Here is a 288,358-nt window from a genome sequence, read left to right on the forward strand (position 1 = left end):
CCACAGCAGTGAGAGGACTGCGTATCGCAAAAAAAAAAAAGTACAAACCCAGTCTCAATTAGGATCAATATTACTATTTCAATATTTATTTCAATGCATAGATTCAATATTTATCTTTCTGGATTGTGACCAAAATATCTTTGTACTTGGAGTTTTGCTTCTTCTTTTAGAAAATGTATCCACGGAATGACTTCTGCAATGCCTCATCTGATACCAGTCTACACCCAGGACCTGTGTCTTTGGATGCTTTAGAGAATATACACGTACTTCTTTTTCTCTGGCCATATAATAGTCCCTCTTCTTTCTAAACGTTCTGAATTTTTAAAAATCACTATATCCAATTAGAGTTTTAACAAAATGTATGCCTGTTTCTTTAAAAATTGTAGTGATTCTGGTAGTTTGATAAAAGGAATGAATAGTTAATTTAACATTCTAGGCAAATATGATTTGAGATGGGGGAGGGGTACATATATTCATTCCTCCTACCAACATGTACTAATAACTTGTTATTTTTATACGATGTTATATTGCTATGTGTATCGGTTAAGAATTTTTATATTGTAAGTGACTGAAATTCATTGAAGTCGACTAATTTTGACTTAAATTTTAAAAGGTAATTTATTAGATTAAGTGACTGAAGAGTTTAGGGTTCTTCTGACTTAGGCTTGTCTTGAATCAGGGCTCATATGACGGTGTCAATATACATCTTTCAGCTTTGCATCTTTTATGTGATACAGAATGACTGATTCTTCACCAAGCTGGTTTACTTTTCCTCCTACCACACACCTAAATTGTATTACACAATCTCCTTTGCACTTAATGTGGCCTTGAACCGGATTCTTGACAATAGCATGTGTGCGTCGCTCATTAAAATCCTTCAGGCACTATCACCCAACCTCCTTCTCCCCCCACCAGCAAGCGGGCTGTCAACTTCACAATACAGATGCTGAATATGGGCCCTTCACCAATCTAGGCTCATGGAGAAAAGCATCACCACCACCATGCCCACCAACTGGAATTTAAGGGAGTAAAAGATAAACTTCTATTCCACTAAGCTCTAGAGATTGCGTTTGTTACAGCAGGAAGCACTGTCTTAATTAATCCACTTATTGTTGCCTGTATTCTTGGGACGCCCTCTTTTCAAGGTCACAAAATGTCAGTATTTCCTTGACAGGGGTCTCTTCTACTAACAGCAAACAATTCCTGAGCTTCACTCTGATTGGACCATTACAGGTGATATGCTCACTCCTGAGTAAGTTTACCAGGTTTCACCTGTAAGCCCCACCCCTGGAGCAGCTGGCTTCTCTTAGGCACCTAGGTGTTGATGGTGAGGGACCCAGCCAGGAGGGGACAGATAACTCAAACAAAAACGGTGGTTGTGTTACCTAGAATGACAGGAAATGGTATCTGGGAAGCAAAATTCAGCATGTGTTTGCTACACTAGAGACAAACTTGAGGAACTCCAAGTTTAGTTATCTTAACCGCGTCATTTTTGTTTTTAGTAACAAATCTAGGGTGTGTCTCAACTAGTCTCTAAAGAAATCTTATGGTCCAAAGGAATTCTAAAATAAAAAAAGATTTTCAAAAACATATTTGTTAACTCCGTGGCTTGACTGCTGTACATATTCACAAATTCTTCTATATTTGGCTGAAACTATAATGGGATAAGTGTTTTTGATTACAAGCATGTGTTTGTTTTTATATAATTACTGTCATCTTTTCAGGAACTTTGTTTTACTTCTGTATATCTGGCATTTCTAGGCATATATGTAATATCTAATAGACGTCCAGTATCTTCAGATGTGTAGCTGAGTTGATTCCTCATTTATTTACAATCATCCTATACACATATCTGCTTACAAAGTTCTAAGCATGTTACTGTTACAATAGTGACAATACGATTGACTATTAGTAGTATTAATACCAGCGTATTTAATAATTTGCAAACTTGTCTAAGAATATTAATACCAGCTGCATAACAGCTACTCTATAAATACTTCTTCAAGGTGTGACATAAGTTATTGAAGTATTTCATTTCTTAAACACTGATTTTTCTCTTTTAAATCTTTGGGCTTCTATAAAGCAAATTATTGGAATTTCTTTCAAATATTGTTAGCTTACATTTAATGAGTTTTTCATGATACAACATCCCTTTTTGTAATATGACAAAAAAAGAAAAAAAGCAAATTAGAAAGAAAAAATACACACAGGCACACACTCGACAAAGGAGAGCCATTGGGAAACATGTTTGCTTTGCTCTTGATCAATGGTTTTCTACTGAGACCAAATTTTCCCCATCCCCCAACAGCCAGATGGCAATATCTCAAGACATTTTTGGTTGTGAAAACTAGGGAGATGCTACCATGCTACTGGTATCTAGGGACAGGAGCCAGGGATGCTACTAAGTATTTTTAAATGCACAGGACAGTGCTGACCCACAACAAATCATCCAGCCCGAAATGTCAAGAGTACCAATGTCAGTATACCCTGCTGTTGACCTTGGTTATAATTTTTTAAATAAAATAAAGAAAGCTTCTATATGAAGTGATAAACCTAAGCTGACCCTCACACAGATTTGGGTCCTGAATTCACACTGTAAATCAAAAACATTCAAGATAAAAAAAAAAAAATGTTCTCTAAGCTAGCTCTGTGATGTTAATTATGTAAGTGGTAGAATTTTTGAAAGTGGACGAATCTATACTGGCTGGGACTTCTTAGCAACGATCGTGAAGGCAGGAAAACACTGAACACACTTGAAAATATCTAAAACTTAATTGAGTTTAAAGTATTTACAAATTTTTGAATTATGTATTTAAAACACTGGGAGAAAGCTCTATTAACCTAGAATGCGTATCATGACATTTTTCAAAATTGAGGGTGAAAAAAATTCAGGCAAAAAAAAATTGAGAGGCTTTAATTTAATAGTATTGAACCCTACCAAAGCAACCTTTATAGAAATGTCTGAGATATAAAAATAACTGGTGATTAAAGAAAACTGGTGAGCAGGATAGAAACTCAAAGCAAGAGGATAAAAATAAATTCAAATAGAGAGATGACCACAATTAATAAAATGAAATTCTTCAAGGTGTAAAGATGGACATATTTCATTTAGAAATCCAGTTTTATGTATTTCAAGGAACAAGCTTAAAATGTGACACATAAAGAGATAAAAATATACTAACCAAAAGAAAGTTTCATGGATATGTTAACCTCAAATAACTATAGCAAGAAAAATTACTAGATACAAAAGGTATCAATATATAATGATAAAATGTTCAATGAACTAAAAAGTTATATGTGTTTATTATTATGTCTTGAACATACATAAACCACAAAATGAGACCTTCAGGGAGAAAGTTACAAATTTACCATTAGTTCAGTGGATTCTAACAAATGTCTCTAAATAACTAATCAGACAAAAAAAGTCAGTAAGTCTATAGATAATTTTCTAGACAATAAGCCTCCCCCCTTGTCACTCACAGCACTGCCCTCAACAACTGAAGAACACATTTTTCCCAAGTGCACAAATAAAGTTTACCAAAAAAAATGTCCTTACACTTGGCAATAAAGGAATTCAAAAAATTACAACCGGTGTCATTTAGATATGTTTCTGACTGCGATTTTATTAAGTTATAAATCAACAACAGAACCAGGAAAGCTGCTAAAGTGATTTTAAAAATAAAATAGAGGCTTGATGTTTATGTTACAAAAGAAGAGATCCTGAAAATTAATGAGCTAATAACCTATTTTATGATATGACTACTGTGTAACAGATATACTCTACATGTCTGGATGTAGCGTTTTATTTGTTATTACACAGTACGCAGTATTTTCCATGTTAATTTCCACTTACAATTTCAACTTATGAGTTATTTGAAAATTTATTTTTAAATGCATATGGCATCGATGATGCCATTCTCTTGGAAATTTGTTGAGAATTCAGACAGGTAAGAAATGACTTATTATAATTGTTCGCCTTTGGATGGGGGGGCATACAAAATAATTATAGAATGTGGCCTTGGTCATAAAAGTAGAGGATACAACCAATAATAGAATACAGCAATACAGATCAATATTCCCAAACCTAACATAATTGTGTCTAAGAATTAAATGAGGCATCACCGTAAGACAGATTAAGTCTTGCTTTCAAAAGGCTTCAACAAAATAATCTTTTGGCCCAATGCATGCTGAGGGAAGCAATGTCTAGAGGTGCCTTAAGAAGAACATGGAGCAGCCTCCCACGCCCGGGTGTTCACCATCTATTTCCTACATACGTCACCAAAATAAAGCCAATTCTAAGGCAGAAACAATGACCTTTCTCTACGTGCACAATTTCAAAAAGAGCGCATTCCACTGCACACACCCCGAACTTGGAGGCCAGCAGGATGGTCCTTCGGTAAAAATAGTAAATAGCTTTGAAAAACATGCAAGGGAAAAGAAAAGCATCACGTGTCCTCATGAACTGTTCTTTTCACAATGCTCAACAGACCGCATCCAGGAAGCCTCCCTACAGAAATGCTGGAAACACCCCTTCATCCCGATACCCTTGCATCTGTTTCAGGTTAAACAAGAGTTTGCTAAATGACGAGATGGAACGATAGAGAAACGCTGAAAACAAGCTAGCTAAAACACTCATTTGGTATTGAACTCCATCATTATACGGTACCACTTGGTTAAAGAACCCCTACCCAGTGTGGGACCTTTTTATAGTTTCAACGTTCACTTCCTTTGTGTTGTTGACCATTCTCAGAAAGGTAGGCCCTAAGCAATGCGAAGCCTAGGTTACCAACAGAAAGGCACTAGGGTCCCAGGTCTGGAGGTGAAAGCACGGAGAGAGCCTCTGGGAGACTTTCCACGGCAGTGACAGGTAACAGATTATTCAGTCTCACGCTTCAATAAAATACACTGGTGTGCTTAGAAGAGCATGGAGGTGAAAAGAGGGAGAGTTTATTCCAAAAAACTACAAACTACACTGGATACTCAGCCATCAGAAAATTATATTTAAGTAGTTCCTGAATGTGAACAGTGAGGAAGGAAAGAGCGTTAAGGGAAAAGAAAGCGGGGGGTAGCACTATTTTCCAGGGAAAACTGTTAAAAGTAAATTGGGAGGATCTTTTCCATCAATCCCCTGTGCCCCTTTTGAGGGGAGAAGGAGGTTTATCAAAAAAGCAAAACAGAACTAATCAACACCTTCCTTAAAAAGAAAAAATCAGAGAATGAGAATCTATAAATTCCCCGTGAAAAAGTTTTCTCATTTTTAGCATAGGAAAGAAACCTTAGGAAAAAATTTAACTTGGTTTTCTCAGAAAACAAAACGCTCTACCTACAGAAATTATGTTGTTTTCTTCCCCTAACCACAACACCTAAATGCAACTGAATATTCTGACTAGAGTAAGTAGACTTGGTAATACCATTCTTATTTACTGATGTTACTTTCAGCCCTTTGAGTTAGTCAGCAGACCCTGAAGGGAAGTCATACACTGTCCAGTGGTTTTCTTTGGGAGTTTTTCTCAGCTTTGTTCTCAGTTGAGAACTACTACACTATGACAAGTACACGGCAGTCCAGTTGGAGATAAAGTGGATCTATTTTCCTAAGATTCAGTTCTGTTATTTAGAGCTGAACCTGTTCTGTTTGGTGTTTTAAATCTGTTTATAAAGGACAGAACACCTACTGCAGACTTGTGAATTGCAACTCTGACGTCTGAAGTATATGGCACCTGACTTTCTGGATAGTAACAGTGGGGGAGACGTGATGCACACAGCTCTACTCACCTCTCCTTACTGCTGGCCAGCTGCTAGCTGTTGATGATTTCTCCTTGGGCTGAATTCCAACCACCCATCCATCGGTAAACCCATATGCTGGGCTCACCCACCTTCACGTACCTGTTTCTGTAAACTATGGACTTGCAGGCTCAAACATATATATACTCACAGCTTTTCACAAAGGAGAAGTGAAAGAAACTTTTCTTCTATCTTTGCTTTCGGATACAATTCTTTGCACTTTAACTGAAACCTAGAGGAAGTTACACAAATGTCTTTGCATTCTGAACTCTCTGAAGCCTTCCTGAGTATTATGTATAGTTCCTTGATTCTAAAGCAGAGGTTGGCACACGTTCTGTCAAAGGCCACATAGTAAATATTTGAGGATTTTCAGCCTGGATCGTCTGTCCACAGTACTCATCTCTGCCGTTGCTGCACAAATGCAGCCACAGGCCACACGTCAGTAAATGAAGCGGCTCTGTTTCAATAAAACTTTACCTATGGACACTAAAACGTGAAAATGACATGAAATTCACAGGTGACAAAATATTTTTCAACCATTCAAAATGTAAAAAAAAACAAAAAAACAAAACTTTGCAAGCCATACAGAAACAAGCAGTGGCCGCATTTGGCCTATAGGCCATGGTTTGCAAACCTGTGCTCTCGAGCACAGTACCTACAACTCCAGCTCACTCACCTCTTCCGTCAGAAATTTTGTACTCTACATTTTCCATTTAACAACAAGACAAAAACACGAAGCATCACTACAATCTGTTTCTACTAGAGAACGTAGGCAACCTTTTCAGTCCTAAATATTTAAGTGCCTATCTCTTTTGGAAGCGTACCATCATCCTAGATATTTCAAAGCTCTTTGCCTAAGCTCCTTTATAAACAACAACATTTATTTCTTTGCTTGAATCTTCTAAGCATTTTTCCTAAGGTACTGAGTCAATTCTGCGTTCTGATCAATGAAAGAAACACGTCATCTGCACGTGGCTCTCCAACAACTTAAAAGCATCGCTGGATTCTTTTTCTTTCTTTAACTTCCAGTCGGTGCAAAACCAGAAGTGAATCAGGCCCGTCATGACTCCAAACAATCGCACAGCTACTGTACATCCAGTAACAAATTCAAGATCTAGAAGATGTTAGAAATTAAGCTTTCTGCTACCCCGGCATCATGGCAATATTCTTCTAGGCAAGCATGAGGATTACACAATAGCCTTGTCTCGAGGTAGCCATTTTTCTCTCCAAACTGCTGACAGGATTATCATCTGTACCTTCGCCATGACTAAATAAACTGCATCTTTAAAACTTAGTGCTTGGGCTTCCCTGGTGGCACAGTGGTTGGGCATCCGCCTGCCAGTGCAGGGAACACGGGTTCGAGCCCTGGTACGGGAAGATCCCACATGCCGCGAAGCGGCTGGGCCCGTGTGCCACAACTACTGAGCCTGCGCTCTAGAGCCCGAGAGCCACAACTACTGAGCCCACGTGCCACAACTACTGAAGCCCGTGCGTCGCAACTACTGAAGTCGGCGCGCCTAGAGCCCGTGCTCCGCAACAAGAGAAGCCACTGCAATGAGAAGCCCGCACACAGCAACGAAGAGCCGACGTGGCCAAAAATAAATAAATAAATAAATAAATTAGCGCTTGCCTCAAACTACTCTGCAACAAGGAAATCCATGAGTTAAATTGTTGAAGGTCACTTATAAAAGCAGAATGAAAAGATCACTCTTCCAAATTTTTATCATAAACGTTTCCCCTCAACATTTCCTATATCTTTTATTAATATAATCTATAACCTTGAAATGAAGTAACCATTCTATTCTTTCAATGATAGAAAACTAGTATAGACAACTTAAAACCTCTCCAAGGTAGAACCACCATTCAATGTCAGAGGGTTCAGTTTTCCCAGCATGCAATGTGTGAATGATACTGGAATCTGAATGATACCAGCAAGGTTACTTACAGACCAACTGCAGAGGCAGTAAATAGAACGAGTTAAAAAATAAAGAAGGGAAATAGAAAAGTAAATACATTTCCTTTGTCACTCTCCATTCACTCAAATCCCTGAATAAGTCATACTTTCTCTCATCCTGTCTTCACCCATAATGCTTACTCAAGCTAAGAATGTCTTATCCCGCCATGCAAATGCTGAACCTCTACTGCAAGCTCAGAGTCCAAATGGACTTGACTGATCTCTCCAGGCAATAAAGCACTCCCTCCTGAGTTTCCATACCGCCATGTACACGTTGAACACCAAAGCCCTTATCGTATGGTTGCAACGAAGGTTGCACATGTTGGACTCAAAGTTTATTTTAGACAAGATTCTTTCACTATACTGGCATCCAAGTCACCTAGAACAGTGTCTATCAATAAATCCTTAGTGAATGGATAAATGAAATCAAGCAAGCAAAGCAGCGAGATGAATCTGATTCAGTCCCATCCGTAACTACACTAGGTACCACTCTATAAACTTTCTAGCTCCGTGTACTCACCTGGCCAAATCAACTGGCACAGTCCATCAGCGGAAAATCAATGTAGTTTCAGTAGTTAAGATAAATATTAAGAAGAGTATTTAAAATATTAGCAGTATTCATGAAACAATAAGTTACTGTTTGCTACTCTGCTAAGCTCCGCATATATTTTACTTTCTTATACATCTTTTGCTACGGGAATGAGGGCTCTGCCCTGAACGTACAATGTGCAACACTATATACAGCAGGGGCTTAGTTCTCCTTTTTCCCCATCTTCCCAAATTACTGTCCAGCCAACAGGTTCCTGCCCAACATTCACACTCTGCCTGAAAGGAAGTTCTTATTCTGTGCCCTTTTTTCACCCCTTTCAGCCCAAATCTAGTTTGTCAGGAAATGAGAGTGCAGCAGTTTGTATAATTGTTAGAACAGAATCCATCTCGAATTTCTCATCATCCACAAATACATTAGGAAGAGAAAAGATAAAAAGCTAAGCAGAGAGAGGAAGAAGTGCAGTTATCAGTGATGATTCATTTCAGTGTAATACTGCGTATTGGCTTATCTCCTGCTCTTCTGTAAATTACATTTGTGAAAGGCGGAGAATCTTGTTACATTGTAGTTAAGTTATATAAGCACGTCTTACACAAGTTAATGAGAATGACATAAAAGGAACAATAAATCTCTTTCTCAATGAAAATGATTATAACTCTGTCAAAAGATTTAGCATTTAAATGATTAAATAATGTTTTCATTTAAAAATAATGTTCACATTTTAGTTATTTTTAACAAGGTCATTGAATAACCTTATACTCTATCGTACTTAATATTAAACTGCAAAATAACACCATAGCATGTACTGTTAGGAAATTTTATTTCATTTCAATGTAAGGGACACATTCTTAATGGCACTCTCAAATTTTTCCAAAATGATCCATTCCCTATGCATTACAAAAATGTAAGTCCAAAAACGGATGACTTTGGTGAATTTAAAAATTGATAGTTTTTATCTTCAAATATTATTGAAATTATTTGAAACGTGCACAGTATTATTTGTAGCTTAAATTTACTATCACTTCCCTACAGATTTCAGAGTTAAGAATTTTTTTTTTTTTTTTTTTTTTTTGGCCACACCGCGCAGCTTGGGGGGTCTTAGTTCCCTGACCAGGGATGGAACCCATGCCCTCGTCAATGAAAGCACTGAGTCCTAACCACTGGACCGCCAGGGAATTATCAAGAATTTTTCTTTTAAATATATATCTCACATTTACTTAAAAGAAATATCTTTTAAATATCTTTTATTTAAAATAAATATTTCTTTTAAATATATATCTTTAAGATTTGATTTAAAGTCATCAACTGAATCATTTACATGAAAACTGTAAAATAATTACAAATAAAATTGGAAATTTGTATACAGGCCATTATTTCCAATACATGTATCAGCTGTGTAATTTCAACTCCATCTACTGTTACAGTAAATCACTGTGTCCAGTTAACCTTTATTTTAAAAGTACAGCCCAGGAAATTACTACTCTACGGCCAGCTGTTGCTATTTTATAATAAGATGCATTTCATGTACATTAACACCCCTGATGAGACCAGATAGCAATTACTCCTTTTAACATTTCTTAAAGTATTAGTTTATTTCAGTTTAATTTTTGTTGTGTTGTACACTGGGCAGTTTAAAAGGTAACATGTTCAAGCTCAGGGTGAGAATTTGCCGCTCATTTATAGCAAGATCATTAGTGAAATTCTGCTGTCATTTTAACTAACTCATTTTGGATGCATCTAAATTCATCATTATTGATGGTTGTTTTCATAAAAGTTCTCTAATAATGCTGTACCTTGCAAAATAAGAAGTAACGTTAATCATGCTTAATAATCAAGCTGAAATATCTTCTTCTATATTTTAAAAGCAAAGCTGTCCATGGAATTAAGTATTAGACACACATGAAATTTGAGGCAGTTCTTAGCTATTTATCGTTATGATAAAATTCTTAATTCTTTTTGTACACTACCGATAAGTTTTAAACAATTCATTTCAAGGCCTGATGATTTTAAGTGTATTAATAAACTAATTAATGACTAACAGTTAATATTTATTGAGTAGCTAGTAATTGGGCTAAGTTCTCTGCTTAGGTTTAACAAACCTCATTATTTTTATTGAAGAAAGATAACAAAATGGTTAGTCCTGTGTTTTTCAACAAAATCTCAAGGATTGCTTTAGATTTGAGAAATCTTGTTTTATCTAAACTATTCCAGAAAGATTAATGCTTGCAAACTAGTCTTTCAAATGTCTACAGAGGAATATCTAATGTTTGAAATGCATTCATCCATCCACTCATCCAGTATATACTAATGAAACTTCAACAGTATGCTATGTGCCTTTCTAGGTACTGGAGAAAGTGTGGTAAATAAATACAGGCAGTATTCCTGTCCTCATGCAACTTGCATTAGAGGGAAGGTGAATACCAAACAAATTCACAAGTAAATAAATAACATATGTGGGTGATAATGCTTTCAATATTTCACAATCAGGATGTGAGAAATAGAAAGCCCTAGAATAATGGCTGGTTGTTATTTTTTGAACATCTCACACACTTCACACATAAAAATTTAGCATCTCCTCACAATTTATAGAGAAGGACCTGAGAATTAGTAAGATGTACGTAAATTAAAAGGATGAGGACAATTCCAAAAGGTGATTATTCCCTTTGAGAAAAGGTTGAAGTTTTCGGGAAAAAAAAAAGTTTTTGAAAGTTTCGGAGCAGAGGGCGTTACACCATTTTAAAAACATTTTCCCGTTGGCCTGGGCCTTTAAACATGTGAACCAGTATCTGATTGCTCAGACCGCCTCCCATTTTGTCTACTAAATTATATTTTCAAATTAGTGAATGAAAAATAGCCTCTCTGTAAAAGGATATCACGCGTTCTGGAATCTTGGTAAAGAATGTCTCATTAATTCCTACAATACTCTTTCTAAGTTAGGTGCTACTGTTTCCATGATACAAAGAAGAAAATTTAAATTGCAAGCAGCTAAGTCACTTTTTCAACATCACAGAGCTGTAACCACGTGACAGACCTGAAGTTCAAACCCCACCTCTGGTCGATTTCACATATTCCATGACACGAACCTTGAGCTATTCTATTCCTCCTGACGGTCGGGGTCATGAATTAGGGAACATTTATTAAGTTAATAAAACATAAGGACTTTCTGCCAGGGCTCAAACTATACTATTGAAACTTCAGCTTGAAATTCAAACATGTAAGATAAAGCTAGGAACACAAACTATGATTATGAAACTAAAGCAAGAAAAAAAATACCGAAAAATATTAAAGAATGAAATCCTTCAAGATGGCGAAAGGTAAGAAGACACTGGTGAAAGACCGCTAACGTTGGCAGAAGACAGGCTCAAGAACCAAAAGTCCAGACCATGAAATGATCAGACATTTAAAAAGAAGTGAACAAGCATGGAAGATGTGAACAAAGACAAGGGAATATGACCATGAACAATTTGATCCACATTCATTCTTTTATCCGTCACTTGTGTATTACCTAGCAATGGTAAAGAAAATGATACATAGATAATTAAAATCACATTCCGTCTGGACTCATACTGTATGAGGCATATGCTACCGAAGTGTCAGCCTAGTGACAGGTCACGATGACAACCGCAGCAGGGGTTTGATGGAGTGTCACGTTCTGTACAAGAGTCGATGGGGCCTTCAGCCCAGGTGCATCGTGTGCCATCAAGCTTTATATCCTCCACTGTACATGTTGTCAAAAATTGACCAGAAAATGGACTTCACCTAAAGAGATCAGAATCCTAGTGCTATAGCTGTTCTTACCTCCCTTAAGGTATGTGAATACCTAGTTTGAGCAATATATAAAAAGAGAGGGTTGGAATAGAAAATCTTCGGAACCTTACTTCATGATGAAAACATTTGTGTATATTTTTATATGTGTCTGTACATGAATGTGTGTATGAAACATCAATTGTTTTCCTGAAAACTGAAAAAAGTTAAGATGTTAAACGCACATTAATTTTTCCTCCAAAGTAGTGAAATCAGTTCGTATAAGGACTTATACTTAGTGAATGAGCCTGGTTATAATTCGACTGTAACTTGTAACAGGATTTCATTTAAATCAGGACGAAAGCTTATGAGAAAAGTTGAAGAAATTAAATGAATATAGAGCAGAAACACCTGACCAAGCTTATTAAGAAGCTGGGCTGCGAGAGGAAATAGGAACGAATTGAAGAACTCTTAATGTGCAGTTTGTGAGAACATTTGTTCTTGCGGAGGTTCAGGAAGCAGAAAAGCAGCCAGCACTTCTTTAGTTCTGAAACACGGAAAGGATCCGAATACACATCGGGCTATTTCTATCTCATTTAATGACCACTGTGGCAAATGCCACAGAAACCATTCACAAGGATCAAGTGGACACATTTCACATTTTGATTAAGGCAAATACAGGTAATTCACAAAACTCACTTTTCTTTTAAAATGCTGTTTCTATCTTTCTAGCACAAAATCATCACATCACATGAACGTTCTCCGAAGTGTCTGACACTTTCAAGCTTTAAGGGAAACGCTGAATAGTTAATGACACTAGCCATTAGATGGAACGTGTACTTTCAACATATATAATGTTAACTAAACCTTAGTTTGGAAACATCGGAGGAATTTGTCCCCCAAAAGTTTTTACTGTAGATCACAAAACACCCTGGAAAGTAGCTTGACTATCAAGAAAAGTAAATGTTTATAAATGAAGTTATAGCATTTTGAAATGTTAGAAGACTGTTCAAAAGTTATCTATAAACCAAATAAACAGAGTAGGATACTTCCTATTTATATTCTGCGGTTAAAGACAAGTGGGGTATTTATTACTATAAGCATCCTTCTTTGATACAAAGCATAGAGATGAAGTATCAGAAAAATATCCTTGTAAGAGGAGGACTTTTTACCGCAGTATTAAAGAGACAATGATTTCCAACCTTAATGAAAGTTATCATCTAAAAAAACAAGGATACACGTAAAGGAAAGAAATTCATATCCTCAATAAACAGCTTGAACGTAAGTATATATATATAGTTAATTAAATCATATGTCGAACATAGATAATTAGGAAATCTGACATTGGCAAAGTAAAAAATCAATTTCAAGCAAAATAAGAATGTTGGGTTTTCAAGAGAGACTACTCAGAGTTTTAGACTACGTATTCTCTTTCAAATCCAATCAATCGTAAGAAACATATGTTCACGACAACTTCTGACAACCTCAGGAAAAAAGTGGCAACATCAAGACTTGACAACTCACTCTTTTAAGTCTGACCTTAAAAAAATGCTCTAAGGTAATTTGGTTATTTATTCCCAAAGGAGTTTAAAATGTGAGAGCAAATATAACTATATAAAGATTTAACTAGAGTATACTTTATCCCTCTATCCCAAATGAAAATATGCACCCTTGATGGCTATGAATTTTCCAGATAGAAATGAGACCAGTACTGCCTGTCTCCTTTACTCATGGTTCCCGCTTCCCTAAGAAGACCTCACAGACCAAGGGTTAAAAGAGGAGGTAACTAAATTGCCCTCCCTTGGGAGAACTCTCTTCACTAAATTAATCTAGATACACACAGTGGTTAGGTTGTGGACCTCAAAAATGTCCACATTCTACTTCATGAAATGTGGTGGTATGTTTCCTTACACAGAAAAAGGGACATTGCAGATGTGATTAAACTAAGGGTTTTGGGATGGGGAGATTACATTGCTCCTATGCAGGTAATCCAGAATAATTACAAGGGTCCTTATAACAGGGACAAGGAAGCCAAGAGTCAGACCAGGTGTGAGCCTGGAAGCAGAGATAGGAGACCTGTAGGGCCAGGAGCCCAGAGACACAGGCAGCTTCTAGAAGCTGGAAACGGCCCAGAAATAGATTCTCCCCTGGAGCTTCCAGGAGGCAAGCAGTGCCCCTGCATCCATCTTGGTCCTGTGGTCACTACAACTATAAGAGAGTGAACTTGCGGTGTTTTAAGCCACTGATTGCAGCACTTTGTCACAGCAGCCATCAGAAACTGAGGCACCGCCTAGGTGGCAAACTGACCCCGAACTGAATCATTTGGATTCTAGTTCTTCATAAGCATTTTCACATTTAGTCTACGCGACGGTATTCCTGCGTGGTGATCCGTGCCATAAAGACAGCTGAGGGCTAATAAGCAAACTGTAAATGAAAGAGTTATATTTCTTGCATGATTAAAAGAACAAGTGCCTATTAATTATGTCTCTGCTTAAAGACCACTGAAGGTTAAAAGACACTTCAGCCTATCACCTGAAAACAGCTGTCAAACGGTACCTTCTTTAAAGGCGCCTTTGAATTTAGGGAAGCCTGGTTATATAATGGCTTTCGATTACACTAATTTTTTAAAGCCAGCAAAGAAACATATTCATGGGATTTTTTGAATCCACAAACGCTCGGTGAGAGCCGTAGTTTCAAGTACAGTATACACACTGCCAGTTTTTAAGCGCTATGAGGTTCAGCCACTGCCTTAGGTATGTTGAAGAACAGGTAGCACTGACAGACACATCTCACGCCAGCAAAGATAATTCAGCACAGCCTACATTGTTAAAGATTTAAGCAAACAAAATAAGCATCTGTTGCATGTTGATATGCCAGGGTCTGGATTGGACACCAAGATTAGTGAAAGATGGTCTTTTTTTTTTTTTTTCTTGGTGTTCACACGGCCACAGAGGAGCCTCCGGGCAAGGTAACAGAATATCTATTAGCAGCACCAATGGTTAGGTTTTTCCCAAGGACTGCCCATGCAGAAGGTGGAACGCAGGAATCATTATTAATAAAAAGCCTGGCGTAAGATGAACCACTACCCTTGGGAACTTTTCTCTGACTCCTAACCGGAAGGGACCTGGGCTGCTTTGGAAATTCTGCCACAGTTGGCTTGTGTGACGTCTAGCATACACAGGCACCACAGGCTGCAGTAAGATGTACTGTCTCTTATCTGCTCTCATCCAGATTGTAGGTTCTTCGAGAACAGGGATTTTGTCTTCTGAATGTTATATAATCTGCAGGTAAAGAAGCTGCAAATGCTTTTGGGGTTGTATTTTGACAATGTAAGTTTCTTCAATGCCTATTTTCATCTTTATCTTTATGAACTGTAACAAATGCGTCTAGTTCTTGTCAAAAAAAAGAATGATTGTGAAATATTCCAGTATTAAAGCCATGACAAGGAAGGGTTTTCTTGAACTTTGCTACTTTTTTCTGTAAAGCGTAGATTCAATCTTAGATTCAAGGAGTAAGTCTTCCTAATGCTTCCACAAATTAAGCTTGTGCAAATTATGTGTGACTGCAGAAACAATGGTTGTCAAATAGTTCAATTATACAGATTTTTTCTCTTTGAGTCATCTATAAACTGAAAGAAGTTATATTAACATTATTACTTTATAAATCTAAATTGCATTTTAGGAATAATGGCCTTAGATGTTTATCAACAACGTTAATGAAAATATTAGCTCTAGTAGTGTCAAAAAATCTGATATGTAAAATTAGTTCTGGAAAGATTTGTTCTTTTTTGTTATTGTTCTTTTTAACCAAAAGCTCTCGACTCTTTAGGCATAAAATTTTAGTAAACTCTGCTACGTGACAGTTAAAGAACAGCAATATAACAACTACATAATCAGCTAATAAATGTATATATGCTAATATGCATTGGGAACCTTAAAAAGTCCTTCCAATCGAATTGTTTTCCTGTGTGTCGCTGGGATGCCACATTCCTATTCTCAGGGCTGTTTAGACAGATTTGCTCTGCTTTCACACACAAGCGGAAAATGTCAGGTTTCCAATTCAAAAGAGTACAAATAAAGGTCAGCGTGTGTGTGTGTGCGTACACGCATCCAGCGTCAACTGGAGGATTATTTTTCTCTAGATGAACTCTAGAAAACACAGCCTCGGGATGACTGACTTCTGATGCTAATTGCTGATCTCCTGGTACCATACCCTTCTGGGTCCAGACAGTTATGACAGAAAAGGTGCTACTTCCATCATCGGTTCTGACGTGAGGGATGAGACGCCGGTAGATGGTGTGGAAAAATACGGACCAGACATTTCATCCATAATTGATTACAAACCTAATGTATTATTCCAAAAACCACAATTCTAGTCATAGCTCATTCTTGTTAAACTCTGCTTTCCTGTTGCTGTTTTGCTCTTTAGGGAGCATTTCTGTGACTTTCTAAAAATAAACTATTAAACTAAGACAAAGATCTCCTACAGAGGCTAGAGCTGCTCAATGCTTGTGAGCCTACATGCTTCCTTGAAATGACCATCTCCATCAACCACACACAAATAATCCATTCTGCACAGGAGGATCTGGAACATTAACTGAAAGATCCAGTTTTACTTGGAACCACATGTGATCTTTTCCTCCACAAGTAACAAATATATTAACCTTTGAAGAGCTGTAGGTGAATGAATTACTGCATTTGAAGTATGAAAAATACAGTTAAATAGTATTTTAAGGGTATGTATCTGCTAAAATGCTTTATCACATTTTTTTTTTTTTTGGCTGTGTTGGGTCTTCGTTTCCGTGCGAGGGCTTTCTCCAGTTGCGGCGAGCGGGGGCCACTCATCATCCCGGTGCGCGGGCCTCTCACTACCGCGGCCTCTCTTGTTGGGGAGCACAGGCTCCAGACGCACAGGCTCAGCAGTTGTGGCTCACGGGCCTAGTTGCTCCGCGGCATGTGGGATCTTCCCAGACCGGGGCACGAATCTGTGTCCCCTGCATCGGCAGGCGGACTCTCAACCACCGCGCCACCAGGGAAGCCCTATATCACATTTTTTTATTCTAGCTTTTACATTTGACTATATAATATTTAACAGTCTTAATTCTTTGTAATCCAACTTAAACATACATTAAGTTAACTTATATTACTCAGAATATTTAATTTTCTGAATACCTCTAAGAAGCCTAAAACTTCTAAGCTCCTATGCATTCTCCCTTTCCATTAACCAAAGGGCCAGGTGATCAAACCTTTACCAATGACCAACTATGTGTCAGGAACAGAAAACTTTACTCAAAAATTTCCTATTGAAAGAATCAGTGGTTGGTTTAGTAAAGGAATTAATCACTACCTAAACTCACCTAGTTGCCTAATTACATACTTGTGCGTTTTTTTCCAGAGGATGTGGTGGTTTATTCATTCGAATGTTTGCTACACGTGCACTATGTTCTAAGTAGTCTGCTCGGGGCTGAGAATGCAAGCGTGTGCCAAACACACTCACTGATGGGAAGGCCTGTAGGGAATTCAGACCAGCAGTCTCGCAATCCCATCATTACAGAGTGTAGGGTGAGCAAACTAAGGCGTTTTAGGAAATGAGGCTTCTTGAAGGAAGGGAAGACTACATCAATACCTGAATGACAAGCAAGTAGTAAGAGCAAAGTGAAGCAAAGACATGAGTGGAAGTGAAAATGACTCCCAGCAGAGGGAAGGGTGTATGCAAATGTCTGGAGGCGAGAGATAATGTGACACATTTGTTGACTTGAAATAAAAGTATATTAGACTGGAATACACAGTGGATACGAGACACTCTAGAAAAAAACATTACTTGGATGCCAGCAAGAGCTAATCTTTATGGACATGTTAGGCAAATTAATAAATGTAGACTTTTCCTGTGGGCAACCAGAAGCAATTTAGCCTTTTTTTTAGAAGATGATTACAACAATTAGATTTGCACCCTACCAGTGCAGCAAAGGGAATGGATGTCATTCCAGCCGAGAAAGAACTGACCTGTAGTCACTGCAATTTCTGCTGTGTAATTTAGCTCAATCCAATACCCTTTCAACCAAATACCTGGTTGGCAACACTGAAGTAAAGGCATTGCAATAGTTACTTGTAATTAAGACTTAGGGAAATTTATAGCTTCCCTGTTACTATTAATTTCCATCAAAAATGAAGCATACACAAATAAATAATAATAAGTAAATGAAACCTGCTAGCCGTCTTTCATTCTTAACTATATGCTACATTTTTTGTCAGTGACTACTTAGTCATCTCACTCTTTTGACTTATTAACCCTTGAACCATATTAATAGAGAATATTTGAAAGTATTGATAGGTAGCATTTCAAATTAAAACCTTTATTTTTTGTAATGGATAAAATAAGGAAATAGGGATAATAAAATATAAGCTTCAAACTATTTTTATAAGTTTGAAAACATGCATATGTATAAGTATGTTTACATGTGTTTATAGACCAATCTATCTAACTTTCTCGGCCAAGTCTGCATTTTTCATTGCTCCAACCTTAAATATACAGTCATGTTGTTGAGATTATAAAGAACAGAAATTTAAAACATTGGAATTTTACATATTATATCTTTATGTTGTACTTATTTTGTAATTACTAACTCTGTGGAACCTGATACAAATTGTTTTGCCATCTCTTAGGTTCTTGAAAACATTAAGCCCATCTTTAAGTGTATTCTCTGCTTTTTTGGGGCAGTCATCAAAAACTCTATATACACAAATATTACGTTATGAATTTATGTATATAACAAAAAAGAGCTGAAAGAAAATTGGAACACGCATACCTGAATATATTATAGCAGCGACAGTCCCTACCAAAGTAGGATTTAAAAGGCCATAGACCAGTTCCTCGGGTGTCCTAACATTATTGATGCTGTTCATATTTATAATCCAGACACTTCTGCAACAGGATGTATGCCTTTGGTGTTGCTACTTTGCTGTTGCCATTAATATTTTTTAAACGTTCTTGAATGATGATATGGGATCTTAAAAAAATACAAATAGAAGACGTATCAACAGTTCCAAGTATCATAACTATAGGGCCGGCTGCAATAGCAAAAACCACTCCTGGATAACCTTGTCTAATAAATCTTGTAAGTTGCAGCGGGCGTCCTCATTCATGTCTGTATGCCTCTTCTCTGGTATTTTCCTGTTATTTATCTCTCGATCGTACTGTATGTTATTTATGCTTCATTATTTCCAAAAGGGTTTGATATACTTTATAGAAATACACTTAGTTCAACAAGATAAAATGTAAAAAGGATGAGGAATTGCCAGAGAGGAGGAGGTTGTTTCTGGTTGCAATGGAAACAGTAAACTACGTGTTATGAGCTTGGACACCTCAGTAGGTCAAAGACCAAAGCCTTCTTTTCCAATCATAGATTCAAAAGATCAGATTGTCTTCCCCTGTGAATTCTCTATTTCAAAGGTAAAATCATAAAATCTAGGCCACAAATTGACTTCAGGTCATGAAATTTCCTGAATCTTACTTTACTAATACAGTTTTAGTGGTTATTTACATTTCAAACATTTATTTTCAAGAGGTGACACTGATATTCTTCACTTCTAAAATCAACAACTTAAATTGTTCTCAGTTTTCCAAGCCAGATGGCTTTGCAACTCTCTTTTTCAAATAAGGTATAATGAAGATACATAGTTTAAAAAAATCTGTCTTTCAGAGTGAAATTATAAATGTAAACAGGAGGGAAAGTGCACCTTTTTATCCTCCTCAATAAATACATGTCAGTAGGAAATATTTCTGATACCTAAGAAAAAGGTCAAAGATTTTCATGGTGTTCATCAAGGATTACTGTTAGATATGATTCTGAATTGCTTATAAAAACAAAATATTTTCCCTCCAATTCTTTCTGAAAATGTGTGAGCAGTGATCATCACTGAGGAAAAAAATAACTTTTTACTGTCACTTGTCTATTTCATATACCTTCAATGCCCTACATTTATCAATAGTGTATTTAACCCATTATCCATTAAGAAGGACATTATCTTTCATACTGCCTTCTTACTAGATCCATAGACAATGTGTCAGGCACTGTGGGTGATATAAAGATGTCTGTAATGATTAGATAAAAGGTAACAGTGTAAGTGAACACTCAAAGAGATTCTTCTTAAAGATTATATGGGATGAACCGTGTACACAGTTATTAAGTACTGCTAGAAGAGGTAGGGGCATTCGAATTTGAATAAGGTCATGAAGAATGAATAGGTCTTAGGTAGGTTGAGAAAAGGAGGGAAGGAGGAATTCTTTGGAAAAAAACTAAAGGAAACAACAATGTACATTTGGCAAACACTGGGGAGATAATCTTCAAGTATGACATAGAGAAAAAGTTGGAAAAGTCTTAAAGCATTATATAAAAGAAAAACATCTGAAAGAGTTTGAACTTTGGAGGCAAACTGCAAAGGTAGAAAATATTCAGGGAAAGATGTCCACAGGTTTTGTAAAAAAGTTATTTTAACAACAAACACTCACAGATAAATTATTAGTGTGCACCCTAATTCTTCCAATTATTACCTGGTCTCTATTAGGCAAAATGCTTTGTTGAAAATTTTATACAACATATTAGAACTGCCAAGTTCACACTAAAACACTATTGCTCCTAAAACCATTTAATTGCTGCAATGTGTGTAAGCAAATGATAGAATTTAGTGAGATGGGAGGATGAATTAATTCAATGAGTCACCTTTATATTTCGGATTAGTAATTGTTAATTGAAAAGTAGGAACACAGAGCAAGCCACTGCAACAGCTGGCCTTATGTTAATGTGAACGATGTTTGACATTTATTGAATGTCTATTGTACACCAGGCTAAATGCATTAATTACATATCTCATTCAAATCTCACAGCAGCTCTTTGAAATAGTCTGATACCTTCTTTTAGAGATAAGTAAAAGTAGACCTCTGAGAAGTTAAGTGAATTGCCTAAGGTCACTCAACTAGTAAAGGGAGAATTCAGGACTTAACTCGAGACAAGTCCCTGAACAACAAGGCTGTCAGTTATTCTGCTAAAACTACAGAATTGTTTCAGAAAGGATTTTTGTCCTTGATTAAAACCATCCTCCCAGGGCTCCCCTGGTGGCGCAATGGTTAAGAATCCGCCTGCCAATGCAGGGGACACGGGTTTGAGCCCTGGTCCGGGAAGATCCCACATGCTGCAGAGCAACTAAGCCCTTGCGCCACAACTACTGAGCCTGAGCTCTAGAGCCCGCGAGCCGCAACTACTGAAGCCCGTGTGCCTAGAGCCTGTGCTCTGCAACAAGAGAAGCCACCACAATGAGAAGCCTGCACCCCGCAACAAAGAGTAGCCCCCGCTCACTGCAACTAGAGAAAGCCCGCGTGCAGCAGTGAAGACCCAATGCAGCCAAAAACTAAATAAGTGAATAAATAAATAAATTAAAAGGAAAAAAAAAACATCCTCCCAAAACATCTGTTTGAGAATGTGGTTGGTAAAGCATTATTTAATTCTACAGTTGTTCAGCAACCATTGGCAAAGAAATTAAGATGTTGCAAAATATTCAAATGCTCATAACAGAAGAACATGTGTGTAAAGAGACTATGCAAGTCATTTTATTTTAAAGATGCATTTCATGCCTTTACTGTATATAGCATTTGCATTTTTATTGGATAAAAGTTGTCCACAACATCTTCACAAGTTCACAGCAAAAACCCTTCATGAAAATCCATTGCCCGTGGCATGGCAACGCTACACTCTACCCTTAGTTTTCTGCCAGAATGATCCAAATGTTCAAATGCCAAACAACCCTCTGCAGTGCTTCAATACCGAGGCCACAGGCTCTTTCCTCTCGAGTAATATTTTCTCAGTTGACTTGGTTTTCGGTATTGTCATCGTAGGCACTTTCAATATTACAAAGTCATTACCTCTTATTGCTATTAAATTGCTAAGTATGATTCTCTCCCCCCCTCAAGGGTGAAAGGTACACTATTCAGTCACTATTTCCCCCTTTATCTGTCTCTTGTACATGGTACTGGAACCGAGCAGGACCCTGTGGGGCTCCTGGGCATGGCAGCATTCCTGTGTTCCCCATTCCTCGTTTGAGGGAAACAGACTCCAGCCTCCAAGACACTCCCTGAGTCCCAAACGGCAGATTCAAACAGCTGCTCATCAGGGAAGGGAGGGGATGCAGAGACAAGGGAGGAGCAGTCAGGAAACAACAGTGCAGCCTTGGGGCAGGGCCTGGTTCCACCTCAAGGGATACACATAGTATCTTTTGAGCTCTTTATAGAACTGAAATCCCCAATAAATGGAAGATGTCAGCATTCTTCATTCCAGAGAAGACCACCTGAGGCCAGATTAAAAGGAACCAGAGAAGCTCTTCAAGAGATCACCTGAGACCAGATTAAAGCAGCCCAGGCCCTGCACACACTCTGATCTTATCAGCAACCCCACCTTTGATCTGTTGCTACAAAACTCCTTACCAGATCCTCCCAGGAGGGACACGTGGGCTTTCAGGGGCACGAGCCCACCGTGGCTCCGTATGCCTGGCAAAGCTATTCTTTTCTACTTCACCCAAAACTCTGTCTCCGAGATTCAATTCAGTACCAGCGCAGAGAGGCCGAGCTTTCGGCATCAGTACTTTGAAAACAGCATTAAAGAGAATTCATGGAAATTCCCCTCGGAACAGCAAGAGCCACTATTTCAAAACCAAGAATCTGATGAAACAGTCCTAGTGACTTGGGATTTCCCACATAGAAATCCATGCTCACAGTACAGTTGATCCTTGCACAACTCAGGTTTAAAGTGCATGGGTCCACTTACACATGGAGTTTTTCAATATTACATATTATAGTATTACAAAATTTGGGATGGCTGAATCCTTGGATGTGGAACCACGTATCTGGAGGGTCAAATACAAGTTGATTTTCAACTGTGGACAGTCAGTGTCGCCAGCCCCCTGCATTGTTTAAGGGGCAATTGTATACGCATAAAAATTGTGTCCACACTACTATAAACACAAAGGAGATAAGCACAGGTTAAGGTCATTTACTACAGCATATAACCTAAGGGTAAAAACTGAGGAATAAGTTACAAGTACCCTACTTGTCTACATTTTCAGAAAAGATACAAAGACAGCCCTTTAATCCAAATCAACTTCAACTTTGGATATTGCCTAACTTTTCCATCAGAAACAGTTCTTTCCTGCTCAATAAATTTCCTAAAACTGTGCACAGAGATGAGCATCAGATGAAGAGAAATCAGAGCCGTGGCTCAAGACCGCATCTGTCCAGAGCAGTCCGATGAGGTCAGAATTACAAAAGTTTCTCTTATTTATGACCATCAGACCATGTTACCTCCAGGCACTACCTAATGAAACTCCTTGCCCCTGGTAACACATTTCAAGCTGCCAAAATGTGCAACTGAAGGAGAAATACCATATGTTTAATGCACAGATTAAGCGGTGGTTATCACCACTCTAAACAAAACCTGTTTCCCTCTCCTCTACCCTCAGGAGAAACACCTCCGTGTCAATGGATCACTGAGAGGCTCAATTTTCAGTAAAACCTTGTCAGTTGTGTTACACATATGGTTGAACTCTATGCTTAACATAACGATGTTATGTCCTAATAGTTGAAAAATCTCATTCCTGATTTTTGTCTACCGGGTCTCTATTGTTTGTGTAATTTTGTTTTCCAGATCACACCTGCTTCGAAAGTTTTTAAATAATGCTCAAAAGTATGCAGTCAAAACCAAGAATCAAATCTGAGCATCACAGTAACTCTTTTACTCAGTTACCATCGTGTGAATTGCTTTTCCATGAGTTTTGCATGAGCGCTTGCTTGTTCACTAAACTGATCAACCCAAGTAATGACATCAAAGGAGTAGTTTTCAAAAACAGCTTTTAGCTACATTGACTCTTTCCTGAGTGAATCTGCATAAACAAACCTAAGTTATTATATGAAAATGTTTTCGGTGATAACATTTTAAGCGGCTAGAAACAGTGTGGTGAGATCTAAAATTAAATTAATTCAATCAAATCAAGTGAGGTCTGAGATGACATTACAAATTCCAAAGCAGTATCAATGCAAATCTAGGGAGACAGCAGTGGGGTGAGCCAGTTCCTGTAACATAGTATGAGAATATAAATTACTTTGAAAAATTGGGAAAGAAGTCAGAAATAAATTTGATGCTGTTCAATCTATATAAATGCTGAGAGGAAAAAAAAAATCAGTATGCAAATCCTAAGGGTAAATAAATAGAATGACAGCAAAAGCTCATCCCTAAAAAGGTCTGAAGGTAATTCACGGGCTTATGCAGGATTTTCAATCCTTTCAATTCACCTTGCTTTACTCTTGGTTACTATGAGATAAAACTGTGATGTGATAGTTTACTTATTCACATCAGACCTAACTCAGAAAAGATTATATTGTCTAACAGGATCAGTTTTTTCCACATCTATTGAGTATACATGACAATTAAGTTTACTTATAAATCTCAAAATTATCTAACTAGAGTCAGTTTAAACATTGGTTAAAAAACTGAACAGCAACAATTTACGTCAGGTAACTCTATCGTCTGTTTTTGCAAAGTGAGAATGCCAATCAGGGGGTCAAAGAAATGGCCACATTCTGAATCCATAATAATTCTGACTCTGTGTACCTGTGAGTAGGTTGAATCATGGGACATTAGCAGGATTAAACTTGCTTTGCTTCATGAAACTGGTAACTTCAGGAAGTTCAACACAATCTGTTAGATCCCTCGAATTGTGGTCAGAATCTCTCCAAAAGTAGACAAGAAGTAAAGAAAGGTTTCTTGCAGCTACTACATGGAATCTATGCCATCTCACCCCTCAGAAGTGAATGCTGCTGCAGACTCCACTGACCTTTCAACAGTGAAAGATGTCTTCTGCATTCCTATTGTGGGTTGAAGCGTGTGCACCCCACGCCAACACGTGCTGAAGTCCTAACCGCTGGTACCTGCGAATGTGACGTTATTTGAAAATAGGGTCCTTGCAGATGACCCTGGGAGCTGTCTTATCCTTCCTACCATGTGAGGACATGGCCAAAAGAGGGTGGGTCCTCACTGCCTTGGTCTTAGACTTCCCAGCCTCCAGAACTGTGAGAAATAAACGTTTGTTATTTAATCCAACCCAGTCTACAGTATTTGTTGGAGTGGTCCAAACAGACTAAGCACAGTGCACCAGGGAGATGAAACCTTCTGTGTTTGTTCTGTTGCATTTTACCTGCAGTTCCCGCTTCCCTAAAAAATGCAATGAGCAGTTGGTGGCTGAGATAAAGGACAGTCACCATGTCATGTCAGAATTTGCCCTTCCCCATCTCTATGAGCTTTTCCTTCTGTTTAACAACACTTATTTCATAACAAACTCATGGATTAGATTGGGAGTGAGGTGGTGATGGTGTAAGAAACTGTCTTCCAGAAATAGGGGGCAGTATGTTTGAATTGTACAGCACATATAGTGTAAACTCAGCTGGGAATAATCCATTTCTAGCAGAGTCTATCAGATTTCTGCTTTATGAATTTTCTTGTGTTCTTAAATATCTGTGAAATACCTTAAATATTAGTACAGAAGTAGGAAAAAGGCAGGTATTTATTACATAGATGTTGGGTATATGAAATGTATAGAAAGAAGAGAATATCTTAAGAGTAATCAAGAAAAAGTTAAATTCTTAAATAAATATATATGGAATTTAAAATGTATTTTGCATGGTCAACTACCAGAGTAAACCAAAAAAAGTGGGTAAAAAAAGGATACGTCAAGCATATCTATACAAACACGAGCAAAGCTAGTAAAATTCCCATAAATTTCAGAAAGCTACATGTATACTTAAATTCAGAGACTCAAAGAATGAATATGATCTTACGAACTTCCATCATAATACTGAAAGGGTTAAATAATTCTTCATATTTGAGGGAAGCAGAATATGCCACGCCCAAATGTGCTACTTTGGCCTGTGGATTCTTTTGAGCTGAAGGCACTCAAGACACAGCAGACTCAAACTTTTACCTGTCCCTTAACTGGTTAAAATGATGTAGGTAGAGGGCTTGTACCAGAAAGAGAGCTACTACCTGGAACAACGTTTTTCATCTGAAAGACTTAACTGCATGGTAGGGCAAATATCTAATTTCAATCACCTGCTCCTATCTTCCTAAGAACCACCCTCCGCCCCTTCGAAGCCCCAGGCCCCCATCCCATTCCTTAGCACAGGACAGCATATGAACTTCAGTGGCCTGACATGACTTTGGGTCTCATATTTTATGGGATTCCCTACGTATAAAATTAAATTTGTTTTTCTCCTGTTAATCTGTCTTGTGTCAACTCAATTATTAGACCAGCCAAAGAAGCAAGAAGGGAAAATTGTCCTGTGCTGTAGTATTAAAGAATTAGTAAAACATTTTGAAGTTTGTGAGAGAGAAGGTATATTGAGGGTCAAAAAGATAATTCAGAATAGATGAGTTTTTGAATAAAAAAGGAAATATGAGGATGATTTTTACCACCAAGTGGTTAGATTTGGAAATGATGGGCTTGAATGTAGATAGTGCGTATGATGTTCTGAGAAACTTTAAACAGACATAGATGAATCAGTAAGCCCACTGGATGGTAACCTGGGAGTTTGAGGGAACTAACAGTGAGCTTCGTAAACGCCAACTGCTGTTGGTTGAGACCCAACTTGAATGTAAGTTTATTCAGGCTGCACTCAGAGTAAGAAATTGTCAATGTAATACCCTTCTAGGGAAGTTTTTCACACCTAATACCCCTCCCTGTTTGAGGCACAGGTCCACTCTGCTTGTTTATGTATCTCCTGGAATTCACTGACTTTTGATATCCACGAGCAGGTGGGAAACTCTCCTCATTGTTAAAACGGGTGCTGAGCCGGCGAAGAAGTGGACTGTTGATGCTTATTCATCAACAAGGCAGGGTGGTGGGGATTATAAAGTGCACCTTCATTAATGAAAAACGACTTACTGGAGAAAAATGTTCAAGTAAAAGTAAACCAGAATCATCATAATTGGGCTGTAAGCAACCTATTGGCATCATTTTGAGAAGATAGAGGGCTATATAGATGAATAGGATTGAAAGGTTATAATTTACTTGAATATCTCTCAAGTCATTAATTTTCCTGTCACTGACTGTTTAACAAATGTGATGTCCAAGGGCATTTGCAAGAGAGGGGCCGTTTCATCCTAAGTGAAAACACTTTAAGCTAATAAACAAACAGTCAGTCTCTATGGTTATTTCTTTGCCTAAGAAATATAAGGAAGAAACCATGTTGATATAAAAACGATTAGGCTAATTAAGTATGAACATAGGTAAACATTTTTATTCTTTATCATAAATATGCCCTTATTCAATGGAAATTAGGTCTGAATAGCAGTTAAAAAGCTCATGACTCTCATCTCCTGCTTTACTGAGGTTCATCCTCTCCAGAACAGTCCTGCAGACGGGGCCACAGCTACCAGGAGTTAATCAGGCCTTCTGGCCACGACAGCATCGAGCAAAAGGTGGAACCAGTTTACCAAGCTCTCTAATGAACACTTCATATCCTAATTTTTACATATATTTTGAGTATCTTGGCAGGACTGTAAACAAATCTAACTGTTGCTGAAATGTTATCCCAATTCCAGAATGCTAAGAAAACTCATGTTTGTCACTTGTGTAATATTTATGTATCTGCGAACAGCCTTATTCAGAGATAATAAAAGGTAGGATCACTGAGAGTTTTCTTGGGCCCAGCATGCCACGGCACTGGGAAAAACCGTTCACTTATCCAGCCACCATATGAAAACTTTTCCATGTCCTCCAAAAACAGAGGAGCTAGGAGGATACCAACCATCTCTTCGTTAAGGTGCAAAAACCTGTCTTGCAGTTTTCTAAATGCAGAAGACATGCATAAAATATGTCCTTTGACTACAGACCATAGTTAGCTGGGTGCTGAGGCTGTCAGTCTTAATAAATAAATAACACTTATATTAGTATTTTATGGCTATTGCCAAAAACTGAATGAAAAGAAACATCTTTTATATGGATTTTCCATGGTCTGTTTACAGATGTTGTATGAATGCCTAAAACACAGTCTTTTTTAACAATGACAGTATGCTTACTAACAGGTAAAACTAACCTATTGAGCTGCAGTGTCTTCTAGCATTATGCAATATTTTTCAAAACTCTGAAGTAGTTTTCTTATTATCAGCCTTATAAGATGTATTTAGATAAGAAACAAATACCGTATTTGAGTGTGTAGAGAAAAAAGTATCATCCTGAGCAATTTCAGTTTTAAAAGAAGGTCTCAGAAATACTCATGAAAATGTTCACAATTTGATGATAAGAATGTTCATTATCAAAATACAGCCAATACCGAAAAATTGAAAATAAATTTAACAACAGAAAACTAGTTAAATCAATTATACATTCATATTAAAAGGCAGTATTGTGCAGCCATTAAAAATGATACTGGACGAAGTTTTCAACATTACAAATTTAAAACTCCTACGAGAAAACAGGGGAAAACCTTCATGTAATTGGACTTGACAGTGATTTCTTTGATACGACACCAAAGTACAGGCAACAGAAGCAAACATATACAGAAGGGCCTGCCTCAAAGTCAAAACATTTCTGCGTCAAAAGACACAATTAGGGCTTCCCCGGTGGCGCAGTGGCTGAGAGTCCGCCTGCCGATGCAGGGGACACGGGTTCATGCCCCGGTCCGGGAAGATCCCACATGCCGCGGAGCGGCTGGGCCCGTGAGCCATGGCCGCTGAGCCTGGGCGTCCGGAGCCTGTGCTCCGCAACGGGAGAGGCCACGACAGTGAGAGGCCCGCGTACCGCAAAAAAAAAAAAAAAAAAAAAAAAAAAAAAAAAAGACACAATTAACAAAGGCGACCTATGGAGTGAGAGAAAATATTTGCAAATCATGTATCTGATAAGGGGCTAATATTTCGAATATATAAAGAACCCTGCAACTCAACAACAAAAAAATCAAATAACCCAGATAAAAAATGGGCAAAGGACTTAAACATTTCTCCAAACATAATATACAAATGTCCAACAAACATGTGGAAAGATTCTCAACATCAGTAATTAAGAAAGAAATGCAAATAAAAATAACAATGAGATACCACCTCAATCCATCCATTTGCTGTGCATGTAGTAAAACTATTACTGGAAGTGTTGAGAGTTTATTTCAGAAATGAAAAATGCTTCAGTTATGTCAGATTGCGATTTCATAAAATTATTGATTTGCCTTATAAGAAAAAAGATGAGATTGGAGAATAATTACTGATGTAAAAACGTAAATATAGGTTAAACAAAAAGAGTAGATTAAAAACTAAAAATACAAAATCCAAATTTAGGAAAAAGAACTACCAAAGAAAACTGAAATGAATACATCCGTACAGAAGTTAAACACTACAAGTATATCCACAAAAATGTAAACAATGGTTTAGGCTAGGGTGCTGGGGTACGGTAGCACTTTTCATTTTTTTCCCCCTTAAACCATGCCAACGTTCCCATTTCTAACATTAAAAACACAGTGCTGTGTAATTAAGCAAGAAAAATTTAACTTTCAATGAGTATGATTCCTAACTCTCCCTTTTATCTTTGTATGTAAAATGACAGAAGACCATAAAACACAGTTTCCAAAATTTAATTCTCTCTGGTTCTCAGAAAAATCCACTGAGTTATCACATTGCTACGTAGAAAATTGAGATCTCTGGCACAGATGCATAGTACCTATCTGATCTGGCTTAAGTGAAAAGGGAAGAGCAAATAAGCCAGTCCTAGAAATCAAGTTCATACAAGGAAAACCGAGTTGCATTTAGCAAAACCTATCTCCTAGAACGAGGGTATGACTTGGAAAACAGAAATGACAGTGACATGGGCATAGCTGATGAGATCTCTATGGCTTTAACTACAAAAATTCCTGAGTGAAGGATATGAAGTGAAACCCCCAGCCGTCATAACAAGAAATGCTTAACGAAAGAAAACAAACAACGTTTAAAAATTCTTTCTGACAACAGATTTATGACAAAGAAAATGAAAAGTAATTTACTCTGAAATGTTTTATAGGATAATGTATGCTGTCAGTTGCCGCATTTGTTTTTCATCTTGTCATTGAAAATGTCTGTGCTTTGTTTTCTAACAAAGCTGTGTTGAAAATGTTGTTCAGAAATGCTTAGAAAATCTGTATTTTTTCCTCCTATTTTGGCCTTAGATAAGTAGAGAACTGAAATGAAACAGCGAAGGCATGGATGGTTCAGGATTTTGTCTCTTTATTGATCAATTTAGACTGTTCCATGCTCAATTTAACCATAATAAACCAACCCATCAAACTATACCTATCCAGCTGTTCTGCTGCGACAGGTGATTTAAGTAAAATCAAGTAGCATCTCAGCAACCATTACCTTCCAATGTTTTTTAAAAACCTAGCAGTTGTAGTTCCTAGCACAGTCACCCCTACAAGATGAAAGTTCAAACACATTTAAATGGTTTATTCTCCCTGCCAACACTTGCTTGGGATTTTGCCGTGTTTCTCCAATATGTTCATTTGGACAATAGATATTGTTGGTCTAAAGTTTATCAGCTATTTCATGATTATGTTACGTTTAATTTCTTTTGAAGCAAACTTGCCTACAACCTATACTATGTGCAAGACCCTGGAAGGTGGCAGACATTCAAGTAACAGGGATGGAACACAGCTCCTGCCCCCAAGAGGGCACACAGACTGATGGGACGTAACCACTTCATACGGCACGTGTCCTGGGGTCACGGTCGAACAGACGTGTACAGTAAGTGCTCTGAGGAGAAGAAGCCGAGTGAAAATTCATCTCTCACATCTTTCAGGGAACCTTAAGTAATGCCACAGACTGTAGGATAAATATGGAGCAAAGGAGGAAGATTCGAGAGTGAAAGCTAAGCAGGGACCAGACTTGAATAATTGTCTGAAGTTATTCTCCTTGACGACATCCAAGAAGGTTTCAAAATCTATGTCTTTGTCTGTTAGCTTCCCCTTTCCCTGTGGTTTCAATTTATGAAATGATTCATACTATATTTTCTTAAAATATGTGGAAAAAGTCTTCCTACAGGATAACAGGATATCAAAAACACCTGAAGCACTAACGTGCTAATAATGTTTCTTTCCAATGAGAGGATTTTTTTAATGATAAAATTATCTTATCAGCATATCTAAAGGAGTTCAAATGTAATAACGGGTCTAAGATTAATATGTTACACTTGTATGAATATATAAAAACTCATAAGTAAGTGATATATACTCATGGTATTTAATTCTTATTTTTCAGTTATCAAAAGAAAACTATAATCAATATATTTCTAACTATAACACTGCCAGACTTTTAGTGTATTATTCATCTATATAAACTTTAACTGTTATTGATTAAAATACAACCTAAAACCTAAAAAATTCCAATCCAAATGTTAACTGTAATTATTAACTTCAAGTGAAATATTTTCACATGTGGCAAATAATGCACTATAGTTTCCTCATTCTGAATATGACTTTTATTCTCTTTCAGCAGGTACAAAACAAGGCAATAAAGATGATTATTAAAAATAACTGATGGGGCTTCCCTGGTGGCACAGTGGTTGGGAGTCCGCCTACCGACGCAGGGGACACGGGTTTGTGTCCCGGTCTGGGAAGATCCCACATGCCACGGAGCGGCTGGGCCTGTGAGCCATGGCCGCTGAGCCTGCACGTCCGGAGCCTGCGCTCCGCAACGGGAGAGGCCGCGACAGTGAGAGGCCCGCGTGCCGCAAAACAAAAGAACAACAACAGAAAAAAAACAAAAAACTGATGAAGATACCTCAAAGGATAGGTACTATACACTTAGGCCATATTTGGGGGTTCTGAAAAGCTAGATGTCTAAATATTTATCAAACTTTAACTTCAAATGATTTTGAAGAGGTGTTAGTTCAGAATTCATCTAAATCCTACTATCAGCTTTGGGCTTTGTTTGAACAAAATGAATATGAAATAATTTGTTTAACATATAAAAGTGGTATAAAAGATAGACATTCTTCTCCAGTCATAAGCATAGGGCCATAGTTTTAGCTCTAGAGAATAGGATGGAAGTGGAGGAAGTTACCTCTGTTGGAAGAAGTGAAATATAACACCGAAAATTTCATGCGAAAATTCCAAAGGGAAAACATTAACTGATGATGTCATACATAATCGTCAAGGTCCCTAGTACCTGGAGCACTAGGAATGCACCCACTCTTGTTTCAGGTGCTACCAGATTACTTATGTCTTAATTTTTCTCACTCTCTCACCTTCTTTCTCAGGTTGTCTCTACAGCAGGGAATTCCCTAAAATAGAGGGAAAAGTTTCCAAAAATTAAAACCTAGTCACCTGTCGCTTTTGACTCTATTTATTGTGGTCACTGAGATACACACAACTGAATTACAAAACAGTCTTTCCAAAATGTGTTGCTTATGCTTTGACTCCGCATTCAGCACCTCCAAAACCACTGAACAAAATAAACCACTGGACAAAATATGTGTACGGCCCATCTGTTTCTACATATCCATTCCTGCTTACTTATCATCCCTGGAAGGAGCCATGTGTAATTTTTATTTCCTGACGTCTTTGGTCATGCCGTTATCCGACTGCAATACCCTTTGAACTTCTCCCTCTCCTTCTGTGCTGTCCTCAACCAATACTGCTGTCAGTACAACGTTTTTAGCAATGGAAATTCTATTCACACATCGAGACCAAGCACAAAAGATTGATTTCTCTCGAGTCTTCCTCAACCCTTCCTACTTAATACCAAATTAATTGCTCCTTATCAATGCTTCCACTCTATTTTCTCATTTTATGAGATTTGTTTTATCTATATTTTAGTTCGGCCTCTTCGTTCTTGCCTTTCCTACCCAATGGTCAGGGCCTTGAACGTAGTAGAACATTGTCATAGCTAAAAGCACAGACTCAATGGGTACATACACTTCACTGAACACCTTTTATCTTACAAACTAAGGCATCTGGTGAATCGTTTAACCTTTTTCGCCACCTTTATATTCTTACGTGATTAATAGCCTCACAAAATAGTATTATGAGAATTAGATTAAGTGACATATTACATTTAAGTATGATGCCCCAAAGAAATGTCCGAAAAAAATTTGCTAAAGTAAATGCTAGAAAAACTTTCAATTAGCTGCAAGTAGTGGCCATATAACGAGCACTACTCATTTTATGACTTTCATGAAACCCAGCACAGTGTCGTGCACAGAATTCCACGTTTGAGCCCCTGTTAAACTGATATCTGTAACTGGTTTCTCTAAATCTGAAAGCCAAGAGCAAATTTCTTTCAGTGACTACGGTATTCAGGAATTCTGAGGTTCAAAATACTTTTCTTGGGTTGATACGCTTCTGTAAATTACCTGCATGATTTTACGTTTCAGTTGCATAAGCCGTGGTCTCTGCATAATATTGTTTTTTATGGATAAGTGAGTGAAACCCAGAGCATAAAATCCCAGGTAGATAATAAAAGCAAGGGCTACACAGGAAAAATACGTAAGAGTTTAAGACTACATATCTCTCATTCTCCTGTGGTGCTAACAGCACCTCTAATTTCAAGCTACCAGCAACAGGCAGTCTTTACAAACCACCTGGATGTGAGAGAGACAGTGAACCTGCACCCTGTGAAGGAGAGAATTTCGCCACACATTCTCCGGGCTGCACAGAACCAGCTGCTTAGACCAGTGGATAATTTCACTCTAGCTGATCTGGCATGAATGCAAGGAAAACAAACCTCTTTAGTGGACTTGACTCTCAGGTTCATATCAATCTTGCAATAGTGAACTCTGACGATTTTACATTACTGTGTTGTAGTGAAGAACATGATTCATATATATTAAGCACTGAAATCACCCTTTAGAAGAAAATCCTTTAAGATCTGAAGAGACCTGTGTAGGTTTTAATCTTGTAAGTTCTATTAACAAAGCAGTCAGAATTTTCCTTTTGTATATATTTTTATATTTATTCTCCTAGCCAACTCCAACTCTTTTCTCTACCTTCTTCTAAATTTAATGGTAATAGTAATAATACTGAAGTACATTTTGGAGGACTACTATTTTCTCAGTGAAGGTTTAAGTACTGAGACTGAGGAGAAGCAGCTTGAATCACAGACAAGAGGAAAATTTGAGCATCACAGAAAGACCCTAGAAATATCTTCTGAAATGTTTTCTGTAACAATTCCCTTCAAGCCAGGAGGGCTGGTGCTCTGTTACTAAGTGAACTGAGACGTGGCGACACTGCTGTCAAATTCGTTCTTTACCAAATTGTTTCTTTTTTAATTAATTTATTTTTGGCTGCATTAGGTCTTCATTGCTGCGCAGGCTTGCTCTAGTTGCGGTGTGCAGGCTTCTCATTGTGGTGGCTTCTCTTGTTGCAGAGCATGGGCTCTAGGCGTGCATGCTTCATTAGTTGTGGCATGTGGGCTCAGTAGTTGTGGCATGAGGGCTCAGTAGTTGTGGCATGCAGACTCAGTAGTTGTGACATGCAGACCCAGTACTGTGGCACATGGGCTTAGTTGCTCCACGGCATGTGGGATCTTCCTGGGCCAGGGATTGAACCACGTCCCCTGTATTGGCAGGTGGATTCTTAACCACTGTGCCACCAGGGAAGTCCCTATCAAAGTTCTGAATGAAAGAAATAATGAATGTGGGACTTCATTAAAATTGAGATTTTATGCTCTCTGAAAGACAATGTCTATAGAATGAGAAGACAAGTCACAGCCTGAGAAAGTATTTTTCAAAGACACATATGATCAAGAATTTTTATCCAAAATGCACAAAGAACTCTTAATACTCGGTAATTGCTAACAACCCAATTAAAAAGTGGTCCAAAGACCTTAACAGACACCTCACCAAAGAAGATATGCAGATGGCAAATAAGCATATGCAAACACGATCCACATCCTATGTTAACAGGGAAATGCGAATTAAAGCAACCGTGAGATACCACTACACACCTATCACAATGGCCTAAACCCAGAACACTGACAACAATAAATGCTGACAAGGATGGGGGCGTCAGGAATTCTCATTCATTGCTGGTGGGAATGCAAAATGGTCCAGCCACTTTGGAAGACAGTTTGGTGGTTTCACACAAAAGTAAACATGTTCTTACCATACAGTCCAGCAGCCAGGCCCCTTGGTATTTATCCATTTCCCCAAAGGAAATGCAAACTTATGCTGACACAAAAATTTGCACATGAATGTTTATGACAGCTTTATTCATAACTGACAAAACTTGAAAGCAACCAAGGTGTCCTTCAACAGGTAGCTGGATGAACAAACTTTAGTACACCCATACAGGGGAATATTATTCAGAGTTAAAAATAAATGAACTATCAAGCCATAAAAAGACACGGAGGAAATTTAAATACATAATCGCTAAGAGAAAGAAGCCCATCTGAAAAGGGTACATACTGTATAATTCAAACTATATAACATTCTGGGGAAGGCAAAACTGCGGATGCAGCATAAAGATCAGTGGCTGTCGGGGTGGAGGGGCGTGAAGGGGCAAATAGGCAGAGCACAGATGATTTTCAGCCCAGTGAAAATCCTGTTATGATACCTTAATGATGGACATACGTCACCACACATTTGTCCAAACCTACAGACTGCATGACACCAAGAATGAATCCGAGCAAACTGTGGACATTGGGCGATAATGATGTGTCAGTGTCGGTTCGTCAAGTGTCACAAATACAGCACTCTGGTAAGTGACATTTATAATGGGGGAGGTGATGTACGTATGGGGGAAAGGGACATAGGAATCTCCATACCGTCTTCTCAGTTTTGCTGTGAATCTGAAACTGCTCTAAAAAAATAAAGTCCTTTAAAAGATGTGTGACGTTATGTAGCATACAATCTGAAACAGTACAAATGAGTTTATCTCCTTAGATATTTAAATATCCAGAATGAGAAGCAGTTGTAAATTTCTTCTAAATTCTATGTGAGCATAATGTAGAATGTAGTAGGATTTTTAAGAGATAATATTGATACAATAACATAGCTACTATTCAGCTGAAGAAAGTAGTAGTTTTTCAGACTGTACAAGGTTCAACATGTTTTAGAATTATCTTCTTTTTTTTTTTTTTTTTTTTTTTTTTGCGGTACGCGGGCCTCTCACTGTTGTGGCCTCTCCCGTTGCGGAGCACAGGCTCCGGACGCGCAGGCTCAGCCGCCATGGCTCACGGGCCCAGCCGCTCCGCGGCATGTGGGATCTTCCCGGACCGGGGCACGAAGCCGTGTCCCCTGCATCGGCAGGCGGACTCTCAACCACTGCGCCACCAGGGAAGCCCCCTAGAATTATCTTAAAAGTAATAAATTGACATCAGTTATTATCTTGCCATGATCAGTAGGTTTATGAGTTTTACTTTCATGCATTTCTCCATTTTCAAAACTTTGAGAGGGGCAAACTTTGGCTTTATACTAAGAAGAGATATGAAACCAAATGAAGCCAAGTGATTGTGATACAGATTAGTAGAGAAGCAGCTTCAGTTGAGATCTGTGTTTTTCTACTTTCTGCCCTAACTTTCTAATTCATCTTCTAACACCTTTCTATAAATTATAACTATATTAATAATTATTGCTGGCATTTTACATTTAAAGGTTCATTTCATTTAGAATAAGAAAAACTAGACAAGGCACTTCAGTGAAAACATCTTGTAGAGTTTGAGATGTTTATATTGTCCAAAAAAAGTCTATGCAGCCTACAGTACTTACTCACCTGCCCTTGGATTACAGACAAAATCTTAGAAGCACGGAAAGAATGAAGTAAGAGTTCATATCTAGTTATCAACAGCTAATTCCAAAGTCCCTTGTAATCCCACCTTACACTTGAAAATTACTGGCAAACTGTATTACTGTACCAAATTTGACTTTATATTAGAAGGAAAGGCAAAGAACACACTAGTCACACCTGCTTTACTCCCATCTCACCAAATGCCCAAATCATGGGTCTCCAATTAAGAAGCTAAGAGATTTCTGCCAGAAACAGATGGGAATCAGGGCAGCCAGTTCTGGGGTTTCTCTATACCATCCCTACAGCTTTCTTCTTCCTTGAGTCTATCAATTCCACAATTCATCCAGCTTTCTTTTGCTTTTATTTTTCTAGCAACTTTTTTTTTTTTTTTTGTGGTACGCGGGGCTCTCACTGCTGTGGCCTCTCCCGTTGCGGAGCACAGGCTCCGGACGCGCAGGCTCAGCGGCCATGGCTCACGGGCCCAGCCACTCCGCGGCATGTGGGATCTTCCCGGACTGGGGCACGAACCCGTGTCCCCTGCATCGGCAGGCGGACTCTCAACCACTGCGCCACCAGGGAAGCCCTCTAGCAACATTTTTTGCATTATTTATTTTGGAATTTTGGTTGTGAAAAACATTTTTGATATGAACAAAGATATCCAAGGAGAAGAAACCAAGCTCTCAGCACGGGGATCCAGCACCCCCCTGCCATGTGTTCAGTGACCATTTACTTAAAGGTACAAGTATATGCGCTCACTTAGTATCAAAAAATGGAAGACGAGACACCCAAACACAGAAGATCCTTTCACAGCGCTATGGTCATTTGACAAATTTTCCATACTAAAATACAATATATTCTAATTTAGGGAGAGTGAAATTGAGACTGAAAACTGGTTCCTCATTTCAGATGCACAACACCTCTCAAAAAAAAATGCATCTGCCTGGTTACAGGGCTACGTGTGTCTTAGGAAACTGATTTCCCCTCATGTTGCTACAGCTACACTTGTGTACCTTTAAAAGGCTGGCAAAAATGAATTCCATTATATTGGAGAACAAAACACCAGAGACATTTGACTTGACAGAAATTTTAAATCTACCTCCTTACAGAAAATCCGTAACTTTTAGTCACTTTGCAGGTGAATGGCCTGTTATTGTAGCTGTTCCATTCATTACATGCATAAATTTCCAAGACTCCTGCATTTGCACAGCACAAAAGAAATGTTTGCATGCTGGGGCATAATGATAATCCAGCACAATGAAAAGTTTCAAAGCTTGTGTAAAATGCTTAGTTTAATAAGCTTAGTTCTTCCATCTGGGAATATACCAAATGCTTTGGTAAGCTCCTGTAAATTAGAAAATCCCCCCTTGCCCCTTGTAAAATGCCTGTGGACTATGGGTTTAAACTCTGGCTTGGCGTAGTCAAGAAAACTTGATAGAATGGAAGAGAAAAAAGGGATTCCTTTTTTTCTAAAATAAAGATTATAAAAGTCCGCACTACTTCACACTAGAATAAAAAAATCAAGATTCACTTATCAACATTCACATTGTTTATGCAACCGTCCTACTAACAGTATTTCAAGGTACCAGCCTATGAGCCCTAATGTTCTCGACCATTTTCAGTATCTTATTTTCAATGAATTCCTTTATACTTTTTTCTTGTTGTACACAGGCAGCATCATGCCACGTTTACAAGCAGAACCCTTTATGTCTGAGACCTGGGCTCAAAGGCTACGAATATTCTTTAATAGCTGGCCTATCTTCCTTATCTTTTAAATGGTGCTAATCATAAAATCTACTTCATAGATTGCAAAGAGTTCTCATTTAACTTCATTTAGCCCAGTAAGTTCAGTGCTCACTGTTATTATTGGTGTTTTTGCAGGATGAAAACTAATAATGCTAACTTGGGACATGCCAAATCCATGGTAAGCAGAAGAGCTAAACCACATCTATCCTTATGACCTCAGCTATTAATAATCTAAATCTCGAGTACAGTGCTTTGTTTTCATATTTCAAGTTAGCATTAACTCTCAAGCAAAGGCATTTAAAAACAAAACAAAAAAAGAAACCAATAATACGTTGTTATTCCCTAGATGTAACACTGACCCTGAGGATAACACTGCAGTTAAAAAAAATTCTCAGAAATTCATCCACCCTGCAGGTACTTATAGAACACTGTGTCAGAGGGAATGTAGTAAACAGAGATAATCTGTGTCCTGGCAATACTCAAGTATTAACTATATTTAGATCTAAATTTATATCTATATCACATTCACATTTTTATCTACATATGGAAATATAACTAGTAATCTATACTTGAAAAACTATAGTGCAGCAATAAATTTTCCATTTTTGCAAATTTATGTTACTGATAGCATCCTCTTTTCAAAGGCATTAGGGTGAAAACCCCTCAGCTGTCACACCCCTGAACTACCTCCCAATCCTGTTTTTCAGATATTCCACTTTTGTCTGTATCAGACTGCTAACACCACATGCCAGCCCCTTATTTTCCACTTATTTTTAGCTTTGAGTTTTGTCTTCCTTCATGATCACTGACCATCCTTTTCATGCTGCCCCTACTTCAGGGTGTAAAGATGGACCTCTGCAAATAAACTTTGCGTTTAAATGCTTTGTTCTTTTCTTCTGTCTTCGACAGCTAAGTTGACTCTCCACCTGGAAAGCCCATATTAAATTAAGCAGACACAGCTTATGATACAAGTTAAACAATTCTTTCCTCCAGGACCTAGAGTGATCCCCAATCCCGTTCTTTCTTTTGATAACGATCCCATCCAACATTATTTGTACATGTTTAGTACTAACTTGTACAATTTTTGTACCACAAATTTCAGCCTTCTATATCTCAACGTCTATCAAGACACAAAGTATCTTCTGCAAGTTTAACAGTTAAGTCCACACACACCTTCTAGCAGAGCCTTTCATGAACTCAAGAGTCTCTTCAAGAATATTTCAGTCTTTTAAACACTGGGCATGACACACCCATGAACACACAGGGAGGGAAACAGGCCATCTCATTTTATCTGTTAGCATAATCTTCTTGATAGTAACACTCAAACCATCACCTATAATTCCTGTCAGAAGGGCATTCTAGCACAGTTTGAGATGAGTTAGCAGAATAACATGATTACCAGAGCTTTAAAAATCATTTTTTTACTTTCCACTGTTGGAGAGTATAAGGTAGACAGAGAAACAGGCAGATTTCAGGTCTCTCTTGATGAAATGTGGTGACAATAGTGCCCACAGTTCCTCACGTTACTCATAAAGAACTCTCACGAACAACAGAATAAGATTTTTTTTTTGCTGGCAGCATAGGATGTTAATGATGTGAGTTGTGATAATCCTTTCTATCCTTCTTAGCACGGGAGAGACTAGGGGAAAACTGGGTTGAAATCCTCATGTTGCCACTCCCTAACTTCGTGACCTTGAGTGCATTCTTAGAAAAATGCCTGGCACTTAATATACATTTGATATTACTTATTAATTTTAATCATACGGGTACATTTTAGAGAACTCAAACTACAGCTGTGGAGATGCATATATGGCAAGAATAAGTTAGAGTGGATGGTTCACTTTGCACAAACAACAGCGTAAGCTTTCAGGAGGTTCTACAGACCCTAAATGGCCCCTCTGCTCCCTTTCTTCCATTCCTAAATTTTCCTCATATTATTAATCTAAGACTAAGTTGAGGACAACAGTGTACCATAAAACATAATTAATCAGTGAGGAAATCAGCTATAGAAAACTAGCCAAAATATTTCAGAAATGAAGTCCTCAAATTCACAAATCGGCAGAAAATGACAACGATAAAAATCTCTAAGATACTGACCTATGTAAAGCCAAAAATAGGTTCTGAACATTTCGGGCTGAGACTTGATTTAATTATTTTGTTCATTTATTCATCTATTTCTTAGACATTCCTAAAAACTGAGGAAGACGCTTCATCAGCAATTATATTTTTAGAAGAATTCAACCATACATAAACTCTTTCACTTGTTTTAAGTTCATTATAAGCAGTGAACAGTATTCAACTTAATTATGAAGAAACGTGCACTAATAAGTGGTCGAGAAAACTCTAAATTATATACACACGTATATATTTTTCTGTAATATAATGCTAGTGTCTGAATCAAAAGTTATCCAGAAATTGCACAGTCATGAAATTTAATGGTTTCAGTTTCACTATGTTTGGAGAAAATTTAATGTAACTGCAGCGCAATTCTATTACACCTTCTCAAATGTAATCATTTTCAATTCTGGGTACAGCTAGGTGCCGGTCAAATGTGATGCCACACATTTGTTTGATTTCATGACATAGACATAAATATATTATTTACATTTGATCACTCAGCAAAAAACTGTTGTTATATAGTGTTTTTATAACAATCACTTTTTCGTTTTGTTGACTGGGCTTTTTTTATTTCTTCCTGATTTGAGAGATACAACTTGCTGTTTATTCTAGAGAATTAAAATATGCAGATGAGTTAAGCTATGTATGTATAATTTGATTTTCTTCAACGGTGCCGTAATACAAATGTGGAAACATTACTTTCTAAATCTCTGGGGATGCATAATGCAAAATTATAAATAACTTTACATTGAATATGTTCGAATTTTTACTGCTGATTCTTCCTGTATTTCATGATAAGGTATAAAATGTATTTTTCCTCCAGGTACTGGATACTTTAAATAACAAATGCTATTTTTACAGTACATTATAACATCATTTAGAATAGGCATCGATTATGCATACTAAATTGAGTTATACATCATTCATACCCATAATGCTCATTTGTATACATTTCTGTCCTAGCAACTGTGAGAAGATGGGGCAAATCACTGAACATTTGATATGACAACAGAAAAATCCAGACAAAAAACATTTGGCTCTGGACTGAATCCAATGCATCTGATTAAATCTAAATTGCTAGAATGCAACATCATTTAGTAATGTAAACATAAAGCAGCTGCTGCTAGGATCCAAGTTTACCTACAGGTGTCACAGAACTTCAGCAGTGTTGCTAGAATTTGAATCTTAGGACGATTCTACGGGAGCCAAGTATATTCAAGCGTTCTGTGCAGTCTGCCTCAAGATGTCTTTTCCAGTAATGATCATTTATAAGGCTTGTAATGAAGCACAAAGACAGGAGAACACATGGTTACGTGGGCGTTAGAAGCCTCAATTTAAATTCTGGGTCCTGGAACCAATTTCTTGGAAAGGGCTTCCCTTTCCTGTTACCCCATCCTGTTTCCAAACACCTAATTATACTTCAAAAGTGGAAGGAACAAGTTAAACAAGGGCAAGAACCAGTGTTTCACTATCATTGCCAAAGTGCAATTATGAAACCATACCCAAACATCTCACTTAAACATCTTGATTTATTGGACAGGATAAGAGCAGGGGCTGGTAACTGACTTCTTAGTTAAATCTCTCATGTACCTATGGGACTCATGCTTATACAGAGTGCTTTCCTTGTCTGAGACCTTTCATTAAGAATAGGGACTTCCCTGGTGGCGGTGGTTAAGAATCCGCCTGCCAAGGCAGGGGACACGGGTCTGAGCTCTGGTCCAGGAAGATCCCACATGCCGCAGAGCAACGAAGCCCGTGCGCCACAACTACTAAGTCTGCGCTCTAGAGCCCATGAGCCACAACTACTGAGCCCGCGAACCACAACTACTGAAGTCCACACGCCTAGAGCCGTGTCCACAACAAGAGAAGCCACCACACGATAAGCACGCGCACCGCAATGAAGAGTGGCCCCCACTCACCGCAACTAGAGAAAGCCTGTGCGCAGCAATGAAGACCCAACACAGCCAAAAAAAATTAGAAGAACAGACTGTAAGAAACGGTACAAAGCCTGTCCTGTCTGGGTGGGGGATTTCCGAGCAAAATGGCAGACCACCACCAAGAATATCCATCCAGAGTCAAGTCTGAAAGCAGAAATTCAAGTATGTGTGGGTCCCAGACGTTCAAAGGTGTTCTAACATCCCTCTTTGGCCCTCTTTTGTAGAATGACTCCTGGACTAAATTCCCTATATATGCTCATTTTATCAGTAAAAGCCATTTGAGGCATAGAGCAATAGGAATGAATTAACTATTGCTATGTACAAGAAACATGCACCAGTCTCCTAAACACAATATCAAGTAAACAGAAGCAAGACAATTACTAATCGTATGATTCAATTTATATCAGCTTCTAAAACTGACAAAACTAATCTAAGGCGTTAGAATTTGGGACAGTGCTTACACATGGGTGTGGGAAGTATAAGACAAGTAAAAGTACATGGGAGTGGCCCCGAAGGATGCTGGTGATGCTTTCCTTTTGATCGAGGTGCCAATCCCACAGGTAAATTCCATTTGTGAAGATTCTTTCAACTTTAATAAAAGTTGTACTTTAATAGATGTTTACTTATAAATGATGTGGGGCAATCACAGAAGGAAGATATTCCTTTATGGTGTACAGTGATCGTATACACTGTGAAATCAATAGTGCCAACCTATTTACAATAACCCGATTAATGCACAGAGTCAACTTTTTAAGCACAGATCAGGTTACCTTGAAATAAAATCCTTGTCTCATAACAGACTTCCATTTCATTTGAAATAAAAAATGGAAAATAATGACATCTGAATTCCTACTGAAGTAATAAAATCAGTTTCCTCATTTAAAGGATTTACCGAAATGACACAAACACCTGTACACTCTTTGCCCAATACTGTGTTGCATGCTTGGTAAATAGCCAATTTTACAATCAGAAAAAAACCATCAACAAAACAGACCTTTCAAGTATCCCTATTTGACAAAAAGGGGAAAATGAGACTCAGAAGATTTAAGCAGCTGAGGTTGAATTACCACTAGAAAAAGAGGTTGGTCTGACATCACATTTTGTGTTTTCACTCATCTCACTAGTGGTTCTCAAAATTCACTGTGCAGCAGATGCTTGTTAACAACAGACTCCTACATTCCACCTCCAGGACTTCTGATTCCGTAAGTCTGGGGTGGGCTGAACAAGTTACATTTCTAACAAGTTGCCAGGTGATACTGATGCTGCCCGCTGTAGGGACCACACCTTGGGACCAGAGTACCAAGCTGCATGTGGTCTCTCACCTGCATGTCCTCTCCACGAGAGCTGCGTCAGGCCTCCTATTAGGCACCGCTCTAACCCCTAGGGCCTAGCACAGTGTAAGGTTGATAGGAGATATTTAATAAATACCTTTGAATAAATAGGTGATTGAAGGAAAGTCTTTGACATACATGCAACAACAACACACCTCCTTTCTGAATCTATTAAGCCTCAAAACTGTGATAGAATAACAGAAGGTAAAGTCTTCATTTTGCAGGTGAGGGAACCGAATTCCAGAGCGATTGTGACTGCCTGAGCGTCCCCAGGCCAAGGCAAGAGCAGTTGTCTCCAGTATTTCCCTTATTTAAATAGAGCACATTAAGCTCTCTAGGGAAACTACGGGGAACACACACTACAAACCATTGATCTTAGCGTTCTATCTTTTGTACTAAACGGAGATGTGGAAAATATAAGAATTTGGACGGGTGTGCCCAACGTATGTTCTATGGCTGGGATGTGGCAGCCCTGGTGGAGATGAGACTTCTAAACCACAGTCCCTTCCGTCAACGTTTTACCTTCTAGTTAGGGAGGCAGAATTCACACACGCATCACACAGGAGATACTAGACAGCATGAATTGAGAGTAGCCTGGTACTTACTATACACACACTGCACTGACAGAGAAAGAGCTTATTGGAGATGATAAAGCTCCACAGAAGAGGATTTTGAAAAAGGCCTTAAAAAAAAAAAAAAAACTGGACTGGCAAAGGTAGAGAGAGGCAGGGAGTGAAACGGCTCAATTCAGATGCGCTACATAATATATGAAACAGACAGGCAAACACCCGTGTAGAAATGGGGCTCAAAGACACACCTGGGGGCAACTGAATTGATGGAGTTAAGTAGAATCCAGGCATTGACAGTGTTCTGGAAAAACTGAGAAGTCATCCAGTATTGTGAACAGGTCACGGTTACTTGGGAAGGGTGACGACACAGTGGCAGGGAAATCTGAGCGCTTGCCCTCACCTTACGGTGGCCACTTTCACGTCACCCCAGTATCCACTACAGGCAAAAATATTAAACTTTTAACAAGTCTGTGGATCTGAGACCCTTTCCCAGTGTTTAACTTATCTCTGGCATCGATACGATTGCCAGCAGGGAGTGGCTGTCTTGCACAATCTGAGCTGTCTCCGTTTACTTGCCTGTATATGAAGAGCTCGGACAGCTTAGTGTGTAGCCACTTCCTTGGTCCCTCCATTTACAGAAACCAGGCTCCTTGGACCCTCGGCTGCCATGAACCCTGCCACTCACCCATATGCATTTGCCCCGTCGTCCACCAAGGACAATTATCTCCTGGGAATTACCTTGGTTTATGACCAAGCTTTTTTTTTTAGTCTGTTCTTTGATTGTAAGTCAAAACTGCTGTTCCTAGAGTTACCTGAAGCTCAGCGTAGATGATTCCCTGGGACTGTTCCCAGAGAGATTCCCTAAATTCATGTCTCCTCTGTTCTGCCTCCACCCACCTATATTCAGCCTTTTGTGTCTGTGATCCGAGCAGCCCACCTGCTCCTCCTGTTTTTAACCATTTTCCGGCATACCAATTCGTTCAGCAGGCTCCCTCATCTCAACAAGGCCATCCTGACTCAGTTATTTGTTCTCTGCCTTCTCTTACTGAAGTCTCTCTTTTACCTTGAAAGGCTGCCCCTCACGCAGCTTCCAACAGCAACTCACCCCTATGCAGGGTTCTACTGTCTCCACTCCGCAACTCAGCGTATGCCTCAAACATTTTATTTCACGGGATAAATTTTAGGCATCACTCAGGAACAACCTCTATTATTAACCTCCTCCAAACTAAGGATTTTCTTGCCAATTTCTTAGAGCCTGTATGAAGACGTAACGAGGATGTGACTCTCACGAGAAGACACACCTGAAGAGACTGGTATTTGTGAACGCGTCTGCTGCTAATCTTTGTGACATTACTGAATGCCTCCTGCCAGATTTTGTTACTCCAATAATACAGTTGCATGATTTTACAGACTTTTTAAAACTATATAAATATATTTTAGTTATCCTGAAATATTATACCACACGTATTTAGTTGTCAACCTTCCTGAATGTGTATCTTAAAAATCTAAGCAGTTGAAAATCAAGTATTTAGCTTGGAAGTTACATGAAAGTTTAACACAGAAAAAAATGGACCAAGAACAAAGAACCACCGCCTCCCACCTGAGTCCCTGTATTATGTTAAGTCACCAGGTGAAATAAACTCACAGCTTTTATTACCCTACTTAAAAAAAAAAAAAATCAGTCCTAGATTATTAAGTGAACTCAAATTGTAAAAAAAACCCAGTATGAAAACTGACCAAGCATTAAGTGATGGTTGGAAAGTATTACCTATATTATCTCTGCATTTTTGAAATGTATTCATTATTGGTATTAGTGCCTGAGTATGGGCTGTTAAAATAAGAAGTAATTTATTACAATAATAAATGTTTCATGTTGCTAACCAATAATTATTCCGAAAGATCTTTTAATTCATCAGTCGTTTTATAAACCACAAGGCAAATTAAATACTTTAGTAAAGAACACTTTTTGTTTTAAAGGCTCTTTTTTATAAAGAAGTTCAATGATTGTAAACAACTAAATAGTGACTTAAATTTTAAAATAGTGGCTCATAAAATTGGAAATATGTAGTGATTTTATTGTTTCTGAAAATACTTGAAGTCTGTGTGGTGTCTACTCACTTCTAAATTTCTGACTGTATGCTAGAATGAGAACTTTTCGCGTTGAAAATCCATTGAAGGATTATTTTTGATATAGGATAACAATATATTTCCTATTTTTCCACTCTGATGTATACACAATTACAGCTACTCAGCACCCATACCTTTAGGGAAGTTTATTTCAGCCAAATAAATGTTGAAAATACCTGTTAACATCGTATAGTATCTACCTAGCTATGGGTAATTACATGGGAAAATGTTTTAACTGGTTAAAAGAAAAACTATTACATATTCTATGTTGCCACACTCATTAAGTGAAAAGCATGAAAAAAGTCATTTAAAGTTACGCTCAGCGGGTGAACTACAAGTCGCTTTCCCTGGACATGATCACTTCTTCCTCTTCCAGGTGTGCATGTGTGTGTGTGCACACGTGTGTGCATGCATGCACGTGTGCGCGTGCGATATATACAGACCATAAGAATAAGAAGATGACAAATGATTTTAGAGGCTTCCACGCATTTTTGTTATGTCGATTTACCAACACACGGTTTCAAGCTTATGTGTTCCCCAAGGCAATGAGCCTGTGCAGATGTTATGGGAATCAACTTCCCACAGTGCTTGAAACACAAATCATTAACTTGTTACCAGTCTACATTGGAAGTCAGAACACAAAACAGTTTCAATGTTAACTTAGAAGCAGTCAAGCTTTCTCCACATTCATCTGAACTGTTGAGAAGTCAGTACAAAATCCACAAACTTCCTATGCCTTGGAGGGTTCCTTTGTTCACGTAAGAATACACTACTATGTCTGAACACGTTCTCTACCAATTTCTGCAACTCAACAGTTTGATACATTCACAGTGAGGAAAAAATATATAATTCAACATAAAAAACAAGGAATACGGAATCTTACTGGGTGAAGCCATGCCCACAAGATTTCAGTGTTCAACTAATTACTGAAATGTACTCGGAACCATGTGCTAAACAGTTGTCGCACTTCACTGTGGTTTAAGTGACTCAGCCCATTTCAGATAAATTCACTCATTTAACTATTATTTGCTAAGTGCCTACTGTTCCCTAGAAAGTGTTCAGGGAATGTAAGTTTTCATTGGTGGAAATAGAAGATCCTATTATATCCAAGTTGGGGGAGGGAAACAATAATTTAGATGTTAGAGAGTTAAATGGTAGTAAACACAGCTAAGTAGGCAGAGTTCCAGTTTTAAGTAGGATAGTGAAGCAGGTCTCACGAAGAATGGAGAACAGATCTTAATGAGAAGTAAGCTAAAGGGCTCTTTAGAGAAGAACATTCCAGATAGAGGGAAAAAAAATATGGGCAAAATTCTTGAGATTTACAATGTCATGCCATTTTTTTCCCTCCATGTAGCTTGTTCAATTACTGAACATCAAAATTCTCATGCCCAGCATGGCACAGTGTAGTCGTATGGATTAAATGATGAATGCTTGCAAAGAACTTTGCCCAGAACTTGGAGAACAGTAGGAATTCTACATTTTACCCATTGTGTTCATAAGTTGATATCCTATTAGTAGCTTATTCTTTCAATCTTCCTCCAAGATACCGTCACTATAAAGAGCGACGTATCAAGCAACTGTGTTGTATGCTCAGGAAATGGCAGCATGAGACATGTACTGAATTGCAGCATTTCCGTTCTATAAAGAAAATAAATGCACACATAATCATGCACGTATAATGCAGAGCCTATATGCTAAGGAGTCAGTTACTGTAATACTACCAATTTTTGCAGTTACCTGTGCAACCATGCCTGGAGATAACTTCAATTTTTAATACTGGTTTACATGGTCGAGTTCGGCTTCTAACAGGATGACAAAAATTCACCAACATTTCTTTACTTGACCTTCATGTCATACCACATCTACAGATTTTGCGTAGTCTATTATAGCTTGGCATGCTGCTGGAGGATTTCTCCTGTTTACAGAAATTTATTTTCTATGTATGATTAAAAAAAATCACTGAAGACACTGATTCCTTATTCTTGGAGTAATAAGGGGGGCTCACAAAATCAATATCCATATTATCAATTGGCGCTTGCTGGTCAGATTGACCCCATGTCTTTGCAGACACTGCTTCATTTATGAAGAAATAAATAGAAGCATTCAAGTCAGTAGCACAAATACCAACCTGCCTTGCAAGGGCATTAACTTACTACTGATGTGGGAGGAGACCATCACTCTACTAAAAGAACTGTTGATACATCGGCCAATCTCTTCTCTACTTAAAACCTAGCACCTTAAACCCCACGTTTGAAGTATAGCTTCATGTCAAGTGTCTCATGACCAATACACGCTTCCTTCACATTGAAGATGAAACAGTATTTCACCTTCAAAGATAGAAGAGACACTGGTGAAGTCCTGAAGAGATTAAAGAATAGTAGAATAAGAAGGCAGTATTAGATAGACACCTATTCTCACATAATGTATTAACGTGAGTACAAATTAAGAAGAGCATTTCGAAATCACGGAGGACAGAGAAATATTTGCAAAACGCCCTAAACTCGCTCACTGTGAAGAGCAATTGCACGAGGCATTTCTTTGTAAATGTTGTGGGACCTGCGGCTTTGCTATGCTCATGACTTTATAGAGAAAACGTAGGCAATGCCCTGGTCAGCATTCACCCAACTGAAACTATGCTTCTGGGAATATTGCAGGTGGGCTAAGTATCTGACAACTCAAGATTAGTTTTCTACTTCTGTAAGTACTTCTGCAACATGCTCAAGGTGGAGAACGTTTTCCCCACCCTGATGATTCCTCCCACGTGCAGGCATAGCGATTAACGGAACAATTCTGACTTTCCTCTGCCCCACTCCTCCATTGCAGCGGAGGCAGATGAATGATGACACTGGTAAATTTGGTAAATCACTTCCTCTGAGCTCTAGCTTTCTCCTTATGAGCAACCTTTCTAAGGGGAGAAAGGATCCAGCATGCCTGCTGGAGCAGGCAACTCCTTACCTGTTAACAGTTACGCTTTCGCCTCAACCTGCCACACGATCAATTGTTTGGAAGCAGTATGGGGAAGATGGTCGCTTTTTATGAGGGCTTTCCAGAGATCGTGACCATCCCGGCCTTGTGTGTGTGGAGGGATGGCTGTTGTAATGAACCAGGAGAGTGTCATTTTGGGTAGTGTTTCCAGTGGAATGACAAGGACTGCCTTAGTGCTGCATGTCCAGACATGACCCACTGAATTAGTAATAATAATGTTCTAACGTTGAGGGCTTACAGTGTGTGAAAAATTATTTTAAAGACTCTATTTGTAGTAATCCATTTAGTCCCCTCAACACCATCTTACAGATGATGAAAGTGAAACAGACAAGTTGAATAGCTTGCCAAGGTCAATCAGAGAGATGGAAAAGGATTCGTACCTAGGGTGTCTTGTTCTAGGGCAGCACCCTCAAGCCCTGTGCTATACAACTAGAAGCAAGAAGAGAACCACCATGTCTTGGTCTACAAGCTGAGCACAGGGCCAAGGCATAGCCATGTCCTGTCTCAGGGAAAATGCACCCAGAATATCTGAAACCTCTCTAAAATGACCAGTTGACTGCCACTGAGGTGAACTGATTCAACAGGAGACTGAAAAATGATAGAGAATCTGATAAGGAATTTAAAATCCCTCCCCACTCCTTCATGCCATACTTATTTATAGTGCATACAGGGCAAGTCTGGGGATGCCTAAAATGATGGATTTTCTCATAAGAATAAATATCCTCATTTTAAAGCAGCTATACACCAACATTTAATAGAAATCTGAATTCCTGGCCTGTTAACAACTATTTCCATTTATGATGATGCTGTGAATGGCGTTGTGTAATTCCATACTTGCGGCTGATTCTACTACTACGGTGAGGATTTTAACCGAAGATTTCTTCTTTGATAGAAGGTTAACTTTGCTCAAACCCTTCTTTTTTAACACCCTTTCTTTGCTTCTGGGAAAGGACAGTCTGCAAAAACACTATACTCCAAACTAATATATTAACTCTTCCCTGATTATCATGGAGTCATTTTCATTTGTATCTTTGTTCCCATCATTTCCATTCGAAAATAGCCTCTTTCTCTTTTTAATTCAAATATAATGTATCCTCAGGACTCAGCTCAAATCTCACATCATTAATACCTTCACTGATGAGGTTTTCCCCCTGAAATGTTTATCCATATTTGTAGGTCCCATTCATTTAATACATAATTACGTGCATCCCTTTTATTACTTTCAACACTTCCATTGCTCACTTTCTTATTTGTATACGGCTTCTCTCATAACCCTACAGCGAATTCCTTTAAATGACCAAGTATTAAATGATTTGGGGATCCTAGGGAACCATGCATTCAACTTGACCTTTCAGTCAGTGAGAATACACATCATAGTACTTGAAATATGACAATCACATCCAAAATAAGCTAGCAGGCTTCAAACGAGGACCACAGATTGTGGAAGCTAAAAGGTATTTGTGATAGCTCTCCTAAACATTAGTAATGAATATGGAGTCCCAAGGAAGCTATGATTACTCTATATCCAAATTCTTTAGTATTTCCAGTGAGAGATGGAAAATAGTACAATTAAATATGGGGAATAAACTGAAAGCTAAATAATGAAATGTGATAGGGTAGGTAACTGCAACATTAATTGTAATCCACGAAATGTATGAGTAATGGAACTATACTTTGACAGTATGAAGAACAAAATGTGACAGGTTACATAGCTCTCTTTATCTAATAAAAGCACCACCAAATTTTGCAAATGAAGGAAAAGGTTATAAAATAACCAAGAACCTATTATGGTCAAGACAATATCATTTTATTATCATTTAAATTCCCCAAGAGCCCTATGAGATAATGTTGCCTCTTTTACAGATGAAAAAAACTGAGTCTCATTGAGGCTAAAAAGGTAGTACAAGTTCTTTTTAATAGTTAGAATCAGAGCCTGTCCTGGAACTCAAGTCCACTTACTTCCAAAACCACTTAAAATTTTAATGGGGGGATGGACAAGATGTCCCCAAGCAAGAATAAGATGGTGTTTTATCAAAACATCTTTGGACCTACTCAGGGCTTCAACTCCGAGCCATAGTTTTGGGGGGGAAAAAAAAAAGACAAAATGTGTCATTTCCTAGAAGAGTCTGAAGTGGAGTTGTCAGTTATCTGCTTTTAGCATTAGAGGATTTTTTTTTTTTTTTTTTTTTTTTTGTGGTACGCGGGCCCCTCACCGTTGTGGCCTCTCCCGTTGTGGAGCACAGGCTCCGGACGCACAGGCTCAGCGGCCATGGCTCACGGGCCCAGCCGCTCCGTGGCATGTGGGATCCTCCCGGACCGAGGCACGAACCCGTGTCCCCTGCATCGGCAGGCGGACTCCCAACCACTGCGCCACCAGGGAAGCCCAGCATCAGAGGATTTTTAAGATGACTCTTGTGGAACATAAAATCTTGAGCAGACTGCTTCCCAGTGGGTTTGCCAGGATAAGTCATCTGTAAACCTACCCCGAGACAACTAAATTAGTTAACCTACTGAATCGAGTTGCTTACTGTTATCCATCTGGGTGATGTACAGTGCCAAAAATAACAATTTCAGTTTTGGCATAATTTATATTTAGCCCTTTTTTCCTGAAAGAAACTGGCCAAGAATTTTATTTGAATCTTAAACTCAGTACTGAAATATAATAGTTAAGATACTTAATAACAGCCTAAGGAGAATGTTTGATTGCCTGTTCACTATGGTAGAGGGATAACCGGTAACCTAGAAATTTTATAAATTATTACTGTGTATTCCCATTGAATGGTACCATTCTCACTGAAATTTTTTCTGTAAAGTTTACTCTAGATTGCTCTGATTCTCAAGGGTGTACTTTTGATAACAGCCTTTTCATGGTGCTTGGAAATTTAGCACCACCAGGGGGAGTTCTGAGAAAATTAAAGAGATGAGGTTCCAGTCCATAAAGTAAGGGTCCTCTGAGTTTTTGGCCAATCCCCAGGTAAGCTGGTCTATCTTTTATGCTCTAATAATATTTTATATAGTTTATTTTTCCCCAGTGGCAATCATGACACTCTTATTGTGTACAATGTCCCCATTACCCCTTTAGATTTTAAGTACCTTGAGGGTGGGAAGTCTATGTCATTCTCTGTGTACCAAGACATCATTCAATGGAGGCAGAAACACACAAACACACACAAACTTGTTGAATAAACAAATGTCACAAGATATCAAGTTAATTGAAATAAAATTCACAGTGATCAAAACAGACAGGTGATTGTCTATCATGACCAACAGAAGAAAAATGGTACCAGAAGGACTAGCTGTGCCTCAGAACATCACATCAGAGAGGACTTGGCCTAGAGTTTATATGTAAAATATGATTCCGCTTTGCAGAGCTATCCAGCCATTCGCTGGGCATAGGATGATCCAATGTCTAGTCTGAGATGGAAAGGGCAGAAACTGGAGAGGAGGGTGAAGAGGGCTGATATACGTAATTATATCTAAGATATTCCCAGTATTTCCTCACTATAATTTTTCCTCAGCTGTCCCTCTCCAAATGGGAACAAAATAGAGCAGTAAAAGTATACTATTAGTCATGTAACGGGTCTAAGTATAGGTAAAGGAGTTTCAAATATTTAGCTTTACAGCTGAGGTGATGATCACAAATTACAAAAAAAAAAATCACGGGAAACTCTCCACATCATGAAATTCCCAAGCGCTGTTTCTTTGCTCTGCTCCAGATTTCAGTAGCCATTCACATATCAAATTAGAAAACATGAAGTGGGAAACCCTAAGTACTCTAGCGTTTCCTACCTGCTTACCCCTCACGGTCATTGTCAAGAGTCAAGTGGCTGACTGCCTGGAAGTCATGGATCAGGATCAATATAATACCATACACTTCAGGGAGAGTTTGCAATTACTGCCTTGGAGAGCACTCTCGCCTAATTTCAGTATTAAGTCAGTGCTCTAAATGCCTGGATTTTGATCGGTGTTACACTGGCGAAAATGAGAAAAGATATTTTAATCTGATTCTTGAGACAGGTTAATGTGTATATATGGGGTTGGTGACTGTTAAAGACTATTAAAGACGTAAAAACTGAGGAAGGCAGCCAGCACTAAAACCACTTCTCATGAGACAATGTTTATAGCATGTAAATGAAGTGACGTAAAGCATCTTAGCTGGACCAAGTGCTGTTCTGTCGTTTTCATTTCAATCTATCCCACGATGTGCAAAGGTACTATAATTACACGCTTTAGAAGTCTATTTATTGGATAATGCAGGAGAAATCATTTAACTCTGGTTGCAGAAAACAAACTGTCTAAATGATGCTGGGATTTGTTACAATAACAAAGCTTTCTTTCTCCTCAATAAGTGACCACCCCCCTTCAAGTTCTAAGCCTGAAGGACCTGTTAATCTTAAGATGCTAACTTGATGTGGCTGTCTAGATCACTAGGGCTTCCTACACAGTCACCAAGAGTTTAAAATAAGAGGAATTATGCTAACAATAAAAATGCTTCAAGCCTCTATGTACTCTTATCAGAAAATTGCTGAGAGACGTTTTAGAAAGTTTTATTTTCAGCAAGAATGTCAAGTGCATTCTAATGAATGTCATGCTCAATACTTTTTTGCTTCTTCGCAGATGATTTTCCTAACACTTTAAGTGAAAGTAGATGTGAGTTGAGTCAATGTCCTCACCGACAAAGGCCAGAATGTTGCATTTTCAGTTTTCTGAAAATAGGACAGGTATTTCAACTGGACGAAAACATCTTGATTTGTAAATAAAGTTTTAAAATACATGCCATTGGGACCTATGCTGCACAAAAAGAAAAGACAAATAAAAACTGCGTAACTATTTGTTTATAAATACCATTTCAGGAATTTCATAGGAGTCAACAGAAAGCGGCTGTGGGACTTTCTACAATTTAAAGTATGTTTTCCTATATATTTGATAAAATTTAGTAATTTTTAATTAAGATGCACCCTGTAGAACAGGCAGAACATGGACTTTCGCCTCAGACCCAAGTGGGACGTATGTACATACAGTCCCCATCACTTACCAGCCCTGGGATCTTTGGCAAATTTCATCTCTGAGCTCCTGTTTATACACTTAAGTAAAAACAGTAATCCTTATGTAAATAAATATTGTGAGACGTGAACTGCTAATGCATTCAAATCACCTAATAGCGCCCACAGCTCAGGAAGCTCTCCATAAGGGAGATGCATAACATTACTATTAGAAAGAGGAGTATACTCAGAAAAGGATAAGAAGAAAAGAAGGGTGTTCTTTTGGACAGCAAACATTTTTAGTTCCTGCTAGATTGAAGCAAGAGGTACAATACAGATGATTTCCTTCATGTGTTGAGGCCTAGCAACGTTAGCAGTCCCTACACTCTGGTTAATACGCATCATCTAAGTGAACAACAAAAAGGTGGCTGAGGGGTAGTCTACTTTTGAATCTCCCCTTTCCCCCAGAAAATCCAGACAAGGACACATGGAAGAACTCCTTTGTCAAGCTGGTGGGCTGAATAACGTCACACGAGCAAACAGGAACAGACTTTGGGGTAGGTTTAGTAGATGTATATGTGGGCGTATCTCAGAGCAAGAAGTGCTTTTAGGCGAAGGTGATAGATTGGTGACCCCTGTCGGTAAAGGTTTGGTCACAGAAATAGTTTGGGCTGAACCCAAGGGAGTTACTATATGATTCAGGAGATCATTTTTCCTGAATGAGCTGGAGATTGACAGATAGGAGATTGGGAGAACGAATAGGAAGAAGACCTTAGTTATTGAACATTCTCCATTCAGGAAATACTCAGGAAGCGGACTACAGCGTGGAGGTGTGGTGACAGCAGTATGTATAGTGTGAGGAGGGGAGGGCTGACCTGGCTGAATGGCCCATTTGTGAGTTTTCTCCTGTTGGTCTTATTATATTGCAGAACTTGAGGTTCAGGGGTCAAGTCCCTTCAGATAAAAAGGTCCAACACTGTGAAACACAATGGAAAACAGCCAGTGTTTGATCAAAGCAAAATCACCATGGATTTAGAGAACTGGAAATGTGTCTGACTCATGTCAAAAGGTAAAGCAATGCCCTGCAGATACCAAGGGGCAACTGCACAATCGACTACAGCTCCCTCCCTAGAGTTCGTCTCAAGGCCACAGCAGACATCACTCCCTTCTTGACCATACTTCCTAGCGCCCCTCACACTCAGCTTCTATTTATGGTGGTTCAGGTGAGTCAACTGATGCTTTGTTCCAGACACCTGCTCACGAGAGTTCTAACACCCGGTAACCATGCTATTCTCAGGCCATGGTTACTACATTTGTCCAGTTACTCTCAAAATTAGGCAAGACAAATGAAGAGATGTTGGGATAAATCACCTTTATGTGAAGGGAGGAAGGTGAAACATTTCTCCATGACCATGTCTTATGGAAGCATCCCTGTCTCCTCCTGACAGATCAGTGACCACTGCCCCTGCCAGGAAGATGACTCCTTGTTGCCCGCTGTCTCTTGGTGTAAGATTCAATGAGCCTCCGCAGCAGCATTACTTCAACTCTAAGGGCTCTTGCTGTGTCTCCTGTTTCTCTATAAAAAATAGAACACCCGCAGAGCCCGATGCTGGATAGCTAGGAAGAACAGTTACCCCCAAGTGAGTCACTGGAAGTCATACAGATCCACACCTACTTCTACCACTGATCCCTAGGCCTATGCATTTTACACGCAGGATGTCATCTCAGCTGTGTACCTCAGCTGTGCCATCTGTGGGCTATTCCATCACTTTACCAGGTTGGCAGCCCATGGATGGCTCAGTGTGCAACCAGAATGGCGGATTCGGTTGTGCTGTGCTCACAGGAGCATCGCCTTGAAAGACGAAATAGTTATCAGTATATAAAGCTAAGCATATAATTTAAATATGATTTTACAGTAGTAGTGGTTTATGAACAGGTAGAAACAGTCATGCTAATAAAATGTTCCAGATGAAAGCTGTCTTTGTTTAAAGGATAATTTTAGCTCTTGCTATCCTGAGGTAATAATCCTATTTGGCTCAAATATTAATTATTGGATAAGCCAACTTTCACTGTACTTACAGTCTTCCCACTGGTTTCCCCGATCTAATTTATTAGTTTTGTTAAGTGAGTACATACTGCAAGCAGATGAGGAAATTAAAAAAAAATGGTACGGGGTTAAAATAAATGAAAGAGTGAATATTGTGTGTAATTCAGAGCTAACCCATTTTCATAGTGTTTAAAAGTTGAAATGTTAATTTTCTCTGCTGTTAAATATTTACCACTAACTGAATATGGAATTACTGAATAGAAAACAGATGAGTAAAGCAAATCAACTACGTACAGAGCTGCTCATTAGTCACTTGGAATATAGTTTAGTATAGCTTTATATCGTAAGACCTTTTATATGGTATTTCAACGCATGCCAGGCCCCTTTCACTCGTATTACCAGAGTACGTGTAGAATGGTCCTATGTTAACTACCTTGTCGGCACACATTCTATGTACTCTAACAAGCTATTAAGTCTGATTTTTAACAATGCTAATTTCTTCACAATTTACAGGACTTTTCACAGCTTAAAAATGTATTTAAAAGGAGCTCTACAGGAAAAAAATACTCTTCAACAGACAATACAGGATTGAGCTCTTGCTTTTTATGTTGCCGACTTTTTTTTTCCCCAAACATATGGCTATATGATAAGTCAGATTACTTATTTGATACTTTAGGTATAGTATATCATTATAATGAATCAGTTTGCTGAATTTCAATGTATTTGTGACAATTACTAAAAGAATTAAATGTCTAGTGAAACCAAGCTGTATTACTATTCTTGTAATCATTCAAACACTCTAGATTCTTTCAAAGTTATCAATGCTCATTTTTATTGGGGTTATTTTAATCAAACACCATTTAACTCACATGGATTGATTCATGCTATACTTTACCGACAAAGCTAAGCATTTTGATTCTTTAATGAGGCACATCCAAAACATTAGCACCAAGCCACGTAACTGCCACAGACTCAGTTAGCCTTTCCTTAATACCAAGTATGTCACTACTCTTGCCCTGAAAGTCTCTGACAATTCAGATACGAAAATGCTGAATGGCCACGTTATAAAAGCACGTATACATTTTTTTTAATTTTGCATAAAGTTATATTAATTATCACAACCAAAATACAATAATTATAAACACTTGGTTTTAACTTTACATGAAAATATAAAGATGACCAGGTTTTTACAATAAATAGTTCAAAGATACCAGGCAGTCACATAAAGAAACTCTTTAAATACCGCAAGTTGAGAAAGACAAGGTGGCATAGCCCTCACTGAAATGGCCATACATTAGACAGAGGCCATTCCTGACATTGGAAATGACATCAAATGGAATATTCAGCTCAAATGCACTGATCCAAAATTCATTCCCCAATAGTCTTTTTTTTTTAACATCTTTATTGGAGTATAATTGCTTTACAACGTATACATTTTGATTATTTCATCTCAATGAAAAAAGTGAGCCACAAAGATGACCCAGAAATCACAAAACTTGAGTTGTTTTTACTTTCAAATCTATCTGACATTCAAAACCTAACTTGAGAACAGTAATACTCCCTGGGTTACCTTATAACTCTGATGCTTTGCAAACTATAAAATTACTGCACTCAAGCATTACTTTCCCATAATAAATAACAAAAGAAGCCTGATATTACTGAAAAGAGAAAGTTACTTTAAAAAGCAGACAAGAGCATAATTAAATGATAATGTGTTACGCTCTAAAAAGAATCACACTTTTTAAATACAGAAATACAAAATTTTTAAAAAGGGGCTAGCAACATAGAGCTAGTGTGCAAATACATTAATTTTTACTTTTATCATTTTATATATATACACCAGCAGAAAAACATGGGCTATTTTACCACAGTGAATGCAGACATCATGTTGCGGACAACTGAGAAGTTGTCCGGGATGAAACCACACTCTTACGAGAAGATTTTTAAGCAGAAGCCTGAAGAAACCAAACATTTATGGACAAGTAAACCATGCCGGTGTTACTTCTGAGAGTGTTCCAAGAGAACAGTTTTGCTCAATACTTGAAAGAAAAGCACCTGGGACCTTTATATTGGAACTGTAATATTATGACGTCACTATGTAAGTCAGGTGGAAAATCATTCCTTTTTCTCCCTTTCAAGCTCAAGACAGTATTTCGTCACCTAGAATCGTAAGTATTAACTCAGTTAAAGGAATCACTGGCCAAGATGTTCTATGTTTAGGCTCTGCCTGTCTAACTCCTAGGCACCCAGCTTCTAATAATGGGTATGTGGTGTTTCCAAGGTTTATGGGAGGGAAAGGAATAGCATCTTTAGCAAACAGTACGCTTGGTCTCACAGTCTTCTAGTTACTTTTCAAGCCTACTTCTCTGCAGTGCTCAATACTCAATCTCAAAAAACAGATGGTAAAAGACAGCATTTCGAACTTTCAGGCATGGAATGCTGAAATTCTTCTGATGTTCTAAGAAAAGCCAGGGGGCTGGGTAGAACTGAGCTTCCAGTCAGACGTACTGACCAGTAACTAGACACCTAAAGAATTATCATGTGAAACCTGACCCTAAACTGCCTTCTTCGGTGTAGACAATTCAGTACCTGTTAGATTCTCCCCCTTCATTCTTACTTACTCTTTAATAATAGCCAGAATTTGAAGAGTGCATCACCTTCTATCACCTTACAGAATCACTTGATGTTGAAACACACTACATGTATTTTTTTTCCAGTGAGCTCTTTGCCCCAGATCAGAAGGCTCTGCAACTCCAACCCTTGACTGACTGTCCAGCTTCCTTTCCTGCCAATTGCCCACTCACTAATGAAGCAGACACACCGACGGTTCCTCCAGTGACACCAGCTCTTCTCGCCATTCAGGGCCTTTGCCCCTTTCTTTACTGTCTGCCAGGGAAGCTGTCCCCCCAGATCTTCAGGCTGTTTCTCAAGTTCCAGGTCTCAGTAAATGTCAAATCCCTGGAGAGACCTTCTCTGAGCACCCATCTGAAGCCTGTTTGACTCTTCTCTTTCAGGGTGCCCAGTTAGCACTTTCGCTGTAGAATTTTTTATTTGATTTGTTTATGTCCCATGTCCCTAATTAGAATATCATCTCCATGGGGTTAAAAAAAAAACCAAAACCCGCATTTGTCTTGTTTATATTTGATTTCTAGAATCAATGTGTTCTGCAGGTGTGAAGTGCATGTAGCTGCCTGGTAGTCAGCAGAACAGACACACTCTTTGGCCTCAGGAAGCTCACTGTCTATGAGGCTGGGGGTGGCAGGGATGGGGATGTAGGGCTTCCAGTAAATAGAACCTGACAGAGAGAGGTGCCCAGTAAACAGATCTTTATTAACAGGATACGTAAGTTTTCTGACTTCATTATCATCATTCATTTCAGCTATTACCAGGACATTACTTTGGTGATAAATATTCTCTGGGAAGAAAAATGAATTTTCTTAAATAGCTCCAGATTACACACCATGCTTTATAATGCTGAGGTGAATTTATAAACAAAGAGCAGGATTTTGTAAGTGGGTATACAAATCGGTGATTTTTAAAACTTCAATGTGCATCAGAAAACACCTGAAAGGATTCTTAAAACAGGATTCCGGGTCCCGTCCTCACAGCTTGATTCATAAGGTTAAGAGGCGGTTCTAATCCTTTCTCAGGTGACGTTGATACTGATCAAGCACACTGAAAACCACCGCGTTCAATCACAAATCCTACATCGGAAACATTACGGTATGATTTTCCATTACGTTCAATCACAAATCCTACATCGGAAACATTACGGTATGATTTTCCATTACGTTCAATAACAAATCCTACATCGGAAACATTACGGTACGATTTTCCATTACGTTCAATAACAAATCCTACATCGGAAACGTTACGGTATGATTTTCCATTACGTTCAATAACAAATCCTACATCGGAAACATTACGGTATGATTTTCCATTACGTTAAATAACAAATCCTATATCGGAAACATTACGGTATGATTTTCCATTACCGTATATATTTTACTCCTGGCCCCCATTCCGCCCACACTCTTTTGCAATATCAGAGTAACTGAGGTATTGACAAGTATCTGAATTGTCCCACATCAGAGACAGATTCTTCGGTAACATCTCAACTGCATAACTAAAAGTGTAGAGGATTTGAGAGAAACTTTCTAACGATGGAGAGACAAGATTGTGTGACTTTTCTACCTTTCTGGGTCAATGCTACCGTATGACAAATGTAGCACTTTGTATTTCGTATGATTTTAATCTCATCTTGTTCATATTTTTGTTGACTACGTAACTCCTGTGAAATTGCTAATATTACATTTGAGCTCTTACACTTAATTTAATTACGTGAAGATTTTTTCATTAAGAATTTTTACATTTCACTTTTATTCAAAGTATTTAGGCTACATGCTATTCGAAAATGTACATGGCAATTTTCACACCTTTAACTGGCTTAAAAATACGATATACTTATAAAGAATACTTTCAAGTATTCTTTTCCAAGCAGGTATTTGAAAAGTACCGTATAAGTGGCATAAACTACCATAGACGACAAGGCAGAGTAATAGTCTGTATTGCATTAGGATGAAAAGGAAATAAATTGCATATAATCTGTGCTCTAAAAGACAATTTCGTCAAGTAGATATTGAAGACTTCCTTTTAGACTGAAGACAGACAAGAATAAAGAAACATTGTTACAAGGATGCAGGGGAAAGAGTAGTTTAGATAACCAGATACATGGAAGCACTGTAGGAGTGCAGAATATGTGGCTGGGAATAGAGATCTGGGTGTACTTGCAGAAAGACTTAACTGCCACATATAGAGGTGAAAATGAATATAACAGGAGAGTGGACATGGAAGGATTTCGAGTAAGTGACAGACACATTCAAATCAGTTTTTTAGCAAGATGAAATAATAGGTGGGATGGCGTTAAAAAAAAAAAGCTCTAAGGGCAGAAGCAAAGAAAATGGCATTTCAACGTCCAGACAAGGATGATCACAGTAGGATTTGAGAGAAAGAAACGGATTACTGTTTCACCATCAGCTGTGAAGTTAACCTTTGATATCATGAAACCTGATTGTAGTGACGAAAGCTGTGGGAGCAGGTTACGTAAAAGGGGAAAGTTAAAGCCAGGAAGTACCTGAACTCTCTTAAGAATATTTAACTAGAGAAGGAGGTTCAAAAGATTTAAGGACTATTTCCAATTCTAAAGGTCAAAAGAAATGATCTATGCCAAGTTCCCAGCAGTGGGCCCTACGAAGTAAGTGATCAACACGTACAAATTCATTTTCCCATTCCAGCGTTTCCATTTTCTAACAAGGTGGGGTGAGAGTCAAGAGGAAGAAATAGAAGACGCCAGTGAACCAAGGATGAAACTTTATTTGGCGGACAGTGGAGACGAAGAAAAGAAGAATTTTAGTGTTCTGGAGGACTCGGGACACAGGAAAGAAAGAGGTTTTGCCAGAGACACAGGGGCTCCCAAAGCTAAGGTTCTGGAGGGAGAGCAGCTATGCAGAGTCACGCCAGGGGAAAACACAGGAGTCATCTAGTGTACGACTGGATTCTAGTGGAGATGGCGGGAACTGCTGTGGAAGATGAGACTTAGATCAGAGCATTAGATGAAGCCATCATATGGATTTTTAAGTAGCAGAACATTGGCTATAAAGCTCTAAGCAAGTAACAGAAGTTCTTAAGAAGAGTGTTTTGAAGTCAGCAAACGATAGGATTCAGTATACAGAGATGTTTTAGAAAGTTCAGTTTCCAAAGTAGAAACACCGTCCAACCATTTTGACTGAATAATGAAATGTTGTTTTCATCGGCAGGTAAAATGCCAAAGAGCACGATTATGCCTCCGATCTCCCTCAAGTTTTGGAAAAGCAGAAAAAGGGTTCCACTGAGACAACTACAGAAAAGGTTATCCACTGATGGTTTTGGAGCAGAACAAACTAACTCTGAGGAAGCTTTCTCACGACAGAAAGGAGACCCCACAGTACCCAGGGACTGTTACCCCGTCTCATCATAAGAGTTACTGTCCTCAGCAGTTCAGTAAATTGCAAAAGCTTCAGCTGATGAGCCCACATTTGTCCAGATTCCCAAGTTTACGGCTGGATTCTGCTTCAGAAACATCCTCATACTGTGAATGTTCTGTAACTTGCAGGCAGATCTCTCAGGACTCACACTGCCTGCCTAGGTCTCTAAAGCTGCCCACGGTCTTACTCCAGGGATGTATTCCATCAAGCACAGAAGAGGCCAGTGTGCTTCAGGAACAAAAAACAAAATACACAGCCTGAGATCAAAGCACAGGCAACGGATGGGGAAGCTAATCTGGGCTGCGGCGGTAGATATTTTTAATCGGCAAACTCATTAGCCAATCCCACAGGCATCTCTCTTGTCTGCCTATTACTCCAGGGCAAGAAAGGAAGTATTTTTCCAGCCTACCTCACAATTTAGCGTAACTGTGGAGCCAGTTCTGTTCAATGAGACATCAGGGTATGTGTGATGGGCACTACTAGATTCTTCCTCTAACCTACCCCTTAGTCACTGCCCTTGCCCTCTACTGATTTTTCCCTATGAATATTATAGTGATACCTCGAGAAGCTGGAGCTGTATCGTGATCGTAAAGCAACAAACAGGAAAATGAGAAGCTAGTAGTTAATGATGGATACTAATAAGAGCCTTGATCCATACGACAGCCCAAGAAGCTGAAACACTATTAACCGTGTTCCTACAAAATTCTGTGGAAAAATAGTGTTTCTAATGTTTGACACTTTATTTTTTCCCATTACTCACAAACAGTTCAGACTTGTCCAAGTGCCCCAGGGTAGATTTTAAACCAAGCACAGTAGCAGTAGATAACATGCCTGAGGATGTTAGGAGTAGACAAAAAGGCTAAGTACCATGATGTTGACAAAAAGAATTCTGTTGCATCTTAAATACAATACAGTGTATTAAATATACGAAAGCAACCATCATGGAGGAATATCAGCTATGTGGTTTGTGTTTGTGGCCAGGAAAAAGAAAAGAACTTAAAATCTAAGATGTTAAAATATGGGTTTAATTTTTCTTTTTTTTTTTTTTCTTTTCCAGAAACATCTTAAGTGCTCTGGTAGAGTTACTTTCCATAGTGAAAAACTGGAGTTATTCAGGTATAAAGCAAAAAGGGGGACTGTCATGATGGCAGCATGGTGGACCAGAGTCATCAATCTAATATCCTTAAGGGGATGCGAAGAGACACAAAATGCTTTCTTCAGTAAGACTGAACCTTTAAAATGCTAAGTCTTAGAGTTCAAAGTAAATGATAATCAAGTTATACACATTAAGTTCCCCACCATGCAACCATGAGGCACATTTCCTGTAGAGCAACTGAAAGAAATGATGAGTGACCTGAGGGGAAAGAAAATGGATCATGAGTTTACATTTCACAGTCAGAAAAAGTGTTCGATGAAGCTGCAACATCTCAACTCAAGGAAACTGTTTCAGTGAGGAAACAGTCTTCAATTAATGTGTTTTAAGTTGCTTTAGTGTTAGTATTTACTTCGATGTCTGTTTTCTACAAAGTGCATATTCTTTGGCAGTTTCAAAGTACACAGTATCTTAATGACTTCTTTTCAATTGGAGTATCAAGTAATTCTTCTGTTCTAGTGATTACCTTTGGTCTCTCTAGGCCATCTTATAAATCCAAGTCGTACTGCACAAGATGTGTTTCAGACCTTACTGACCACACTTATTACTGCAAAAAAAAATGCAGAAGGCCCTTATACTGCAAAAGATATCAATTGCAAGATACCAGCTGAACAGATCCAACATGTTTTTAAAAAAACATACACACATAAGATATGTTACTTATGCACTCAAAAGATAGGTCGTTTAGATTTTTGGAGGTCAGTTTAAAATTTATTGACTGTGTTTCAAGATAACTTTGGGAACAAGTATACATTTTTCAGAGTAAGAGTTAAGATTGACATTTGGAGGGGTTTGGCTTTCAACAGAAATGCATATGGCAGTCTCTGTCCTCCAGTCATCCTGTCACACCAGGGTACTGAAGCATGGATTGTAAATGAAAGGGCACCCACTGTTCAGAGATCTCCCTCGTATCAAGTTGCAATAGTTTAAGAAATGACAGCCTTAGGCTTAGAGATAAACTTACTAGGTTTTTCTCTTCAGTTCTGACTTTTTAGCGCCATTCCCTTTTTATTAACTCCCTCAAATTTTAATACATGTTATCACAGGAAAATGAAGCCATTACTTCCTTCCACCTGATTTCTATTCACATTCTTCCCAAATCAGCACAAGTGCATTTACTCACATTCTCAAGTCTTATTTCTTTTTTGCCTTAATGGAAAGGGCATTGCTGTCACAGGGAAAGAGTGAGAAATTGGAAAATGGAAAAAAAAAATAATGCATAGGTATACAGCTGTTAGCAGAACATCAGCGTTAGTTGATGCAACATACAAGAAGGGCACATAGTAAAATGGAAATTCAAAATCTTTATTGTAAAAGGAGTTCAAATTCAATTTTAAATGTAAAGTTAGTACCTCTACCTTTGTTTTAAAGAAACTTCACTTGGGCTTAAAATGAGGTTAACCAAAAATTTCTACATTACACTGAATACTGTATTTTTTAAAGATGTTATAATAAATAAAAATAAAACTACTTTCAGCTGTGATTCAATCTTTGCTTTCATTTTAACCTGAGCAAGTAGTATATGTATTTTCCTAGTTCAGTTTCAGAGATCATTGCTTACAGCTTGTAAATATACATGTCAGTGAACTGAAGATTTTTGAGCTCTAACAATATGAGACCAGAGTGAGACGGGGGGAGAAGAAAACGGCTCAAGGTGAAGGGTTAGGAGTGGGGAAAGGGGTGCGAGGGGCGCGTGCTAAGGCATTAACAGCGCTGACAGGTGGCGTCACCATTGAGGTCACAGAAATATAACCCATCAAGAAAAAAATCAGTTTCAGATTTATTATCTTGCTGGCTTTATGCTGGTTCTTTATTTTATTTTTTTGCCGGCGTGTGTCTTTTCTTTTTTAAACGTTTTTATTGGAGTATAATTGCTTTACAATGGTGTGTTAGTTTCTGCTTTATAACAAAGTGAATCAGCTATACGTATACATATATCCCCATATCCCCTCCCTCTTGAGTCTCCCTCCCTCCCCCCCATCCCACCCCTCTAGGTGGTCACAAAGCACCGAGCTGATCTCCCTGTGCTATGTGGCTGCTTCCCACTAGCTATCTATTTTATATTTGGTAGTGTATATATGTCCATGCCACTCTCTCACTCCGTCCCATATGCTGGTTCTTTAATTGAAGTCCTAATTTCCCGAGTTAAAGTGATGTTTGAATATACTGTGCCAAATTTGGGTTTGCATTATGACTCCAAGTCAAAATACTGCTTGTGTTCCTAGTAATAAATATCCTACAATAATTTGGTAAGAACAAGCCATGTGAGAGACAGAAACTGGTCCAAACAGGGCTGTAAAGATGGCGAAGCACCTCCTTACCACCTGCAAAGGCAACTCCTAGGCCTTCTCATGCACATCATCCCTCCTTTTGTTAATTTCTACAACATTCCTTAATATTTTCATTACATGTAGTTCTTTCTTACATTGAACCCAAGTTCTTAAGAGTTTGCATTGATTTCCTCATGGTCTCTCAAAAGGATATTATATTAAGCACATTTGCCCTTAATATAGAGAATGATCAAGAAAAGAAACATGAAATGGGCATAGGACATAATACAATTAAATACAGAAAAAGCTATATTTTAAAAGGTTATTATTTTACTGCTAAAATTTCTTTTAAAGTATCCCCTTTTAATATGCAGATGACTTAAAAAATTCAAGGACTACTTCATCCAAAGCGGCAGTGTACTGGGCAAGCCTGAGGCATCTAAAATAAGACAGATTGGGTTTAAGTCCTGCTCATAGACTTCTGTGACCATGAGCAAAGTATTTAACCTTTTTACGTCTCCATTCTCTCATCTGTAAACTGGGGTAGCAATGTTACCTGCCTCATAAGTTGTTCACAAGTATTCATTTGAAGAACTTAGTAGGACCTGGCACATAACTGTAACCAGATTATAGTTTGTTGTAATTATTAAAAGCATAGAGAACACTATATGGCTCAAATATTCTTCTTGGCTTATATAGATTTAGATATTCTGAACCGTACTCATGATTAATATACTCATTCATGCTAAAATATATTATCAAGAATTAAGGCTCTTTTATTAAGAAGCATTACAGAGAAATGTTGCAAAGTAAAAGTCTACCTAGTTTAAATTCACCTTTCATCATTTTATAGCTGAGCTATAAGGTTAGAACCCTTATAGGAGAGGTTGACAATTCAGGTCAAGTTGTGAAATCAATTTTATCTTTACTGCTTTCTCGCTTTTCTCTTTTCAGATTCGCCATGCCAAGCCTTTTCAAGCCCTATTACAGAGGCACCTAAAGGACAAACAGCCCTGAACTGTAAATTAGATCATCTGACTTCTAGAACCAGCTCTGAGTTCACCTTGTAAACTTGGGTCACTTGTTCAACCTTTCTCAAATTCCTCATTTACAAAATTAAGTGCTGGGATTGGTGATGAAGTCCTTTCCAGCTTTAATAGGTGACAGTTCTGTTCCATTAATAGACACACCATCTTCCAGAAGAGCTCAGATTTTACGTCAAATTTCCATTTTGATTAAGGAATGAAAATGTAACACGTTGGGGATTCTCAATTTGATTTTAGCATGAACTCTGAGACAGAATCCATAACTTTTCTGTCACTTTTAATTATTAAAACCAGTCTAGTTTAAAGATTCCTTGGTCTACAATCATGGTTACTCCCCTCCCCATTTCTTCTCAAAGCCCAGATCAGAGAGCAATGGGGCTGGCAGAGGCAATGGAGGTGTAGGGGGCAGGGCAGGAGTTTTTAAAGGAATTTAAAGATCCTGCCCTAGCTTGCTTTGTTTCCATCTGCTTCTGGTTGCCTTTCTGGAAAACCTAACATCTTAAAAGAGCTAGGCCTTCCTGCAATAAAAACTAATATACTTTCAATAAGTTAAATCACAAAGAAGGGATAACTCAGTATCTATGCATTAAAAAAAAAAAAAAACCTCTACCTACTCTCACCGAGAATAAAAGGCATTAAGGAAATCAACTTCTTTTTGTTTGTTTCTGTACCAAGTTTACTCAGCACTGCAAAGTTCTGGCCAACTGGATAAGAAGAAAGGTTTCATTTTTATCAGGCACCTTTATGATTCCTATCATTCAAATATTTTTGAATTTCATATACCTCCTTTGAAGATTATTCACAATCTTTCAAAGGACACTAATCTAATCAAGAGTACCAGCTGTAATGATATGGTGCTCTATGTAAGAATTTCAGTGATTTCAAAGAGATGTTGCAAAATTAGAGTATTAAAATGTATTGTATCTGCAGTTCTGTTTTCCAAAACATTTTTTCTTCTTTAAGTTCTTAAAGGGTATGTTTTTCAAAGTGGCAGTTTAGAAATGTTTTAAAGGTTTCATTTTAATCTGGCCTGGAACAGCAAGATTTCCACATGAAACATGGAAGATTTAGAATTCAGGAACAAATGACAGTATTGTTCTTGAGCAGTCCTACGGCACTTTAACTTGTTTTTCTTAGTCTTAAGAATATAAGGCAGATCCTGGTTGTTGAAACGCATTATAGTCCACTTTTTTTCCCCTGACCTTTGTCTAAAGACAAATTAACCAGTGTCACTTACGATGAGTCACTGATTCTCTTTAGCTACGCCGTTTCTTATAGTTCAACGGCGGTGAAATGTGAAGAGCGTATTTGGTGGTTTCTGTGGCCCAGGCCATCAGTACCCAAGGTGGCATGAGGTGTGAGGGCCTGCGGAAGGGAGTAATCAACAGGCTGACACACAACATTTGATGGTACTGTCCCTCCTTTCTTATCTTCCCAAAGGCAGATTATCAAACATCTTAGCCTCTTTTTCCCCTCAACCATATGGTCTCAATTCTAAAGTCTCTTTGAGTTGTACGTGTAGCAAAACTGTAACAACTGTATTACTCAGCTCTTCTATTTTAACCGGAGACTAAGAGCCTTTTTCTTAATGGCAGAAAAATTCCACCCCAAATTCAATGGTTTAGCGTGACATGCAGCATGTGCTGCATACATTTTGAGTTCACTGGGCAGGGCAGGGGTTTTTTTTATGGTTGTTTATGCCCAGTGCCTGATATATTTTAGTCTTTAATAAAAGTAGAAGAAACAATGAAATGTTAAGGTAAGCCTTTCAAGATTTTTCAAAAAATCACATTTTTATTTATATTTGCTCTCAACTCCTTAAACAATGATCAGGAAAATAAGAACGGAGAAGGCTTCCTGTTGTTCACATTTATAAAGCCAATTTCAGACATTTTTCTAGGAAGAGTGCCCTCTGTTTACAGCTGAGTCGACGATCTTGTCTCATATAGGCATTTAGTGGGCAAAACATTCTGCACCGTAACAAGTCCCTAATGCACACCTAAAGAAGAGTGATGTCTCAGCAATAACAATAGCACACCATTATGCTCTTTTTTAAACACATTTGCCGTGTATGATATTGACAGATAAGAGCTTTTATGGCTTAGAGAATGCTTCTTGGGTTCATATTCTTGAAAGTACCTCTTCCCTGGGATTTCACCACTTCTGACAGGATATATTAGATGTTTTGGTAATAAGGACAGACTTTTGTTTACCAGTTTGGCATCACAAACCTTTCAAAAACAGTACGCAATTTGCTTCTCAGTGTCATGTCAGTGTACACTGTATAGTTCAACAAGTCTCAAGTTGAGAAGTAGTCTATCAACATGACTAAAACTGCGTGAACTGTTTCGCGTAACATCTGATATGCATATAAGCTCTACAGGCTCACCTGACTGCAGTGGAGGCCTGTCACTCACTTCCTTTACAAACATGTCCCCTGATTATTTCGGAGGAAAAGCTTTCTAGGTGGCACAGCAGGTGATGGGAAAAGTGCAGTCACCTCTCACATCTGTCAAGGAAATCGCTTCTCTTAATGAGTCAGACCAGGAGTGTGAGCGAGTTAGATGTGATCCTCAGCCACGTGTGTAAAACCACAATCCAGAACAACCGGCACCCCTTTCTCAAAACCAAATAAAACATCTAGACCATATTGATGACTATTTCACTACAGGATTTTACAAATGTACATAGCGCCTACCTATGATTTACAGTAGCTACCACATGCCCTTAGGCAATACCCTGTGGGAAGTAAAAAATATTAGAGGGCTTCCCTGGTGGCGCAGTGGTTGAGAGTCCGCCTGCCGATGCAGGGGACGCGGGTTCGTGCCCTGGTCCAGGAAGATCCCACATGCCACAGAGCGGCTGGGCCCGTGAGCCATGGCCCCTGAGCCTGCGCGTCCGGATCCTGTGCTCCACAGCGGGAGAGGCCACAACAGTGAGAGGCCCGCCTACCGCAAAAAATCAGTAAATAAATACATACATATATATATATATATATATATTAGAAAGGTTTTATAAAATAAAGACATCTAAGATGGTATGCAAATAATGGATAAGAGCCAAACCAAAAAAACAATTAAGTTGAAAACAAATTTGTATTCAGTCTGGCTCTTAATGTAGATTTAAAATAGCTGACATTTCAATAGGTGAGAAGTGTTTTAATATAATTAATAAAGATTTCAAATGTCTGTGATATACTTTATTTAACATTATTTTATTTATTTATTTATTTTTTGGCTGTGTTGGGTCTTCATTTCTGTGTGCGGGCTTTCTCTACTTGTAGCAAGCGGGGGCCACTCTTCATCGCGGTGCGGGGCCTCTCACTGCCGCGGCCTCTCCCGTTGCGGAGCACAGGCTCCGGACGCGCAGGCGCAGCGGCCATGGCTCACGGGCCCAGCCGCTCCGCGGCATGTGGGATCTGCCCGGACCGGGGCACGAACCCGCGTCCCCTGCATCGGCAGGCGGACTCTCAACCACTGCACCAAACAATGTTCACTTTCCAGATGTTACAATATGACTCTGTAACAGAATAGTAATATTCATCAACATTGAAATGCTGAGTTTGAATATATTGCTACCAGACTTTTCAAAGTTTGTTTGTGTAACTATAAAGGAAGAGTCTAATTGTTATCCTGTTTCGTGAGATGAAAATTTCCATGATATTTGGTCCATCTGAACACACAGGTAATGACTTTGTATCACTTTAACATGATCTCATACACCTTTCATACGTTCACTATCAGACGCATCTTTAATACCTACTTTTTGGAAGCTGTGCTTGTCTGGATTGTTTCCTGCCGTGATTTCTGTTTGCAAAGATACTTTAACAGCAGCACAACGAAAAATAATTCATTCAGCATTCATTCATCACCTATTTCTTGAGTATGTTCTTGGTAACCAATGGTTAGATCAACAGTTACTACAGAGATGCAGCTGCACCAGCCTTCAAAAAGCTCACAGCTTTATGCACAGATATAAGAGAGAACCAAGATGTGTACAACAGCGTTCGAGAAATATGCTACCGGCATATGGTAGGTCTAGGTGGTTCACTTAAAGGTTTTGGATGGATTAACAGGACAGAGAGGGTAGGTATCTGAGCTGATCGCTGAACAATACCAAGTTGGGTGGGCAAATGGTGGGGTATTCCTTGTACAAAGCATGGGACATGGGGGCAGACGGACATGTATGTTGAGCAACAAATTCAGTATGCCTGAACATTAGTGCCTATAGAAAACAGGTGGGGCGTGAAAACAGGGACCAGGGATTCACTATGACTTGGACAGCATGCTAAGGAATTTAAATTCTATCCAGAAAGCAAAGGCCAATTGCAAAAAGAGGTTAAGTTGAGCAATAACAATTTATTTTGTGTTACAGAACTATGTATCTGTCTCGAGTGGGAAGGATGGATTAGAGATCATCGCAATTAAAGACTGAGGGTTTTGTTAGGAGGATGGTGTAATACAAGAGAATTCATAACCACTAAAGTACATCAGTAGGTGCTTAGGAGGTAGATTCTCAGCATGTGGTGACTGACATTTTGTTTCTCTGTTTTACTTATTTTTATCTTGGTAGGGAAGGAGAGAGAAAAAGTTTAAATATAAAGTTAATACATTCTTACTATAAAATAACCCAGGGAATTTAAAACTATAAAAAGGAAATTAAAATTGACCATAATCTTAACGTTATCATTTTTATCTGTACTTTCATATTTTTCCTATTAATGCAACTTAGATTATGTTTTATATTGTATACATACTTCATTTTCATCCATTAAAATATTTAACTCAAAAAAACTGGTGTAAGTTTATCGTAGTGCCATATTATTAACTCTAATTTTGAACCTTGAAATTCTTGATTTTTTAAAATGTATCTGCTTCTCCTAACTTAGTGTATACTTAGTACACTACACTGCAGTTTTTCATGTCTGTCCAAATATTTCTACCTGATATTCAATGTGAAATCTAGCAGCAATTCAACTGCTTATAGGGATGGAGTAGTTTATATTATTACTAGATAAACAAAGCTGAGCTAACTGGAAGTTCAAGTATTTTAAAAATGTATTCTAGTGTTCCAAACCCAATTTGAAGTTCTCAAGTTTCCTAATAACTTACTTATTAATGTTAATGAAATATGGGATTAAGATATATATTCGTGAAGAATATGCTTTAGATAATGGAAAATATTAATGGATTTATGGCAATGAATTGATTTGTAAAGAGCTCATTCAAATTGGATTTAAACTGGCAAAATTGGACAATATGTCATAAATGGAAAATCAATTATGTAAGTAAGGTAGAAGGGGAAACCAATACTTTAGAAAGATGAAGTTCAAGTTAACATGTAGCCAGGAAAGATGATGAAACAATGGACACCACAAATATGATTTCCTGATTTTATCCAAGATAAAGTATCTTCTAGAATAGAAGATGATCATGAAAATAGATTTCCTTAATGGGCTGACAAGAATATCGCTTTGAGGCCACGAGTAGAGAAGTGAAATTAAATAGTTTTTGTTTAAGTTTGAGATCAGACCTTTTGTTTCCTTCAATCAATAGAAACTATTCTGTTTTCTTGCTCTAATTCCACATTCATGAAATAATCTTTCTGGACTAAAACCGATATTCTTAACCGGGTATATGTTTGTTCTATCAATTAATCAGTGAATATTTTTGGACCTAGAATTGACATATCAGAGCAAGAAAGAGAGCATGCTAGTTTGTTTTTAAAAATGTGCAATAAAACATATAAATTCATGTGAAATACAACCATAGCCCTTTGAAAACTATGCCATAATAAAGAACATTTCAAATTGTGTATCTGTATACACACCTAGATACAGATACACACTTCAGGTATGTGTACAAACACATATCGCTCAACAAAAGGAAACAAGAAAATCTTCTACAGTCTAAAATTATATTGGCTTTCTGTTCATGAGTGAGAATGATGCGAATTAGTGCAGTATGAGCTGACTTCTTATCGTCTGATCAATGCCAGACAAACTAGGAGATCATGAACAATTTAGTAGAAAGCAAATGTTTTTTACTCATTAATCTATCAATTTTAATTGAGCACCTTCTTTGTTTCAGCATATTCTAGGCTAGTATCATTGAGAAATCAGAAGTTTCTGTACATTTCTAACTTATTCTAGCAGGCAAGGAAGGCAATAGTAAACATATCCATTAAAAACGTATCAGATGGTTATAAATGGTATGCAAAGAACATAAAGGATGCTAAGTATATGCCAGATGTGAGAGAAAGAGGCTCTCTGCTGAAGTGTCCAGGACGGACTCTGGTTAGGCAACATTTGAACAGAAACAAAGGAAAGTAGGGGGTGATCTCTAAGGATATGTGAAGGAAGGGTAGGTGCTTCTAGCAAAAAGATCTGCAAAAGCAAATAACCTTGATGCAGGAGAAAACTTGGCAGCTTCTACGAAGTGCAAGAGATGCAGTATCTAAGTGAGAGGTGTCTGCAAGGGTGGGGAGGACAGGAGATGAGGTCAAGTGCATTGCAGGGGGTCGGGGTAGATTGCGGAGGGGCTTACAGGTAGGAGGAGAACACTTCCTCTTTGTCTGGGATTGTGTCTGTCTATGCATGTTGTCTGGGAGCAATTATTAAAAGTGGCCCCTTCCACTATGGAGAAGGTTTTTGTTTGGGGATGGTAAACTAGATGGGCACCCTAATAGCAGCTCATTCTAATGATTTTAGCTTTTACTGTTAGCGAAATGGGAAACCATTTGAAGATTTTTTTTTTTTTTTTTTAAACCAGAGATGTGTCAATTTTTAACTGAAATGTTAGCAGAATCACTGGCCGGTGACCTAAGCATACACTGTAGGAGCACAAGGGGAAACAGATTAGTTCAGGGAGAGCATTGAAATAACCCTGGTACAATTTGTGTGGTGGGCTGACCACAAGATTTTTTTGTTGGATGTGCAGATGCAGTAGGATTCTGGATATAAATTCAAGTGAATACGAACACGATCTGTGGCTGGAATGGATGTGGGATACTAAAGCAGATGAGTCGAGGGTGACTCCTAGGGTTTTGGCCTGAGGACGAAGTTGCCATTTATTACGATGGAAGAGGACTGGCACGGATCAGGTTTTGTGGAAACTCAGGAATTTGGTTGAGGGGGGCAGTGCAGGTTGGAGATATAAACTTGGAAGATATTATTTAAAGGCAAGAAGTTGGATGAGCTCACACAGGAGTTACCTAGGTGGTAATGAACAAGAGTTGCAAGAAAAGTACTTCATGCTCCGAAGTTAGGAGGATGAGAAGAGACTAGTTAACAAAACTGAAAATAGCCTGTGAGGCAAGAGGAGAAAGGAGGGCAATGGGATACCAGGGGCCAAAAAACCTGTTTCAAGAAAGAAAAAGTGAGCAAAACAGCATATGAGACGGGGGGGAAAATTACCCATGCAACTTAACGTTGAGGTCATTAGTGACCTTAATACTAGTTTTTTTTTTTTTTTTGCGGTACACGGGCCTCTCACTGTTGTGGCCTCTCCCGTTGCGGAGCACAGGCTCTGGACGCGCAGGCTCAGCGGCCATGGCTCACGGGCCCAGCCGCTTCGCGGCATGTGGGATCTTCCCGAACCGGGGCACGAACCCGTGTCCCCTGCATCAGCAGGCAGACTCTCAACCACTGCACCACCAGGGAAGCCCAATACTAGTAATTTTGATGGCATTATTTCAAGAGCTATTTTAAAGGAGTGACACAGAGTACAGACAACTTTTTAAAGTAGTTCTCATGTCATCTGGCAGCAGAGAAATGAAGCAATATTCAGAAAGGGATATGGGACCAACGGAAAGTTTATTTAAAATAGAGTTTCAGTTTTGCAAGCTGGTGGGAATGAGCCAGTAGAGAGAAGAATTAGCATAATGCTATAGAAAGGAGGTAACTAGAGAGAAGTATCATTGGATGGAAGTACAGATGAGATCTAATGCATGAAGGAAGGCAGGGCTCATCTATAGAACAAGAGGTAGAAAGAAACTGAAGGAAGTTAGGGTATGTTGTGCTGGAAAGACATAAAAGTTCTTCTCTCATTTACATGGGAACCAATGTCATCAGTGGATAGTGAAGATGGGGAAAGATATGTTAGAGACTGATATACAACGAAGAAGTTTTAAAATATTCAGGAGAGTGAGTGAAAGACACTAAGAAAACAGAAGGCTGCCAGAGATCTGGAGTCATTAGAGCCTAGATGTCAAAATTTTAAAGGAAAGAAAAAAAAAAAAGATTTCTCTTCAGCTGCATGGGAATTGTCAGAAATTATAATCGTAGGATTTTACATGGCTATTCCAAGAAGAGAGAGAAGGGCAAGAAAGCTGGTGTAAATAAAAACTCCAGAGGGCATAGTTGCAAGGGTTTTGCCCTCTTGGGAGGGAATGAAAGGTTAGATTAGGAAACAGGCAGAGCCCCATGACTCAGTGTCAGGGAGATGAGACCCAGATGGGCGTAGGGCTTTTCTGGTGACTGATTTAGGCAGTGCCAAGCACGTGACAGCATTTGTTGTGGGATAATAAAAGCTCCTGGTGGTGGGAGACCGATGCTAGGGAAGAGGTAAGAGCGGGGATCCTGCTGAAGCAGGAATAGCCCTGAGACTCTGTCATTACTACTCTATTTCAGAGGGGGAGGTGGGGAGAAGGCGGTAGTTAAATGATGGATCCTTGGTCTTAAGGAGGGAAGCACACTGGAAACACAGCGACAGAGTACACATAGTCACGTGATTTGCTGCATTTAAAGATTCACATTGGCCAAAAGTTCGTTCGGGTTTTTCAATGTTACAGAAAAACCCAAACGAACTTTTTGGCCAACCCAATACAATGGGATAGTGTCTAGTCTAGAGGCTTTCAAACTGTTCTACAGAAGCTTTGAGAAAGGCAAAAGTTTCTCAGAGTCACCTTGTGGGGAGAACTTGAAGAAAGCCATTCAGAACTCTGAGTTCCCTACGTTCGCTCCAACCAGAGTAGTCTGACTACTCGTGAAACAAACACGTGGAGATTATGTTTTCAAAATTCTGTCAAAACAAACCAAAAAACCTTGAAAATCATTGATCTGCTCCAAACCACAATTACAGTCTTGCTTGTGATTCTATTGCTAAAACATGTCTAAGGCTAGATTTAAACACAAAAATGTCTTCTTCCAAAGCTCATGTTATTTACATTTTACTTGGCTTCTTTACAGCTTCAACTCCTACACTTAGGTTCCACAGTTTCGCATTGGTTACACTTACTTTACATGACAAACATTAGGCCAAAAGTTAGAAATTACAAGTGTTTTCATTGTTTAAGGTAGACTACTTATGTTTTTAAAGAAATTTTTTTTTAATTAATTTATTTATTTTTGGCTGTGTTGGGTCTTTGTTGCTGTGCACAGGCTTTCTCTAGTTATGGCGAGCAGAGGCTACTCTTTGTTGCGGTGCGCGGGCTTCTCATTGCGGTGGCTTCTCTTGTTGCGGAGCAAGGGCTCTAGGCGCACGGGCTTCAGTAGTTGTGGCACGTGGGCTCAGTTGTGGCTCGCGGGCTCCAGGGCGCAGGCTCAGTAGTTGTGGCACACGGGCTTAGTTGCTCCGCGGCACGTGGGATCTTCCCAGGCCAGGGCTCGAACCCGTGCCCCCTGCATTGGCAGGCGGATTCTTAACCACTGTGCCACCAGGGAAGCCCCAAATAAATTATTATTTAGGAGACAGAAAATTCTTTTTCCTTAGGAAGTTTTCAGACTTTGTAAATTTTATGTAAGTAACAGGAAATCACACTAAGAATTCATACGAAATTTAATACTGGACTCTAAGGAGTCATGAGTCCTGGAGGAATCCCTCCCACTTCTTATGTGACAATCAGATGAAAAAAAAAAAATCAGTAATAAAAGCTTCCCTTGGATCTAGACAATAAACACCATTCTTGAGAACAGGACCTTATAGTACTCAAGTCATAATGCCACAGAAGGTAACTAGATCAAAGAAACACCAGGACTGTTCTGAAAATACACTTAGTGAGTAATACCAATTCTCTCTAAGGTAAGCACCTTCAGGATATCACAAATAAAGTCTGTGAAAGGAGATGGTAACTTAACGAGTCACCAACGGAGTATTTTTGGATTGAAGTACAAACATCACAGCAACTAGACATAGTATATATTTATATAAACACCTTGTCAAATTTAAGTGTATTTTTTCCCAGTAGACAAATTGCAAACTATACTTCATTCCTGGTCAATTCTAATAAAGAAAGTAGAGTGGCATGGACTCACATATACTACCAAATGTAAAACAGATAGCTAGTGGGAAGCAGCCGCATAGCACGGGGAGATCAGCTCGGTGCTTTGTGACCACCTAGAGAGGTGGGATAGGGAGGGTGGGAGGGAGACGCAAGAGGGAAGAGATATGGGGATATATGTATATGTATAGCTGATTCACTTTGTTATAAAGCAGAAATTAATGCACCATTGTAAAGCAATTATACTCCAATAAAGATGTGAAAAAAAATAAAATACATCCATTAAAGGAAGTTCTGCAACCTCAACAAGAAAAAAAAAAGAAAGTAACTCAACAGATTCTAGAGTATTTGGGGGAAAACATCTCTCTTAGCAATGGGTCTTACAAAATAATGCTAGCATCCTAAGACAGAATTCAGTAGAAAATGAAATAAAAGTGTAACGAAAGATCAGTAGGGAATTAGTGCTAAAATCGGTAGGAAATCCACAGTGCTCCAGACAATAGTTCAACCAGCTGACTACTGATAAACGGGCTGGGGGGAGGGAAGCCAAACACAGCGACTCAAAGCAGCGGGAAAATGCGGAGCATCGGCAGGAAACAATGGAGGCTGCCAGGGGGTCCACTGCAAAGTTAACTGAAGCAACAAGCTGAGAACTAAGTCAGACAGCAGACTTGGGGAGACAGGTGGCAAAGTGCAGCAAGAAGGAACTGAAATAACAAGGATGAAAAGAAAGCAGACCGTGCCATGGAGGAAAAAAAGTCTCAACTTGAGCTGAGTCTTCAGTAATCCCTGGCCACCCAGGAGGGCTACAGATACAACTTTAACAGCTAGCCAACAATCACAGAAAACAGACCATCACATGTTCAATGCAGTGGAAAACACACATTTGAATTACATGGGAAGATATGGGTCATCTTTTCCACTACGTATTTATTTTAATGGAATTAAGTTTATTTAAATTGAATGTCTCATTAAAAACAAAACATCAACCAAAAAAATCCAACGGATTACTCTGAACTACTACAATTCAGAAAAACAATCAGTAATAATATAGCAGCCCATACAGTTAATAATAAATTATGGATACTGAAGTTCTGGACATGACACAGGGAACTATATTCAATATCCTGTAATAAAGCACAATGGAAAAGAATATGAAAAAGACTGTATGTACAGGTATAACTGAATCACTTTGCTGTACAGCAGAAACTAACCCAACACTGTAAATCAACGATACTTCACTTAAAAAAAAAAAAAACGAGCTCTTCTTCTCTCAGGTTCTTAGAAGCAGCCAACTGTATATACAAGTTGCTCTTCGCTCTACAGCCCCTCGGTGAAACATACAAGTATGTTAAACACAGGTGATATTACGTTATGCTAGATCAGACTCCAGGAAAAAAATCCTTTAAGAACCAATCCATTTTGGGGGATTTCCACTACACAAAAGTTTAACATTAGGCAGAGGTGGGCAGAAAGGAGTATCTGAGCAAACTCAGCTCAGAAGATGCAGTCGTTCAGAAATGGAGGTTATTTGAAAGATAAGTAATCACAAAATACACTGAAAGATATGGGACCACATTTCCCTCTCAGTGTTGAATCTGTAAACTGATTTATTTAGTGTTTTTAAGCGTTATTTTCTGAGCAGTAAACAGGAAACTCATGTTCGCACTGCTACAAAAGGTAATTAGAAAGGTATGCATAATTTCACTTCCTTGATAAGAAATGAGAGTATACAAAAAATCCTGTTCCTTCATTAAAAAACCCACCTTTGCTTTAACTGATTTATCAAAAATTTAACAAGTTATCAAGTCACAGTGTATGTACTTTGTGATCAAAGAATTAAGGAAGAACAAAGTTCATTAGGCAAAGTTAATTAGACAAGAATGAATGGCATTTTGAGCTAGAGAAGAGAACTAACAATTTTTAAGAATGTGGTAGAATCAGCAATTAGATGTGAAAACTTAATTCATTCCTAAAAGAATATTCCTTTGATTAATATGAATTATTTAGTGTGGGTAAAATACTAAGAATTAAAGTACAAAGTAACTCAATGTCAGTTTACTAGAAGATTCTAATACAGAATTCCGGATTTTACTGATTTTGAAGTGTCATAACACTGTTAACTGGTTTCATTTTTAGAAGACCCATAAAAATAATTTGAAAAAGATTAACAGTGTATGAAAGAACATCTTTTTCTTATAGACTATACTAAATCCCAGAATACAAGCATTTTGGAAGTTTGGTTCATATAATGAGAGATTGTGTTATTTATATAGAGTCTGATTCTTAATTTACTTGATTTGAATAGAGTTTTTAAAAAGACACAAGTCATACAAAAGTGTGTACTGACGATTAAAAGAATCATCTATTTTGAATCATCCTATAAGGCGTTTATTAGAACTTGACTCTTGTGTTAGCTGACATTTCCTGCTGTAGTCATTAGGCTTTTTAGAAGATGACTTGCTCAACATTTATTATTTGTCAAGAATTCTGATTATATATATATGATTGCATTCCTTCCTTATCGTAGGTATTATCTCCAATTTATAAATGAGGAAGAATTTGGGGATTAGAGACCAAATAAATATACATGATAGTCATATTGGCAAGATAAAGTTAGATTTTTATCAGTGTACAAGCGGGAACTATGGCTCTCATAATGAGATATAAGAAGTTATTTTCAGACTGGACTAAAACTATTATCAGAAAGCGTCTTTTAAATACACTCTGGAAAGATCCTAGAGGGAAATCAGCATTTATTAGGTGCACAGGGTGTGGTATTTGTGGAAAGCTTAAGTATATGTTCAATCTCCAGATTCTGTTCTCATCATCTTCAATTCTTGAAGCACTGATAGATTAGCCTGTTAAGTTAGAAAACCAGCGAAGGGGAGAAAATGTCTCTGACAACCGTTAGCCCTGAAAAACAATGGAAGAGACAGAGAGTTGGACCCTGTGTCAGAAGACCTGGGTTGGAATTCTAGCCTTTCCTCTTTAAGTCTGAGCAAACTATATCGCCTTCTTGAACTTCCTCCTCTGAAAAACAAGGATAACACCACTAAACTATCCACTTGACACAATTTCAAAAGGTTCAAACGACAATCTGCTGACCAAAAGGATTTGCAAAACTACAAGTTGCTACCTTTACACAAAGCTTAAAATGTAATTGCTATCAAGGTCCCTATTATCCTATATACTCACTTGAAAGTTCAACCTGCTTTTTAGTTTTCATTTGAAACACCGGCGTTATAAAGCATTGTACTGTATGCCAGGAACACTGGAAGGAAAATACTGTGTGGTGAATAAAAATACCTCTTATTTTGATTTCTATTTCTAACTTTTAAGAAACTGAGCAGTGAACAACATTCTAGAAAATACAAAAGCTTTTAAGCCTCCTGTGGTCTAAATGCTGTTGGAAGGAAGGGATCTTAGAATGTATACAAAGGGAGAAAACACTGTTCTAGTGCATTCTGCTTGCCTTCCATAGTCTACTGGCCACACACAAAAAATCAACAAGAAAATTTAGAATGCACATTTCAAAACTCCTCAAATGTTTATGCCATAAACGAAAAGTTAAAATAGAGAATTCAAGTGATAAAACAGACATTTCTACCAGGGCTTGGTAAAAATATATACAACCACCTTTTAAAACTCAAGTATATTACATCATGTTTCTTAGGAAATGTTACAGACACCTATGGATCAAGGTTATTTTCTAACTGCTATGATAGTTGTATTAGCAATAAATCTTTGCAAATATATCTCTTGTACCCCCCAAAAATGAAACTGAATATAGTTATTCAGGGAATCTTATTAAAAATAATTATCTTTTAAATACAAATATATTAATGTATAATATAAAAATTACAATATTTATAAATGTATTGATAATACATTAAAACGAACTCTTTCACAAAGATATGTTGGAATTATTACACAAAAACATAAATTTGTGACCCCCAAGTCTTCAGATGTGTCATCTTGAAAACAAGTATGTATTCAAAAGGGGTGATCAGACTATCATTAGATGAAATATAATTTAACCATCAAAATAGCCATTTTATGGCAAATGAAAGTAGGATTTATAGTTAAAAAACAATTATTTCTGTCTTTTCAGTATTTTAACAATGGTATGTATTTTTTGACCCATATAAAAGTGTTGGGCTTCCTTTGTTTGGCAACAAAATGTCATTAACTATTAATGAAGAAGCAACAGAGCTGAAGAACCGACACTGAACTCCACTGCACTTAAGGCATTTTTCTGGAACTGGACATGTACGTATCATATACAGATTCTGCACTTGAGGAAAGAGGAAAATATACACAAGGGAGGCAAGTCATTAAATCAGCATTATAGAAGGCAGGAATATAAGGGAAGCAAGAGAAATGTTTCCTGAGAGCCACTAGATAGATAGTGGCTAGCTAGTGGGAAAGCAGGGATTTTAGCAAGAAGCTGTAGGTTAAGGAGAATTTATTTCAATAGTCAGAAAGAGGTGGCTTCTAGGAAAGGGTTAGAAATCCAGGTATAAAAATAGACGAACATCGGTACTTCCCTGGTGGTGCACTGGTTAGGAATCCACCTGCCAATGCAGGGGACATGGGTTCAATCCCTGGTCTGGGAGGATCCCACATCCCACGGAGCACCGTGCGCCACAACTACTAGGCCTGCGTTCTAGAGCCCACGAGCCACAACTACTGAGCCTGCGTGCTACAACTACTGAGGCCTGTGTACCTAGAGCCCATGCTCGGTAATGGGAGAGGCCACCACAATGAGAGGCCCGGGCACCACAGTGGAGAGTGGCCCCCCTCACCCCCACTGGAGAAAGTCCGCATGCAGCAACGAAGACCCAACACATACAAAAATGAATAAGTAAATTTATAGAAAAAAGAAAGAAAAAAATTATTTAAAAAAATAGATGAACAGGGGCAGGGTGAGAGAAACTGAGGCAGGAGATAGATGGGCCCCAGGCTGAACAACTGGAGGCTGTCCCCTATGGACAGATATCCACGATGAAGATAACAGCAGGTGGGAGGAGAAGCTGAGCCCTGCCCAGATGAGATACTACACCTTCCTCATTCTCGAGCTCAAGGAGACCCTCCTGACTATGCGTGCGCAGAACGGCTCCTCGGAGGTCAAAAGGGAGGGGGCGTCACCCCATAGTAAGTGACGTCAACCTACCCATAGGCCTCTGCGCCAGAATCCATCTCGGCTAAGAGATGCGCGCGCGCACACATGGGAGGACCCTGAGATAAACCAAATACAGAAACAGGCAAAGCAAGATGATTGGTCAAAGGGAACTTGGAAGAAATGCCCCATAGAAGTGCTTCAAACTAGCACGAGCACACCAACTCTTTCTCTGAGCCCGCCTGTGTGTCTAACCTCATGTACTCTTTTTCCCCCTAATAAACACTCCACTTGTTTCACTAATTTCCGTCTCTTTGTGGAAATTTATTTCTACAAAGCCGACGGGCCAGGGCCTTGTCACTGGCCACTGTCCTTACTGGTCTAAGTGGCTAGGATTCAGTGCTCTCACTGCCACGGCCTGACTTCAGTCTCCGGCCGGGGAACTGAAATCCTGCTTCAAGCCACGGCAGGCTGAGGCCACCTGAGACGAAAACTGCAGATGGTTTACGAAAATAGGGATTCTCTGCTGTAAGCAGGGAAATGATGGTAAACAGTGCTGGGCAGGCGGGTAGAGGTTGGAGTGCCCGGGGCCTGAGGCTGTGATGGACGGCACACCTGTAAACATGGACCACAGAACCAGGAGGCCAGGATCAGGGAAAGGAGCGACACACTCACCGAGGAGTCAGGGCAGCCTACGCAAAGGGCTCAGTGCAACGTGAAAATGGAGGGTGTTTTGTTCAAAGAGCAGGATAAAAGTGCCTTTAAATGCGCTAAAATGCAAATTGTTCCTTCAGTCTCCCGTTTTGACATGTCATGATTTTTTTTTATTATTATTGGTTGAGCCTGTGCTCCATTATCTCTTCAGACTTCACTTACAAAACACAAACTCAAGACGAAATGAAGAACTTTTAAGACGTGATCTCCGAGTATTAAACCCAAGAGCAGGGCTTGCTGTGCACAAGACCCTACACAGCTGATGTCACCAACAGCCCTCACATTACATGCCAACAGCCTAGAGTCAGGCACCATTAGTGGGAATGGAAAGGTGCAGGAAGTAAAAAAAATATAAGATACATACAGATTCATGTACCCATTTGATACACACTATGATGGCCATTTGATAAAAAATTTGAATATGAGGGTAGACAGAAAACTAAGGTTCTAGTTTGGTTTACCAGGTGAATAATGATCTTATTAAACAAGAAAGAACTCCAGAGGGAAAATGTGATGTTTGTGAAGGAAGGAGATACTAGACTTAAGCCATGTTTAACATGGCTACTAGATTTTTGTGTGGTGATAGCAAGGCTCGTAGCAATATGATCCGGCTCCCGGTCAGAAGAGTATAGATTTGAAGATCGTTCACGTAGACTTAACAGGAGAAACAGTAGTGAGTGGAGGGGGAGAAGCGTAATATTCTCTTATAGGAACTCATGCCAGCCCAGGATAGCTCAAGCACACTTGTGTCAATTCTGAAGAAAAACAAAAAACAAAAGAACTTTGCTCAGTACAACTTCAGAACTGGTGCAACATCACTCAGCTAAGTTTTAAACTCAAGCTTTAATTTCTTCAATATATTAATGAACGAACACAGACACATCAGGCAAAGAAAGAACCGACACAGGGCTGGCTCCTCCAATGGCGGGGGAAAGATACAGGGAAGCAGATTCCGTAAGTGTTCAAGAGGGTAGCAGAAGAAACAAGAAAGCATTTACAGACAGTGGAACCAAGAGATGAAGGAAGGCAAACAAGATTTTATATTTTGCCGATTGTGACATATAAACTCAGTTCAGCAACCAGTTAACCAACAGATTCATTTAGAAGCGTGATAATTTTCATAGGCTTTATTTTACTATTTTTGAGAAGAAAAAATAGTAACTCAAGTTATCATTTACTCCATGCTCTTTAACACATCTGAAGTCAGGTTTTCTTATCTATATAAAATATTATTGACTTGGGGGAGGTATCATAGGCTACTGTCATGGCCACAGCGATTTTTCCACAATTTAACATTTTAAGTGTACCTATCTACCCCACCCCCTACATTTAAAATTTTAACATATTCATAAACCGATTATTCAAGAATTATCAGTGTATTTAATAATTGTGTTGGATATATAGAGAATATGTCTCAAACATTTTATAACAGGTATTTGTGTATTTTGTTATGCTAAATGTTTGAGTATAAACGTTAATAGATGTTCTCAACTTTATAGTATTTTGTGTATACATGCAAATAGGTCTAAGTATGTACATATTTATTTATATATATAAATTCTACACGGATGTATTTATACAAGTTATTTATTTTAAAAACCAGAGCACGTCTGCTCTATCATTATGCAGAAGTCAGAGGTGCATTATTGAGAAAGGCACTCTAATAATATCATGGCTGGTCTATTGTGAACGTTCTCCCTTTTAAACAGCAGGAATTCTTCTATACTGTACGTGCCATGTAATTACTTCCGTTGAATGCAATACTTTAATGAAGACCAGTTTAATTAAATTAAATTTCTCCCTTGTGGTAACTCAATCAAAATGCATCATACCCTCATTACAATGTTATCTGTAGGAGTCCAACATCGTAAGTGCTATAAGGAGGGTTTACTTTAATAGCGGCAGCAATAAACTATCAAGTTATACAAAGTAATATCATAACTGAAAATTTCATGTTAAGCTCACAGCATATGCATTTTAGTTCCTAATTAGTTTAGTCTTTTTATGTTGCTTTATTAGAAGTAATGCCATTCAAATAATTATCTTTTGTTTGACTAATATTTATGACAAGCCTCTACTTAAACTGGCATAATTAAATTTACATAAATAATTAAACAATTTCTTTCCAAGCCAGTAGTTACCATCATAAGCCTGGTTTAAGCACAATTCACTTTTATTTCATAGAGATGTATTTCAACCTGAAAGAATTTCATCTATGCTCTAAGGGGTCAAGTTGGGTTCAGGAAAATATTCAACACACAGTGAACTAGGTGAAACAGAAGGGATTTAGTCTCATTCCTTATAAATAATGGTATTTTGAATAAGCATACTGCTTATGTTTTGATGAGATCTAAAAATATCCACACTACAATAAACTATATGATTCTTTCTTTTAGGTATATTTAACTAGAACATGCATCTTCAAAGAATACATTCCTTAGGCTAATAATGAAAAATATAACAATAGTAATTCTCATTATTTTCAACCAAAAGCAAGTTGTAAAATTATAATCATGCTCCAGGTTTTCATTTCGGACTGATTTAAAGCCTGAGAGACAGCACAGTGCACCAGTGAGATGTCTAGAATAAAATTATATTTTCATATACTGGCCTCACTACTTAGAAGGCTCTGATGCATCCTGGTTTTCAACCTCTCTCCCCTACTCTGGGATTTACTGGGTCACTGAGCTCAACAGATCATACACAGCACCTAAGCATCTCTTGAATCCATCCACTCCCTTCTATCTTCATTGCCATTTTCCTAAATCAGGTAGATTTGACTATTCCAATAGCTTCTTGGTCTTTATGCCTTCTGACTCAGCCCCTTCCAAACCATCCTGCATATTGCTTCCAGAATAACTTCCACATGTCGTAGAGGCCACACATTTTCATTCCAACCTTAGTCTAAGTGAGAGGGACCCCTACCTTAGCCTCTGCCCTGTAGAGGGCCTTGTTCTTTCCTTCCTCATCCACACCCCTTTCCACGGTGCAAGGATGTACAGGGCAAATGGAACGCGGCTGTCCAGAGCCTACCACATCTATGCTCGAAGACCGTAATCCCTTAATACCACTGAGGCAGCAACCAAGGCCTGCTTGAACCTCTTCTTCGGGTCCTTCCTCTGACCTGAGCAGGGGCCCAGGGGCATCTGTTTGGAGAGCTGGATTGTAGAGCTTGGCCACGTGGGCTGGGCTGAGGCTGTCGGGAATGGAGCGGGAAGGGGACAAAGCAAAAGCGCTGGAATCTCCCTGTACTGCCATGGAATAGCGTGTAACTCTGAGTAACAAATATCAGAGTCAAACACAGCCACAGGGCTTCCCTGGTGGCGCAGTGGTTGGGAGTCCGCCTGCCGATGCAGGGGACGCGGGTTCGTGTCCCCGTCTAGGAGGATCCCACATGCCGCGGAGTGGCTGGGCCCGTGAGCCATTGCCGCTGAGCCCGCGCGTCCGGAGCCTGTGCTCCACAGCGGGAGAGGCCACAACAGTGAGAGGCCCGCGTACCACACACACACACAAAAAAAAAACAAAAACACAGCCACAGACATCGCTGTACTTGCACTGGAGAGTGTGTGAATGTGCTGATGTTTGTATGTCCATGTGTATAATGTCCATGTGTGTAATTCAAGGAAAGGGCCCAAGAGTCAAATTCATTTTTGTGTACTTCCTATAGATATATTCTACGCACAAAGATATGGCAAAATGCTCCATGAACAGGATCTGTACGAAACAAGAACCCCAAATCTGAGGTGACCACAGACAGAAAGTACACCGGCGTCTGCGGAAATCTAAGGATGGGCATAAGCTCATCCACCAATCCCAAAGCTCGTCAATTACTGTCCATAATCACAGCACTGAGGTGACCCAAGATGACATTTGGTTACATGCTGGTGAAGTTACTAGTATCTAAATATATGGGAACAGAAGGTCCAGAGCTAAATGGAACAAATCACTTCAGCTCTGTTAGTCTCAGCTACCTTGTTTGTAGGATGGTAATTATTGATACAATGAGATTAATATATTAAAGTACTTCCTACTTGTCTGGTATATAACTGATGCTCAATGTTTCAGAATTTGATTCTAAATGCTTGATAATATATTTAGATGTTAGACTATAAGTAAACAGATTTTTCCTAGGCAAACTATTAAACAGAAAATTCCCGCTGGAAGTTTGGTAGGAGACCATGGAGCAAAAGTTCTTAACCTGGACTCTCCAGACCTTTGACTAGAAGTGAAGAAATTTTAACAGGTCAAATTTGTGAAATTTAAATTCTTACCGAAATTTTTTAATGTACATATACATACACATCTCCCTGGGAAGAAGGAGTGATTCAAGTCCCCCTCAGCCCTTTGTGTGCAGAGCAACGGCCAAGCAAAGCATTGTCCTGCTTCTATATATTCCTATCTCCACCCTTCCTCAATTATTCAGAGTAAGACTCATCTCCATCCCTCCTCATGACTCCCTGGCCCTATAAAACTCCAGGCTCCCTTCCTTTTGAGATGTTCCTCATTAACGTTCTCCCAATAGCAACAGACTGAATCAAATCATCTCCTCAATTATCTGGTGCACATCATCCTTCACAACTCCCACTACTTACCTGCAACTCAGTCTTTACGAGCCGCCGTTTGTTCTGTGCCAGGGAAAAGACTCTAATAACACTCCAGTGAGTGTGTGGCTACGTGTCTGCACTGAAAAAAAATGTCCTTTAAAATTCAAGGCAGAATATAACGACATTTGTGCTTTCTTGACCACAAAACTGTAGGTGTCATCAGCATCTTCTTGTTCTCAAAACAGTTTTTTGAAAATCCTCATTTAGTCTGCTGCACTGTTTAGGGTAGCCTCACGTGCTTAATTTAAATGAATTAAAATGAAGGAAATTATCAATTCAATTCCTCATTTGTACTAGGCACACTTCAAGTACTCAAGAGCTGTACGTGGCTAGTGACCACCACATTGGACTGTGCAGACACAGAACATTTCGCTGACTGCAGCAACTTCCAATGAACAGTGTGCTGGTCCGGACCCCTGGCAGGAAAAGCTATTATGGCATGTATTCATAAAAAGGTGGAAAGAGAAATAAACTGGCAGACCAGTTACCAGGCTCTATCTTCAAATGTATCACTTTCAGAAACAGTTTTCTATGTCCCTGTCCTTCAGATTGGGGGGTGTAGACGATGTGATCCTTTCCAACTCCAAGATTCTTTCCTTCAACACAAGAGAGTTTTCTGGTACTATTAGTAGTTGTACTAAACATTATACAGGAATTCAGAAGTTTCCATGTCATTTCTACTGCTTGAAAATAACTAAAATTTAGTCAGTTATATAAACACACAAGTAGATATAGTATGAAAAACTTCCCTGATACTGTAATAAACATGTTAATTTGACTAGAGCTATATGGTGAGGGATTTCTGGAAGAGACCTTACGTCAACTGGGAGGCAAGGGATGGGTGGGATTTTGACAGTGGAAGTGGAGAGAAGACAGTCCATGCTACATGAGCGCACAAACAAAGAAACAGCAATGGGAAAGCACATGACGGGCTCAGAAAACCGTCAATTTCCGGGCTAAAATGTGTGTGGAGCAGCAATGGGTGTGCTGTATCAGAAATGTGTGGGCAGGTAGATTGGAGCAGATCCTAAGGCGGCACTGATTTCCTTGATAAGGTATTTGGAATTATCCCTTAGGCAACGAAAATACTGATCAGTACCTTTTGAAAACAGTTAACAGTTTGGATGATTACTAAGACAAAGAAGATATTAAGAGACCCACTAGATGGCTTTGTAACCAGGGCCTAAAATAAAGTTCAAGCAATAAATACAGACGGTGAGGTAGTTCTTAAGGCTATTTCTAGAGTAGAAACGACACAACTGGCAAACAATGGAGACTCTAACGCAGAATGTTCTAGAAAGAGACTAAAAATTTTATCAGAAAGTGAAACTGGAACAAAATATATTTTGACTCTCCGGTAAAAACATTCTTTGCTAAAAATATGACTATATATGTTATGTATGAAATTAAATATTCTAGAAGAGACCAAAAATAGATAATGATTAATTTTAAATTCTCTGTACTTTTCCTAATGACTCAAATTTGCTGCAGTAACATGTATTAACTTCCTACTCTGTATGTTCCTCTCCTTGTCTCCAGAGACACAAAAGATGAGAGATAAAAAGTTCCCAACCTCAGAAAATTTAAGTTCCACTGCTGGAGATAGACATATGAACAGATTGTTTTAATATGTTCTATTAAATGCTAAGGCAAAAATCACTCCTGGGGTACTCTGTGGGCATTGAAGAAAAACAGGTAACCCATACTGAAACTTTAGGATTTGTTTCCTGGAGGGGGCAAGGTCTCACCTGTTAAAATTCTCTTGCATGGATGCCGCTTGAGAAAACAGATTTGTGTAAAAGGGACCAGTTCACGTCTTCCAGTAACCAACAGAGAACACCACATGCATTCACCGGACGGTGAGAAATCATGCTAAGAAAGGCACAGGCCGGGGTTCAGAACAGGAACTTTGTTCAGAAGCTTAGACTACTCTGTAGGATATGGAATATGGGCAAATTTTAACCGTCAATCAGGATAGGATTAATCTTAAATACAACACTAGCTGCAGTACGGATGATGGCAAGAGGTTGACGCTTAAGTGGCTGCAGCAGTAGCATAAGTGAGAGACGATGTCAACTACGTTTGGCTCCTTACCGTATAGTAATGTTATTTCAGCTTCCGTGAGACGCTCCGGTCTTCAGTGCACTGTGATACCCCAGCCTTTGTAAGTCAGAGCTCTAAAAACACTACTCAACTCCATTTGTACTAAAGTATAACTGAATGTGTGACAGTTCTCAAGAATGGGGGAAGAACACTTTTCACAAATTTCTTATCATCTTAAAGGTTTGAGTTGGGATGTCACCCATTTCTACCGAAGATTAGTTTATCATGTGTCCTTTAGTCAAGGTCTTCTACTTTCCTCCACCATTTCCATGGTAACTTGTTTCCCCTATCTGTCTGTAGATTGCTTATTACCTATCTGTCCTGCACAATGGGAAAGTCTGTTGTTTCTTTCTGAGCCAGTTATGGTGTCCTAGGCCCCTCCACTGGACCCACCCTGAAGTCATAACTCAGCACAAACCTATCCCCACACGCATTAACTAGATATGGATGTTTTTAACCTTGAGTTTCATGGGTGGCAGGGAAGAGAACTCACTCATCCACACGGCAGAAAGGCTATCAAATTCCCCACAGGACACCTTTTTAGTCCCTGTATTTCCTCTCCCTGGCTGTGGCATTAGTGCTTCATTCTCTCTTCCTTTACACAGACTCTAACAATCATTTCTATTACCTTGGACTAGGTGGTGGCTGCCTTTATTTAGTACACACCACTCAGAAAAAATAAAGTAGTTAAGTAAATACTGTCCCAGACCATCTGCTATTCTTCAAGCATGTGCTCTGAGTAAGCACTCACGTGAAACAGGTCCTTGGGGAGGCGAGGAAAGTTCTGCTTCTAAGAAAATAAGAATCTCTACGTATTGTAACAGGCACAGAGTCTGTCCTTATTGAAATTATTAGACCACTTAGTATTTGCCAAATGGACATTGTGCCTGACGGCAATGTTTTCCTAAAGAACCATATTCCTGTTTTGAACAACCAAACTTAAAACCTTGTTTGGATGGGAATATGGTACTATTTCCTCAACAGGGATATATGTCTAAAAATACCAAACTAGAGTTAGCAGGAGGTGGAGATGGGTTTCTTACTGTCCCTGTACTTCCAAGTTGCTTGCAAGCTCTTCATTTATACAAAGTCAAACGTCTGACTTCTTTTTTTTCCTTATGTAATTCACCTCTGGGAGATGCAAGTTAACCGTCACTGTCTTTCTAACCTTCTTCTTTACTTTTTGTCCTTTTTAGCCCTTACATAATTTACTTCACTCACCTCAGAATACCTTTCCGACTATCTTAACTACTGGCAACCTTCATACACAGAGAATGGGCTCTCTGCCTCTGATTACCAAGCTAATTTTAACGGGTTTCAAACTCTAGATGTCTGAATGTTTTCCTTAGTAGCTCACTTAAACAGATACTAAGAGCAATTCAAAAATTATCTTAACACTTATTCTCTCATTGATCCTTTAAAAAATCAATTTCTATTTTTCATCTACCTAGATAATCTTGAATTTTCAAAGTAAATTTTGAAAATATAACAGAAAATAAAATGTAACAACAATACCACCACTAATAATGATACGAGTGAGACACAGCTGCAAACTTCAGCACTCAGATGTGTTTCAGAGTCCCTGAAAAAATCCATTTTAGGCTTTCCTAGTGGACAGAGGTGTCTGCTTCAACTAACATCACAACTGAAACTTTTTCAATTGGGAATTTTTCTGTGTTTTGCAATGTATTTTTAAAGAAAAGTGCTTATTTTAAAATTTATGTATTCAGGTATGCATGTAATAAAGAGATACCAATGATGTAAGATACTTCAACTGTGTTCTTTAAAGTACACAAAATTGATTAAAATGTGGTCCCAACTCCCAAGGGGCTTCCATGTTAGCAGAAGTAAAGCCACAAAAATCTGTAGTCATCGCTAGCTAGCCTGGGATGCTGAAAAGCAGGGGAGGAGCTCAGAGATAACCAGAAATAAAGCTTAAAGCTAGTACTGGGTAGGCTCCATTTTCTATGTGGATTAAAGTTCTTGAAGTCTTGTAGCAAGTATGTATTAAATAGAACCCTGGGTCTTTGTTCTGGTCTTAACACTTAATCATTACCAGTAAGAGTTACCTGATGCTAGGGAAATACATTGTTCCTGATCAGGATCAGCATATCCCAGTCGCCCAACCTCCATCTAAGTAAAACTACAGCCAGCATCAGGGCCAGATGCGATTAATCACATAGGGAATCAATACTATAGGACTGCCTACTTTGCATATATTAACGATGTACAATTATCTACATATCTACGTTAACAGAAAGCATGTGGTCATCATAAAGTAAGGTTCACTGACTGTAAAACCCTGAGCTTCCATAACTCAGTGTACCTTGCTCCTGCCACAGGGCTGCATATACCCCTTCCTTCTCTAGACATTTGCAGGTTGAATCTTAAAGCTCTGCACTTACATCAGGACAGCTCTCATACCTGGCCCAATCCAGGGACAGGCAGGAAGCTCTGGGGGGAGAGCTGTGGGAAGAGAAGAAGAGGAGAGCAAGAGAGGGGCCCATATCTCTACAAAGTAAGTAATGAGTCATTACAGTGCCCCTCTACTGGTTATGAACTGTGGCCTTCCACCCTTAGCCCCAAGAAATACATGCACGTTTATATGGTATTACTGGGAAGGTCTGCTTTAGGTACGCTGGACGATTACATATTGGATACTTTTTGTTTTGTATTTTATATTCGATAACCTTTGTAGCTGAATAATTCTACAATCAATCCATGTAATTTGACAAGTTTGCCTCTGGTCAATTTCCCCATACTTTTCCCAAAGCCAGTGGAGTGATGGCGACAGGTCTCAGAGTCCTGGAACTTGCTGACCTCCCTCAGAGAGGGGCCCCTAATGAAGCAGCTGCTGTTTTGTTTGGCCTTGCCTAGAACTCCCACTGGAAAAAAGGCTGTGGAGAGTGAAACACACGAGGTTTCCAGGCTGCCGCATGGGCTCCAACCAGAGCGCTTCTTCACCACCATTTGTTTTCTCTTGCTTGTCTCCATCCCCAGGGGATTCTGATTATTAATGTTCATCAACCACTGCGAAAAGGTGTAACTCCAAGGGAGATGGGCCAGACCCTACTCCCTGCTGTGCTTTCATCATAATTAATATGCAAACCTGATTTACCCTGGTTATCTACTGTCTGTAAACCTATCTTTGGCAATACAAAGAGGTAGGCACACAAAAGCACAGGACCAGACCAAACACCGCAAGCCTTTAGAAACAGCACTTATCAGGGCAACTAAGGAACTCTCAGCCTGATATTCCACTCCACAGAGGGACCCACTGGGTGGGTCATGGGGGCTTTGCAGTTTCCTAACTAGGGGATACCAGTCCCTCCTCTGAGATGACCAGGGACTGAGGTCCTACAACAGTATCACAGGACAGAGCCTTGGCCTCTGCCGCAAACTCTTCCTAACTGGGATGTCAGCCTGCAGGATCAGTCTTAGTTTCTCAAAGAGAAATAGAATATGAATACTTCCCAGTCCTTAGGGAAAGGATTCTTGCAGAAGATGGTATGTGACCTAGACCCGCGTGAATGCACAGGAATTCAAAGGGCAGGCAGTGAAGGAAGAAAATTCCAGGGGAAAGCTCTTCAAGTGGTCAAGAAGTTAGAAGAGCTTTAAGAGAACAGGGGAGTCAGCATACGTACTAGACATCGTCAGGCCAAGGTTTTCGGCTTCATTTACGTAGTTCTGTAAGAATTATCAGCAGATGGGATTAAGGAATTAAAGAAGGTACAAGAAAATAGGAGACAGATTATAAAATAGAGATCTGAAGGTGAAAAATGGTAATAGGAATGGAAAGTTAGTGACATGACTTATCTGACTGAAGCTCTAGATAATCAATAGAGGCAACACACATTAAAATGTCAAACCGGCTCTTTTTCAATTAATCTCTAAAAACGAAACCTCTACGTATACAGTGTTATTAGAAGTAAGCTCACTTCTAAAAAGCAAATAAATTTCTGACAAGAAACTTAATACACTCAGTGATTTGAGGACTTCTGTATTCTAAAGCTGAGATAAACAGCTACAGCTTTTCTAAAAAGTAACATTATTATTTTTTTATTTTTTGTTGCAGTACGCAGGCCTCTCATTGTTGCGGCCTCTCCCGTTGTGGAGCACAGGCTCCGGACGCGCAGGCTCAGCGGCCATGGCTCATGGGCCCAGCCGCTCCGCGGCATGTGGGATCTTCCCGGACTGGGACACGAACCCGTGTCCCCTGAATCGGCAGGCGAACTCTCAACCACTGCACCACCAGGGAAGCCCCCCATTTTTAATTTTATAGCTTTCTCTTGGAATAATTTTTTATTTGAAACTATCATAATTATAAAAATCACCTAAACCCCCTCCTACAGCGGAAAACCTCTGCAATATAAATATTGAATCTTTACTGATTAAGACCATATGGTAATTGCAGTTTATTATTAAAAAACATAAAGCCAACAGTAGCTGTTTTTTTTTTTAAACATTTTTATTGGAGTATAATTACTTTACAATGGTGTGTCAGTTTTCGCTGTATAACAAAGTGAATCAGCTATACATATACATACATCCCCACATCTCCTCCCTCTTGCGTCTCCCTCCCACCCTCCCTATCCCACCCCTGTAGGTGGTCACAAAGCACCGAGCTGATCTCCCTGTGCTATGCAGCTGCTTCCCACTAGCTATCTATTTTACGTCTGGTAGTGTATATATGTCCATGCCACTCTCTTTGTCCCAGCTTACGCTCCCCCCTCCCCGTGTCCTCAAGTACATTCTCTACGTCTGCCTCTTTATTCCTGTCCTGCCCCTAGGTTCTTCAGAACCTTCTGGGTTTCTTTTGTTTAGATTCCATATATATGTGTTAGCATACGATATTTGTTTTTCTCTTTTTGACTTACTTCACTCTGTATGAGAGACTCTAGGTCCATCCACCTCACTACAAATAACTCAATTTTGTTTCTTTTTATGGCTGAGTAATATTCCATTGTATATATGTGCCACATCTTCTGTTTTTTTGAATGAAACAAAAAGGCTGCGTTAATAATGTACAAAGACTGGGCTTCCCTGGTGGTGCAGTGGTTGAGAGTCCACCTGCCGATTCAGGGGACACGGGTTCATGCCCTGGTCTGCGAAGATCCCACATGCCGCAGAGCGGCTGAGCCCATGAGCCATGGCCACTGAGCCTGCGCGTCCGGAGCCTGTGCTCCACAATGGGAGAGGCCACAACAGTGAGAGGCCCACGTACCGCAAAATAATAATAATAATAATAATAATAATAATAATGTACAAAGACTGTTTATAGACTTATTAACAAGTCAGCAACAAAACATACCTCTAAAGGAATATTAAAACAGTCTGCTGTATTATTTATTGTAATTTTAACTTATTATGCACTTCGTCTGGGAAGCTGCTAAATTTCTGTATGGTTTTCTTGTATCAATTATGTAAACTATAAAACCGCTAGGCCAGCATCTCCAAACCATTTTTCCATCATTTAGACTGTATTTAACATGCTCACATCCACCTAGTATCGAGGTCAGCAAACCCAGCCCATGAAACCAGAAATGCCAGCCTGCAGTCCAGGTAAGTGACGGTCCCTTGTAACACAGACATTCTGATTCACATCCTGTCTATGGCTGCTTTCACATGGAGACGGCAGAGTTTAGTACTTGCCACAGAGACCATACACCCCAAAGCCTAAACTACTACTACCAGCCCCTCTAGAGAAAGGATTTGCTGACTATTGACAGGACTGTTTTATTTTTTTTCTTTATGCATTTATATTTTTGTGAGCCTCTCTTAAAGTAGGAATCCCTGCCACCTGTGGCTCCCTTCTCTCCCATTTTGCAAATCTGTCCTGTCAGTATCACTCAGCTCGCACCCCCATGTTCTTCATTAAAAAACATGTGCTTTCTGATAAACCCACCAGGGTTCTCTGAAGGGTCAGGACATACTACTTTATGGAAGAAAGATAATTAGTCTCTTTACAAGTCATTTTGTTTAAACCTTTTAGGGACATAAGTCTACTTTGTTCTAATTTTCAGTAAAGGGTTACATTTATTTTCTTTAATAAAGTTCACAAGTAGAATGGAGAAGCACAATGTCATAATAAATGTGTTGGAGGATCTTTTCTGTCCTTAGATTTCTTAGGAAATGTTGTTTGTGTTGAAACCTCTTATCAAGGGCCTCACAGTACTTCTGAGTACGAGATTCCTTAGAGAATCTACACCCACTTATTTTATGCTAAATCCCACTCCACCAACTCAGAGTTAGAAGAGGGCTCCTATGCATTCATAAATACTACTCACATCCAGAAGGGTAGCCAACCTTAAAGATCAAGAGTATACAGACTTTAGGAAAAAAAAAAAAAAAAGAGTATACAGACTTTAAAAGAGCGTTCTCGCTATCCTTACTGGAGACAGTGATGAACGAAAATTATTGCCATAACTAGATTTCCTAATCCAGAGTATTCTGAGGAAATACGTGTTTTATTTTCCAGTTAAAACAGAATATTAATTATTAATAATTTAATAAAATGATATTGAGATATGATCTTATCCCTTCTGTATAGATAAAGAACTCCTCTCTTTCTGTAGAGTTTACTATAATTCAAAGCTCATTAAGGGCAGGCAGAGAAAATTAGGTTCACTGTTATACTGTCACTGCCTAACAAGACATTTGGCAAATAATTAGTCAATATTTATTAACCAAATAAATCAGTGAGTGAACAGGCACATGCATGGATGGATGAATGGATGTTTGGATGAAACAAGTTTTCTTGCTTTATCATGTATTTGAAATGGTTTCCCTTGACATATACAGAACCATTAGTGATCTCAGCATAGATCCCACTGATTAGATAACTAGATTTTTTCCTTATTCAAATGCTGGGATGAAGGAAAAATCTAAAGTTGAACCAGTGCCTGGGTTTTACCGTAATTCTATTATAAAGTAAGATTTTCTACATTCCTAAATAGTTTATTTTGTATAGCTTCAACATTTTTAACTATATTGCTTAACATGTAGGACGAATTTCACAATTGGAAACAGATTTACTAATCTGAGAAGAAGTAGTGTTATCCTGGACAGATTTTATTCCATTTAAAAAATCATTACATGTTAGCTTCGGTTTGTAGGTAATACGTCATGGTGGTTAAGGCCACGGAACCAGGAATCAGAACTGGGTTTGATTTTCTATTTTCTTAATTGTTCAGTGTATAATTAAGAAACACACTTCAGCAACACACTTAGATCTCTATTTTTACACTACTTAAAAAGTGGAGCATATCCTATGCTTGCTGGAGAGGGTGTGGAGAAAAGGGAACCCTCCTACACTGTTGGTGGGAATGTAAACTGGTACAGCAACTGTGCAGAACCGTACGGAGGTTCCTTAAAAAACTAAAAGTAGAGCTACCGTATGATGCAGCAATCCCACTCCTGGGCATATACCCTGAGAAAACCACAGTTCAAAAAGCTACACGCACCCCCATGTTCATTGCAGCACTATTTACAATAGCCAGGACATGGAAGCAACCTAAATTTCCATCAACAGATGAATGGATAAAGATGCAGTACATATATACAATGGAGTATTAGCCATAAAAAGAAACAAAACAGTGCCATTTGCAGAGACACGCATAGACCCAGAGACTGTCATATAGAGTGAAGTAAGTCAGAAAGAGAAAAACAAATATCGTATATATGTCGCTTATATGTGGAACCTAGAAAAATGGTGCAGATGAACTTACTTGCAAGGCAGAAAGAGACACAGATGTAGAGAACAAACTTAGGGATATCAAGGGGGGAAGCAGGGGTGGGATGAATTGGAAGATTGGAATTCACACACATACACTACTATGTATAAAATAGGTAACTAATGAGAACCCACTGTATAACACAGGGAACTCTACTCAGTGCTCTGTGGTGACCTAAATGAGAAGGGAATCTAAAAGAGAGGGGAGATTATATATATATATATATATATATATATATATATATATATGTGAGTCACTTTGCTGTATAGCAGAAACTAACACAATGCTGTAAAGCAACTATACTTCAATAAAAATTTTTAAAAAGCGGAGCATTTCCTTTATAAGGCTTAAATGAGATGAAGAGATAAAAATTAAGGATGGAAGATGGAAAGAAAGGTTGCAGAGGGAGGGAGAAACAGCATTAAGGAACAAGAGGAAAGTCGAGGAAGCAGGACATTAAAGTGAGGAAAAGCAGCAGCTGTTCCGATACTTCACCGCATCACTAAGAAATGCAGTGAGCTGTCTCGGAGGCCTCGTGTTTGTTGTAATCAAGTCAACATTGAACATTAAAATTAAATACTGGGATTTTATACACTTACCACCTAGGATTGGTAGACAGTACTCTCTGTTTCAGTATCAAAGGGAAAGATAATGTGTATTGTATACCTTAGAGCAAAAAGGTATGCTTACTAAAATTATAATTCTAAGCAAATCAGTAGTGGTAATTTTAAAATGAAAAAATAAAAAATTATACAAAGTAAAATCAATTTTAAGTCTATAAAAACTGGTTCTTAGCCAGATGCCCCTGAACATCAGGAAGGGCATAAAGAAAAATACTTGGGCAAATTAGAAAGATGCTCAAGAAGATGTACTTCTGAGATATAAATATCCTAGAGGTGAAAAGTGATCGATATTAATTGTAAGGGAGCAATGGAGAAAAAGCACAAGAAACCCAGAAAATGAAAATCCAGAGGAACGGCATGACCTAACAGGAGTTCCCTTAAACTGGAACAAATTCAACCACAGAAAACATTCAAGGAAGTCAGTATTAAAGATGAAAGGTAAAGTGCTTAGAATATGAAGGCAAATAATTAGGTACCTGATGGAGATAATGCTCCTTTAATGGGTCCTTTGGAAAATTTAAAGCGACTGTGAAAGCAGATAAGGATATTTCACTAATTGAATTACTATTTCATGTTAACTTTGACGATAGTGAGAAAAGTGGTTGCCACGTAAGTTGTATGATGGAATTACAAATGCTTAAAAAATGAACATCACATCGCCTTAGCGTTCAGGAGGGATAATTAATCCACTTGCAAGGAATAAAAGGTATTAAACAAGGTAGTTATTTTCTTTCCATGTACAGAAAAAATAAAGAAGATAATCTCTCTTATGTTTTCGTCCTTTTGGAGTGCAGTAGAGTAAAAACACTTAGACAAAATAATACAAATTGAAAATGCAGCTTTGTCCTTCCGGCCACATCACTGATGAACTGGTACAGGACAAAAGCACTCCTCCCCAAACCAGCTCTAAAACTGGACACACTACACAAAATAAACCATTAGAAATTCTGGCAAACAGGCAGCACAGGACTTCCTGAGGGAAGACAAACAACCACACGAGCCCTCCCCCTGCTCAGGCTTTCTGCCCGCGGGTACTTTCCAGGCTGCATTTCAAACAAGTGATCCCAAGAACGCAGGTCTCCCTGAGCAGAGGCTGGAGGCGTCAGAACTGGGGGCCGCTGAGACTGATGGGACTTGCCGGTCAGAGCCCTCCAGGGGTGTGAGCCATGTCAGGAAGGCCCTCCGGAACTCTGCGTAGGGGCCCCCTCGGGACAGTCTCTAGACAAATGCTAAGCTGCACATGAGCCGATCAACACTCCTAGAAGCTGGCGAAACAAAACACAAACCCAGAAAACCCCAGCTACTCGAAGCTGGGAGTTCAACTCAAGTGACATACGGAATCCGTAAGGAAAAAGAAGTCTTTAGCTGGTGAACCTTTCACAGCTTGCGAGGGGCAGAGAAGAAAGTAAGGCTGAAGGTCCTTAAGTCTTTCCCGAGGTCTCTCCATCATCCAGACTGGGGAGGAAAATAGAATCTGATGGTGGTGAGAACCACGTCCGCCGCCACCACCACTATTTCCTTTTCTAGCCTGAGATAGAATTGGCATAGAACGCTGCATAAGTATCAATGTAATGACTATATATGTGTGCGCTGCAAACTGCCACAGTAACATGAGTCAACGTATCCACCACCTCATATAGTTATAATCGTGTGTGTGGTGAGAACCATTATCTATTCTCTCAGCAACTTTCACATATACAATGCGTGGTATTAACCAAGGTCACCACGCTGCACATTATGTCCCCAGCACTTAATCACCTTCCACCTGGAAGTCTGTACCCTTTGACTTTCACCCATTTCTAGTCACCACTGTTTTCCTTTCATTTTCTCTTCCCTCCCTCTTAAAATCTTCCCTCTTCTTTGCAGACAGTCTGAAGACCATTCTTACTTTTTCCTTCTCGCCTGTTCGTCCAGAAGTGAGGCCAGTCAACAAGAGATAAAGAAGCGGGCTGAACACACAGATGCCAGCTCCGCTTTCCTGGTCCCGTGACACCCGATTACTGAAGAGATTTTCAGGCAGAAATATTACAATATTGACTAAAACTACACCCAATCCTAGTTTGTTAAGCTGCAAAGACTTCAGAGAACATGTATCTTAATAGTCTTCAAAGTATGATTTATTCTCCAAAACTCCAGGCTCACAAAGTCTGTGCTATCTGGCTCCATTTTCCATTTTAAATTAATATTATTTTTTGACTTTATATCATTCTGAAAAGTCACTCTCTCATGTCTTTATGTCTCAGGAATTTTATCGTTAACCATTATTTTAAACTTTCTGCTTTTACCCACATTTAATTTCTTCACTCTATCCTTTTCTTCTCATAAATTTTCATTTTATTGCAATTAGCAATTACATGTTTTAGCCAATCCTTAATATAATTAATTATAGCAAGTCATTAAAAAGTTTTAATGCTAAATGACAACAAAGTATAATAAACTAGGTACTGCTGATTAAAGTTATAAACTAATGTGTAAGCAAGTAACCAAAGAAAAACTAAATACTGTGTGTGATTTGATACACGTAAGTTACATTTAAGGAAAATACATATCCCCCTTTTAAAATTTTATCATAAGATATCAATGATATCTAACCATTTGTATTAATCTCTTTCCATGGACTTCATTATGTTGAAAAGACCTCAGTATTTGTACTTTATATTTCACTTTAATACAGAACTTTTTTTTTTTTTTTGCATTATGCAGGACTCTCACTGCTGTGGCCTCTCCCGTTGCGGAGCACAGGCTCCCGACGCGCAGGCTCAGCGGCCATGGCTCACGGGACCAGCCGCTCCGCGGCATGCGGGATCTTCCCGGACCGGGGCACGAACCCGTGTCCCCTGCATCGGCAGGCGGACTCTCAACCACTGCGCCACCAGGGAAGCCCAATACTGAACATTTTTGCTGATTCACTTTGACTTTTGTTTTTTTTTAAGCTGGTATTGTTTACCTTTTGTGAGACAGCCTTTGAACAGGTTTTGTTGTTTCCTGTCCTGAACAACATAGCACTGAGGACTCCACTGCAAGGCTGGCTTGTGACAATGTTTGTCAGCCAGGTGGCCTTCTGCCATGCTCCCATTATGCCACAGAGAGTTTGGAAGTTTAAGGGCAGATAAAAAAGGCTGTATGATCTTTCTTTATTTTTAAATCTTGTACCTGAGGATATAATTCAGTTTCAAGAATAACCTATTTCTTAGGTTTTTCTTTGTCACAAAAGAAAATACCATGAAATAAAATAATTTGGGTAAGTGTATAGAGATATATTCACTGATTCACACATTATAAAATAAGCCTACTTTTAAAAGCAATTTTTAAAAACTTCTGAGTGCACTTTTATAAAACCTACAGATAATTTCATCTTTGTCAGCTTCAGACACTGAAAAGTTTGAGTAGAGCTGACCTAAATTCCTGTCCTGAGATGTCCCCTCTAGACCAGGTCCTATAATAAGAGCCATGCTTTGCTGTCTATTCCTCAATGCTTCCTCTACTAGTACAACTTTGTAGACTAAGTCTATTAATGGCCCCAATTTTCCATGCTTCCCTGTATCCATGCCCTTTAGCTATATCCTCCCACAGTGAGGTTTGGCCAGGCCAGCAACACTTGGAAGTCTAAAAAAAAAATAAAATAATTATTTTAAGCCTTGAAGCAATAGCTACTTAATACAACAGCCCCTGTCAGATCTAACTTTATAGCTTTAGAGGAAGAGAGGGCTCAGAAAATCTCTGATATGAGTCAACTCGGGTTTCTCAAACTTTTGCCCCCCAATCCCTAAATTTTGCTTCATTATTACACCAGAGTGAATTCTATATATGAGGATGCTAACCTTCTAGCGATCCAAAATTCCTTATTACTGTAAGAATTCAACTGTTTTCACCTAGTAGCCCTTGTTTAGTGTGATGAACAACTCCTGGCAGAGGTGAGAAAAATACACCACCAAAGGTCCTCTGTCTTTTCAAAGAAACCCATATGGTCTTCTGTGCAACCAGTGACTTTATCTGGTTTGGGGTAAAGGATGGTTACTACCAGGCTTTAAACCTTAGAAAGACAGAGAAGTTGCAGGTGAAAGTGTGAGAAATTTCCTTTTTTTCAATTTCTGGAGGCAATGACTATGGGCTTCACAGTAAGGCTTAGAGGAAGACAGGCATTATATTCTGAAAGACCACAACCCTCCTAAAGTGACTCAAAAAGGCAGTGGATAGATGAAAAGCACAGAAAGGCACAGAGAACGCTTCTGTTAGGGGGAAGCACTGACTGACACCACCCACCCTGGCCAGGCACTACAGTAACCATTTGCATGAGTTATTTTATGACAGGAGGTCCTGGTAAGGAACATGGAAGTAACAAGCCACCACCAACCAGAAAAGCTTGGGAAAGGTGAAAAGGAGACGCCAGTCCATATGTCCTACCAACCTCCCAGAATCCTCCTCGCTGGAATCCATCTTTGCTGCGCGGTGCATGCACCACTGGGAAGGACCTTGAGTCAGAATGATTGGCCAGAGACAACCCAGAAACTAACCCATCGCCGTAAAACCCAAGACTGCAAGCCACGTGGCAGAGCAGTTCTCCCGGGTTCCCTTACCCAGCTGCTCTCCATCCAGCTGCCCCTTCCCAATAAAGCCTCCTGCTTTGTCACCACGTGTGGCTCCTTGGGCAATTCATTTCCTATTGTTAGACAAGAGCCCACTCTCGGGCTCTGGAAGGGGAACCTCTTCCTGCAACACTTCTAAGCAAAGGAGAATGATATGTCAGAGAGTGACAGCAGTCGTCATGAGCCTTGGGACAGGAAGATTCCAATTCCTCCTGTAGTGATTCTAAGAGCTCTGGAATGATATTCAGGTGGGACTTAAGATATTGGGAGGATCACAGTTATAATTTCCCTATTGTACAGCTCATCTTTTCTTATAATTGAGCCTTTCTCTAAAATGTTTTGTTGGTACTTGCTAATGTGCTGAAGTGCTATAATAAAGGACGAAGCTGAGATCTGGGGTGGATTTCTATAGTACTCCTACACTTATGTTTTCTTGAATGCCAATTCCCACACTCTAGAGTCATCCCTAACACATCCCAGAGTCATGTCCAAATCATGAGCTATATTAACTCAACTATGTACACTCAGACCAGTGAGTCTAAGTAGCTTATTGATACAAATAGCAATGGATATGCCCAGATGAAACTTTAGGAAAAGGGAATAGAAACTTGAGAAGTTTCCACTAAAGAAATAACTTACTAAACTGGATAGATTCATGAGGAGGTATTTAAAAAGCACATACACAGCGTGGTATTTGGTATTTTTTTATGCTTCACAGTAGTTGATTTCATGGCAGAATACACTATAGAATTTATTTGCGTTTAAGGCATGATTTTTCACACAAACCCAGGTGAGCTGCTAAAACTGAGCAGTAGTTCCACTGGTCTAATTATTGTTCTAGCAAATATAATGAAAGAAACAAACACGCAGACACAGAAAGCTAACGGTTTCCAGAAGGGAGCTGTGTGGGAGGGTATGGCAAGATGAATGAAGGAGATTAAGAGGTCCACATTACCAATTATGAAATAGACAAACCTCAGGGATGTAAAGAACAGCACAAGAAACACAGTCAATAATATTATAATAACTTTGTATGGTATGTAATTATAAAAGTATCCAATCACTATGTTGTATACCTGAAACTAATATTTTAAGTCAACTACACTTCGGTGTAAGTAAATACAAAAATAAATATTGTTCTCTCAAATAGTCTACATACCTCTACAATTCTTGTCTTATGTTTTAGAAACACAAAGCATCATGGATAACCATAATTGAAACCTTCAGAAAATTTAAGAGATAAAAATATTTGCATAGAAGACCTTCAAGATGGCAGAGTAAGTCATGGAGAGCACCTTCCTCCCCGCAAATACAACAAAAATACATCTACATGTGGAGCACCTCCTACAGAACACCTACTGAAAACTGGCAGAAGATCTCAGACCTCCCAAAAAAAGCCAGAGGGCGACGTACATGCAGAGGCGGGACCAAATCCAAAGCTGAACCCCATGAGCTGTACGAACAGAGAAGAGAAAGGGAAATCTCTCCCAGCAGCCTCAGGAGCAGTGGATTAAATCTCCACAAGCAACTTGAGGTACCTGCATCTGTGGAATATGTGAATAAACAACAAATCACCCCAAAATTGGGGTGGTGGAATCAGGAGCAAATGTAGACTTGGGGTTTGCTTTCTGTGTCTAATTTGTTTCTGGTTTTATGTTTATCTTAGTTTAGTATTTAGAGCTTATTACCACTGGTAGATTTGTTTGTTGACTTGGTTGCTCTGTTTTTATACATATGTATTCTTTTTCCTTTTTCTCTGTGAGTGTGTATGTGTATGCTACTCTGCGTGACTTTGCCTGTATAGGTTTCTTTCACCATTTGTCCCAGGGATCGGTCTGTCCGTTTCTCTTTTTAGTATAGTTTTTAGCACTTGTTATCATTGGTGGATTTTTTAATTGGTTTGGGTGCTCATTTTTTTAAATTACTTTTTTATCTTTTTATTTTAATAATATATTTTATTTTTTATTTTAATAACTATTTTATTTATTTTTCCTTCTTTCTTCTTCTCCCTTTTCTTCTGAGCCGTGTGGCTGACAGTATCTTGGTGCTCTGGGTGTCAGGCCTGAGGCTCTGAGGTGGGAGAGACAAGTTCAGGCCACTGGTCCACCAGAGACCTCCTGGCCCAATGTAATATCAATCAGCAAGAGCTCTCCCAGAGATCTCCGTCTCAATGTTAAGACCCACCTCCACTCAACGACCAGCAACCTCCAATGCTGGAAACCCTATGACAAACAACTAGCAAGACAGGAACACAACCCCACCCATTAGCAGAGAGTCTGTCTAAAATCATAATAAGGTCACAGACACTCCAAAACACACCACCAGACGTGGTCCTGCCCACCAGAAAGCCAAGATCCAACCTCACCCACCAGAACACAGGCACCAGCCCCCTCCACCAGGAAGCCTACACAACCCACTGAGCCAACTTTAGCCACTGGGGACAGACACCAAAAACAATGGGAACTACAAACCTGCAGCCTGTGAAATGGAGACCCCAAACACAATAAGTTAAGCAAAATGAAAAGACAGAAATACACAGCAGATGAAGGAGCAAGGTAAAAACCCACCAGACCTAACAAGTGAAGAGGAAATAGGCAGTCTACCTGAAAAAGAATTCAGAGTAATCATAGTAAAGATGATCCAATATCTTGGAAATAGAACAGAGACAATACAAGAAACGTTTAACAAGTACCTAGAAGAACTAAACAAACAAACAATGACGAACAACACAATAAATGAAATTAAAAATTCTCTGGAAGGAATCAATAGCAGAATAACTGACGCACAAGAACGGATAAGTGACCTAGAAGATAAAACAGTGGAAATAACTACCACAGAGCAGAATAAGCAAAAAAGAATGAAAAGAATTGAGGACAGTCTCAGAGACCTCTGGGACAACATTAAATGCACCAACATTCGAATTACAGGGATCCCAGAAGAAGAATAGAAAAAGAAAGGGACTGAGAAAATATTTGAAGAGATTATAGTTGAAAAATTCCCTAATATGGGAAAGGAAATAGTCAGTGAAGTCCAGGAAGTGCAGAGAGGCCCATACAGGATAAATCCAAGGAGAAACACGCCAAGACACATAGTAATCAGACTATCAAAAATTAAATACAAAGAAAAAAAACATTAAAAGCAGCAAAGGAAGAGCAACAATTAACATACGAGGGAATCCCCATAAGGTTAACAGCTGATCTTTCAGCAGAAACTCTGCAAGCCTGAAGGGACTGGCAGGACGTATTTAAAGTGATGAAAGGGAAAAACCTACAACCAAGATTACTCTACCCAGCAAGGATCTCATTCAGATTTGATGGAAAAATTAAAACCTTTACAGACAAGCAAAAGCTAAGAGAATTCAGCACCACCAATCCAGCTTTACAACAAATGCTACAGGAACTTCTCTAGGCAGGAAACACAAGAGAAGGAAAAGACCTACAATAACAAACCCAAAACAATTAAGAAAATGGTAACAGGAACATACATATCGATAATTACCTTAAATGTAAATGGATTAAATGCTCCAACCAAAAGACACAGACTGGCTGAATGGGTACAAAAACTAGACCTGTATATATGCTGTCTACAAGAGACCCACTTCAGACCTAGGGACACACACAGACTGAAAGTGAGGGGACAGAACAAGATATTCCATGCAAATGGAAATCAAAAGAAAGCTGGAGTAGCAATTCTCATATCAGACAAAACAGACTTTAAAATAAAGACTATTACAGGAGACAAAGAAGGACATTACATAATGATCAAGGGATCAATCCAAGAAGAAGACATAACAACTGTAAATATTTATGCACTCAACATAGGAGCACCTCAATACATAAGGGAAATGCTAACAGCCATAAAAGGGGAAATCAACAGTAACACAATAATAGTAGGTCTTTAAAACCACACTTTCACCAATGGACAGATCATCCAAAACGAAAATAAAGAAACACAAGCTTTAAATGACACATTAAACTAGACTTAATTGATATTTATAGAACATTCCACCCAAAAACAACAGAATACACTTTCGTCTCAAGTGCTCATGGAACATTCTCCAGGACAGATCATAACTTGGCTCACAAATCAAGCCTTGGTAAATTTAAGAAAACTGAAATCATATCAAGTATCTCTTCTGACCATAATGCTATGAGACTAGATATGAATTACAGGAAAAATTCTGTAAAAAGTACAAACACATGGCAGCTAAACAATACAGTACCAAATAACGAAGACATCACTGAAGAAATCAAAGTGGAAATCAAAAAACACCTAGAAACAAATGACCTTGAAAACATGATGACCCAAAACCTATGGGAGGCAGCAAAAGCAGTTCTAAGAGGGAAGTTTATAGCAATACAATCCTACCTCAATAAACAAGAAAAATCTCAAATAAACAACCTAACGTTACATCTAAAGCAATTAAAGAAGAACAAAACCCCCCCAAAGTTAGCAGAAGAAATCATAAAGGTTAGATCAGAAATAAATGAAAAGGAAAACAAGGAAATGATAGCAAAGATCAATACAACTAAAAGCTGGTTCTTTGAGAAGGTAAACAAAACTAATAAACTGTTAGCCAGACTCATCAAGAAAAAAGGGAGAAGACTAAAATCAATAGAATTAGAAATGAAAAAGAAGTAACAACTGACACTTTAGAAATACAAACCATCATGACCAATTACTACAAAAGACTATATACCACTAAAATGGACAACCTGGAAGAAATGGACAAATTCTTAGAAAAGCACAACCTTCCCAGACTGAACCAGGAAGAAATAGAAAATATAAACAGACCAATCACAAGTACTGAAATTGAGACTGTAATTAATAATCTTCCAACAAACAAATGCCCAAGACCAGATGGCTTCTCAGAGGCAAAATCTATAAAACATTTAGAGAAGAGCTAACACCTATCCTTCTCAAACTCTTCCAAAATACAGCAGAGGGAGGAACAGTCCTAAACTCATTCTATGAGGCCACCATCACCCTGATACCAAAACCAGACAAAGATGTCACAAAGAAAGAAAACTACAGGCCAATATCACTGATGAACATAGATGCAAAAATCCTAAACAAAATACTAGCAAACAGAATCCAACAGCACATTAAAAGGATCAGACACCATGATCAGGTGGGGTTTATCCCAGAAATGCAAGGATTCTTTAATATATGCAAATTCAATGTGATGCACCATGTTAACATATTGAAGGAGAAAAACAATATGATCTCAATAGATGCAGAAAAAGCTTTTGACAAAATTCAACACCCATTTATGATAAAAAAAAAAAAACCTACAGAAAGAAGGCATAGAGGGAACTTACCTCAACATAATAAAGGTCATATATGACAAACCCACAGCCAACATCATTCTCAATGGTGAAAAACTGAAACCATTTCTACTAAGATCAGGAAGAAGACAAGGTTGCTCACTCTCACCACTGTTATTCAACATAGTTTTGGAAGTTTTAGCCACAGCAATCAGAGAAGAAAAATAAAAGGAATCCAAGTAAAAGTAAAAGAAGTAGAATTGTCACTGTTTGCAGAGGACATGATACTATACATAGAGAATCCTAAAGATGCTACCAGAAAACTACTAGAGGTAATCAATGAATTTGGTAAAGTAGGAAGTACAAAATTAATGCACAGAAATCTATTGCATTCCTATACACTAATGATGAAAAATCTGAAAGTGAAATTAAGGAAACACTCCCATTTACCACTGATACTACAAAGCTACAGTAATCAAGATAGTATGGTACTGGCATAAAAAACAGAAATATAGAACAATGGAACAGGATAGAAAGACCAGAGATAAACCCACACACCTATGGTCACCTTATCTTTGATAAAGGAGGCAAGAATATACAATGTAGAAAAGACAGCCTCTTCAATAAGTGGTGCTGAGAAAACTGGACAGGTACATGTCAAAGAATGAAATTAGAACACTTCCTAAAACCATAAACAATAAACCTCAAATGGATTAAAGACTTCAATGTAAGGCCAGACACCATCAAACTCTTAGAGGAAAACATAGGCGGATCACATAAATCACAGCAAGATCCTTTTTGAACCAACTCCTAGATAAATGGAAATAAAAAAAAATAAACAAATGGGACCTAATGAAACTTCAAAGCTTTTGCACAGCAAAGGAAACCATAAACAAGACAAAAAGACAACCCTCAGAATGGGAGAAAATATTTGCAAACAAAGCAAGTGACAAGGCATTAATCTCCAAAATATACAAGCAGCTCATGCAGCTCTATATCAAAAAAACAAACACCGCAATCCAAAAATGGGCAGAAGATCTAAATAGACATTTCTCCAAAGACATACAGATGGCCAACACACACATGAAAGGATGCTCAACATCACCAATCATTAGAGAAATGCAAATCAAAACTGCAATGAGGTATCACCTCACACCAGTCAGAATGACCATCATCAAAAAATCTACAAACAATAAATGGTAGAGAGGGTGTGGAGAAAAGGGAACACGCTTGCACTGTTGGTGTGAATGTAAATTGATACAGCCACTATGGAGAATGGTATGGAGGTTCCTTAAAAAACTAATAATGGAACTACCATACGACCCAGCAATCCCACTACTGGGTATATATCCTGAGAAAACCATAATTCAAAAAGAGTCATGTACCACAATGTTCACTACAGCAGTATTTACAATAGCCAAGACATGGAAGCAACCTAAGTGTCCATCGATCGATGAATGAATAAAGAAGATGTGGCACATATATACAATGGAATATTACTCAGCCATAAAAAGAAACGAAATTGAGTTATTTGTAGTGAGGTGGATGGACCTAGAATCTGTCATACAGAGTGAAGTAAGTCAGAAAGAAAAATACCACATGCTAACTCATACATATGGAATTAAAAAAAAAATGTTTCTGAAGCACCTAGGGTCAGGACAGGAATAAAGATGCAGATGTGAATGGACTTCAGGACATGGAGAGGGGGAAGGGTAAGCTGGGATGAAGTGACAGTGGCATGGAAGTATATACACTAGTAAATGTAAAATAGATAGCTAGTGGGAAGCAGCTGCATAGCACAGGGAGATCAGCTCGGTGCTCTGTGACCCCCCAGAGGGGTGGGATAGGGAGGGTGGGAGGGAGATGCAAGAAGGAGGGGATACGGGGACATATGTATAACTGATTCACTTTGTTATACAGCAGAAACTAACACACCATTGTAAAGCAATTACACTCCAATAGAGATGTTAAAAAATATTTACATAAAGTATTTTAAGAAAATTATGAGAAGCCTTAATATATAGGACTAACATATCTACTTTGCTAAACTATAAAAGGTGACTTTTGGAAGACATAAGAGATGAATGATATTTAGAAAGATGTAAATCTGAAAACTGCAACTGGATAGAATGCCACATCTTTAATAATGTAGGCCTCTTTTCAAAATTTTTGTTTAGTCACATGAAATTGCAATTAAGTGGAATTAACTAACATTTCTTGGAAGTGACTTATTTTTCCCATACCATGCATTGTTAAAAATATCCAATATCTTACATCCAAGAGCTGCTAATAAACATCCAATTGCTTCTCAATTTAAGAATAGGGCAATTACATTATTCCATAACCTCAAATAATTCTGAAATAACAGGATTGCCCACTTAACTCATATTGTTTTTATTCACTCAGCCTCACCTGTTCGGCAAAAACCTACAGTTGCACTTTTATTGCAGCAGCACAATAGGGTTCTAATATTCTACTAATATTAAGTCATAAAATGTTACACAGGGAAAAACTCACATTTCACCAATCATGTGGTACACGTTCTTTCGTGTTATGCAGTTCAGATAAAATCATTATCATCGCCATTAGGTCACTTGCTTTGTAGAGGAAAAGACGAAACTAAGCATGTAGTTTAGTTTCCCATGATGCAGCACTAGTTACATTCCTTGGAAGAGTTATAGAGTAGATTCTACTTACAGCAAGTGCCTTTCTGAGATGATTTCCACAGCTATAACCTTATCAAAAGGGTTAACAGCTAACCAAGAAAGTATATTTCAAAGATAGGTATGTATATATTCATATAGGGATAAGCATCAATTTATCAAGTGATTAATTTATAACACTGGTCAACACTGAGTGTTTACTGTATGAAAGTAGGTGCTTTGTATGGATAAATTTGATCCTTACAAGATAATCCTATGTAGAAGGCATTACATTATTCCCATTTTATAGGTGAGAAAACCAAGACACAAAAATATTAACTTTCTTCAAGTTATTTAGCTAGAAATGGAAAAGCCAAGATTTTTTTTTTTTTTTTTTTTTTCTGGTACGCGGGCCTCTCACTGTTGTGGCCTTTTCCATTGCGGAGCACAGGCTCCGGACGCGCAGGCCCAGCGGCCATGGCTCACGGGCCCAGCCGCTCCGCGGCACGTGGGATCTTCCCGGACCGGGGCACGAACCCGCGTCCCCTGCATCGGCAGGCGGACTCTCAACCACTGCGCCACCAGGGAAGCCCGCCAAGATTTGAATTCAGGCAGTAAGGACCCATTCAGCCATACAGCATAATGGAACACTGACTGAACCTGTAATTCCTTATTTTTTAAATCAGGCAAATGTCAATAACTATAGTGGTTCTTTGGGAAAAGCACCTGGCACTGATGTATCCTTTTCCTCGGCTATAAAATGAGGAAAATGGGCTGCGTAAGTGTCTTTGTGACGACTAGAATTGCTTATTTGCTCTCTGCAACTTTGAGACGACATCATTTGCACAATTTTTAAAGATGTCTACTTGAATTTTATTTTCTTTTGTTTCAGGGTTATGTCTAATACTTGACACGAACCCCAGGCTCAACCAAAGTCCATTTTTTTAAAAATCCCACTTTCAGGAAATGTAATTGACATGTTCAATCTGTTAATTTGTAATGTTTTACCTTCAGTTATATAGACAAAACACTGCCCATATCCTGCCCATGTGACTATGGTCCACAGTTGAAGCCACTTCTTAATGCTGCTCTAGATGTTTTAACCCAGCACTGAGAGAGACATGAGCCGAAGTTACACTTGGTCAACACTCATCACTACTTCTTGCCTATCTTCCAATCATGAGCCCTCAAACAGATGGGCATGAAGGTAAAGAACCTGCTTTTAAGTTCTGCCACTGTCTCCTAGAGTACGTCAAGGGCTGAAATAGGTTGCAGCCATAATTCACACAGAAGCCTGCCCAACTTAATGGAGGGAAAAAGGGAAGTCCATCATTTGGAAATCTAAGACTTCTTAACTTCAGGGAGGTGAAATGAGTATTGGGCTTGAGACCGGAGTGTAAGGAAGAAAACCGGATTCATCAGGTGGTTGGTCAAAGAGCTACATGTTGAACCCAGAAATCTGGCTCCAGACACAAGCAGTGACCATGGGGCTCCCGTGGCTGTGTTAGTGTGAGCACCCCTCCCATCATTTGGTCTTATCTTCACAACCAAACGCATCAGGTTTTTGCTCAGCTGTGCGACATCACTGAATCAGGTTACACCCATTTTGAAAAGATGCATAAAGACTTCCTCCATTAATTCAGTACACTGTCAATTATGTCAGTGTCGTGAGCTCTTCATCTTAAAAATTTCTTTGTTCAGTTTTGTTTGCTCGACTGGATCCCTGGGCACTGGGCCCAGACTGGTTAAAGTTATGTTTATGTGATGTTTATGTTATCAAGTGGAGAGACCCAGTGCTTCCTCTTCAGTGGCTCACTATGAACTGTCATCATTACAATCTGCAAACACATGTGAAATAGTCCCACACAGGGCTCAGGTTTGATCATTTAAATTCCTGATTAATACTCTGTTTTAGGGATATTAGAACTTATAATTATCTTCAGCAAATTATCAAATAAAAATCTCTACTTGTTCAACCTGACAACCTCCTCTGAGAAGTTTTGGAAATGAGACTTCATTATGTTTAGTTCTGTTCAGCTAATAGCGTCTTAGAAAGCTACGTTTGAACATGGGTTCTTTTTTCCATCAAATGCTATGAAGATTTTATTCAACAGTTGAGTGGCAATGTTACAGAGGTGAAATAAAGGTTACAATCAACCGAACTCAGTTACAAACATTCCCAGATAAAAGCAGCACACCAAAAATATCCTCTACCCTACTGAATACATCAGCTCCTGACGTTCTATAGAGGAAATAAGTATAGAACCACCTACTGATGTATGGTTACGTTCATAAAAATTGGCATTTGAAATATTTTTAAAAGAGAGAATATCTTTCATTGTCACTATTGGTTTGAAAACCTTTGTTTTTCCTTATAAAAAACTGTGAAGTCTTCATCAGAACAAATCTTTTTTCTTCCAAAAATTATACCACAAACATTCATGGAATTCCAGGATCTCTAGCTGAATACTGCAAACATTCCATAAAACACGTTGGCATTTAAAATATTTCGAAAGGATTAAAGATTTAAGATGTGTAATATTAAAAGAAACCTGCAAGACGGAAACCACTGCCATTATTTCCACATTAAAAGAGATGATCTGTGTGTTACCATAACCAAATACCTATGTTGCGAATTTAAGATTCACTCAATAAAGGAAAATTGAAATGTGTAAGTAAAATGAAATTTTACTCTTAACTAAAAATTTCATTAGCAAACTCAGTCCATGCCAGATAGGAGAAATAAAAGTAAAATTGGTCAGTTTAAGTTATACTCCAACAATGCCACTCAATATATTTTCCACAGAATCTAAGAATTAAAATGCTTAGATGAGCAGCTCCAGACCTGGTCGTGCTTATCCTCTTGATCCATTGCTTCCTTGAAATTATCAGTAAAGCTTGATTCTGGGTAACATCTGATTTGCCCGAGTCCGATTTAACAACCAATCCTTAATCTAATCCTTTGTGTGAGCTCCACACCTTTAACCAATGATAGAGTCAAAAAGCTCTAGAACGCGATTTCTGTAGGAAAGCTTTCTACTCAGTAGCACTTCTCAGGACAGGAACTGAGAAAAACAATTTGTAAAGTTTTAGAAAACATGACTTGGCATTAATGCCAGTTGAGTAGAGATGTTTACAAAGAATATGCTTTTTTAAAACAGTGGTATCAAAGGCTAAATCTAGTTGATACTTGGATTACTTCCTTTCAGTTTTTTAAACTAAAAACATTAATGAAGAAAGAGCAGAAACTGACTTGGATTTGATTCATTTGCACTTAGGGGGAGAAAAAGAATGAGAATACCCCAAGTGTCCACACCAGCCAAAATCAGAGTCATACCCAGCTTATCATGCAGTATATTTAGAGCCCTCCAATCATGTCTCATACCCATAGGAATGTTCGTTTTAATCGAAGTAAGATTTCTATGTTTTCAAGCCAATTCTTAAGAACACAAGCACTGAAATTTTCATTGTACATAACATTTGAATTTCAGTTATAAAAGCCTCTCGTTGTGAATCTTCAGAGTTTTGATGAATATCCCATTAGGATAACGATTCAGTCAGCTGCAATATTGTTTATAATTTTAAAGCCTTTTAGGCTGCAATGAAAGGGCAAAATTTTGTTTCATTTAAAAGAGATAGTTCTGAAATAACTGAAGGATATTCAAGAAAGACCGTTCTATTTTTCTTTCATGTGTATTTTATTACCCAAATTAGGTTTTATTAGTCTATTTTACCAAATGGTTTTCTTAAACCAACTTATACCCATGTAAAAGCTCTGCATGTCTCCTGTTCTTACTTAATATATATGTGTTTATTGTGACACTAAAGGCAATGAACCAAAGAAGACCCAATTCTCCTTTGCATTACAACCATAACCCAAGAGATAGCGTGGCCTTAACACCTTGAGCTTTCTAGCGGTACAACAGCTTGAACATTTATGAATAAGAGAATTTCCTCAATCTTCTGAGACTATAAATGTTAATAAAACCAAGCCCACTTGTCCAAAGTTAGTAAATTTGGTTTTGTTTAAAACTTCACCAATCCTCTTAAGTTTCCTTCATAGCAGTAGATATGTAACAGTTAACCCAATTTTGAGATAAGTAGAAAGTACATATCGTTCACTGAAAGCCACAGTTAATATATGAGACAAAGTCTGTCTTATAACCTGAGAATTTTAAGCCTGACTTACCTTCTGGCATAGACCTAAGAGGCAGAAGTACCAAAAAAAAAAAAGCTCATACTTCTCAAAAATCAACATTGAACCCATGAAATATTCAGCAAAGTAGTTTAGACACCGAAATGTTGTACAATCTAACTTAGAAGTAAACAAAACCCGAATGACTTAAGGAATTAAGGATCATGCAATAAAACCTAAAGTGATTTATGTAGTTAAGAGGTTTTTAAAAAACAGAATAGGCCTAAAAGTGTTGCTAAATGGTCAGATAATCAATGGTACCGAAGAGTTTCAAGATGCCTCGTCCTTTAATCAAACTGTGAACAAATTAAGCCAGATATTAAAAGCAACATCAGAATTACTCACATCTCTCGTGGAATCCTGCATACGGCAGAACCGCAGGGAACGCCATGCTGCACCGAAGAGACGCCCTCCAAGATGGAGGAATTTATACCCCCACGCTGCTGGTTAGGCTGCCCTGGGCCTATCAGCTTTCTCCTGAAATTGCCTTCAGCTGAAGAGCTGCCTCTTTCAAGGCAGGAAAACCTGCATCCAATGTTGGTCAATAAGGAAGGACCAGGGCCTGGTTTGCTCGCTCCCAACTTAGGACAACTTGGAAGGGCAGCATCAAACTCGCTATGAGATCGGCGGACACCTTCTAAGGACTTCATCGCAGCCTGAAGTCTCTCTCTGTCCAATCTTGCTGCCTTTCCTTTTCCCCAGGTGTGGGTGCTGATTGACTGGGCTTTCTCAGTCTAATTATAGGGTCTGCTCGCCAGGGAATTTAACCAGCAACACCTGTCGATGTTCACCTAAAACTGCAGGTTTTAAAATCCTGATAGTTTGCATTCTCCTTCACAGATATCCAAATAATTGTAGCTTGATGAAAAGCGGGATGAACAACTGAGAGAGAGAGAGTTTACAACATTTTCCAAGGCAACTTTCTAAAGACACTTTCAAAACCATAGGCATGAAGGGGTAAAAATCTGAATTATTTCCAGATGCTGGCAATTAAGAATAGTGTGATTACTATCTTGGTACAAAGCCAAATTTCATTAACTTTAGGAGGTAAAGGAAAATTTCAAGGAGATATGGGGATAAGTTGAGAAATATGATTATTTTTGATAGCACAGCAACTGGGTGAAAGCAATCATTTCTCAATGCCCGGATTAAATTATTCTGCAGAGGGGCTTCCCTGGTGGCGCAGTGGTTAAGAATCCGTCTGCAGATGCAGGGCACGCGGGTTCGAGCCCTGGTCCAGGAAGATGCTACATGCCATGGAGCAACTAAGCCCGTGCACCACAGCTACCGAGCCTGCGCTCTAGAGCCCACGAGCCACAACTACTCAGTGCGTGCGCCTAGAGCCCGTGCTCCGCAACGAGAGAAGCCACCGCAATGAGAAGCCTGCACACCGCAAAGAAGAGCAGCCCCCGCTCGCCGCAGCTAGAGAAAGCCCGCACGCAGCAACCAAGACCCAACGCAGGCAAAAATAAACAAATTAATTAATTTAAAAAAATTATTCTGCAGAAACCATAATGAAAATATTTCTTGCATTATCTGGGTACATTAAAATATTAAGTCCAATAGGAAGTGTTATGTAATCAAAACTGGATACAGAACCACCGAAATGATTGATGATTGCTTTAAGAATTCTGGCAAATCAAACTTCCCGAGAAGATATCACAGCACCATAATGCAAAAGACTCCTGATAAGGCTCTGTTAGCTACAGGAGTCATGGTCAATAGCCAGTGCTTCCGGAGACCCGATCCGAATGATGAAAACCGTAAGTGGTTGAAAAACCACTTAAAACGGGAGATTCACCTTGCCGTTATTCACTTGCTAAACTAGATTTATGAAGAGTTTCTGAAAATACCTTATTCATGTATTCATTCTCTCTTTATCGTGTGCCTAGTAGTATTAGAGTGTTGTAGAGGACATAAACCAAATATAAGACAGCCGTAGTCCTTAAAGAGCACTTATTTGCATAATGAGAAATATGGTAATCATAATCACAACCTCAATAACTACAGCCACCATTTACTAAATGCCTCCATTTGCCAGGTACTGGGCTATGTGATTTATGCACAGTACTTTTAATTCACATCAGCCTTAAGAAGTAGATGCTATTTACCCTGCTTAATAAATGATGAACCACTGGAACGAAAGGAGATACATCTGTTGCCTAGTATTTCCCAGATAATCAGTAGCAGCTTTGGGGTTTGAAATTAAGCGCATACAACCCCAAATTCTTCTTTTGCTACCGTTCCAAACTAACTTATGAAATCTTAAATAGTAATACAAGGAAATTAACAATTAGATTTCACAATGATTGATAAAAATAAGCACCCAAGGGGTTAAGAGGAAAATAAGAGAGAGATTGAGAAAACCTTCAATACATTCTGCCCTCTTTCTTAGGAAAGTCTCATATTCACCTTTAAGAGAATTGTTAAAAAATATAATTATATGAGGCCCTTCGGCTATGCAAAGGAAAAACAAAGTTCTTGGTCTAAGACAGTAAGAAATTAAAATTTTCTTAAATAGGTGGTAAAAATTTAAATGCATTAGTTCTAAAACAGAAGTGTTCTCAGAAGATACATGTATATAATTATATATGCCATTTCCTAGAAATGTGCCCATCGATCAGGATTTTGAATTGGATATTAACTGAAAGATGGGGGGGGGGGATGTACCTTTACCTTATGCTGTGGTAGAAGCTTAAAGTTTCCATCCAAGAAAAGCAAATTCCCTGACATACTGTGCTGCATTCTCAAAATAGTGCTATTTAATATTGACTAATTCATACTTTAGGAAATGTATTATTGGTGAATTGTTGGGTTCTGATAGGCTATCCAATGGGAGAAAGGGAAAGAACTCCAAGCCAAATCTGTAAGGAAGAGGCAGGCGTGAAGATGTTTTTTTTGTCTGACCTAGTACGCTTATCTTCCCTTTCTCGCCCACCCTACATAGAAATTGGATCTACAGGCAAATGAAAACTGAACTGCGGGTGGTAGAGGAAGGCCAACAGATTGTCCTCTGCGAACGGGAGGAGCCAGAAATCAGAGACACCTTGTAAAGAGAGGCACCCTGGTGCAGGCTTGTTTTCATGTAAGTTTTAAACTGTTCAGTAATTATTTATTTAGTCATTAGCATGTGAATGCAAATGTCCTTAATATAATGATATAGTTTAGTTATTATGCTTTGGAGAACAATCTCACATATCAAATGATGAAGATTTTTATCAATCGAAATGAAAAAAGCTCAGGGATGCTACCACATAGAAGCCCTTAAACAAGTGAGAGTTCTCCAGTGACTTCCAAGAGGTAACCATGTCAGATTCTGCTAAACTGGGAGAGAAGGGTGGGGAAACTAACAAGGACTTATAAACTTTTAATGTTTTTCAACAACATCCAAATCAGCTAAAGCCTATAACTGGGGTAAATATTCAACATAACCATAGATGCTGAGTCCCATCAGTAAGTCCTCCGATACTCAAATTGACTAAAAACCAGCTTGGAAAGATCTCAGTATTCACGGGGCCGTGCTTCACACAGGGAAACCACAAAACCACTGGGGGGAACAGGTAAACTCAGAGGAGTCTCAGATTTTTCCTTCCTCTTCCTTGAAGGGACACTGCTTGGTGTGGACTGATTCAAGGCAAAGCTTTTGTTTGACAAATAGGAAAAAGGTCGGTGAGATACTTTCTTAACATAGCTTGGGTGAAGCAGTGTTTCCAGCTACATTACTGTTCAGAAAACAACCGTGTGCAGGATTACACAAATAGGTGAGATTGGACATAACCCTATTTAATTCATGCAATTCTAAGTATATAACTGAGGAAAAGATAATTTGGGTATAACTAGGACATACTTCCAAAGTACGAAATCAACATTGTATTTTCTCCTCTGTTAATATCTAATGTAGCTGAATATATTAGCAGCTACTTAGTTAAATTATATTATACAAGCTAAATTTATAGCCTTCCTATTTTTATTTACAACCAAATATAATACAACCCATAAAGCATAGCTAGAAGCAATTTTTGCTTACTTCGCTGTAAATAATAATAAACCACAAATGTTTTCTTGAGAAATTCCATAAATGCTATTATTAATCTTAGAAAATATTATTCATTTTAAATTTGCTTTAAGAAGCCCTAAGATCGGGCAATAACTTTAGACCCATGATAATTTCTGACATTCATATTTATGAAATAATGACACTAAAGTGTTCATTTGAAATAATAGCAGTTTTAAAAATAGGCAGGCTGGTTAAAATGCACAGAGAGCAGATATTTACAGCATGATTTAAACAGAAGTTCTTCTCACTTGCCAGCCAGTCGTTCAAGGGAGAAAATGAGTAAAGGCAACATTTCGTGAGATCCCTTTTATGCTACTCACTATATGTCTCAATTCCTCTCAAATGTCATTGAATGATTCAGTTTTAGATATTCCTAGTAATAAATAATTTTCTTTAACATGGCCAATTCACTTAAACCGCAAATGTAATAGATGAAAAAGAAAAGCCATCTTCTAACTGTGCTCTTCTTTTGTGGTCATTTTCCATTAATGGCATCACAGCATCTAATTTTCCAAACTTAGATCTTTAGAATCATGATTTTATCTTCCCCTTCTCTGCTCTGTGCAGCCTTCCATCCCCATTTAAACAACTAGAATCATGCATTCTCTTCTTCCTTTCCAACTCTCCAAACAACTTAGCCTACTTGTGGAAGCTCTGTGTACCACTGTATTTCTTTCATGCATTCAGTAAAGTTACTGAACGTCAATACTATGACTACATACATTATAGGAACTGGAGTCAGATAAACCAAAGGTTGATTCCTGACCCCACCATTAAGCAGCGTGTGAACTTCAGGAAATGATGCCGTGTCTCTAAGGCATAATTTCCTCCTCTGTAAAACAGAGGCCATAGTGATACTGATCTCCAGGTGCTGGTGCAATGAAGTAAGTGAATGCACGGAAAGCGGATCAGACAGTGCCTGCCACAGGCCAAGCGCTATATGAATCCTCTCCTTCTTCCTCCTCAATATCACCTTTGTATTTCTGAACTAATACTTTCTGCCTTACATTGAGTTGTTTATGGTCGTGTCTCAGCACGCCTACAGGATTTTCAGAGGTACACAAGATTCATCTCTATATTCTCATCATTTAGTGTAGTATCTTGCACAGCTAGGAGTTCAAACCATGTTTCTCAAACGTATTAATGCCAATATGCTTTGCTGACAATTCAATCTTGATGTGTTCTTTTCTAGGTAATGAAAGGCTCTATGCCTTTTTCATGTTCATTTTTGCTCACTGAGAATCTCCATGAAGAAAAAATGGATAGAACTTTAAAAAATGAGCCAGTTAATAAGTTGATAATTCAGTTTTTTTAAAAAAAATCTTATTTATTGAACTTAATTTGTTGTATGTGTGTGTGTGTGTGTGTGTGCGCGCGTGCGTATCTCCGAGAATCAGTAATCACATAATTTTCTATCCTCTGGTCTATAATCATACATTTTTACAGAGGTATTAAGCAGGAAATTGTCAGTGTTTGACTCCATTCCTATTAAAAAAAAAAGATCAATTGTTAGAGTCCTCAGTTGAATTTTATCTATTATGGATATGAAATAGGATGAAAAACCAGGGTACCAAGGATGCTTATATAAGGAGCAAATAGATGAGCAACATATACAACTGGAATAAATAAATAAATAAATAAATATATATATATATTTTTTTTTTACTGTTTTTCTCTCTGGATCATTCTGCTCTTTTCCCTTTTGTATCATTTTATTTTATTTCAAACCTGTCCATTCTTTGATAAATGTTTGAACTGAGAATTGCAAAATACATTGTTTGAAAAATTAGATACTACGTCCTTGTGAAAGATAGACACCCTTCTATCAAACACAAATATTATGGCAACCTCTGCCCAAGAAGGAAATGAGATAGTCCACTTAATTTCCTTTATAGTTAAAGAAAAAACAAAAAACATGAGATCAAGAAACCAAATTCTTGTGGGTTTCTTATTGACTGTGACAATGCAAAGTATTAACGGCGAATAGGAATCAACCTCCCTCCCAAAAATTATGAACGCTGTCTCTCAGCTTTTTTACTTTCTTTAGGAAGAAAAAGGATGTGGATTCCTTCCTTTCCTCCTGGCCTCCGTCCCTGCCTTCTCTCTTTCTTCCTTTGTCTTTTCTTTATTTCTTCCCTTCCTTCCTTCCTGCCTTCCTTTCTGATGTCTTGACTGACACACTCAGAACATTTTAGGTTTTATATTCTTATTCATAGGTGTAAAATCTCTATAAAAATAATGTATTTCTTCAATAATTCATATTTTATTCTCTAATAATTCCAAAGTGCTCTTAAGAATACCTAATATTTGATGTAGATTTTCTTCTTAAGAAATACATTTTAGTGGGTGTTTATGGATATAGTAATTTGAATTTGCAACAGAATAGAATTGAGAGTGTTCTTTTCCAATTATTTATTTTTGTGTGTGTGGGCAAAAATGTGTTCTGTAATATTAGTCACTCTCCCCGCTGGTCTGTAAAAATACATCCCCTTTTGCTCTGAAGTCCTAATTCAAACGCCAACTCTCCTGGATCTTTCATGAGACTTACTGTTTCGTGAGACCACCTCTGTTGTGCCTTTGTTGTTTACCCATTATATGTGCTTGTTGCCCTGTCAGGCTGCAATTTGTTGAGGAACTTATTTATCCTTGCACACTAAGTAGTATAGGCTCATGTACACAATGCTTTGCAATTTACTGAACTGAATGGAATATGATGCAGCCTTTTTTTAATTCCTTTTCTCCTTCATGAAGTTTTCCTCATCTGGATATGAAACCACAGAATACAGCACATCGATGAGATTTTCAGACCATGTTTATATTGAATAAGTTTCACAGTGACACCTGCCATTTAATTTTTTTTTAATTTAACCTTTAAAAAACTAACTTCAAGCATACTATTAGTACTGGGTGTGTATCTTTGTGTACATGTCTTAAAAACAAGGATATTCTCTGACAACCTCAGAATAGGCATTACATTCAAGAAATTTAACTCTTATAGTGGGCATGGGGACGCATCCTCCTGATGCTGGGAGAGGGTCAGCAGCCTACCTAGTTAACTTGTTCAGGGCTTACTTAACTGCAAAGAGCAGCCTTGAGCAAGGGCACGGCCATGCTGGGGCAGTCCGCAGTCAGTGGCCAACCACCAAAGGGGCATAAAAGTGCAGCCGTTTTGGCCTAATGTGGGTTCAGCCTGAATGGTTACGCTCCAAAGCTCCCCCCAGAATTGAACAAGGCTTTGTCATTAAACCTGCGTTGCTTTTTGACTTCACTCTCCACCCAGTCCTTCAACAGGGGTTGATTAAGGGTTATTTCTTTCCTGGGAAAATGGCAGTTACTCATGCCTTTAGTTTTGGACTAGAAATCTCTTGACAAGAAAGGAAAACTAAAAAGCTTCCTCCAATGAACTAGCTGGACTATATACACACGCTTCGCGGGGAAGATGTCTCACCGTCCACGTAATTTTACTGCTCACCTTTCTTGATGTAGAGCCAGGGATTATATTTTTCATCCTTCCTCGTGTATAGGAAGGACCAATAGAATATGAGTGGAGATGACTTTTTATCTTTCATACTTCATTCCCTGATCTACCAGCTGAAGGACTTACAGGAATCATAGATCTTATGGCAAGAGATCCACAACCAGGAAGATGCTGGAGTCTATGACTCATCACAAGGAAGGCTACCTGTTAATGAGAATGACTTGCAGTGAATTATTACCTGAGCAAGAGAAGAAATGTCTTTTATTGTAAGCCCCCGAGATCTGGGCCTTATTTGTCATAGCAGTAGGTGCTGTGCTACTTCATTCATACAAATGCACACTGTAGCATGTGACATACACATATGCAATTAAAAAGCTTTTCTGTTTTGTAAATTTTTGCTTCTGATCCCAAGAACTTTCCGACACAAAACACACAGCTGCAGTTAACTTTAGTTTTCATTTGAAACTTAACTATTTACATGTACGAGAAACGCTTGTCATTTCAATACATAATTGTAATAGCACTTATCATACAATTTGGTAACTGCTGGTATCTCTTAATAGTATAGAAGTTAGAAAAAGACAAATATCAAATGATTTCATTTATATGTGGAATCGGAAAAGATGAAGCAAATGGAAAACGCAACAAAACAGAAACAGAGTCATAGACACAGAGAACAAACGGGTGGTTGCCAGAGCGTAGGAGAGTGAGGGGAATGAGAGAAATACGTGAAGGACATTAAGAGTTACAAACTTGCAGTTACAATATAAATGAATTACGGGTATGAAATGTACAGTGTGGGGAAGAGTCAATAATAATGTAATATCTTTGTATGGTGACAGATGGTTACTAGACTTGCAGGGGTGATCGTGTTGAAATGGATAGAAATATCGAATCACTATGTTGTACACCAGGATTTAATAGTGTTGTCAGTCAATTATACTTCAAAATCAAACAAACAACCAAACAAAAAAAACCTCAAAGAAAATGATATTAGATTTGTGGTTATTAGAGGCAAGGGACAGGAGGAGGGGAAATTGGATGAAGGTTGTCAAAAGGTACAAACATCTAGCTATAAGATAAGTAAGTACTAGAGATGTAACATGCAACGTGATAAAGATAATTAACACTGCTGTCCGTTATATATGGAAGTTGTAAAGAGAAGAAATCCTAAGAGTTCTCATCACGAGGAAAAATATTTTTCTTTTACTTTTATTTTGTATCCATAAGGAGATGATGGGTGTTCACTAAACTTCTGGTGGTAATCATTTCATGCTGTATGTAAGTCAAATCATTTTGCTGTGCACCTTAAACGTATACAGTCCTGTTTGTCAATTATATCTCAATAAAATTGGAAGGAAAAAATATTTACATATATTAAAAATGCTTATCATCTCAAAATACATAATTGTAATGGTACTATACCATTTGGTAATTGCTGGCATCTTGCAACAGTACATAATCTCCATAAGGTAGGAGGCTTCTCCCCCTCACACAGTTGTTTTCTCAGTGCCCAATACACTGCTCACTAATTGTCTGAATAAATAAAATTCATTCTATTTCTGTATACTTAATCTTTTACCTAAAAAGTATAACTTTTGCTCTGAAATGACATATTACAATAATACAAATATAATTTAATAAGTTCTCATTGATTTCTTCTTTCAGATAAGTGCATATAATTATGTACTTATAAATATAATGGCACAATAAATATTGTCAGGATGAATCACCTCTAAAACAACTAAAGAAGCCTAATCAAAACAAACCCATTTTTTTTTTTTTTTTGGTTATACTTGTAATTATTGGCCATACAGCTGACAGTCAGGAATTGATTTGTAAAAATTAATATAAAGTGACACATTTTAACAGTGTGTCACTACAGTGATAATGTAAATAAACATTTTACTAAAAATATGTCTGATTATTGAGGGTAATTAAAATAATATTGTTCTCACTTATATAGGCATGAAATCCAACATCTTTTTCATCTTCCTAAATGAAAGATACTTTTGAGAGAAAATGGGTAAATTTAGTAGGTTAATTTGGTAGATAAAGTTGGTAGGTTATTCCACACTTTACAAAAATTCTGGTATGTCTTCTTAGCCTGGGAGGATACAAAAGCAAAAATAAACTTTTAATATTTCCTGTGGGATTGTGTTCCTACAATTATTACATTTGAGTCTCATTTAAAATTCTCTTGGACAAATCAGCATATTCACGGTGACTTTAATAAAACTAAAGTTCTCAAAGATAACATTTATTTATTAAATGTTAAGTGAATTGCAATTAGAAGTCATCCAAGGACCTCTCCATCTAAATATTTTGGTCCAGTTGATCCCGTAGGGTCACGTATTTTAGTGGTACCCAGCCATCAGCTTACTTCTCACCTTGATTCTCCTTTAGAGCAACATTTCCCAATGTCTGTTTTGCAGTGCAAAATAATACATTAGCATAAGGAAAATTCCATGGTTAAGACAAAATATCTGTCCAGAGCAATTTAACAGTTTTTCTGTACTTTATTAACCACAGAATCTTTTATTTTTAAAATTAATGGGGAATAATTTTACATGGAATGCACTTTAAAAAAAGGAAAACTATTCCAGAATCATGCTCTCTGTATCATTTGCATCTCTACCTAATTTCTGGGGAATCCTACATTAATGTGAACCTCTACTATATGGTGACAGGTTTTTTTAAGCTTTAATCAGAATAATAACATTCTTTATTCACTGACATTGCACGCTCAAACTCCATCTATGATTAAGCTCAATTACAACATTTACATATAAAGATAGAAACTCCAGTCTTATGATAATTCTATGGAGGTTACATCTGCGATTTTACCATTTCCCCCTTATCACCTTCTGCTGTGATTAGAATTACAAGTTGTACATCAATCTGAGAGCCCTCTGCTGACTGACGGCATAACACCAATTCCTTATCTCTCTCTCCTCAGCCTTTCTGGCAGCGTTTGAAATCCAACAACCTCTATTTTTATACTTGGCCTCTTTAACGTCTGTCAAACAATTCTTTTTTAAATTCCCTCTTTCTCTAATTTTTAAACCCTTTTCCTGAGTCCTATTCTTCCTATTATCCTCTAACATTGAATAGTGTTATATGCTCAGTTACACCTTCTCTACATTCATTTGTCTGTTTGTTCATCCATCCATCCGTCCATTTATTCCGGTCTTGTGGTTTACTCTCACTTTACAGCACCAAGGACAGCGACCACAAGACAGTGTGTTTCCTAAATAGCACCAAGACAGAGCACCTCTCCTGATGAAAGGTATGAATTCTCAAGTCAGCCAGATCTGACTTCACCTTACTTCCCCTGGCTTAGTTAAGTGTGATATAATGACATCAGAGAGTTTTTGTGAGAATTAAATGAGATGAAGAATATGATCAGAAAATTCAGTGAGAAGTAAGCCTCTGATGTCTAAGGCAGTGTACACTCAATATTTACTGAATTAATATTAACTCTATGCTAAACTGCACATGTTCAACTAAGCAAGCTGTCCCCTAGTTTATATGTTTTTGGGGTATGAGCACTACCTAAACTGTAAAAACAGCTTATTTCCTCTCAGTTATTATTTTTTAAATGTAAAAATATATTTAAATATCTAGAAGTACATTATAAATATTTTATAAGCTGACTTTCTACATTCCTAACATTTAGAGAGTACTGGCCTACATAAATTGTTAACATCATCGAACTGAAAAAATTTACACATGATTAATGAAAATGATTAAAAAATTTACCACCTTTTTCCTAAATCTTTAATTACTGTAAATTGCTGCTTTATCTGACACCACTGATAAAATCTTAGTTGTGTGAATTTAGTTTTAATTTATCCTAATGCTTTATACTTTGTATACAAAACTTTTTCAAGTAATGTGTAATTTATTTTTTGTTTCTAAAACTTAACCTTGGCTGACATAAAAAGAAATTATTTGTTTATATTCATCTGTTTTAAAACACTAAATATTTTTATGATAATAATCAAGGTCAGGAATATTTTTTGTTTTCTTTATTTTAACTTGATAAAGAAACTGCAGAGAGGAAAAATAAAAAAGAACCACTGCTTCTTTCTGACTTTTCCTAACTTTTATTCTTTTTCTTCATTCCTACTGTTATAAAAACAGAGCCCTTAATGAAGCATCAGTCTAAAACATCCATTCAAATTGATCTAGGACTGACATGGCATATAGCTAGGGACCAGGTAAAATAAACAGAGGTGAGATCACTGTGAACATCTTTTCAACAATCATAAGACATTTGCTCATTTTCTTTACTGAAACATTCTAACATTTTTCACCTCTTTCACATAAATGCTGAAGCTGATTTTATGGTGCTATCTATCTTAAAGCTGACTTGTTAAAATAGCCGTCATATATAACTTGCAAGTTTACATTTCAAGAATTCCTGCTCTCTAAGGGTACTTTCAAACAAGTTACAAGATACAAAGAACATACTTTTAACAAAACATGATGAAACAGAAATAAAGACTTTAAATTGTGATTTAAAGTCATTTGAACACTCATTCACTTCTCAATATTTTTTAAATATCTCCCATTGTCAGGCAGTATGTTAGGGTTTGAGAATAACCAGACAAACTGGAGACTATTCTTTCCTAGACAGTCACAATGTAACAGGAGAAAGAAAACAGTATGACAGATTGAAAGATGAACCATTGGAACAGAATTATGATACTGTATATATGTCCAAAAGAGATATGTACAAAGTGTTATGGGGGAGCACAGAAAATATCTCACAGGCACACGCACACACAGAGATTTTTAAAAAGGCAAGGACAAGATAATTTCAAAAGGAAATTATCCTTTATCGGGCTATTTAAAGAGAAGATGAAAATTCAGAAATCTCTCCTAGATTAGAGGGTCAGGACATATAAGCCAAGGGAATAACAACTTCAATGACAAGGACATGTGAAAGGTCACGGTGTGGTCAAGAAACTGCAAAATGCATTACTTGTGTATGACTTCAGTGAAATAAACGTGGAGGGGTAAATGTTATCCAGAATCTTAAGCCATCTGTTCACTCTTCCATGGAAAGCTTGAGAAAACATAGATATTCCTCAAATGACCATTTTATATAGTCTTTGACAAGTAGGAGAGAATTTTATCTCTTGTCTGAAAATGTCATTCAAAGAATTCTGCAAGAATAGACGCTGTTCTTGGACTCTTAAAAGCAAAGTACGTTGAATGAATTTTCAAGGTCTGAGTCTGTGGGCAGAAGTTTTTATCAGGATATCTAAGATGAAACAAAGCTGAGGAGATTTTTTTTTTTAATTTTATTCTCTTAGGTAGGAGATGGTTTGAATAGGAAAGTTTTGAGGAAAATAAAATGGGTGATATTGATTGCAAGGCGCTTAAATCTAAATGATTATGTTTGGAGAATTATATCAGTTAGAGACCATAACTTAAATGGGGTGGTAGGGAAATGGACCCCTTAATTAAGTCATATAAAATAGAATTCAACAATTTTTAGGAGGTTCCTATCTCTCTGGCCCTCTCTTCCATTTTTCAGACCCCAGACACCCACTCAAAAACAGATCCACTCAATGGAGATACTGACCATCTATTACTTTTCTTTCTAATCTCAGGGCCTTATGTGTGGAAGTCACAGATACGTGTTAAACTGAACTTAATATATTGCCAGGATATGATTGTATTGTGGAGGCAAACAATCATGTTAGCAATAAAGTTTTTAACTAGATATTACCTAGAAAGACGACTCAGAAACAACCTCTTTTTATATTTTGTCCAGTCCAGTGTGGTGCAGAGGAAAAAACAAAAGAATAACAACAAGATAAAGAGGAGGATTTGAGTCCTTTGTGGGCTGAAGCCTGGCACTTTCTCTCTCTCCCTTAAGGGAGATGACAATATGGCAGTACTCAGTCCAAAGGTGTCAGGGAAATATATAACTGGTGGACATACGGCAGCAGAAATGCTGAAAAAGTAAGCAAAGGACAAAATGTGAAGAACATTCAAAGTTCTTCTCTAGATTAAAAATCCTGAGCTCATTAGGCTCCAAAGAGTGAGACAGAGAAAATCCGTATTTAATTCTGAAAGAATGGCTTTCGAAGGCACTATAAATGTAAGAGGTATAAAAATGAGATTTCTATGGGTTTCTTTTATCTTAGAAGGTAAAATACTGTTTTAATATTTTTAGTACATGTCATAAAATATTTGGTTTTAGTTCATATGCCACATACACATATAGGACTTTGAATAAATTACATGTTTCAAAAAATCAAACCTTGCCCATGTACCATCACATTTCAAAGGTGAGCATCTAACAACGTATAAGCCAATTTAAGAAAATTCACTTTGGCTATTTAAATCCAAATTACACAAAAAAGTACTTTAAATTAAACATCAAATTCATTTTATGTTTCTCTAAAGTCTCAAAAAAATGAGGAAAGATTAAAAACTGAATACCATTCATTAAAAGCTATCAGTTATATTAATTACTCATGTTAGTTAAAAATTATAAATTTTAAAAGTTCATTTTATTTTATTTTATTTATTTTTTTAATTTTTGCAGTACACAGGCCTCTCACCATTGTGGCCTCTCCCGCTGTGGAGCACAGGCTCCGGACGCGCAGGCCCAGCGGCCATGGCTCACGGGCCCAGCTGCTCCGCGGCACGTGGGATCTTCCCAGACCGGGGCACGAACCCGTGTCCCCTGCATCGGCAGGCGTACTCTCAACCACTGCGCCACCAAGGAAGCTCTAAAAGTTCATTTTAAATACCTTTAGATTAAGTAGAAGAACATACATCTTCTCCAGTTTTGTTCTGTTACTGTTTTTCTTAACAATATACAGATATATCAGAATCATTCAGATATGTTTTACCTGAAACATTTCTAAATGACAGCATTATCATACATACTCTCTCTACTAAATGTATTCACATCGTTCATGTGCTTACAATTGTTCTCTTTTTATCTATCAGAACTTAGGTTAACGTATAGTATACAGTCCAGACTTAAGAGCTTAGATTATTTGATTTAGTAAAGAAAGATACTGTTTTCCTGGTACACCTATTTGAAATAATAAAACCTTATAAAGAAACCTTAGTACTTCAAAATAATTAAATTTAACAAAAATTAATGAGTAATTTTTAGGTCTTAATTCACAAGTGTCTATAACCCAACTCATAATTACTACTTATTAAATCTGTTGAGTATTTATCAATGCTCTTTTTATTCTGCCCACATAATGACTATAAAGTTTCCCTTAGAAGGTAAGTCATGAATATTGATTGAATTAGAGATTATGTGATAATTGCAAATATGCAGATATAGAAAATGCTTTGTTTTTAGTTTCAAAGAGACAAGAGTCAGAATTCAGTTTAGGGTTGTATATTTTTATCATACTACTGTACTACTACCGTGTAACTTTATTTTTAAGTACGAAGGACACTATACGGTTTTTGTACATTCAACTATGCTTTTGGAAGATGTTACAATCCTTTTCAATGGGATATAGATTTTACTTAAAATATAAATCTCAAATAATTGTCTTTCACTCATAATTTTGTGTGTCAGGCTGTTTTGTGCTCTGACAATGAAAAAAAATCTTTGAATTGACATTGTTCTGTTGAAAGGAATAATTATGTTTCTTTCTGTAAGCCAGCATAATATTTGTACATTTTGGGCTAATCACCAAAGAAAAGTGTGTCATCCCTAAGGTTCATTGGGGTCCTAACCACGAAACGTTTTGATAAATTAGCATCTCCTTGAAACTGCCCATTGAGTATAGAATCCTCAGTCATTACAACCAACATCACCCTAAAACACTCAAAGAAGCAGGACCTTACTCATCACACAAGGCAGTTGTCTACTATGACAACATCAAGCTCTAATATTCTCATTATAAAATCCGTACCTTCCATATTGAACATCACCAATCCCTGGGGATATCAGGATAGAGCCGGAATCAGCTAGTGAAGACTGCTTCTCTGAAGTAAACGCCTAGTCAAGAGAACCCAGACCTACCCTTTTGTCTTTGAGTCATCCTATTTACTGTGATGAGATTGTCATCTTATCCATTTACTGGGTTGGCCAAAAAGCTCGTTCGGGTTTTTCTGTAACATCTTACGGAAGAACCCGAACAAACTTTTTGGCCAACCCAGTACAATGGTGAGATTATTATTACTTTTCAAAAAAACTGAAAGATAGTAACAAACATTTTATTCATTTATCTCTCCATTTAATCTCTGCTTAATTAAATTAAAACATTTTAATTAATTTATTTCTCTTGGCATGATCTACTTGCATAAGAGAATTTAGATACACTTGAAAATTACACTAAACTCTTTGAAGCTACTAGTTCCTATTCCAAAGCAGTCATTTTTACCTTAATTTGGTGCAGATTATACACTGGGAGAAGTACATAACAAATACTTCTATATAGACTTTTTTCCCATACTCAAAGTTATCTTAAATTAATATTTCTTATCTATGTTATATATATATATATACTTCTTAATTCCTAAGTTTCTAATGTAACTATAATTTGTCAGGAGTTTATCACGTATAAATGTTGTATTATTATAATTTATGTTTTCAATACTTGGCATGCTTATCCTATTTAAACTTGCAAAACTGCCAGTAAGTTTAAATTCTAAGTAAACTTCAATCCCCCATGTTGCATTCATTAATCAGTGATAATTTACACTAATATAAGTTCATTGATCTTTTCTTCAGGCTCTCCCTTGTGAGTAATTTCATCCTTTAGAACACATTATTAGATACATTAAGCAGTGGTATTCCACTCCAACAAATGAGCCTGGCTTGTCTGCTGGAGAAACACCCAATTAATAATGACATATAAAGTGATTTGTATAATTTTTCATATTGTAACATCTAATTTATCACAATCCTGGAAAAAAATCCATGGTAGCCATTCAGAGATAAATTAAACATCATCAGAAAATGCACATCACTACAGTATTGATTAAATCAACTGAGATCAACATTTATTTCTCGTGTTTCTCCTTAACTATACTTGACATGAAACTTTGGCTTCTTTAGTTAAGTTATATAGTGAACATTTAAAAACGCTCTTGACTTAAACCTTCAATTCATTAAAGAAATTTTGAGGTTTTTACTTTGGAAAGTTTTCACTGACTTTATTAGTCTTAAATGTGCAGTCTCAAAAAAAAAACCAAGCGGAACATGAACAACAACCAAATAACTACTTCGTGCCCTCTATTGCTAAGAATTGTTTCTTTTTTGCTTTCATAAGGCTGTTTTTTTTGTTTTTTTGTTTTTTTGCGTTACGTGGGCCTCTCACTGCTGTGGCCTCTCCCGTTGCGGAGCACAGGCTCCGGACGCCCAGGCTCAGCGGCCATGGCTCACGGGCCCAGCCGCTCTGCGGCATGTGGGATCCTCCCGGACCAGGGCATGAACCCGCGTCCCCTGCATCAGCAGGCAGACTCCCAACCACTGCGCCACCAGGGAAGCCCCATAAGTCTGTTTTTAACTTAACACATATCATGACCACAGGGAGAAAAAGTTATTACAGTGTTATTATTTTTTCATGCGGTTTCACATTTTTGAAGAAGAAATTAAATACTACTGCTACCATTACTACTACTACTAGAAAACCAGCACCTTAAATTTATTGTATTATTTGAATCTAAAACAACTCTGTGAGGAGCACAGTGAGATAAGATTTTGTGATATGATGCTATCCCTCCCCTTCTTGCATTTCTTTATACCCTGTCACCTTCCACCAATTTATTCCGTAGCATTCATTGCCTTAACCAAGGGAGAGATGAAAGATGGGAAAAAAACCACTTCAAATTCCAAAATTTAGGCTCTTGTAATGCTAGGTTCTTGACACTAGACGAGATAAAGACCAAATTCCCGACTTGATAAATGACCCACATGCAAGGACTAGAGGCAGAAGGACAGCAAATAGAGCACAGGCGTGGAGGAAGACCAGGGAGAAGCAAATTCCCTCCTGCAGGGAAGCCACAGATCTGGCAGGTTCCCAGCAATCTCCACACTGGGCACTATCTCCACATCTGACTCACCTCCTAGACCCAGCTCAGAAAGGTTTACAGACAGCAGCAGGATCCCACAACACTAAGACCTGAGGTTCGTGCGGTTGGGAGACGGGCTGGGATAATCACCGCTGGGAACGGATCATCAAAGGACCAGAGGAAACGGGAATATCTTAGCAGGTCTTCATGTGATTTCATTGATCCATTCATATACCAAATACCTATTCAACACTTACCAAGTTGCAGGCGCCTTTCTGATGGTGAGGTTACAGCAGGGATAAAACAAACAAAAAGACTCTGCAATCGCACTTTTCTTATACATTTCCTAAGGAACAAGAATAACCAGAATGCTGGAGAAGCTCCTCCTAGGTGGGAAGAATTACTTCAAGAACCAAATGGATCTGAGCGGCTCAAGGAGTGCACTGTTGTATATACTGGGAGCCCAAAAAGCTCTTCACGTCAGTCAACGCACCCGTCCCCCAGCTGCTAGGAGTGTCAGCCTCTGAGGACATACTACTGGGTCTCACGCTGGGATTAGCCCCCAGCTACAGAAAACTGCCTCTCCTGGTATTACACCCCCTCCCAAGGGCGGCCTGTGGCCGATGACTGGCCAAGGCCCGATACTCAGCCTCGCGGTCCCAGCGCGGGACAACTCTGGAAGTCCATCCCAGCTGCAGAGTTCCCGGGAGAATCAGTTGCAGTCACTTTGCAGACAAGCCTCTTCTGCCCACCTGCCTTCTGCACTTCCTTACAGGTGTATCTCCTGAGAGCACTGCCCAAGGCCAAGTCCCCTTCTGCACTCAACTCACCACCACAGAGTCATTTCTAGGGAACCCAGTCTAAAACACAGGGCTCAAGGGTCAAATGAGTTGAGTCCTGAGGACTCCAAGGCAGCTGTGAATATTGCTGAAAGGAAAGAGAAGTCTTGCGAAGACAAAAGACCTCTGAGCTCCTACTTAACTCCTAATGGTGGAAATGTGCTCACAGTTTGACTGTAGCTCCTGGGAATCCTCTTGACCTCTGCCTGTATGCCCCGCAGAGGAGCCCCAGCGAGGACCAGCTCTGACCCCAGATCCTACAACTGGCTGGCCCCATGCCCGCCAGAATTTAGATGCAATCCCGGCAGAACAGATGTGGTATGAACCCCCGATTTTCGGATGTGAAGTTTCTAACATCCACAGGGCTGGGAATTATAATTGGAAAGTAACTATTGTAATAAAATAACAAGGAAACCTACTTTAAACATCTAATCTGTTGACAGAAATGTGTGACAATTATAAAAATGGATATTGTTCATTTTGCAAATGGAGAAACTAAATTTATATATATTTATATATATATATATATATATATATATATATATATATATATATATATATATGTCACTCACACAAGTTCATCTTTATCAAAAATGTCAGAGAAAGATTGGGACCCAGGACCATCCGCCTCCAGCCCTCATTCTTATCCCCATGGAGTATCAAAGAGTTAAACAATTATTCTCGTTATCCGAAAACAGTATTATAAGTATCTCTAGTTTTCTATTTCTGACTTTTTTAGGGATTTAAAGCAGCGTAACCAATGTTTTCTCATAACACATACATGAAAGCTTCTCTGATTAACAGACACCTGCACATTTTTATTTAAATATTTTCTTGCACTTAGAGCTTTTAAAGATTTAGAGCAGTGGGTAGGGTTAAAATTTCCAAATGCCTTTTCTGAAAATTTAAATATTTAAAGGATCAGGTAAGCACTGACTGCTTTAATTTTTTTCTTTTACTTCGTTTTTCTCTCCATAAATGAAAGGCTTTATCTGTGTCTATTTTCTTCATTCACTTCACCCCCAAAAAGGTCTCCTTAAGAGAGAATATAGGAAGCTATCATCCTATTAATATTTCTTCTTCAAATCAGAAGTTTAATGAAAAGAGAAAAAAGATAATGGGTTCTCATAAATTACCTTTGAGCTTAAAAGTTACTTTCAGGATTTCTCATAGAGCAAGATGAAAAGATATTACAATATCTAAGCAGAGGAAATGATACTTGCAAACCCTATGAACAATTGCTACCCGCAAGTATTGTAGGATCTTCTTCTTTTAAGAAAAACAAACAAATATTACCAGTGACTAATGTACAGATAACATTTGTGCTTTCTTATTAAATATACTGGGTGACTGAATTTGTTTCTCTTTTATCAGAATCTGATATGAATCTTTCATTTCTTAATACATTCTTTCATAAAAGTATTTATCACAAAGTGTTCATGATTTCAGCTTCTTTCAGATTTTCCATGATTTATTAAGATAACCCTTCAAATGACAACTTTTTTTTTTTTTTCTTAACTACAGAAAAAGCTAAGTAGATACGTAACAATGCTTTGGAATTGAAACCACTAATCATACCACACGAATACACAGAGGTCTGTTTCTGTGTGTGTATATGTACGTACATACCTTCTTTCACACAGAATGTTAAATATTATAAAAAACTATTGAACAATTTATGGCATATTCACCATATTCAGTTCATTAAGCACAAATGAATGTATCTGTGCTTTGAAGAATATAATACCAGATTAACAACATTCAAAGAAGCGAAAACTTGTGATACCTTTCATATACTGTGTATTAACTGATTTGTCAAACATGATGCACTGGAGTATATTTGTGATTATTTCAATTTATACCTTGGAATTAAAAAGCTACTATTGCTTTATTAGTCTGTTGCATGGTGTTAGGTTTGGGTTTATTTCTAAGTGTTAAAAATATATAAATTACGTGAAATGTCTAAAGAAAAAATAAACTGATGTATCTGAAATGTTATAATTATACTAAAATTAGTATAAGGTTTAAAAATTAATAAAATGAAGGGCCATAACATAAAGATGGTCTTTTGAACAAAATAAAAATGATAGTATTGCAAATACCAAGCATAATAATAATGTGGGTCAACTCTGGACCTTCTGGGAGGCAAGGGACACTTAGACAGTTTGGCCAAGCTTGCATTTACTATAGAAGAGATGAATTTCTATTGCTTTTCCTTTCTTTCTTTTTTTCTTTTGGTTTTATTTGAGAAAAAGACAAGGAGAAGGATGAGAAGGAGAAGATGATTAGAACTTTCTAAGAAGACACCACAAGTATTTCTCTCTGGGAGCTCAGGATGAGCAGAAGACATGCTAAGATGGAGACATGCCTGACTGAAGACTACAGAATGATGCCGAAAGGGAAGAGTATTACAATGGTGAAACTGCAAATAAACAAAACTCCAGAATTGAATCCTCTGAGAATTCAAACAGAATGAGACCATTTATTTCCTTGACTACTAGAATCTGCAAGGGCTGTTTGAACCATGAATTCCTAGTCATTTAAACCTATAAAAATTCTGAAATTAAAGGATAGGTTCAAGATTCTTAAAAGACTGATAGTAAATAGGACTCGACTGATAGTAACTAAGAGTCTACTAAGAGCAACAGAATTGGGGCAGCAGAAAGGCGACTTAAGTTTAAGATCTACTTAGGATGGCAGTGTTTCTATGATCTTTTATATAGCATATCAAAGGTCTATATCGTCTTTTATATAAAAGAACCACATTTTATTTATACATATTTTACATACACATTTTATGTATAATATATAGTGTATATATATATATGAAAAAGATGTGGTTCTTTGATACAGAGCAAAAGTAAATGAAATGGTTATCTTCGTGCTCATTAGTAATTAGGCCCTGGAGAATTGTGGTGATTTAATAATTTAAAATTTTGCTTAAATAGAGACAAAGGCCAAACAAATGTTTAAGGAATATTGTGAAAGGCTGTATCCAGCCAACTCATTTTATATACAATAAAAGCAAATATCCAAATATCGAAACAGATGTATCCATCTCCCCACTCAACTTCCCATCCTCATATTGTCGTAGTTATTCTAACCAGGTAACAAGTCTAGAGCTTGGAGCTCTGTTTGATTCTTTTTCGCTGCAGATCTCCCAACAATAATTAATTCCATGATTCTATGGGTTCTTCCTTTGAAACAAAAATCAAATGCTCCTGTCTGCACTCTTTCCATTGCTAACACTCTTATTCTGACTTTTCTCGTGCACTTCCGTTGCACCTTCACAGGAAGCTGAATCCTTAGTGTTGAGTCACTCATTATTTCAACTTACACACCACTGTGAAATTAATATTTTTAAAACACTGAAGGCTCTGACAATATATATTACTCTTTGACTCTCAGATCACCATATATAATATATATTATATTGTGGGAAAAAAGATTAAAGTAAAAGTAATTATATGGCTTCCCTGGTGGCGCAGTGGTTGAGAGTCCACCTGCCGATGCAGGGGACATGGGTTCATGCCCCAGTCCGGGAAGATCCCACATGCCACAGAGCAGCTAGGCCCGTGAACCATGGCCACTGAGCCTGAGCGTCCGGAGCCTGTGCTCCGCAACGGAAGAGGCCACAACAGTGAGAGGCCCACGTACCACAAAAAAAAAAAAAAAAGTAATTATAGATGACAGATGATACATAGAGATACACACACGTGTGTATGTTTGTGTGCACACGTTAATCAACTCAGAAAACTTGGTAATCATTTGATCCAAACTACTTAACATACAAACCACAACAGTATTAAGATCTCTATGGAGATATTGAAGTAAGCAATTTGAAAGAAATCATTGTAAACCTGTACCTATATTCCGTCACACATCATAGCATAACCTTATTCAATCTGGGGAAGAACTAAAATATTTAGTGATAAACAGGGACAGATAGGTGGGTACGTAGGTAGGTAGGTAGATACACAGATATATAGATACGAAATATAAAGTGAAATAAAGAAAACTTTTACACTTGCTTGCTTTTATAAAGAAGTCCTGAATTAATCATTCCCATGACAGAAAATAGAGGACAAAAAGGATATTTTGGAAGGAAACAGCAGTGACTTAGAAATATAGGACCTAGGGAGGTAATGGGAGTTTTGGCCTCAACCACAGATTCGTTCAAAGTCTGTGGAGTAACCTACCTATTGAAATAAGAATTCCCATTTCATGGATCATTAATTTCTTTTTCAAGTGATTAAGGATGTATTATAGAAGAAAGTCCTACCCAGACCAGGAAGTAGGACATTCTAAAGCGGCTTTTCTATTAGGTCACCAAAGGTTTTATCTTGTCTGTTTTTGATCATTTCTAAGCACTCATGTCTACACGGAAGAAGATTCTTCTTTCTAATTGTTCTCAGTGACAGAAACATTTTTCATTATACTTAAATTTTTTATCTTTTTAAATCTTCAGATCATTATTCCTTGTTCTAAGACCTTAGCCAGCTTAAATAAATCTTCCTTCTCTTTTATACATACCGCTGCAGGTACTGATTTATAGTTATCATATTCCCTCATTTGTCATCATATCCCTTAGCTATATATATTAAATAACATTAATTTTTATTATTAGATCATAGGCCTTTTTCCTTTTATCATTTTCACTATCTTTTGAGCTGACTCTAATTTTTTAAAGTGACTCTTATGGTAAAGAAGAGATAGGAGTGAAAAGAAAAATACAAGAAGTAATTAAAAGATATATATTTTCATTATAAAAGGCAGGCTTTTATACTGTGGCATCATAACACAACTATCTAATTTTCAATGAGAGCATGAAAAAATTATATTAAGCTGACTTTTGACTTACATTAACATAAAAATTAGTCAATGATTTCAGGTATTTTATAACTGCACACTACTTACTATCCAGGAAGACCCTTAAGAAACACTAATAAATACTGGATTAAGAGCATGATTCAAGAAAGTAAAAGGAAGGTATTGCTGTGCACTGATTAGTAACCAGGGATTTCACCATTCCACCATAGAGTGACCCTTCCATTTTTGGTATCTGGGTTTGTGAGTCATGTGTGTGTGTTTTAACAGCTGTAGTTATAACATTATAATAACAGTTATAATGGCTTTAAGACTGCCATTATAGTATTTAGTCTACTGAGTTGGCAAGATTTTTATAAAGAGAAATTAATAAACCAGAATAAACTTCTCTGAAGTTGTTTCAACTTTATTCCGAGCACACACAGCACAATTTTCATTTGAAGGGTATTTATCACATATTATTGCATTCCTACAAAGAGACAAGTATTTTGCTACTTACAGGAAATGCAATGGTGAGAAAACATGTTTTCTGCTCTCAGAGTGCTTATATTCTAGTGGTAAAGACTGTAATTAATCAGATAATCATACAAATAAATATTAAGGGTTAACCATGTCAGACGCTTTATAGGTAAATGAGCTTACGAGGCCACTTGCTGTTCTTCTCATGATTTTTCTCACATTACAGCATCTGGAGATGGGTCTATGCAGTCGCTTCCCTGGAAGCTGGAAGCTCCTTAAGAAGAGGCATCAGATCTTCTGTTTCTTTATATCCCTCATAATGTCTAGTACAGATTCCATAGCAGGTACTCAATAAATACATGTTAAATTGAGTGCAGGTGTGCTCACCGAGGACTTTTTTTTTTTTTTTGGTAACAGCATCAAAGCAGAGTTTGTAGACCACCTGCATCAGAAATACCTGGGGTGCTTTTTAAAAATGCCAGCCCCTGTGGATCAGTATCTTTGGTGGAAACAGAGAACCTAAAATTTCAGTTAAGTTCCCCAGTGGTTTTCTTGCACACTTTTGTTTTGGGAATCACTGGAGCAGAAGATACGGAGCACATGTTTAGAAAATAATTTACTGCTTGATAAGAAAAGAGAACTTTACATTTAAGACACTTAGTATACCAAGTACGAAAATAAAAGACTAAAATTTGGGGGGCGGGTATTTCTTTGTATTAAAGTTGAAGCTACTTAACAGGCACACTATATCACAGATAATGTTTTTTTCCCAAGGGCCTCAATGAGATTATCCTATCATGTGGCTATAAGTAAAGAAGCAAACAATACTAACTGCCGACTCAACATCCTTCCTATCTTTCACACTAACAGAGTCCTGATTTTTGTCCTGGGTGACAACGTGCCTACAGAAAAGTAGGAATGTCTCCTGGCTACTTTGCAGCAAGACGTATCCATGTGACCTGGCTGTGGTCAATGGTCAGAAGTCACTCAGAACACATTGAATAGAGGTGAACACACACGTCCAACGGTAGAGGGGTAAAAAGGTGCCTGTGATGTTGATAACAATGTGGAATGTATGTCAGACTTCTCATCACTGGACTCTTTGTTATGTGAGAAATATAAACCCTTTGATTGTATAAACCACCACGATAGGATATATATCCTTGCATTCTTACAGATATCCCCAAACAAGACATCTTTGGTAGGCAGAATAATGGTCTCCCAAAGATGTCTCCATCATAATCCCTGGGTATGTCACGTTACATTGAGCTTGCAGGTGGAATTAAGGTGATATGAGATCATCCTGGATGATCCGAGTGGGACCAACGCAATCACAAGAGTCCTTAAAAGTGGAAGAGGGACGCAGAAGAAGCAGAGTCAGAGTGAAGCGATGTGAGAAACATTGGACCAGCCATTGCTGGCTTCAAATACAGAAAGGGGTCAGGGGCCAAGGAATGTGGGTGGTCTCTAGAAGCTGGAAATGATAAGATATAGCCACCTTAATTAAAATTCTCTCCTTATCCGAGTTGGTGCTACTTAAATACTACACTCTAAATATAAACACAGACTTAAAAGAGGAAACAGAATACCCAGCAATTATGTCCACATTGTTTAGAGTTTAACTTGCACCAGACAAAAGAATTATATTTTCCAAACTGACGCAATCTCCTGATAACTTTCTAACACTTTTGATCCATGAACTGACTGTCATTGTGGATGAGGAATACAATGTACAAGAGAACAATCTAGAAGTAAGTGATTTGGCTTGAAGAAAGAAAACAATTCAGTTTCCAGGCTAGAAATATTTGACTATTCAATCATATGCACATGAGTTTATAAATAAGAAACATGAAACAAAAAAATGTTCAGTTCACTTAAATATTTTATGAATGATCTTTATCTGTGTTGCTTTTTTGTCAGGACTTAACACAACTTGCATAAATTGTATTACCAGTTTTTTGTTTTCACAGATTCATTTACGTTCTCATAAACTCCTACATTTTAAAAAGTTTCTTCACCAGGGACATGCAAATTCAAACAATAAAATACCACTACACACCTATCAGAATGGCCAAAATACAGAACACTGATAATAAGAAATGCTGTTGAGGATTTGGAGAAACAGGAACTCTCATTCATTGCTGGTGGGAATGCAAAATGGTACAGCCACTTTGGAAGACCGGTTGGCTGTTTCTCACCAAGTTAAACATACTCTCATCATAAGACACAGATTATACTCCTTGGAATTGACCCAAAAATCTGCATATGGATATTTATAGCAGCTTTATTCACAACTGGCCAATTTTGGAAGCAACCAAGATGTCCTCCAGCAGTTGAGTGGATAAGTAAACTGTGGTACATCCAGGCAATGGAATGCCACTCAGCACTAAAAAGAAATGACCTATCAAACCATAAAAAGACATAGAGGAGACCTAACTGTATTTTACTCTGTGATAGAAGTGAAGATGAAAAGGTCATATACCATTTGATTCCAACTTTGTGACATTCTGAAAAACACTAAACTATGGAGACCATAAAAAGATCAGTGGTTGCCAGGGGTGGGAGAGGGGGGGAGAGATGAATAAGCAGAGCATAGAGGAGTTGTAGGGCAGTGAAGATACTTTGTATAATATTATAATGATGGATTATGCTACACATCTATCCAAAACCATAGGATGCACAACATCAAGAGTGAACCCTAAGGTAAACTATAGACTTTCAGTGATTATGATGTGTCAACATAGCTTCATCCTTGGTAAAAAGTCTACCATTCTGGTAAATGATATTGATAAGGGGGATTCTGCACGTGTAGAGCAGGGGAATATATGGGAAACACCTGTACCTTCCGCTTAATTTTGCTGTGGACCTAAAACTGCTCTAAAAAAGTCTATTAAAATAAATGAAAAGTCTCTTAGGCTAAACCCTAGATACCAGATGTTAAATCTATCTTTTTTCTCATAACCTAATCCCTTGTTCTGGAATTAATCTCAGAACATATTTGCTATCCTAAAAAAAATGCACTATCATTAAAGAATTTAAGGGTTTTTTAGGACTATTTATCAGGACATGAAGTCATTGATTCATATTCAAGAATTTATGCATGGAATAGTTTATTGTTATTTTAGAACCTAGTTAAACGGGTTTGGCAAATCTTCTCACTTTCTCCTAGAGGTTTCATGTTCCAAGGTAGAAAGAATTTTAGAAATCAAGTGGACAGACCCTTTCTTGTAATGTTGAAGAGATTGAATCTGGGAGATTTAAGATGTTAACGTCACTAAGATAGTCAGTATTACAACCTTGGTTATAACCAGTATTATAACTTCACTACAGAAACCTACAGACCATTACTCTTTCCCAAAGGCAGCTCTACTTTTGGATGTCAGTGTCACTGATATGTGTTCTAAGAAAAGATAAGTGAAAATGTTTAATTTACAAGTGAATATTTCAGTTAAGGCACCAATTTAGATGCATTTACTGTGTGTGACTTTACTATGGGTGACAAATTCAAAGATTTTTCTTACACACAAGATAATTTATCATAATAAAATAAATAAATTAGCTAATTCTTTTGAGTTCACTCTGTAGACACCGCCACAGTCCTTTGATCATGCTATAGACAATGAAAGCCAATGGAAATCACCCTGTAAACTCCTCTTCTTGTTTATTTAAATAACCTGGGCTATCACTGAACATTGGTATCATATTTCTAAGTTCACCATTATACTCATAACTAAAACAAACAGACAGTAAAAAATAAAACAGTGGAACCTTATAGTTACAAATACTATAGACTTCAAATTAACATAAAGCCTTATCACTTGTAATATTGGGTCAGATACTGAACTATTTTTAGATTTTAGCAAACATGATTAATGTGCTTGTTATGTCATGTTTTTTTAAGGGTTATGATTATTAATTCAGCTAATCTTTATAACAGCTCTATCAGATTGGCACCAGTATTAGCTGTATCTTACAGATAGAGAAATAATGTCCTCTCTGCCAAGAAAGTGATAAATTCAAATCCTGACAGTCAGACTTCAAAATCCACCTTCCTCATCTCCCTGCTGTGCTACATCTTGGATATAACTATATTGTTTGCAGATTTAAGTCCATCAGATAAAGCATTTTTTAAGGTAGGTCTGAAAAATGCTGAAACAAATCTGAAATCAATTGAAAATATACTATATATACTACTGAATTTCATAGTGAAATAATAGGTTAGACTTTACTTTTTCCTTTACTAAAATCAGTACCATGTATGTATATGTACATTGTAAAATGTTTTAAAAAGCTGATACTTTGTAGGGTCATTAAACTGCATTTCCCCAAAGATACGATATTTGTATAATATATGGACAAAAAAGAAAGTAACATAAACAGAATCAGAATAGAATCTAAAAAGATTCTGACATACTACAGAGATGAATGCCATAACATGGGTAAAAGCGATCTGGAACTCTTAGGATCAAAAAACAATTTAAGCACAGGAGAATAACTTAACACAGACACACCGAAAGGGCATTTCGAGAAGTTCAGCTAACCATTGTTTTGAACGAAATTTTGAGAAAAAAGCTGTTAAACTACATTAATGAAATGAGTTGTTTAGAATAATAAGGAAACTAACCCCTTGCTGTTCCTTGAACAGGGCCTTTGCATTTGCTGGTTTCTCTTTCTCAGATACCTTTTCTCAGCTACCTCTTGACTCACTAAGCACATTAGTCATATCCCTACTTTAATATTCTGCTATGAGAGAGTTCTCTTCTTACTACCCTACTAAAAACAGCATCCCCTTCTCACCCTCTATCTCCTGTTTTATTTTTAATTCATAACACTCATTTTAATTTAATTTTTATCTTTCTCCTCCAAAAAGTAATTTTCTAAGAATAAGGAACTTGTTTAATTCAGTGTCTAGAAGCTGATCTTGCCTCATAGCTGAACTCTAATAAAAATATTAATCGAATGGATTTAAGGACAAAATCCCATGGCAATATCATGTGTGATACCTCACTCCATTATGCTACTCTGAATTAACACATGAAAGAGTAAACAATGCAATTTAAGAATTAAAATATGTGATCACTGTTAACAAAATTATCTTCATGATGCAAAGATACAATTAAAATGCAACACAGTTTGGAAGCAGAGAGGTAGAGCCTGCAAGGAACATGTAGCCTGTGGGATAAGGGGAATGTGCCCCGCTCCAAATGTGTCACATTCTTGGGGAGTAACTGCAGTGCCAAAGCTACTAATGTAAGACTTTGGTTAGGAAATGGGCCCTGGAGGTTTGGTTGGAGGTAAATATAAAAGCTTAGACTCTGATGCAGGGAGAGCTGAGCAGAGAGAGAATTCAACTTAACATGAGCCTGCTGGGCAAAATCTGAAAACAAATGAGAAAGATTATGCCAAAAAAAACCAGGAAAAAAAATCATTAATTGGGTGATGAAATCATTCGGGATTTTTTTTTTTTTTTTTTTTTTTTTTTTGCGGTACGCAGGCCTTTCACTGTTGTGGCCTCTCCCGTTGCGGAGCACACGCTCTGGACGCGCAGGCTCAGCGGCCATGGCTCACGGGCCCAGCCGCTCGGCGGCATGTGGGATCCTCCCGGACCGGGGCACGAACCCGCGTCCCCTGCATCGGCAGGCGGACTCTCAACCACGGCGCCACCAGGGAAGCCGTATATGTCATTGTTTTAAAAAATCCCGAATGGGGCTTCCCTGGTGGCGCGGTGCTTGAGAGTCCGCCTGCCGATGCAGGGGACGCGGGTTCGTGCCCCGGTCCGGGAGGATCCCACATGCCGCCGAGCGGCTGGGCCCGTGAGCCATGGCCGCTGAGCCTGCGCGTCCGAGCCTGCGCAACCGGAGCCTCTGCTCCGCGACAGGAGAGGCCACAACAGTGAGAGGCCCGCGTAACACAAAAAAAAAAAAAAAAAAAAAAAAATGACATATAGGTGTGAAAAGGAGTTTAAAAATGAGTATATTTAGGATACTAAAAGAGATAAAATAAGGAATAACATCTGTTAAAGCCAACAAGAAATAATGAAACACGAACAGGAAGAAATGAAGCAAGAACATATGGAATATAAAATGAAAAGAATGAGGGGGGCTAGTCAGAAAGTCTCTGAAGGAAAAATTGTCAGGGTAAGTAACCACTGAGCTGAGATGCAAAAGGAGTGAGATACTGAGGCAACGGTATATTTTGAAAAATGTTTTCCACTAAGACCAGGTAAAAATGTACTTGGTGTATTTTGGGAACAGCAGAAAGTCAGAGTAAATAGATGATGGGTAGATAAATAGATAAAAGAGAGAGATAGTTTTAGCAATTGTTTATAAATATATGATTGTCGCTAATAGTCTACAATTTGACATCATGTAACAACAAGAAATTACATCATAAAAATACAGTAAAAAAAAGCTGGGAAGTCCTAGTTCAAGATCTTCATATAATCTACTGCATGTGAAACTACAAGCGTACTATTTTTTTAAGTCAAGTTCATTCAAGTAATATTTAATTGGAAAAAGGCAGCAAATTCTTTGTGTCTCCAGACGAAATAGAAAAAACATACGTGGATACAAACAGAGTAGCAACAAACATAAATACATATGAATATAATTAGCAACAAACAAAAGTAAGATTGTACAGAGGCAATTAGAAAGGGATAATCAAGTGTTGACTAGAATGTTAGAATACTGTAATGCTACCTCTGTAAGCACTATGTCATAAATGTGGCTTTAAGAAAGTCTATTGGACAAACAGTGCTTTTAAGAATCCTGAAAAATTGTTAAAAGGAATATCAAAAATTATTTAGACGTACAGAAAGAGTTGCCTTGTGTTAAACGTGGCCATGTACAGTCTGTTTCCTTGCTTCACAGAGCAGTGCCCTTACTGAAGAAGTGCTTAATTAAAGGGCCATGGCTTTTGCTGATTTTTCACAGCTGCCAATTGATATGGTCATACATTATTAGGTGCATGGAACATGGGACCTTGCTGAATATTATAAACTGTCACTTAACAAACTTGACAGATGACACCAACCTAAACATTTCACTTGATAATAGGGCAATGTGAAGTCTCTGCTTCACTCAGAAAAATTAAAACATGTTACATAAATCATTCCATCTATGAATTTAGCAGTGTTTTGAAGGTTCTATTAATGTTTCTAAATGGCCAAGCCAAATGAATTAAGAAAATGTGTGAACAGAGGTATTAAACTCATGAAATATGACTATGTAACTACAAACCCAATGCTAACTGGAGGACACCTTCAATTTGCTCAGGGTCTACTATGTGCCACTTAATTTACAAGCACTATCACTAAACTATGAAACAGAGTCTAGTGAAAGAAAGGCCAGGCCCACATAGCACACCAGTGGTAGACTCAGAATTCAAATCCATGAAGTTTCCTTCAAAACCTCTGGCTTTCCTCTACATTAAAATAAAACACTCTTTCTATTTAAATATCTAGCAGGCCCTTCCTGGCTGTCTAGTGGTTAGGACTCTGCACTCTCAATGCTGAAAAAATAAAAATCTATGTATATTTTAAGGCAAAATTATTTTATTGATTATATTAATATCATCTTACTTTACTCCTATAAGAATCAAATGCAAGTCCCTTCTAGTCTTTTTGAGAATCGTCCTCCTTCAAGTCAACCTTCCCTCCATCACTAAGCTCCCTCACTGTACTGACTGATTCCAACTAGCCTCAAAATATACTCTGATACATCCAGTCTTTAAACAGGTTACAGGTCATTTCCTTAATATGCTTACAAGAAAACTCAACAAAAATTGTCTGTTTTCTCTTTCTCCAGTCTAATCTCTCTCCCTCCCCTCTCTCTCTCTCTCTCGCGCGCTCTCTCTCTCTCTCTCTCTCACACACACACACCAATTCACTCATCAACACACACTGATATGGCTTTTTCTTTCTTGTCTGCCCACCAATGGCAGTGATACTTTTCTACTTTTATTTTATTGAAATTCTCAGCATTACGCCTTTGACGACCTCCTCCTGCTGGAAACACTGAATTGCTTTTGGAGAGACTGTGTGCTCTTAATTTCCTTCCATCTCACCTCTGGTTTTTGCTTTTTCTCCTCCTGCACTGGTTCTCTGTTGCAGGGCCTCAAAGTCAGTCCCGAGGTCTGTTCTCTTGTCTATTACTTCTCTGCACTGAAATACCGCTTTACGACGTGTATGGTCACATTACTGTCAGAAACCCAGACCAAAATATCAACACGCCTACCTGACTTCTGCATTTAAATGTCTAGCAGTCCTTTCAAGTCAACCTTGGTCAAATGGAGCACTTGGTCACCACGCTGCACTTGCTTGGTCCTCAGGTCTCTAACACTGTAAATGACAGCACCATCCATGGCTCTGTTCTTTGCTTTACCCATCACCCATCTCTTTCCTTGACCTAGACCTCTACTTGCATAAAGTTGAATATGTCAGCATCTCTCAACCCTCCCTGCCAACTTCCAGTCCAGACACCATACATATAGAGTTTTCTTCTTGTTTTTTCTCACACATCCCTCATACAGCAGCGGAGGGATATAAAAATGTGAATTAAATCATTTCACCCCATTCCCTCTTCAGATCATTCACTCATTTCTCATTGTATGTAAAGTCCATGTTCTTTATCAAGGCTTTACAATGTCCCTGAAGAATGTGACTTTTTCCTGCCCTTCCAAAATAGCTTAGTCTACTTTTTTCTTTGCACCCAACCTGCTATCTCTAGGGTCAGCTTTCTGTTCCTTGTTCACACTAAGACGTTTCTGTCTTCGAGATTTTGATATTTTTTATCCTTTTGCTTGTATCTTCCCATTTCTGGTCTTTTAGTAAAAATGTTACCGTCTTAGAGGAAGTGCCTTTTCCAATTACTCTCACTACAAGTTTTTATTTCCTCCGTAACATTAATCATGATCTCAAACTATCTTATTTACTGACTCATTATTTTACTTTCTCTCTTCTGTTTCCCTCACTGAAATGCAACCCAAATGAGGGCTTTTTTACTGTTACATCCCTGACCTTAGAAAATGCTCAATTAATAATGGATTTAAATGAATAAATAAATCTTGACTAAATTCACTAAAACCAAATGTTCTCCTTTTAATTAGGTGGTGTTTGCTTGTTTAAACAGTTTGTTTGTAGGTATTCAAGAACCTTAAGTAACTGAAAAGTGTTTGAAGACCGAGGTCTAAGTCTTGGTTACAGCCAATTGAATGGTTTTACCAAGGCGCCAGCTGGGCTCCCACTTGCAAACTGTAAAAATTATGCAAAACGCAGATATGCTAGTGTTGAGTATATGGTGTTAATAATGCTTGTCTAATCATGGAGCACTGAGGTGAGCAGGAAAAACAGGGCAGACCAGCTTCACTAAAGACAGACACCAGGCCACTGAAATAGGCAAGAGCTTTACTGCTTGGTTATAAAAGTGAACCTTCTCCTCAAGCATTACACAGAGCTGAAAAGCTACCAAAGAAATATTTTAACAACTGCTGGTGGTTCTATAGAAGTACCGTCTACCGTCATGCTGTAGGGGGTTGGGGTTAAAAATTGTTTTATTTATTTAAGGTTTTTTGTGTCTATTAATTCACTTAAGTCTGCTACAGATATCTTGAGTATGTGAAAAAATGACTCAGATGCCAAAAGATTGGGAACAGTTGCCGTAAATGCCTGGTAAAGATTTGAGGAGAATGTCTGTTTCTCTAAAAATTTGCCTAAATATTTATAAAGAATCAGTAAACCTCTTTGTCCCACAGAATTTACAAAATGTATGACATTAAGTACTTAGGATCCTGGATTTTTTTTTCATTATGTGTCTGACAGCCCAAGAGAGTTTCAGTTCAGATTTCAGTGGATTTCTATCAAGAAGTTAAAAAGGTCTGTGTATGGGGCTTCCCTAGTGGTGCAGTGGTTGAGAGTCCGCCTGCCGATGCAGGGGACACAGGTTCGTGCCCCGGTCCGGGAAGATCCCACATGCCGCAGAGCGGCTGGGCCCGTGAGCCATGGCCGCTGAGCCTGCGCGTCCAGAGCCTGTGCTCCGCAACGGGAGAGGCCACAACACTGAGAGGCCCGAGTACCACAAAAAAAAAATTTAAAAACAGGTCTGTGTATGATCAGATTAACAATATTGTAAGAGTATGCTAACGAAGCAGACATCAGCTAACAAACATGTTTGTCAACAAACAAGGACAAAACAGAAACACATGAAGAAACCAACAATTGCCAGGTGAGGTGGAAAAGAAAAACACTGAAGGAAAAATGTTAGTTGTGCTTTTCCTAAGTTCCTAGAGAAGCAATGCTGTATAACAATTAATAAAGTGAATTATCTATGAGCATGATTTTTCTCTTAGAAATGAAACTGATGACTATTAATAATAATGTACCCTATGCCGAAGACTCAAAATTTATCTCAAACTAAGCAAGTAATTTTGAAAATGTCAAAATAATAGGGACAGACTACACATCTGTGTTGTCAGGGGCTAGGGACTCACTGTGAAGGGTCACGAGGGGCTTTTTGGGGGCTGATTGATTGATTGTGGTGTTGGTTATATGACTGTATGCATTTGTTAGAATTCATTAAACTACAACTAAGGGTGAATTTTACTGATGTAAATTATACCTCATTGAAACCAACTTAACAAAATCACCATATGAAACAATTAAAATGATAAACCACAAACCAACATATACTTCTTAAAAGTACTACCTACGTTGTATATGAACAGAAAAATTACAAAGCATGTGAAAATTGCCTTTGGCTACATTATCCTCTAATCTGTACATTTTCTCACAGCATGTATGAGCAACTGTTACAGGTACACTGACTCTAGTTATTAATTTTATATATGAATGACAACCAACATCCACATAAAATGTTTAAATTTTGCTAATTTTAAGAGTATATGGCTAAAGGAAAATAAATCCAGATTAATCTGACTTGTATTTATCAACATTTGCCTTGATCTGATGTCTATTTTCTTAGTCTGAAAAGTCAGAACACATGTAATGAATAAAAATATAGCCTATGCCAAATGTGAATATTCTGATAGAACACATTCATTCTCTAAGAAAAAAAAAGAATATTCATGGCACTTAAAATTCACCTTAAAAATGTCAATCAATGAAACTAATTCAAAGCTTTACTGCAATACATTATATATAATTGAGTTCCTCAGCATCATGAGATTATTTCATAATTAGTTTGGTCACTTAAAATAGTATATCTGTTGCTTTAAAATGTTTTGCATTAACAACATTTTAGAATATTTTGTTATGATCTGTTTCAGGGCCTATTTAGACTCTATATATGAATATATTGATAATTCAGTACTCAGTTGGACAAGAGACCAGGGAATGCCTTTTATTCTATTTGTTGGCTATATGATCACAGGAGAGCTTGTAAGTTTTCTGAAGGCTGTGATCAAGATGAACTTTTGGGGAAATGCTTGATGAGAAGGTGGTTTAGTGAAGAGGCTAATAAATTGAAGAGAGGTTTCCAAACATTTAATTTTTTCACATAGTACTCTTTATGAACATTTGACATTATGCCCCCTTAGCTCTCGATTGTTTTGTTTTAATCTTTGAATACTCAGTTTGGGTTTCTACACTGCACCTTCCCCAGAGCAAGGACCAAATCTGTCTTGGTCATGATCATATCTCTGTTCCCATCATAATACTTAGGACCCAGTAGGGCTCAATTAATGCTTAGTGAACGAATAAATAAAATAATAAATTATACCAATAGTAAATATATTGGAAACTTCTAGTGTTACTGACTTTCTGGCTATTTGTCTTTTAGAATACATTTATTAAAGATATCTATTGTATTCTATTCCATTCTTTTTTCAATATTTAATATTAAATTTCAAAATGTATGGCTAACAGTGATGGCTTACTGCTGAGTTATATAGTTGGTTATATTTTACAAATGGGAAATACTTTAGTGAAAAAACATATCACAAGTCAGAATTTAAACTAATGACAATCCAGAAACACACTTGTCAAGAAGTTAACACAACTAAGTTCCTCAACCAGAGAATGAAAAATAATATATAACTCTGGACAAACCTCTGGCAGGGTGACAGGCCCTCAGAATTCAGAAACATACCTAATCAGAGAGAGAGAGGAAAGAAAAGCAAATCCTCTTTTTTTTTTTTAGATTCAATTTATTCTAGTGTTCCTAGAGATTTCTATAAATCCCCTACCATCCACATAGTAAACGTATGCTATATTTGGGGCTAATATTGACTCTGAAACGCCATTTTGAATTCATTGTAGAACTGAAACCAAAAATCACACAGGCTAAAAACAATCCTAGTAAACAATTCCAAATAAGGGATTGAATAAAATAAATGAATTCATCTAACCGTGACCTATTTTAGTACACACATCTGTACATCAAACATTTGTCTCTATGATTTCCATGCTGCAAACGTTTTCAAATCTTTGACCCTTGAGATTTCTGTCCAGCTTAGCATGCAGCTAAACGACATTCAAACAGCATTTGCATATGTAGTACGATTTGGTAGACTAAACCCCGAGATGCTCTTCTCAGAAGAACAAGCTCTGTGTTTACTCGTGAATTTACTGACATCATGCACTTTAAATATGAAAAATGTGAAAAACTCTCTTCGGGGAGTTTATAGGAATAATGTTCTCTTCACATGGCTGAATGATACGTAAATACAAACACTTTTGTTTCACTTTCTTTTTAGTCTGTGCGCAAGTTATATACAGGTATTGAATGACAAAACACAGCAATAAGCAACGCCTTGGACTTATCAGGTTTCAGAGTAACCTTCACTGTCCACCATTTTTAAGGTGGGAAGGCTGGAGCGGAAGTGACCTGATCATTGATCAATTAGATCATTGTAAGATAAGCGTAATCTTTACATTTGTAATCTTCAAAATAAAATAAGTTTCTGTTGGATATTCGGAGTACGAATGCAAAGAAGTATGCCACAATCCCGGCTCACTAGGGAAACTAGGTTTGACATTTAGGGAAGAGATACATCCTACCCGTGAAATGTTAATTTGGTAGCATAATTTAAATTAGAAAAGCAAAGAGGTATTTCTTCAAGAATTCAGTGGCTGGAGAAATCATCTGGGCCGTGGTGCTAGGAGAAGTTTTCAATGGAAGGGAACCTAGTATTAAAATATGGGAAGAACTGTGTGGGAGAGAGAAGGCCGAAGATCATGGTTGCTTGACTCATACTGTAAAGGCAACGGAAAAGTAACCTATTCCTCTATTATGCAGGTTAATTTCAGAAGGTGAGGACAAAAGTCTCTCCTGTTACTCCAGCCAATGCTCTCCTTCTCCATCAATTTTAGTAGCTGGACATGCCGGGATCACCAGGGTCCAAGATGGGCACCTGGGAAAGCAGAGTGCAACACAGAAGATAAAGTAGATGGCCCTGATGACCCAGGAAGATGGACAGGCCTAGGACACAGGTTTTGTGATTTCCCAAGTACCTCAGCCGGCTTGACAATGATATCAATCAAAATTTGCTTTGGCAAAAAATGTGAGAATTTTTATCAACAATCTTTGTTTTTCTATTCTCTTCAACAGCCAAATTTAAAGGACAGAGAAACCTTTACAGTTGTGTTGGGTATCACATCAGCTATTATTACTCAAGCCCATATTTTTTTATGCAGAAGCTAACATCAGCTATCTTTATTCTCTAAAACCTTTTATGCCTGTGTACCTGTGTGTTCTGTGAGCTGATGGTAAGGGTAAGTCTTGATATTTTATATTCATTTCATAATATAAATTACTTGTGATAAATTCCAGTTACCTTGGCTAAAGGGAAGAGTTTTCTCCCACATCTGCAGTAAGGGGACGTCCTCTGCTCCTCTGTATCCAGGTAAGATGGTAGCTTTAATACTGATAAAAAGTTTGGGGGACCAGGTTCATCATAGCTGTTGAGATCTATCTACATAGCTAGTGCTTTAAAGTTTGTCTTTTCTAATAATAATACCTATACTGGTATTATTTATCATGTGCTTACCATGTACCAAGAGATACACTAAGCTTATTAATTACTTTATTTTATTAATTTACTTAATAACAAATTAATAAATAAATTTATTAATTTACTTCATTCATTACTTTAATCCTTGAGAATTCTCTCCTTATTCTCTGGGTGTATGTGTGGGTGTGTATACATGTATGTATACACACACACACTAAAGAATAATATAGAGGTTAAGTAATTTTGCCAAGGCCCCCAGTGTAGAATATATGGAACCATATTTTCAACTCAGGGAGTGAGGATTCAGAGCCAATACTCTCAACTGAGACACAACACCGCCTCTTAATCCAGATTTCAATACTTCTTAAACCACAATGTCCATGAAATCATGTGAATCAGCTACAGGTTTTTTTTCCCTATTGTTATTACCCATAAATGAGATCATTAAAATTAAACGATATCTAGGAATGCACGGGCTAATGGAGGTGGGGAAATGGGAAGGGGGTGGTATATATATATATGTATATTCCTTTTACAGATTTCAAATACTAATATATATGAACTTTAACACAAAACAGTCTTTGAAATTATCATCATTTTTGACCCAACAATTCCCCATCACTTATTAGGTCTTCCTATAAATGGAGTACTGCCGGCTTCCACCCTCCTCCCAGTGTAACTTCTCTGTGCAGGAGAGGATGCCAAGGCCCATTAACCCGTAGCTATAAGCCTCCACTGAAAACATTCTGAGGAATTTATAAAAAATGTTTCTGCCTTCAACACTAACTTCCATTGGAAACTTGGGAAAAGCCCTTTCCTTTCTTGGGCCTCAGCTGTTTATGATGTAACATTGTACCATATGAACCCAAGTATTTTCAAGCTTTAAATCTATTGCTTATAATAAAATCCTTCAATGGCTTCTCTTTACTCTCTTTACTTGGGCCATTCCAAGAATATGTTCGGCTTTCTGTCTGTACATCTCTTCTCTCGTTTCCTTAGAAGAGCCAGGTCCTCCTAGCCTGACAGTCTTGTACATGCTGTTCCCTCTGCCTGGCGTTCCCTGCTCTCCTGCCTTCCCAACCGTGCTCATGAAATTCCTGTGTATCCTTCAGTGTTCTGTTCAAAAGTCCTGAAGGAATTCTTTTCTGACCTCTGCTACATTCTCTCACATTACCCTGTACTTCTCTTTTAAAACACATAATCAGGAAGAAATAGAAAATATGAACAGACCAATCACAAGCTCTGAAATTGAAACTGTGATTAAAAATCTCCCAACAAACAAAAGCCCAGGACCAGATGGCTTCACAGGCGAATTCTATCAAACTTTAAAGAAGAGCTAATACTTATCCTTCTCAAACTCTTCCAAAATATAGCAGAGGGAGGAACACTCCCAAACTCATTCTACGAGGCCACCATCACCCTGATAACATAACCAGACAAAGATGTCACAAAGAAAGCAAACTACAGGCCAATATCACTGATGAACATAGATGCAAAAATCCTCCACAAAATACTAGCAAACAGAATCCAACAGCACATTGAAAGGATCATACACCATGATCAAGTGGGGTTTATTCCAGGAATACAAGGATTCTTCAATACACGCAAATCAATCAATGTGATACACCATATGAACAAACTGAAGGAGAAAAACCACACAATCATCTCAATAGATGCAGAGAAAGCTTGCAACAAAATTCAACACCCATTTATGATAAAAACCCTGCAGAAAGTAGGCATAGAGGGAACTTTCCTCAACATAATAAAGGCCATATATGACAAACCCACAGCCAACATCGTCCTCAATGATGAAAAACTGAGAGCATTTCCACTAAGATCAGGAACAAGACAAGGTTGCCCACTCTCACCACTCTTATTCAACATAGTTTTGGAAGTTTTAGCCACAGCAATCAGAGAAGAAAAGGAAATAAAAGGAATCCAAATCAGAAAAGAAGAAGTAAAGCTGCCACTGTTTGCAGATGACATGATACTATACATAGAGAATCCTGAAGATGCTACCAGAAAACTACTAGATCTAATCAATGAATTTGGTAAACTAGCAGGATACAAAATTAATGCACAGAAATATCTGGCATTCCTATACACTAATGATGAAAAATCTGAAAGTGAAATCAAGAAAACACTCCCATTTACCATTGCAACAAAAAGAATAAAATATCTAGGAATAAACCTACCTGAGGAGAAAAAAGATCTGTATGCAGAACATTATAAGACACTGATGAAAGAAATTAAACATGATACAAATAGATGGAGAGATATACCATGTTCTTGGATTGGAAGAATCAACATTGTAAAAATGACTCTACTACCCAAAGCAATCTACAGATTCAATGCAATCCCTATCAAACTACCACTGGCATTTCTCACAGAACTGGAACAAAAAATTTCACAATTTGTATGGAAACACAAAAGACCCCGAATAGCCAAAGCAATCTTGAGAACGAAAAACGGAGATGGAGCAATCAGGCTCCCTGACTTCAGACTATACTACAAAGCTACAGTAATCAAGACAGTATGGTACTGGCACAAAAACAGAAATATAGATCAATGGAACAGGATAGAAAGCCCAGAGATAAACCCACGTACATATGGTCACCTTATCTTTGAAAAAGGAGGCAGGAATGTACAGTGGAGAAAGGACAGCCTCTTCAATAAGTGGTGCTGGGAAAACTGGACAGGTACATGTAAAAGTATGAGATTAGATCACTCCCTAACACCATACACAAAAATAAGCTCAAAATGGATTAAAGACCTAAATGTAAGGCCAGAAACTATCAAACTCTTAGAGCAAAGCATAAGCAGAACACTCTATGACATAAATCACAGCAAGATCCTTTTTGACCCACCTCCCAGAGAAATGGAAATAAAATCAAAAATAAACAAATGGGACCTAGTGAAACTTCAAATCTTTTGCACAGCAAAGAAAACCATAAACAAGACGAAAAGACAACCCTCAGAATGGGAGAAAATATTTGTAAATGAAGCAACTGACAAAGGATTAATCTCCAAAATTTATAAGCAGTTCATGCAGCTCAATAACAAAAAAACAAACAACCCAATCCAAAAATGGGCAGAAGACCTAAATAGACATTTCTCCAAAGAAGATATACAGATTGCCAGCAAACACATGAAAGAATGCTCAACATCACTAATCATTAGAGAAATGCAAATCAAAAGTACAATGAGATATCATCTCACACCAGTCAGAATGGCCATCATCAAAACATCTAGAAACAATAAATGCTGGAGAGGGTGTGGAGATAAGGGAACACTCTTGCACTGCTGGTGGGAATGTGAATTGGTACAGCCACTATGGAGAACAGTACGGAGGTTCCTTAAATAACTACAAATAGAACTACCATATGACCCAGCAATCCCACTACTGGGCATATACCCTGAGAAAACCATAATTCAAAAAGAGTCATGTACCAAAATGTTCATTGCAGCTCTATTTACAATAGCCAGGAGATGGAAGCAACCTAAGTGTCCATCATAAGATGAATGGATAAAGAAGATGTGGCACATATATACAATGGAATATTACTCAGCCATAAAAGGAAACGAAATTGAGCTATTTGTAATGAGGTGGATGGACCTAGAGTCTGTCATACAGAGTGAAGTAAGTCAGAAAGAGAAAGACAAATACCATATGGTAACACATATATATGGAATTTAAGAAAAAAAAAATGTCATGAAGAACCTTGGGGTAAGACAGGATAAAGACATAGACCTACTAGAGAACGGACTTGAGAATATGGGGAGGGGGAAGGGTAAGCTGTGATAAAGCGAGAGAGTGGCATCGACATATATACACTACGAAACGTAAGGTAGATAGCCAGTGGGAAGCAGCCGCATAGCACAGGGAGATCAGCTGGGTGCTTTGTGACCACCTAGAGGGGTGGGATAGGGAGGGTGGGAGGGAGGAAGATGCAAGAGGGAAGAGAGATGGGAACATATGTATATGTATAACTGATTCACTTTGTTATAAAGCAGAAATTAGCACACCATTTTAAAGCAATTATACTCCAATAAAAATATATATTAAAAAAACACAGCAATTACAATCACTTAATTTGAAATTAGGAATTGAACATCTGTGTCTTCAAACAAAATGTAACAGATCTGCTTCATTCACTCCTATATCTTTAATGTGTTTAGTACTGTTTGCATGTACTAAGCACTCAAGAAATATTTATTACAAACGTAAATAAATGTAAAAGGAACCAATTAATGAAACAAGAATTTGCCCAGCCTTCTTTGTAGGGGCAATAATTCTTATGAAAGCGATATTTCTTCTTATATTTTTTTCTCCATCTGATATCAAGTAGTCATCAAGAGTACAGATTTCATATTTGTCTCATTTCTAAAGAACACTTTTAGCAGAAATATTAATTATCCGGCAAAAGTGTCAAGAATCCCCGACGCTTTGTAACAAAAAGCACTGTCGGCTCTCAAGTATGTTTCTTTGCCAAACAAGTGAATGTTGAGATATTTTAAAAATTCACCTACTCTCAAAAAATTTTATTTTAAAAGTTGTATTAAAAATACCAAATGTAAAACAGATAGCTAGTGGTAAGCAGCCGCATAGCACAGGGAGATCACCTTGGTGCTTTGTGACCACCTATAGGGGTGGGATAGGGAGTGTGGGAGACACAAGAGGGGGGAGATATGGGGATGTATGTATACGTATAGCTGATTCACTTTATTATACAGCAGAAACTAACACACCATTGTAAATCAATTATACTCCAATAAAGATATTTTTAAAAATCCCTTATTTTTCAAATCAAAAAAAAAAAAAAAGTGATGAACATAGCCAGTCCCCCAATTAAGTATCTGTTTCTTACAAAAGAAAAAGTAGAAGACGTACGAGTAGAAATAGTGCATGAGTTAATGTTAGAAGAAAAAAATATATATTTTTTATCCTTTTTGCAGTGGAGAGCAGAACGCCATATGTTTCACCCTCATACATGACAGAACTCGAAGTGCTTCCCTAATTTGCACTTATATGTAAAAATCCACAGGGCTCATTTTCATTTTGAAGACTATGTTTGCAGTTTGCCAATGTGCAAATTAACAAATTTCTAGGGCATGGAATTTCTTCCTTCTCAAAGCCACATATAGTTCTTTTCTTCTTCATTACCATCCGAATATGAATAGTGTGCGACTTTCACTCCCTAGGAGGTCAGCGTCACATCCACACAGGGGGCTTTACACAAGGAACCAGTGCCTGAGCCTTGTAGGCACTGCTCACAGGCGAGGCTGGTGTGAGCCAATGCACGGCCCCAGCCCACACTGTGATTGTTGCACTACGGATACCATCTCTACATCTTAAGTAGCAAGGAAAAGGGTGCCTCCATTAAAAGCTATTGGGTAAGGTGACTCCCTTATTTTCAGACTTTCTCCTTGCTTTGTCCAGCTTTGTGTTATACCCTGTATTGACTGTGACATACTTTCCCATAGGAGGCAAAATGAGCTCTCTTGATTTTAAGAGTAAGCAGAGTGTAACCCAGCTCTCTCCCTTCTTCTCCCTTCCTCGTTCCTTTTTAATAGGACTTTGGAATCTTCAGGTGGTTTCCCACTGGACGCCATCAAGTCATATTTCCTACAGAATCCATTCTTACCAGTAAGACAAGAAGCTAATCAGGAACGTTCACAATAGGAGGCAGAACAGGACGTGAAAAGCTAAAAACAATATTCAAAGCGAACCCTCATGCACTGCCCGGGCTGATGGTGTCTAGAGGCAAAGCAGTCAAAACGGCTGAGGGCACACTATCAACGTTCTATCAGAACCTCTGCAATTTCAACTCACAGCAAGGAATTCCACTTGGAGTACTTCCTCTTAACAGCTTTCCTAATTCAACAGCCAACTCATGTTGAACATTCCAAGCAAAGAGATCCGTCAGTAGTTTTGGTATCAAATCTATATTCTCTATTAAAAGAGATGTGCTTGAACTCTCTCTGCCAAGACCTTGTTTGAGGGCATACGTTATCACAGAAACAGAAAACTTCCTTGCCACCTAAGAAAACATACTGCATGAGACCACTGATTGATTCACGGTTTTACAATAATAGCATATACGATCCAGCCCTATTTGTGACACCTTGTCTGTAATCTCTCTGAAGGATACTCAGGGTTCAAGCTATGAACAAGAATGAGTATTTGTTCAAAAACACAGAGACAAAAAATTTCAAGCCATTTATCTATTTCATTAAAGCCGTTTGCAAGTGGGTAATGAGGAGATCATGAATTGTTATTTTTTTTTGTTGTTTATCACAAAAAACTTTCCTTTAGGAAAACTGATTCACTGGAAGATTATCATCATTATTTCTCTTCTTCAAAATGAGCCACCATTTATTTGGTAGTTGTCAAAACAATACAAAAGATAATTCTGTGTAAGTTTTGAGTAAAGGATCATGTGGATTTTGTCTTTATTGAGAATAGTGGTTCCTAATCTTGTTTAAAAGGACCACGTTAATGCTTTCTTTTAGTGTTGCGTTTCTGTCAAAATCTTCTTTTAAATACCAGCAGTCTTACATTTCCACATAGAAGCCTTTTATTTAATAACTACTTACGATGTATTTTAAGAATAAAGCCTGCCTTACAAATAATATAATGCAAAATTGTATTTTAGAGACTTTAACTAGAATTTTTCAAAGTGTCAGTTCATTAATGCATCATTCTCTAAAGAATGATCATTGCATGCCCTTTTCTCCAGCTCATCAAAAAGTGATGCTTGCTTGGAGATTTGCAGTATCTCAACTAATTAAAGTCTTTGTGTTTGCATTTGGTAAAGGATTCAAAAAGAGATCACTAAGCAAAGAAGATTAGTGCAGAGTTTTAAATATTATTTCAGTATTGACTGATCTTTGTATGTAACAAAGGTTCTAGCAATCCCTCTATTAGAAAGACCACAAAAGATTAAACTAAGAATTTGAAAATAAAAATAGAGAAATACATACACATTTAATTCTATTTTCTACTTGTTACATTTTGTGGGTAACACTTTTTTTCCTTTGAAGAAATGGCTTTATTATAAGTATTTCCTATTTTTTTATTTATTATAGTATTTCCTTTTGGAGAAATATATATTTAATTATTTCAGGTAACATCTAGGTCTATGAAGATAACACTAATTAATGAGTGGGCCAAAATATAAAAGTCAAAACAATGAAAGCAGTCCTGGCATTTGTGTGTGTGTGTGTGTGTGTGTGTCTGTGTGTGTGTGTGTGTGTGTGTGTGTGTTTGTATATGCACAAATTTGAGAAGGAAGGGGTTATTTAATCATTAGATAATAGAAAAAAATAGGTTTTCATAGGGGCTAAATAAAGGAGGGTCATATAACTTTTATAAACCAAGTTATAGTCAATTACACAAAGAGTAAAATAACATTTACAGCTCTTATCAAGAATTATTTTAAAATTAAGCCATGCTTCAATTTATAGGGTTCATTTATATACTTATTTACTAATTAAAATGGGTATTTATTAAGTGAGAAAGTATTAGACATAAATATGTTCTACAGATCCCTTTTCCTACGAGCATTCCTCAATATTATACTGCTTTGGTGATTAACATTATAAACCAAGAACATCAGAAAATGCTGCAGACAGAAAAAGTTACAAAACATTTCATTCTGAACACTGGTTTTATTATGAATTGTATATTTTTTTAACATCTTTATTGGAGTAAAATTGCTTTACAACGGTGTGTTAGTTTCTGCTGTATAACAAAGTGAATCAGTTACACATATACATATAGCCCCATATCCCCTCCCCACTGTGTCTCCCTCCCAGCCTCCCTATCCCACCCCTCTAGGTGGTCACAAAGCACTGAGCTGATCTCCCTGTGCTATGCGGCTGCTTCCCACTAGCTATCTGTTTTACATTTGGTGGTGTATACATGTCAATGATACTCTCTCACTTAGTCCCAGCTTACCCATGAATTGTATTTTAAATCGTCTATCTTAACATCTTAACACATGGTAATTCCTGATTTTTTCCAATGAAAAAATGTGTCTCCACTGCTCTTGGTGTGTGTATGTTGGGAGGTGATCGATCTATTTATCTATTTATCATCTACCTCGTAAGAGTATAATAACGAAAAGAAAAAAAAAAAAGCCATATTTACCTTACCTACCTCTTACAGAACTGGCCCACTTCTGAAGTTAAGAATTTCAGGCCATAAACTAATATTCCAGGGTGGCCTCATTGAGAATTCCAAAATATCAGATGAAGTTATATGTAAGGTCGAGCATCTAACTGCATATATTTCAAAATCCAATGTAAAATGAGTTTAGAATTATCCACTGTACTAATTTCCTTTATAATCATTCTTAATGAGGAACTGACTATACTTTACCAAGAGAGTTTTATTTTTTGCTTATCTTAGTTACCAATTCAAAAAGAGTCATACAACAGCAATTTCACTTTAAAAGATGTATTAAGCACAGATAAAACATATTTCTGTTTATGAAAAGAATAATTCTCCTATTTAATGGTTTTACTAAGCATGCTTGTAAAAATTATGTTTATATAACCTTGATATCAAGTCCATTCAAGAGGTTTCATTGGACATCTTTTTTTTTTGGGTGTGGGAAAAATTCAGCCAACCAAAATTAAAACTTAATCCACAAACGAATTTAGCTTTAAAAATTTTAAGATAAGCCATCAGTCATCCAATATAAAATTATGAGGCAAAACCAGCAAGTATCTTAAGAGTATTACCTTAAATCACAAAGACGTATATAATGTGCCTCAGCTATGTTCTCATCCTTAACCATATCTTAAAAGATCTGGAGGTAATTTTATCTTGTTTTTTACATCAGTTGCATCTCTTTTTGTATTTACTAGATGGACGATAAAAGCCCATACAAATTTCATTAACTGTAAAAGTTGCTTTTGGTTTGAAATCCATTTGAAATGGAAAATATAATGCCTCCGTGATTAACCAGTATGCAAAAAAAAAAAAGCTTGGATATAAGAATACACTATGACTTAACTGGATATATAGTAAATATCTGGGCAATAGTTAAAAAGAAAACACATAACCACAAACTACTGTTTCTACAGTACACTGCAATAATACTTGCACAGGTTTTCAGAAATTCTACTCTAGCTTTTTACGCCATGTTTCTTAGTCTTTTGCATAATATGCTGAAGCATGTCGTTCCTGAGAACTTGCAAGACCTATTCTTTAATCTCCAGGTCGCAGTTAAAAGCACATTTTGAAAATATGGGTGGTAATGAAAGCAGACAGCACGGTACCAATGGATATGCTGAATGAATAATGAGGAAAAACAGTAGTACTACAGTCAAAGATCTGCAGTTCTAGGGTACACATCTAAAGGACTAATGCAATCCAGTCATTTTGAGTCTCATTTAAATACAAGAGTCTGTTTCTATCTTTAATCTTCTAATTTCAGGAAATTAGATGTAAAACTCTCCTCATTCATTATAGGTACAGAATGATCAAAAGAATAGAAATTTCATCACAAAGATAATTGCATTGTCAAATGACCTCATACATAATGAATCATTAAAAATGATCTATTCTGTAATAATTGTATGCTGCTAAAGGTTAAAATAGCTTTAACGTGTGGGAAAAGAATTGTAATTGAAATAAATTCCAGCTTTATATTGCATTTGCCAACAATGAAATTAGTGGATGGTATTTGAGTTTTATAAACTTTATCTAATGAAAGTGCTCTTTTTTTGTGTGTGTGTGCTGAAAAAGAAAATCTCCCATGACATAAACACTCTGAGACTGATATGAAACAAACTTAGAATATCATCAACATTGATCTCGGGTAATGAGCTCTTTCAGATCTTTAATTACAGTTACTTAGCAAGTTATTTCAATCCCAAAGAATCAATTATCAAGCAGGGGAAATTATGGTATTTCCAGTGAAGACTTCCCCATTAGGTTTGTTTTTTTTTTTAAAATTCAATAAATTCTATTCATCTATCTATATAAATTAATATTAGACATAAAACCCTCAGCTTATACTATTGTTGAAGTGGGACACAGCCATTTTGCCATCAAGAACAGAGAGAGTAATGAGTTCTAGAATGCAAGTACCATAAATAAGAATAAGGTCCAAACAGAACAAGATCAAGTTCATATCAACCCGTTAACCTCTTCTGTGTAAGTAAAGTTAAATTACTTTAAAACCAGGAGATAAAGATAACGGATATTACATAAAATACAAGATCATGAGGATAAAAAGTGTTGGTAAATCATCAATTCTCAGCCATACAAGGTAGGTGAGTGAAAGAGTGTCATTCAGAAATTACCTAATAATCACATTTTATCCAGTCTAAATTCGATTCAGTAATAATAAAGCACCTGCAATGGTAAGCATTTATTGTCCAACTGAAGTGATTCCCGATAAGGATAAAGCGTGATTGCTGTTACAGTTTTGCACTGAATCAGAAAGTATGTCGTGATTATGCTAATGATATGGATTTGAGGTTTAAGAGTATGGGGAATGTTTCTCCAACCTTATCCCCAAATATCAAAGCCGTTCTACTGAGAGTGATCTTGAACAGTGACGCAACAGACAAAGGCAGAGGAAAACTCTTACAAGTTTTGATTTGGGGGTTGACCCAGGCAAGTGTTCAGAATTTCAGAAGAGGGGAGGTCCAGTAATGGTCTCCAATATGAGAGATGTCTCTAATCGTCAAGGACAAGAAAAAAAAATCTCACCTTCAAGGGTCAGAGAAAAAGAATCTGACTTAAAGATTTTAAATGGTAGGGAAAAGGAATTTTTTATTAATAATCAGAGAAAGTACCCAGATTAGAAGTGGGTTGTGTTTCACAAGATGTTAATGAGTTGTCCCAATTTGCTAAATGATTTTACCACCAAAACAATATTTCTAAGTTCCCAGGATATTCCACAAAATTTTATTTGAACTAGACTTAATATACCATATTTTTAATTAAAAAAGCACTGTTTTCAAAAATATATAAACACAGGAAACTTAACAACAACAAAAGTAGCTGATGTTTAAGTGAGAGCGGGTTGAATGAAAAGGCCATTACAAACCGGCCCCATGCTTCATCTTCTGCTATCTTACCTTCTTTCTGATCACGCTGTACAACCATTTCCTCATACCTCTAGCCATCTCCTGTCTCCATTATATTTGCAAATGTTGTACCCTCTACTTGTATAACTCTTCCTCACTTTTCAACCTAGGAACGCTTTACCCATCTTCAGATGTAGATCAGCTCATTCTGTGAAGGCAAGCCAATTCTTCAACACCATCCTCCATGGCAATAAGTATACTGCATCACCATTTATCCTTTTTACAACTTTCTCTTCTAGTCAATCATGAGTTCAGTTAGGAAGGGTAGGGACCATATTCTTAGTGTTCTTGCTATCTCCAGAAGTGGGATCAACAATGCCTCCCTCTTAATTTGACCCTTAACTGAAGGCCAGGTACATATCTGTATTCTCCAAATTATAAATTAGGAAGAAATTTCTTTGTATATCTCCTGAAAGCTTTAAAAATGAACTTAAAATGTTATATTCAGAAGAAAATAAACTCATGTGATGTGTTTAAACAGTGACAAAATTAGCAACTACAACAAATAAAATCTAGCCCATGTGTACAGTTTAAGGATCTTACGTAAAGGATATATGAAGAACTAGAAAATTGACATTATAATCCTGTGAAGGACTCAGCTCAGTTACAGTTAAGATACAGGATCATGAACATATCAGTGAACCTCTCCAGAAACAAGTCGGTCAGACTGATGCTCCATGTGCAAGTTGCCTGCCAGGCTAAGATTCAGATAATCAACATTGTACGTGGAATGGAGAAGCCTTCTTCCAGAAAATGGAGCAGAGCTATCACTCTGGGACATGGCATATTACTTATCTGAAAAAGCAAACTGACAACTGCTTACATCAGATTGTAAGGGAAAAATCTGCATCTGATACTAAAGTTTCTACAGTTTGCATGGCACTAGCCACAGGGATGTAATAACTGTATGAAAAAGTCCTAACACGTTAGGAATCCTTTTGGATTTCCTAGGACATTGCTCTTAGGGAAACATATCAATTCTGCAGTCCTTTTCAATTCATATGAGAGGCATGCAAAATGTTCTGTTTTAGGCTTTTATTTATAAAAGATGGTAAGATGTGACAATATTATCTTCAAGTTCGCAGGAAGATGTGTACAATACTTTGAAAATGCATTAAAAAATAGATAATAGGAAGCCTTTAAAAATAAAAATAATATGCTATTTACTGATACAGTGAAAGGATAACTTTAATAGAAAAATGAATCTTTCTAAGGGGTCCTAGACAATTCAGGAGGTTTTGCATTTTGCAGGGTTTTTTATACACCCATATTTTTAATAATTGAAATTTCTTTGAATGAATGGATATCTGATGTTCAAGGCAAACTGGAAAGAGGACAAGGTGTGGATATTTGCCCTAAGAATGTAAGTGTTCTATAATAAAAATTAAGCTAGACTATTTAAAACATTATCTACTGGCCTGAAATTTATTCAGAAACAAAGAAAGAGCTCAGAAAACATTCACTGTACATGATAGAAATGTCACTATATGTTAATATGAAAGGATAAACCATTCAATAATGGACACTCAATAGAACTGCCTCATATTAGAAACAAAGATACTTTCCTGCTGGAGAATGCCCTAAGTGTAAAAAACCAATAAAAACAAAACAAACAGAATATTACTAAAAATTCTTTCTTTTTAATTAAAAATAATATTTTCAACAGTACAAAATAATTGCCAACTGTAAAGTAAAAGACTGCTAAAGTTTTCTATATCAAAATCAGAAGCATATTATAACAAACTGAATGTTAAAAAAAAAAACACCAAAAACTTGGGAGAAGATGTCTGAAAAGTATATAACAAGAAATACTTGATTATAAAATGCAGAATAACAGATACAAATTAGTTAGCAAAGGCATATAATCCAGTACAACAATGGGTAAATAAAATGAACAAGATCTTTGTAGAGGGTGATGTCACCAACACGATGGGAAAGAGTTTTCTGTCATCTTCCCCCTAAACGAACAGCAATTTAGACGATAACGCACCAATGAGAGTGCCTTTGCGGGAGGCTGGGAGCCTGGGAGAGAAGTTCCAGCACACCTCTGGAGCAAAAGACAATCTGAGGTTGGATGCATTGAAGAGGGTAAGAGGGACAGGTTCACTTTACCTGTATCAACCTTCCCCCGGAGTGGCACAGCTCAGTGCCAAGAAAGATTTTTTGGACCCTGATTTTTCTCCTATGGGGAAATGTGAGGGTCTGTGAGTACCTGGCTTCCCCAGCTGTGCAGAACGTTGCCAAAGAGACCCACTTCTTTCTCTAGGATACTAAGAATACTAAGGTGTGCAACCTGACTAGGGGGCAGGAAGCTGCTAGACTAGCAGTGAAGGCACTCAGAGGGCTTCAAAGGAACAAGGGAATGAAGATTCTACAGTACTAAACACAGATCCCATCAGGAAGCCTGTCCAGGAGCTGCTGGGGATGCTCAGTCTGTGGGTCCCCCCCATCTACCCTGTGGGTACCTCCAATGCTCTGCATGTCTCAGCCACACATTCCCCCAACCCCAAGGCCAGCTGCCTGTGTCTACCCCGCAGGGCAGAGAGCTAGTAAGCATGTGCAGAAAACTGGCCAGACTCTGCAGGATTGGAAGAAAACAAACCAACTCGAGCATTTAGATCCTTGCCAAGACATACTGTAATAACACTGTCTAAAATCAAAGACTGAGAGAACGTTGTAAAGCTGTAAGAGAAAACAATGTACATACAAAGGAGCTCCCACAAGGTTATCAGAGACTTTCTCAGCAGAAACGTTGCAGGACAGAAGAGAGTGGGATGCTATATTCAAAATACTGAGAGGAAAAAAAACCCTGGAAACAGAGAATGCTTTACCTGGAGAAATGAAGGCAAGATAAAGACTTTCCTAGACAAAGAAAAGCTGGGGGATTATAAGAAATGCTGGAAAAAAGCCCTTTAAGCTGAAATGAAAGAACACAAATTAGTAACATGGAAACATATGAAAATATAAAAGATACTGGTAGAGGTACGTACATAGTCAAATTCAGACTACTCTAATACTATAACGTGGTAGTCTGTTAACTATGTAGCTCTAGTTGAAAGGTTAAAGGACAAAACTGTTGAAAATAACTATTGCCACAATAATTTGCTAACGGATCCACAACATGAAGCCGTGTAAACTATGACATCAAAAGTACAAAATGGGGTTTCCCTGGTGGCGCAGTGGTTGAGAGTCCACCTGCCGATGCAGGGGACATGGGTTCGTGCCCTGGTCCGGGAAGATCCCACGTGCCGCGGAGCGGCTGGGCCCGTGAGCCATGGCCGCTGAGACTGCACCTCTGGAGCCTGTGCTCCACAACGGGAGAGGCCACAACAGTGAGAGGCCCGCATACCACACACACACACACACACACACAAACACACACACACACACATACACACACACACAAAAACAAAACAAAACAAAACAAAAAAACCCCACAAGACCCAAGAAGTACATGCTGCCTAAAAGAGACTCACTTCAGGTTTAAGGACACACACGGATCAAATGAAGGGATGGAAAAAGTTATTCCATGCAAATGGAAAACAAACAAGAGCAGAGATAGCTACACTTATATCATATAAAATACACTTTAAGACAAAGACTGTAATAAGAGACAAAGAAGGTCTTAAATAATAATAAAGAGGTCAATCCACAAGAGAACATAACATTTGTAAGTATTTATGCACCCAACATTGGAGCACCTAAAATAAAGCAAACATTGATATTAACAGACCTGAAGAAATAGACAGCTACCATCATAGTAGGGAACTTCAACACCCTACCTGTATCAATAAATAGATCATCCACACAAAACACCAATGTGGAAACAGCAGACCTGAACTATACTTTAGACCAAATGAACTTAACAGACAAAAACAGAACATTCTATCCAACAGCAGCAAAATACACTGTCTTCTCAGGCATACCAGAACATTCTCCAGGATATATCATATGTTAGGTCACAAAACAAGTCTTATCAAACTTAAGGAAATTGAAATTATACCAAGTTTCTTTCTGACCACAATGGTTTGAAAGTAGAAATCAGTAATAGGAGGAAAACCAGAAATCTCACAAATGTGTGGAAATTAAACACAGTACTCTTAATAACCAATGGGTCAAAAGAATAAATCAAAAGGGAAATCAAAAAACAGAGGAAATCTTATGAGATACAGCAAAAGTGGTTCTAAGAGGGAAGTTCATAGCAATAAATGCCTACATTAAGAAAGAAGAAAAATCTCAAATAAACAACTTTACAGCTCAAGGGCCCAGGAAAAGGAAAACAAACTAAGCCCAAAGTTAACAGAAGGAAGGAACTATCAAAGAGCAGGGAAGAAATAAATGATATAGAGGCCAGGAACACATTAGACAATATCATAACAATGAAGAGCTGCTTTGTTTCTTTTTTTTAAAGATAAATAAATTTTAACAAAAGTTTATTTATATTAAAAAGAAAATAAGAGAGAATACTCAAATGTTCATAATCATAAATGAAAGAGGAATGATTAAACCTGATGTCATAGAAATTTAAAGGATCATGAGACTACTATGAACTATTATACAAAAAATAAATTGAATAAATCCTAGAAACATACAATCTACCAAGACTGAATAATGAAAGAACAGAAAACCTGCACAGACCATTAATGAGCAAGGAGATTGAACCAGTAATCAAAACCTTTAAGAAAAGCCTAGGATCAGATGTTTTCATTGGTGAATTCTACCAAACATTCAAGAAGACTTAACACTCATCCTTCTCAAACTTTTTCAAAAATTTGAAGAGCAGGTCACTCCCAAACTCATTTTATGAGGTCAGTGTTACCCTGACACCAAAGCCATATATGAACACGACATAAAAGGAAAACTACAGGCTAATATTCCTGATGAACAAATGCAAAAATTCTCAATGAAATACTAGCAAATGAAACTCAACAGCACATTAAAAGAATCACACACCATAATCACGTGGGATTTTTCTCTGGGATACAAGGATGGTTCAACATACACAAATCAATAAATGTGATATACCACATTAATAGAAGATAAAATCATATAATCATCTCAATAGATACAAAAAAGCATTCAACAAATTCAATAGCCTTTCATGATAAAAATTCTCAGCATATTGGGTATAAAGGAATGTAACTCAGTATAATAAAGGCTATATATGACAAGCCTATAGCTAGCATCATAATCCACTGTGGAAACGAAGAGAAACCCTTTCCTCTAAGATCAGAAATAAAACAAGGTTGCCCACCTTTGCCACTTCTATTCAACATAGTATTGGAAGTCCTAGCCAGAGCAATTAGGCATGAAAAAGAAATAAAACACATCCAAATTATAAAGGAAGAAGTAAAATTGAGTCTATTTATAGATGGTAGGTTCTTATATTTAGAAAACCCTAAAGACAGAACCAAAAAACTGTTAGAGCTAAAACATAAATTCTATAAAATGACAGTTTAAAAATTCAACATACAAAAATCAGTTGCATTTCTATAAACTAATAATGATCTATGATAAGAACAAATGAGGAAAATGATCCCATTCACAATGCTATCAAAAAATTAAAATACTTAAAATAAATTCAACCAAAGGGGTGAAAGATCACTGCACTGAAAACTGTGAGACATTCATGAAAGAAATGGATGGAGACACAAATAAATGGAAAGATACCCCATGTTCACAGAAGAATTCATATTGTTAAATGTCCACACTATCCAAAGCCATTATAGGCTCAATGCAATCCGTACAAAAATTATAATGGCATCTTCACCGTAATACAAAAATACATTTAAAATCTGTTTGGGACCACAAAAACCCCCAAACAGCCAAAGCAACCCTGAGAAAGAAGAATAAAGCCAGAGGCATCACACTTCCTGACTTCAAACTACCAATATATTACAAAGCTATAGCAACCAAAACAGTATGGTACTGGCATAAAAGCAGACATATTGATTAATGGAACAGAATAGAGAGCCTGGAAATAAACTCATGCATATATGGTCAATTAATTCATCACAAAGGAGTCAAGAATATATAATGAGGAAAGGATGGCCTATTCCATAATGATGTTGAGAAAACTGAACAGCCACATGCCAAAGAATGAAACTGGACCCCTCTTTTATGCCATCCATAAAAATCAACTCCAAATGGATTAAAAAGTTAAATTTAAGATCTGAAGTCATAAAACTCATAGAAGAAAACATAGAGGGTAAGCTCCTTGACATCAGTCCTGGCAATGATTTTTTTTGGATTTCACACTAAAAGCTAAGACCACAAAAGCAAAATAAACAAATGGGACTACATCAAATTAAAAAGGTTTTGTACAGCAGAGGAAACCATCAACAAAATAAAAAGTCAACCTACAGAATGGGAGAAAATATTTGAAAACCACATTTCTGATAAGGAGTTAACATCCAAGATATATAAAGAACTCATACAACTCAATAACAAGAAAACTACCAATCCAATTAAAAATGGGCAGAGAAACTGAATAGATATTTTTCTAAAGAAGACCTAAAGATAGCCAAGAGGTACATGAAATGATGCTCAACACTACTAATCATCAGGGAAATGCAAATCAAAACCATAATAGATATCATCTCACACCTATTAGAATGGTTATCATTAAAAAGACAAGAGAGGGCTTCCCTGGTGGCACAGTGGTTGAGAGTCCACCTGCCGATGCAGGGGACATGGGTTCATGCCCCGGTCCGAGAAGATCCCACATGCCATGGAGCAGCTGGGCCCGTAAGCCATGGCTGCTAAGCCTGCGCGTCCGGAGCCTGTGCTCCGCAACGGGAGACGCCACAACAGTGAGAGGCCCGCGTACCACAAAAAAAAAAAAAAAAAAAAAAGACAAAAGAGAACCAGTGTTGATGAGGGTGTGGAGAAAAGGGAAACTTTTGTGCACTGTTGGTGGGAATGTAAGTTGGTGCAGCCCCTATGGAAAACCATACGAAGGTTTTCAAAAAATTAAAAATTGAACTACTATTTGATCCAGCAATCCCACTTTGGGGTATTTTTCCACAGGGAATGAAAACACTAACTTGAAAAGATCTGCACACCCATGTTCATTGCAGCTAAGACATGGAAACAACCTAAGTGTAGGATGAATGAATGGATAAAGAAAATGTGGTAAAAAATATGTATACACCTTATATAAATACACACATACATAACATATATATGGAATATTATTATTATATACACAATATCCATATTAAAATACACAATGGAATATTATTCAGCCATTAAAAAAAGGAAATTCTGCCATTTGCAACAACATGGATGAAACTTGAGGGCATTATGCTAAGTGAAATAAATGAGATGGAGAAAGACTACTGCATTATCTCACTTGTATGTGGAATCTAAAACAAAACAAAAATACAACTCAAACTCATAGAAACAGAGAATAGAAAAGTGGTTGCCTGTGCCTGAGGGGTGGAGGAAATAGGGATATGTTGTTTACATATTTCAGCTAAAAAGGGTACAAATGTTCAGCTATTGGATAAGTAAGTTTTGAGGACTGAATGCAAAACATGGTAACTAGAGTTGGTAATACTATGTAATATAATTGAAATTTGCTAAGAGACTATGTAGAAATTCAATGTTCACACCAAAAAAAAAAAAGATAAACTGGGAGGTAACAGATGTGTTAATTATTTGGGGGGAGTCCTTTCACGATGTATACATAAATCACCACAATGTACACTTTAAATATTTTACAATTATATATGTCAGTTATACCTCAATAAAGCTGAAATAAAAAGTAAAATTATAAAACTAAAAAGAATAACAGTTTAAAAACCAGAATATAATGTGCTCTTAAATGATCTACCATAGAGTCAAAGAAGGGTAGAACAACCATCATGCTACCAAAGACTTGTTAAAATAGGATGCGGGTTTATATACTTAAGCTAAGAATGCAAAAGAAGGGTCCACTCGTATGTAGAGTTTATTCAATAGTAAATACTACGGTTCCACATAATCTACTGTTGGTAAAATACACAGATGCTGAATCTCAGATACAGAGGAGCCTTGTACACAGGGGACTGACTCTAAGTTATACTCCACTGTGGTAGTATAACCACTGCATTGTTCAAGGGTCAACTGTATATACTCTATTGTGGTCCACGGAAGGCTGCTACTGGGTGGGCTGTTGGTATGAGTATAGAGTGAGGTAAAGAGCTTTGGTGCCAGGTAAGATGCCTGATATGAATCGACTGTAACTATGTCAATAAACTAATTTTTTTTTCCCTATAAGACTTTCTTGATGAATTAAGTCCTGTGTCAGTTTATACACTGGCTTAAGTTCTTCATCTCATCACGCACTTCCTGTGTGGGTACTCAAGAGAATTTCAAGAGCACTGAATGAAAATAATAATTTTCAGAATGATATGAGAGGCAGCATACCTCACCTACAGGGTGGTGCTAAATACCGTGCATGTCACAAACGTCTAAGTACACACTTAATAATACACAGGCTAGACATTAAGCTCATGCTGATTATTTCCTGAGTAAAGAACGGATGAGGCTGGGAATTTTAATTATATTTCTAGTCCCTTATTTTTAATTAAAGACAAAGAAAAGGTATCAATATTAACTTCAGTTTTGCATGGTAGGTGTTTGGTAGAGTATCAGAGGGAAGACAGTATTTTGTCATGGTTCCCAGGACTGAATCAGGAGCCAGACTTCTTGATTTGAATCCATTCTCTACTGCTTAGTGGATGCATGGCCTTAGGAATATTGCTTAAATTTTGTGTCTGTCTCCTCATCTGTAAACAGCGTTAATAGTACATAACTTTTGCTAAACAGACTCTCAATAAATGTTAGCTCTTATTAATGTATATATGATTGTATTATAAAATTATAAATAATTTTATGCCATCTTTCTTTTTTAACTGAAATTTAAGAGGCAAATGTTAACAGGCTCGATATTTTGGATTTCTAGGTTTTAAAACATTGCTACTGAGGAAGAGGAATGGTTATTGGAAAGAGATGGAACACATCAGGCTTGAAGATTAGTGGTCATTTATTATTCAATTAATTTTGATCAAAGTCATTTATTTCTCCAGAGCCACAGTCTTCTCATGAGAGCAAAGGAGTGTTATACAACTCTTGTAAGTTTGTTGTAAATAAATCATGTAAGTTAGAGTTCAGTAAATACACATATTCCCTTTCCTTTTACTTTATTTTAAAAGAGTAAATAAGATCTTTAAGAGAATATTTGTTTGTATGATACAGTTCCTTCTATTAAGCTTTTAAAACACTCCTTTTGTCTCTGTAAAGTTTTCTCTGCTGGATTTTACATAACTTTTAACCTTTTAAACAAAGTTTATTTAATGGTCAATGCTAAAATTATACATAATGCTTTTTCAGTAAATTTTCAAACAAGCTTAGCTATTAAAAACTTAGGTATTTACGGGTCTTCAGACTAAGTATCTTCTCTTGGCTAATTATTTTCTATGAAGTTTATAAATACTGTAATATAAATTATGTACTTACAAGTTAGTAAAAGTTGAAAATATTTTACAGTCTTAATTGTAAAGTAAAGAGGAAAGTTCTTGAATTGGCTAAAGCTTATGTTTATCCTTCTTCAAGTCAGTTTCTTTTTTTTAATGAGCATCATTATATTTTGAAATTTTCTTCAAACGAGGAGAATCTGAAATAAATCACTTAGCACTGGAATCCAAAAACAATCCTGTGGCCCTGGACAAGTTGTACATATATGAAATTTGGATGGTAATATTATTGTGAAGATTAGATAAAATGAGTCATTTAAAGCACCAAGTACAATAAAACATCTAATATTCAACAATGTACGGTTTAATAAATGTCCTACGGATATTCAGCAAATACTACTAAGTAACAACCCCATCTCAAAATCATGAACTAGATTTTAAACAGGAATTGATTTTGAGCATAGAAGTACAAACATATGTTTGCACTATTAATAAGTAGCTTAAACTTTATGTCTGTACCTCTGTCAGCCAGATTTTTTTTTTCTCGAGGCAGTATTTGTGTGGATAAAGGCTGTGTGTGTGTGTGTGTGTGTCTGAATAAGAGTGAGACTTCCTTAACTGATCCGCTGATTAGAGTAGAAAAGGCACCTGAAAAAAGCAAAACAGAATACTAGATGATTTATTTAAGAAATAGTTTTTTAAATTCAGAGGAAAAAGAAAAAAAGAAATGGAAATACTGAGAAAGCAGCAGTCAGTATGGAGGACAATTCACGGAAACTCAAACCCCATAATTACAGGTCTTATAAAAGAAGAAAACAGGACAAACGAAAGAGAAGCAATAAAAGATGGTATAGCTAAAGGCAAGGTTAGTGGGCTGGAAACAAAAAAAAAGGATCTGTGCTTGGCAAACTGAAAAGGCTCATTATGTAAAAGGCAAAATAAATGTAAAGAGAGTCATATCTGGACATATCTTGGGGAAAATGCTAATGGAAGGAAAAAATGCCCCTACTCCCATATAAGTAGAAAAAATAGTTAAACTATAAAGGGTGTTAAGAGCAAAAAGGCATAAAATCGTCAGTAAATGCTACATGACAACAGAATGTTAAAAATATTTAACAGGAGAATGGTTCTTACTTAGTCATTTTGAGGCCAGTTAGGCTGTTGAAGTGTAAAAACAATGGAAAAATATTTTCAGAGACAAGAAGTTTTAAAAATGAGAGATGAACCAATATGTCAGAATCATGAAATATTTAAGAATGTAATGACTTGGGGAGGAAAGATAAAAATTAAACCAAGAATGTGACAAAGGAACAATAAACAGACTTGCTTCAGAATTATGAGAATTATCCTCAGCAACACTGGACACCAATGAAAATGTCAAACTCTCTTCAAATTTCTGATTAAAAAGTGGTTCGAACACAGAATCCTATTCTCTGTCAAACTAGCCTTCAAAAGGATGCCAACAAAACAGGTTTGCAGAGGAGAAACAGAAAACTCCACCACCCAGAGGAAGATTTACATTGTAAGAAACAGTGACAGGTGAAGGGAAAACTGAAGTATAGAACTTAAAAGAAAAATGGTATCACGAGGCTTTCTTCATTCCCAGATGTTCCCTAGGACAGAATTTGGGAGTCTGGATTGAGAGTAAGGAAAGCATGTTAAGACGGGGGTTGCAGAGAACAGAAATGACAATTAACTCTGGAAACTAATTTTTTTAAATGTTTAAATATGTGTTAAATATAGCAATACCATTTAGAGAACAAGAAATAAGGTACAAAATTTCAAAATACTAGACAAATGACACCAAACAATCTAAGTACATATAAAAGATAACCAACAGGCAAGCAAGATATACAGGAATACAAACTAAATGGCATAAATCAGAACAAAACAAATGACAATAAAAATGAAGTGTGACAAAGAAAGATAAGGTTACATGATCAGTCATGGAGAGCTCTTCAAAGTAAACTTGTAAGGGAAATGTAACGCAGAATGACACACTTTGGGGAGCACAAAAGAATAATGATGTGTGGAAATGTACAGAAAAAGAGGAGGAAGGATAAAAACCATCACCTCTGGGGAAGGAAGCTGGGAGAGAAGAAGGGAGGGAGAGAGAGAAAGAATGTGTGTGAAAGTTCAAAGGTGCATATACGTGTGTGTGCAGGGGACCTGCTTCATGTTTTATTCCGTGCACTCCATATACATCCTGTGCAAGCTTTTTACATAAGAATGGCTCTTACATTACTTCTTGTGGAATACATGAGCAGAGACAAATGAGAAAAAAATGAGAAAGTTATCAAAGTTAAACCATTCTCAAAAGTCTCTAGTCCCAGAAGATTTTATAGCTGATTGCGGACAAGTGTTTAAAGTTTGGTTAATCCCCATGCTTTTATTGTTTAGCATAGAAAAAAACTGAAATGTATCCATTCAGTATAGGAAACAAAATGTAACTTTGGCAAGAGAAGCCAGCAATGAATGTAATTAAAAAGAAAATTACTGTCCCTTCTGACTTTTTGGTATACTTAACAAAATTACATACGAAATGTAAAAAAATATAATCCAGTTGCAGATGACAACATTAAATCAAGAAATGTGATAAGGGTCCAATCTCTCAAAATTGTTATAACCCATTCATAGGCAAAACAAAATGCTCACTGAAGAAGACATCTGTCTGATTCTCTAAGTTTTCCTTACCACCAAAGCTAAAACAAATAAGCGAGTTTCTGTTTGAAACCAGTAAGATACGCTCAGAACACGAGTTTATTGCTTCTCCTTAATAAAATCCCATTGAAGTGACAGGAAAGGAGAAAAAGATAAATTTCTGGACAACAAAGGAAATCAGGAAGAAAATATCAAGAGCAAGATATTCCAAGACGTCTCTGGAAGATGAAGTAAGAGTGGATACATCACGGCTCCCAAAACTAAGCAGACGCTGCCACAGCACAGAAAAAACAAATAGGGCAAAAAAGGACCGGAAGAAGGAGCAGAACCTGCAGAATCAGGAGAGAAAGGTCAGCATATTTGCAAGTTTCTAGTGAACCGGGGAACTGAAAACAGTTCCTGATCTACGCTTCTCTACTCTGGTTTGCGGAAGACCCAACCATCACATGCTCACCCTGTGGCAAAAACAGGATTTCTTACAAATAAACCAGCAAACGAACGCAGAAGACATTGTTCTGAGAAACGTAGAATGGCTGGCTTCAGAAAAGCTACTCCAAAGCAAAGCCTGCCTCATTTTGGTATTCTTTGCATTCCTAGAAAGTAATATTTAGCTCCTCCAAAACCTGTTTAATAACATGATTTTATTTTGCCTGTAAAGCTCACAATTGTTGTTTTTTAATATCACCTTATTCAAGTATAAAGGGAACCAAGGATCACCAGACACTGAGGAAGTATCAACAGCAAAATGGTTATGAAACTGTGTACTCATAACTTCAGGAAATACTTTGGGAAGAAAATTCAGACAATTTTTTTACATTTCAACGTATTTTGTGACAAATAAAAATGAGAAAACTATACACAAGTGCTTCGTGCTTAACAATTTCTCCTAGTGAAGTGATTTGCATAGGGAAAAAAGTACCTTAATGAAATGGAGAAAGACTCTTATTGAATAAAAATAACTTACAGGGAGGTTAACAGGGTACTTTATAATTTACATTTATATTCTAAAAGATGGCATTTCATGTGGCAACGGTAAAATCAGACTAAGGAACAAGTACTTCAGAAAATAATCTTGCTTAATTACTGAGAGTTGGTTACAAGTACTTTACAAGCATTAGCCTAGCTTAAACATTAGAGAAAGTAAGAAAGCTAGATATGGATGTTTTTCTAAAGATAATAACATTTCAGTATGTATGACCACGTACTACTAGCCTGAATTCAGTGAGCGAAATAGATAAAACCACACACACCAGAACAGCTAAAATTAAAAGGACTGGAGGACTTCTCTGGTGGCGCAGTGGTTAAGAATCCGCCTGCCAGTGCAGGGGACACGGGTTTGAGCCCTGGTCCGGGAAGATCCCACATGCCGCGGAGCAACGAAGCCCGTGCCCCACAACTACTGAGCCTGCGCTCTAGAGTCCACGAGCCACAACTACTGAGCCCACGTGCCAGAACTACTGAAGCCTGTGTGCCTAGAGCCCGTGCTCCACAACAAGAGAAGCCACCACAATGAGAAGCCCGCACACCGCAACGAAGAGTAGCCTCCCGCTCTCCGCAACGAGCGAGAAAGCCTGCGCGCAGCAACGAAGACCCAATGCAGCCAAAAATGAATGAATAAATAAATAATTTCTTTATTAAAAAAAAATAAAGGACTGCATATCCCACGTTAGCAAGGATGTATAGCAAAAAGCACTCTCTTGCACTGCTGATGGAAGTGAAAACTGGTACAACCACTTCAGAAAACAGCTTGACCTTATCCACTAGAGGCTATGATCAGACTCCCTATGACTTACTCACAGGTACCAACCCCCCAAAATGGGTTCACATGCATTCCAGAAGGAAGATAACTCATTAAGTTGTACATTTATGCTTTGTGCATTTTCTGTATGACTGTTATATTTAACAGAATTATCTATAAATAAATGCAAATTATATGATTCTTTGTGAAGACTTGCCGTAAAAATTTCTTTTCAAGTATGGTATTATTTCTATTCTACAATGTAGGCAGAGGAGTAGGTCAGTTCCTTATCGGAACTGGAATATGGACTCTGACCATAGTTCTGTATCAAACTTTAATTCCAATTTCATGTGAACATAAAGTTAGTAATATTTAAATTTCTAAGAAGATTTAATTGAGAACATCTGTATCACTCATAAACATATTTCTGGATGAAACATATTTTAAATTTTCATTTGAAAAGTTTAAACTATTATAAAATAGATATGCTTCATACTCTTTAAAGCTACTCAAATTAATTTAAAATTTAAGTAAATTTTGTTTATCCATCTGTTCATTCATTTCATTATCCATTCACTCATTTAGATATTCAACAAGTATTAACTGGACCTTAATCTATACCAGCCCATAGGATCCCTGCTCTCATGCAGCCAGTCTGGTCAGGGAGAGAGACACCCAAAGAGAATAATAACAAAATGTATAAACACTGTACAATTGTTCAGTGCATCTGTCAGTGTATCAGTGTTAGTGTATCAGGATAGTTGATCTGTGACACTGCAAGAACAAAGAAGTTCAGGGAACTAACTAATCTACCTTAAGAGGGTCAGAGACAACTTTGTAGGGACGTTGATATTGGAAATAAGTTTTAAGTCAGAATGTGAATTAGTCAACTGGAGAAAGATTTCTTGGATCATCGAAATCAAGTTTTTGAAAAAATCAGCTTATTACCACAAAATACTGAAAAATGTGTCCTTGGGAACAGCTTGGTGTATTATTGTAAGTATATCCTTCTGTTTCTATGATTTCTAACTGCTTAATCTCAGATCATAATTATCTAGAACTATCAATATTTTACAGAGGAACTATGTAATTGTCATATGTAATTATTAAAGTTGATATTTAAAGGAACAGTTATCCAACAGTACCTCATTTGTACAGAAACTAAGATTTCTCCAATCAGATGCAAATGCATTACACACACATCTTATACCACTAAACATTTAAATGAAAGGCAAATTCAATCATGGGACAGATATTAAAAAGTAATTAAACAGAATGACTTGAAAAACTGTTAATAAGCCAAATCCAACTAATTTGACAATGATGACATGAGGTTTGTTTCCGGGAAGGGGAATCCTCAGTTTGCTGAGAATGTTAGGTTTCTCAGTTTCAATAGATTAAAAAAATAATTCAGTTCAAATTTAGCATTAAAGGTTATAATAAACTAGAGTCTAAAAGAGAATAACTAGTGCTTCTGGGTGCCTGAAATACAGAGAGTTTACACTGAATATACAGAGAATTATTGAGGTATTTGAGAAGGTTTACCTAGGAAAAAAGAAACCCATTTAAAGAGCTATTGCTGGGAAATGTAGATTTATTTGACCATTTCCACAGTGTAAAACTAAGCTCTATGAAAATATTACAAAGAGGATCAGAAAATATATTAATTATAAAATAAGTATTAGATATCATAATCATTATTAAATGATCTCTAAAAGAATGACCTGGCTAAATGGTAGGTAAATCCAAAGGACACATAAATTATTTAATTATTGCTCAGAAAACTATAGATATGTGATAAAGAATAAAATATTTTGTTTTGAGAGTAACACTGAGCTGGGCAGACTTAAAGGCTTCTTTAAATTCTATGACCCATAAATTTCTTGATTCACACAGAGTATGGGGAGACAGCTTCTCCAAGAACCTAATATGGTTCCCCTTGAATTGGGAAGCCAGGGACAAGAAGGAAGCCTACATTTGTCTATACTGCAGATGAAGTGAGTTTGGAACTTGAATTCCACAATGGAGAAGAAAGATCTATCGTCAAAGATATTTCTGGAGGATGGGAAGCCCAAGATCAAGTTGCTGGCAGATTCAGTGCCTGGTAAGAGCCTACTTTCCGGTCGACAGATCCGTCTTTTCCCTGTGTCCTTATATGATGGAAGGGGTGAGGGTTTTCTCAGGTCTTTTTTTTATAAGGGCACTAATCCCACTCATGAGGGCTCTGCCCTGAAGATCAAATCGCCTCCCAAAGGTCCCACCTTAAATATCATCACACTGGAGATTAGATTTCAATTTATGAAATCTGGGGGACACAAACATTTAATCCATTGCAGAATCTAGCTACTTAAGCTGGAAAATCTAAAACAACAGCAGCAACGAAAACCCCTTCAGTGTTGAGCTATGTCAATATTTTTAGCTGTTGATTTCCCAAATGTCTAAAAGAAATGTAAAAAAAGAAAAATGAGAGGAATATTATTACTAAGTCATGTTTACCTTTTATATATGACTATCACTGAATCAATTAAAACTTATTTTTGATTTGTAAACAAAAAATGTTTAAAATTCACCAACAAAAAGGTGCTAGATATACAATGTGCCTTAAAGTCTTGTCATAACAATGGCATAAATACTATCCTCGCTTATTTTTACTAAGATAAGTATACTGTTACATAGTCATTTATTATTTGGTCTAAATATTATTTGGTATAACGTTTTGAGTATTTAGCCATTTAATTATTATTTGGTCTAAACTTTTGAGTATTAAAACTTTTAGACCTGATTCTTTTGTCTTATGGGCCTTTGGGTTGAATGTTATGAAAATTAAGGACATTTAAGGGTATTTCCTATGTAGGACTAGATTGTTAGGGAGTTTAATTTTAAAATATTTCCTGAGCTCCACTTCTGCAAAACTGCATTGATTTTGTCCTAGCCTGTGCCCAAGATTAGCTTCTCATTTTTAAGACAAAAAAAAATTCTCAAATATATTAGTCAAATATCACATCGCTATTTTATTATAAAACTTTACTTCAAAATTATGTCACTTCTCAAAAAGAGAGAGTTGTTTAGATCATAGAACAGTTGTTAGCCAGAAGAGACAAGGATATTTTTAATAATCAAGCTTCACATATAAGCAATTAAAATACCATACTACTAGACTTTGTCAAAGGGAATAACAGCACTTTAACAGCCACGTGCTTAAATCAAAGTTTAGAAAAGTCCTCTCCCTCTGGTAAGTAGAGTCCCCTGTGATTTTGCAGACAGAAGTTTGATCGTTAACTTCAAATGTCTTTGGTAGATACCAAGTAAAGAATAGGTAACGCAAATACTTTGAGGAAAAAAAGAGGAATCTTAAAAAAATATGTTAATGCCATTTCTCTAAAACTTAGGAAAATAATTATAATGAATAAACCTTAGCAACTTATATATAGAACTCAATGTCACACTATTTATTATTCAGCATCTCTTGAAGTTCAGTCTAAGTTCTTGCCTTGTAGAAGCATCTGGGATACTGGTACTGTGAGTGCCTGAAATGGGACCCATAACAAAGTATTTCTGAATAAATGATAACTTGATAAGTAGCAAAGCCAGCAAAGAGAGACTGCTATGAAGGTCTCACAGTCTGTCTGCCTAAAGGGCTCAAGTTCGAAAACTAGAGAATTCTTGACTTGCAAGGAAAAAATACTCCAGAGCAATCTATCTTTATTAAAAACAAACAAGCACTGGAAATCTCTCCTGGTGTATATTTGAACAATCACACTGCAAAAGGGTGTGTGCAGGACATAGTACCTGCCCCATGTGCAGGAATGTGAGATAAATGGTCTGAGGGACCCATCTGCCAGAAACAGATCCCGGACAGTCACAGCTCCCTGTAATTCTCATTATTAGATCCCTTCCTTCCGTAGTTATCTTGCCAGAATACATACATGCTACAACATAAAGTCACTGTGCTATAATTAGCTCCTTTGTGCATCTTACATAAAATATTTTGTTTCTCAGATCAGTTCACGACACTCACTTAATAAGATCTCAGAGGGATAAGAGTACAGCGGATAATTTGAATGAGCAGAGAATGGGAAAAAAGTGCAGCCAGAGCTCCACATGGAAGAATGAAAGGTGGATGCAATGAACTTCTAGAAGATCTGAGCGGGGCACTGCTTTATTTCACCTCTGTATATGTCACTGAATACAAAGTGTTGGTTTAATTTTTTTTAATTTAGAGAAAATTTTACAATGTTCTTAAGATAAGAAATTTGGATGCTATTAATTTATTCTTTCACTGGATAAAAACTAAGATTGGAAAGATATTTGTTGATACAAAATCTAAATCAGAAAAAAAACAAACAAACACTGTCTTGCTAGTTTGAGGTTAACCTTTGAATATGTGGTAATTTGGTGCTCATGAAAACATACTTGATTCTTCCCTGTTTCTATTATACCATTTAAAAATTTACCTGCCTTGTTATCAAATAAATGTATAGTTTGATAAGTCAAATATACTTTAAGTCTAGTAACATACAGCTATCTACGTCTGGGAGCCACTTTCAACATTTGGCTGATTTCATGGTATTTACCATAATATTTCCAAACAGTGTGCTTAAAGTGCTATTTCTTGATTTCTCAATTTTGGAGAGTAGGTAGTACCTTCCAAAAAAGAAAAAGGAGGATTTAGGTTTCTTTTTCCTTTAAAACACACACACACAGCCTTTTATGAGTTGTATCGGAATTTTAAACCAATATTACTCAAAACTGAACCACAGACAATATTGTGATTTTCTTCTGATGTACCTGTTTTTGAGGAAACCCTCCAGTAGGGAAGTCCTACTTCTTGTCTTTGTGTGTGTGTGTGTGTGTGTGTGTGTTGATTTATTGCTCTATGTACCTATCACTGCTCTATGTACCTATCACCGTACCCTGAACACTCTGACAGAAAGGTAGTTTTACAACATGGTCAAACACATGAAGTAATCTATCAATTCACTTATTATTATTGTTGTTGTTATTGCTGCTGTTAATTTTACTATTATTTTTTATTGATATTTCATTGCTTTTAAAGCATGCTGTACACTGTCATTTTGGCAATCCCCTTCATGTCACTTTGACATTCCGCAAACACCATCCTGAGAAGTAATTACTTTCACGTTCTTCCTAGGTTGAAGCCCGATTTCCTGCACCCCATCTTCCTATTTATTTATTTACTTATTTATCCTTGAGAATATCTTCCTATAATCTCCCGAGAAAGTGTTCAGGGGAAGAAACATTTTTGAAAACTGGTATAGCTGATAAGTATCTTCATTTTATTTTCACACTTAATAGTTTGGCAGGGTATGGAATTCCAGGTTAGTGACTGTTTTACTTTGTATACTAAGACATTTTCTTCCACAGTCACTTAGACATCAATGTTGTTAGAAGGCTCGTAACTACGAGTTTGAAGCCCAGTCCTTTCTATGGGGTCTATATTTTCTCTGGAAACTTTTGGGATTTTCTCTCTACCTGTGACAGTCTGAAATTTCATAATAATGTACCATGAGGAAAGCATTCTTCCACACATTGTATTAGGTAACTGGTGGTCCTTATCAATCTAGAAACTGTTGTCCTTCAGTTCTAAAAAAAAAAATTTGGTATAAGTTATTTCTTATTCTATTCTATTCTGTTCTACCCACTTCTATCCCCCATCCCAGTACCATTATATGAAATCTGGTTTTCTCTCCCTAGAATGAAAATAATTTGTTATTGAACCTCCTAAATTGGTATTGTAGTTTTCTTACCTCAGTCTACCTTTCTAACACTACTTCTATTTTTATTCTATTTTCCTTTAGATTTCCATTTTTTCCACCTAAAATTTGATTTTTAAAAGTTTTGCTAGCATATTTTAAATTCTCAACAGTATTTTGTCGTTTTTATGAACATTCCCTTTTTATAGCCTCCTCTTTTGTTTACTGGATTCAATTTCTACTGTTGGAACTTTGAGAACAGACTTCACAGCTTCTTAACAAAAGCTTTTATTCTGTTCGTGGCTTTATCTCTGTTTCCTATAAATTCCATTTATCTACTTCCTTGCTGTAGTATATATTTTTCCTGCTACAGCTCTCAAGTGTATCATGATTATTAGTTGTTTAGACCTAAAGAAGAGTAAAGTAACCTAAACCCAATGAAAGCACAGTACTTGGGGGCAGAGGAGTATGTAAACTGGTGGAGGGGCAGGAATTCCCCAGGAGAAAACGAACTTAAGTAATGGAAACAACCTGAGTGTCCATCGATGGATGCATGGGTAAAAAAAGGGTGGTATTTATGTACAATGGACTATTATCCAGCCATAAAAATAATGAAATCTTTCTATTTCTGACAACATGGATGGATATTGAGGGCATTATGCTAAGCGACATAAGTCAGAAGAAGACAAATACCATATGATCTCACTTACGTGTGGAATGTTAAAAAGAAACAAAAACAAAAACCAAGCTCATAGATACAGAGAACAGACTGATGGCTGCCAGAGGTGTCAGTAGGGGAGGTGGGCAAATGGGTAAAGGGGAACAAAAGGTACAAACTTCCAGTTATAAAATAAGTGATCCTGACGTAATGTACAGCATGGAGACTACAGTTAATTATATCGCATTGCATATTTGAAAGGTGTTAAAATTGCTAAGAGAACAGACCTTAAAATTTCTCATCACAAGAAAAAAATTTTGTAATTATGTTACTATAACAGATGTTACCTAGATTTACTGTGATGATCATTTTGCAGTATATACATATATCAAATCATTATGTTGTACACCTGAAACTAATCTAATGCTATGTTTCAATTATACCTCAGTAAAAAAGAAATCACTAAGAAAAGTGTCTACAGGTCCAATAGAGATGAAATAAAAATACAGTATCAGGTAAAAAAACATAAAGCTAAAATTAAACAAAAACGGGCTTGCCAATATTACTTAGCCAAAAGAAAAAAACAAGTCTGTGGTCTTACAGTAAGTTGAGCTGAATTTTTGACAGGTTATATTAGGGATGTCTGAGAGAAAGCTAGATGACTGTAGAACACTGCAGGCAGTTGTAAATAAAGCTCTGCTGTAACTGATGTAAAAGTGATAGTCGAAACCAGGAGGTGGACGTAACTGCCAAGGAAGACAAGTACACAAGAAAAATGTCACTGCAGCCACTGAGCTTAATAAATTAGTACTTAAAATTTTCTTTTCAGTTTTTAGGAATAACTTCCACATAAGCAACAGAAGAACAACCATCAGAAAAGAGAGTGTTGGGTGGGAAAATTGTCCTATTGTAATTATTCACAAGTGTCACATTTAGGAGAAAAGCAATTAAGTTAATTGGGTTGATGATAAAAATGTATCACCATCAGCATTCTAAGCACTTACTTAATTCATAACTAGTAAGTACCAGACTCTTCAAAGAACCCTTCGTGTCGTGGATTTCTATGGTGAGGTATAAAAATCTACTGAATAGTCATGAAGTCTTCCTGAAATCAATGACAACTTTAATAATTACATGGAACTGTTAATTAAACTGGGATGCGCACATTCATTCACTTATCCATTTATTTTCATACATATATAAGATGCCTAGATAATAATGTTTGTATTTTTATATATATATATATATATATATATATATACACACACACACACACACACACACACACACATATATACACATATACGCTTTAATATACATACAGGGTACCTGGAGATACTGTGGGTTCTTTTCCAGACCATTGCAACAAAGCAAGTCACAAGATTTTTTTCGGGTTCCCAGTGCATATAAAATTATGTTTACAAAATACTGTAGTCTACTAAGCGTGCAACAGCCTTATGTCTAAGAAAATGTAAAATTACTGCTATAAACTGTTATCACCTGAGCCTTCAGGAAGTCGTGATCTTTCCATTGGCGGAGGGTCTTGCCTCAGTGCTGATGCTGCTGTCTGATCAGGGTGGTGATTGCTAAAGGCTGGGATGGCCGTGACAATTTCTTAAAATAAGATGCCCGTGAATTTGCAACAGTGATTGACTCTTCCTTTCACGAATGATCTCTCTGTAGCCTGCAGTTCTGTTTGATAGCATTTTAACCAAAATGGAGCTTCCTTCAAAACTGGAGTCAGTATCTCATACCCTGCCGCTCTTTATTAACTAAGTTTGTGGGATATTCTAAATCCTTTGTTGTCATTTCAGTCTTCACAGCATCTTCATCAGGAGGAGATTCCATCTCAAGAAACCACTTTCTCGCTCATCTATTAGAAACAACTCCTCATCCATTCAAGTTTTATGCTGAGATTGCGGCAAATTCAGTCACATCTCCAGGCTCCACTTCCAATTCTAGTTCTCTTGCTATTCCTACATCTTCACTGACTTCCTCCACTGAAGTCTTAAACCCATCGATGTCATCTGTGAGGGCTGGAATCAACTACCTCCAAACTCCTGTGTATGCTTCTATTCTGACTTCTTATGAACCACGAATGTTCTTAATGGCATCTAGAACGGTGAATCCTTTCCAGAAGGTTTTCAGTTGACCTTACCCAGATTCCTCAGAGGAATCATTCTCTATGGTAACGACAGCCTTCCAAAATATCTTTCTTAACTAATAAGACTTGAAAGTAGAAATTACTCTGTGATCCATGGGCTGCAGAGTGGATGTTGTTAGCAGGCACGACAACTTTTATCTCATTGTACGTCTCCTTCAGAGCGTCAGACCAGGTGCCTTTGTCAATGTGCAGTAATATCTTGAAAAGCAGTTTTTTCTTCTGAGCAGTAGGTTCAACAATGGGCTTAAAGTACCCAGTACACCATGTTGTAAACAGATGGGATGTTATCCAGGCTTTGTTGTTCCATTTAAAGAGCACACGCGGAGCAGATTTAGAAGAAGGGCCCTAGGGGTTTCAGAATGGTAACTGAGCATCGAGTTAAACTTCAAGTCACCAGCTGCATTAGCCCCTAACATGAGAGTCAGCCTGTCCTTTGCGTTTTGAAGCCAGGCACTGACTTCTCCTCTCTAGCTAGGAAAGTCCTAGATGGCATCTTTTTCCACCAGAAGGCTGTTTTCTCCACATTAAAAATCTGTGGTTTAGTGCAGCCCATCATGAGTTATCTTAGCCGGGTCTGCTGGGTAACTTGCCGCAGCTGCTAGTGCAGCCCATCATGAGTTACCTTAGCCGGGTCTGCTGGGTAACTTGCCGCAGCTGCTAGTGCAGCCCATCATGAGTTACCTTAGCCGGGTCTGCTGGGTAACTTGCCGCAGCTGCTAGTGCAGCCCATCATGAGTTACCTTAGCCGGGTCTGCTGGGTAACTTGCCGCAGCTGCTAGTGCAGCCCATCATGAGTTACCTTAGCCGGGTCTGCTGGGTAACTTGCCGCAGCTGCTAGTGCAGCCCATCATGAGTTATCTTAGCCGGGTCTGCTGGGTAACTTGCTGCAGCTGCTACCTCAGCACTCGCTGCTTCACCTGGCACTCTCACGTTATGGAGACGGCTTCTTTCCTTAAACCTCATGAACCAACCTCCGCCAGCTTCCAACTTTCCTTCCGCAGCTTCCTCACCTCTCTCAGCCTTCACAGAATTGAAGAGAGTTGGGGCTTTGCTCTGGATTAGGCTTTGGCTTGAGGGAATATTGTGGCTGATGTGATGCTCTAACCAGATCACTAAAACTTTCTTCATATCAGCAAAAGAAATGTTTTGCTTTCTTATCATTTTTGTGTTCACTGGAGGAGCAGTTTAATTTTCTTCAAGAACTTTCTCTTTGCCCTTACAACCTGGCTAACTGTTCGGTGCAAGAACCCTAGCTTGCAGCCTGTCTCCGCTTCTGCCACGCTTCCCTCTCTAGCCTTAATTATGTATACCTTTTGATTTAAAGTGAGAGGGGCGTGACTCTTCTCTTCACTTGAACACTTAGAGACCATTGTAGGGCTATTAACTGGCCTAATTTCAATACTGTTGTGTCTCAGAGAATATGGAGACGCGAGGAGAAGGAGAGAGATGGGGGGACAGCTGGTTAGTGGAGCAGTCAGAACACACTTATCGATTAAGTTCTCCACCTTACACGGATGTGGTTCTTGGCATCCCAAAACAATGACGTAGGAACATCAAAGATCACTGATTACAGATCACCATAACAAATACAACAAAAATGAAAAAGCTTGAAATATTCTGAGAATTGCCAAAATGTGATACAGAGACACAAAGTGAACAAACGTTGGAAAAATGACACCAGTAGACTTGCTCTACACGGGTCGCCACAAATCTTCAATTCGTAAAAAAAATTTTTTTAATTAAAAAAAATCAAACACACAGAAAAACAAACAAAAAACACCCACAATATCTGCAAAGCACAATAAAGCAAAACACAATAAAACAAGGCATGCCTGTACACACACATACTAGCCTCTGAACACATATTTAAATTTGGGGAGTTAAGGGAGAAGACTGAGTGTGGGATATAACATGCTAGTAGCTTTATCTAAGCCATTTACAGTTCCCATCTGGAAAACTAGAAGTCAATTTCTTGCAGATTCTCATTTATATTCAAAATTTAAAGTTTTTAAGTTAAATGAAAAGTAATTTATGGTTATTTTGCCCTTCTCTTGATACTTTATATTTCTATCTGTGATCTTAACCATGCCAACTTCTCACTATAAGGAAAATGTACATGTTTTCATTCATCTACCATGGATGAATGTGGGACTGGAAGACCCAGCAAGTACCAGTATTTTTCCTCTATGATCCTTATTGCATTGTCCATGGTAATTTCAGAGTAATAGAGTGAAATCCAAGTTTCCCACGATACAGGCTTCATCACCTATGATGATATTAAAAACAATGGAGAAAGTATTACACTGGTTATGCGACAGGACCAGCGATCAGGGTACCGAGGTTTGAATTGTGGTTTTGGTGCTCATAACAGGTATGAACTTGCCACTTCTGTAAGAAGCAGCAAATGAAATTATCAAGTGGCTTCACAAGGTTATAAGGAGGAAAAATATGAAGCACTTAACACAACACCTGCTATATAATAAACATCCAATAAACTTTAGCTGCTATAATAATGAGAACAAGAGCTGATGTTCCAGAGCTACCCTGATCCCGGCACCACCAGTGGTAATACTATCTTCTTTCTCTGATTTGTCCATTGTCCTGCAGAAAATAAGTTCTTGCTTGATTTCCATTTACTGCTGTGATTTGAAATTGGTTTTACTTCATAAGCTACAGTGCTCGATCTCTGTATCTGAGATATTTTCTGATTTTCCACTCTTGTTCTTGCACTTTCTCCACTGCTGATCAAGAACAGCAGAACTGGAGAGGGGAAGGTGGGAACACTGCACATGATCAACTGCCTTAAGTTCTCACTGTCATTCAAGACAACTGGATAAAGGAGTAAAACCAGGAGGAAGAAACTTAGCACAGTGAAACTACCTGCAGTTTAATACAGCCAAGCTGCAGAACCAAACAAAAACCAAACATAATAGCTAAAAGTCATGTTTGTTTCAAGATTTATCTTAACTATATGTAGAAAAGAAGGAAAATACTTTTCACTCTTTAGTGTGGTATTTCCAAAAATAAAGGGGCTGACATTTTCCAGAAACATTATATTGTTAATTGAGTAAGAAGCAAAGGGAAGCAAGAGCAACTAGAATTTTATTTCCATAGAAATGGACCAAATCTAAAATGAGTCCAGATATTTGAACATAATTTTTAGTGTGGCAGCTCCCTCAAGTAGATTAGTGACAATTTAGTTCATTCATGAGAATTCTCCCATTTTGAGACAGGACTGGAGTTTCTAACCTCACACCAACCCACTGTAAGTATTAAAATAGCATCTCAAGATATATTTAATAAACCAGGGCCGCTTCCATATCTAGTAATTCTGAGATTCAAAGCAAGTAAAGATATATTTTTCTTAATTTTTCACCAATTAATTAGAGAATTGTACCTGTGGAAAAGGGAATTATATAACTTTTATATATTTGATTAATAACATGTAAAAAGATTTAAAGGGTTCTTTTCTAAGTCCAGAGTACAGAGAAAGCTAATGTGGTATTTACCTCAGTTCCCTAGGAACAGTCTGTTTTGGGTGGGTGTGTGTGTGTGTGTGTGTGTGTGTGTGTGTGTGTGTGTGTGTGTGTGTGTGTGTGTGTGTGTGTGTGTGTGTGTGTTATGTGTCTGTTGCAATAGGTCTCTTGCATACACCTAAGGACACCTAGAATGAAGGATCTGCATTATGAATGTTATGTACTGAAAGCCATATTCAAATACAGATTTTGCTTTGCTTTGTTCATTTTAAATTATGTTTTACGAACTTTTGGTATTTTTCTAAATATTCTACAGAAAAAGAAATATTTCCTATCAGGAGTGATAATAAAGACTCAGGGTTTTATTTCAATCTCAAGTGTAGTAAGACAGCGATAGAGAGGATTTTGGTAATGGTGAATTGAACACAAATAGTTTATTTTCTGTTACCAACTCCAAATCTGCCTTTGTTGATTCAAATTGCTGCTGAGCTTCTGCTGGCTGGGTTGGACACACAGAGTGTGGGCGATCTGAGGATGAAAGATGATAACCGACTGAGGGAACTCAACAGGCAGAGAGAGTGAGAGATCCTTCAGAACAAAGCGAAGAAGCAACCAGCAAAGTAAGGATCCTCTCAGAGCCGAAAGATACCTTTCACAGAGAACTAACAAAATTATTAAGGGGATTCAAGTACAGAACAACCAAAGCAAAGGGAAACAGAACAAAAACAACAGCTATAGAAACCACGATTGTCCAAATAACAACATGGAAGGTAAATCATAGGACAGGAATGAAATGTACTGGAACTTTTTATGGAGGAAGAATATCAAAGTACTGTGCATAGAAAAAAAGTGAAAGAAATCTTGAGAAAAACATAAAATGATACGACCTGGAAATCTAACATATAAATCATAGGCATCCAGAAGAAGGGAAAAGACAAATGGAGGAGACGCATCAATTAAACAAATAATGGAGGAAGATTTCCTGAGGGCAAGGAAGATTTGAGTCTGCACGTCGAAAGAGCTTCCTACCGTCTGGACTGCACTGACGGAAACCCCTACCTAGACGTATCATATGAAAATGACTGAGCTGTAAGTGCAGAGAGAAATCTCATAGGCCTCTGGGGAGAAAGGACAAGCCAAAGACGAAATGAATCACACTGTGATTATCCTTTGCTACGTCTGAAGCCGGTAGGCAGTAACCAGGCATCTAGAGTCTCCTGAGGGAGTGGAACTGGGAACCTAGCATCCTGTATCAAAATGACACAATTTTCCTATCTGAGTAAAATAAAGTTTTAAAGATGTAGAATTTGTAAAGTAAACCATACCAGTACTTCATCTGAAGAAAGTAATAGAGAAGAGGGTAACCGAACAGCAAATGGCCTGGAACAGAGACCTCAAAAGATAGAGAAGAAATGATCACAAGCTCTGAGACTCGTGCCCTTCCAACAGACACATGTGCACGCACATACAAACACACACTGATGGGTACTCTAAGAATGTGCAGCAGAGGTGATAAAGAAGAAATACTGAAACAGCAGCATACTCCAAAGCAAATTCTAACAATGGCCCAGAGCACAACGCACTACAGAATCCAAGCAAACCTGGCTATGGGGAAGGTTTGAGGTGGGAGGGAGGTGATAAGTCAACTGTTTCATTTGGTTAGAGGAAGCCTGGGAGAACAATGGGCACGAGGAAAGTAAACATATTCTACTAGTCTCTTCTGGCTAAAGTTGGGGGTTGAGGTGAGGACAGAGTAGGGAGGTAGTAGAGCTTTAAGGATCACTGAATATTTCTGGGGAACTATGTTTTTAAAAAATAATATATAGCAACATCTATATCATTAGGAGTTAAAAGAAGAGGAAAATAACCACATAATATAATAAAATAATGTATGGAACTTCCAAATTAACAAGGAGAAATAAATATACCAGATTGAAAAATGATAAGTCTAAAGCAAAATTTAGAAAATAACAAAAGAAGAAATAATAACACACATTAATATTAAGATTGAAAGAATAAAACCATGTAAATCAGTCCCTATAATTAAATGATGAAATTTGTTCCTTAAAAATCTGAGACTATCATATTAAATTTTAAAAAACAAGGTATCTGTATGTTTTTTAACAAAAACAATACTTAATGTTACAAAGGAAAGTTGAAAAATTTTAAAGATGATGTAAAAATAACTTACAAATGCAAACGGAATACGGGAGTTGCGATGTTATTTTCAGAAAAATCATGATAAAATATTGAAAACACTAAACACTATAAACAAGAAAACTCTGTAAGGATGAAAGCAGGCGCAAGGGACAAGGAGAACGTACCTCCAACAAACTAGTATTTACCAAACATCATGGCATCATCTATAAACCAGGATATGATGGAAATAAAATGCACATGGAGGCCTGAATAAAATACTTTTGGAATTTAAAAGACCTAGTAAACGTAGCATACAAAGGATAAGAAGAAATCAACAGTACACTCAAGGTTTTTCATTTAACATACAAATATAGAACTCTACAGCCTTTGAACCATGGGTGTCAATGTGCATTTGTGTCTGTGTGTTCTATGTCTACAGAATATTTTACATATCCATCACATAATTGGGCACAAAAAAAACAACTTTAAAAAAATTAGTTTATAAATGAACAAACATCGTTACTTGGAAATTAAAATAAAAATAAACCAGATTAAATTGTCCTTGGATCAAAAGGAAATCACTAACTAGCAAGAAATAATGAAAAAGCTAACACTTCTGAACAAAACTGATGAGACACAGTGAAAGCTGTCCTAGGAATGAAATGTATGGCCTTAAATGTTTTCTTTATTAAAAAAGAAAGATGGAAGGATAGAACTTAATACAAATAAAAGCAAATGGAAAGAGAATTACAGAGTATATTGAAATAAACAAGATGGAAGAATTAATAAGGTTAAAGCCTGAAATTAATGAAATAAAAAATAGCAGGAAAGATATATAAAGCCTAAAATGTGTTTGTAAGATCAACACTTTGCAAGCCTGATGAATATTTTTAAAAAGAAGGGGAACTAAACAGACATATTAGGAATAAGAACAGATAAATAAGTACAAATATGAGACAGATTAAAAGAAGGAGAAGGGGCTTCCCAGGTGGCGCAGTGGTTGAGTCCACCTGCCAATGCAGGGGATGTGGGTTCATGCCCCGGTCCGGGAAGATCCCACATGCCATGGAACGGCTAGGCCCATGAGCCATGGCCGGGAGCCTGCGCGTCCAGAGCCTGTGCTCCACAATGGGAGAGGCCACAACAGTGAGAGGCCCGCGTACTGCAAAAAAAAAAGAAAAAGAAAAAGAAGGAGAAGAAAATACTATACACTCCGATGGCAGCAGATTTGAAATCTTAGAGAAAATGGACAGTTTCTATTCCAGTTTCTAATATTAACTCAAGAAGAATTAGACCACTTGAATAACTCTATTACCACAGTAGAGATTTGGAGAGAAAATAAATATATACCATTGAAAAAGGCATTATGAACAGCTGGGCTCACAGATGAAACTGCTATCATTCTTAAAGAAGTCATAATTTCCATTTTATTTACAATGCATTTGAATTTAGAAAAACAGAAAGTTCTCAAATTCATTTTTAAGATTAAATCAAATTCATTTATTAAAAAATGAGAACTTGAAAACCATTCTCATTGCATAAGTAAAACGTCTAATTAGAAGATTAACACAAAAATGTATTAAAACAATAATACCTTATTACCAAGCAGAATTTATTTTGGAAATGAATTTAACCCCATTCAGCATATGAATTGAACATACTTTCAGTTAGAGTCAGGACAGGTTTTGTTGTTGTAGTTATTTTGTAAGATACTTGTAGAGAAGAAAAAATGTCTAAAGCAGCTATGAAAATACTGTGTGTGTGTGTGTGTGTGTGTGTGTGTGTGTGTGTGTGTGTGTGTGTGTGTGTGTGTGTGTGTGTGTGTAGGAGACATGGGCTTTGCTTACAAGGGTCCAGACTATGCTTTAAAGATATATCCTATAGGGCTTCCCTGGTGGCACAGTGGTTGAGAGTCCGCCTGCCGATGCAGGGGACACGGGTTCGTGCCCCAGTCCGGGAAGATCCCACATGCCGCGGAGCAGCTAGGCCCATGAGCCATGGCCGCTGAGCCTGTGCATCTGGAGCCTGTACTCCGCAAGGGGAGAGGCCACAACAGTGAGAGGCCCGCATACCACAAAAAAAAAAAAAAAAAAAAAAGATATATCCTATAGATGTGGGATATATAAAAATATCAAATGAATGGAATAGAAAATATGAAAAGAGATTCCTATATGTTTAGCATGTGACAAAATTGATGTTTCATCCTGTGGGAAAGGTATGGATTCTTTAATAAACTGCTTGCACAACTGATTATTCACATTGAAAGAAATAGAAAAGGATATGAATCTTTTACTGTATACAAAATTAAATGCTAGATGGATTAAAACTGAAATATGAAATGTAAAATAATTATAATCCTTCAAAAACACATACCATAGTATATTTAAAATATTAAATATCCCAAAAGAGTAAAACTAATTTGTAGCTACATTCATAAAAACGAACACATTCCACAAACATAATAGTAAACAAAGTGTGCAGAGCCGTATACTCAGCATGGCTCCATTAATACAAGGTCATGAAGAGAACTAAACAATACACTGTTCAGGAATATGTATATATATTCTAAAGCTATAAACAAACGGGAAAGGATTATTAACACAAAAATGCAAGACACTGATTATCTGCAGGAGGATAAAAATGAGATGTTATTGGGAGAAAACGCTATAATAATTAAGCTGAGGTGGCACATGGATGTTCAGTATACTCAAACTTTACGTATATATTATAGAAAGCTACATATATACGTATATAATACATATTTATGACAAACTCAGAATTATAAAAATTTGGAACACTGCATGTCTACTTTAGGGGTTAGGAGAATTTCTTAACTACAACTGGAAACCCAGAAATTGTAGTAAATACATTTGTATAAATAAACATAAATCTTTTTGTACAGCAAATGATGTCATAAATAAATGCAACACACAAGCAATAAATTTTGGAAAATGTACAGAGCGTATATATATATATAAAATGCAACAAGTCTTTTCAAATTGACCAAGGTAGGTAAATGATTTAATAGAAAAATAGAGAAAATACAGGAATAAGCAATTTATAAAAAATCAAATCAAAATGATTAGCAAGTACATAAGAAGACATTCAAACACATTAGCTGCTAGGTTAAGGCAAATTAAAGTGAAATGGGATATCACTTTCCACTCATTAGCTGGAAAGTATTAAAATAAATACTTTTAATATTTTAAAATATTAAAACAATTCAAGAAGTGCTAAAACATACTGGCAAGGATATGGTAGAAAAGGTGGTCAACTACTTTGTTGATGAAAATTATTACAACCTTTGAGGAAAGCAATTCAGAAGAAAATTTAAGGAAGTATTTTCTTTGACTCAGCAATACTACATCTGGGAAAACATGACATGAAAATAAAAGCTCCATTATGGCATAATACTTGAACAAGTTTTTTACTGCAACATCGTTCCTACTGGCAAAACCTGGAGACAAAAATGAATGTCCACAAACAAAGGAAAGGCTGAATAATTTATAGCTCATCCACACAATCGAATATTATGCAGCCATTAAAATGCAACTAAACCAGTTGACCTGGAAAGGTTTCTACAAGGTACATTTAAAGAGGAAAAGCAAAATGCAACTCATGTATACTCTAAGTCTATTGTTGTATAAAACTCATTTTAAAGTCCTATATAAGTCTAGTATATATTTATACCTGATAGCATAGACTAGCATAGAGGAAATCACGAAGGACTGCATAGCAGGTGGTCAACGTAAGTAACCAGTGGTTGTAAGAAGTTATAATGTGGGTACAGAATGGGGAGGAGTGGCACATGTGGGAACAAAAAAATAACCCAATGACCTGCATTCTAAAAATCAAATTAGAATATGACTATATTTGTTATTCTATACAAAATTATTTGTGTATATAATGCAATTAAAAATATTGTAGGGCTTCCCTAGTGGCACAGTGGTTAAGAATCTGCCTGCAGCCAAAAATTAAATAAATAAATTTTTAAAATAAATTAATAAAATTAATTAATTAATTAAAATAAAAATATTGTAGTGATAGAGATTGGCCATATTTCTTAGGGGAAAAATAACTTTTCCCCTATTGCCTAACATAAATGTAAATAAAAATGGGTTAAGTATAGAATTAATCCACAATATAAAATAGAAAAAAAGGCACGGAATTCAGGTTTTGAAAACTAGAAGTGCAAGAGGGATTTTTGGCAGGATCAGAATACACATTTCATTTAGTTTCGCTGATTCTATCTATAAAGCTCAACTTCCATAAAAAGTACCTTGACATTTCACATGACTGGAAATTCTATATAAACAGAGTGACCGTATTAAAGGATCTCACACACACATACACACACACACACACACACACACACACACACACACTCACACAGAGAAGTTATCTGTAACAATTAGAGAAATGTTTTCCAATGACCTGAAGGAAAATAATATAAATAATCTAATTGCAAAAATTAAACATCAGAATTATTTCTAACTAATAATAAGCTGTACTTCACATTTTTAGTCTGTTCTCTGATTATCACAGCTGATCTCTAAGTGTTCAAGTTGTATGCCACTTCCATTCTGATTAACATCACTTAACTAAGAACTGATTCGTTTGCTTGTATTATCAAATAATAAATTCCTTCTGAAAAGGCAGCTAGAAATTTTAATCACTATCATAGCAATGCTTAGTTGGCTTTCTTGTTTCAGAGTTGAGAAATCCATACTTTACATTTATGCATATGCAACAGTGAAATAACTTCTGTGTTATAATTGCAATATGCAACTGACTACACATTACTCCTCATCTAAACAGTGGAGTAAAATTTGAGGTAGTTTTTGATAAAAGTAAGCATAGCCTATAAATGCGTTAGCAACACATTAGAAGGAAAGTTGACAGAAAGGGAAACCTGTGGCATAGAGACGTGTTTTTTCCTGTACATAAATATGAGCAACGGGAATATTTAGTAAGTTTGTTTCAGGGCTCAGAAGGTTAACTCCTTACTCTGACTCTGATGTATATCACCTCTAACTTTGAATTCTTCAAAGGTGTGTCTAAGGCCTCTTATCATCAATAATCAAAGACTTGACACTTTCTGGATAACACACACACACACACACACACACACACACGCACGCAAACCTCACTGATCACCTTTTTTAAAAAAATGTTCTCACTGTATTTATTCTCATCTTAACTTGGGAGCATCAAATTCAGACTTTTATAGAGAGCACATCTGCCACTGGATAATGAAAAATAGCTTATGTGTTTTTCAGAAATTTGAAGTGAGCTGATTTTATTTTATTTATTTTTTTTTTAAACATCTTTATTGGAGTATAATTGCTTTACAAGAGCTGATTTTATTTTAAGGAGAAAAAGAAGGCTTGCTCCAGTGGCCATATATTGGATGACATAGCGGCTCTGAGGAAGTCCTTCGGATTTCAGCTCCTTTGGGTGAATGTACTGGGCATCCTGCCAAGCCCAGCATTTTGCCTGGCAAATGCTGGTTATATTAAACCGTAAATAGCCAGAGGTCCTCAGATCAATCCCGTTATGCCAATTTTATTTCTTAATGCATCACTACAAGGATTATCTTTTTAAAATAAGCCCCGCCCTACGTTTCTTTTTCTGTTCAGATGTAAAGGAAAGGTAATTTGTGGCTAAATGCATCTCTATGTAAAATTCAGATACTCCTCTCTCTTCCCATAACTACTAGACTGAGTCTCAATATTGCGGTGATAGGTATGAGCCACAAAACCAGGTCTCAGCATTCTGACAAGGCTTCCGTGGCTGCAGAGGAAATGTTCTGGAAGATTATTCTTTCTTTGGTACAATGCCCTGGGTATTTCATTATAAACATATTACCAAAAGCACAGTTAAAGAAAGAGAAGACAGCCCATAGCCAAAATATACAAAGAACTTTTGAAACTCAACAATAAGACACTTAACAACTTCACTGAAAAAATGGGCAAAAGGTCTGAACAGACAACTCACCAAAAAAGACATACAGATGGGAAACAAGCATATGAAAAGATACTCAACATCTTATCTCATTAGGGAATTGCAATGAAAACGACACACCACTACACACCTACTAGAATGATGAAAATCCAAACCATGTCAAAAACACCCAAATGCTGGAGAGCATGTGGCGACAGGAACTCTCGTTCATCGCTGGTGGGAATGCAAAATGGTCCCGCCACTTTGGAAGACAGTTTGGAGGCTTTTTTACAAAACTAAATAAAATCTCACCAGCAATTGTTCTCCTGGTATATACCCAGATGAGCTGAAAACTTATGTCCACATAAATGCTGCACACAGATGTTTACAGCTGCTTCATTTATGAACACCAGAGATGTCTTTCAGTGGGTGAATGGATAAATAAACTGTGATACCTCCAGATAATGGAATATTATTCAACACTAAAAAGAAATGAGCTGTCAAGCCATGAAAACACACAGAGGAATCTTAAATGCACATTACAATGTGCAAGAGGCCAGGCTGCAAAGGTTACACACTGTGTAATTCTAACTACAATTGACCCTTGAACGACAGGGGTCTGAATTGCTCAGGTCCACTGATACATGGATTTCCTTTCACTAAATACATACAGCACTACACGATTTGAGGTTGGCTGAGTCTGTATCTGCAGAATCGCACATATAGAGGGCCAACTATAAAATTATACAGACATTTTTGACTATGGGAGGGGTTGGCACACCTTAACCCCATGTTGTTCAAGGATCAACTCTATATAACCTTCTGGAAAAGGTACAGTTATGGAGACATTAAAAACATCAGTGGTAGCTAGGAGTTAGCGTGGAAGAAGGGATAAAAAGGCAAAACACTGAGGATTTTGAGGGCAGTGAAACCATTCTGTATGATATTATAATGGTGGATATACATGACTATACATTTGTCAAAACCCACGGAATGTACATCAAAGGTGAACCAGTGGAGTTTGGTGACAGTGACGTGCCACTGTAGGTGCACTGACTGTAACAAATTACCATCTGGTATGGGATTTCACAGTGGGAAGGCTGGGGGTACTGGGGGCAGAGAGTATAAGGAACTGTATTTTCTGCTCAATTTTGCTATGAATCTAAAACTACTATAAAATGTCTATTTAAAAAACTGCACAGTAACTTTTGAACTACCTTTTTAATAGATTTTTAAAAATATGGTGTCTCATACAACAACCAATATTTCTATAGTTCTGCTTATAGTTGCAATATGAAGGATCATGTTTTTCAATTGATAGCTGACTAGCTTGAATCCTAGAAAATAACTAATTTGGCTTTTTTGACCTTTAAAAAGGGCAACTTACTAAGTTACAATTTAATAAAAAGAGCACTTAAATTCAGTATTATTCTGACAAATTTAAGTACCTGTTAATCCTTTTAAATCGTTTTCTACCATTCCCTGGATCCCATTTTCCTCAAACTATTTATTAGCCCTCTACCACACTTGACTCTAGTCAGTATTTTACTTGAAATTTTATCTGTAGATAATAAAGGTATATTTAATTTTAATGTATACTGAAGAACATGAATATTTCAATCTCGCATCTGTTTTCACTTCCTCGTTAAATTATAAATTTTTTGATGCTGAGACTATGCTTTCTTTTTTTTTTTTTTTTTCCTGCAGTACATGGGCCTCTCACTGTTGTGGCCTCTCCCATTGCGGAGCACAGGCTCCAGATGCGCAGGCTCAGCGGCCATGGCTCACGGGCCCATGGGACACGAACCCGTGTCCCCTGCATTGGCAGGCGGACTCTCAACCAGTGTGCCACCAGGGAAGCCCGAGACTGCTTTCTTTACATTTCATCATCTACTGTTTTCCTAAGTACCAAGATCGGCATCCGGTGAAGACTTAAAAAAATATTTTGAATGATAACTGATGGCTATAGGTTCAGGAACTATAGAATAATTCTTTGTAACTATTTCTTGCCTTCAAGATAAAGCTGTACAAAACAAGTTCTCCCTGAGATTGGAGACTTTTTACCGCCTTGATCAATAACCTGGGCCATGTGAATGATAATCATAAAAATCCTCACTCTGAATAGAGCATCTGCCCTACTCCTTAAGGAGACACACAGAACAGCCCCTGTAATGCCCAAAGGCTGTTTCCTGACATCTGGCAGCAATCTCTCCATCCATGTTTTGAGTCCAAAAGGTGACAGATGAGAGAATGTTTGACAACAGGGCACGGTCACCACTTCAAATCTATGTGCACAATGATGGGAATATCAAGATCATCATGGAAATATAATAAACCCTTGCAATAAACATTCCTCCTAGCTCTGCAATGATGCTTATAACAGGACAGTTCTTAAACTGCTCAAAGAAAATAACTGTATTTGAAATAGAAATTAAGCAATATGCAAGTCCTCTTACTACAAAATAATAGACCTTATGCATGATAGCAAACTGGGTTTTTTTTCATTTCATCTGTAACTTGAACAATACACAGAAAGGATAATCTCAAGATTTTAAAATAATTTTAGTACACTCTAATTCAGAACTCCTCATAAAATATCTGAGTTTCTATGTGGTTTATTCAAAAGGGAGTACTATCTTGTTTTAACCACAAGCTCTTGTTCTTATATATAAATAAGACTGCATATATTTAAATGTGAACTCTTACCCTAAACTGCTGCATTTTTCTCTACACACAGAATAATGATTGTATCTTTTATCTCCGGAAAAGGAAGGTTTTCTATTGCTCACACATCATTTCTAGTAAGAAATAGGTTCATGTTAGAAAATCCTTCAAAGGACAGTTAACATAAAATCCCTTAGCTATAACCCATCACCTCCCAAAGAGAAACTACAATGGACAGTAAACAGTGTGCAGGAACGACCCTGTGGCTGTGTTGAGCCCGTGATTTCCATGTGCTGGATTGACCTCTGGCCCCATCTCTTAACTCCACTCAGCCTCCTTCAGTGACCCTTGGCGGTCTCCAACTACTCAAACTGCATACAGACTGAAACCAATTTGTTGTCCTTATGTTTTTAAAGCCACTAGCCCGGTATGCTAATTAGAAATAAATCGCTTGACCCGTGAAAGAAACGGCAGGAAACCTGAAATGAAGGCATTATCCTACACTTCATGCACCTTAGTGATGCCATTTTAAATATTTCAGACAGCCTATAAATAATTAAAACCTCACCGCAGCAAATTATGTCCTATTATGCAAATAAATAGCCTCCTCCCCGGTTTCATTAAAGATTCTAGATGACAAGCTGAACGGTTTCAACAGAGCAAGGGACTGCAGTGAGGCGAGAAATCTTTCAATATTTTTTTTAATTGTGAGCGCCAAGTTTCATGTGGATTTTTACTTTAACACTTTAATTTGCATGAGCAAATAAACCTTTAGAAAACCTTTGGTAGGCGGAGGAAATGCATCATTTAATTAAATTTGATTTGTTGTGAAACTATCGTGCCTCATGAATATTTAAGGACCACAAACTCTCTTTTACTAAAAAGAGTACACTATTTTAAGGAAGGAAGCGATTTTCAAGAAATTCACGGTCTCTGAGAGATTACAAATAATCAATACATATTCAGGTAAACTTTTCACTACAACCGACAAACCCTGGCACTTGTACAAGTTTCAATCGCATGCTTACACTTACCCACTTCGGGTCAAGTTTTATGTAAAATTTTTAAACCAGTGATATCAAAAACAGGTTAAGTGTGACTGCTTCAGAATTTGTCAAAAATGTTCAGTCTTATTTTCTGTTTTTAAGGTATTTTATTCGTGCTAAATTAAAAGAATCCCAAGGTTTATACAGTAGGATATAGTTACTGTAAAACACTGCAGGGGGGAAAAAACCCTGTTTTTAGTTTAAAAATACTCTATATATCATACCTAAATACCATACAATAGAGAAATGAGCTGCAAAGTATATAAATATCTTTTCCCATAAAAGATTAAAATATTACCTTCCTCTGAAGCACAGCCTCTCATTTTGACTTCAATTAAATTATAAACATCAAAGGAAATTCTTCTATAATTGTTTTACTGGCAATCGATTATTAAGGCAATGTCTGTCACTTTGTAACATGCTTACAGAGCAATGCTTATTGCAATAATTAAGGTGACTTTCTCTCACGCAGACTGGAGGGTTTTAAAAATTCACCCTAAAAAAAAAAAAAAAAATTCACCCTAGGGCTTCCCTGGTGGCGCAGTGGTTAAGAATCCGCCTGCCACCATGATGAGAAGCCCACACACCGCAACGAAGAGCAGCCCCCGCTCGCCGCAACTAGAGAAAGCCCGCGCACAGGAACCAAGACCCAACGCAGCCAAAAATAAAGAAATAATGAATCAGCGTATTAAAAAATAAAGAAAAGAAAATACACCCTACATAGTGGTTATTAACAATTAGTGAAGGCCACTGTAAGTTTGAAAAATGTGTTCTATGCAGTATAAGATTATGATTCTATGAAATCTAAATGAAAAATAGGTTATCTCCTCTAAAAAATAAGGTTAATAATACAATTATTTATTAGTACTATTAATATAAATGACCCCTATGATATTTCTATTCTAAAATGTTGTGACACATTCATTCAATTATAGGTTGAAAGAAGTCCTGATCTTTTTAGAAAATAATTTTGATATACTCATGATTTTTTGGAAATCCATGAAGGCCTTTAGTACAGCCAATAGTCAATGTAATATAATGCTACTTGCTAAATAAAGGAGTAATTCAGTAATTATTATTTTTTTTTAAGAGGCTTGGACTTTGCCAATTCCTCAAACCATCAAGCACCATCCTAATTCCCAACAGATGAACTGCCACTTATTTGGAAAAAGTAAATTCACCGCTCTCCATCCACCTCATGCATTCACCAAAACCTCTGATTCCAACCTTTTATCCTTTATTCTGATCTCAGAAGAGGTCCCCCTCCTCTAGATCATCCCTTCAACAGGCTTGTCACCGTATTTCCTCATTGCTCATCTAGGCAATTCCTCAGTCATAACTAAGTTGACCTTATTCTATTTTCAGCTTCTCTTTCTCTGCCAGCTCTCCCTTATCATTCTCTCTTCCCATCAACATAAATGAATAAGCAAACAAGTCAATAAATGATCCCCACACAGACAAATAAGACCAAGAGCAAAAGCTTTCCCTCTGCTCTGGGCTCCCAACTCTCATTTTCTCCCACTCCTTGTTAATGAATTCCGTTCCCAGCACATAAATTTCTGAAAACAGTAATGGACATTAATATTTTTACTTTCTAAATTTCCACTAACTACTGACTCCTAATATAGCTTCTGCCATGAGTAACTGTCATGGGCAGCGCTTTCTGAAACGATCTGTTTCGTGACACTAGCGTACACTGATCTTGAACTCTCTGCGGGTTTTGATACTCTTAACAATTTAGTCCTGAGAATAGGTCTTTCTTGGTTTCCCCTCATGACCTTCTCCCAGTCTCTTTACTGCTGCTTCTTTGCTCTTGTGTCCCTTTTCAGGATTATATTCAGTCTTCCCCCCTAACTCTACTCTGAGATGATGGAATCTACATCCACGGTTTTAACAACCAATTCCGTATCTACAAGGCCCGCACTTATTTCTATGTGTGCTTTTTTGTAAAATCTAAATATCTAGCTGCCTGTCAAAGAACTTCACCCAGATGTTCTGTAACTCTTCAAAATGTCTTCATTTCACACACACCCCCAATATCTCAAAAATCTACCTTCTTTTCAATATTCTAACCACTGTTTCTTAGTTCAGTATTTGGGGGGATAAAGTGGAAGGACTGTGGGTTGATAGATGGGAAAAATGGATACACACACGGATAGTCACCAAATGGTATAGCTTTCATCATCTCAAATATAATGACTCAGCTGGTTTCTCCTCTCCTCCCTCCCAATATTTGCTGATGTTGACAGTAATTTCGTACATTGAAAATCTTTTCAGGTTATTCTTCTGAGTAAAATTTTTAGTTATTCTTCTCACGCACAGAATAAAAGTTCAGATGTCTTCGCATAGCACACAGCGTCACCGTGATTAGACCCACTGCTCTCTGTTTCCATTTTCTTCCCACCCCCACCCCGTATCCCCATCTCCTCTGTTGGCCTACTGAGTCCCCAATAACCCCCTAACTCCTGCTCAGGCATCGCCCTTACCATGAAACTTACCTTGAAACACCCAGATACTGAATTCATCACCACCTTCTCTGGAGGGCTCTGCTCCTTCCATTTAACCTCTACTCACGTATCCCACCACAGTGTAACCAACTGTTACATGAATTTTCCCCCAACGAGACTGACAGTATCTTATCTTTGTATCCTCTGCACTCAGCCTGGCATTTGCCACATACATCATAAATTCCACATTAAATGATCTTAAATGAAACGGATCTAATTATACATTGTTAGTTATTCAAAAGAAACAATCAATTCCATAGACGAGAGGACAAGACAGAAGGGAAGAAACTATACTTCATGGTTTCATAGTACCATGAAGAGAGTACTGGCTTGAAGATTAAGAAACAGCAATGCAAATCCCTTTCTAGTCTTCCGCAAATCATTTAATTTCACTGAGGTGCAGCTACCTTACCTGTAAATTTAGAAAATACTCTATAAAAACATAGAAGTTAGGCATATAAAATCTGTAGAATGGGGCCGGATATAAAACGTTCACTGGGAAAAAGTTGTATCTACTATTATTATTTTCAATTACTTTATGGTGATCCTTCCCTAAGAAAAATCCTTCCCCAATGGCTGACTGTTGGTTAAATTACAAAATTTAAGATTCTCTGATCTGGATAAAATTTTGTGTCCATTAACTATGATCTATTCTTAGATAGTTAACACAGCAATCTGTAGAATATATTTATATATTTTTATGACTGAATCCATCCAGTTATTTCTACACCCTAGTTTTTCACAGGAGAGAAAGAAAATACGTAAAAATGGGTATGGTAGTTAGAATCCTTGGTGAAGTGGGTGGGAAGACAAAGGTTGAACGATTCTTAGAAAGGAGACGTTGATCTTACAGACAGATTACTGTAAAAGCTTGGACCAAAGTAACTGAACTGGTATAAAGTAGTATAAATATAAATGACCATTACCGATGGCAACAATGCTGAGATTATGTCAGTTAATACGATTAGTCATAAGATGTCATCAGGCGCTAGATCATAAAGAATGCAATTTCATGTTTTGCTAAAAATTGCACGTTAAGGAAAGGAGAGTAAAAAGAAATCCGTCTCCTAGACTAAGACTAGCTGAGAGTCAGATTAAGAAAAGTACTGTATTGACAGGACTCCATGAGAACTATTTAAAAAGCTTGTATTAGCGTTAAATAACTTACCCTCCAATTTGCACGTGACCATAGGGGAGCACTAGTGCTTGGCGTACTATATGTATCTGATTATAAGTTTTATTGTCGTTGCTTGTTTCTTTTGTAGTTTATATTTTTATATTAAGAAACATTATCGTAACTTTCATATTGATGCTACTTATTACATATGCTAGTTCTCTGTACTCCTTCAGGCTAGTAATGAGCTAGCGTAGTAGAGCTACTGTACAACCAACATCTATGTTTTATGCCAGTTTAACACGATTAAAGTTGATTTCTCATTTACTGCAATGTTCCACTGCAGGTAATTCTGGTGTTCATGTACATACTGTCATTCAGGGAAGCAGCCTTCTGCCATCTGACAATTGCCTGCATCTTGAGGATCTACACAGTCAGCGGGTGGAGAAAGGGCAAGAACGATGCGGGTTGTGTGGCGTGTAAAGGCAAGTCCCGGGAGTGATGCGTATAATCTCCTTTGACATTCTATTAGCTCGGGCTCAGCCACGTGGCTGGAATGGGCCTGAAAGGGACTAGGGCATGGACCTCATACGCCTAATAACAGAGAAGTAACGGACATTGGGTTGGTGAACAGCTAGGCGAGCTTTCCTATAATGGTTTCCTCAAATTTATCAGTGTTCTTTTTTTTTTTATTTTCAAATCCCAGCAACTCCTACCTCATGGTTAGCAATGATATCCTTTCTTAACCTACACTCGCATCATTGATTTTCACTTTCAGATAATATTAACACTGTTAATAATCATATATTATAGACTCAGGTAGGTTTTACATCTATCAATTTATTTAAACCTCAAAACATTCCCTCAAAAAAAGGATTATCTCAATTTTCTAGGAAAAGAAACTGGTAACAAGAGAGTTCCAGAATAAGATAACCAGTCTAGCAAGGCTAAAATCTGTTCTCTAAATTGTGCTACATACGATTTTTCTTTTCAAGTAAAATTATGGGTGATCCTTTTTTTTAAATGCTGATTTTTACGCTACAGTTCAAGTACCATGCAAATATAATATTTCTTACATAAAAAGTGAGGGTACTTTCAAATGTATACATCTTTTTAAAAATGTTTATCCCATATTGATTTTTCATTTTTTTTAAATTAATTAATTAATTTTATTTTTGCCTGTGTTGGGTCTTCGTTGCTGCGCGCGGGCTTTCTCTAGTTGAGGCGAGCGGGAGCTGCTCTTTGTTGCGGTGCGCAGGCTTCTCATCACGGTGGCTTCTCTTGCTCCGGAGCACGGGCTCTAGGCGTGCGGGCTCAGTAGCTGTGGCACACGGGCTTAGTTGCCCCGCGGCATGTGGGATCTTCCTGGACCAGGGCTCGAACCCGTGTCCCCTGCATTGGCAGGCAGCTTCTTAACCACTGCGCCACCAGGGAAGTCCTGATTTTTCTTAATATAATCTTAATGGCGTAGAATATCTTTCCATTATTTATAATCATAATCAATATGAAAATCTTTAGGCTTTATTTTAAGCCTATGGTTGTCACTGACAAGAAGTTTCAGAGTAATACGAACAGAAACTATCGCTAATATATTTGGTCTTCAAGTATTTAGCAGGTTTTTCCTTCTCAAATTGAAATAATTACTTGTAAAACTGTACTGCATATATTTTAAATAGAATATTTTAAATTGCAGCTAACCTTGAAACGTTTAATTGAGCTATTTATTTTTGAGTTTTCTGTTTCTTGACATAAGAATGTTGACTAATTTAAACCTGCTTAAATATTTTTATACATTTATGTATTTATCCTCTCAGAAAAATTAGCAGGTACTCTTTACTAAGTGTACAGAACTCTCTATCTTAAATTTTGTCTTCCTCTTATTTTTCCTACCTTAATTTTCTGCTTCTATTAATATATTCACTTATTCCTCATCTCATTTTCCTTATATATTTTATAAGTTGCTATAATTCTCTTTATTATGAGATATACACACCTATGTAGTTTCTTCGAGCAGACTCAAAATGATAAATTATATTTAGTCATTAGTAGTCTCTGCATAGCTTCTATGTGCAGCTCTCAATATTTTGCTAAAAGATGAGTAATTCCAGGTGAGAACGTAGGAGAATAATTCAAAGATACTAAGTCAGTTTGCCGTTTATTATGAGTAATTATTTGGACTAAAGTGCATATAAAATAGACGTTCTTCGGGTGCTATCACAACTAGGTTGTGCAAATGAGATTGAGTTAAAATGCACTTCTGGGGCTTCCCTGGTGGCGCAGTGGTTGAGAGTCCGCCTGCCGATGCAGGGGACACGGGTTCGTGCCCCGGTCCGGGAAGATCCCACATGCTGCGGAGCAGCTGGGCCCGTGAGCCATGGCCGCTGAGCCTGCACGTCCGGAGCCTGTGCTCCGCAACGGGAGAGGCCACAGCAGTGAGAGGCCCGCGTACCGCAAAAAAAAAAAAAAAAAAATGCACTTCTGTTTATTCATTTTCTAATCACAAATTTATTTGCAGATAATTATAAATTCACATGCAGTTGTATGAAATAATACAAAAAGATCCCGAGTGTCTTTTCCCCAGCTTCTCCCAACAGCAATCTCTTACAAAACTACAGTTACCATAGCACAACCTGGACACTTGAGACTCATTAAGTCAAGACGCAGAATATTTCCATCACCGTTAGGATCACTCATTGCATTAGTTTCTTAGCATTGCCCTCACAAATCACCACAAACTGTGTGGCTTAAACAACAGAAATTAATCCTCTCGTACTGCTGGAGGCCGAAAATCTGAAACCGAGGTGTCAGTAGGGCTGTCTTTAGCTTTCAGAAGTTCTCAGAAGTTCAATTATGCTCCATATGGATTTCTCTTGTTTAAGGTTTGCTCAACTCCATGATTCTGTATTTTCATGAGGTTGCCAAATTTGGCACAATTTTTACAATTCATTATTTTTTTCAACTAACTTTTTTAGCCTTGCTTCCTTTCTCCTCTCCTTCAGGAGCTCCAGTTACACAATTTTTTTTTTTTTAGTATTTTTCGTTATAGTTACATAGATCCCTGAGGCTCTGTAATTCTTTTCTCTGTGTTTGGATCGGGGAATTTATCTCATCTTACCTTGCAGTTCACTGATCTTTTACTCTGTCTCCTCCATTCTGCTGTTATGCCTCAACTTCTTCTATCAGTTATTTCATTTCTAAACGCTCAGATTTCCCCTTGGCTCTTCTTTACAACTTCCAGTTTTTTGCCAGCACTTTGTATTTGTAATTGCTCACTAAAGCACTTTACCATGCACTTTATCACGGCCACTTTACCACTTTTTAAGGTAGTTGTACATCTCTGTCAACTTGATGTGTGTATCTGGTGACTGTCTTTTTCATTCAGTTTTAGATCTTTCTGGCTCTTGGTATGACACATGATTTTCGATTCAAATTTGGTCATTTCCTAGTATGTTATGAGACTCTTATTGAAACCTTTGGTTTTAGTTGGCTTTCTCTGATTTCACTTGGGCAGGAGAAGGGGATGGACGCTACCTCATTACTGGTAGGTGGAGTGAGAAGTCCAGATTCTCCAATTAGTCAGTCTCATGACACCTGATAGGACTCTCCATTCGGGCTCTTTTGACCCATCCCAGGAGGGAAGGAAAGGGATGTCTCCCCACATGATCTCTGCTGACACAACGGTGGGGTGGTGAGGAGGGTTTGGGACCTCATTACAGCCCCAAGGGGAAGGAACACTGAGCTCCCCACTCAACCTTCATCAGCGGGGCTGCGGGGTCATACTTGTCTTTTACTGAGACATTTCCCTGGAATTGATGGCTTATGTCTGTAACTGTTAAGTCTTGCTAGGCTGCCCCTTTCCTGGCCCTTTAGCTCGAAAATGCAAGCTTCTGTTGGTGTCTGTATTTGTCTGCACCCATCGCATTTCTGGGTGGCTCGCTTCTTCAGAAACAAGTCATAAATACACGAGATAAAGAGAAAAGACAGAAACTAATCATCAAGGCTTTCTTCAGGCTCTAGGGTCACTAGCTGTTCTGAGCTCTCTCCACCTTTGAAAGTCTTCATGTTTGTTTTGCATGTCATTTCCAGGGATATTAGTTGTGCCTAGAAGGGAAAAAATACACCTCTTCCATCTTCCTGGAAGCAGAAGCCCATTTAATTTAAAGTTAGATCGAAGGAACTCATTTTGAAACAAAGGCTAATTTGCTGTATCAAATATTCCCAATGAAATATATGAGCTTGGCTTTTCTATATTTTGAGTTATCTGTATTGAAGATATCTGAGTTATCTGTCAGAGCTCTCACCGAGTGGCATGTTTTTGCACTGGGAAATTAAATCTTTAACATTGCAATAAAAATTCCTCAGAAAATTATTTAAAGGCTATTATTATCATTTAGATACAACAAATAGGTTTTATTGGAAAATCCACATTCATTTTGTTGATATTTTCTTTATCCTTCAAGTATTTTACAATGATTATAAATCAGTAGTGATTTTTAAATTCTCAGAATACATGGGAAAACTAAACATATTAGAAAGCATTAGTCTCTACAAAATAAATGAATGCCATGTTCCCTTTGACTAATGAATACAACGTATTATCCCATTATTCTACCTCCTTTTATATGTACACATATGCCTCACTTCTGATGTGTGCATTAGCCATTAACTCTTTCAGTTTTCAACACTCTGTTGATACTGTGGAAATGTTCATTGTGTGTCCCGAATTGCTCATATATAAGTTATCATTCTGACTTCAGAGCTGTGCCTGGTACTTCTAGGTTTCTAGATTCAGTTATACATTACTTACTTCTCTTGCTGGAAGCAAAATTTTATGCAACCCCCAGGAAAAAAGATCAGAAACTAACTCAGAACCGTTGGTGGTGAATGCAGAGCTTGTACAGACTGTCATCCCTAAGCCTTATCTAGACGGTTAGGAGTGGGTATCCAAACGTTTCATCAATTGTTAGTATGCAGTGTGCCTTATGAAGTATTAAATGGTGCAGTTTCCCAGGTTAGGGCTTTAGCTCCTCTGGGCCCTGGATTTCTGGAATAGTAAAATCTCTTTCCATTTCCCATTATCTTTTTAAATAACTATCAGCTCGCTCTCTCTCCTTCCATGCCAGTCTCTCTCTCTTTTTACATTTCAGTCTAGTTGCCTTAATTCTCCTTGGGAATAGAGCCACTCCACACTCTTTTTTTGTTGTCCTTGGAAAATATATCTACTTTATCCAAGCTTGCTATTTTTATATACCAAGAGAAAATGACCTGATAAACAATTTTGTGTGTGTGTGTGTGTGTGTGTGTGTGTGTGTGTGTGTGTGTGGTATGCGGGCCTCTCACTGTTGTGGCCTCTCCCGTTGCAGAGCACAGACTCCGGACACGCAGGCTCAGCGGCCATGGCTCACAGGCCCAGCCGCTCCACGGCATGTGGGATCCTCCCAGACCGGGGCACGAACCCGCATCCCCTGCATCAGCAGGCGGACTCTCAACCACTGAGCCACCAGGGAAGCCCCTGATAAACAATTTGATGCAAACATTTCAATAACAGTTTGGCAGTCTAGTTTCCAAATATACATGGTGAAAATTCACTCTGAAATTCCTACACTGAAGCCTTGTTTCTTAAACGTGAAATAAATGCAACTGGCATCAATTTAAGAGAGTATATCAGAATCATTTCTGTAAATGTATTTTGGTGATTCTTACAAAAAAGAAGAATGTAAAAATTCTACCTTGATACCGCTGGCGCCAGAAATGACATGGGCTTTAGAAAGAACATGTGTGTGTGCTAACTTTTCATGAAAAATTTTAAATACGTGCAAGATAAATTTTTAGCCAAGAATGTTCTGACATTTGAATAGTCTTGTGTGTTTTGTTCTTAGTGTTATTTTAGTGTAAAACATCATTTTTAGAAGAAATTACAAAGGAAATAATACAGATTTTATAGATGGCAAATTGTTCAATTTTCAATAAACAAAGTAAAGAGTTGGTAGCAATAATAAATATTCCTATCATAAAAATGGATACTATTAACACAAAAACCCTAATCGGTGAATGCACAGGGACTCTCACAGAGTCATGAAGCCTGAATTTAGTGAGCATTTATATTACTTAAATGAATACAAAAAACTTAACATATAAATGGTGAATAAATACGTGGAAAATGCTCAACCTATTAAAATGATTCAGATTGGTCTCTATCTTAACATGGAGAGTTATTAACGTAAAGATTTTGAGTGAAGTAAGCTCTGAAAAATGTTTTTCTAATGAATGTAATTTCTCAACACATACCAAATGTCTTCAAATAAAGGGTTCATAAGATGATGAAATAATTCACATCCAGGAATATATACTAAAGACGTACCTATTGGAAAAGATTTTTTTTCTCAAAGAATTTTTATAGTAATCATTCTTTATATCTGAAGACTTGAAATTAATGTATATGTCCACAACCACCAACTTTTAAACGAGGTAAAAATATACTGTAAATGGCGTGGTAAACTATTGATCACTGAAAACTACTTTTTAACCATGTCAGAAAATAACTACCATAGAATATCAAATTAAAATAAAAAGGACACAATTGATCTTACACGTCTAAATGACAACTATTGCTTATTTGCGACAGGTAAGACCAGCAATAACTTTTATTTTCTTCTCTGCCTCTTTCTATAGTGTTCAAGTTCGCTAGAATGCAAGGATATTACATTTATAACGTGGACTGATCTTGAGGATGAAACAAATCATCCTTTGCTAATTGATAAAAAGCTAAACTATAGTGGCAGAACAGACTGGTAGTAGAATTTACATCTTAATCTGAAGTAAGTATATGCAACACTAAAGAACTTACATGGAAGAGGGTAGGAGGGAAGAAAGTACCAGGAATTGGGGGCTGGATTTGAACTTGATGTATTACTCAGATGTAGAAGTGGAAACAATCCACGGAAAAGAGCTCCGAATGAGTAATCACACCATTGTGTGATGCAGACTGTGTTTTTCAAGCTGACTCGTGAACTTAGCCTGCCTTAAAGATTCCCTGTTGTGGATGTTTGATCTCCTCCTTGTAGGGAGCTCCGGCTCCTGGCAAGGCTGTGGCTGCAGTCTAGGGGGAGAGCTGCTGGGAGCCAGTGAAGAGCATGAAAGCTAACCACACTTTTCCTAGCAAAGGATAACTCAATCAAAGACAAGGGATGAACAAGGAATTTTTTTCCAGTACATTTTAGCAAGCAGGGCAGGCTTAGAGAACAAAGTAACACCATGTAGTGCAACAAACCCAGAGCTACAATGAAACCTCCCAGAAAGCTACAAAAATAAATTGCTAACAATATCAACGCCGAATTCTGGAAGATGAAGAAAATTATAACTAAAATAAAAGCATATTTGTTGAGAAAAATAAATATTTTTAGAACACAACAGGTTTATTTAAAACAGTGGACGGTGTGACTTCTTTTGCAGAAAAAGTATGTTTGTCTGAAAAGTTAGTTTCTATATATGTTTTATTTATAATATAACTTATCCTCTCATGATCACTTTCTCTACACTTACCTCCGACAAAAAAAAGCATGGGCAGTTTAATATTTGCCTTAATCATCCCAAAGATATTATGAATATGATTTTATTTATTTTTATTTCGCATCTTTGTGGGAGCCAGAACCTAGATATTCTTTTTCTCACTGGCTACATTAGGAAACCAAACTCCAAGGGTTAAAGACAAGCCAGATACAGGTAAACCTGGCATTTTGAAGTTATTTTTTAGTCATTAAAGCCAATTCAGTGTAAAGCATATATGATCAACAAAGTTTATCTAAAATAATTTTAGCATAATTTTCAAGTTATAGTTAACATAAAGGCTCTCCTATAAAATAGCAAACAGTCAAGATACCAAGAGGTGAGTAGTATTACATACGTTGCAGTAGTGACAGAAAAGAAGTAGAAGACAGTGTCAGCTCTTGAAATATCAACAATGCCACTGTGATTTGTAATTGTCAATATTCCTTCACCAGTTCCTAAAAGGGAATGTCTGCTGGGACTTGTGTTTTGTCAGGTAAGTGAGCAAAGGATGCACCAATACCCAGTCTCTCCAGTGTTTATGCATTTTTAAAAATTATGTAACACTATAATAATGCTAATATTTCCTAAGAGGTTAAAAAGTACCCAGTGCTATGCTTAGGACTTTACATGATTAGCTGGTTTACTCTTCATTGCATCCATAAGAAACTGATATTTATACATCGTTTTAAGGATGAGGAAGGTAAGATCCAGGTAGCTCAGATTCTTTCTCAAAAGTCCCAGTGCTGCAAAGTGGCAGAAGCAGGATACAGAGAATTGTCTATTGCACTTCAAACTCGTCTGGTTTCAGAGATAAGCTAACGAAATATGCCAAACTGAAAGTGAAGGGGGCAGTACCCCAAGAAGGGAAAATCAACAAGGGATGGAGTGTTGCCATTTTTGAGCTGTTTGTGTGTTTGTTTAATTTGGTCTGGAACCCAGTCCCCAGGTATTAGGAAATGTGGCATCCATTTCAGCACGGAAGACCTCTTTCTTACGTTAACATCAAATTTCAATGTGGTTCAAAATTAAAACTTCTTAGTCCATTTTCAGCATTTACTCCTTTATCCCTGTTCTTATCCACTTTTTTAAAAAGTATTAGTATTTTTTTCTCACAGTAAAATTTCAGTTTCTTAAGTAGCCAACAAAGCCTGGCTACAGGTACTCATGCAATGCAGGTTAACTGTCCTCTATCTTTCTGAGGATAGACTGTGTCTTAATCACATTTTCAGCCCCAGAGTCTTTTAGTACCAGGGCTTATATATGAGGTTCTAAATAAATGTCGTCAAAGTGGACAAGTCTATGGCCATCATTGTTCTGTGATGTCAAATATATACAGTCACTCAACTTAGATACTAAACTAAGCATTTCAACTTTAGGGCTCCAGAAGACAAAATGATTTAATTAGTGTCATCCTTATCAGTATCTATTTCTACAATTCAAAATCACCCCCATTTTTTCTTCACTCATACTCTTTTATCTCAAATTGTAGTTTTCAAGACTGCTGCCAGACAGCAGGAACAACGAAAGGCAGAGATAAGAAGGGGAAGGAAAAGAGGCGATGATGGAGAAATCGAACTACTGCACATGGCGGCGGATGAGTTCATTAATATATATTAATCCAAATAACTTTCAAAAGCAGAAACATCTGACAACAGAAAAATGATTAAAAAATAATTCTTAGAAGTAATGATTCAAAACCAGTATCATATTTTTGCATTCAAGCAGTTTTCAATTAAATTCAGAAAACCAACATAAGATATAAAAAAAGCCACAGAGAAATATACAGAGACTTACGTTTCCTTGTAACTACTTTTTATGTCCATGTAAAGCACATACTCTGGTTAAAAAACTAGCCACAGGTGAAGTTTTGTTGTTGTTGTTGCTTTTAGGTGTGCTATAGATTGTTATACAACGTATTTTTAAAAGTGGTTTTGTGCCTAAGAGGAGAATATTAATATGGTAATTCAATGAAGTTAATGATAACTTCATTAGTGATTTGACTGGAAAGGAAAGGTTTATGACAAGGGGATGGAAATAGAGTAAAATTCTAATGGCCTGGGAATGGAATAAGTAAACCTTATTTGATAAAACATTTTACAATGAAGCAGTGATGTTTGGACAAGTCATATTTTACCTAAAACTGTGCATCTTATAAGAAATGAAGCCCGAACTTAAACCCAAGACTGCCTGACTCAATGGAGCCAACTATGCTTATACATACTGGAAGAGCAAAATAATAATCAGCCTTTCCCAGATGACGAGAGACGTGAGCAAGGGAGAGAGTGAAATGGCTGAGGACGAAGGGTGGAGCAACACTGTGACTGCCAGGGTAAGAAGTCGTCCATTTGATGTGCTACGAAAGAAGAATCACGAAGGATTTGAAATACTGGCAACATGCTCATTATATCATGTTATATCAGATATACACATAAATATATCTGAGGAAGAAAAAAAGAAGTTTGATACTCCGTATAGTCAAATTAGGTATGCTGAATAAATATATAACAAAAAATCATCACAACAACAGTAATAAACCTTTTGATCAATGTATCTTTCCTTCTATATATAATAATACTTAACAACTCATTAATGTCAAATGTTTCCATGACATCCACTTCATTTTTCAGAAATTTTCATCATAATATCTCTCTATCATTCTTGGTGTTAATATGCTACTTAAAGCAGAGCATCTATTTTCAAGCAGTATTGGAGGCCAGTAGCGTATTTCCTTTCTACTTTGCAACAGGTATATATGGGTAGTCCTAAATTATTTTTCTTCCATGATTGTTTGAAAATATGTTAACTGACTATGAAGTAAAGAAGTATTACATGAAATAATCTCATTATATAGACAAATCATTTTCTTATCAGAGAGTCTACAGGACATAATAAAATCTCCCTTTCAAGAAATAATTCTTCTGCTATTTACATAAATTTGAAAGCATATATTCTATTATACTTTAATGTCTAGAATTATATTATTCCATTTCAACCTGAAAAACAATATTCAAAGTATTTTTCCACATATTCTCAATCAGCATTCTTTACTTGGTTCCTCACACAGTTTTTAGCCTACTGAAGGTTGTAATATTACAATTTATAAGAGGTCATTTATAACTTTATAAAGACAATAAAAGGTGCTATATACTTGATGTGCATAAATACATTTTATATGACAGAAAATTGCATCTAAAATTTTTATCATAAAATATAAAATGTGAAAACAAAAAGTATGTGAAATACTTACTTTTGAAATGCATAGTTTCAAAGAAGGAATATTTTAACTTAAATTTGATTTATCTCAAAATGAATAAGAATTTTTAAATTTGAGCAAGAATGAATAAGATAAAATACCAAGAGAAAAATAACCAATTTAGTGGTATGGAAAATAGTGAACACTGTGAGAATAATGAAAATATTTTAAACCTCAGAAGAACAAGTTTATTTCAAAAATTTATAGTTTACCCATTTTTCAATTGGTTTGTTTGCCTTTTGATGTTAAGTTTTATGAGCTGTTTATATATGTTGGATATTAACCCCTTATTGGTCATATCATTTGCAAATACCTTTCCCATTCAGTAGGTTATCTTTTCATTTTGTCAACCGTTTCCTATGCTGTGCCAAAGCTTTTAAGTTTCATCAGGTCCCACTTGCTTATTTTTGCTTTTGTTTCCTTTGTCTTAGGAGACGGTTCCAAATATTGCTACAATTTATGTCAAAGACTGTTCTGCCTATGTTTTACTCTAGGAGTTTTATAGTATCTGGTCTTACATTTAGATCTTTAATTCATTTTGAGTTTATTTTTGTGTATAGTGTTAGGGAGTGTTCTAATTTCATTCTTTTACATGTAGCTGTCCAGTTTTCCCAGCACCACTTATTGAAGAGTCTGTCTTTTCTCCACTGTGTATTCTTGCCTCCTTTGTCTTAGACTGACCATAAGTGTGTGGGTTTATTTCTGGGCTCTTATCCTGTTCCACTGATCTGCATGACTTTTTATTTATTTATTTTTTTTGCCAGTACTATACTATTTTGATTACTGTAAGTTTGCAATATAGTCTGAAGTCAGGGAGGGTGATTCCTACAGCTCTTCTTCCTTCCCACGATTGTTTTGGCTGTTTGGGGTTCTTTGTGTTTCTATACAAATTTAAAAGTTATTTATGCTGGTTCTGTAAAAAATGTCATTTGTATTTTGATAGGGATTGCAGATAGCCAATAGGCACATGAAAAGATGCTCAACATTGCTAATCATCAGGGAAATGCAAATCAGCAACACAATTAGACACCTCACACCTATCAGAATGGCTATCATCAAAAAGAACACAAATAACAAATGTTGGTGAGGATGTGAAGAAAAGGGAACCCTCATACACTGTTGGTGGGAATGTAAATTGATACAGCCACTGTGGGAAATGGTATAGCAGTTTTGCAAAAAAATAAAAATATAACTGGGTATACATCTGAAAAAAACAAAAACACTATTTCAAAGCCTACTACATACACCCCAATGTTCATAGAAGCATTATTTACAATTGCCAAAACATGGAAGCAACCTAAGTGTCCACTGACAGATGAATGGATAAAGAAGATGTGAAATAGATATATATCTATATATAGATATATATAGATATATATATATATATATAAAGAGAGAGAGAGAGAGATGTGTATACACACACACACACACACAAAAACAAACACACAATGGAATACTACTCAGCCATAAAAAAGAATAAAATTTTGCCATTTGAAGCAACATGGATAGGTCTAGAAAATATTATACTTTGTGAAGTCACACAAATATTATATTTTATAACTTATACATGGAATCTAAAAAATATGACAAACTAGTGAATATAATAAAAAAGCAGACTCACAGATATAGAGAACAAACCAGTGGTTACCAGTTAGGAGAGAGAAGGACAGAGAGATAATGTAGGGGTAGGGGATTAATCAGTACAAACTATTATGTATAAAACAAGCTACAAGGATATATTGTACAACACAGGAAATATAGCCAATATTTTATAATAACTATAAATGGACTATAACCTTTAAAATTGTGAGTCACTATATTGTACACCTCTAACATATAGTACATCAACTATAATTCAAATTAAAAAATTCATGGTTTACCAATAAGTTTCTCTCCATCGTTAGTATATTCACATTACATTTGTTCATGCACATTTTGTTTAAGCATCTACTACCATAAACACCTCAGCACTTGTACTTACACATGACCTTGCCTGACTCTATGGCAGTATTTCAGTCAAGAGTTCCCACTGATGTTATGATATGAACCATTCAAGTGCAACTCCAGCAGTTAGTGAAGACCAGCTCATTAACGAAATCATGATGCCAGCTTAGCAAGGAATTTTCAATCTATCAAATTTCCTAAAACTCTTGGGGCCAGTAAATATGCAAAATTATGTAAAAGAATGTTACATATAAATTAAAGATACTCCAACAATGAGAAACAATTTATCATATGCCATATCACAATAGTTTATTTGTTGTAATGTATTAATTTATTTCTTTACTAATTATTACACTATCATTAAACTCCAGTATAACTGTGTAGAAGAAAAAAAACAAACCTGAAGTTCCAGATTAAGGAAAAAAGAAACAGCATTCCACATTGAAATAGTCTCTATGGCAAGTTGAATGAAAGTGCTTTATTCAATAAACAGATTTTAAGGGAAAGGCTTTCAAATAAACAAACAAAAAGTACAAAAGCAATAAGGCCCAAATTATTCTATACATTTTTAGTATTTATTTTTATTTTACTGTTCACAGAACACCAAAGTTAAGTAGTTAAGTATATTTAAGAAAACATCCACCTCATAGCGTGTAATCCATTATGTAAATTGATATGGTGGTGAAATTTCAACAGTTTCAAACCTCACAATGCTGTCTATAATAACAGACTGAACTGTAATAACCATAGGGTGAAGAGAAAGGGAACTTGGGCTTCTACTGAAAAAGCAATTTGTTCAAACCACATCTTCAACGTCAACAAAGGAGAATTAGATTTTCATTATACATGGGTTCTTTCTAAAGTTTTTGATTAGCATTCATGAAACATTCATTCTTAGGCACATCAGGCTCATTATTATTATGAGCAGTTTATATTTTTGTTGCTTTTCAAAAGAAAAGTTATTTGCCTGGGTGAAGAATAATACTTGACATACTACAAAAGGTATATAATTTAAAAATCAAGTAGGTACTTGAAAATGACAAACACATCTAAAAGCTAAAAATACCAAAGTAAAAAGGATCACAAAGATAATTAGTTAATTGCTTTTTACTAAAATAGACTCATTTATGATATTTTACTTTGGTTAATATTAACATAAGTTTGTATAAACAAAATCTCATTCAAAATTAATGACTAATATTTCTGGAAGAAGTAAAAGCTTAGATTTTATTTATTTATTTTTATTTATTTATTTATTTATTTTTCTGTACGCGGGCCTCTAACTGCTGTGGCCTCTCCCATTGCGGAGCACAGGCTCCGGACGCGCAGGCTCAGTGGCCATGGCTCACGGACCCAGCTGCTCCGCGGCATGTGGGATCTTCCCGGACCGGGGCACGAACCCGTGTCCCCTGCATCGGCAGGCGGACTTTCAACCACTGCGCTACCAGGGAAGCCCTAGATTTTCTTTTTATTTATTTTCCTTTTCTTGATTTTATGTCAATATATCTTTCATGAACTATCTAACAGTGACCTGTATGTAACGCTTATGTCAGACATGACAATAAAATTAATTCTAATACAAGTGAAGTAGGATATGTAATTATGAATTTAGGAGAACTGATAAATAACAGCTCCATTAAAATTTTCATAAATATTTAAATTATGCAATTAAAATAGAAAGGGTCAATATCTAATTTCTGAGTTTGTACATAATATGGGGGACAGAAAATCAATTATTTCTCTGTAACATGTAATTATACTTTTCTGAAAGCAGCACATATGTACTAATCTACTAATATTTGAAGAGTTATTTCTATGTAGTTTTGGGGAAAAAGCATTTAAGAGCAAAATGAGCAATCACACTATTTTAAGAATTAAAATAAATTATGCAGTTAATATGACTGCTATTCCTGAATTAAAATAGAAAGAATCTCACTGCTTCACTTCAGGACTTCAAAGCACACATAGCTTTGTATATTTGATAGCAATATCGATAGCGTTTCACATATTCAAAACAATTAACTTAGAAATGATATATGTTAAACTATTTTAGGTTGTTTGAAATATGCAATTCTTATCATAGAAATATATAATTCAAACTATCATATAATTTATAGAGTTTTAACATTTCATGCACCAGATTAAACCAGGGGAATGGTCTTGTTCTGGTATATTTTATCCTCCACTGATGTAAATGACTTGCCGTTTTCTCATAACTTGCCTTGTTGTCCACCACTCAAGTAATAATTTTCAGTACCGTGGTCCTCTGGTTTGAAAACAACATGGGATTCTTTTGCTGAGCTTTGTCTTAATTCATACATGCTGAGAAACATATATATGTACAGTAAGGTACATTATGAGAAGATCTCACAAATTCTATGTATTTTCAAACCAAATCCAATTTTTTTCCAGATTCAGATTTTAATTTAAAAATAAAATTTGTACTGATATTTAGAAAAATCAGCAATAATGATCACAAAACTAGCATTTTAACACTATTTAATAAGATGTGCATTATTAAATGATTATGGAAATTATCATTCTTTAAATGTCGTAATATTTTTTGGAATACCTCTCCTAGAGTTTTCATTTGACTAGCAATTAAGGGGTTACACAAAGAAATATAACATTTCAAAGAAAGAAAAACATGTTTCATGATAAGCTTTTCACATTAATCTAAATTATTAATATGCTATTTCTACTTTCCAAATAGGAATCAATTTCTACATAAAATGCTTTCTTGTCTCAATATAATTTTGGCATTGAATCAATCAAAACATATACTCATAACTTGCATTCTTTTTAGAATATTAAAATACTGTATTTTTACAAAATACCATTTATTCTAGACACTACTAATTATTCTTTGAATGAAGAAAGTAGAAATCATTTTATAACTATTAAGGTCATTTAAAGTATCTAATGCAGTTTATAAAATATTTCTCAGCATTCTTTCTAATGAAATACATTCTGTCAGAAGTGCCTAATGCAAAATGAAATGTTTATTTTCTTACTTTTATTTAAGTATTTGGTCGGTTATTTAAAAATTCTTGAGTCATTAAGTTTCCACTAAAACAGCACTTGTGCATAAATTATTATTAATTACTAGTTAAAAGTTTCAAGACGTCCATAGTAAGCACAACTTTTTTTTCTTTAAAAGAGGCAGTGGAACACACGGCGCACCTCAGGGTGTTGCAACGTCACACCAGCCTCTGCCGGTGCAGGCTCACCCCACATTACAATTATAACGACCTTACCCCTCCCTCCCCCCAGCCTGAGTGAGCCAGAGCTCCCTAATCAGCTGCTCCTTTAACCCCATCCTGTCTGAGAGAAGAACAGACGCCCTCCAGTGACCTACACACAGAGGTGGGGCCGGACCCAAAGCTGAACCCTGGCAGCTGTGCGAACAAAGAAGAGAACAGGAAGTCTCTCCCAGCAGCCTCAGGAGCAGCGGATTAAATCTCCACCAGCAACTTGATGTACCTGCATCTGTGGAATACCTGAATAGACAACGAATCATCCCAAATTGAGGAGGTGGGCTTTGGGAGCAACTGTAGACTTGGGGTTTGCTGTCTGCGACTGACTTCTTTCTGATTTTTATGTTTATCATAGTATAGTTTTTAGCGTTTGTTATCATTGGTAGATTTGTTTATTGGCTTGGTTGCTCTCTTCTTTTTTTATTACTTTTTAACTCTTTTATATTAATAATTTTTTTAATTTTTTAATTTTAATTATTTTATGTTTTTTAAAATGATTTTTTCTTTCTTTTTTTTCTCCCTTTTCTTCTGAGCTGTGTGGCTGACAGGGTCTTCGTGCTCTGTCTGGGTGTCAGGCCTGAGCCTCTGAGGTGGGAGGGACAAGTTCAGGACATTGGACCACCAGAGACCTCCTGGCCCCATGTAATATTAATCAGTAAGAGCTCTCCCAGAGATCTCCATCTCAACGCTAAGACCCAGCTCCACTCAACGACCAGCAAGCTCCAGAGCTGGAGGCCCCATGCCAAACAACTAGCAAGACAGGAGCACAGCCCCACCCATTAGCAGAGAGGCTGCCTAAAATCATACTAAGCTCACAGACAACCCAAAACACATCACTGGATGAAGCCCTGCCCATCAGAAGGACAAGATGCAGTCCGACCCACCAGAACACAGGCACCAGTCCCCTCCACCAGGAAGCCTACACAACCCACTGGGACAGACCCCCAAAACAACAGGAACTACGAACCTGCAGCCTGCGAAAAGGAGACCCCAAACACAGTAAGTTAAGCAATATGAGAAGACAGAGAAATATGCAGCACATGAAGAAGGTAAAAACCCACCAGACCAAACAAATGAAGAGGAAATAGGCAGGCTACCTGAAAAAGAATTCAGAGTAACGATAGTAAAGATGATCCAAAATCTTGGAAATAGAATGAAGAAAATACAAGAAACGTTTAACAAGGACCCAGAAGAACTAAAGAGGAAACAAACAATGATGAACAACACAGTAAATGAAATTAAAAATTCTCTAGAAGGAATCAATAGCAAAATAACTGAGGCAGAAGAATGGATAAGTGGCCTTGAAGATAAAATAGCAGAAATAACTACCACACAGCAGAATAAAGAAAAAAGAATGAAAAGCATTGAGGACAGTCTCAGAGACCTCTGGGACATTAAATATACCAACATTCAAATTATAGGGATCCCAGAAGAAGAGAAAAAGAAAGGGTCTGAGAAAATATTTGAAGAGATTAAATTCAAAACTTCCCAAACATGGGAAAGGCAATAGTCAATCAAGTCCAGGAAGCGCAGAGAGTCCCATACAGGATAAATCCAAGAAGAAACACGTTAAGACACGTATTAATCAAATTATCAAATGTTAAATACAAAGTAAAAATATTAAAAGCAGCAAGGGAAAAGCAAAAAATAACATACAAGGGAATCCCCAAAGGTTAACAGCTGATCTTTCAGGAGAAACTCTGCAAGCCAGAAGGGAGTAGTGGCAGGACATTTTAAAGTGATGAAAGGGAAAAACCTACAACCAAGATTACTCTACCCAGCAAGGATCTCATTCAGATTTGATGGAGAAATTAAAACCTTAACAGACAAGCAAAAGCTAACAGAATTCAGCACCACCAAATCACCTTTACAACAAATGCTAACGAAACTTCTCTAGGCAGGAAACACAAGAGAAGGAAAAGACCTACAATAACAAACCCAAAACAAGTAAGAAAATGGTAACAGGAACATGCATATTGATAACTACCTTAAATGTAAATGGATTAAATGCTCCAACCAAAAGACACAGAATGGCTGAATGGATACAAAAACAAGACCCGTATATATGCCCTCTACAAGAGACCCATTTCAGACCTAGGGACACATACAGACTGAAAGTGAGGGGATGGAAAAAGATATTCTATGCAAATGGAAATCAAAAGAAAGCTGGAGTAGCAATTCTCATATCAGACAAGATAGACTTTAAAATAATGACTATTACACGAGACAAAGAAGGACACTACATAATGATCAAGGGAACAATCCAAGAAGAAGCTATAACAGTTGTAAATATTTATGCAACCAACAGAGGAGCACCTCAATATATAAGGCAAATGCTACAGCCATAAAAGGGGAAATCAACAGTAACACAATAATAGTAGGGGACTTTAACATCCCACTTTCACCATTGGACATATGAACTAAAATGAAAATAAATAAGGAAACACAAGCTTTAAATGACACATTAAACAAGATGGACCTCATTGATATTTATAGGACATTCCATCCAAAAACAACAGAATACATTTTCTTCTCAAGTGCTCATGGAACATTCTTCAGGATAGATCATATCTTGGGTCACAAATCAAGCCTTGGTAAATTTAAGAAAATTGAAATTGTATCAAGTATCTTTTCCAACCACAACACTATGAGAATAGACATCAATTACAGGAAAAAACTGTAAACAGTACAAACACATGGAGACTGAACAATAGGCTACTAAATAACCAAGAGATCACTGATGAAATCAAAGAGGAAACAAAATAATACCTAGAAACAAATGACAATGAAAATGCGATGACCCAAAACCTATGGGATGCAGCAAAAGCAGTCTAAGAGGGAATTTTATAGCAATAAAATCCCACCTCAAGAAACGAGAAATATCTCAGATAAACAACACAACCTTACATCTAAAGTAATCAGAGAAGAACAAAAAAACCCAACATTAGCAGTAGGAAAGAAATCATAAAGATCAGATCAGAAATAAATGAAAAAGAAATAAAGAAATGATAGCAAAGATCAATAAAACTAAAAGCCAGTACTTTGTAAAGATAAACAAGGGCTGCCATGGTGGCGCAGTGGTTGAGAGTCCACCTGCCGATGCAGGGGACATAGGTTCGTGCCCTGGTCCGGGAGGATCCCACATGCCACAGAGCGGCTGGGCCCAAGGGCCGTGGCCGCTGAGCCTGCACGTCCGGAGCCTGTGTTCCGCAACGGGAGAGGCCACAACAGTGAGAGGCCCGCGTACCACAAACAAACAAAAAAAAAAAAAAGAAAAAAAAACAGATAAACAAAATTGATAAACCATTACCCAGACTCATCAAGAAAAATAGAGAAAAGACTCAGATTTACAGAATTAGAAATGAAAAAGGAGAAGTAACAACTGACACTGCAGAAATACAAAGGATCATGAGAGATTACTAAAGCAACTATCTTCCAATAAAATGGACAACCTGAAAGAAATGGACAAATTCTTAGAAAAGCACAAGCTTCCAAGACTGAACCAGAAAGAAATAGCAAATATAAACAGATCAATCACAAGCAACGAAATTGAAAATGTGATTAAAAATCTTCCAACAAACAAAAGCCCAGGACCAGGTGGCTACACAGGCGAATTCTATCAAATATTTAGTGAAGAGCTAACACCTATCCTTCCCAAACTCTTCCGAAAAATAGCAGAGGGAGGAACACTCGCAAACTCATTCTACGAGGCCACAATCACCCTGATACCAAAACCAGACAAAGATGCCTAAAAAAAGAAAACTACAGGCCAATATCACTGATGAACATAGATGCAAAAACTCTCAACAAAATACTAGCAAACAGAATCCAGCAGCACATTAAAAGGATCAGACACCATGATCAAGTGGGGTTTATCCCAGGAATACAAGGAATCTTCAATATACGAAAATCAATGTGATGCACCATACTAACAAACTGAAGTAGAAAAACCATATGATAATCTCAACAGATGCAGTAAAAGCTTCTGACAAAATTCAACACACATTTATGATAAAAACCCTCCATAAAGTAGGCATAGAGGGAACTTACCTCAACATAGTAAAGGCCATATATGACAAACCCACACCCAACAGCGTTCTCAATTGGTGAAAAACTGAGACCATTTCCAATAATATCAGGAACAAGACAAGGTTGCCCACTCTCACCACTATTATTCAACATAGTTTTGGAAGTTTTAACCACAGCAATCAGAGACGAAAAAGAAATAAAAGAAATCCAAATCGGAAAAGAAGAAGTAAAACTTTCACTGTTTGCAGATGACATGATACTCTACATAGAGAATCCTAAAGATGCTACCAGAAAAATACTAGAACTAATCAATGAATTTGGTAAAGTAGCAGGATACAAAATTAATGCACAGAAATTGCTTGCATTCCTATACACTAATGATGAAAAATCTGAAGGAGAAATTAAGGAAACACTTACCCATTTACCATTACAAGAAAAAGGATAATATACCTAGGAATAAACCTACATAAGGAGACAAAAGAGCTGTATGCAGAAAACTATAAGACCTATAAGACACTGATGAAAGAAATTAAAGATGATACAAACAGATGGAGAGATATACCATGTTCTTGGATTGGAAGAATCAACATTGTGAAATGACTATACTACCCAAAGCAATCTACACATTCAATGCAATCCCTATGAAACTACCAATGGCATTTTTCACAGAACTAGAACAAGAAATTTCACAATTTGTATGGAAACACAAAAGATCCCGAATAGCCAAAGCAACCTTGAGAAAGAAAAATGGAGCTGGAGGAATCAGGCTCCTGGACTTCAGACCATAAAACAAAGCTACAGTAATTAAGACAATATGGTAGTGGCACAAAAACAGAAATATAGATCAATGGAAGAGGATAGAAAGCCCAGATATCAACGCACGCACATGTGATTACCTTATCTTTGATAAGGGTGGCAAGAATATACAATGGAGAAAAAGACAGCTTCTTCAACAAGTGGAGCTGGGAAAACTGGACAGCTACATGTAAAAGAATGAAATTAGAACACTTCCTAACACCATACACAAAAATAAACTGAAAATGGATTAAAGACATAAATGTAAGGCCAGACACTATAAAACTCTTAGAGGAAAACATTGGCAGAACACTCTTTGACATAAATCGCAGCAAGATCTTTTGTAACCCACCTCCTAGAGAAATGGAAATAAAAACAAAAATAAACAAATGGGACCTAATGAAACTTAAAATCTTTTGCACAGCAAAGGAAACCATAAACAAGACAAAAAGACAACCCTCAGAATGGGAGAAAATATTTGCAAACAAAGAAACTGATAAAAGATTAATCTCCAAACTTTACAAGCAGCTCATGCAGCTCAATATCAAAAAAGCAAACTACCCAATCCAAAAATGGGCAGAAGACCTAAATAGACACTTCTCCAAAGAAGATATACAGATGGCCAACAAACACATGAAAGAATGCTCAACATCACTAATCATTAGAGAAATGCAAATCAAAACTACAATGAGGTATCACCTCATACCAGTCAGAATGGCCATCATCAAAAAATCTACAAACAATAAATGCTAGAGAGGGTGTGGAGAAAAGGGAACCCTCTTGCACTGTTGATGGGAATGTAAATTGATACAGCCACTATGGAGAACAGTATGGAGGTTCCTTAAAAAACTACAAATGGAACTACCAAATGACCCAGCAATTCCACCACTGGGCATATATCCTGAGAAAACCATTATTCAAAAAGAGGCACGTACCACAATGTTCACTGCAGCTCTATTTACAGTAGCCAGGACATGGAAGCATCCTAGGTGTTCATCAGCAGATGAATGGATAAAGAATATGTGGCACGTATATACAATGGAATAATACTCAGCCATATAAAGAAACAAAATTGATTATTTGTAGTGAGGTGGATGGACCTAGAGCCTGTCACACAGAGTGAAGTAAGTCAGAAAGAGAAAAACAAATACCTTATGCTAACACGTATACATGGAATCTAAAAAATAAAAATGGTTCTGATGAACCTAGGCGCAGGACAGGAATAAAGACTCAGACAGAGGGAATGGACTTGAGGACACGGGGAGGGGGAAGGGTAAGCTGGGATGAAGTGAGAGAGTGGCATGGACATATATACACTACCAAATGTAAACTAGATAGCTAGTGGGAAGCAGCCGCATAGCACAGGGAGATGAGCTCGGTGCTTTGTGACCACCTAGAGGGGTGGGATTTGGAGGGTGTGAGGGAGACGCAAGAGGGAAGGGATATGGGGATATATGTATACATATAGCTGATTCACTTTGTTACACATCAGAAACTAACACAACACTGTAAAGCAATTATACTCCAATAAAGCTGTTTAAAAAAGAATTTTAAAAAAATAAAAAGTGTTGCTCTGAAAAAAAAACAAAAAATGACGCAGTGATTCATTTTAAAATATTTGCATATATTTACATACATTTGTAGTTTATATATATATTTTTTATCTATGCATATGGAAATTTGACTCCAACAGAAATTAATATAAGCAAGTTCTATCCAAGGACATTTATTTTTCAAATTTTTGTATTATTTTATTAGCGTTTATAATAATCTACATATTGTAGCAAGATGCTTAATGTTATGATTGAGAGTGGGTGAAATCTTTTAGTAGTAATGTATCCAGAATAATTATGGGGAAGGTAGTGAAAATCAGAAAACCATTCAAGAGAATTTAGAAAAATAAAAGATATGTGGGCTGCAGTAAAAATACAGATGTTTCAGTGGTGCAGTTTGAGCTGTGGCCAGAGGATCCTCAAGCAATACAACCTGAATAAAAGTGAAATTAAGATTTCCCTCACACCTTGGGCAGTCTCATTTGACATATTATAAATGGGGAGGCCAGATGGTGTTTGGGCAAACAGTCAGGTCGATTGCAAACCTGTCCTCTGTTACACACACATACAACGCAAGGCTGCTATGCTACCAAATTCTGTCTGAATAATGATAGCAAGAGAACTAAAATCCACTGCACTTCTATAAATAGACTATCATTTGATATAAAACATGTTCCATGTAGCAACCGAAAATGTTGTAAATCATCTTCTCAGTATTTTCTAATTCGAGATTCAGGCTGTGAACACAAAGTTCACTCAATTCAGGGATTTATTTGAGTGGCATACATACAGTTTTACTTCTTTGTGTATTAATTGCCGTATTCACAATGATCCGTGGTCACATCACTGCAGCTGGGAGAGTTTTAGCTACGAAAGTTTAAGTGGAGCCACACATTACAGATTTTGTTAACATTACAGGGGTGAGGCGACATGCCATTTTCTGCAAGTTTACAACGAATAATTAAGGGGCTTCCCTGGTGGCGCAGTGGTTGAGAGTCTGCCTGCCGATGCAGGGCACGCGGGTTCGGGCCCCTGTCCGGGAAGATCCCACATGCCGCGGAGCGGCTGGGCCCGTGAGCCATGGCCGCTGAGCCTGCGCGTCCGGAGCCTGTGCTCCGCAACGGGAGAGGCCGCAACAGTGAAGGGCCCGCGTACCGCAAAAAAAAAAAAAAAAAAAAAAAAAGACTAGTCTACATCCATAGAATTAAAATGTATGCCTTCTTATCCTATCTCATTTTTCAGTCCACTGGTATTTGAATTCCATAGCTTCTCTTCCTGTTGCAGTAACAATGATCTAATTTATAAATAACTGAATTTTTCAATCCAGTCAGTGTTTGGAGGCCCATATCATACTGAAATCTATATTTTACTTGATAGCATTGAATTTTTGTTATTTCCCGAAACCATTATTTTTGCTTCGCAAAACACTGAACTTACATGATGCTTCCTGACTGCTGCCTTATCTCTTCGTGATTTCCTCTCCTTTAATCTCTCTCTGCGTATCAGTGCTCCCCAGACTTCCATACTCAGCCACCTGTACATACACCTTTAAACTCTTTAACTGGACTTCATGGGTTTAACTATCTACATTTTGAGAACTTAGAAATCAACATATTTAGCATAGGCTTCTCCTCCAACAACCATATTCTTCTCCAACTGCATACTGGATACTTCATTTGGAAAGCAGATAAGCGCCTCAAATTCAACATATACAATCCTCAATTCATTGTCTCTCCCATCAAACCCCCTTTCTCCTCCTAACTCCTTAAACACATTTAGTGGCCAAGGTCCACTCATTGCTACCTTCTAAATTAGTCACATATTTCTTCTACTGCCTTCATAGAGCTTGATTATTTCATGACATGGTCATTGAATCCAAGCTTTTAACATGACCTACAAGGCTTTCCATCCTCTGGCTCTTGCTACCTCCCCAGCTTTCTGTCCTAATTCTTACTTGTGCTCCTGAATCTGAAACTGTGGGACCTGCATGCCATCCCTAAATGTTTTGTCTTTGCCCATGTCCTTTACTTTGCTTCATCCATGCATCATCTCTCTACTTAGATAGAGACCTCATCTCCTTTAACTCTTGGCTAATCTACTCCACAAGATCTTCATAAAGCCATGGCTGGGTTTATATGACTCTTCTTTGTATTTCCTACGTGTCTGTGTTCATCCACTGACTATCTGTGTGCCCTAATATAATAGGAACAAAACAGTATCTTATCTGTTTTGGTATTACCAGCACCCATCATAATTCCTGAGACATACTACGGACCCCCAGTTAATTATGTTGTTAACTGAATATGAGCTAGGTAAATATTTGAATGTGCTAACTTCAGTTGTTTCAATAATGCTGCACACTCTTTATTTTGGTCCTCATTCTTCCTTACCGGAAAACCTGTAGCCATAATCAATTCCAGAAAAGCTGAGTCAATTTCAGGTTGATGCTTCATCAAATTAAGGGCTCTCTGCTTTTCCTCTTCCTCCCTGCACAGATGTATAAATTTGTGGCACTGAGATGGCAAGTGGTGCCCATTTGCTGCCCAGTCAACACTACCAATTTATAAAAGCACCCACTGATATGTACATTGTCTCATCCGGTCCTCAGGTATGATCATTCCCCCACATGGGAACGCAATGAATGGTCAAATCCTGTCCTTCCCTTAACCTTAATATCCATTTATGCCTCTCAGCCCACTTGGTACATCCTTCAGAGACGTGGAAAACTTTTAGATGCTCTTCAATGGAAATCTTAAACAGTGAGGGGCTGCTTCAGGCTCTCTCTGCCTAGACACACCACGTCATGACTCTAATCATCTGCTTCCCATCAGGAAACGAAAAACTCATTTTCTTCGCATGGCCTCTGCTCGAGAACCAAGACACAGCACCTCTTTTACAAAGACCCAAATAAGCATTTTTTGCATATCTGTCTTGTACCTGGACCATGGCTTTGAAATTTAAAAGTCATGTGTCACCCTTCTTCTGTTTCCATGTTAATTTCTCCCCTGAGCAAATTCTCTTGTTTAGTAGTTCACACGGGGGAAGGTTTGTAACAAAATAAAAAAGGGACGTACAATTTACGGGAGGTAGGGGAAGAATTGAACATAAATGTCATTCCGATATAAATGAATAAATGTCACCTTCAATGAATCTCACAACAAAAATTTAAATAAATATAACCAATTTACCCACATTAGACACAATTGCTGGTAATAGTTTCTGCTATCAACTTTTAGTTTCCTCATACTCATTGGCTGTGTGTTGTTTTTATATCCTTTGAATCTTCAGCAAGAACTGCCCAGGTCTTGGCTGTGCTAGAATATTTCAACTGCTGGCACAGGACACTTTCTTATTTTGATTCTTCAAATCATAAGCTTAAGCTAGAAGACCTTATACCTGCTTCATGAGAGCTCAGTTCTCCAAACAACAATTACTTTTTTGGAGGTGTATCGCAAGACTTGCAGACAACTAATTTCGAATTTATTCTTCAATTTAACAACTCTTCTATACCCTCTCTTGTTATGGGGTGGGATGTATGATACGTATCTGTAAAATTCAGTCTTATATTTTCATGTGCCTTAACTTCTAGATACTACAGTGATTAACTAGGAACATAAATAACTTCTAGATACTACAGTGATTAACTAGGAACATAAACAACTATTATTTCAAGAAAATAACTTTATCTCTATTTCATGAAAGTGGGATTTTACTGTATGTCCAAGTTGGTATATTGCACTTTTTGAAAAAAAGTCACATTATATTGTAAACATTTTACAATGGTCTACAATGGTCTTAAATATCTTTTGAAAATACGGTTGTAAAGTTATATAGAATTATGTGCTGTGGGATAAAACATAACATCCCATTTCTAACTGTTAGATATGTAAGTCTTTACGGACATTAGCTAATTATAAATCATGCTGCAAAAAAACATTTCTTTAAACACATCATTGTCTACTGTATATTTCACTGTGTTTTGCTTTTGCTTTTTAAATGGAATAGATTTCAACCTGTTTTATAGATCAAAGAGAAAAAAAATTTTAGACTTGAAACATTGCTTGTATTCAGTGATACATACTTTAAAACACTTTCCCTTTAACACTCTCCCTATATTTAAATTAGACTAAACACCTTGGTATCAAGAGAAAACAAATGTAGTGGAGAGAATAAGCAACTGAATTACAATTAATTCCTGACTTTACCCCATTCCTGATTAATCAGAAGACACTTAGGCTGAAAGAGATAATCTATGTTAAACCCCTTAAAAAACGTTAGATGGAGAATTAACACCAAGGAGAAAAAGTAGAGTGTAAAACATTCTGAGTATAGAAACTATTTTATTAGTTATTATTAATACTTAATATAACAACTGAGTGTTTCTAAGAGACTATAAATTAATATTAGAGAAAACCATATTTTAATTAGAAACTAAAATTTGATGAAGTTTCTTTACTTTTCTTTCTTGTTTTTACTTCCAAAAGCTATAGGATTTTTATGGCATGCATAGCTAAATGGAAGCTGTGAATTTCCGCATAATACAGGGTATACACGGGTTATACACAAACTCTGTATGTGATATTTGTTAATTCTATAAAATGACCCTTCCAGGATTTGAAGATTTGCATAGCACTGTCATAAAGAAGCTAATGCAAGAGTGCACCGCCTAGTGTTGACAACGTGGAAATGCAGACACACAGTCCAGAGGCCAAGTAAGTGTAGGGATATATGTTAACTTTGTATTTATGTGAATACAGTCTCCTTAACCTGAAAGGTGAGTGAAAGAAAATATGAATTCTTCAGTTTCCAAATTCTGGCTGCATAACATTTTTGAAAAAGAATTAGGAAATTCAATTACAATATCCAATCCACAAATTATCAAGATCACTTTTAAAGGACCTAAAAAATATTTTTGTACTAAAGTCTCTTACCTCCTAAAATCTACAAGCTGATAGCAAGTGAAGTGTAGCCACAGGTGTTTGTTTATCTCCACACTGAGAGAGCCCTTTGCAATCTATGGAGTTGTAACGCTAACAATCTTTATAATGTTTGGCTATTTCAGATTCTTATTTTAATTCTAAACAACTTTCCATTTTACAGCCTGTCATCATTGCTTTTTTCCTGTGTCACGGAACTTAGAATCCATTCGGTTGAGTCTAAGTGAGGGGTGCGTATTCCTTACTGAGCAGCTGGGGTGCAGTGGAAAGAAACTAGACATATATATATGAAAGGGGAACAGTTTATTTTGTAACATCCAACCTATAGTCCTAGCTGGTGAGGAAAATGTAGGGCCTGGTACTCACTGAATACTCAGATGTGTTTACCAGGTAGGTGAAGTGCATACTATGTTCCTCTTGGTTCTCTCCACCCAGGAACTTTGGGCCCTCCTTGTAAGTATCAGTTGCTTTTCCCCATGAACTGGGAATAGCTCAGTACTGGTAAACACCCAGAATTATCTTTCCCTCCTACTAGAATTCTAAAACAGGGGAAACCTATGTAGATAAACATAGTTCCTCTTTTGCATGACATTTGACTTGCTAGTAGTAGAAAGATGGTATGAGATGATTAAACCTTCATCATTGGTTTGACCCGGCATTAACAAAGCCCCCAGTTTTTAACTCTATGTACATGTGTATACATATGCTTTATGCAGAATAAGTATAAATATATAATGATTAACTATATATTATTTGAGGCAAGGCTTCCTGGATTCAAATTCCAGGTCTACCACTTGCTAGCTGTCGGAACTTGATATTTTTAAATCTCTTTGCTCCTCACATCCTCAAAGGTAATACATGGTATGATAGGACCTACCTACCTACCTACATGGGGTTCTTGTAAGGAATACAATGGTTAGTATGTATAAAATACTTGGTAAGTCTGGTGCATGGTAAGCTCTTAAAAACATGTTTTAGAATATATGTCATTTCAATGGAGAGGAATGTAGGATCGCTGTACATTTCATTGGGTGCTATAGGATTGTGATTGGAAAATGTTTACTTAGATTCTTTTCTAAAACTCATTTTGACTAAGGACAGAATGAGGACAAACTTCCTAGCCTCTTCAAAGTCACCAGACATTTTTGGTGACAGTTCTCAAGCCGGATTTGTACTAAAAATTCAGTTAGAAAGATAAATAAACTTTTGTGAAAACTTCATATTTGAATATCTCAAACATAATCCTTTAATGTGCACTGTAATATTAAGCATCTATTCTTTCATTAAGCTAAGCTGATATTTTTAAAGCAAGAAACATCAACACTGTGGGTGAACTTCAGCCATAAAAAGAAATGAAATTGAGTTATTTGTAGTGAGGTGGATGGACATAGAGTCTGTCATACAGAGTGAAGTAAGTCAGAAAGAAAAAGACAAATACCGTATGCTAACACACATATATGGAGTCAAAAAGAAAAAATGGTTCTGAAGAACCTAGGGGCAGGACAGGAATAAAGACGCAGACGTAGAGAATGGACTTGGGGCCATGGGGAGGGGGAGGGGTAAGCTGGGACAAAGTGAGAGAGTGGCATGGACATATATACACTATCAAATGTAAAACAGATAGCTAGTGGGAAGCAGCCGCATAGCACAGGGAGATCAGCTCGGTGCTTTGTGACCACCTAGAGGGGTGGGATAGGGAGGGTGTGAGGGAGACGCAAGAGGGAGGGGATATGGGGATATAGGTATACATATAGCTGATTCACTTTGTTATACAGCAGAAACTAACACAACATTGTAAAGCAATTATACTCCAGTAAAGACATAAGAAAAAAATCACTTCATTGTTAAGAAACATATTTCATAATTATTTTAATAAATAAACTCCATATAGCATGTATCTACTATATGCTAAAAGCTAACAGGAAGTAACTACTTATCCAAATTCATTTTGGATACTTCCCACTTTGTATAATTCACGCTGTAAATTAATAGACATCACGCTTTTTCTACAATTTTTTTTCATAGAATTAGGTTGTAAGACTGTTGATCTGAGTGTAGTCAGACAATTAGTTCTCTGTGAGATATATTTCTCAGTTCATCAGATTATATTTGTGGTTCTTAGCAATTATAGTTGCAGTTGCCAAAACAGAAGCTTATTACGGGGACCAAACAGATGGTGTAAAGAAACAATAGATGTCACAGGTCCTATCATAAGGGAGCGTGGACACTGAGGCAAAATAGACAGTTTAGGCCCCATCTAAAGTGTACACACACACACACAGACACACAAACACAGACACGCACACAGACACGCACACACAAACATGCACGCACACACACGCAAACACACACACACAGACACATGCACACGCGCGTGCGCACAGACACAAACGCACGCACACGTGCACACACGCAGAGACACGCGCACACACACGCACACACACTCAGACACGCGCACACACGCGCGTACACACAGACACGCACAAAGACACAAAGACACGTGCACACACAGACACACACAGACACCCATGCACACACGCACACAGACACCCATGCACACACGCACACACACGCACGCACAGACACACACACACATGCACACGCGAATATTATTTCTAATATACACATATGCATATATTTTCAGTTGAGGTGTTCTTTACTGTTCTCGGCTTTCCGTGGACACAGCAGGTGGAAGCCCCACCCAGAATTCCTCCAGACGTGGAGACTGAGGACACCACGCATGCACCAATGAGGAGCGGAGCCAGAGTTAAAGGAACTTTAACCTTATTATTCAGACACACGGGACTTTCCAGAAGGAGCCAGGAAGGTACCAGCTAGGGCAAGGGCAAGAGGGCAGCAAGGTGGGCGGCCTGGGTTTTGTTATGCTGAGCAAGTCAGGCTGGGACAGAAGTTCACACAGACAACTAGCCTCTACATGGGTTGAAATTTCTGTCAGTGCCAAGGAATGGGGAGCAGCCCAGGTGTGGAAGAAGAGGAGAGGGGAGCGCGGGGACCAAAAGCTGTCAGTGAAGTTTCCCTCCTTATTACATACAGTTCCTCTTAATTCACACGCACACACAAAACTAGAAAATAATGCTGCATTACTGAAGTTGTTATATTAAAAAAGGATACTCGACTACTTTATGATGATTTCTATCTTAATTTTTTTTTTTTTTTTTTTTTGCAGTACGCGGGCCTCTCACTGTTGTGGCCTCTCCCACTGCGGAGCACAGGCTCCGGACACGCAGGCTCAGCGGCCATGGCTCACGGGCCCAGCCGCTCCGCGGCATGTGGGATCTTCCCGGACCGGGGCACGAACCCGTGTCCCCTGCATCGGCAGGCGGACTCTCAACCACCGCGCCACCAGGGAAGCCCTGTCTTAATTTTTTATATAAGGATGCGGGTGGGAGAATCACAGCCACTGTGACTACACATCTCCTGAGCAAAGAAAGAGAAACACACTGTTGTAACACATGGAGAAAAGACCCATAATCTAAAAACGTTTTCAAAGGCTGTCAGGCATGAAGAAACTGCACGTGGGGAGGTGTCCTAGGCCGGGAGAATGTATGTTTCTGTATACTATTTAGAGGAACATTGTAGATGGGATATTAAGTCCAAAGAGTCGCAAACATCAGAATTCATCAGAAAGAGACAAACGTGCATATTAATGCTACACTTTGAGAATGCCAGTTTATTTTTATTACCTTTGTATATCATCTGGCTTCTGTGTATAAGAATTTCTTGAATTTGTTTATGTAAAGAAATATATATATTTTAAAATATCAATAAAAGAAAGAAAATACAGAAAAATTGAAAATTAAATTAAATTTTAATTAAAATTAAAGGGGGGAGAGATAAATTAGGAGTTTGGGATTAACATAAACACACTACTATACATAAAATAGGCAACCAACAAGGACCTACTCTATAGCACAGGGAACTATACTTAATATTTTGTGATAACCTACAAGGGAAAAGAATCTGAAAAAATAAGTTTATCTATAGAGATATATAGAGATATATAACTGAATCACTTTGCTGTACACCTGGAATTAACACAACACTGTAAATCAACTATACTTCAAAAAAAAGTTAAAAAAATTAAATATTTGCTATTATCTTTCACTTTCTATAAAATATTCCTTAAATTCTAATTTTTATATATGACCTTCCACGATGTTTTATTTTTTAGCAGCAATGTTATTATTTTAATGTGTAGAGTGCTGTCATTCACATGTTGATAAGAACGAAGAAGAATACTGTATTATACATTTAAAAAATTTGTTCTGTATATTATGTTTTGGCATCCTGAAAACCCTTCCGGCTGGGGAGAGACAGCTCCTCCCAGGGCTATAGCTAAAATGGTTAACACCTGGCCCTAGAGCGTGCCTTTCATATGCAAACCAATCCTGGGTTTAAACCTCCAACTACCTCCTTGCCTCATTCTCACACACCAAGCCAGTATTTCCCCTGCTCTAAATCAGCCCAGGGCCAGGTACCAGGCAACCAGTGACTAACCATATACCCCAGAGCCCTCTGCTGTCATTCAAAGGAGCCAATCCTACACTGTTTACGCTGGCCCGTCTTGCCTTTCCTGTAAAGACACCAATAAAGGCTCTGGCTTAAACCTTCTGCTGCTCCTAGCCCGTCTGCCTCTTGATGGACGCTGGTGTCTTCCCCGTGGCCCTCTGTGACATGCGGTGATCCCCTCCCTGGGTCCTGGGAGCATAATAAACTTCTTCCTTCCAAGTCTCATCTCACTTCCTCCTGTGGCTACACCAACTTTATCACACTGTCTTCAACATACACAACCTTAAAACAAACACCACTTCACACAGTTGTCCATGGAATTCTATCCAGTGCCCCAGTGGTGTTAATCCACGATCCACCCAGCAAGTTTCCGAGTATCATTTAAAATAGGGATCTGATGGATTTAATAATGTGTCATTGACCTTATCAGAGACTTTGGTGGGCTGGCTTTACTATGAATTTCTAAGAGGTGGAAACAGAATTCACTGTTTGGTAAGTTTGTTGCTACAAATAGAATTAACTTCCAGGGTCCAGTGTTTTATTTCTAGGGATGGGAGATGAGTTGGATAGCTTTGACTTTATTCATTTCTCACCGTGGAGACGATGTAATATAAATGATGGAGGCCTAAGATTGTTTGACCTGAACACCAACTGGAGTTTTATGTCCATGTACTTGGGTTCACATTAGTCCAGTTTCAAAATATTATAAAAACCTTCTTCAGAGTGTGTCATTGAAGATATAGGTATCCTGGTTGCCTAAATGGGTTTCCAAGGTCATGGATCAGAAAATATTGATAACACCTGTAGTAGTATAAACCCTAGGCACCATTTACAAAGTACCAGTGTGGCATCCAACACTGGTTACGGACATATGGAGTCAGCACTATTTCTCCATATCATCAGATAGCGGTATTGCCAGGCAATGAACACACATGCAAGTTTACTGTAGCAGCACCACTGCATTTCTTTAGAAACACTGATGCAGTGTCGTCAAAGACAGAGATTCCCACTCTCAGTAACTCTGCTCTGAGAGTGGGTGGCAAAGGCTTAGCACCTATCTTTAGAGTCCAGTCCTTTGTACCGATTTTACCTTTTCTGTTTCCTCAAAGGTTCCGAGATTGTCTACTGTCTATTACAATAGTCAGCATACTTCTTGTTTCCCCTTCCTTTCATCTAATCTCAGAGATCCTGTGAGTGACTGGACCTGATAATAGACTCACACGGTCTAGCATCTTCCTGGCTTCGACTGAAACATTGATTCTCAAAAATTACACTCATCCATCAGCTACAGCATTGAGATCACAGTGTCCTACGTTCTGCATTCCTTGAGAGGGTATTCTGAAGTCATTATCACTCTTGCTGAGCCTACTTTCATACCTTAGGCCTATTAAGTTAACAGTGAAACACATTGGTAAAATCTTCTTTGTTCAGTTAATTGATGCTTTCTTTCATATGTAGTTAGATTTCAGTAACTTTAGACAACAGTTTCCCCACATTAAACCATTAAGCACTAGCTCCACTACAATGGAGGGAACAGTTATACAATCCCCAAACAAACAGTATTATGTTTAAGCACACAAAAAACCCACTGAACGTGCAGGCATTCTTCTATTTCTGGTTGGAGGTATATATTCTATACCAAACAGTCCTCCCCCCCAGGTTACAACTGTAGTGGGTAGCAACTCTCATTCTTGTTACTTGGGTATGCAGTGGACATGTCTTCCCTGGATGTAGTAGGTTGTCTTCCAAGATCCATTTCAGCCCTCCATGTTGTGAATGTGATTTGCAAGGGATGGTTTTGACCGGCCATCCTTACTGTGGTTGTTGAGTTAGAGATGACCCAAGGTAAGCCACGTTTATGATCTGTGTTTGATGACTATGAGAATGTCCTTTCTCCCACTAGATGTCAACAGAGTATAGTAACAAAAATAGCTATACTTTATGAAGTGCTGATTATACGCCAGATACCATGTATTCCATCATATGAATTAGCTTATTGAAATCTCAGAATACTTTGTTGAGATAGAGTCTGTGCTTGCTCCGATAATCCGTATGTGAGAACTGAAGAACACGGTTCTAAATGTATGTACAAGGTCACATGTACAATCAATGGTTGAGCCGGATTGCGAACCCAGGGAATCTGAAGCTAGGACTATGCACAGTTCCAATGTACTGTCACCGTTTTCTCCATGGGGGAACCATATAGGTAGTAACCCTAGAGAAGCAGCAAACTGAGAAAATCAAAGATAAATGGAAGCTGAGCCCTAACTGAACAGCGCCTGAAGTCTGCTCCAGCTCTGAACGTTTCAGTTTCACAAATAAACCCTCTCTACTGTCTAAGCCAGTTTGAATTCGACATTTCTGTTACTTGCACCTAAAAGCATCTTACCCTATCAATTCATGCAAGGAAGACATAGTCACAAAGAGCAGATTTTACTATGTTGATTTGGTTGAGCAGAAAAGGGAGAGTAGAGGGCTCTGATGACATCTTTATTCTGGGTGAGCACCTGATAATCCCTGTTACAGGTTAACAGTTACTGACTTTCATCCAATTAGGATAATGACCTTCTTCTTGCCTCAGTGATTATTTGGTAATGCATCTGGAACAGTTCAAAGTAACAGAGTGCATGGCGTTCCCTTCACTTCCATGATTTAGGGAAAGAGTAATTCAAGAGAAGATAAGGACTTGTGCTTGACATTATGGAAGTGGCTGTCTCTCCCTCTTTCTGCGTGTCAAGGAAGAGCTATGCGGCTAGCCGTATTTGTCTATGGGGAAAGACACCTGAAGTCGAAGCCACCCTTGGAGAAGTGCAGAACCAAAGATACTGAAAGGAAACAAAGGAGGAGGCTTTGTTTAACTCTCCTACTTTATATATTTTTGGTTACGTGAGCCACTGAATTCCCTTTACTGTCTATGATACAGCCAGATGGGTTTTGTGGTGTCAGGCAATCTTCTTTTTCTCACCTGTGTCATCTAGTTTAATTTAGTCCTTCTCCTTCTGAGTTCCAATTTTTTGTAAGCTTAGCCTCCTATGCAAGTTGTCTCAGTGACGAGAAATGAAACTGAGCATCTTGAAGATGGAGAAAGGGTCAGCAAGGTGCTGACCATAATATCCCACCATATTATCTAAGAGATAAGGTCCCGGTTCCAGTTGATCTATTCGTGTGAAACAAACCCCTCTAAACCTTAGTGGCTTAAAACGGCAGCCATTTATTACCTCTCCTAATGTTATGGGTCTCTCTGTTGCACATCACGATGCTGGTTAGGTCACGCATGCAGTGCATTCAACTGGAAGCCGGGCTCCGCTCTTTTCCATGTGACCACTTTCCTCCTGTGAAGGTTTAGCCTCCAAGACCTCTCTCATTAGTTTTTCCCGCCAGCAGAAGTGCTTAGATTTCCTACAGCATGAAACCAGCCCCATAAGGGAATATTTCAAGACAGCAAGCCCCAACGTGCAATTCTTATCAAGCCTCTGCTTGGATCATTCTTGATAACGCCTACCGGCCAAAGCAAGTAACATGGTCAAATCCAGAGTCAATACGTCAGGAACTCCACGGGGCATGATGGAGTGGGTGTGTAGTTCACTGGGGGTCACCACTGTCACATCTATCATAGGTAATGAGACCTTTTATGTCTCCTGTTAGCATCTCCCAAAGGTTCTATCTAAAGCCAATAAACTTCTGTGCCTTTGGCTACATCAATGAAAATGTCCCTTCAGTTATCAGAGCCACAGTATAATCAGAAATTTTCATGACTCGTGAGGGACATAGGTGGGGAAACAGAGATAAAAACCCATTTCATCAGACCCCCTTTCTCTCTGTCTGGTTTGAGTATATTTCTGTTCCTTGCAAACAAATACTCCTGGACAAAACAAATGAAAATCTTCTTTTTTTTAGAAAATGGAAATGAATATATTATTTGGGATTTGGTAGTATATTAATTAGAATGCCTTACTCATTTCGCTGTTTAATATTAATCATGCTTTATATCAAGTAATGTGTTAGGTGATTTCCCATGAGCTAAATCAATGGATTTCATCATCAACTTTGTGACACAGATACCAATTTTTTTCTGTCTTTGAACATTTGAGGAAATTGGGACTCGGCACGTTTAATAACTCATCAATGTCACATTAGTAGAACGTAGAAGAGCCAATATTTGAGGGAAGATTGGAACTGCATTTTTCTAAAATTAAATTACAGAAGGCGGGTAATTTGACAGACATTTTTGACTAAGATTCAATTATTACTAAAGCCTCACCCCAGCAAAAAAAAAGAAAAAGAGAAAAAAAAAGGTCCACTGACCTCTGGATATGAAGTGACCTGGCCTTGACATCTGCAATCCTACTGGCCTGTGTTGACTGAAGTCCCCCGGCTGCACACGTGTGCCCTTGCTCCCTGGCAGCTCCACCGATGTCCTCTGAGAATGCCCACTTCCTGGAGGGAAAGGTTCACTGCTCCCCTTTCTCAGGCTCCACTGGCATAGCCTTTGAGTCCATTTTTTTTTATGTGCTTATTAGACAGGCCACACCCTTTTTCATCTTTGTAAAAATGAAGGTTATTTTATAAATAACTTTGGTCCCTCTCAGGGAATGTAGGTTAAGGCCAGTTCTGCCGAGTCTCTGTGTCAAGCATCTTTAAGCTTAACAATCCAGCAAGAAAGTAGGTCAGGAATTGGGGTCAGGCGTACAGGATATGACCGGCAACGCACTGAGACCAAGATGCAAGGTGCAGAGATAGCAGGAAACAGGAAGTGAAGTCGGAACAAAGGAAATATGAATTCACCTTCATCAAGATTGTCAACTCCAGTCAAGGACAGGGCATAGGAGAGGGAGACGAACTGAAGAGGTCAAGGTTACAGAATATGACCTTGAAAGACTACAGTTAGATCATGAGCAGGAATGAGTGTATCTGAGATCGCACAGGTCCAAGGGTACTTTATTTTTAGCTTCTTTCACTATCCTTATTTCCCACAGGGACAATAATTTCCTACATCAATTATTAAGGTGAAATATTCTTATAATAATTTGGTTTAAATGTTTATCCCCCTCACGAAAATTTGTACTGCTTTTTGCTGTCTTTCCAGAGAAATAACGGAATCATTTGACTTTCACGACAAAAAAAAACGATACATGTCCGTAGTGACCACGTATTCATCTCAGCATTTACTTACATATCTGTAACATTTCATTTTTAAATATATAGCACAGTGGGGAAAGAAGCAGAATGTGTTTCTTATTGGTGTGAAGAAGCTAGAATGAAATCTTCAGTGTTTTATCTCACAAATGACCTTATAAATGTACTTACACTTTTACTTTTGAATGTAACTTTAACTATATAATATGTTAAGAACATTTATATAAATGTTTTTCACCTTAAGGAGGCTCCTTATCCAGGATTCAAATATCCGTTAAGTATTGCCAAACAAATATGACTCATCTTTATTCTTAATCCAATATTGTTTGTTTTTAGGGGACTTGTTCTAAACAGAAGTATCTCTCCTGTGTAGTTAATCAGGATGTTATTTTGTATTGCCTAGAGCAGTGTGTTTACTGATTGGATAATTTGTCTTCCCCATCACAGTAATAGTGGACGGAATCAGTACACTTGCCATGAAGAAGTTTGTTTCTGCCGGAGCTCAGGGAAAATCTGACTGCTTCTATCAGATTAATATCCATTTGAAAATAAATTATTCCTGTAATCATCAACAGAACCTAAAAGCCTGGTAGGCCTTCCTGAGGGAATTACTATTGCAGTGAGAAGAGAGGGGAGTGGAAGGAGGGCTGGGGAGGCATCTGAAGGGGGTGACGAGGGAGGAAATCTGGGAGGTGGCATGCCTTCCCTTCATGCTCGAGCATCATTCTGCTTATAAATTGGGAGACAGAACTAAATCATTACGATAGCATTGGCATATGGCTTAATGCTGCAGAATGGCATTGTGCAATGAAGATCACACACAAATGTGCTCTACAGGGCTGCTGTGAGTGGAAAAGAAAATACCAGGACTGTGTGCACTGCTTCGGTAAAGCCGGGTATTTGCAACTCTTCTACGTCTGAAGTCAAAAGCTCAGCAAGTGTGGCTTTCTGCCCTGATCACTACTGGGTATAACTAACTGCTACTGTATCACAGAAAAGGCCATTTTATGTCCATATCTCTATATGAATGTCTTGTCCGATACACACACACACACAGATACATATCTGCATATATGCTACAAATTACTTCCTTTTCACTTTTCACTTATTAGCCATTAGAACATCTTAGCACAGTCCTTTACACACGGCACAAAGGAAGAATGGATTTCTCTTCAGATGTAGGAGTATTGGTGGCAGAACCTCTCAGACTCTGAGTAATTCTTGTCTTTTAAAATTCTAACATTTCTCTTCATAGCTGCAGGCTCTTTTGCTATCTCAACAGTTCCCTCATTTTATGACTTGCAAAATAACTCTAGAGAAAAAGAAAATAAAAGTGTCTTCGTTTCAGTTCTGTTTTTCGTCTTTGTCTTTGCATCCAGTTTTACCAGCCTCTATTCTCACCACAGAAATAAAAACATGGAAACACAATAAAACGCGAAAGTCATCTCTATGAACCGTAAGGTCTCCTTGAACTCCCTCTCCAATCAGAAGGATTCCTGCCCATCTGACAATTTATAATGTAGGCTGATGAAAGAAGTACTCCTCTGTCACTAGTAATCCTTCCTTTATTGCTTTTTTTATTAATGACTGTTAATAATTAGAAAAGTATAGATTACCTTTCTATTATAGTCATTTCTATTTGAATTTTCAGATGTGGCCCCTTGTTATACAGGACTCTGACATTTATATGATCTTGTCCTCCAAAAGAGATGACGAGTACTCATCTTAAAAGAGGTGGTCGTCTTAGACATTTCTCTTTTAGACCTCCTGATTTCACATTCATGACTATTTAACTTATTTAAAGATAAAATGTTAACATGATTCAATAGACCTAAAATGTTTTCATGAGCATCTTTGACAGGGTCTGTTCCTTATCTTCACTGGAACTCCTTTAAAGCATATTTTCAGACCTTTGTATTGCAAATGCCTTTTCTTCGGAATTTCTATGAACTAATAACGATTCTTCCCCAACTAATACAAAAGAAAGATACTACTGGACTTTCGATCAATGGATCAGCCTATCACTTAGTATGCACAAAGTTCTCCTTTTAGTTTTGCCTGAAATTAGGTAATTTCCTTTTTTATAATAATGGCTTTAAAGAAGAAAGGATCAGTTGTTCTCTCCAGCTAATAGCAACTGAAGTTTATATATTAACTAGGCTCTTTTACCACATGAATAAGTATGTTTTTCTCTTCCTAACTTTGCATATGAAACTCTCTGCTGACCAAATGTTTGCTCAACCGAATACCTCCTTTCTTTATTACAACAGAAGAACCAGAGCAGTTGTAATGATTGACCTGTTTTCCATGGTTGGTTACAGTGTTTCAAGCTATGCCCTATACATTCTTCGGCATTAGTTTTGTTATTTATTTGTTTGTACCGATCTATGCATGTGATTCCTGTAGCCCTGCTCACAAATCATCTTTCTAACTCTTCCTTTCTTCAAAGACATATTAACTGAAAGGCACTCACTATACCAGCTCTTCACAGAAAAAAGAAATGTTGATACAATGACTAAAATCAAGATTCTTCCAGGTAATAGTCACTGAGGGCATGGTAGCTATCATATCCCAGGTACCGTATTAGTTACTTCACAGGTATTATCTTCATTCTTCATAAGATTCTATAAGGTTGACATTAGTTCCATTTTATAGTTGCAGAATCTAATGAGAGGTATTTTATTACACTTTGCTAAGTCTATAGAGTAATTGAGAGAGACGGACTTTGGACTCATTTTAGCCTTGACACCAAACTCAAGGGCCCTTCCAATCCTCAGACAGAGAATTCTATGAATAAGATGAGTTCAAAAAAAAAACAAAACACACAAGGAAAGTTACAAATAGTATTAATAAGCAAAGACAGCACAAGAGAAGAATGCTATGGGGACGCAAAGGAAAATGAGCTTAATTCTCATTAGAGGGAGAGAAAAAGGTACCTGAGAAAATATAGTTTTTAAGAAGTACCTTGAAAAATATGATGGTAGTGACTATGGGAGGATAGGACAGCAGTTCAGGGGTCGAGTAAATTATGATTTAAAATAAAAGAGAAGAAAATACTGGTGACTAAAGAGCAATCTTGTTTTGTAAAAACATGGACACCAATAACCTTAGTATTAGTTTACCCTGAGTATAATCGTTTATACACTGGTGTATAAATAAAATACAAAATAAAATATAAATAAATAAAAATAAAAAAGATTCCTCTTGGGTTCACAATATTTTCCCTTTAGAAAACTAACTTTCTTTACAAGAATATCCCCTCATCTTCCTCTAGTTTCCTTTATAGAACTATGTACTCCTGTACCTTATACCATTTGGTATTCTTAGTCAGTGTTCTATGGGGCATATAACTTGAGAAAGGAAACTAAGATTACAAATCATCTAATGTATGTGGAAAGATCTTCAAAATTGCTTTCTTATTTAATTTACAAATTACTCTAAGAGAAAAGCATTATTAATCCAATTTTGCAGTCTGACACTGAGTTGCTAAGGTCAGTGGTAAAATTAAAGTAGTAAAATTAAAATTTGAACCCAAGTCTACCTGACTCTTTCTGCTGCACCCAAAGGCTCAAAGTAGAAGAGTTTTAAGAAACATCTGGCCATTAGTGGCATCCAGAACTACTTGAATATTAAGAAGAATAAGGAAGAAGAGAAGGTATATTAGAAGGGAAGTTTCCAGAATGAAAGAGTGAGCAGGTCTAAGGAAGTAGAGAGAGTGAATGCAATCTGAAAAGTTGTCAGGAACAGACGGATATCTTTGGGGAGAAACAGAAGTTATGAAAAACATTTCTATTTTTATTCCTTTAGTGTTGAGAAATACTTAATATTTTTGGAGGCACAAGCCAAGAAGCCAGTGGTGACAGATTGGAGATTTGAGTAGAAGAAGTAATAACTGCTATACTTCTGTGCCTTAAATTAGTTTGTGTTCTTTCGAAGAGAAACGGAGTTGTAGCTAATCTATAGTATGCACTGGACCTTCAAGGGCTCTTTGATTCGGGACTGACCAAGCAGCAGATATAGAAGGAAAGAGGAGACAGACAGAAGTAGAGAAAATGAGAAACCAGGTGGGTCAGGTCCTGAAGGGTGGAGGACAGGATTACTTCCTGGCAGTATCTCATTCAGTTTCCAACAGACCTTGCAGTAGCTCAGCTCCTAAGGCAGCACACGATGTCATCTGTTGCCAAATGCCTCCTTCAAGTTAAGTCTTCTCTACTTGAGTTCATTTTATGGATTTTTTTGTTTCTTGAAACAAAGGATTGTGGAATAAAATAGGCATAAAATTCACATCTCATGTAACATTTAGTGAAGTATATTTCAGAAGAAAAACATGAAGTTGCAATACAAGGTCATATGGTAGATTACATGTCTTTCCTCATTTCTCTGAGAAAAGAAGATAAAGCAACAAAAAGGCAAAGGTAATGAATGAGGGTAGGAAAAATCATGGGGTGTGAGGATGGGATTTGGAGAATACATAGAGATGGAACAAAGTACATACATCTAAAAAAAGAAAAAGGACTGCACATGAGGAGTGTTGGCAACAATTTATCCCCTTTACCTCCAGGGAGGATTTAGCGAAACAAAACTGCTCGTTAGACTGTGCTTCCCATGATGCTGCAAATAAGGGCAGCTGTGCTTTACGTGACTTGTACAGACACTTGGTTCACATTTTTAACAGGGTTATCCTCCTGTAACATCATTGCACTACCAATATTATTAACCATTGTGGCATCACTGCTCTTGGTACATAGTGGATACCCAGGATCCATTTCCTATCCTAATAGAACCCAAGTTCTTCCCAGGGTAATAACTATCCTTTGTGCAGTCCTGACGAAGAAGTGGTTCCTAGAATTCCTCTCCACTACAGAAGACTTGGGGGCCAGATTTTTCTTTTGATATTACATGTGTATGTGACCTCAACTTGGCAAATTAATGCTCTCACCTGGAGCTCTGAATGTTAAGCAGTGACCACGGACAAAAGATAGGGCAGAAGAATATTTATTCTAAGGCAAATGGTGATTGTAGAGGCAGTACTGGCAATCTCTGACTGGGATATTCAGAGCTCCAGAAATTAATATGCTGCTTCTTTCTTTCTTCCAGAACTTGGGTTATACCTTTGGATTCTGCCTCACGAGCCCACCAATACTCTTCCAGTAAATAATCTTTGCTGTATGTGGGTCCAACTTGGTTTCTGTTTGCTACCACAAACTCATCTTTTACTAGAAACCCATAATATTACTAGAAGTACTCTGAAACTCTATTTTCCTATCAGGAATCTTTGGAAAGATGTGTGGTAGCGATTTTAGAAATGAGTTTACTAATGTATAAGACATAGTTATCCCAACTGCATTGTGCACTACACTGCATGGGACGGATATGATCCAGCCCCAGTTTTCGTCATTACACTGGCTTTGCGTACGCTGTGTTCTAATTCTATGGTTCAGATATACCACATTTGCCACGTGTCATTCTAAGTAGCAAAGGTTACAGTCTCTCACAATAAAATTGTAAACTTCCTCTAAGGAAACGATACACTCATTCTCATGTCAAATTTGGGAATGTGTACTTTATGAAGAATGCATGTTCTTGGAATCAGAGCATGAAGAACAGAAACTTGTATAACTTAAACTCCACTTTCAGGGACTAGTTGCCTGTAGTCAACTGGCTAAGAGTTTTCTTCTACGCTGCTGCCTCTTAGCAAATGGCATTAAATGCTTCAGAAGATGTACAGATGTATGGTGGTGGCACTATTGTGTTTTAAGACTTCCAAGTTGGTAAAATTTCATTTTCTTCAGAAGTACTCTTTATGTGTGTTTTCATAATCTTTTTTTTAAATTTTATTTTATTTTTTAATACAGCAGGTTCTTTTAGTTATCTATTTTATACATATTAGTGTACATATGTCAATCCCAATCTTCCAATTCATCCCACCACCACCAAAGAAAAAGTCAAAAGTATCTCTTTTACACTAAAAATGTATTGATCCACAAGCATCGGGCACACCAAGCTTTCCCAGCCTGACCCTTCAACCCCCTCACAGTGACTCACATGATGTGTAGACACCACTGTTCATTGTTTGTTGTTTTTTTTGTGGTACACAGACCTCTCACTGTTGTGGCCTCTCCCGTTGTGGAGCACAGGCTCTGGACGCACAGGCTCAGCGGCCATGGCTCACGGGCCCAGCCGCTCCGCGGCATGTGGGATCTTCCCGGACCGGGGCACGAACCCGTGTCCCCTGCATCGGCAGGCGGACTCCCAACCACTGCGCCACCAGGGAAGCCCTGTTCATTCTTAAATCATGTATATATTCACTTTCTTGTTTTGACTAGATATACACTGCCATGGATTGAACTGTGTCCTCCAAAATGATATGTTGAGGTCCTAACCACTGATGCCTGTGAGTGTGAGCTGACTTGGAAATAGGGTCTTTGTAGATATAGTCAAGATGGGCTCATTGGGGTGGGCCATAATCCAGTAAGACTGATGTCCTTATAAGACAAGGAGAAGTCCAGGTGGAGACAGAGACTCGGGAGGGCAGAAGGCTGTGTGGATGGAGGCCGAGCCTGGAGTGCGGCAGAAGCACACGCTAAGAGCACCGGGCATCGCTGGCAGCTGTGACAGCTAGCAGGAGGCAAGGAAGATCCTCCCTGCAGGTTTCAGAGGGAACACGGGCCTGCTGACAACCTGATGCCGGAGTCTGGGCTCCAGAACTAGTAGGCAACACATTTCATTTGTTTTAAGCCACCCAATTTGTGGTACTTTGTATCCAGCAAGCAACCCGAAGAAACTGATACACATACGTCTCCAAATGGAAACATTTTCTACATTCATTATATTACAGGGGAAAGTTTGTTCCCATTCACCCCCTCACCAGCAAAACACTAGTCAGAAATTGGTCGCACTCTTTCTTTCCCCTTAGAGTAGCCTTTTCAAAAGTCAATCCACAATTCAAATAATCTTATTTTTAAGTCCTCAGGGCAAATAAAAGAATGATTACATATTTCTGTATTGTTAGTAAACTACTGTGTGGATTTCATTCTGTCTCCATGAGAACATTAGTTTCTCACTGATCACATAATCCTTTAAAAATATTTAGTAACCTCATCAGGCATACTATACAAAAAGACAGTTTATTAAACAGACCTTCCCAGAGAAGAAATACTCTCTATGTATCGTCAAATCCCTTCTATGCCTGTAGCCAAATACCCTGAAATTTGGAGTCTCTTGTCTCTGATATAAGATCCTAAGGATTCTTTTATAATTGTAAACTTTGGGCATTTAAGTATCTAGACCAAATTTAAAAAAACAAAAACAAAAAACACTATTCTACAGATACCAGACTCTGAGATGCTTCCGGATTTATCAGTCTACCACCTCAGCCTACAACACACTTATTCACAAATATCAATTCTCTAAATGACAGTCAAGTGTAAGAAACATAAATTGGTGTGACAGAGTTAATTCTCAGCCTACATATATTTGTAAGTTAGATGTGTTGAACGTGAGCACACTTTCCCATTAAAACAATTCTGTAACTTTCCACTAAATACATAAGCGTCAAAGTGGTCGATTTAATTCAACATTTATCAAGCATCTCCTAAAAACGCAAACCACTATGACAGATAACAGCACCATCACACTGAATAGCATCCCTGCCCTTGAAGAGTTCACAGCCTAGAAGTTAAGCGTGAGAACTTGAATTATGATGTGAACTACAGTCTGTGCTCCAGGGCTCCTTGATCCCAGCCTGTGGTGTGAATGGGGCTTGCAAGCAACACATGCTCAAGTTCATATCCTGAATCTGTCTCTCAGTGACCATGGTCAAATTAAATTACTTTAAGCTAGTTTTCTTATCTTTGGCAAAGTAAAATAATGAATACCCTGCCTTGAGGGGTTTCTGAGAGGATTGGCAGGGGAAAAATTTGTAATATGGGTACAGAGAAGTCAATAAAGCAACACCAAAGGGAAAAGAAAAAACTTTTTAAATAGGAGTGTTGAAAGCGTCAGCCAATATAGAAGGATTTAAATGATATTTGAGAGCAGACTCTAGGAGATGCTATAAAAATCACACACTGCTTCGTAGGTGTAAGTGATGGTCAGAATCAAGCATTACTCATTTCGCTGACAATCCAGCGCAGTCAGTAAATGAGTGCCTCTTATAAAGATGAGGTTGAAATAGGAAATGAAGGTCTTGCTGAAGGAAATAAGTAATTGGTATTAGGAGCTAATTTAGGTTATCTATTGTGGAGTTAACGCTATTACAGCTTTTCCCAAAATATATAATGAATGCATGTTAATTTGAAAAGAATTACCAATGTCAAGTAAGTTTGGGGAGCACTGCATTAAACAAAGTGATACAGGTTTTAGTGCTGCAAGCCTTCTGAAAATCTTCAAACTAGGGAGGACAGATAACCGGTGTTCTCTGACCACACAGGACCTCAGGGTCCTTTATCCTGGCAGTGATTCTCCGCCCATTCCACAGGTTTTTCCATTTCTTTTTTCATAGAGCTCTCCCATAATGGCTCTATAAACCTCACTTTGATAACTACTATTCTATTTATAGGAAATATTCACAGCTGCCTAGGAAACAAGGCAAATTTGTGACTGAGGTAATTCTAATAAAAAATATTTTTTGGCACCAAAATATTTCTCCAAAACAACACAGTTTGATTTTATATGACACACAGCTAATGGGTTTTTATAATTGGCAATGCATTGTAATTTTCTTAATAATCATGATGTGAGTCATCCTACAATTATTTATGACTCGATTTTCTTTCCTTTGGCTCATGGCCAGAAGTTAATCTATAAATTTCAAATGATAAGCATTCTTCCTCTGAAAAATCATAGATGCATAAGGAACTATTACATAAACCATCACAAAACACAGCTAAAATACATGTGTGATTTAGACAAAATACGCAATTGTATCTGGGATAGAGTTTAAAAATTAGTAAATTTAATGAAAAAGAACTGCAGTATTGTCATCGAAATATACCTATCAGAAAGACTTTTACTCTAAAATCTTCATTTGAAAGGATTTGAATCCTTAATCACATCAACTGATGTAACAACTGAATTATCAGTTCATTCAATTTAATCAGGGCTAAGCTGTGCTAAAATTGTGATGTACACATGGTTGTTATTTGGGCATATTTGGCACCATCAGATTTTTAGCACTTCTCCAGTGCCCTAGTATACCTCACTTTATGCTCCAAAGCGGGAGAAAAATATGATTAGTTATACTAAATGATAGCCAATCACTAATGGTAACATATTTCTTTGACATCAGTTTTCTGCATTTAAAAGCCTTCAAATTCTTAAATACAGCACCTACGAATTTTCTTGCATCATTCAATGAATATGTATGGACTTGTGGAAACAAAGGGCTTTTCAAATATCTCTAATTTACATCATATAAGGAAACCTATTTTCTCACATAAGTCTGGCCCTGAACTAAATAGAAGTTAATTTTAGAAAATGTATCCTTTATTAATTCAATATATACACATATATGTAATATTTAAAATGTTCTGTTTACATAATATTTTCTATATATACATCTATTTCATACAAGTAATATAAATATATTTGGGATGTTCTTCTTCTAATCTCACATTCTGGTGATTTTCTCAGTCTTTTTTCGGTGGGTGTATTGGCCTGAGTACAGGGAGACGTGCTTCCCACATAAAATTATTATGCGCTCACACAGCTATTTTGTTAGTTTTAAGTGACTTGGCTTTATTTTTCAGCTTATTTTATCAGCATAGCACATAGACAGGCCAATAACTTTGGCACACCAGTAGGAATTCTTCAATTTCTAAAATCACTACTTTGAAATTATGTTTCTAAAAACTAAAGGTATCTTCTTCATTACACAGGTAGTCTCAATCTTTCCTCTTCTAAAGAGACTTGAAATTCAAATAATGACATCTGGACAGAGAAGAAATTCTTCAATCTGAGGTTAAGAATGTTAATTACCACCTTACGGAGATGCCAGGATCCAGAGAATTAGAGAATTGGGCTGTTAGAAAAATCAATATGCTGCAGAGCTGCAAAGAAACTCAGCATTTTACAGTACTTTTAATTTAGTTCCCATCGGTCTAATAGCAAAATAGCATTCTGGATATGTATTTCTCCTTTACAAAGATTTCAGGACAACATTTAAGCTTTGGACTAAACGCTATGAGGTTGACCTGCTCATTTTTCCATCTTTCCTCCCTCTTTCCACTAACTGAACAAACTTGTTTACTCTTTTTACACTGATTTATTGATTGTCTGAATGACGGTTACTTAACTGTAAATAAAAATTGTACATAAGATATCATTTTGAGGAATTCAGTTGATTTTTTAGTTAAATTATTCAATCTACCTGTGCCATTTTTTCCTCCAATAGGGCCAGTTATATAGTCATTACGTTCTCAGGCTACTGTGAGAGTAACACTCAATACATCAGAGCTATTACTTATCATGAGTGGAAATGCTTCAAACTATTTTTTTTTCTTTTGGAAATTATATTCTACTGAGTATATCTATATGAAAAGAATCAGGATGAACCGATAAGACAGTATCATTTTCTGGTACAAGGAAGTATCAGTGCCAAAGAACTACACTTTTTATCTAATAAATGTAATTCCCCTTAACTATTTTAAATTGCGTTCTTTAATTCTTATTAAAAAAGAATGTTAGGGGCTTCCCTGGTGGCGCAGTGATTGAGAGTCTGCCTGCCAATGCAGGGGACAGGGGTTCGAGTCCTGGTCTGGGAGGATCCCACATGCCGCGGAGCAACTGGGCCCGTGAGCCACAGCTACTGAGCCTGCGCATCCGGAGCCTGCGCTCCGCAACAAGAGAGGCCGCGACAGTGAGAGGCTCTCGCACCAGGATGAACAGTGGCCCCCGCTCGCCGCAACTAGAGAAAGCCCTCGCACGGAAATGAAGACCCAACACAGCCAAAAAAAATAATTAATTAAAAAAATAATTAAAAAAAAAATACAATATATCATTTAAAAAAAAAGAATGTTACATAAATATTATTTCATTATTGTAAGTAGAAAATAAAACATAAATCGTTCTTTCTAAAGCACAACTTATTCTATGTAACTTAAACGCGCCCCTGAAGTCATAAAGAAAATACATCTACGGACAACACGTGGTCATTAGCATTTTTTTTGCTTTTTAACAATCAGGATTAAATTTGTGGTTTGTCATGTCTCTGACAATGTATTTTAATGATTAGCAACTAGCCTGTTTTATTCTGAGGACATTTTCAAATAAATGAGTTCTATTAAACTTTCCAATTAGATGTCATAATGTTAGAAAACAAATATTCCAACCAATTATATGTATATTTCCATATGTGTTCACACCTATATATATTTTATAAATATAAAGATATATTTCACATCATAAATAACGATATAAAATGACATTCATGTAAACATACATTAAATGTATCTTAGTGATTCCCTCAATTTGAATGAATAAGTGAACACTTAAAATTTAATTAAGAGGGTTGTGTAAATAATTACCTAGTAAAACGTCCAAGTTCATCCTGATATAATAGAATATATTCACTGTCTCAGTGGTTTGACCCAAACTAAGGCCATGTTTTGTTGGGGATATTTAACATAGAGCATCAATCAATGGGTGCCTGGGTATCACCACTCCATCGAGTTGGCTGTTACTATCTTTCTTATAATGACAAGAAAAGGAACTATATTTTCTTTTTATGATTTGTGAAATGTTGTCAATATTCCACTTATGCTAATGAAATAAAAAGTACATTTTTCAACGTTAGACTCTTAAGACCAAATTTCCCTCTAGCTACTGTAGCACTTATGCAAATATTAAACATGCATTTATTTTTGTGACTGAGAGACATTAAGATGAATGTTTTAGCAAATTAAGTAACTGAGAATTTACAAAGCTTAATTCACATTTAATAAGAAATTTCAATAATAGGTTATATATATGCACAGAACAGAACTACTTATAATCTTAGAGTTTAGACTTTTGGCCTAATTTGATTCCTGGACTAATAAAAGGGCAATATAATTAAATAAATGTTGATAGATATTTATGTAATTTTATAAATGCATACATGTATATATAGGTTCACATTGGCATATATAAACATTTATTTAATTCATTATATATATGCATGTATGTACATACATATGGGTGTATTCATTATACCCTCTCTAAAAATTCATTCTTGATTTTTCCAGTAATCCTTCATCCTTTCCTATCTCTCCTACATTTAAATATAATATTCTTAACTCAGAAAGAAGCAGGTATTTAAAGAGGTTAATGTGCAAGATAATGACAATCATTATTTCATAAGAAGTAACTTAATAAAGCATTTTCAACACTTAAAACTAGGAGATTCCATTTGTACAACTACATGTAGCCTGCTATTGAGCTTTCAATCACGGAAGAAAAAATTACAGATCACACAATGATATGGATCCGGTCAATGTCAAACTGCGAATGGACAAGACCTTGTGGTAGTGAGAGGGCTGTAGGTTACGGGATGAAGTGTGTTCATACCGCTGCTTTAATCGCTGACAAGGCTAGGGACCCATCTAGGTTTGCCTTTCAGTCTCCACCCTTTCACTTACGAGAGTTCACCTGTCCTATACTATTTCTCTTCATTCAATGACATATATTTGGACATAAAAAAAGCAATTTGCTTTCTTCACCTTTATGTATAGTGAATAATATATATATATATTTTTGTTTTGTTTTGTTTTGTTTTTGCGGTACACGGGCCTCTCCCTGCTGTGGCCTCTCCCGTTGCGGAGCACAGGCTCCGGACGCGCAGGCTCAGCGGCCATGGCTCACGGGCCCAGCCGCTCCGCGGCACATGGGATCTTCCCGGACCGGGGCACGAACCCGTGTCCCCTGCATCGGCAGGCGGACTCTCAACCACTGCGCCACCAGGGAAGCTCAATAAAATATATTTTTTCAAATGCTGATCTGGAGAACAGGCAATTGGCTTGATTCTGACAGTGTCCTCAGAGAAGACCATTAAGTACAACAGCCTGATTTGCTTTGCAGGCACGTGTTTTGGATACCGCTTTCTTTTTTCTTTTTTTTTTTCACACACACACACTGTATTTTATTTTTACAAGAGATAAATAACCTGACACCAAGCATTGTAAATGGATGACCACAACAAAAGCAACAATGACTGCAATTACCGAACACGGAACACACTCACACTGTGTCATAATGTTGACATTCAGTCCAGGAATCCTCCACTGTAACAGCTCCTTTACTCTGCAGTGAAAATTGATTTGTATATTTTTTGCCTCTGAGTCCTTGTGGGATTTTTTTTTTTATTCAAACAGAGAGTCGCAAAAATTATAATCATCCTCATCAGTTCACTCAGCCCCATCTAATTAATTTTTTCTTATCTTGATCTTTTGTTAGCACTCTTATGAATTCATCAGTTTTCCATTAGAGTTCTGAAAATGCTTATTCATTCAGTTCAGCAGTGGATACTGCTTTCTAATCATACATTAGTTCCCTCAGTTTCACTTCTGATATCAACTGGGCTATATTTGCAGGAATAAAGATTCAAACTGTACTATTACGAAACTTTAAGCCTGAGATCCATGTGCTGCCAGGACAACCATGCTGGTGCTACTTTTGCTATATTTTGTCATAAAACCAATTTTCCTACGTACTGAACTTCTTTACAGAATGTTCTTTGAACCACTTTGTGCATAAGAATCCACTAAGCTTGATGTATAAGTAACTGAATAGGATACAAATATTCAGAAGGAAATGTCTTGGACTTTCTGTGAAAGTGGAAGCTAATTGCCCACCATTCCAGGTAAGGTTAATGTCCATGAAGGTCATCCACATTCGCGAGAGCTCACGTGTCACACTTTTCTTCACTTGGACTCTACCTCCGAGCCATTTCACTCCCCACTCCCATCCCTGAATCCATCATCATCACCCAGGACCATAATAATCCTGACATTTTAATCCCTAAACACAGCAACTTCCTATAACCTTCCTCGAATATTTTTCCTCCTTTTGGAGCTCTCTGCTACTTGGGTAACCCTTCCCTTTTACCGGCTCTCACAAAATCTTATTGTGCCTTTTCCCTCCAATTACAGGCATTCTCTCCTTTGCTTGTCACCATCCATCTAATAAGTGCCCCAGTCAAAGCTGGGGGGCGGGTGACTCCTCTTTGACCAGTAATAACTTCTCCAAAATTATCTTACCTCTCTCACCCTGAATAATTTTTCCAAAGCCACCTTACTCCCTTCTTTAAAATAATCCCACTGTATCCCACAGCCTTCAAGATAAATTCCAAACTGCTTAGCTCAGCAATATGGGGGTCTCGTTCCCTCACCGTTCTCCTCCTGCCGCCCTCCTCCTATGTGTGATACTCACATGGCATTCTCTCTCACCTTCCTGCATTTACATATGCTGCTTCTTTTCCCTCCTTCTCCCTCCCTACGACCCTTATCTCAGAAGTCATCTGAACCAGGAAGTCTCTGCTGACCCCCTGGCCCCCAACATACCCCATGCATGCACATACGTCTGTTTCCACAGTACCCACTATCAAAGAACTCATCACATAGTACTGCCATCGTCTGCTTAATTCCACTATTTTCTCTGCCAATTTAACAGCTTGGAATAAAGAGTCCACATATTTTCATGCACGTCTCTGGCATTTAGTACAGCATGTGCCACTGAATAGATTTCAAAAACGTTTCACCCTCAAAGACTGGATAGGAGACCTCACCGCGATAGTGGCCCTAAAAACAGGCATGTTTCATAACCCATCTCTCATGGATGTTTTGTGTTTTGATAATAACCTTTCTGGCAGAGCCCAGCACGACCCTTGATAGCTCTATCTGATACTTGGTGAAACATTCCTTAAAATATTGATTTTCATACAATGAATAACTTATACCCAGGTAAGACTTTTTAAAACAGTAAAGTACTATTTGCAGAGGATAAACATAATAGTTTGTGGAACTGAATGATTTTTTCCCCATGTGCTATCACATTGTAGACTATGGAGCTGCAGTCAGTTTTCAGACTGAGCGGGTGTGTCTTTTCTTTCCTTTATCTTCTCTGATTTGGCTTTCTCAGTCCCAATCTTAGCACCTATCTTGAGATATCTTCTAAATCCACTTCTCTGGATATCAACGAGGAGGTAACTGTTGTTCACATTAAGGATATTATTACAGAGGAAATACTGCTATGGGGAAAAAATGTCCTGTGATAACACTGAATCCTTTAACATGTATAACACACAAACTCAATATTCAATTAATATATCCCATTCTTTTTCGGAAAATAATATTAGTCTAATGATTTTTGTTATTGTCAACAGATTTCAATACATAGAAATGATGGACTTACGTAATGTTTAAAAATATTTAAACAATAACTATGGAATATAAATAACTGTATTCTAAACCACTATTTTGGTTAAGACTAGAATTTAGTTCTCCTGCTTCTTAGCTTTTGAACTTTTCCTTTTTGACCACATAAGAAATATGTGAATTTTACTTTCACCTTCTCTTACATAAAACTTTAGAGAATTTTTCCCCCATGGGAAAATAATCTCTAAATAGTATAGCTTTACGTGGAATACTACAAAATTATTAACCTAACGCTGATTTTGGTTCTTTTATTTATAAGAGGACGTCCCTGGTGGTGCAGTGGTTAAGAATCTGCCTGCCAATGCGGGGTACACGGGTTCGAGCCCTGGTCTGGGAAGATCCCACATGCCGCGGAGCAACTAAGCCCGTGCGCCACAACTACTGAGCCTGCGCTCTAGGGCCCGCAAACCACAACTACTGAGCCCGCACTCTAGAGCCCACGAGCCACAACTACTGAGCTCGTGTGCCACAACTACTGAAGCCCACATGCCTAGAGCCTGTGCTCCACAACAAGAGAAGCCACCACAATGAGAAGCCTGTGCACCGCAATGAAGAGCAGCCCCCGCTCGTCGCAACTAGAGAAAGCCCGCGCTCAGCAACGAAGACCCAATGCAGCCAAAAATAAATAAATTTAAAAATATTTTTATTCTAATTCTACAATACACAATTAAGTTAAACAACTTATTAATAGTTATTATTTTGTAATAAGGGCTTCTTACTACAAAACATGAAGATCTGTACATTTCAGGCATGACCCAGGTCTACGTATAGTAATTGTAGGTCCCAGTAATTTGAGGGACAATGAACTACCCCACTGCAGAGAGATTCTCCCTTGCCCTTCATCACTCCTTACGGGCTCTCTGTCCATATTCCTATGCACACATATTTATATTTTTAATTAACTGGGGTATATAGTTATACCGCTTAAAATTTTAATTAGTCTGTTTGTGGTAACAGCAACATCCATTGTAACTGGGTAGAAAACAAATCTCTGAAAGACGCAAAGGCAGAATTGAAAGATTGGAAAGAAATATTCAAAGAAGAGAAGAAAATTTTGTTCACAATCAACTTCATGGCCTGGAACTAAAGGTTGAGGGGACATTAAAATGTTGAGAGAGAGAGAGAGAGAGAAAGAGAGACAAAGTTTTCTAAAATGTTCTAACTTTCATTACTGACAAATTCTGTTTAAGTTGCTCCGTACGGAGAAATACTCTAAGATCTTGAGCTTCATTTTTATTGATGTTTTACCTAGTCAAAGCATCTTTTCTTTAGCGCCAACCTAATTTCTTTTCAGGATTTGGCCTTTGGGTGAAAGATAATCTGCATGAAAACTAAGTTAAAAAGGTACATGATGAGGTTGTAATTTACAGAGTACTGAATTTTATCTTCTCTTTAATACCTACAGTGATTTTGAGCATCTTCGTAATATGTGCTTTATTGAGAGAAGAAAGAGCCAGTGCATTAGTAGATGTATTTGCTTGAAATATTGATGTTGTTTAAAAATAGTTTTGCAACTGACAGTTTACTGAATGGAAAACCACATTATGTTTTTAAGCATGATTCATAATCTCTTAACAAACTACTTAGTTCAGAGGAAAGAAAAGTGGGAATTTTTCAGAAAGAAGAGTGTTCTTCCTACAACAGAATTTCCTGAAGGATCTAGTACTATAAAAATTCAAGGATATAAATACCTAGATTCCTTCTGTCTTAACAGAAGATTAAAAAATACAGTTGAAGAATATCTAACAATGATATGATTTGAGTTATACCATCTGTAAACCTAAAAAGCATATCTAAATGATAGTTTTTAATTAAATGACACTGTTAACATCTCACACTGATACATTCTAAAATAATCCCTATAATAGATTCATTCTGTTCGGTAGGAATGAAAAATGCTGCAAGAAAAGCCTTTTTAAAGAGTTAACATTTCCAACCTTTACTATATGTACATAAGTAGCAACATTATAAAATCAAATTGTGCAAAATAGTACTATTAGAAGGACAGCCAAGACACTGACCTTCTACTGATAACATTCATGTTGTTTTATGGCTACTACTTAATAATATGAACATTAACAGACAGGATTATTTCCATTTTCTGATAATAGAATGAAATAGAGAAAATAATTATCCCATTGACACAACGATTCTTTCAACAAACAGGCACTGAGTAACTATGATTTTCTAAGCACTGTTCTAAGAGCTTGGGATTCAACAATGAATAAGACAGACACATCTGTTGCCTGTTTAGAGTTTATATAAAATATATGCTTATGATCATCTAGTAAATCAAAAGAACTCCAGGTCTGCTATCCAGATCCCTTTATATCTAGTCTAGTGTTTGGTGTGTAGATTCTCTAACCTGTTAGAAAAAATGACATATAACCTATCCAATACACTTAATAAAATACACAGTAAACATTTTATTTGTATATTAATGATATTTGGGCCTAGCTTACTTAATATTTATACAACGAGTAAAGAGTCTACATTCACACTGAATGAATTACAACTTACCAAGGCTTCTAATTTTTTTTTCTTTCAGTAACACAAATCAGTTTATGTGTAACGGGGTAATAATTATTGTATAATGCCCCCTAATCTCCCAAATCTACTGATTAATCCTGATGGAGCTATATCCTGGTTCAGAATATTTAATCAGCACCTTTTGTATGCCAGGGACCCTTCTGGACACTTAAGATTTATCACTTAGAGAAAGACAAAGACCTCTGTCCTTGTGGGCCTTTCAGGAGAGGAGACCAAGAGCAATAATCATAATGAGTAAGTAAATCATACATTATGTAAGGAGGTGATGAGTTCTATGGAGGAAAATCTTTAGAACGAGATAAGGGAAATCAGGCATAGTGTTTCCAATTTCTAAAAAGTTAGTAGGCGAAAGGCATCATTGCCAAGGTGACATTTGAGTAGATACCTGACGGAGGGGAGAAAGTTAGCCTTGCAAACACTTTTGAGTATGGTTTTGAGGGAGAAATCCAACTTCATTTTTTTCCATATTGCTAACCAGTTGCCCTTATACCATTTATTCTTCACTGAATTGCAATGCCAATTCAGTCATACACCAATTTTCCATACAAAATGGGTCAGACTCTAAAATGAGGTGTTACGGGCACCTGCCTCATAGGGCTGTTGTGAGGCCTGAATGATTCCAATCATGTAAAGTGCTGCGAACAGAGACTGGTACTTAATCAGCAAATTGCAAAGTTTACCCTGGTTATGATAGTTGTTGTTTGTGCCTCTTTAAACAAAAATTAAAAGTTTGTCTTTATTGATCTTACATGCAGCTACCTACCTGGATACTTATTTTTTCTATAATCTGTCTGGAGAGTCTGTTGTGTCTTTTACATAAACAATCTTATTTTTTGTAAATATTGACATTTAGCATTCTTCCTTTTCAACAGTTACATGTTGTATTTGATTGTCTTAAAAAACTTAAGACCTTCTGAATAAAGCTGAATAGTAACTATGAAAGTGTGTATCATTAAGTTTCATGTCCTTTAATTTGTTATACTTCTTATGAAAAGTATACAAACTTAAAAAAAAATCTTTTCCACATCTTTGTCTTTACTAAGACATTTAGTCAATTTATAATTATTAGATTTAATTGTATTTTCTCTGCTGAATTGGAAATTATAAACTCAGTATTTGCTTCATTGTTGGATACTCCTGAAATTTTATAATATATAATTAATTTTAGAAAGCTTCAGAGAAACATTGGGATGATAGTATACTTTAATTCTAAATATCCCTCTTGTGACCTTTAGGACACTATTATCCAGTACTTTACATATACAAACACGTACAACTTGGCATTATTATCGTTCCACAAATACAATGTTTGTTAAGCATGTATAACAACATCTTGGCTCATCATTAACAAAACTTGGTTAGTGGATAAATCGCTCTTGTTATTTTTTAATCTGAACATGAGTTGCAACCTTCTCTTTCTGAAAAAGATTACTCGGCACCCATTTCTAGATTGGCAGTCCTTATATCTCAATGCCTTAAAGGTACTGTCCAACTAAACTTAGGTTCAATCGATGCTGCTGAGAATTGCACTGCCAATCTAATTATCACGGTTTAGGAATTGAAGAAGCATCACTCTAAATTAGGAAATAGCCCAAGACTGCTATTGACTCAGACTCGAGCTTGCCTTGGGTACCATTTTACCACTGAGACTTAGTTCTCTCCTAAATCTCACTTTGCTACCCAGAGCCTTATCTTGAGAGCCTACCATTTGGGTCTAGGCCCTGAAGTCAGACCTGTGACTATAACCCCACCTGCTGACACCATCCCTAAGGTCTTGCACAGAATTTGTTGTTCCTCCTGAAATTCTGTGGAATTTGGGCTCAGACACACCTGAGACAGAATTCTGATTTAGTAACTGCATTACTTCAAATCCATTTACTAAATTATATGGGCTTCAGTTTCTGTACAAAGACAGTACCGATAAAATACTATTACTACTATTATTATTAATTATAGCAACAATATGCGGCTTATAATATGCTAGGACCCGTTTTCAGCATTTTCATGTATTAAAAATTGCATTTTCATGACAGTATTTTGAGGTACTCTTATGAATTTTGCAACCATCAAATACCTGCAATCTAGTCAGCATTCAACTATCCAATACCTGTTATTCCCTCTTACTAAAATATCTGAAATACATTTGATAAGTTTATCAGTCTGTATGTCATTACTTAGATTATTGGACTTTAAATAGTAGAAAGTAGATCATCTATGAAAAAATATGTATCCTTTAACCTTCTTTCCTTTTTAATCTCTTTCTACCAACATTTTTCACATATTCTAAAGTTTCCTCATTAACACACAAACCACCACACAAAAGCAACATCAACAACAAAAACTTTCTTTAAAGGCTTTTTTTTTTCTTCTTTACCCTCTTTACTTGATTCCTTTCTTGATTAACAACAAGACTTCTGAAAATATCCGTGTTTCTTCCTAGCTTCTAGTCTCTTCCATCAATTAACTCAAGCAAGAAAAATTGATATTTCCCAGAGAGTCTACCAAAAAAATTTTTTTTTTCCTCCAGAGTCACAGCTGACACTTTTTTTTTTTTTTTTTTTTTTGCGGTACACACGCTTCTCACTGCTGTGGCCTCTCCCGTTGCGGAGCACAGGCTCCGGATGCACTGGCTCAGCGGCCATGGCTCACAGGCCCAGCCGCTCCGCGGCATGTGGGATCTTCCCGGTCCGGGGCACGAACCTGGGTCCCCTGCATCGGCAGGCGGACTCTCAACCACTGCGCCACCAGGGAAGCCCACAGCTGACACTTTTAAATCAGAGGCTTTTCATTTGAACGTTTTCCTGCCATCCTCAACTGCATGGTAAAACCCTGTCTTTATTTATTTATACCTTTCTCTTGAATCTCTTTTCCATGTTTTCAAATACTGTTTCCTGATTCCTTTGGTTGACTCTTAAGGATCTCTGCTTTCTGGTCCCCACCATATTATTCACCATTCTCCAAAACCTTCTATCTTTGGTTGCCTATAGTTTCCTTCTACCATTTCTGGTCATACAAGTACACCCACCTCTGTGTCTGGTAATCAACATTCACTCCAAACACATTCTAATCAATCTACTCTGTGATTCACTCTATAATGGAAGCTAAAAGCCTAAAACTTCATCTTTCTAAAATCTTTTATGGCAAGTGATGCTCATACGACACAGTTCTGAATAACGAGGTAAAAGTGGATGCTTACTGGATATTTGGAGGAAAATTTTATCTCCTAATACAAGGGCTGACCTTTCCTTTTCCTTTTTCTTCCCTGATTCCTAAATAATGTTGTAATGGCTGGAGTTTCAACGCCCACCTGGTAGAATGAAGAAATGAGAAGAGAACTTTCACCTTAGCATCTGGAGCTTCTGAATACGGCTATGAACACTATTTTATACGAGAAAAATAAACCCTCTACATTTCGAATTTTCTGTCTCTGCAGATAAATGCGATCTTACCTAACGTTATCACACTTTTGCACCCAGCTTAAATTCTAATCATTTCCCTCCATCCCAAATTATCCCACTCTCTGAATTTTTCTTCTTTTACTTCTTTTTTAAGAAAAGATGTGCTGGCTTTTCCATCAGGAACCTGAACTTGAATTGAGGTTCTGCTCTTAGGGTCCTAACAAGAGGATGTCATTTCTTGAATATTCTCCTGTACGTGCTTTTGGAGTGTGGGAGAAGCACCTAGAAGGTCAGGGGTTAAGTGATGAAGGAGGAAATGGACAAAAAGGTAACGAGGTCAATGAACCTTCCTCGGCAATCCACGGAGTGACCGGTATAGACGCATCCTCACGTAACCCTGCCAACCTCAGATTGCTACGTTTGGGCAGCATTTTCCACATGAAGTTGAAGCAATCATGCAATTTTCTAATAATACCTTTATATTATATTACTAACATTAACTCAGAGTTTATTATATGACTAGCACTAACTGAAGTGCAGATATTGTGTAATTCTCACAACAACTCTATGCATTAGGAACAATCATTAAACCCATACTAGTGTTAAGAAAAAAAAAAAAAGAAAGTATGTAACCTGTCCTGGGCCAAAAAGTCACAGAGCACTTATCATAAATTCCGCTAAGCCGCCACCCATGTCATATGGTAAAAACTGTTGGTAAAAGTCAAGCACTATGGAGGTACCATGTTGTTGGTGTATTTTCTGCTTCCTGACTTGAGAGTGTCATCACTGGGCTTCCCTGGTGGCGCAGTGGTTGGGAGCCCGCCTGCCGATGCAGGGGACACGGGTTCGTGCCCCGGTCCGGGAAGATCCCACATGCCGCGGAGCGGCTGCGCCCGTGGGCCATGGCCGCTGAGCCTGCGCGTCCGGAGCCTGTGCTCCGCAACAGGAGAGGCCACAGCAGTGAGAGGCCCGCGTACCGCAAAAAAAAAAAAAAAAAAAAAGAGTGTCATCACTGTCTTATCAGATGCCATATATCGTATTTTCTTTATTTCATAATTATCTCCTTGAAAGCCAGTGACTTTGAATTTTTCTGAACCCCACAGGGTCTTGCACATGAAAAGTCAACAGATCTTTACTGAATAAATAAAATGCTATGTAAAAAAATCCAGAAATTTGTGATAACTAAAAGGTGTAAATTTTGAAATACTGACTTTGGGTTTTTCTTATTTTTCTCCACTTAAAATGTATTGATTTAAACTTTTCTTTAGAAACTCTGGTAACCAATTTACACATATTTAAAACATATTTGTCTTTGTTGAAATTATTGAACTGTTTTGTTTTTTCCCAATGTTTCCACCTGCTATCAAATATTTGCTGGTGGTGCTGTGTTTGCACCTACATATAGCTTGAGTGTAGTATATATCATATATACGATGGTATCCTATATCCTGAGTGTTTCACTTTTGCCTTTTAAAGTACAATAGCTACATTCTAATCATAAATGATTATGATTAAAAGTAAATAAAGTTATAGTATAATGTAAGCCACAATGACTTGGGGATGATATAAACTAACAGCTAAGAGAAATGTTTGATCATCTCTGCAGGACTTACTAAGGGTTTGGCCCAAAGCTAGGTCTTCCACCTCTGTCCCATCATCTACCTAAATCTCATATATAAATAGAGAAACATGGGTAGTGAGTATCTATCGGAAAGAATTGTTAGAATGCTCCATATTTCTCCCCCATGCCTCCAACTTCCTCAAATCAATCACCCAGAGAACTTGACACCGAGACCCTACAGTTTGGACTACAAGGGTACACGACTCCAGTTTAGACATTTTTATAAAGTAAAGCTGAGGAAAAAGAGGAAAAAAAGCGAGGGTCAGAGAGGAAGCAAGAAACACTATTAAAAAGGGTGAAGCACAGGTACATCGGGTCCACAAGGATAAGGAAAAAGAACAACAACAACAAAATGAAAGTGTTATCATCTTTGACGCTGACAAGATGAGTCCATCAGAAGGAGGTCCTCTAGGGTGTTAGCACTAGAAACAGGAAGTGAAATGGGGTGAAGGTGCTCAGCTGGTAGTATTCTGACCTCATCTGGAAGTGCTGCAGTGGGAGGTCCCTCAGGGGAGTTTAAGAAGAACCCGAAGAACAGCCCCTTGTGACATAAAGGATGCTTTGGGGTTTCTTTCAAGGCTAGGGCACCAATGCCAGATTACAGATACACTAGTCATTTATGACCCTCGCGTGATCTTTAAGGAACCTTCCCCTCTGAACCTGACTAGAGGAGAAGTAGGAAAGGACAATGATTACTGAAGAAAAGAGTCAGGAAAAGAAGACAGAAGAAAATGACCACGCAACCCTTTGTGATGCAAGTTTCTGCACCTGAATGGGGTTCAAGCTATTGCAGAGGAAGAAAGGATGAATTGAATGAAAGATTCACAGTTTGTTTTAAATAAGGCTGAACTTTTTATTACCTGAAAACTATACTTCTAATACTTAAAATAACCACCAATGCTACAAGATCTGCTAAAAATGCTGTCCAGACAGAAAAGGGAGATCTACTATTGTATGTTTGGAAGACAGTGGTACGAGGAAAAGAAATGAAAGCATTTCATTATTTCACTTCCTGCAACTCTGTCCCCTTCAATATCTAGATAAGGTATGAGATAAAATTAAAATATATTAAATGATAGTTGTTTCCTCATCTTATCAATTAAGTGTCTGCCTGGGCCATCTGGATGGTCCAGATTTGCCAGTAATCTTGAGTTAGTTTATTTACACCCTGAGGGATAAGGCTATGTTCAGTCAGATGGTGTGAAATTTCTACATCTGGTGCAACTCTCTCTGCAGAGTCATGCCTATTAAGATGTTCATCTGAGAGCATCTTCCGGGAACGGCTTTCAGCCACCTCTTGGAATTGTTACCCAGAGAACCCTGTGAATAGTACACGGTGTGGGGGGGGGGGGGGTTTCCCTATTTCTGCACTTATTGCTGCTTCCATAGACCTCCTTCCTATTTTCTTCTGCTTTCTCTCCAGAGTAATCTTTAATAAAGATTCTCCAAGGAAACTATTCTAAGACAAATAAAGACAGTCATAAAATTAAGTTGCGCATTCTTGAATGCCATAAAGTCGTCTAATATTTGTGATGCAATGCTGGTGTAGTTGCATGTGAAATTTATTAGTAACTTAATCACAATAGTTGTCTACAATCACCCTAGAAATATTTGTGTCCAATAATCACATTGTACAACAACAACTCAGAATAGTATTACATTCACGAAGTGGGTTAAAGTCACAGGACAGATTTAAATTGGGCTGAGGAAACACTTGTAAATAATATCCAGTTTACTTCCTTTTGACCTACAAAAATCAATTTTTATATTTCAGTGAGATTTTCATTTAATGTTTAGAACATAATTTAGAGGTATTTTCTCAAGGGTTAGAAATTTTACTATTTTTAAGACTCTGAAATATAATATATCCAATATCTACTTCTACGTTTGCAAATACTTAATATAATTCAGAAAAAAATAACAGTAATAAAATTTTAGTGCTGTCAGGAAAATTCAACAGTAACAATAAAATGAGCCCCCAGAGAATTAAACCAAGACACTTCTTTGGCACCGCGTCCACGGACTCAAAGTCTATACCTGTGCAGAAAACACGTTGCAATTTCTCTCTCTAGACTAGAGTCCCACCCCACTTACGCTGGGTGTACAACAGCAAGTAAGAAGTGCGGCACTGTTTTAGACTCATAGACATAAGGAACAGACCTGTGGTTGCCAAGGGCATGGGGGGGATGGGCAAGGAGTGGAGCGGGAGGTTGGGATGAGCTGATGCAAACTATTACATACAGGACGGATAAACAACAAGGTCCTGCTGTAGAGCACAGGGAACTATATTCAATATCCTGAGATAAACCCTAATGGAAAAGTGTATATATATATAACTGAATCACTTTGCTGTACAGCAGAAATTAACACAACATTGTAAATCAACTATACGTCAATAAAAAAAAACAAAAAGAGGGTGGCACTGTTTTAAGAACCACCTAGAAACAAGGATCAAGTATTGACCACACACGTGGAGTGTCACCATTTGGTAAAAAATTTTTTTTTCTCCCATACACACACTGGTGATAACCTTGTATGAGACCACAGTGATGACACAATCATTGTTTAGTGAGAAATGAAAACTACGGGCTCCATCACGTGAGCACTTCCATCCCATCTCTAGGCACTGGCTTAGTCTAAAGCCAAAGTGCATAAGCATCTGAAACTTACTATTTCCTCTTTCAGGCAGAGCTTTGAGTGAAAAGCTTCTAAGGAGACAGAATCATAGGTACGTCTGTTTTTCAAAATGTGTCTTAACAGGTTTTAGCTGTAATATTATAAAAATAGCTGAAATTGATCAAATGCTCACTATGGCCACAGACAGCTATAAACACTTTAACGCATGCTTAAGTGATAATTTAATTGCCTAATTTGGGGTTTTTCTTCACCTGCCTTTCAGAAGCATTCAGTTGATATATGGTACAATTTGTAAGGCTTTTGTCCTCACAGTTCTTAATTATATTAGGAGAAAGATATGGTTAGAAATATCTATATTTTAAGGCATAACCTAGTAAGTGTCTTAGGAGGGACAGTAAATGTAAAATGGGCAGAAAAGGAGTAGAAGGTCACTTCAAGATGAATTAGGAAAGCCTCATACTTTGGATTAGCAAATATGTGTGCGGAAGCTTTCAAGACAGCAGAACACTTCAGTACAACTGACTGAGCAGACAGAAAGTGTCCTGCAAATACAGGAAAAAGTAAATATCCTGTAACTAGAGGAAAAAAGGATTCTTTTTTGAGGAAGGCTGAGAGTTAGGGCAAGAAAGGGACTTTGGGGTCAGGGCGTGGAGGGCTGCAATGTCACGGTGTGTAGAATGGAATTTATGGGGCTTTAGTTAGAGTCATTGAGAATATCTGTGATGTTCTTAGGAAAGATGTGTACAGCGGTGGCATACAGAATTTACTGTGCTGGAGATTATCTCACAATTACATTTTATTATTCTAGACATGAGACAAAAGTGACCTGGCTCTAGAAATATTAAATGAAGGAGGTAAATGCCATGTTAATTAATGCTTACTCATTGGCTAATGCTTTACATGATTAGGAAGAATAATATTATTACTTCTGTTATAAAATCTAGCTTCACTTCACCATTCTTAACAAATAAAGCTAAATAGTATAAAACCACATTTTTTGTTTGAAAATTATATCATCTTTAAATTCACTTGTCACTTCTAGTTCTATGTCATGTATATTTAGCAATTTCATCAAGCATTTCTACATGTTCTGGTAGACCAGAAGAGCTGTGCAGTAAATTTGAATATATTTGAATATTTAATGGTACCATATTTTAAGGCATGTGAATAATTTTCTTGCACAATTTTAATAAGCATCTGTATGATGATGGTACCCTATTATATGGCAGGTCTGTTAAGTAGTCTTTATTTAATGACAACACCTTACATATGACAAAAATGTTGTAGTATAAATCTCTATGATTTCTTAAAGTTCATAGAATCTGAATGAATTATGAAGAGCAGTATTTTGATAGAGCTTCAAACATGGAAAATAATAATTTTAATTAACTCTGGTAATTTGCACATATGGGGGGCAAGAATATATAGCTAGTGTCGCCCACAATTAAAACATATGCTGTGAGAAGATTATTATTTTGTCTCAGGTAAGATTCCTTTGGCCTAACTTATGCATAGAGCACAAGAGTAATAAATTTCATAATGGATAATATATTCCTTTTTTAAAGAAAATTCTGCTAAGAGAATATGATTATCTCAAATCTTGGCTACTACTTTTCAATAAAATTGGATAATTGTATAAATTACTAATACAAATATATTAAATTAACTTTACAGCGATGTATCTGCAAAAGAAAATATCCCACAAAGAAGGTTCTTATAGATTACTAAGGTATAACTGAAACTTCCCCATGTTCCTGAAAAAAAAAGCAAGATGGAATTTACCTATTTTCTTTTTTCTTTTCAATCTATTCTATAGGAGAGCTAGGAAAAGTTAATGATTATTTGATGCAGTAGTTAAGTTAAATGTCAATGTAACAGTTAAATGTCAAAGGCACTGAAAAGCAAGAATAAGCTGAAAAGTTTTCTAATGTTCTAAGTATCTGTTGGTCTTCTACACAACTGCATTTTGACAATTTCGGAGTTATCTACACTGAAGTTTTCAATAAAGAGTGCTGCATACCATGAAAAAGGTGACTTTGTGCAGGAGTAATATTCCTATATCACAGAATGAACAAGGGACAGAAGTATTTTGGTCCTTTTCATTGTTTTTTAATGGTAATTTTTCTTATTATTACATCACATCGAAACATTATTTCTTCACGAATTATGATCATCGTAAGTTTATGCCATGGCGCTCTCTACATGTATTGGTGCCCACAGGCCTGTTTTTCTCCCTCTAAATATCTTTAATCCTTGTATATACTTTGGGCACACAGAACATGTTCATTTTGGACTCTGTTTTCAGACTTTCTAGAAGTGATCCTCCCTCTGTGGTTACTAAAATAAAGCTCCAATTCTGATCTCCAAGAAATCAGAAGTCATTCACATAAAAGCTGAAGTGATAATACAAAATCAGGAGCAATACTAGACCCTTCAGCTTCCTGGTAGAATACACTGATGTTAGAATATGATTTCAAAAGCATTTCTGACAGCTGTACAGATTTTTTTTTTTACCATCACTTTGCTCTACATAAAATCAACCTATTCTTCAAACGTATTCCCACCTTCCTCAGATGATTTTACTGTATTTTTCTTTCTTTCAGACTATGTCAATATATTTATCTATTTGGCAAAGAAAAAAATATCTCAAAGGATCCGTTGCTAAAATACAGAATGCTGTCAGAATGTGTAAGGAATGAAGTAACAAAAAAGGTATATTATCATTCTCACAAAGAAGCTTTAAAAGCACTGGTTTCATATATTAAACAGAGTCAGCATCTGACTGTTCAAGTGTAATGTATATTTTCAGCTTCCAGTATCAGAGTTATGAACTTCATATTTATTCTCTCCATAATGATATTTATAATTTTTCTTAATGTGATCTTGAAACGCTTATGTTAAAAATAAGATCTACTATATAGATTATCTTGTTTGTAAGCACCTTACCATGTGAGTCAATAAACATATATTGCAATAGTAATACTATAAATCAGTTCGCTGCATCACTTTACTACCACCACCAAATTAGGATAAAGTTACACTGCTTTAGGCATATTTAAATTAGGAATCTGAGGTAAAAGATACTCTCAGCCTTCAAATTTTCCAATGTCCATTTCTCTACTCTTTATTTTACTCCATATTATTAGGTTATTATATTTCTTAGAAATTCTAGTTTTTTCATCTGCAGGCCAATTAAGATGGTCTTAATTATAGGTCAAAATTATATATTTATTTAACTATTCCTGATACTATCAGAAATAACAGAAGCACGTGGCTTCTACCATTGACACAACTGTGGGAGAATGACCCAAAGTAATCATTATATATTTATATTTGAACTAAAGTGGTAGAACTTGAATAGACCCTTATACTTTATACATATCTTTGACTTGGACAAAATGATTTTAATAAATAATAAGAGTTTATGCTTAATATTATACCATTATAATCATGTCTTCCAGCAATATGAACATTTATAATTCTGTTTTCTAGACTTTTTAACGATTAGTGGAAGTCCCTATTAATTGTGCTGGAAACTTGCTGTATTTGTTGCTGTTGATACTGGTCTGACAGCACTGAATAGAGCAGTGTACAGGTCTTTGATTAATTCTTCCCCAATTTTTTCCTTGTATTTTGGGAGGAATGCGTTTAAAAATGCCCCAGAGAAGGAAGGTTAATAAAGGCATGATACACTTTTTTTATTATCAGGGATATGGAAAATGTAAAATTAACAATACTACAGATTCTTGTTGACTTGAGCTAGAATTCTTACAAAAGTAAACATACAGGATTAACCAGTCAACTTTGTACCAAGTTTATAAAAGCAATGTTTATTTACCTTTTATTCCAATTACCAAAGGGTTAGGACATGTTCATTTGCAGAAAATTTGAAACTTTTTGAAAAATATAAAGAAATATCACTGCACTCCATCCAATAAGGCAGCCCTGAAATAAAGTACTGTTGACAACTTGCTATATTTATTTTTTCTTCTGTTTTTGATTTTTTTTGTAAAAACTACACTTATTTTTAAAGAATTAGTATTTGTCTTCACTGATCCTCTCTATTGTTGCTTCATTCCATATTTTGTTTAATTCTGCTTTTATAGTTACAATGTCCTTATTTCTAATTTCCTTCAGTATAATGTATTTTTCTGGTTTCTCAATTTGAATAGGCACATGATTATCAATTATTTGTTTCTTAATTAATGCATTCATGTTCTGTATTTACCTCTAACTACCATGTTCAACCACTGCAAAGTCTGATATTTCATAATTTGATTTGTGACTTTAAATACTTGTTTAAGCACCAGCGTTATTAGGGTCCCAGGTGTAAAACCAAAGGGCACACATAAATTAGGATAATTTCAGAGGGGGCTGGTAACGGATTATGTAAAAATGGGGGTGTAATAATATGACATGGCTGGCCCCGGGAGTGCCAAGTGGGCTAGGAGGTGGTGTTGACCAGGAGGGTATAAGTCCAAGCCGTGAAATCCCTGGAGCTCAGAGATGAATAAAAAGGGATGAAAAAGGGCGGATAGTGAATGTGGAGCCAACTGAAGATATGTGGCATATTTTCTACTGATACGAGTTATTTTTGGTATGTTTACCTTTAAATCGGTATTTACTGGCATAACAGACATAGAATAAGATCTCTATCATAGCTATTGTTCGAAATTTGATGAAACTGTCTATGTGGCCTAATAATGTGCTTAATATTTTTTGGAAACTTCTCCTTGCCAGTTGGACATGAAACATATTCTCTATTTGTTGGATAAGGCCTTTTCTACCTATATCTCTTAGATCATACTTGTTAAATTTGATTTTCAAAAACATTAACACTATTTGTTTAATTGAGCTCTAGAACAGTGTAAAATTCTCTAACTATACACTTCATTTTTTATCATTTTTTCTTATTTTATCATTCTTTCGTATAATTTAAGGCAATGTTAAATACATACAATTCATAGGTTTTATATTTTCTTAAATTTTTTTCTACTGTTTTTATTTGTATTTATTAGTGATATTTGTCCTAAATTTTATTTTGTTTGATACTAATATTGCTATACTATCTTTTTATTTTAATCTAGTGTTTAATGTCTCTTCACTACTTCTTATTTACCAATTTCTGTATGATTTATTTCAATTGTATCAAAAGAACATCATAACATATATTATAAAAGTTTAGTAAGTGAATTAAAAATGGCTTTAATGTTTTCATCCCTTAGATTGTATTTTCTTCTAAGAACCCATAAAGTTACATGTCTAAGAACCCATAAAGTTACATGTGAAGTGGTTAACAACCTCAATTCCTCTGTAAACTGGTATTGGGTAATGATAAATGTCATGCTTCAAACACCTCTGAGTCTGTGCTCTTATTCAGCCATTTCTTGCAAACAAATCAATCAGTTATTCTCCTTTTTAACAGGTGAGTTTAATCTGGTTACATTTATTGTGGTTTTCAAGTACTTTTATAATCTGATTTGTTCTTTTTAATACTCTTCTTTCCCTTCTTTTATTATTCTTTCTTGCCTTTTATTGTTAAAAAGCAGTATTATTATAATAGTAGAATAGTATTTGTTGATAAATACATTGTTATCACCACTTCGTCTCCTTCCACTCCCTCAACAAGTTTGTGAATAACAGATAATATTTCTAAACTTCACTATCCAGGATTTCTGTTTATCTCTTGATCAAGGGCTTAGCAAGCTTTAACCTCCTACTGGATTCCAGATCCAGATTATTTTATCTTGAGTTATAGTTTCAATTTTTTATCACAAAATAGTATTTTGTCAAATGGTAATTAAATTACCAATAACTCATTTTTATATCATTTTTTATACCTTACTATGGCTTCAGTATTCTCCCAGCCAAGCCATATTCTTGAACAGTTGTTTCAGAAAAGATCTTCGTTGGCTTATTCTCTTAGGGCTCATCTAAAATTATTTTTATTTTAGTAAAACTCTTGAATGATATTTTGGTGGGGAAGATATATTATATGGGTATTTTCCTTCAGCTCTTTGAAGTTATTATATATTATATTCTGACAACTAGTTTATTGCCAAGAAATCTGTTTCAATCTCATTTTCATTTGTTTAGATGTAAATCTTTCTTTTCTCGGTGCCTTGAAGATCTCTTAATTTTTCATAATCTGCATTCACAACAGTGTGCCCAAGAGGTTACCCAGTTTTATTTATCTGGCTTAATATTTTCAGTGTGAGGATTTAGTTAGTTCCTCAAAACTAAGTTAAAACCAAAACCCAAAACAACCCTCAGGTAGTAATCTTTTTTTTTTTTTTTCGGTACATGGGCCTCTCACTGCTGTGGCCTCTCCCGTTGCGGAGCACAGGCTCCGGACGCACAGGCTCAGCGGCCATGGCTCATGGGCCTAGCCGCTCGGTGGCATGTGGGATCCTCCCGGACTGGGGCACGAACCCGTGTCCCCTGCATCGGCAGGCGGACTCTCAACCACTGCACCACCAGGGAAGCCCAGGTAGTAATCTTTTAAATTTTATTTTTGGATTCAAAGAATTCTATTATTTTACTTAAGTTTGACCACCACAATATATACTTTTTCTACTTGGTTATTTTTTCTATCTACCTATTTTTGTTTTGTATCAATTGCTTACATTCCATAAATTTCTTTCACTTTATACATGTCTGACCATTTATCACTTTGGGGCCATAAACGTATTTTAAAGTCTTTTTCAAATTATTAAATTATTTTGGTTTACTCTTCTGATTATTGATATATTTGGCTTTTGTCATACTAGCTGTCTTCATTTACTGAAATCATAGCTCAGAGGAAAAATTTAAGCAGAGTTTTTCCCCCTAATTCACTCTTTTTCTATTTGTATTACCTTTGCTCTCCATGGTCCCCTTGCATAGTGGTTATACAACAAGCTCGACCTGGCCACTCAAATTTCAGAATGCAAACCCAGGTCTCATATTAGCAGTCTGGTCTCCCTGCACTATGGCGATGTTGAGAAATTGATGATCCAAATGATCCAATTGCAAGCTTGGGCCTGTATCTTCCCACCTCCTATAAGTAGCAGCCCCATTTAACAGCTTTCTTATGCCTCCTATCACACGTGGGAAATCACGCCACCAAAGCCTGAGCTTGAACCTGACTTCACTCCTCCACCTTACAAAGAGCAATTCTGAACGTTACGTGAGCCAGACTCCCAGTCGCGTGATTTTGACCGCATCAGGACCCAGAACGCAGCAGGCTGAGGGCTTCAGCCAGGCCCATCTTATTCCTTCTGTTTGGTGTCTGTGACATACCTTGCCTGTTCCTTTTTATAATTTATCTATCATTGCTATAGGTTTGGAGTTTGCGTAGGGGCAGATGATCGAAGTATGACCCAAAGTACCATCATCTTTCAACACAGACCCAGAACTATCTCCTTTCCATACTTGAGGAATACTGATTCATAGTGTGTATGGACATTTTCCATTTTATATTATATTGTAAGCACTTACCACTGAACAGTACATTGTTTGATTTATATGCTTTATTATGTTATAGTGGACGTTTCTTTGCCTTCCACTTTTATGCATACTTTTCAATACTTATCCTTGCAATTGCTTGTTGCAAGATCACTTCTGGCAGTTCTAACAAATAATTATTTTTATTTTTTAATTTTTAGGTTATTTATTTTCTCTTTCTGTCTCTGTCTTACTTTAGGATAAATGATAACTTTTTTTTTTTTTTGGGGGGGGTGCGCAGGCCTCTCACTGTTGTGGCCTCTCCCATTGCGGAGCACAGGCTCTGGACGCGTAGGCTCAGCGGCCATGGCTCATGGGCCCAGCCACTCCGCGGCATGTGGGATCCTCCTGGACTGGGGCACGAACCCGTGTCCCCTGCATTGGCAGGCGGACTCCCAACACTGCGCCACCAGAGAAGCCCTAAATGAAAACTTTAAAAAAACTGAATTTTCCTATCTGAAATTTTGGAATGCTTTTAATTTGTTCAAGTTATTTTCATATTTTTTACATAAAGAACACAACATAGATATGTATATGTATATATAGATTAGATATAAATTTGTTCCTTAAGTTCATTTCCAGGTACCTTATATTTGATTTGTTATGAATAAATTAATAAGCCTTATGTTTTCTAAATATTTGTTATTTAAGAGAACTATAAATGCTTTATGCTTATTTTGTATTAGCACTAATACTATTATTAATTTGCTTAATGAATGTTTGTTGATTTTATTGAGTTCTGAAGCATCTAATGATATGATCTGCCAAAACAATGATTGAATCTTCTTTCTCTTTGCTTCACCGCTTAGTATAGCTTCCCAGTCTTATTTCATCTGCTACTTTCAGAAAGAAAGAAAATAAAAGTTGTGATAGCAGGTGTCTTTCCCTTTCCCCCATCTTTGAAAGGATTATCTTTACTCCTTATCAATTTCCTGTGAAATGACAAAGCACACTTTTGATTAAGTTAGGGGATTTTCCCCCTTGTTAATTATATTTCTTTTCAACATTTACAGTTTCCAATTAGAAAAGGATAATGAAAGAAAACTTTAAATGATAAGTGCTTGGGCTCATAATTATTAACTGTCAAATTCATATAATATTAATAATGAAGATAATTTATAAAAGAATAACTATTAACTTCTGGGTGTTTATCATGTGCCATGTAGTATTCTAAACTGTTGAAATGTATTAACTTATTAAATCCTCATAAAATTTCCATGAAGTAGGTACAATTATTATCCATGGAGAAGAGAAATGAGGCACAGAGAGGTGTAGTACTTTTCCCAAGGCTATAACTACTGAACTGAGATAGGTCTCTGTAATTATCTTAGAGATCCTACCTTCCAAACACTTACATATGTACATTAAATTTTGTGGCTTACAAGATGAATTGATTACAAAAGTGTATTTTAAATGTTAATACAATAATTGGAAGTAATTTTTTATAAAGTTATGATTTGGAGATTGGTGATTCATCATGTGATGACAGTAGTACTATATCTAAGTGCGAATACTGAAAATGGTAAAATTCATCAGGTTGTATTCTTCTAGGAAGCAGAAAGAATTTCAAAACACGAAGCAATGCTGATTTCATTTCTCTTTAAAGTAAAATCAGCGCTTAAATTGCTAAAGGGCTCACTAGCCTGATCTACCTTTAGATTTTCAGTTATTTAAGGTTCTGTACAATTTCAGTATGATCTTGTCCACTGTCAATTCATAATAACTGCTTTTGGGCAATGGACAAGTAAATCACCTCAGGGAAATAAAGAGAAAGCAAAAGTCAGAAATTAAGAAAACAGTCTGATTATTCTTGAAATATTCCAAGTAATTCATGCCCAAACTGCCTTATCAGCATACTTGTCTCTCAAACCATATAAAGGCAATCCCTTCAGCTTGCTGACATTTCCAATACTTTAATTGGGACACTAAGCCCTTATTATATTTTGCTTCAGGGATCCAATAGTACCTATGCAACATTCTAAATTGAATAGTCCTCAGGCCAGTTTCTCCACTGTGCCCAAATGATAATTGGTGAATATACTTGTCTTAATTCTTTATTTTAAATTGGTCCTTTTTCTCTTTTGCTCCTCATTTAAAAATTTACATTATTTTTGCATTATTCCATTGGATAGTTGGTATATCAGATTATCAGGTTTTAGACATTGTGCTATTTAACTTTAGTTAAGTGCTACATTGTTTTTTTTTTTAAAAAGGTGCTTACGGCTTCCCTGGTGGTGCAGTGGTTAAGAACCCTCCTGCCAATGCAGGGGACACGGGTTGGAGCCCTGGTCTGGGAGGATCCCACATGCCGCGGAGCAAGTAAGCCCGTGCGCCACAACTGCTGAGCCCGCGAGCCACAACTACTGAAGCCCACACGCCTAGCACCCATGCTCCACAACAAGAGAAGCCACCGCAATGAGAAGCCCATGCACCACAACGAAGCAACTAGAGAAAAGGTCGCACACAGCAATAAAGACCCAATGCAGCCAAAAATAAAATACAATTAAAAAAAATTAAAAGGTGCTTAATTCAACAAAGATTTACAAAGAATACCTTTTAGATATAAATATCTTAATAGTCATCAATGAATTTTGTGAACTTAAATTAGATGATGATAATCTAGATTGTCAAATGAGTCATAAAAGAACAATGATAACCTGATAAAGATTCTGGAAATATTTTTAAAGTGATTATAAAATTCATACTATTCAGATAGAAGGGTTCTCTTTTCTACTTTTTTTAAGGATAAAAGAAAAAAAAACTGAACTTGTAGCTCAAGGAATTGGGGTAATATGTAATTAATTACATATTACAACATTTTACTGAAGAGTATTAACCATTAAAATTAGTAACTAAAGATGTCCTAGAATATACAAGGAATGCAAGATTTGCTGTTTGCAGTTTGAAATTGTACATGGAAGAGACAGACTGAAGAGCCCAGGACTTTGCTTCTTGATTTTATCTTCCCCAGCAAAGAGAAAACAAGACACAGTTGGAAAACTCCTAAATTAGGGGGAAAAAACCAAATTCATACTTCGACAAATACACACCAGGGTTCAGTTACGTCTACAAGGTTCTCTTCCAGACAATGCGTCAATAGAATAATGACTAAGACATGAATTCGACCTTCAGCAATTAAAATATACACTCCACTCCAATAAGAAAGTAAACAGGTATGTGAGTATGGGGATATAGAGAAAAGGTCCATAAAAGAAGCACAGAAAAAGAGCCATTTGTGTTGAGATCAGGGAGAGATACGGATGAGTTTAAATAGGCAAACATTAGGGAAACGCACGTATGCTCAGCAGAGTTGAATATATGTCAAAGGCGGCATGCTAGAGGATAGGAACAAATACAGCGGGGGGCACCCAAATGGGAAACTGGATTATGAATACGAGCAAGAAGAATGTAGTTTACTGCAAGAGCAAGCAGTGAAATTATTCCCTCAATGCTATTTTGACTTGAACCTGGCCTTCAGAGAACATGGGAGGTTTTTGAGGAAACAAGTGACTTAGACAGGGTTTAAACTTTAATAGTAATACATTATGGATTGGAGGAGAGATCAACACTCCAAAATAAAAAGAAAACAAACAAATATAAACGACAATAAATTTCTAACAAAATTTCAAAACAAAATACATTCTCATCTGCCCAAGACGAAGAAAGAACTGACTTAATGACTCATCTTCAGCTCTATGATTCCAATTTGAGTTGTTTAATATCCAATAGGGTTAGCAAATCACATATTCCTTTAGTATCAATAGCAACAATTAACTAAGCATATAAATAAACACTAACAAAAACAGTTACCAAAACATGAATAAACTTTAAAAAACTGCTACAAATTTCTATGGATAAAATAAATGATATCATAAACTTTTCTAAAGAGTGCATATAAATTTTAACTCAAATTCATGTTACTACCATTGATTCTTTAGAAACTGTCTTAAGAAATCTTTCCACAACATTGAACATAATCTAAAACCCTCAAAGAATGAGATTTCAGGAATATAATGTAGATTTTAAAAATAGGTAACAAAGTATTTAACAATGTATCAAGTTCCCTTCTCACTTGCTGTTCCTCCTTGCTTTTTTTGTGATCCGATACCCTTAAGACAGGGACTAATATATCCTCAGTATTCAGCAAAGAAAGAATAAATATGCAAATAAGTTTATCGACAGATAAATTTCACTGCACATATTTGCTGAACAAAGTACTAATATTTCAATTCTGTTACTTTGCACATTCTATTCTCTTAATCTTCATTTCCTTCTTTCCCTCACCTCTTCCAAGTTAAAAACCCTTTTCTGCATTTAAAAACCAGATCAAAGAAATACAATCCTTGCCGTTCTTTTAGGAATTGATAATTTCATCTTTTGCATTACACCAGCACTTTATGCATAATATTGTCTTGAAATTTGGTTGTGTATATGTTTTAGTAGACTAAAAGTTATTTAAGCACCATAAAATGTCATATTCATATTTGCTTCCTCTCTATTAGCTACCATAGTGAAATGTCTCAGTGTATGTGTACGTAAATCTGTGCATTTATGTGTATGTATATACACACATAAATATCTACATACATATCCAGGTTTAACTGATGTTCATATACATATGCATATATATATATATATACACTCATATATATATTATTCTATACACTAATAAAAAACCATTGTGAAATGTATTTGAGTTCCATATTGATGTACAGATTGAAGTGGATGAATCTTAGGTCCCTTTCAGTTATAAACTCTTATGATTATGAAGAACAATGTATTTCTCAATGGTTTTCAACACTGAACTTTACAATCAGTAATAAAATGCTTTCTAAACGAACATTTTGAGGTTAATTTCCTTGCCATGATGATAGTTAAGTCTAGAGTAGTTCTCAGGCTTCCAATTTGGGGAACTTGAAGGTTCTACTGTAAAGTGCAGCCAGAATTCATAACCACTGTCATATAGGTACTATAAAGGCATATATGTCTGTGATACTTTGTCAACTTCTCATTAAATTTTTTTTAATAAATTTATTTATTTATTTTTGGCTGCACTGGGTCTTCGCTGCTGTGCACAGGCTTTCTCTAGTTGCAGTGAGCGGGGGCTACTCTTCGTTGCGGTGCACAGGCTTCTCGTTGCAGTGGCTTCTCTTGTTGTGGAGCACGGACTCTAGGCGCACGGGCTTCAGTAGTTGTGGCACGTGGGCTCAGTAGTTGTGGCTCGCGGGCTCTAGAGCACAGGATCAGTAGTTGTGGTGCACAGGCTTAGCTGCTCTGCGGCATATGGGATCTTCCCAGACCAGGGCTCGAACCCATGTCCCCTGCATTGGCAGGCGGATTCTTAACCACTGCGCCACCAGGGAAGCCCATTTTCATATAATAATCCACAGTTCTTGCCCACTGTAAGGATAACTATACGTTTCCTCTGCAAAATTTCTCATTTATAAAATGCTTTAAACTGGACAAGAGTAGTTTAAATGGCATAAAATGCTTTCTGCTGAAAGAATAAAAAAGTGTACTCAATTACAGTTTACACCTCTTCAATAGCTCTGTCAAAATTTCAAAGCTTGAGTGCCCTGAGCTGGGGTTGGAGCATTTGTGGGCATAATTTTCTTCTATTTATTTTTTTTATTTAGATACTGCTTCAAAAGAGGATGGTAAGTCCAGGTGTATAAATACGTATACAATTATTACAAAAACAGGATGTCTGTGTCTATTTAGTTTTGAGTAATATTTGGTTATTATAAATACATATTCTTAATTGCATAACAACATTATAGTCCTTAGGACTACACCTTCAAACAATTAGCGTTTTTTATCATGAACGTTTTTGCACAATATCACACACTTGGAATATTTGCTGGGTTCCCTTAAATCAAGACCATTTGCCTCTTAACTAGAAATGGACTGTGTAACTTATACATGCAGATCTTTATGTATGAATGCTCTTTTTTAAAGTTCACCCACTATTCTTAGTAAATAGGACTATTTTCTATCACTGTAGTTACCAGGTGGTGGCTCCCTGTCTGATTTGCTCAACTAGAGAGTTAAATACATACAATCTGGCATAATATTCCCAAGGTAGTCTCTTTTTTCATCTTTTCATCTTCTAATTTCCATCCCTTTCAGATGGAAATCACTTCAGTATAAAAGATAATTGGTTGTGCTTTTCAGTCTGCCTTAGGTTATGACTGTCTCTTAAATTAAGACAGACAAAAATAATATCTTAACTTTTCCTCTCCCACTATCTCATAATTTGTAAATGTACTTTCATGACATTTCTTATCATTTTCAATAAGGCCCCCAATTTTTCTCTCTCTGCATATTGTTTTTATTTAATGCTTTTTTTTTTTTTTTTTTTTTTTTTGCTTCTCTCCTTCCCTCACCTTCATCCCATTTATTACTAAAGGAATGTTCTGCAGCCTAGTGTATAAGATTCAGAATTACAGTTAAGAATCATCTCACAAAGGGCAGGAAAACAGTTTATAGAAACAAAACTCTTTGGACATCATGTCTTCATTTGTGACAATATCTGCAAAAAGGATAGAATGCGGCTCTCCAAGCACATTTCCAGTCTCTTTTATGAGACGTTTTTTTATTATTTGCACAATTTGTATAGTCCTCTTGATAAATGTATATGTATCACCATGTCCTTCAATTAGTACTTTTTATCCTCTTTTGGGCTCTTTTTATATTCTGGGGTCTGGATCTTAGGGACTGCACCCCATTCTCACTCCTAAGACAGCCTGCAGTGCATCTGCAGAACAAGATTCTTCCTCACTGTGCTTTGCCCACAAATGCAGTGCAGAGCAGAGTGTTATTAATCAATACAATGAGGAAAGAAGGAGGAAAAATAATCGGAGAAGAGATGTCTGATTTTGGACATTCGGACTTTGGAATCTCTGATCTATGTAGAGTTTGTTAGTAACCTAACAGAAATAAAATTAAGGATCATTATTACTATAATAATAGATGTGCTCTCCAGAAAGGAGAATCATCTTTCTTCATTCCTCAGAATGCCAATGCCTATTACTCTCAAATTTCCACTAGAAACTCAGGGCAAGATGAGAAATTCTACAGTGAGAACATGAAGTAAAGACAAATTACACCCTGCTGCACTGTTGATGGGAATGTAAATTGATCGAGCCACTATGGAGAACAGTATGGAGGTTCCTTAAAAAACTAATAATGGAACTACCACATGACCCAGCAATCCCACTACTGGGCATATACCCTGAGAAAACCATCATTCAAAAAGAGTCATGTACCACAATGTTCATTGCAGCACTATTTACAATAGCCAGGACATGGAAGCAACCGAAGTGTCCAACGACAGATGAATGGATAAAGAAGATGTGGCGCATATATACAATGGAATATTACTCAGCCATAAAAAGGAATGAAATTGAGTTATTTGTACTGAGGTGGATGGACCTAGAGACTGTTATACGGAGTGAAGTAAGTCAGAAAGAGATAAACAAATACTGTATGCTAACACATATACATGGAATCTAAAAAAGTGGTACTGATGATCCTAGTGGCAGGGCAGGAATAAAGACGCAGATGTAGAGAACAGACTTGAGGACATGGGGGGAAGGGGAAACTGGGATGAAGTGAGAGTGTAGCACTGACATATATGTACTACCAAATGTAAAATGGATGGCTAGTGGGAAGCAGCTGCATAGCACAGGGAGATCAGCTCGGTGCTCTGTGACCACCTAGAGGGGTGGGATAGGGAGGGTGGGAGGGAGGGGATATGGGGATATATGTATACATTCAGCTGATTCACTTTGCTGTACAGCAGAAACTAACACAACACTGTAAAGCAATTATACTCCAATAAATATGTGAAAAAAAGACAAATTACATAAAATCATTGACTTCCACCCAAGAGACAGAGTTTCTGTAATAAAACAAGGGTCAAGTTTTGTGCATAACATATGGCAGATGAAGAATGGTGAGTTTCAGAAATATAAAATGTGATGACTACTGTTTTGCCCACCATTAGACATAAAAGTCAACATTAAGGTCTCTGTTCAACAATTAAACTTTCAACGTATGTGGAAAATCTGTCAGTCTCCAGATCCTTCTGGGAAAGCAAGCAAGTCATATACTTTTAGCAATAATCAATATTTGCTTAAGTCAAACAATATACTAAAACAAATCAAAATACGGTATGTGGTTCTGAGTACAAATAAACATCTGAGAATTCTCAAAATACGATAAACATTCTATAGAATTATTACTTAACTTATCAAAAGGAAATCCATTAACAAGTGGAATACAAAATGAAATGATTCCACTATGTTAAAATTAATTATATAACTGGATGATATTTCTAATTCCTTAATTCATATATTTTAACCTTTAAAAGGTCTTAGGCATGTAAATAAGGCATATATGACAACTCTACTGGAAAGAAAATGGGCAGGCATAATTAAGACATACCGTATGTAACAGTTTAACGTTTTTCATTTATATTTAAAATGCAACGCCTAATTTATGAGTATGTTGAGTTATAAAATTTAACTTAAAAGCTATATGGAATTTTTAATCCATGTTCTCTTATTTTTTTATTGTGGTCATGCAAGAAATACCACTTAATCCATTAATTTATTCAACAAACGTTTATAAAATACTAACTGTATATGCCATGTGCTACATTACTGTGGAGGATACAGCCATGTGCAAGACTGATGCGGTTTCTTACACACCATTTAAGACATTATTAGTATATTAATAAAAGACCACCCAGTTATTTTTAGTATATAATCATAGACTAAAATGCCTCCATAAAAAAAAATAAAATGGGGTCACAGTTACATTTAGTAATGGCATGAAGAAATTTACTCCAAAGTAAAATCTGCCCAAGGTATGGACGCTCAGGTGATCAGTGCAACACAGCTGGGTAAGGGGAGTTGATACTTTCATGGTTCTATAGGATTCTACCTCTTTCCAAGTTAATATCAGGGATGAAAAATAACTTCTGACACTCTAGTGAACAATGAGGATATAGTAAATTATTTTTGGTCTCTCTGCCTAACTCAGTGACTTCCATTCTATGAAAAACAGGGTTCCCACTTACATGGACGGCCCATGACCCCGATGACTCCATGGTTACATCCTTTTGCCATAAGTGATCTGATAAGTGATGAGAAAGCCAATAAACTGAGCAGAAAATTCTAAGCAACTCTGCACTCTGGAACATTCAGGCAGTCTTCCGGGAAAACAGGAGCCTTTATCACTTTGATCAAAAACTGTGGAATGCTGGATTGATCAGAGTCTCACTTAATCTCCAGCATTTTTCAGCCTTTTGCCACATACCTGTGGCCCATGTCAATGACAACTCAGTCTTATGTCCTTGGAAAAATGTTCATTACATTTTTCTTTCCCAGCATTGAATCTTTATCTAAAGTTCTATATCCGGCTTGATCTCTTGTGCCATAATGGTAACCCACTTCTCGGGCTTCTGGTATCAGCTTGTTGAGTGGAGCAAATGCCTTACGCTGGTCCAGTCTGTTAAAACACTAAGTGTGAAGGTTGACTTTAAAAAATAATAATTTATGGCATGTACCGTCATGAGAGTTTTTCAAGTTTTTAAGTAATGAAATATTTCCTCTATTTATTCTCCATTTGAAACACAGCCCTACCCTGTGCCTTAGCACAAAGAGAATGATTTTAATGTCATTGCAGTTTCCGGAATTTCCTTCTCCATCCCAAGACTCATCGTGGCTTGTTTTCAGTAGCTCTCTGTTCCCTCTCACGGCAATCATCTAATAGCAGGCACTGTAAAAGTATACTCAAGGATAGCATCTATATACCAACTTAATCTAAAGTATATGTTACATCCCAAATCCTAGTGGAAATCCCACGGTGCTACTAAGTACACCTGAAGCAGGTTTTGATCTCACTCAGCATGTTGTCCAGTCAATAGGAGTGCCTTTACACAACCCAAATAAAACATCAAAATACAATTGAGTGGTTTTTGTTGTTCTACAAAGAGATGCCAAGGAAAGATTCCTTGAATGTCACACAGTTATATGTCCAAACAATCCTAAACTAAACTGTCTCACCAGAGTCCTTAAAGCAACTGGTCAGAAATCTCATTCCTCTCTTGCCCATTTTCCTTTCCTGCAAATGTCAGCCCATACTATTTTTTTTTTTTTTTGGTCCATTTTTCAACCTTTGTTCTCATCCTTATGTCTGCATTCCAGTTTCTAGTATTCTATATGCCCATCAGAGCTGAAGATACAGTTCTTCATTTATTTCAGGAAAAAAATCCTGTTTTATCTCTGAAAACTTTTACTATTCCACTTGTTGGTCTTCCTTTATTATTCTTTCATATTTATGGCCTTTTCTCCCGATGCAGGAATTGCTAGATTTCTTTGCTCAGCCTTCCCTGTAATTTGCTGTTTTCCTCTAGGTTGTGAACTTGGGCTTGGCTCGGGCTAGTTTTCTGACTAACGTGGCAGCTTTGCTTACATGTTCTATTTGCTCTCATACAGTAAACCTTGCTTTTGCCATTTTGCCTTTCTTGATTGCCTTCACCATAGTTTCAGCTAAAAAGCCACCCGAACTTTACAATTTCTGCAGCCAGAAAGCATGAAAGTAAGGCGATGGGAGTGAGGTCTCCTGCTGAATGTAGCTCTTTCTCGGAAACCTGGCTTCTGCTGTCTAGAATGGGCGTCACGACATTCAGCCCGTGGTGCTCTCCGCTCCCAGCCTGGCACTGTTTCTGGAAGAGAAACTCTACGGTGTGGGAATATATGGAGAGTGATATTCTTCAGTTTCTTTGATGTTTCTACAGTCTGCCTACTCAATCCCTTTTTCCCTTCTCTCTGAGTTATAGTGTTTCATTCTACTCAGAATTTTGACAGCTCGTATTCCTTCCTCAGTACTGCCACAGAAGGTAGGATATAACTATTATATTCAAACGTACATCATAAGCCCTTTTAAACTTGTGTCATTCTGTTAATTCATACAAAGCAAGAGATGACGCTTGAAAGCCTTGTTAAGCAACACTTATTGTAACCTTTGTCACGTGTTGTATTATGTCATTTTGATTAACTAAAATTGAGACATGATACATTTTGACTTCAGTTAAATGAAACGTGGACTTGACTGTAATGACAGTAATGACAATAATGTACAAAAATAATGGCCTAGGTTGAAATAGAGTCTTGTCACTCATAAATATCTTGAGATTAACTCATTAAAAGAGATACACAGAGGTATGTGTCTAAACAGGGAATGAGAATAATTCTGTTTTGTGACAACAGAAGTTGTACAAGTCACTGAGAATCACCATACCACTCAATTTCCTAAGCTGTAACATATACAAAATATACTGTATGACCTGCAGTGATATTTCCAGATCAAAGTCTGTAATTTGAATTGTTTACTGCTTTTGTGGCTTCATTAGTCATTATTCTAAAAATAGACATATGTATTTTTGACATTATAAGAACTTCACATAGGAATGGATATATTTCAGAAGATAATTATATCCTTATTTTATTGATAAATTTCAATTTGATAACATTAATCATTATCTTAAATGCTATTTTAGGTTTTGGAAAGTTTGTAAACCTAGAAACATTTAAATTCCAAAACTTCCTTTCACAAATTGATTTATTAATCTTCCTCTTTTTCATAAATATCTTAGAGTCTAAAATTTATATTTACTACTAATTACTACTATATACATAGTATATGCTTCGTAGTTTTCAAAACTATTTTCCTACAGTGCTCAGAGAGGAAGAGAATATAGGAATCCCTTTTAATTTGGTACCTTATGTGCAGACATTGAATATAAGCTGAAAAAAACAAGTAAAAAAGGTGGTTGCTTTCCATTTGTTTGACTTTGGAACAAATGTTAACGGAGAAGACAGGCCCTTTGCTACCTACGTAGAATTTCTTTGGAGACAAATGATAACCAACAATGTTTGTATTAGAGGAGGATGAAGACTTTTTCAGATTCTTATTTATAAAACTCAATAATGAGGATGAAAATAAGACCTGCTAGGATGATTGCTTTGGGTTTTTCTTTTTTATTTATTTATATTTTTGGCTGTGTTGGGTCTTCATTGCTGCACGTGGGCTTTCTGTAGTTGCGGCGAGCAGGGGCTACTCCTGGTTGCGGTGCACGGGCTTCTCATTGTGGTGGCTTCTCTTGTTGCAGAGCACGGGCTCTAGGTGCGAGGGCTTCAGTAGTTGTGGCACATGGGCTCAGTAGTTGTGGCTCGCAGGCTCTAGAGCACAGGCTCAGTAGTTGTGGTGCATGGGCTTAGCTGCTCCGCGGCATGTGGGAACCTCCTGGACCAGGGCTCTAACCTGTGTCTCCTGCATTGGCAGGTGGATTCTTAACCACTGCGCCACCAAGAAGCCCCTCATTTATTTCTGAAACTGATTTATTGTATTTTCATTATTCAGCTTCTGTTTTCTGCCTTTATCTTCCTACAGGTAATGAGATCCACAGGTCAATTCTGAGCTTAATACCAACATTTTACCTGGTAATATGGAAGTTATACTAGATGTGTGGTGATTTCATTTTCACAATGAAGAAAAGTGATACTCGTACTAGGCATGGCATGACGGTTGCTTGTGTTAGAATTATTCTAATATGCAAAACAGTTGTTTACTTCAACTAATTTTCAGAGCTGAAATGAGGCTATAGAATGGTGTGCTGATCTTAGGAATCCTGACAACCTCCAATATAATTCATATTTTTGATACTGTAGTTTTTTCTAATAATCAAACAAGACTACAGCCTGGAAGTTAAAGGGACCACATATATGACTTGACAACCATGCAAAACTACTGGAGAGCTAATTAAAGATGATACGAGGGACATATCAGGCGTTCAATGAATAACATAGATACTTTTTGTGGGGTTTTTTCTATGTATTTTCAAATTAATAAATGTCAACCAAATTTCTGTTAGAGCTCTCTTTCAAAGTGAACAGTCCTGCTGCATACTGTATAATACTCTTATCTACCATTTCCATACATGTTTCTATTTAAACACTTTCACTTATCTTACCTTTTCTAGACTCCTATCCTAAATGATAATCTTATTTCTATACTTATCCATCTATTTCTGTGGGTTTTTTTTTTGTTTTTTTGTGGTACGCGGGCCTCTCACTGTTGTGGCCTCTCCCGTTGCCGAGCACAGGCTCCGGACACGCAGGCTCAGCGGCCATGGCTCACGGGCCCAGCCGCTCCGCAGAATGTGGGATCTCCCCGGACTGGGGCACGAAGCCGCGTCCCCTGCATCGGCAGGCGGACTCTCAACCACT

The sequence above is a fragment of the Tursiops truncatus genome, chromosome 21, assembly GCF_011762595.2.
Source record: "Tursiops truncatus isolate mTurTru1 chromosome 21, mTurTru1.mat.Y, whole genome shotgun sequence".
NCBI classification, from domain to species: domain Eukaryota; kingdom Metazoa; phylum Chordata; class Mammalia; order Artiodactyla; family Delphinidae; genus Tursiops; species Tursiops truncatus.